Source organism: Elgaria multicarinata, chromosome 3, assembly GCF_023053635.1.
Source record: "Elgaria multicarinata webbii isolate HBS135686 ecotype San Diego chromosome 3, rElgMul1.1.pri, whole genome shotgun sequence".
Taxonomy (NCBI): domain Eukaryota; kingdom Metazoa; phylum Chordata; class Lepidosauria; order Squamata; family Anguidae; genus Elgaria; species Elgaria multicarinata.
Genome location: NC_086173.1, coordinates 44248975 through 44537332, shown reverse-complemented (window position 1 = coordinate 44537332; position 288358 = coordinate 44248975). Strand labels below are relative to the sequence as shown.

The following is a 288358-nucleotide window of genomic DNA, read 5'->3' as shown; positions in this document are numbered from 1 at the left end:
ATAAAGACAAGAGCGGAATGTACAGGACCAAACAACGCACATTGCAAACGTCCACACTGTAATTGGATATGCAGCTCATAGGTGTCCGCAGGCAACTTGCCAATTCAATTGATTACATCTGTGTGCACAGATGCCTTTTTATTTCTCACCAATGTTCACAGCCAATCTTAGGTTCGGGCGGGGGGGATATGTAAGAAAGATCCAGGAAATAGAAAGGGAGGGAGGGGAGAAAGGAAGGTATTGAATGTTAAAGGGGGACCGGGTTTGCGGGGGGGGGGGGGGGGAAGAGCCTGTCTTTCTTTTTCTTTCTTTCTTTCTTTTGCAGAGCCTGACCAGAGCAATTTAAGTTGGAAGATGTTAACATTTTATCTCTGCTATCCTTTGACCCTTCTGACTAACTTTGACAGGGGACATGAATCTTCCACAAGCTCTGGGGAAAAAAACAAAAACAAAAAGCACCCAGTCACTTAATGGCCAAGGGGAGACCTGGGTTGACTTCTGGTTAACGGCACTATGATGCCTGCAGGGTTTAGGAAGTGAAAAGGAGTAGGGTGGATGGGTGGGGTGGGGATGCACTAAGCTGGAAGGAAGAGAGATCTGCCTTTGCCATTGAGCTTTCATTCTCACAATCTTTTTAGTGCATCAGAAATCGAGTCGATTGCATCTGTGCTGCCCTTGTTTATGCAGCACTTGACATGCTGTTGCAACAACGATCTCGAATCATTAGCAAACACATATTGAGCTTGGTGCAAAAAAGAAAAAGAAGTCACTTCTCTCAGTCCACACTCACCAGCAATCTCAGGCCATAGCTAGACGGGGCAATATCCCGGGGCGATCCCCGGGATCATCCCTGTGCATTCACATGACGCACAGGGGATCCCGGGAGCAGGGAGGGATGATCCCTCCCTTGCCCCGGGATCTCACCCTAGCCTTTGAGCCCGCTTTTTCTGTGGTCTTGGGCTGATCCTGAGACCATGGAACATGTAGGTGGGCGTCGTGGTTTGTCCCGGCTCGTTGTGGTTATTTGCGAGGAGCTGTTACCTGCGCATGGGGCGCAAAGCTCCTCAGGAGCTCTGCGTCCATCAGGGGTGGGGTGGGGGGAGCGAGAAAAATCATTTAAAATAAGAAATACTTGCCTTTTGCGCATGAGCGTTCGTGCACTCTTTTTTGTTAACAAAACAAAAAACAAAATGGCGGCCACGACGTCCTCTCCTTCCGAGGTCCCACATGTAAACAGAGGGGGAGATCTCATGATAAAAATATCGTGAGATCTTCTCCCCTCCATCGCGCTAGACCAGGTAGGTCTAGCTGAGGCCCCAGTTTATGGTGAAGCACTCAGAGATCAATTCACCAAGGACAAAAGCCGGTCTGCTCCCTGAAATGTCCCTGACTTACTGCATGATCTTGGGTGAGTAATGGGATCCCTTCATTCACTTAATTTCCCCCTTGTTTAACTTATAGTGGGGCCTTTCAGCATCTTACTTTGGATAATGCTCAAGCCCACAGTATGCCCCTGAGCCTGAGGCCATGTCAGGGTAGGATATTAGCCCGTCTTCAACCAGTGAGCATTATCCAAAGGAATTACAGTATCACCTATCAGGGCTAAATTACATGCCATGTTAAATATGTAGCTGATCCTATTTTTTTTTTTTAACTTTAGTTAAGAGTGTGGGCCCCTGATCTAGATTGGGACCATTGCACAAACAGGTAGGGGGGTGGTTTAAACCTTCCCACCTACAGTAGCTGCTGTTCTCCACTACATCAACCTGCCCCCAACACATACAAAGAAAAAAAACTCCATTGGCACCAGGAGTTTTTTCCTCTTTCTTCAGCCCCCTCACAGAAGGGAGTGTATTTAAGGGAGTGGGGAGACATGGTGGGACTTAACCCTCAGTCATGCCTAGGTGGTAGGACTGATCCAGATTGGTGTTCTTTTGTACTTACACTAAACTATAAAAATTATTATCTGCTACAAGCTACACCTTCAATGTACCGTGTAGTTTAGCCATTGCAAGAAGGCTCTGGAGCTGCCTTATGTAGCGTCAGACCACTGGCCCACCTAACTGAGTATTGTCCTGTGGTGGCTCTTTGAGGTTCCAGATAGGAGATGCTGGAACATGAGACTTTCTATATCCAAACCATGTTTTCTCTCTGCCACTGATAACCCAAAGTAGGACCAAACTAGGTCCCCTACAAAAGCTCTGAGAGGTTTGCTCTTTGGAATGAGCAGCGAAGAGAATTGGTTGTCTGCAGCTGTGCAAACGTGTGTTTCAAGCTGTGAACAACTCCTGGACTTCACTCCTTACTTTATAAGTCTGAGAACTTATAGAGTAAGGATGACTTCATATATTACTCTAATGAATCCAACTCTCCACTCTGCCCCTACTTCTTTCTGGAAAGATCTTTGAACAAAGAAAATGCCTGGCCTAGCCAGGCTGTGATAGACCCCAAATGTTTATCTCTACACATTCCAGGCTGACCCATAATACTAATACCCTTAATATTATGCTAAGTAGGCACTGGAGAAATCACCTGGAGGATGCCTCATCAGGTCCTGCCATGCTATTGGTTGGTCAGTTTGAATGTTCTCTCAGTAGGAGCAGCCCAGCCCCCTAGAAATACTATGATTATGAAATCTGTTCTTTGTCATTTGAGTGCGGAGAGTCAAGGCGAATCTCCTCCATGCCCTGGAGATCCAGATAACCTCACGGTTAAGGCATTTAAAGGAACCTCTGGGAACAGAGGCCCAACCTTCCCCAAATATAAAAGACATACACCTGGATTTTTACATATTCAGGTTATGAGTAATGAAATATTAATATTCAATCAGGTATTATGAGTTATTGAATATTAATATTCAATAAGAGTTTTTATATGTGAATGGTGTCAGCCTAACTCTGAGTAAAATAGACAAAGGGTGCCTTGCAGCCTGTCCTATCTCATAGGTTGGAGGTGTAGACACTGCGATTTGTCACAATGACTTTTTTAGTCATACACATGTTTTTAGTACACAGCCACAAATATGAAGTATGAAGGTGGCAAAGTAGGATGTGTAAACAGGTGGATCTTACAGGTACACTGGTCAGAGAGCCATGATAGGCTGCAGCAGCTCCCTCTTGGGTGTAGATTTGGTGGTAAGCCAAGTTAGCTTCTATGTGATATGTGAAATGGTCCCATGAACCACTTCAGAAATTTGATGTGATGACATAACTACTTAAAAACAGGTGACGCTTGGGATGAATCACATGAACTTTGCTGGCAAACTTGTAAACACAGCCTTGTATGGGTTGGGGTTACCATATGTGCCTGTTTGGAAAGGAGGAGAAATTTGCTCATTTTGCATTTTAATGCAAATTTACCTAACGCACACTTCCAGAACCAATGCACAGACCGGAATGCAGTCAACATTTGCACTTTTCCAAATTTTGCACTGCAGTTCTCCGCACAAAAATGCATATATGAGGGAAAAATGCTCCCCAAAATGTATATATTTGTAGGAAAATGCATGATATTTGGGGAAATTGCTTGCAAAAAGTATGTGCATTAGGGAAATATATGTACAGAAAGGTGTATATTAGGAGAATGTGCACATGTGTATGCACATGTGCACATGTGCATACACATGTTCATGTGGGCACTCAAAAGAAATTCACAAACGAATGTAGAAACAGGATGAAATTAACTTAAACCGCCCAAAGAGCTTCGGCTATGATGTGGTATAGAAATAAAAAAATGAATGAATGAATGAATGAATGAATGAGGAGGCGGGGAGCAAAAGTGAAATTGTCAGTTTTGTCCACCCTTAGTGCCAGTAACTTGCCAATAGATTTTAACTTTAATGTGCCTCTTCCAGGAGAATGAAGCTGATTGTCCTAGAACAGCACTGGGAATAGATGTGTCTAAAGTTGCTGGAGAGACTTCTTTTTCCCCTCTGGTATTTGCCAGAGATGAAGAAATCACCTGATAATTCATATTATAGTCTATGTATGAAGTTCTCTCACTATCTTTCCCCCTTTCAATATAACAGGTGGTACAAAACACAATCTACCGTTGCAGCAATGGGTGAGCACAGCATCCTCACAGAAAAGCAATATTGATCTCACAAGCTATATTCAGACACTACTCTGAGTTTCCATTACCAAAATGCTCTTTGATTGGAATGACGCCATACCATATCCATTGCCTCTGCTTCGGATTAATTATATATTAAATAGAAATGTAATGATTAAATTTGCAAAACAAACGTTCAAAACAAACATAAACATGAAATAAAACATAATGTCGACAGGCCACATACAGCTTCATATCTATGCCCTAATCATTTAACTAATATTACCTGAGATTGCTTTGGTGTATCATGCTGATAATCCTGTATTTATCTGTCCTGCTTGCTATTCCCCCCCCCCCCTTCAGCTTCTGAATAATAAATGTTTGAAGCAAATAAATGTTTGCTATTAGGTCACAAACAGCCCACAATGATCTAAAGTGCTTGAAGCTCAACAGCTTGAGTAGTTTCTCACCAACATTATGCCCCATTAAGGCATCATTTTACCCATTCGGAGTCTCCCTTCTCTCTCTTAGTTAATTTCATAAAATGCATCTCGGCAACCTTTTGATTTTCCAGTACTTCTTACTGTGTTTTTGTTGTTGCAAACAATGGGCCCTGCGAATCAAGGGTTCCTAGGTGTGCCAGTCACTTCGGGGAGGGAGAGTGTGGCAAGATCTTTCCTGCTGCATGGCTGGGTAGCGATCTGAAGGCCCTTCCCCTGGAGCCAATCAGTTGTACTGATTGGTTGGGGGATGGGAAGGCTTGGAGAGGACCAGAGAGGAAACCTCTCCCTTCTGAATTAATCCTGGGATATAAATTAGAAACCGGGATCATAGCTTCAGGAGTGCTGTCACCCTCCAATCTGCAGCCTACTTCATCCAGCTGTGGACCTGTTTAAGTTGCTGGTTGACAATGCTGGGAAGGAATTGTACCCACATTCTTGACAAATTTAGGAATGCTGAGGATGCATTGCACTATTGTTTTGCCACAAATGTTGCTGCTGGTGCTGGGGATGTTGGTCCAGATAATAGCAAGAGCAAGCTGGAATGGGTTCTCTACTCACAGCTGAGGAATTGTTTAAGGTAGCTTTCCCCAACCTGGTGCCCTCCAGATGTGTTAGGCTGCAACTCCTATCATTTCCAGGCAGCATGCAGTCCTAAAAAACTGGAGGGTACCAGGTTGGGGAAGGTACCTTAAGGGATCTTCAGGTGTTGCTTCATGGCACAGTCCAGCTTGGGAGCTGGCATACCTGCCACACAACTTGGTTGTGGGGATGGCTCATGGTATTGGTCCATGTGTTGATAGGCCTAAGCTTTCATAGAGCCCTCAACATTTTCCTAGCCTGCAAGGTGGGAGATTGTCAGTTGGACTGTGTCATATCAGCATCTTTACCCTGTGCCACACCAAACACTGTAAGTTGTAACCAATCAAAGCCATGGCTCTTTTTAACTGAACATAATTCAGTTTGGACATAATTCTGGACATAATTCTTGCTCTCACTCTCCACTCTGCTGCTTGCTGCAGGCACAAGCTCGTTCTTCCCAAGCCATAGTAGGACCTCCTCAGCCACCTTCAACCCAATTAATTACCTCCCACTACAAATCTTTCTGCTAGGAATTGTTCCATTTTCACAGACAGCAAACACAAACTATTCCCACAGGTGGCTTTCATTATTTGGCTAAAACAAACAGCTGATTTAAGTGGTAAAGTTGTTGTGCATATATATCTTTTCTCCCCTGAATTCAAGCTCACAAAAGTAAGGAGTTGTAAACTAAGCCAGCCAATATTATTTGCATGATAATAATGGAAGATTAGAGATATCATGGTGATTAATGCATGGTACTGTGCTGTGGGTTGGAGACTTAGCCGTGCAATTTTAATTCTATGCAATGTGAACGTATACTCATGTAAGCTTGCATAATGTATCCTAATAACAAAAATTGGACTTCTTTTCCAGTTGCAGAATAATGATATTGCATTGGGCATGTATGTAAGAGGATTTTATTCCCAATTGCTTGAAGAAACTAACTACCCTCTCCTCTCCTGATGTTGTAAAACTCAGCCAATTACTGAGCTACACTGTGGCGAGTCATTGCTCCATGGAAATTCTTTCATTTCAGGTTGTAGTTATACCTTAGCCTGGTACAGATTACCTGAACCCTCTAATCATGTCCACAATTGCTCATCAGAGTGACAGTCAGCAAGGGAGAACAACAGGGAAATTCATAGCAGCCATAATGAACAGTATGTTGTACGAGGATTCAAAAACACCCATGTTGACGTGTCGACCCCCCCCCCAACCTGCTTTGGAGGCTGATTCAGGGCTGGCAGATTGGCCCGATTGGCCTTGGCTGACCTGCTCCAGATCCACGTCAAAATTGCTTTGAATCTGGATCACCCAGGCACAAAGCCCTAACCCACCCAGCCCCCTGTGCTTACTCTGAACTCCCCCAAACTCTGTTCAGTGACCTACTGCCCTCCCTCCCAGCTGCGGTTGGTTCCTGGACTTACCAGACCCATCTTCTCACACCCAGCAGCCACTCGCTCCTCCATGGGAACTGCCTTTTTCTTTTTCTTTTTTTTACTGAAGATGGGGTCTCCAGCTCAACACAGATATATGTTGTGCACAATGATGTCCTTAAAGGGTCATTTCTGAATTGTCCTGAATGTGAGTAGATGATTCAGAGGCCCTGACAGGACCTTTGAATCATTTGGATTGGCCCCGAAGCATTCCAGTCCTATCAGACCAATCCGCACCAACCCAGATTTGGACCAGATTGATCCGAATTGCCTGACTTTGACTCAGGATTCAAAGCAGTGCACATTAGGGCTGTGCACACACACCCCGAACCACTTCAGAGCCCAATCTAGACATTCCGGATCAGCCCGAACTGGTTTGGGTCGATCCAAACCTCCCCGATCCGCTCTGGAACTGGATCCGGAGCAAGATCTGGAGGCCCGGATCGAGATTCGGACCTCATTTTGCCCCCCTACCCACTTACTTGCATCCGTGGCGGACGGCGGAGGCAGGTAAGTGGGGAAAGGGGGACAAACTGGGGGCCAAATAAGCCCCCTCCCTTTTACCTGGCTCTACCGCTGTTGCCGCATGAACTCCAGTCGTGCCAGGTAAGCCCCCTCCCCCCCACTTACCTGGCTCTGTCGCAGTCCAGGTGGCAGCTTCAACTGAGGCCCAGGCCTCAGTTGAAGCTGCCACCCGGACCACGGTGGAGCCAGGTAAGCCCCCTCCCCCACTTACCTGGGTCCAGAGCTTCGGAACAGTCCAAATCACTTTGGACCATTCTGAACCGCTCCGAACCGATTCAGACCTCCCCCGATCTGCTCCAGAACCAGGCTTCGGAGGTCCAGATCAGCCCGCTCCACTTCGGATTCAGAGATCCGAAATGGAGCGGAGCACACCCCCAGTGCACATCCCTAGGAAAATAAAATCTCAAAAGTTTTGTTTCTCTTGATCTTGCAACCTCCCCTCCCCTCCTTTATACCGGTTTAACCATGTCCCCTTCCATTGTTGGCAATGCCAATTCTCTAAAGATGCAGAGATGAAAGAATCACCCCACCTATTAATAAAGTTGGTTTTCCCCTAATAGGTGTCCCAAGTGACACAGACAAAGAGAGGCAACCCTAATAAATTTGTTGATCAATGGCATACTTATTTTCTAGAGTTCTTTGGCATGTAGGACTTGAAGCTGATATGGATGTAATGTCTTCCCATAGTTCAAGACCTCTCAACATGGACAAAAAGGGGCAACTCTAATACATCTGGTGAAATGTGTTACATGCAGAGTATCTGCTCTACCAATGAGCATCAGGTCCTCTCTGTATAAGTGTAATAGTGCCGCCTGTCTTTCTAAAAATCCAGCAGAGCCCCAACCTCTCTAGATGTCATTCTGACAACATAAACCAATTCATTAAACAAAAAACCTATGGTTTACAAAAGAATGTTAAGGTTCTACAGTTTTCAACCAAGCACCAAAAAGCAGGGAGATTGGGAGTGAAGGCTCATAAGCCTTAATGCCACATCCTCCCTAAGAAGGCAGAAAATGCAAGTGAAATTCTCATTCTTCCAAAGCAGATAAACCACAAGGAAAGGATGGAGAATATGATATCTAGAGATGACTGTGGGGTTGTGGAAAACTGATGACGAACAACTTAGGGCCACCTACTACTCTTTTTTTGTTTGTTTAGAGCAGCCCTTCCCCAACCTGGTGCCCTCCAAAGGTGTTGGCCTATGACTCCCATCATTGCAAGTCAGCATGTCTCATGGTCAGGAATGCTGGGACCTTCCTCTGGGGCTAGCTGCAGTCCAAAATAACTAATTTTTCACATCCTAATTCTGAGAAAAGAAAATTACCAGTTAATGAATTACCAAACATTGAGTCCAGGCCAGTTGATGAGATTTTGGACTGGTCATTAGGCCCTCATTTTATAATGAAGCCCCTGGTGAGAGATGTTACTGAGAATTTCCTCTCCTTTCCAGCACAATAATCCTACAATTAACAACTTGCTTACATGTATATGTCGGTCCGTGTTCTTTTATTCTTCATTTGATCATTGCTGCTGCTTGATTCTCAATTCAATCCAAGTCATGTCTACTCAGAAGTAAATTCTATTGTATGCAATGAGTCTCACTTCCATGCACTAAATTGAAGGTGTGTGTGGATTTTGTTGTAGTTGTCTCTGGTAGTGCTGTGTATTTAGGGACCATGTCTTTTTGTGAGTGAAGGGTTTAAGCTTCCTCCCCTGCGCTCCCTGCAATTTTTTTTTACAAAAATCCCATGTATTTGATTTTTAAAGAATTTTTATTCCTTGAGTCCCTATTGGACTTCATAGTATGATGCAGCCACTTATGGAGTCTCAGAGCTGATCAAAAGGGAGGGGGAGGGGTGCAGGGGAAGAGCCCCATTGCACTGGGAAAGTGGGTGGGTAGGTAGGAGCAATGTTGTCAACTGGGGAAGAAGATCATGCAGTATCTTCCTCCCTGGTTATCAACATTAAAATCCATCATAGCTAATAAGAGCCCGAGCAGTATATACCCATACTGTGATTCCAAGTCAGACTGGATTGCCAGAGTAGGGCAGGCAAAAGAGGGGAAACCTTTCCTTGGAAGGAAGAAGACACCACCACTGGATTAATAAGTAAGGGGCTGAATACTCCAAATTTCGTAGATAAAAAAAATCGCCAACCTAAATTATCAGAACCATTTTGATCCAGAGAAGGCTTTTTCTTTTGTACTTTAAACTATCCTTCTTTCCTCAATCTTTCAACAATCTTCTTGAAATTTTCAGGGTACATAAAACCAACTGTTCTTTCTAGCGCATGTAAATCTCAGGAAGATTGGTGAAACATCTTCAATTTTATGAATGTTAGAATGACCCCCCAATGACCCCTTTATAATGGTAGAATGCTTTATTTACTCTATGTCCTTAACTACAGGGACACTGCTGTGTCCCTGTAAATAAAAAAAGAAATTTAAAGCTCATACTGATACTCCTTTTAGCCTTCTAAACTTTGTGCTGGCAGCAGTCTGCATCTGACCATACCTGCTCTCTTTACCATGGCTTAATACCTTTCAACTTTGTTTTTGTGGAGATAACAGGAAGGCTGTTGTGAATTAAGGAACTCTTGAGCTGAGATAAGGTGATGTGAGAATTAGTTTAATACGGAATGCTAGAAAGAAACACCTGACTTACTCCAAAGCAAATCTAATGGAAGAAATGGACTGATCGTGAAATCCTGACTTTATCTCAAAAAATGGTCCCCAATTTTTCTGTCCTTTTCTGGATTTTTCTGGATGAGCTTATATGTTATCTCACAGTAATCAATTACAGCTATGTCTGTCTCAAAAATTTAACTCTGATGCATTTGCTGTCTCAGAACCTCCAAAAAAGCTAGATTTCCCCCAAACTTTTCTCCATATCCCATGAGAAAGAACAGTTACACTCTTATATACATTTCAGATGGTCTCACACCTGATATGGAATATTTGAGGGTCAATTGGATTCAGGATTCAGGGAAAAATATTGCCCTGCCTCATGTAATTTACAAAATGACAAGATCTATAAGTGCCTCAGTCCACCAGTTTTGTAGTTGTTGTCATTAATTCTATCACTGCTAGAATCCGTTTCCCCCCCTTGTCTTTGAAACTAGACTTCTCATTCACTCTCCTCATTCTGGGACACATCCCTGTGATCTGAGTGTTTCTAAAGATAGCTACAATCTAGATTGCTGGAGTTTAAATGAGAGTAAAGCAAATTGTATTACAGTCCCGTAAGTCACGATCTACACCTATCAGTGAGAACTGGATTGAAGGCCTTCTAGAGATGTGCATCAAAGACCAAATATATCAGAGGAGAGATAATCCACAGAAATTCTATGCCATTTGACAACCATCTCTAGAATTTTTTCTTCAATTAAATACTATTTTTTCATCTAATTCTCAAACATATGCAACAAGTTCCATTCAACTAGTTTTCATTTTGCTATGTGTTTTATTTCCCCATTGGGTTAAGCTTTCTTTGCCTTTTAAATCAGTTATATTCAACTGGAGAGTGATGAATGTATTCGTGATTTGACAGGTAGGACATGCAAATGCAGGAGATATTCATTTTGGTTTTCCCCTCCTTTCTGATGGTATTGTAGATTTTTCTGTGTGTGCTACAGCCCATTTGCTGCTCAATATTCAATAAGCAACCCCCTGCCCCAAAATATTGGGCATGATTATAGAAAAGGCTGCATGAGGGGCTGTTGAATCTATCCAAAGCTTTACTTACAAAGGATGGAACACAAGTATAATGCAGGATCTCTCAAATGTTCTATTCTGCAAATAGGAAAATGGTAAATTTTGGCCAGGGAAAGGAATGCACAATGACATCAAGGTTATGTGGTACTGGGCTGACAAGATGGATTATCTCCTGTGATCTGTCATTTGCCAAGATCCTATTGGATTTTCTCTTCCTCTTTCTTTTTTTTTTAAAAAAGAGAACATTTTTAGAGACCTTAATAACCATAGAAGGATGTTGTAAAGCAAGCAAAGATATCTATCATTTTTATTCAGTCGTGCCTGATAAAAAGTAAGTTCAGGCAATAAATCCTACGACCTTGAGAATTTAAAAATAAAACACTATGACCATGACTTCACTGTTAAAACAGCTCCTCTTCCAACCCTTTATATGGGAGCTTCCAGCCTTCCTTTCATTGAGATGCTGCCTCTAAATCTGACTTATAATAAATGGGGAGGATGAGTTTCTCTGGGGAGGGGAAAGATACTTTCCTCCTGTGTCATTAACCATGCTGTAAAAGCCACCCTCACACCCATGTCTTTACCTGTGGCCTGATTGGTTAGGCCTAGAGAAACAGAAGGAACTAGTGTACAGAAACGTGCGTACAGTTCTAGTCACTGCAACTCAAAAAGGAGATTAGAGCCAAAAAGGGTGGGGGGTGAAAAGGAAATCCTAAATCGTCAGGGGGCTGGAGCAACTCCCCTATGAGGGTGGGTTACTACGCTTGGAGCTTTCTAGTTTGGAAAAAAATGGTGAAAGGGTGGCAGGACAGAGGTACTGTATAGAAAATTATCCATGCTGTGTAAAAAGTGGATAGAAAGGCTTTTTTCTCCCTCTTTCATAATATTAGGATCTGGGGCCATTCAATGAAGCTTTATGGTGCATGGTTCAGGATGCAGAAAAGGAAGTATATCTTATTTTATCATATCTTATTAATTTATTAAAAATAATTCTTAACCATACTTCATCAACAGTATTCAGCTGTGATATATATATATATATATATATATATATATATATATATATATATGGTGAACAAAACACTTCACAAGCTTTGTAAGTTAAACCACAGAACTTGCAACTACAAGATAGGATTGTTTAGCTTGGGGGAAAAAGGAGTAAAGGGAGATATGATAGAGGTCTACAAAATTATGCATGGTGTAGAGAATATAATTAGGGAGGCATTTTTCTCCCTCTCTCAAAATACTAGAACCCAGGGTCATCCCATGAAACTGACTGTTGGGAAATTCAGGACAAATAAAAGGAAGTACTTCTTCACACAGTGCATAGTTAAATTATGGAACTTCCTACCACAAGATGTAGTGAGGGCCACCAATTTGGATGACTTTAAAAAGGGGTTGGATAAATTCCTGGAGGAGAAGGCTATCAATGGCTACTAGCCCTGATTATTATTTGAGGCAGTAAGCCTGTGTGCACCAGTTGCAGGGAAATATGGGTAGGAGGGTGCTGTTGCACTGTGTCCTGCTTGTGGGTTCCTGGTTGACAGCTGGTTGGCCACTGTGTGAACAGAGTGCTGCACCAGATGGACCCTTGGTCTGGTCCAGCAGGGCTCTTCTTATGTTCTTAAGATGTGTTTACGGTCACCAGCTTGGATGGAATTAATTGGGGATTAGACACATTCATGGAGGAAAAGGCTATATTCTACTGCCAGCATCAGAGGCAGCTTCTCTTAAGAATGTACAAAGCTGTCTAATACTGAGTCAGTATTAGAAATTTCTACCAGTGTTCCAGGTAGAAATTTCCCATCCTACCCAAAGAAGCCAAGGACTGGACCTGACACCTTCTGCATGCGTATTAATTGTTCTATTTAGTGCTGTGCTGAAAATTTCTCCTTTTTTTTTTTTTACCATTCAATTTGGTAGAAAAGAAATCGCTTTGAAAAGAAATTCAATGGTGAAAAAAGAATCAGAGAAATTCTCATGGGTTGTTTTCAGGGTTCTTGTGCTTACCTTTCTTAGGAGGTGAAGTATACACAAGTGTCCTGTTTTTCATTGCACAATCATCTCTCCGGCAGCCGGTAGCCTCTTCAGCTTCCCACACTTCAATTAAAGCCCAGGGGAAGATATTCTGAAACAATTTCTTCCATTGGGCTTTTTCAGATCAGGAAGTGCAGGCAGCCTGGGAGGTGGCAGAGCAAGGGAGGGAAACAATTTCTTCCTTTGGGCTTTTTCAGTTCAGAAAGTGCAGACAGCCTGAGAGGTGGCAGAGCAAGGGAGGGAAACAATTTCTTCCTTTGGGCTTTTTCAGATCAGAAAGTGCAGGCAGCCTGGGAGGTGGCAGAGCAAGGGAGGGATGTGCAATAGAAAGAAAACACACACATACACATACACATACACACACACACACACACACACACACACACACACACATCACCCTTGGCTGCTTTGCAGTGATTAGATAAGCTTTAAAAAAATCTCCCAAATAAATCATAAAACATAAATTGTTTTATTATGGTTTTAATTTTTGTGAACTGCCCAGAGAGCTTTGGCTATTGGGCGGTATAAAAATGCAATAAATAAATAAATAAATAAATAAATAAATAATCCTAAGAATGAGGCAGAACAGTGGAAGCCTTTTACATAGAGGAAGAAAACTTTCAGTAAATTGGAGGACAGATTTGGGCACAAGCAGAGCTAGGCACAACACTCCCCCCCCCACACACCTGCATTGTGGCAGATACAAAATTGGGGCTGGCCTGTCAATACAGTTGACGCTGCTCCCACTTGGAGTGGCAACCCAAAAAACTCTTATGGAAAAAAGGAAGGAGCTGTTCCACAACCCTTGCCAATGGTGAGCTCTACTTGAGAGAAACTGTTGAGAATTTCTCCTCTCTCTGGAAAAAAAACCCAGTGGAATTGTCCTCACAGATTCGCTGCCCACAAATAGAGTGGAGAATTTTGAGAGGCCATTTCTGCACAGCTCTACAGCCCTCTTCAATACCAGTCGCTCTTGTCTTCATCATGAATTTCCCAGAAGCATTTGATCAGCCAATGTGGGAAGCAGGATGATGAATTAGATTGGTCTGAACCAGCAGGTCTCTTCTTATGACCAGAAGGAAGATGACCCTGGACCTAATCCTATTAGGTACCCAGACCCTGGTGCAAGATGTAAGCATGGTTGTAATTTCACCATCCTCACAGTCCTGATAGCCTACACAACCAGAAGAAAGCCTCACCCTTCTTCCAGCTCCCTTCAACTATCAAGGAAAGAGCTGCCTGGAGGGGAAACTGCTATGTAAGTCGATGTGAGCTGTTTGGAAGAACAGCAAGACACACATATAATAATGTTCGCTGCCATGCCTTTTCCCCCTCTGGCAACAAGTTTAAACAGTTTTATTTACTTGAGCATTTGGGGAGGGAAGAGCATAAAGTATTTCAGGTTCCCACTTGGTGCCGTTTATTTTGTGTTATCTGATATTCTTAGTAGAAAGGTGATAAACAACAACAATTATGATGATGATGATGATGATGATGATGATGATGATGCCCATCAATGTATAGTATATATGTCATGATGGTATGGCTAAAGCTGTCTTGTATAACTGGATGGAACCTCCATGTTACATGGCAGGATACCTCTAAAATGCTCAATTCTGAGGACAGGGAGGGAGGGCTGTTGCATACATTCACAGAAGTATCTGGATGGCTACTACTAAAGACAGAGTGTGAGACAAGATGGACCTTGGTCTTATCCAGCAATGTTTTTCTTATGGTCTTATAAAGACAAAAAACAACTATTTGCCTGCAGCAACTAGGCGACTTCCCCTCAATCCTATCATGGTACTAGTCCTGATGAATCATCAGTAATTTTTATTAATGATTTGGACGAGGAGGTGCAGGGAACGCTGATCAAATTTGCAGATGACACAAAATTGGGTGGGATAGCTAATACCCTGGAAGACAGAAACAAACTTCAAAGTGATCTTGATAGGCTGGAGTGCTGAGCTGAAAACAACAGAATGAAATTTAATAGGGATAAATGCCAAGTTCTACATTTAGGAAATAGAAACCAAATGCACAGTTACAAGATGAGGGACACTTGGCTCAGCAATACTACAAACGAGAAGGATCTTGGAATTGTTGTAGATCACAAGCTGAATATGAGCCAACAGTGTGATATGGCTACAAGAAAGGCAAATGCTATTTTGGGCTGCATTAATAGAAGTATAGCTTCCAAATCACACGAGGTACTGGTTCCTCTCTATTCGGCCCTGGTTAGGCCTCATCTAGAGCATTGCATACAATTCTGGGCTACACAATTCAAGAAGGACGCAGAAAAGCTGGAGCGTGTTCAGAGGAGGGCAACCAGGATGATCAGGGGTCTGGAAACAAAGCCCTATGAAGAGAGACTGAAAGAACTGGGCATGTTTAGCCTGGAGAAGAGAAGATTGAGGGGAGACATGATAGCACTCTTCAAATACTTAAAAGGGTGTCACACAGAGGAGGGCCAGGATCTCTTCTTGATCCTTCCAGAGTGCAGGACACGGAATAACGGGCTCAAGTTAAAGGAAGCCAGATTCCAGCTGGACATCAGGAAAAACTTCCTGACTGTTAGAGCAGTATGACAGTTATCTAGGGAGGTTGTGGGCTCTCCCACACTAGAGTCATTCAAGAGGCAGCTGGACAAGCATCTGTCAGGGATGCTTTAGGGTGGATTCCTACATTTAGCAGGGGGTTGGAATCGATGGCCTTGTAGGCCCCTTCCAACTCTGTTATTCTATGATTCTATGATTCTATCAATTTGATAAATGTACAAATGAAAGGAAAGAGGAAGGAAATATTGCTGTGGAACGGAAAACCTTGTTTGCTCTCTTTTCCTTATACCAAGTTGCAGCAGTTTCCACCCCCCCTCCAGTCCCACACTAGTCCCATTCCTCAATGGAGGAGTGAAATTGACTAGATCACAGGCTGCTCCTGATCTAATCAATTTCTCTCCTAAGGGATGCTGCACTAAGGTGATATGAGAATTCATGTGGATGAACAGCCATCCCTTCACAATCTGAAAAATAATTTTAAAAACAAAAACATAACAAAACCCAGTTCCAAAACTGCCCCAGGGCACGTATTATCCAGTAGGTGTCTGTGATAGTCACACAGAAACAAACATTTCTACTGCAGTGGCGCTGAACACATTTCTGAGGGCAACTTTTCATTTTCCCTTTGCATAATATACTTTGAATTGCTATGAATACCTGTAATATGGGTTTGCCCCAAGACCATAAAGTACACATGAGCAAACTGCAATTCACCAGTCACATGTGGCCCCCAGCCACTCTTTGTGTGGCCTGCTGAGCCCCAGACAGCCAGTTTGAAGATAAACCCTGTACAGTCCTCCTCACAGAGCCAGAGCTGTGACAACAATTAGGGAAGCAGCTAAGGAGACTGGTTCAAGTAAGGTTTGGGGGGGTTAAGGTGGTATAGAAGAATTTTGGAGTGGGGTGGGGAATCTGCTTATGCTCCAAAGCTGACAGTTAATTCCAAGCTTAATAGCAAATTCATAATACATTGATCCAGGCTGGTGAGCATTATAAGTGGAAGAGTTTCAACCAACAAGCTGACTAATTATGTAATTCAGTGGCATCACTAGTTATGCATTGAAGACAATGTCATCTGGACCCCCTGTAAAATATGGTAAAAGCTTTGCTTGGAAGTGCCCATAATCTTCCTTCAGGATAGCGTTGCCTGTTTCACTACTGGTCCCTGGCCTTATTCCAATCGCCCTCAGTGTGTAAGTGAAACAGGTTTTCACAAAGATTCCATAAGTCCTGCCATCTCTGCAAAATTATTCCCCATAATCAGTTGAATTACGGAATTCACTTTCACAAGTTGTGGTGGTAGCCAACAACTTGGATGGCTTTAGAAGGGGCTTAGGCAAATTCATGGAAGAGAAGGCTATCAAAGACTACTAGAAAGGATGGCTATATATTACCTCCAGTATCAGAGGCATTGTGCTTCTGTATGCCAGTTGCTGGGGAACCCAAGTGGGATGGTGCTCTTGCATTCATTTCCCTGTTACAAGCTTCCCAGTTGCACCTGGTTGGCCACTGTGCAAAAAGAGTCCTGGACTAGACAGGCCTTTGATCTCATTCAGCAGGTTTCTTCTTATGTTCTTACATTCTTAACTTTCCCCACTGGGGGAAGTAGGAGCAAAACAATGACATGTGCACATTGGCTTGTCCCTGCGCCTGTGCCCTGTGAGGTTTCTTTCTTTTTCTCCCCCACCCTTGCCCGATTCTTTTGCTATATAATTGCTGTAGATTTAAAGATGGAGGGAGTCACAATGGGCACACGCAGAGCAAGCACGCTCTGGACTACAGGGAAGTGTTGATCGTCAGAGCTCCCGAATCAAATTGTTTTGACAGTTTTGCCAAATTGCAGAAATGGAGGCTCCTGTTGTGTGATAGAAAAAGAAATGACAACACCAGGGAACTGCTTGCAGCTCATTCCCAGCTATATTCACCACTAACTGAATTTGCATCCGCTGCGTAATGAAGCCAGGCAGTCCATCTCTTGGGGAGGATCCTTGTGCGCAAGGATTTTTGTTTGCAGCTTCTTTTGAAAATTGTTTGTTTCCTCAGTGAACCAAACTCAGATGAAATAACACCATTTTGTTGTGAAATCTACATGGTTGTTTGCAATTCCTGATGGAAGAATGGAGAGAGAGAGAGCAGCTCATTCTTTGAAATCGCTGATGCCTCTCCAACTGACCCTGCAGAGCCAACTTGGAGCAACAGGGGAGAATGCCATTGAAGAAGAGCACAGCCCCAACCCTACAAAAACAAAGCAGCGTGCCTAAATGCTACAGAATGAAACCAGTTTATGTGCCATGCAAGCAAATGCTAGGATTGGAAACTCTGCATAATCAGACCACTGCACAGCCAGCCCTAAAGGAAAGTTTTGAACAACCCTTCAAAAATGATATTGTGTGCAATATAACTCCAGTGATTGCTGGGCAATCCTCTGTAACATGGGCACAGCTAGAGACACATTGCTGGTTGTTGTGGAATTGTGTCCTCTAACCTTTCCTCAGGATGTTTCAGTGAGTAAGTTTTGTTCATGCTCAGGGTCTGAGTCAAAACCAAATTTGAGATTGGAGACAAGTTTTCATTCAGATCTGATTGCTTAGTGCCCTTTCCCCACCTCTTTTTTTTGGGGGGGGGGTGCGTTTTGGATTATCTTGTAGCAAGTGGTTTGGCTTGCTTTCTCAAATCATCTCAGCTGCTGCCCTTCGAACAACTCTAGTACCACATTTGTTCTGTGTTCAAGCTAGATGGTGGCCTTGATTTTGGCAGGTTGATCATGGGTAGTGACTGTTATGTTGTGGTGCTGAATGGACCTGCCTTTGATTTGGAGTAAATGGTCTCTTAGGCCCTTTCTACATCTAAGTATTATCCCAGGAAAATACTTAGATCGCGGGGGGAAAGGCAGGTGTAGAAATGCCCTTAATCCCTGCCGACTCTGTTGGCTGGTTTAAGTGTGGCAGTCCTCCAAAGGAGTGCCTCAGGAGCATGTGGGGTTGCTAGGTTTGTGTGGGTACAACTCTTAATTAGTACTTCCATGAGATTTCTGGACTAGTACCTTCATGGGATTTCTCTACTCATTCAATCAAATGGCAGCTCTATCTGGGCAGCTACATAGTCTAAATAAAGTTTTCAGCTTGTACAAAAAGTCAAGCATATGGTTACCTATATGTATGTAAGCAGTTTTAGGATAGTGATGCATTCACGTTGGGCTAATCCTGCTCTCTATGATCAAACAATGCCATTTCTATGACCAATCAATACCACCTGCACCATGGCTCTTTTCCTGATAGTTGTCTATCATGAATTATTCCTGTCTCAGCCCATTCTCTACCCAGCCAAGGAGGACAGTGGTGAGATCTTGGCCTCTTTGGTCCCAGCATTCTCCTCTTCAAACTCTGGGAAGGAAGGAGGGAGATCCAATTTATTGTCGGTAATAGATATTCAGTGTCAATGTGGCCAGCATCTGTTTAGAATTTAAAAAGAAGAAGGGACAGGGAGCGAAGACCAGTGTTTCACTTTCTTCAGTTCCAAGCTCTACAAAATGGCCACAGGCTTCCTCAAAGCAAGCAGCTATGTTGGAGCAAATTGTGATGCAAAAAACTTTGTGATGCATGCAGAGTGTATGGGTCATGTCAAATGGTTTCCTTCTGCAAGCAGAACAGATTCAGCTGACAAATTGCATTTCTCCTTCCCCTCCATCCCCATCCCATGGATGTGATCTAAATCTTTTCCAGACGGTTGGGAGACCCTTTAGAGTAGATTGGGGGGCACATGGGGGGCTGCAGGGGGAAAGAGAGGAAAGTCCTGTTGCATGAGTGGACATCCACTTGCATAATGTTGGATTTAGCACTAAACTGAAGAGTGTGTTTATATTTGTGTGTGCATGGATATGCTGGGTGTGGGTGGGTGTTCAAGCCACTCTTGGACAAGGAAGGCGTTTCAAAACATTGAACACTGTTTCTTTCTTTTCCTATGTGCACTGTACAAATTTGAGGCACTCTCCTGTCCTGAAAGCGTTGGTACATAATTGTTTATACAGTCTGTACTGGAGTTCATTGATACAGGCCAGACCCATTCAATATAATCTGAAACACTGACATTTGGGCACATAAATGGTCATGGCGCACAAATGAACTGATGTATAGATTTTACGTATATGTAAATATTCTAGCAAACATGAAATTCCAACCTATTTCAGGAAACCATACATTACCTAACCTTTGAGAGGATCTCTATGAGGGATGGGGGAGAAATTTGTTTAGTTCACAATTTAATTTGAATTTAACTAATTTCACACTTCTGAACTGAAATTCAACTATCCTTTGAAAATACCTGAATTTTGCAATGGAGTTCTCCAATAAAAAAAATGCATACAAATATATATATATATATATATATATATATATATATATATACTAGGGAAAATTGTCCACAAAGATGCATTGGATTAGAAGAAAAATGCTTGAAAAAAATCCTATGTATTGGGCAAACTTGTGTACAAAATAATAGTTATTAAGAGAAATGGGCACAAAAATGAATTCTTACACAAACTTTTTTCTCCAAGTCTGGGATGATCCAACTTTAAGATACAAGAAATGCTATTTTGCCCATTCCAAATCTTACAAACATATTAGCAGCCCTGCAAGTACACAAAGGCCTAATATACACCAAGCAGGATATTGCACTATGAAAACAGTATGAAAGCAGTGCATGGTGTGTGTCAATGGGCCCCAACAGTTGTCAGCGCACCTTGATACCACTATAAAGCAGTAGTGTGGCTCCGGCCTTTATATACCACTTTCACAGTGCAATATCCTGCTTAGTGTAGATTAGACCTTAGAGTGTGGACATCATTGGCACATGCTGCATGAGGAACACTATTGGGAAAAATAGTCATAAGTTTTCTATGAATATGGCTACATATGTAAATAAAGAAGTATGAATAGTTCCTAGAGGATGATTGAAGATTCATAGGATTTTGAGAAAGGTCTTCCCAGACTTTTCTTGTATACAAGGGACTGGCTCAGTTCTACTTAAAGCATACCAGAGGAACAGGCCTGGCTCTAAAAGGGGATGCTATTTGCTTGACAGACCTTACTCCCATGATGCTTTCCTCTTCCTGAGCAAATGAATGAGTTGATTTCATTTGTCCATAAAATCCTTACTGCTGGAGGGGTTTTCTTTTCCACTGCAGATAAAATAACTCTTCCAAACTGGAATTTCCCGCTCCCCTTTTGACAATTTTTTGTTTTTTGCCTCATGCAGTGAACATTTGGTGGACAGAGCCAATGTGGGTGAGGAAGAAAGAAAGGCCATTAAAATGTTAGCTTCTTTCCAATGCGAAGAGCTCATTAAACACCCCAGGTAAGAAATGACAGGATAAAATTAACCTTTTCTCTTCTCCCTGCCAATTTCCCCCTCAGACGTCTTCCTCCAGTCAGTCTCGCTGACCTGTTGTCAGGAGGCAGTAAAGGTCAGGAGGCCTTGGTATTTGGCTATGATTAAGTGCCGAAGAAAACCCACCATGGGTGATTGACCGATACACACAAACACCCAAGGACAACTTGCACTCACCCATCTTATATTGAATTGAACTTAAAAGTGTGGCATGTCAGCCAACAGCTAATGTTTGTGGCCATTCTAAGACATGAACAACTGCCGTAAATAACAGTACAGTGACGTGGCCACTGACTTCACCACCCTAAGCTACATTTCGATTACTGAACTTTTTGGCGACATGCCCAGGTGCTGTAATGTGCTTTTTGCTTCTTGCTTTATAGCAGCCACCAAAGGGGTGATGCTAATATGAACTGGCATGTACTATGCTGCCATGGTCTCATGCTGACACTGGCGCATGTGATAAAAGGGATTGATGAAACTGCCACAGAATTCCATTGCCTCCTTTAATTGGAGTGCTCTATCCTTGAGTAACAAGACATCTTTCAGTAGCAGTGTTATGGCTCAGTTGGTAAGTCAACCGAAGTGTAGTGTTTTTTTCAACATGCTTTATGATTTCTATAAAAAAAAAACCCACACACACACAACATGTCCTTTACAAAAACAATTATTTCAGCAAAGTAGTTGAACATACATGACTATAATAAAAATGGAATGCTATCTCTGGACTGTTGCTAGACCAGAGAAGGGCAGTTAAAGCTGCAGGAGCCCTGCCCTCTTATATCTGCTATACATCAGGCAAGAGAAGAGTTAGGGTGACCATATGAAAAGGAGGACAGGGCTCCTGCAGCTTTAACAATTGTGATGAAGAAGGAATATCACCAGGTGCTGGATGCATACAAATGACACCTGCTGAAATTTCCTTTTCAATACAACTGTTAAAGATACAGGAGCTCTGTCCTCCTTTTCATATGATCACCCTAGAGACTCTATTCTTTCCTGATTTATAGCAAGGAGGTCTGCAGAACTTTTTCCTTATAGACTATTTCTCCTCCAGTGCAGGTTGGGAGCAACTTCTGCCTCTCCCAGCCCTAAGTGATCACTAGTGCAATGATTGTTTCTTCACTGCTACTAGCAGCAGAAAAACAGCACTCTCAGAAGCAGAGGCACTGGAGGCTGGAGAAATCTTAAGGCGGTCATTAACAGCTCACTAATGCAGGGATGTCTATTCTATCACCCAGCAACTCTTTTGTGAATGGCCAGTGTTGATAAGGAAATTATTGCTGTCTGTATTCCTGCATGTCAATTTGCTCTGATGTCACTGTTTAACCATTTGTCCCCCAACCATGTATATATCACCTAACAATTGCTTTTTAAAAGACCATTGTTAATTATACTTTCAGATTTTCATTTTAGTTTGATATCACTGTTTACAATCCACCGCCACCACCCCACCTCCCCCACAGAAAGGCTTGGATCTGGCATCTTTGTTTCACCAGTGAAAGGAAACTGCTTGTGAAAGAGGACTTTTACATCCTTTGCTCTTCCCTGCAGTCACTCCCTGTGCACTGTCTGGAGGAAATCTGGAGGGCATGTAGAGGAGCTGGAGGGTGGGGAGAAGGAGAGGGTGCAGAAGTCCCATTCTGCCTTGGTAGCCTGCTGGCAAACTACCAATGTTGGATCCAGTCCCATGTGCATATATCTGACAATTGAGGATAAAATTTCATGCATCTTATAAAGTGGACTCAGTCCATGAAAACTCATGGTATAATGCATTTGTTACTCTTTGAGGTGTCACATGTTTCTTTATTGTTTCTAAAAACCAAAGTAGATTTTGCAAAACTAAAGTGTAGCCCCCTGGTTTATACTAACTGGTGGAGGCTCTCCAGGATTTCAGACAGCAGACTTTCCCAGCTCTTTTTGGAGATGCCAGGGACTGAACCTGGCACCTTTTGCATGCAATCAGGTGCTCCACAACATCGCTAATTCCTGCCTCTTTGGCAAGATAGCTTTAACATTCAAAAGCCAGTGTAGTGATTAGAGCAGTGGTTCCCAAACTTTTTCAAGTAACCACCCCCTTGGTTCCACAAACCCTACCCTACACTATACAAATCATTATTCAGAATAGTGGTATTCAACGACCCACTAAGGAAGATAATAACAATAAAATACAAAACAGTAACAATTAACTGAATATTTATTCAAAATCCAATTACATTTTTTAGTTTATTCAATTAACATAATTGATGAACATGATCCAGTGATATCATCTTTTCAAAGTCTGATAGTCATTTAGCAAGAATATTAGGTATCACATTTAGTAACTAGGGTAGAGTACCTCACTATTCTGTAAATTCTTAATGTGATGGATGGGCCTGATGAAGTGATACCAGTTTCCCAATGTCTGGTTTAAAGTCACTTAACATGAGTCTTAAATCACCATGTTTGGTAATCCGGAGTCGATTTCTTTGCTTGGAGAGAAGTAGGCAGACCACATTAAAACCACATTCCACCAAATATGATGTTGGAAATGCAACCAGGAGCTTCTGAGCCACTCTCCATAGTGCAGGATAATGATCAGAAATTTCCTTCTGTAACCAAAACTCCTGGTACAGAAAAGACCACCTCGAGCGCCCCCCTGCTGCCCCCTTGCCTCTTAGCGCCCCCTGCTGCCACCTTGCCTCTTAACACCCCCCTATGCAATCCCACCGCCCCCAAGGGGGCAGTACTGCCCACTTTGGGAACCACTGGGTTAGAGTGTTGGACTGAGACTTGGGAGATCCAGGTTCAAGTCACCACTTGGCCATGAAGCTCACTGGATGTCTATGGACCATTCACTGACTCTCAGACTAACCTACCTCACAGGGTTGGTGTGAGGATAAGATGGAGAGGAAGAGGACCATGTAAGCCACTTTGCAAGAGGATAAAAGACAGGATATGAATAAATAAATAAAGAAAGAAAATGTCAAACAAAATGGAATCCCCCAAATCCTTGTCACACTAATGAATATTCTGAGCCAATTTCATATATATATATATATATATATATATATATATATATATATATATTAGGGGTGTGCACAGACCCCCCGCTCCGCCCCGCGGGCCGATCCTAAAATTTCGGATCGGCCTGCTCCGCTCTGCGCCGCTCCGCCCATACTCCGCTCCTCTTCGCTGTGGAGCTCTGGCTCCGTATTGGAGCTCCGCAGTGGAGGGGAGTGGCGCCAGGTAAGGCCGGGAGAGGAGGGTGGGGGGGTTACTGGGCCCTGCCGCTGTCGCCGCCCATGCGGCTAAGGCGGCAGAGCCCGGTAAGGGACCAAGGGGGAGGGGGCCTTACCTGCCTCCATCCACGGTCCGTCAGCTTCTTCAATTGAGCCCGCAGTTCAGCCAGGAAGTCTGGGCAGCAAGTGTGGCCTAGACTTCCTGGTTGAACTGCGGGCTCAATTAAAGAAGCCAACGGACCATGGACGGAGGCAGGTTAGGGAGGGGGGGTTACCGGGCCCTGCCGCTGTCGCAGCATGAGCGACAGCGGCAGGGCCCGGTAAACCCCACTTACCTTTCTGGCGGAGCTCCGGATCGAGGCGAAGGATCCGCCTTCACCTCGATCCTCTTCGCCACGCTCTGCTGGCCCCCCAATCCTCTTCACCTCTGCCTTAAGGGGAGGCGAAGCACCCCGCTCCGCTTCTAATTCGCCGGTCTGATTAGAAGCGGAGCACATCCTATTTGAGTACATTAAAGTTCCTGTCACCCAGATAATATGCACAGTGTTCCCCTGCCCCCGCAAAAAAAGACACGCACTGTGCACCACCATTAATATTGCCACTAAAGCATTGGTGCTCTAGTTTTAGGAATCAGAGATGCTTTCCCTATGTGGATCCCTTAGCAGTCCATATGAACAAGAATCTTTTGGTTTTATATTATGGTTTTAAGCTTTCATACTATATTTTATGCTGTAATTATAGTTTTGATGTTTGTGAACTGCCCAGAGAGCTTCATCTATTGGGCCATGTAGAAATGAAATGAAGGGAGGCAGCCCTCTGGATGTGCCCTGAGAAGCTGTTTCCATCTCGTATGGAGGAAGTGCCTGATCCAGTGAGTCACCAGATGCAAGTGCTCTTATTCTGTTTGCTTTTGTAGCCTGCAGGGCCAGCCCTCAATGGCGGCTGCACGCACATGGCATGGCAGCCACCAAATGCTATTTGGACAGAGCCAGTTTGCCACCTAATTACATGCACAATGGAAATAATAAGAACTGCTGCTGCAGACAAGCCTGGCAGCATGAATAAATATTGGGGAGAAATCAACCTATCACTTTAATAAGGAAATAATTCCGTTAGCCTGAATTTTCCTGTCAGCCGCTTTTATTAAACACAGGAGCAACTATGCTATTAGCGATATAGAGTGAACCTGATGCCGAGAAAATCATCCCGCCTGCATGTTTTGTTCAACTGAGTTGGTTAAGTAGATTAGATGAAAAGCAGAAAGGACAGAAATAAACCACAATGAATAGAGGAGGAGAAAGAAATCACAATTCAGTCCTGCACCGGCTGCTCAAATCCGTGGCCCAAAAAGATGAGATCCTCAGTACTTAGTGCAATATAGGCTTGGTGTTTCCTGCTCAAAATAAATGAAATACAGCTCCTAACCAGTGTGTTGCTCCTTTTAGTTCACAAGTGGATCACACACAAAGTTGCTATGCTCTTTAACATATTTGCCTACCTAGTCAACTGTGGTCTACACCAACCTTCCTCAACCTGGTGCCCTTCAGACGTTTTGGACAACAAGTCCCATCAGCTACAATAGACATGGATGATGGGGGTTGTAGTGCAAACATTGGTGAGTGCTGAATTGAGGAAAGCTGGTCTGCACTGATTGGCAGTGGAGCTTAGGCAGAGAGAGGGCTTTTTAAAAAATGCACACAAAATACTGCTAATTTATTCCTTTTGACTGGAGATGCCAGGGACTGAACTTGGGACCTTCTGCATGCAAGCATATGCTCCAGCACTGAGCTATAGGCTCTCCGTTCATTCTTTCTGCTTTTCGTATAATATAATTAACTAAGACTACTGAAGATGCAGCAGGTAAGGTGTGTAGCTCCTTATTTTAAGGGTGTTGATAATGACCTTCACAGTGAACTCTTCTGGTCCAAACTTTGGCCACCTAGCTTGCAATTCTTTAGAAATGATGACCAACTCAACTGCAAATGACCTGGATAGCCATGCAACACACCCAATCAATGGTTTTCCTCCAAGAAATCCCAATGAAGCAACCAACATTTGTTCCTAAGAAAAGCTAAGCCTAAACCCAATAGCAAATTCTTCTGTTGAGGTCCCAAAAGCTCTCTCCTTCTCTAAACTTCCATAAATAAATAAAAAAATGGTATCAGTGATGCAAGATACAGGTAATGAACAAATATTTTCCCAATGCTGTGATTGTTATATTACAGTACTTCTCAGCAAACCATGCCAACAATGGTGAATTTCCTGCTCTGCTCAAAGTGGAACCTAACTGATTCCTAGGAAGTGGTTCAGCCAGAAAAAGAAATAGGAAAGAAGTAGTTATTCCACAAGCAGAAGATATGAGAACCTGGCTGGAAGATGGAGGGGAGGCAAGAAGAGCTTACTTACTTGAGTGTGTGGAGGAGTAAAGCTGTTACAGCAAAAAAAGATATCTGTGCTAGGTTGGCCAGGTGTCCTCTTTTACAGAGGTCAATCTTCTATTTGAAGGGCTGTCCTGACCTATTCCTGCTTAAAGATAATGAACCACAAGAACAGCTGCCCACCAACACACCTGGACGGCAGGCTGAACTGGCAGGGCACCTGGTCACACTCTTCCACACTACTGCATTTCTATTTAATTTATAATACTTATTTAAATGCTTAATGTATAATACTAAATTTGCATCTATACATATAAATTAGAATGTGAAAACGTTATGCAAATCACTGTGCACTTTTGTCCTCCTTTTTGAGTGGCCACCCTATGTCTGTCACGATCAGACAGAACTCTTTTGTGGCAGGGTTGGGATTAGATCACTCCTAGAGCTTCTCTACATGAGCGATTTATTGCACGCTCATGATTGGTCACTCATGGAAGTTTGCGGATCCTTTTCATGATGTTGTTGACTTCCAATGACTCTCCCGCTATTTTTAAGTGGGAATCTGCAATTTTATATATAAATAAACCAAATGCTGTAATATATCAAAATTGTACAATAAAGCAGTGCCTTCTGCTGGCAGTATAAATGAAACATATGGGAAGGAACCAGCCGAAACAAGCAGGGGGGAATGTGTGCATTGTGTTGATCATCAAACTTGCAAAGACGCTGGAAGACAAAGCCCCAGTAAGGGATTTTTGCCTCAGAGAGAGAAGCACTAGGGAAACAACCAGGCTGTTCTACTACCTGGGGAAAGTTTTATCGTCTAACATTGATCCAGCTCTTTGCCAATGGACATGCCGGTTGGGTTCCCTCTCTATGTGCTATTAAGGCTTTCATGAAATACCTCTCTTCTTTGTAGCATCTCTCATCCGGATTGCAGTCTCACTCCAGCAGCAGTGCAGGTTTGCTTGCTGTGGTCTTTTTCGTAAGGTAGTAGTAGTACAAATGTAAGATGTACTACTGTTGTTCAAAAGCTCAGGTAGCCGTGAAAATTGAGGCTGTACTTCACAGTGGGCCAAAAATAACTGCAATGATGCCTTTTAAGAGACAATTTGTGCCTGTGGAGTCAGACAGAGAGCTTCAGAGTTGCAGGCAGCTCTTCACTAGAGTATGAAGGGCAAGCCAAACTTTCTACTGCTGAACAACAAAGGCTGCAATCCTATACCTACATCCCCAGGAGAAAGCCCCATTGAACTCTATGGGACTTATTACTGAACAGACATGCATAGGATGGCACTGAAAGAATCTTGTGACACATTAAAGAACAGCAGATTTATTGTGGCATAAGTTTCCATGAACTAGAGTCCACTCCATCAGATGCATGAAGTGTTAGACTAAGATGGCAGTTGTACCCATGGTTGTAGAGGTGGTTGCAAAAAGTATAGACTTTGACAACTAGAGTCAGGTTTAAAGGCACAGAAAAGTTACAATTCATGAAGCACTGTTGATGATAATTTTATATATTTATTTATTACATTTATATTCCGCCTTTTTCCCTCCAAACAACCCAAGGCGGTGTACATAATCTTCCTCTTCCTCTCCATGTTATCCTCACAACAACAACCCTGTGAGGTAGCTTAGGTTGAGAGTCTGTGACTGGCCCAAAGTCACCCAGTGGGTTTCCATGGCTGAGTGGGGACTAGAACCTGAATCTCCTGACTCCCAGTCCAACACCTTAGCTACTACACCACACTGATAACACAAAGCAACTGGGCATTGGTAAGTTAATTGTGAGTACACATGCTTCTTTCTAGGTAACCATCAAATTGGGCTGTGTGTTGATTTTTCACCCCCACCCACTTTGCTTTTTGTCCCACTCACTCCTGTAATGCACAGTCCCCCAAGACCTTCTTTGAAATGGAATCTGGCCTTTGTGCTTGAAAAGAGCTCCCACCCCTGATCTAAACCATCCTTCAAAGAGAAAAACATAGAGAATGCCCTAAACCAAATTAAAGTCCTGCCTCGAGGTCTTTGCTCAGGCATCCATACCATTTTTGACTCCAGGGGCATATATCTACATCCCAAGCTTAAACTGGTTTAATATTTTCTCTCTCCAGGGCACCCTGGGAACAGAGCTCTGACTGTGAGTGTGTGTGTGTGAGAGAGAGAAAGAGAGCGAGAGAGAGAGAGCGAGAGCGAGAGTGAGAGAGAGAGAGAGAGAGAGAGAGTTAGGGTTCTTTAAGAGAATTGTCAGCACCTTTGCCAAACTTTATTCTTTTGGGTTACCCCCAATGGTTAAACCAGTTTACAACTAGTATATGTAGGTATGCGCCAAGCTTAATCACCTCAGCAGTATTCTCTCTCTATTTTGCCAGTTAGAATCCAGCTCTAAGATTTGGTGCTTTGCTTTACCATGCACAGGCCTTGCCCTGGAGACCCGGCAACAGCTGCGGGCACCGAAGCAAGCAATATGCTTTCACAGTTAATAAGCCAATGGCGTCTAACAAATCACCAGCTTAGTTCCTCTTCTGCAACCATCCTTGGGACCTGAATTTGGGCAGGAGATGGGGTAGGGAGAAAGCTATTTGCTTTGTTCGGCCTAGCAATTGGGGCTCACCTCCAGCCGGACTTGGGTTCACCAGCTGTGGACGTGGGCGGGCCTCCTGATCCTCTGCTGGGACACCAACTTAATTAATCTTCTGTCAGACGCAGCAAAGGTAATAGTCCTGGAGGAAGCAGACAAAGATGATTGTGCTGCAGCGAAACAAAGGAGAACAGTTAGAGTGTGACAGCTGATATTAAAATGACTACAACTCACTTCAAATCCACCGCCGATGCATTCTCTTCTTTTATAAATAGTGGGGTTACTTCAGGTTAAGTGTCTGCTGCTACATTCCAATTGTTGATATTTAATTAGCTCTAAAATTAAAGCCTCCTCTCATTGTTGTTAGAAAGCATTTAATTTCTAATTGATTGAGATGAAATGTCTCCTGGAGATTTCGTTGTCGGTTTTGTCAGGATGGGGCTGTGGATGAATAGAGGGAAGGAGCTTAGTTGAAAAGTGTTGATATTTCAAAAATAATAAGTGAAAAGGGGTTGCTTCGAGGTTGGTTCCCTCACCTCCATATTAAATTGTAATAACCCAGCATATATATATATATATATATATATATATATATATATATATATGGAAAAATAATGAAATATAAATCACTGAGGAAAAATAATGAAATATAAATCAATGTTGGTCAGCCATGCTATTACCGATGTGGAATTGAGCATTGAGGAGGCATGAGTGAGTAAGGGAACATGGAAAGGCCTTAGGGGGAAGTGTTCAGACTCAGAGGTGCAGTTGAAGAGAGATCATGGCCCTTTCTACACCTAAGGGTTATCCCAGTAAAATGGAGGGATTGTCCTTGCCTGCTCCTGGGATCCCCTGTGTATTATTTGGATGCACAGGAACGATCCAGGGATGATCCTGGGGGAAAAGGTAGGTGTAGAAATGGCCTGTGTGTGTGTGTGTGTGTGTGTGTGTGTGTGTGTGTGTGAGAGAGAGAGAGAGAGAGAGAGAGAGAGAGAGAATGCAATGGATTCTGGTATCTCTGATTCTGGTGGGGCTGTGAATGAACTCCAGGTTTCGGTAAGAACCAACCAGAATTCTAAAGGAGCTATCCAAAGTGCTGAACCTATTTTGGAGCTGGGGTTCAGAACCATAGATACCTCCATAGAGCTTTAGCTAGTTCAGACTGAAACCTGGAATGGATTTACAGTCCCACCGAAATTGGAGCCAGCACTGAGTGTGAGACAGAGAAATCAGGAAAGGGCAGAAGCGAAATGAGGTAAAACCAAGAGGGAAGCAAACAAGCACAACAAAAGAAGGATAGGAAAATGAAGGGTGGCTGAGTGCCTAAGGATGACTGAAGTTAGTGACTTCTTCCCACAGAACAATAGATGTTGCAAGTGCTGCATGCCCATCCCCTTCCAAGGTAATTTCCCCCCTTTTTCTTGAGGGAATGTTCTGCTCCCCGCTTGAGTTTCTTATGATAATTCAGAATATGGGGAGTTTGAGGCCATTGTTAAGGCATGAGTTGCTTCACAATCAATAAGGATCAACCATCAACCAATGCTAAACATTAACACTCCAAAAAGGAGGCTGAAATGGGAATCCAGACCAAAAGCATTGTAAAAAAAGAACATCTCCTTTGGCTCAGATCAATTTCCACTTACTTTTTTGTTGTTGATCAGGATTTTTCCTTGTGAGTGCTTGTGGGGGTGGGGGGACAGTTGAGTCTTCATGAACATCCACAAGGGATCTGAAAAAGCAAGTGGATTAGGTGATCATCCTCCCCACAACCCCCTCCTGTGATTCCTCTAACCCCATGAATCCCTGAACCCCTTTCCCACCATCCCACACCTTCTTTTCTCCCAAACACACCTGATGAGAGAACAGGTTAAACATAATGGTTCACTCCCTTCCCCACCCCTCTCTGAGGGCCTCCGCCTTCCTCACTTCCTCCCTGTCCCCCTTGGGCTTGAGAATGATTGCCCAGCCCTTTGATAAAACACAGTAGTGCTCAGTCCCAGAATTCCGTGACAGCACATGAAATTCTGCCTTCCCTGTGTTGCTGTTCCCTAAATTTTACACTCAGGGGAAGAATGTTTGTGAAACAAAATGTCACTGCAAAGCAGGGGAGCAACAATTTTAATTTGCATTAATTAGGCAAGGAGTGATGGATTATTGATCATGCATAAGTCCCCAGCAGTAATCTGACTTTATTTATCACAATATCACCAGCGTCAACTATTCAAATTCAACTGTGAGCTCCCCTCCTCCCATTCTCACTGCATATCATGAAATGGATAAGTTTTATCTTTGTGTGTATGGGTGGGGGGAAGAGGAGGGAAGGAAGATTTAAGGGAAGCATTGCGAGGGGGGGGGATTTCTAGTCTGAAAGCCTGTTTAGCAATGAAGTCAGCTACAATGAGAAGTTGTAGAATCTCCTTCCTCAGAGGTTTAAAGAGGAAATTTTAAATAGGAAAGTATTACCAAGTGATGTGATGGTTCCTTGCGGAACTGAATGGCACATTGGCATATGATGTTAAGAATGCTCTTTCATCTGGAATGCATGACTTGTTGAATGTTGTTAAACATCTTATAAGGTAGAAAACATCCATTTAAAATCAAATGCACATTCTAGTTAATGCGCATTTGCATTCTGATTTACAGACAGAATATACAGACTTGGGAAATGCTAAATCTAATATGAGTATTTTCTCAAGCTTGCATCAAAAGTAGATGTCCCAGCTTCCTGGAAAAATTAGTGCAAGAAAGAACTCTTCCTGCTGCTGTTCCATGGGATCTGGGCCCTGGTGCTGGTTAGGACAGGCTAAGCAAAAATTAAGGGCTGAAATGCAGAACTCAGAACAGAAGTCAAACACATCCACAAATATAGACTGCTGCCTTTTTCCAAATAGTGGACAGAGTAATTGACCTTCCAATTAGGGACAGATTCACATCAAAACGGTGTGCTGTTTTAAAGATGCATAACAGATCAAGATTTAGTAGCCTTACATGTTGGATCTGTTTTGCTGTCTCCCACAATATTGACCAGCCGTCACACCATGTAGAAGCTTAAAGTGATATTCCAACTTCTTTGGCTTCAATATTCCTCTTTATAGTCACTACAGGACCCCTGTAGTGAATATCTCTAAGGTGATAGAGGAAACGTAGGTTTCATTCCAATCAGAAGAGTCCTGTCTCCCAACGGAACCATGAAACAGAGGGGGTGACTTTTTCATGGCTCTCTGTGGGATCTGAATGAACCAACAGAGGAGAAGAAACTTCTTTTCTACCCTACTAATGGAACAAAACCAAATAGGCTTAAATCCCATGATATGAAATACATGGATTGAAGCAGTCCAGTTTGACAATATGTAGTACTCACTATTACCCTTGAGGGTCTGAGGATATATCCCAGTATTTGTCTCTAGACACTCAAGAAGCAATTTCCAACTGAAAATGGAGGAGGAGAATAAGCAGGCAGCATCAGGCAACATGGAAGCGAGATGCTCCATGGAAATGCTTGAAGCCTTGGCCCACACATCAATCTCCTCTGGGTGCTCATGCTCCCGCGCCCGCCTGCCCCCTGCAGCCTAGGTCCTTCTGCCAGGACAAATGAGACAGCATTGTTGCAGAAGGACATTGAGGATAGAGCAGAAATGCTAGGCACAGTAGCGGGAGCCAGAATGGAACAATAACAGTTCATATGATTTTCACTAAATGTATTCACAATCAGGGAATGGGGCAGCAGCCCTTTGGTCCCTTTGAGTGGGTGTCAGTCAGCATAATCCTAGTTTTGAAAGAGCCATGCGTCTTTTGCTTTTAAAAGTACCTTGTCCCATTTTTAGCCGCTGCAGTTTTCACTGCATTTGAAAAGCACAGCTAAAGTTAATGCTGACAGATTTGAACCTTCCTCTGCAGGAAGAGTTCATGCAGGCTGCTACATATAAAATGGTTCATTCTTCTACAGCAAGTTGTTCCTTTTTTAGAGCCTGAGTCACACCAAGCAGTGATACAAAGAGTGAAGAGAAAATTAAAAGGTGCAAAAGCCGGGTTGCAGTTAAACCTCAAAAAAACCAAGATTATGGCAACTAGCCTGATTGATAACTGGCAAATAGAGGGAGAAAACGTGGAGGCAGTGACAGACTTTGTATTTCTGGGCGCAAAGATTACTGCAGACGCTGACTGCAGCCAGGAAATCAGAAGACGGTTACTTCTTGGGAGGAGAGCAATGACAGATCTTGATAAAATAGTTAAGAGCAGAGACACCACACTGACAACAAAGGTCCGCATAGTTAAAGCAATGGTATTCCCCGTAATAACCTATGGCTGCGAGAGCTGGACCATAAGGAAAGCTGAGCGAAGGAAGATAGATGCTTTTGAACTGTGGTGTTGGAGGAAAATTCTGAGAGTGCCTTGGACTGCAAGAAGATCAAACCAGTCCATACTCCAGGAAATAAAGCCAGACTGCTCACTTGAGGGAATGGTATTAAAGGCAAAACTGAAGTACTTTGGCCACATAATGAGAAGACAGGATACCCTGGAGAAGAGGCTGATGCTAGGGAAAGTGGAAGGCAAAAGGAAGAGGGGCCGACCAAGGGCAAGATGGATGGATGATATTCTGGAGGTGACAGACTTGACCTTGGGGAAGCTGGGGGTGGCGACAGCCAACAGAAAGCTCTGGCGTGGGCTGGTCCATGAAGTCACGAGGAGTCGGAAACGACTGAACGAATAAACAAAACAAAACAAAACCATGTGTTACATTTTTTTTTAATTGCATCCAGTACAGTACCTTAAAATATACAGTCAGCTCCACTAACCATAATATAACAGCTTTAGGGCTGACCATGTGTCCCACTTTACAGAGGACAGTCTTATATTTCAGGGATGAGCAGCAGGTCTCCAGTTGTTGGAGTCCTGCTAATCTTCAGCAACAGCAAACAGATTCAAGTTTTGTTATCTGTTTAAATGGATCTTTTCTGCCTTTCACCCAATGGTACTCAAGGTAACTAACAACAATGTAAGTACAATAAAATCTAACACAATGCAATACAACAGCAATAAAAGACAATGTAAGAAACATAAAAACAAGGTGAGTTAAACATTAAAATAAAATCAGTAAAAACAACCAGTAAAACAACAACACTGTACTTTCTACATATTTACAACTCAGCTTATGGGCCAAAGGCCTTGCTAGATAAAATGTATTTGCCTGCTGGCAGAAGGCCATTAGAATGAGGACTAGCCAGGCCACCCTTAGCAAGAGGTTCTAAAGCCTGAAGGTAGCCACTGAGAAGGTCCTCTCTAGAGTTGTGATTAAGGAGGAATAAAAATATTACCGGAGATGGCTGGAGAGAATCAGTATTTATATTAGTTTGCTATGGAACTAGGTACGGTGTTCTTTTTTCTTTTCTTTTTTAAATGTTTTTAGATCCTTGCACTGCTATTGTCCTCTGCTGTTGGTTTAACCTTAGTTTTATTCTGTGGCAGTTTTAATTAGTTTTAGGTTGTGTTTTACTATATTTGTGTATTGTAATAGTATTATATATATAGTATTTCATGGTCTTAACCTTTGTTTGTGAATTAACTAGAGTTTTGGATATTGAAAAGCTGTTCGTAAATAACAATTAAATGATACAGAAGCAAATGATTGTGTAAAAAGAGATGATGTAATATCATCAGGAGTAAAACAAACAGTTGTCACACTGCAAGTTGAAATAGCCTAACCCTAACCCAGCAAGATATAAGCATTTGTAGCTTTCTCCAGCCTTTGCTCACACCATAATCCCTTCCTCCTGTAAATTGCAGCCTCTGTCCCCTGCTGCTATAAGGTAACAATGGGGAACAATCCATCCTCAAGACAAGGGGTGCCTCGAAATAAAAGGATGCTAGCATTAAAGAAACATTGCTTTTCTGTGGTAAGCTACAATTGGAACTGCAAATGGCTAGCCAGACTTCAGGGGGCCAAATACATTTATGGTGTGTGCATCTTCCTATGTTCCATCCACAGTGTGGGCACACATAGATGAATGGGCAGAGATGTTCCCTCTCCCCTTTCCCCACCCTCCACCATTGTCACTCCCTTCTGACATTTTGATACAGGTGCCCATTGTTTTCAATGAAGAATGCTCCGTCTTTAGTCTAGAGATTCCAAAACTGGATCTAATCAAGCAACCCAATCTGGTTAGTTTCACAACTTGAAAAGAAAATTCATGAGCTGGATTTTTGCTGTTTGTTAGTTTGGTTTTCCACCATAACACAGATGTGAAAATTATTTTTAAATGACGATAATAGTGCCTACAACACAAGGCTAGGAGATTGCAGCTAAACTTACTTCCCATTACACATGGTTTGGGAGTGGGCGGCAAATCCCATCCGCTTCACCTGAGACTGTCCTATGCCTAATTTAGTCAATTTCACAAATAGATCCAAAGGGAATAACCCAACCACTCGAGTCAGTTTTATAACCCAATCTATTCAGCTTCACAACCTGGGTAGAAAACGTGCTGGCTTGATTTTCCCTTGCTTTTTAATTCACTAAAAATGGCTTATGGATTGGGCTTGTGGTGCTGGACATGAAATGGCTCTGATACCAGAAATGCCTAGCAAACAATACACTACATTGCAACACTGTGCCTCAACCACTCATTTTGATGTACATACCTGCAAAAACATTGTGAGGGTTCTACACCAGCCATTGATTCCAGGATTGTATCATAGTTGTCACTAACAGGCCACTTGACATTCACCTGCTCCTGTGGTAATCTTGGCTCCACCTCTCAGTTTTCCCGGAATATCCCTGACTGCTTTTGTCACTTCAGGGAGGGGGGCTCTTTCACTTCCATTGCGAGGAACATTTGTGGTGTGCCCTCCCCTTTGCAAGATCATTGCTATTTGCCATGAATTGTCAGATCAACAAACAGCCAATCAGCTGTGAGGGTTGTGTGCATGGGTATCAGAGGTGTTTCACTGCCAAGTTTTTAAACACCCCCTCCACACACACACCACTAACATATCTCTGTGCAGGAGCACATATTCAACTGATTTCCTATCCCCCCACCCCATGTGTTGCTGTGTATCTGCTTTGGTGGACATCCCTCAGGAGCCATTACAAAAAATCCTGTGCCCTGTAGCCATTAGCCTAGCCCCACCACTTCTGCCAATACACATGTGGAACCGCTGTAACTGGGCACATGTGCTCCCACAACAGCACACCTGTCATTGGGGGAGACTTCACTCACGTGTGCCCATCACTGCCGATTACGGAAGCGGCAAAACTCACAGTCACCTCTCCTCTATTGCAAAAGGGCTATAGGTGTAGAAAGGGATGTGCTGCTTTTCTGCTATTTTCCTCTTCAATAGACTTTCTTAACTAAGAAAAAAAGATGGAAGAAGTGGTAGAAAAACACGTGTTCTGATTATTCCAGTTGGCTTACAATATCCTCTCTACTCCCTGTAAAATTGTGTGAAGGATTTATGGTGATTACACATTGAAAACATCATCTGGAAGCACCCAAGGAGAGATGAGGATCTCTGACTTCGGGAGGACAACATGCAACTCATGTATTTTCTTCCACGCCCCCTTTTTGGTAGGCCTGATTTAGTGATTACATTTCCCCTCCCACACTTTTTTCATTGTTTCCCCCTTATCCTCACAAGAACCTTATGAGGTAGATTAGGGCAGGAGAAAGTGACAGGTTAAAGGTCATAAAGTACATATTGTGGGTGAATGGGAATTTGAACCCAGGTCTCCCCTATTTAAGACCAGCACTATAAACTCTGCATTTTCAGTGGTTTGCAGTGATGCAGTCCATTCCTCCAAAATTTGAAATGATTGGGTACTTGCCAGTTTCCATGTAGGCAAGACATAAAACAATGATGCCCCTTTCAGCCACTTGTTAGGAAAGTTCTGAGAAGAAGATAAAGGAAATAGATGGGCTTCAGAGCTAATGGCCCCTTGCAGAAGAAGGGAAGCATTAGTCAATTATCTAGAATCTATTTCCCCAGCCAGAAGCTATGAAACCAAAAGCATCATGATCTACGGGGTACAGCCCAGACAGTCAGCATGGAGGGGGAAGGATTGAGCATGCCTAGCAGTTCTTTGCCCCTCTGTATTGAAAACCACTCACTGTAAAGTTAATATCACAGTCAGCTGAGAAGAGGAAATTGAGTGAGAGCCAGCAAATTGGAATCCCTTTGTGAAATTGGGGTGGGGGTGGGGGGTAAGGGGGAAATGAGCAATGCGAGGCCCACGTAGCATCTCACAGACTGCACAGTGCTTGCCCCAGATAATCAAGCGCCTTCACCTTTATTAGCACCAATAAGAATAACAGTCCCTTCGTCCGGTCGCTTAATTGATCATCGTTGGCGGAGTAAAGTTTTTAGAGCATAGCTAAATAGTGCATGGCTGCCTGGGCAATATCTGGCATCTTGCTTTCTGGTATGGAAGGGAATAGTAGGAAGAGTGGCAGGACTCACCTTTGTTAAGAATGTCCAAATGTCCAAGAGAGGCATGACCTGGATAGAATTAAACCCCACCCTTTCATTTAGAACACATTGGAGTCACAGAACCAAGCAGGCATCGTTTTCTTCCTCTCTGTCCATCTGTCTGTGTGCTTACTCCCACACAAACCTGTTCAGATGCTGACCTAAAGGAAGTAGGTATTTTGTTAAATCTGTTCCATCTGTACTTTGTGGATTGTTGGGCATCATTCATTCCATCTTTGGCTCATTGATGGAACTGGATATTCCGTACAAGAATTTCATTCATTGGCAAATGAACCTTGGTGCAGATGCGCATTTGTGAATAGTGAACAAAGAATAAAAGCAGAATAAAAACTGAACAAAAATGCATTAAAATTACATTACTAAACAAAACAAAGTGCAAATAAAATCATACCCAGTCATTCAGGGAAAGCTTCCTGGAACAACAGCATTTTCAGGAGGCACCTGAGGGAATACAAGGTTGGCGCCTGACCTCCAAAGGGAGAGACTTCCATAGGAAGGGGAGCACCACACTGAAGGCTCTTCTCCTGGTGGACTCCAGTCAGACCATAGGTCCATGTGGAACCACCAGGAGCATGCCCTCAGATTACCTCAGTAACTGGGCAGGTTGATACAGGAGAAGATGCTTTCTCAGGTATCCTGATCCCAAGTTGTTTAATTATATAGAGCTACCCACCCAGGAAGTTACTGTTGTAAAATGAAGGGCAGGATATTACATTGTTTAAAAAATAATATTTAAAATGATTTGGAACATCAGATCTGTTTAGGCACTTTAAACACTTAGTTTTGTTAGAGGTCCATTTTGAGAAGGAATTGGTGAGGGTGTTGATGGGCCAAACTCTCCATGCAAAAATGGCTTGTCAGCAAGTCCCTTTCACACAGCAACTACTTTATTCATACCTCTGGGGCAACTGGGGTCCAGATAGCTCTCCTCAGGGGACCAGATTTGTCTCAGCAGTGGCCATTTGCCAAGGATCCTGGTCTAAAGCAACCTGCCCCTGCACCTCTATTATTTCTTTCTAAACCATGGATCCTTTGATTTTAGCTGATGAAATGATTTTATTACTGAATTTTGGAAACATCTAGAATCTGGCATTGAATTCTGGGGTTGGCTGCTGCAAATGTATGGGTGGACTCCCACAGTGACCAATGGAAATCCACCACCTTTCAGGACCAGTTTCCTTGCTGGGCTTTCCTGATATAATGATGTTAGTAGGTTAGTTCATATGATACAGGTCCAGCCAATAGTGTAGTGTGTTGAACCATCCTTCTCACCCATGCACCCCTCCATGAAGCATTAAAGGCCAAAGCAGTCAATATTTTAAAGCCATATCTACTATTCCAATTAGTATTATATTTATTTATATCCCACCTTTTCCCTCAGTATTGGGACTCAAGGCGGTTTACAAGATTAAAACATGTACAATTAAAACATGTACAGCCCTCTCTCTGTGTGTGTTTGTCTCTCTCTCTCTCTCTCTGCCTCTTTCCCAATTTTATTCTAAAGTAAAAGAGTAAAATTTGAATTAGATGCTACCATGGAGGCCAGGGAGATAGAGGGAGGTTTAAGATCTGGATTGGAGGCCCTGTATCTACTCTAGTGGAAGAAGAAGACGAAGACGAAAGCTGCTAGATATGGCTTTACAGTAATCCCTGCTTTTGGGCCCTAAATCCACATTAGGGCCCATGCACATACCTGGGCTGTAATTTGGGCATGCTGTTCTCACACTGACATATGGGAGATGCGAAAGGCAGGATGGCTTAGCGGACGGGGAAGAGTGTGAAGACCAACCAAGATGGCTGCAGTCTCATTCATGCCTCCTAACAGGGAGGGAGGAGGGAGTACACAAGATCAGCTCTCAAGGACCATCTTAGAAAAAACAGTTTGCTTAGCTGAGCACTCTTCTCCAAAAACAGCACCTGGGGAGTTATCAGCTTGGCCCAAGGCCATTACTAATTAGGTGTTGACTGGTTTCAGCTGTGGGAAAAACAACCTAGTGGGAAGGGGCCCTGTCCGAAAGGGAGGGGGAGCCAGAGGCCTGAGTGGGGCTTGGGATTGGTTAGGGTGGGTCATGGTACTGACAGGCCTGAAAAGGGATAAAGGAGTGGGCAACCAGGGCAAGCCATCTTCCCTGGGATATACTCATGTAGAGCGGGAGATCCCTGACGAGCTGGGTAGTTGCTCAGTTTTAGAAAGGTTTTTTTTTATGTTTTAGGGCCTGGACAACCAGCTGCCTTTGAGGTGTGATTTATAGTGGGCTAATGTTTTAATTTCTGCTAAATTACCTCAAACTTCTTTCCTTCTCCCCCTCCGCTTACATTCCCTTGTCTAAGTGTGACCTGACTGAAGCCTTATGTGTTAGTTTTAGTGGGGTTTTTTTTTTGTTTTTTTTAATAAAACTGCTTCAGTCCCTAGTCTGTTATGTGTGTGGTTATTCACTGAAAGGCTGGCTAATACTGCCTTGGTATGGGGTTAGGGAGGTGGAGCCTGGGCAATCGGACGATTGGTCCAGAACCTACCCTACAGGGAGGTTGGGTGAACCCCAGCTTTCCTCACAAAGATGGCAATGGTTGGACTGCTATCATCTGAACTAGACCACTGACTTGATCTGTGCGCTCACATGGGCCTAGGCCTATAAGGCCCAGTACACCATTGCTGCTACCACCACAACCACCCCATCAGTAATGGCAATGGTGGCAGCTGAGATAAGCAGGTATTATGGATATATTACTGAAAATTGCATACAGATGTTCGTGTGGATTTGAACAAATATTGCAAACAGATGCAGAAATGGCATGGCTTGAAAAAAAATGGATATGTGATGAAAAACAAAAGAGATCTATTTATCTCAGGTGTTCAGAATCACAAAATTTCTACCCTGTTATAAATGTTGGGGACTTAAAACTAGAGTTTCATACCAAAGAGTGCCACTGACTACTTCTGAATTTCAATTTCAGAATTTGGTGTAGTGGACTTGTCCTAAGAATTCTGGGTAAAAAATCCATCACAGCTCTATTGAATTGCAATTAATAATCTCCCAAGAGGCCCACGAGACCAGCTGAAGTAGTAGCAGGTATTATAGAATAGTAATTTGATGGCTTTACAGACTTTGAAAAATGGAGTACTAGACGATTGGTAATGGTAGAATGCATTAGAATTGTTGAGGTTGTGATTGCAAGTTGGACCATATGCCTTATTCTCCTCTGTGTCTAGTCAAGATTGTGAATTTCTGCCTCTCAATAAAGGAGGAAATTATTACCCATCTGATCCATCAGATATGAAATTTTACAGCCTGAGGTGGGCATCAGGCACTGACAAAATCCATCTCACTCTAAGTTTAAACTGCTGTTTAAAAAGCTAATGCATAATTTAACCAGAGCAATTGAGACGGGCCTCATTTATAGCAATCTAGATGCTGAAGATGTGTGGAGTGAGGCACTCTGGCTAGTGTGGGCAGAAGTAGTTTCACTCTGGCTGCTCAGTTCACAACCCCAAACTGTACCAATTTGGGAAGGCTCAGATGAGGATCCTTCTTGATATGGCCTTCTTTCATCTCGCCGCATTTCCTAAGGTGCTGCTACGTAAACAATCTGCCTCCAGAAACGACATGTAAAAGAGACTTTCTGCCAGTGGTAAATGCTGATGGCATAGACAATCCTGCTGGACCATGCCGAGCCTTCCATCATTCAGCTTGACTGACAGCTGACAATCGCCTTGGATGAGGAGTACATGCCAGGAATGTAATCAACATATTTTATGGAGAAACTCAGTGAGTTGGCTGCTTCTCTCTAGCTTAGCATACCTCAGTGTACATTACCAATTGGCCCTGGATTTTGTGTGCATAATATCAGTTCATGCAAGTAGCATGGTGAGCATCATAACAGGAAAGGATGCAGTAATCTAGGGACTTTGGCTTGAATCCAGGGATGGGAGAACCAGCTACTTTTGAGCTTGCTGAAATTCTCCAAATTCACTTCGAAGTAGGCATTTTGGCTTGCCCCTGTTTTAGTTTCTGTCCTGTTTCCCCCCCCCCCCACACACACACACTGTTCAAATGGGAATACTGGTGGGATGTCCTTCGCTGGATGTATTTAACCATGCAGTGCAGAGCTTGCATTAAGCAGGAGGATGGACTAGATGGTCTCTAAGGTCCTTTCCAACTCTAATATTCTATGATTCTAATTTTTTAATCCTTCACATTAACTCCAGATTATAGACCAAGCCAAGCCCCAAAAGCATGTGGTGATTATGGCGACACAGATGGCTGTGTTTCCTCCATGGCAACACAGCTATCTGCAAAAATGCCAGCTACCCTATGGAGTATCCAGCCAGACATATGTGAGGGATTTGTTCCCAGGGGTTCGAATTTCCAAACCAGCCACAAGGACTTTGCTGGCCCAAGTGTTGTAGAATGCCTTCAAAACATCTTGCGCTGCTCAAAGGTATCAGTGTACACTTTCCACTTTCCCTGAGCAGTTTGCCATTCCAATGACTGCACTACTAGGCACAGTTTCCTTTGGGTGGGAGACAAAGCAGTTGACACTTATGGTGTTTTGTATGCTTTGCTTTATTTACAAATATGAAAGAACATAAATGGAGGCTAACAGGCAGCACTCCAATCTGCTGCCCCAAATGAGATCCTAAGAGAAGGGCCCTGCATCACCAAGAGATTGAGCCTCCACTCAATTTACAATGCTCTTCCTTTTCTGCCATTGTCTGTGCCACACTGCAGGCTGCTTTTTATTTACACATGCATTTACTCTTTCTCTCTCTCTCTCTCTCTCTCTCTCTCTCTCTCTCTCTCTCTCTCTCTCTCTCTCTCTCTCACACACACACACACACACACAAACACACACACTTGTCCTCTATGCTTAGCCTGGCAGGGCAGGGCACCTTCACCAAGCTCTAGTGCTAGTCCACAGGTTCTCAACTGAGATGTTTGGGGATAGTGGAGGTTGAAGAAATATAAGGGGTGTGTGTGAAATTGCCCTAACTCTTTTGCACTTTGGGTGCAGAAGTTGTGCATTTCAGGGACGGGGTGGGTGGGCACTGTATGGGGCTCTTCCATGCTCCTCTCAGCACTATCAGGGCCACCATTTTGTTTCCTCACAATGCCTGGAACAATGCTATGTTCTAGTAAACAAAATTCACTGCCGCTAGTGCAGAAGGGTCCTGATGAATTTTGTAACCCCCCTCAAAACTTGGACCGATCCAAATCCCCCCTCACTTTTGTGGCTTGCAAAGAGGGCTGTAAAGAAAGGGAGGTATTCTTTTCTTACATCCTTAAGTGATCTCAAAGTATATGAGTCTCCGAGCAATGGCCTCCCATCAACTGACCGTTCTATGCAATTGACCAGCAATCTGCTTAACAAATAGTCCACCGCTTGCCATAACAACACAGTGGCTCTTTAGAGGTGCTCTGGAGAAAAGGAAGGGATAATGCAGAACAAGGGACGTCTTCAACCACACCTTTGCATCTCCTGCTCTCTCCTGAACAATTCCTCCAGATCAGGACTTCCCTTTAACACTACTATTTTCTATAAAAACCAACTACAAACTTGCCAAAAAGGCATGTGTGGAGTGGCTACATTGGGAGTCTTCAATAAGTGCAAAATCTTCCCCACCCTTCACTTCCCAATTCTAGCACCTTTGTTATTTCACTGCCTCCTTCTTCATATACACTGAAAACAAGGTGCACATACTAAAACATGAAAAGCATGGCATGTTTGGCCTCTCTCCTGCAGTGGGCCCAGAGCAGACTTTTGCTGTCACATGCAGACAGCCCAACTTTTCATCCAAGAATCACTACACTGCCCTTAAGCACGTCCATAAACATAAATGGTGGTAAATTTTTATGGCCAAAGGCCATTTCTTTCCCGCCCTCAAGGTAAAACCTGCATCTGAATCACAAGAGGAAAGATTTAGAGGACCTGTCACCAATGATACAGGAGTCTGCTGGAAATAATAGCAGTAGCAGACAGGAATACTTGTGTGTGAGGAACTGGCCCAGGGATTAATTTCTAGAAGGGCTTATCCTGTTTGAGGGGTTTGCAATGCACAAGGGTATCAGGGATGAATGCTTAAAAGCTCTTAATGCCAAGTGGAATGAATCTTGGAACTAAAGATTTCAAGAGGCCCGGTCCCCTCTGAAAGGTTTCTCAATAAGCACTAGATGAAACGTGTGACCCGGGCACCTTAGAAATACAGCCTGATGCTGAGCTGATACATTTAATTTCCCCTATGAATCAATCAGTTTCCCTGAGGTTGGACATAAAGCTGACACCAGTCTCAACTACCACCCCCTCTCTCTTTGTCATCCAAAGTGTTTCATCACCACAAAATTTGCACTGAAACAAATTATTGTGTGGGACTCAAGATATGAGAAATTACCTGCATTTGCAATTTGTAAGATTCAACCGTGAATCATCTCAAAAAAATAAAAAATAAAATAAAAAATGGTTACAAATCATGATAAAATCAAGTTGGGGCAGTAAATCTCAGGTTTTGCTATTACAGAAGGTTTTGGAGGCAAATCCTAGAAAAGGAGCCAAAGCTTTATGATAGCATTTGAATTTTGCAATGAAGTTCAAAATATGGGATTGTAAGAAAAACAAACAAACTGGCACTTATGCCAAAGTTTGTGTTAGTGGGAGATTTTTCAGTTGCAAATTTAAGATCAAAGTAATTTTAAAACATTATTTTCTTCTCTACTTGAAATGCACTGCCACAGGGCAAAGCCAAAAGCAAAGCAGATAGTTAAATGTGAGTTCAGTTTACAAGAGCAGGTAGGCACATCCAACACTGTAGCTTTCCTGCAGTAGTTGCTTGTTGGTCGTTCCATTAAAAAAAGCAAGCAAGAAACCTTAGGATGATCTATCCCAAAGGTTTTTAAGCATTACTTTTGAGTAGACATATATAGGGTTACACTGAAAATGTGTGTAAGAGTACAATAGAAATTTCTCTAGCTATAGCTCACATCACCTAAGAGATATGGGCCATTGTGCGTAAAAAGATGGCATTTAGCCAGGCACTCTTCCCCATATTCTCTTTTGGACTTTTAAAAGTTCCTAGGGGCTCTGGTTGAACCTTAAAAAGCTGTAATCCACAATAATAGCTTTCCCTCATACTGGGACCTTTGCAAAATCTTGAAGGACTTGGACAGATGTGTGCCAAACCTAAGACTCTTTTGCAGGGCAATGACTATCCCCTCTCTAGGGTGAGAGACAGGGGCCATACTATGGCCTATTTCTTCCTCACCCTATTGCTCAGCTTACTCCATCAATTATACAATTATGTATCATTGATGGAGTAACCAGGATGATTGGGGGTCTGGAAACAAAGCCCTATGAAGAGAGACTGAAAGAACTGGGCATGTTTAGCCTGGAGAAGAGAAGGCTGAGGGGAGACATGATAGCATTCTTCAAATACTTGAAAGGTTGCCACACAGAGGAGGGCCAGGATCTCTTCTCGATCCTCCCAGAGTGCAGGACACGGAATAACGGGCTCAAGTTAAAGGAAGCCAGATTCCAGCTGGACATCAGGAAAAACTTCCTGACTGTTAGAGCAGTATGACAATGGAACCAGTTACCTAGGGAGGTTGTGGGCTCTCCCACACTAGAGGCCTTCAAGAGGCAGCTGGACAACCATCTGTCAGGTATGCTTTAGGGTGAATTCCTGCATTGAGCAGGGGGTTGGACTCAATGGCCTTATAGGCCCCTTCCAACTCTACCATTCTATGATTCTGTGGCCTTAGCTAGACAAGGGGTTAGATGACGCACAGGGGATCCCGGGCTCAGGCAGGGATCGACCCTCCCTTGCCCTGGGATAATGGGCACCACTTTTGGACCGGTATTTCCCGCGGTCTCGGGCTGAGCTCGAGACCACGAGCATGTGGCCCTTGTAAGTGGTTTTTCCAGGCTCTGCGTCCAATTACTCGTGGGGAGCTGTGCCCATCGGGGGCAGGGTGGGGAGATCGGGGAAACCTTTTCTTTTTAAAGTACCTGCTCGCATGAGTGTTCGTGCACATCTGGCCCTTGAAAAACAAAAAATGGCAGGCGCAACGGCTCTCCTCCAGAGCTCATCGCGCCTGACGTCTAGCCTATAGCGAGATCCCACGATAGTTGCATCGTTGGATCTCCCCTCCTCTTGCCCAGATTTTCGTTTAGGTCTATCAAAGGCCTATGTGTCTGAAGCTGGAGGATAGCACAGCAATTGTTTCAGCACCACAAACAGCTACTAACTCAAGAGGCAATTTGCCTCCAGCCAGATCTACACCATGTATCAAATCATTACGAATGTGGAATAAAAAACAGAAAATGACACTATGAAAGCGTTATATGGGCTGTGGATTGTGCCCCAATAGCTATCAGTGCACTTCAATACCGCTTTAAAGCCGTAGTGTAGATCCAGCCTTGAAGCCACAGTGAGAATGTGCAACAGACTATCAGTGATTGGGGCTTGATAAATTAAGCCCCAATTGGAGCTTGATAAAGCTTCAGTGTTCTCTACCAGCCTGTATGCATATGTGCAGTATTAATCACAGGGCTGCAATGCTTAAATCGATTAATTGGTTAAATTAAACACTTTTTGATTGCCTAAAATGTTGCCCCTAATTACTCAGGCATCCCATTAGAAAAATAAAGAATAATTTTTAATATAAAAACTGTGGATTGCATGGTAGGTGCCATTGTGGGAGAGGTGCTCTCAATTTTCTTTCTCATAGGAAGGAACACCTTTACATAGATGCAGTGACAGATATATGCATAATAAAAAAATGAAGTGTGCACAGTTGTTTTTAATGTGTGTTTTACTTATATCCACATTTATGCATATTGAATTGGTTAACATTGACCAGTGAGTTAAAACTCACACAATTAATCGGCTTTCTATAGTCAGGTGACAATCCAATTCATCATCAGTTGCAGTCATTTCAAACACACAGGGATGTTGGGCCATGGCAATTCCAGAATGCTAATGGAGAAAGCAGCAGCGGGGGCCCAGCAGAGAAAGGTTTAATATTTGTTGCTGTACTCTAGGTATAATCAAGATAGGAAGCACATTGAAAACTCCTCCAGCCTTGGCTAAGAGACACTTAGGAGCTGTCTTAAGCAGCAGGCACAAATGAGTCTGTCTCACTGCTAATGAGGACATCAAATGCCCCATTAAGTTCCACAAAGCAGCGAGCTGAAATGGTCGAAAAGCTGCTCATAGGCAGAGTCTATCAGGTCTAGTTGAAGTTCCTTGCTTTTTTTTAGGGTGGGGACATGTGCCCTTCTCTGCAGGGACCAAATCCAGCTGATATATTTGAATAGCATGTCTGTTAAATTCTAGCAGGCCCTGATACAACATCAGACCAAAAGGGAGCCCAAATTGGCCCATCCAATGGCAAAAGGAGATCATGCAGATCATGGAAAGGGGGAAGGGAAGTTGTGGCTGCAAAGAGGAACACAAGGCAAGAAAGAGTTAAAATGGCTGCTACTTTGGGCGGGAGACACAGGAAACACCCCCGTGGAAGGTGATTGGCTAAGGGAAAGCATTTGAAAATAATGGAATGTTTCTTAACGACACAATCAGCCACATTACAGAAAACACAGCTACTTATATGGGTAAGATCAGAAAATATAACAACAGGAACAGTAAGTGATAAAACGATAAAAACCAAGTGTCATGTGGTGGGATAAGACGGAAAACGCAATTAAAAACATTTATAAGAGGTTTATTCACTTATGTGTAGATCCACTCCTGGTATGACACAACTTCCTATGTATATGTGCATGTGTCACTGTTTCTGACACTTTGGACTTTTCATTAAAACACTGCAGTTGATGCATAAGAAGGAAATGTAGTCATGCCCATGGGCAGGAATTAGGGGTGTGCACGGACCCCCCGCTCCGCTTCACTTGCAGATCCGCCATTTTTCGGATCGGGCCGCTCCGCCCCGCCCCCGCTCCGCCCACTTCCGCTCCGCTCCGCCCGGAGCTCCGGATCCGGATCCGGAGCTCCGTTTCCCCCCCCCCCCCATAGGCTTGCATTGAAAGCTAAAAAATTATACAACTTTTTTTCTGTTCAAGTTAGAAACCTCATGTTTGGCACCATGACACCTCATGGGGATATACACACGCACGCCAAGTTTCAAAGCAATCCCATCATCCCCTGATTTTTGGCGAATTTTTGAAAATCGGGCACCCCACACACAACATCCCTGCGAGGTGTGTTAAAAAACACGGGGAAAACCCCGTTCAGATGAAGAAAGAGAATTTTCCCAGAATCCCAAGTTACCTGTTTTGCCTATGCCCTCCTCCAACTTTGGGATCATCATGACCGGGAGCTGACTCTGCCCCTCAGCCCTTTGAAAAAGGTATTTTTCCCGCCGATTTTTTAAAAACTTCTAGCCCGCGACCCGTACGATGCAGAAAGTTGAGAGTGGTCTCAAAATGACCCCCATCCACGACTCTCTGTGCACAAGAATTTTCAGAATGATAGCTTAACCCCCCCCCAGTTATCCCCGATTCTTTCCCTCAATGCAATCCTATGGGCGAAAAGCCGAAAACGCAGTTTGAGCCGCGCGGTTGACCCGATTTTCACAAAAATATAGCCCGCGACCCGTACGATGCAGAAAGTTGAGAGTGCTCTCAAAATGACCCCCATCCACGACTCTCTGTGCACAAGAATTTTCAGAATGATAGCTTAAACCCCCCCCCAGTTATCCCCGATTCTTTCCCTCAATGCAATCCTATGGGCGAAAAGCCGAAAACGCAGTTTGAGCCGCGCGGTTGACCCGATTTTCACAAAAATATAGCCCGTGACCCGTACGATGCAGAAAGTTGAGAGTGGTCTCAAAATGACCCCCATCCACGACTCTCTGTGCACAAGAATTTTCAGAATGATAGCTTAACCCCCCCCCCCCCAGTTATCCCCGATTCTTTCCCTCAATGCAATCCTATGGGCGAAAAGCCGAAAACGCAGTTTGAGCCGCGCGGTTGACCCGATTTTCACAAAAATATAGCCCGTGACCCGTACGATGCAGAGAGGTGAGAGTGGTCTCAAAATGACCCCCATCCACGACTCTCTGTGCACAAGAATTTTCAGAATGATAGCTTCAAAAACAACGTAGTTATGCGCGATTATTTGCCGCAATGCAATCCTATGGCGAAATGTTTTCAAGATGGCGACCGGAGCGCTCCGCCTGAACTCGGAGCTCCGAAAAATGGCCGCTTCTCTTCGCCTTGCTTCTAGGGGGTCCGCGGTCCGCTCCTACTCCGCCTCTGGGTAAGGCGGAGCAGGCCAATCCGCTACTGCTTCTACGCTCCTAATCGGAGCGGAGCACATCCCTAGCAGGAATACCTCCATTTCATGGATGATGGGTTTGGTGTTTGGTTTTATTTTTTGGTCTCCATTTTTTTCGATATGGCATAGCTTTGCCTACCAGGAACCAATAGTGCAGGCTGGTAGTCTTTAGACAACATGTTTATTTATAGAGGAAAAATAAAGGCAGATATGGGGGGGGCAGCAGAGTAAATAAAAAGGACAGTACTTTTATTTTTAAAAGCCATGTTCTAAGGAAACATTTCCTCTCAGCACATCATGTGCTAATTTCCCCCCTCCCAAGTGTATGCTTCTGCCCTGAAGTGTACAATGCAATTAGTGCAAGCTTCAAGTGTATGTTTGAAATGGTCCTTACCATCCATTTGTAATACATTACACCACATTTTGTGGCTCTCTTTTTTTGGAAACAAACTCATAAAACCTTTTAAATGCAGAAGTGAAATTAACTTTAATTTGAAGCTTCGCCTTAATAGAATGAACATTCAGTTGCTTCCTTTAAGTGGCAGAGGTGTAATTTCCCATACTCCAGTGAGAAGCCATTGAAAGAAGAGATGGTCCATAGGTACCACATGATCAGTGTTCAAAAAGAGGGATAGGGGAAGGATCAGCAACGGGAAATCCCACAGGGCTAAATCCATTCTTTTGTAGAATTACCTGCCAGGCCAGAGGCGAAATAGGTGTATGAGGCATAAGAGGTGGCTTTGGACATGTGGCTGCGAGAGCTGGACCATAAGGAAAGCTGAGCGAAGGAAGATAGATGCTTTTGAACTGTGGTGTTGGAGGAAAATTCTGAGAGTGCATTGGACTGCAAGAAGATCAAACCAGTCCATACTCCAGGAAATAAAGCCAGACTGATCACTTGAGGGAATGGTATTAAAGGCAAAACTGAAGTACTTTGGCCACATAATGAGAAGACAGGATACCCTGGAGAAGAGGCTGATGCTAGGGAAAGTGGAAGACAAAAGGAAGAGGGGCCGACCAAGGGCAAGATGGATGGATGATATTCTGGAGGTGACAGACTTGACCTTGGGGGAGCTGGGGGTGGCAACGGCCGACAGAAAGCTCTGGCGTGGGCTGGTCCATGAAGTCACGAAGAGTCGGAAGTGACTGAACGAATAAACAACAACAACATTATAAATCCAGTCCAAAACAAGCTCCTAAAACTCCTCTAAGCTCTCCCACAGACTCTCCCAACCCACTGCTCAAAGTTACTGGTAGATGTATTACTATCCTCTCTCATGGCATGCTGGGCCACACTGGCTTAAACCAGGGGTTCAGATCCTTGGTCCCAGGATCCAAACTGGCCCTCTTGGATTCCCCAGGTGCCAACACCCACTTCCCCCTAGCCCTACTTCTTTTCCCCCAACCACCAATTGTTCGGTGGTTTCCTGGTTTTGTCCACTTTCTTCCCCTTTCTAAAAGTGGGAGGGTTTGCTTCTTCTATGACTTAGGGCCTTGCTAGACCCAGCCGGATAAGCCGGCAGGGAGGCGGAGCGACGGCGCACAAACTTTAGCGTGCACCGCCCCGCCTCCTAGACAGCCGACGCGCAGGGACTACGGAAGCCCTGCAGCGTCGGCCATTTTTTTGTTGTTGTTGTTAAAGGGGCCACGTGCGCCCCGAAGACTCCGGAGAAGGTAAGTGGTTTTTTCCCCTAAAATTATCCATCCCTTGCCCCCATCCCATTCCTTGTTGTCCATCCCTCTCCCCACCCCATCCCCGGTTGTCTGTCCCTCGGCCCCATCCCCGGTTGTCTGTCCCTCAGCCCCATCCCATCCCCGATGTCTGGCTTCCCCCCCACACTCCTGCCGGTCTGGCCTTCCCTCCCTATCTCCACCCCCCACCCTGGGATCCCAAAGGCCTGATGGGCACAGCGCTCAGCGCTGTGCCCAGTCCGTGGCTTTTCCCGGCTACTCGCGTTAGGGGAGGCTTCAGCGCGGCCTGGGCCCAGATTCCCCTGTGCGTCATGTGTACGCACAGCAGGGAAACCGGGCCTCAAAGCGTGCTAAGGCCTTGTCTAGCAAGGCCCTTAGTTACTGGCAATGAGAGTTTTTAAGCTAAACCATGCTGGGGGGTTGTGCATGTGTGTTTTGCCCCTGCCCCTTTTGCCTTTGGCTCCACTCTCCACTAGAATGCACCCCCTAAAAGCTTCTATGAAATGGAATTCAGCCCTTGGGCTGGAAGAGGTTCCACACCTCTGGGTTAAATAGAGACCAGTGGATGTTAGGTGGCTGCTAAAAACACGTGTCCACATTCGTCAGTCTAGCTCAGTTGGGCAAAACTAATATGAGAACTTGCTAAGCCAGACCGCACACTAAGCCAAGGTTAAGCTGCTAACTCTTTTGCAGCAAATGGTTAGTGAGCATGTTTAAACCATGGCTATCTAGCCACCATGGTTAGGAATGGTTCACATGGCACGCTAAGCCATAATGTTTAGCTCAACATGCTTCACCCCCGTGTGACTTCGCGTGTCACCTGAACAGGATCACTAAGAAAGTGTGAAGTGCCTAACTTCATTCGGAGGAAAGTTCCACTTAGTCCATCATCCTGTATCCCACATTGGCCAACCAGGTGCCCACATGAAGTCCACAAGCAGGGCTTGAAGACAATAGCCTCCTTCTACTTCTGCTCTTCAGTGGCATAGTGTCTCTTAGCCTGGATATGCTGTTTGAGCCATCAAAGCTCATAGCCATGGATAGACCTTTCTTCTTCAATGTCTAGGGTACAATTGCTGCTTGGAAGCCCCCAAACTCAGAGGCTTCTGCGATTTATACGTCCTGCTGGGAGGTGTAACGGAGGTGATCTTTGCTTCCCCAACCTCCAATTTCCTTTTCAGCCCATCTAGTGAGGGCGCTTTGGGAGGGAGAAGAGTCTGGAGGAGGCTCAGTATCCTGGCTTCCCTATCTCCTCTGCTTCCCTTCCACTGGAATTTGAAGGGATTCAACCTCCTCTGAGGTTGCTTTTCTGACTTCAGAGGGTTCTTTCTGTGTCAGCTGTGAAGACTTGGGGAGGGTTGTAGTCAGATGTCAGGGTCTGCCTTTCTTTCCCACTATAGGACAAAATGACAAAGACTTTTTTTATTATTCAAAGGTGAATCCAGTGGCACAGATCTTAGTGCAGAAGTCATGGCACTTCATCTTAGAACTTATAAAGCCGTTAACCTGAAAGCTAATGGCCCAAGGCTTAAGTTAAGGAGCATTTGAGAGACACTTACATACTCATAGTCAAAGTCTTAACTCCTAGAACTACCTTTGAAGTTCGAGCATTCAGAGATCCAGGTTCACAATACAAGATTCCAAAACAGGCTATGGTTTACAATTCATTAGAAGCCATGGCAAGAGCCACAGGCAAAAATGGAGATGGCTCCAGCTCCATGCTCAGAAGCCCAAGTTGTCTCAGGTTCAGGGTTAGGAATAGTTGCAGCTAGGCAGGGTTCCTGTGCTTGGAGTAGACCCTTTGACAGGCTTGCTATTTAGCAGGAGTCCAAGCTGAACAAAGTGCAGGGGTTCAAGAACAAAGTAGGCCAATGAGCCCAAGGCAATGGGAAACAGTCTGATATGCAGCCGTCCCAAGCTCAGAGTTAGATGATCAAAGTTGTGACCAAGCAAAGTCCTGGCCTGTTGGGAGACATTGCATATTTCAGGATCCCACGTGGCAGGGGTTCAAGTTAAACTGGGTTTAGGGATTCAAGAATTTAACAGACAAGATGGAGTTCCTGAGCAATAGGGAAGTTTTCTATTGAAAAGGGCCCTTTCCAGATCTAGGTTCTGGAAACAGGCTCTGAATTAAACAAGTATAGAGCAACAACAAAGTCTGCATTAGAAATTTCTGATGTATGGGCATCAAGGCAAAACAATAGCTGTAACAGTCCCTAAGAGTCCAATCCAGAAGGTATTCTGAACCATTGAAACATAGGACGTTGATTTTTGGCACACATTAGTCCATGGTCTATGAGAAGACTGGCATTATATTTCAACTGAGGTTTTTAACAATACCAGGGTTCAGCAGATGAAGTCCTAGAGAGGTTAACAACTACAGGGGAGAGAGCATATTGTTAATCCAGTTGATGCATAGTCCAGGCAGAAGGTATAAGGCAGTAGACAACAGAGCAACTGTTCCCTTGCAGGGAGCCAGGCAGAGCCCCAATGCCCCAGTGTAGCATTAGTTGGCAGTGTAGAGTTTTCTGGTTACAAGGTAGAACATGCTAGGCCAAAAGGAAAACCATTGTAGATGAGGAAGAAGCATTCCAGGCCATGAAAGACATAGACACTAGCAAAACTCTCCCCGGTGTGCAACAGGTTAAAAACGGCTTGTGGCTGCTAAGCTCATTAATAATTACTCCGTCTCAAATCACGGCCTTTGATCTAAAGACAATCAGTACATCACATCTGATGCTGCGAGCTGAGGTACACCCCTAAACAACTCTCCTCCTCACATGCTCACTTGCCACAGAGAATTTCATAAATAATATTTCAGAAATCAGCTCAAGCCCAAAACCAGCTGTTAGATAAGGTGTACCAACTCTTTTGGATCCCCCCATCCTTTTATCCATAATTACCTGAGAAGTAGAATAATGATACACTCTCATGGCAGCCACCTTCTCCCGGCCGTATAGAATTCTATTTTATGCTTACTAAAAGCTGAAGTCAACGTTATTTCCTAAGCAACAAGGCCAGGGTCAAATCCTCACATCATATCTCCAACTCCCCTGATCACTGTTTCCAACTTCAGAGGGTTTTCCTATGGCCTCCTATGGCCCCTGGGTTGTTTGCCCAGGGACCACAGGATTGCTCTCTAATACACTGTTAAAGGCATCCAAGCTAGTAGCCATTTGGGGTAGCCCATTTTCAAATTATTTATGCATTGTGTCCAGTGAAGACACATGGGGGAGGGGGCTGTTCTGAATCTCCTTCCAATAAATTACATTGGATGCCTCCAAGGCCTTAGCTAGATGGGGCTTTATCCCGAGGCGAACCCTGGGATCATCCCTGTGCATCCATATGATGCACAGGGAATCCCAGGATCAGGGAGGGAGCATCCCTCCCTTGCCCCGGGATATAGCCCTACACTTTGGGCCCAGTTTTTCTGCAGTCTTGAGCTGAGCCCGAGACTGTGGAATGTGTGGCCTGTTACCGCGGGTTGACCCGGCTCCATGTTATTCCTTGCGCAGAGCTGGGAGCCGCGCACGGGGCACAGCGTTCCTCAGTAGTGCTGCACCCATCGGGGGTAGGGTGGGGGGGAGCGGGAAAATTAAATTATTTTTGAAAAACACTTACCTTTCGGCGCTGGAGTGCTCGTGCACTCCTGCTGCTTTAAAAAAAATGGCGGGCTTGAAGCCTCTCTTCCTGAGGTCGTAGCGCCTCACGTGTAAATGGAGGAGGGATCTCACGATAATCACTTCGCGGGATCTTTCCTCCTCCACCGTGGAATAAAAGGTAGGTCTAGCTAAGGCCCAAGTGTAAGTATTGGTTTCTCTGGAATGTGTGTCAGGGTTGGATTCAACTACTGAAAACTATCAAATTAAAAAGAATCTTCAGTTCTTCATATAAACCCAGATTATATATCTGCAAGCCTTCCACGACAAAATATCTGCCTCATTATCTCTTGGCTTGTTCTTGTAGGAAGAAATTGCTCTTATATTTGATGAATAAAATTTCATCTTGGAGCCCAGTTCATAAAATCTTATATTTTTTTTTGCCAACAGGTAATGGATTTGTCACCCATCGTGCAGCATTGTCTGCTGTGGTGGTTAGCCATGATGAGTAGACAAAAGCTTGACAAATAAACTGTCAAGGGGGTCACAATTAAATGGTGAGGTTCCAGCAATGGAATTCTGGCTGTCTTTATAGAGCTTTTTCCCTTTTTATGTAGCAATTAGTACTGTTTAGTACTCCAATCAGTCCTGCGATCTAAAGTTGCTTTTATGATTTGTGTGTGTGTGTGCACGTGTATGAAAAAAAGTACTTTGTGTGGTATTTTTGGGGTTATATTATTCTTTGCAATCTTTCACTTAGCCAAATGAAGCGTATACACAATATTTACATTTCCAGCCCCCTCTATTAGTATGCTCTATTAGTTTCCAGGGACATAGGGTGGTCCCATGCAAGGCGTTCATTGTACTATCTTCCTGCCTCATTCACAGGGATCTAGATAGGGCTGTGCACAGCCCCAACTCTGACTCACGTCGGGAGCCAATTCTGAAGCTCTGAATTGGCCCTACTTTGGCTGGGGGTGCTTCAGAACCAGGTGAACCCACTTCAGATTAAGTTCTGAAGCAAGGTTCAGAAACCCACCCACCCCCAAAGTGGGTCAGTCATTGCAGGTTCCTGGGTGCCAGCTGAGCAACTGGGCACAAGCTGGGCACAAGGCTGACCATGAGTCCATTGGACTCCCTCCTCCTCGCTTGCCCAGAGAATCCAGAACCAGTGCCCCCACCACCTGAAGAGCTTACCCTAGCCATGTATCCTCGATTAGAGCTGCTATTTTACACAAAGATGGGGGCTCCATAGTTTTCCTAGGTCTGTGGTTGCAAACGGCTCTTTAGGACCTCCATTATGCTCTGGAGAGATGCTAGGCATATGGGGCATTGTGGAGGAGGCAAAATGGGGGCCAGGCTGCCAACACAGTTGATGCTGTTGCCACTTGCAGTGGCAGTGCAAAACCCCCAAAAACCTTTAGGAAAGAAACCATTGCCAATGGTGAAGCCTACCTGTGAGAAATTGCTGGAGAATTTCTCCTCCCCCTGGAGAAATTTGGTGAAATTGTACCCCAATTTCTCTACCCACCAATAGGGTGGAGAATTTTGAGAAGCCACTTGAGAACAGATCTAATTTAAATCCTCTGTTTCGGTGCTTCCCCTCCCTGTGGATAATTGAAGTGGGTAGATCAGGGATGGGCAACTTGTGACCCTCCAGATGTTTTGGCCTACAACTCCCATCAGCCGTAGCCAGCATAGCCAATGGTGAGGGTTCATGGGAGCTGTAGTTCATAAGTTACCAACTCCTGGGCTAGGTTATGAGCCAAAACAGTACTCCTTATTTCTGCTTTACTGTAACATATATGCACCAATGATTATAACTTGGCTGATTTTTATCAGTCCAGTTAGCTTTCCCCCCCACCCCACTCCACAAATTTCACTAACTGGGGTGTCCTAATCAGAAGTAGAGGCCAAATGGTTAATAGAGAAGTAAACGAGGGTGGGGATGATGACAAGGGAGGGGAGGGGCCTGGGAGAGGGCTGGGGCCAGTGGAGGTCCTGCCATGGGCCAGATTGGGAACTTTCTTGGGCCAAATTCAGCCTCTGGGCTGGAGGTTCCCCACTGCTGTACTAAGGGCTGTAGGCATACATATGTGAATGTGGCATTTTTGTGCAAGAGTATGACCACAGGGTAAAACCGATGGAGGGTTAGATCCAACATCACACTAGCTGAAATCTGCTGGTGTAGATTTCTTCCCTCCCTTCTGCAGCTCACGGCACCATCCAAAAATCTGCTCCAGAGAGTTTCCCAGGCCTCTGGAACAGATTTTGAGGGTGTGCAGAAGGCTGCTGGGAATATTTTTTTAATGTCATTTATTATGGCATAAGCACTGGATGCTGTAAACAATTGCTACTCTTTAAGATACCACAAGGCTCATCAGCATTGGATCTAACCTGAAGACCCTTGCAACACCTTAAAGACTAGCAATTGATTACGGCATCAAAAGCTTGTGCCCTAATAAATCTGCTAGCCTTTAAGGTACTGCAACTCTATCCTGGTGGCCCCTCTGGAAGTTATCAGAAGATGAACTCATGCAGTATATGGCATCAAATTAGCTAAGTCCGCTAATTGATATTGTGTACTGTACTCCAAGGGATAATAAAAAATAGTCTACATCATATTTATCAAACAACCTTCTTGTAAGATGTAACAACTAAGTGATAATGTCTCCTTTATGAAACCTCCCTTGTTGACATTTAATAAATGTGGTGCAAATTAGAATTTGGAAGTGTTATTCTAATTCATCGAAACATTCTAATCATTAAAATATTGTCCTATTTTATGCCATCTCTAGGTTTCAGCTTTATAGCTGGACAAACCTAGTCTTAATATTAACAAGAGGTCATACGCATCACTGTTAGTGTAAAATAATTAAAATAAAATACAGAATCAGATCATTTTTCCTCTCTGTTCCAAACATTCCTGATTTTCCCTACAATCACTGATGCACCCCGAACATCACCTGTCCCATATTTTCTCCTGTACACAGAAGAGATGGAAAACCTTTCTTTCTGGATGTTAAGGTGATAAGAGGCAGAGCAACTACAATCTATAGCTAAATGATAATCTCTCCCCCTGCCCCCGCTTTTAAAAACAAGTTTGTGCTTGTCTCAGCACAAAAGAAATGGAGAGAAAAAAGGCAGTCATAAAAGCCTAAAAACATTGTATTGAATGATAAAATAATAATAAAAAATGTCTTGACCTGCTAAATGAATTAACTTGCTAAATGAATGCATTTGCATAAATCTAAATAAATGAATACATAAGGCCCAGGCCAGACACTTACCAAACCACTCTTATGAACAAGCTGCAAACGTGACAAAGGTGTAGATTTTGACTTGCTTGTCTTTTCAGTGCTCTTGACTGTGTATACATTATATTATAGGTGAAAGGGGATACTCTCGCCACAGGGAAGAATTAGTGCGATGTGGTAATGAGATTCTTAGAAATTTGGTAATGAGAAGTTTTCCAAACTGGAACACTGCAATGTTGAGGGGTGGCACTGAGGTTAAATGGATAATGGGCCTGGGGAAATGTGAGGGGGCCCAGTGATTATTTCCATGGGGGTATCCTACTCCCCTGCGGATGAGTCATAAAGCACTGAAAACTGAGAATTGTTTCTAACGAAAGGGACGAGCAGGAGAGGCCAAATCAGGGCTGGCATCAATGTTTGGCATGGGGAGGTAGCTGTCGAGGCTCAGAAGGACCCATGCCAGTCACAGCTGCTGTCATCTTCCTCTGCCTTGCAACTTAAAGAATGTGTTCTGCCCTCATTGGCTGCATCTGCCCTAAAGCAGTGACTGATTGCTTCAGACTGCTGCTACTAAAAACATAAAGAAAACATTAACAATGTTTGGCAGAGGTGCTGGCCATGAATGGAGAATAGGATGAGCAACCACCGACATACCACATAAAAATAAAATAAAAAAATAGGAGGGTGGGTGGTAGGCAGACTGGCTTCAGAGCTGGTGGTGGCAATGGCCCGCTTGCATTGACTGCCTGTACTTTTCAAAGCCCAGATATGTACTAGATATGTTGCAAGTCAATCCAATATGCAAATTTTTGATTTTTTAAATGGTGGCAGCAATTTACACAAAAGGCATATCTTTTCTTTTCTGGGTCCCATGATTTGCAAAATGGGATTTATATATATATATATATATATATATATATATATATATATGGGGGTCTTTAAAAATTTCATAACAAACTGTGGCAAGTTCTTGGTGGTATGGGGATACCAAGTCATCTTGTCTGCCTCCTGAGGAATCTGTATAACAAACAAGTAGCAACGGTAAGAACAGACCACGGAACAACGGACTGGTTTAAGATTGGGAAAGGAGTACGGCAGGGTTGTATACTCTCACCTTACCTATTCAACTTGTATGCAGAACACATCATGTGACGTGCTGGGCTTGACAAATCCAAGGCTGGAGTTAAAATTGCAGGAAGAATCATTAACAATCTCAGATATGCAGATGACACCACATTGATGGCTGAAAGCGAGGAGGAGCTGAGGAGCCTTATGACGAAGGTAAAAGAAAAAGTGCAAAAGCTGGTTTGCAGTTAAACCTCAAAAAAACCCAGATTGTGGCAACCAGCTTTATTGGTAACTAGCAAATAGAGGGAGAAAACGTGGAGGCAGTGACAGACTTTGTATTTCTGGGCGCAAAGATTACTGCAGACGCTGACTGCAGCCAGGAAATCAGAAGACATTTACTTCTTGGGAGGAGAGCAATGACAAATCTTGATAAAATAGTTAAGAGCAGAGACACCACACTGACAACAAAGGTCCGCATAGTTAAAGCAATGGTATTCCCCGTAGTAACCTATGGCTGCGAGAGCTGGACCATAAGGAAAGCTGAGCGAAGGAAGATAGATGCTTTTGAACTGTGGTGTTGGAGGAAAATGCTGAGAGTGCCTTGGACTGCAAGAAGATCAAACCAGTCCATACTCCAGGAAATAAAGCCAGACTGCTGATTTGAAGGAATGGTATTAAAGGCAAAACTGAAGTACTTTGGCCACATAATGAGAAGACAGGATACCCTGGAGAAGAGGCTGATGCTAGGGAAAGTGGAAGGCAAAAGGAAGAGGGGCCGACCAAGGGCAAGATGGATGGATGATATTCTGGAGGTGACAGACCTGACCTTGGGGGAGCTAGGGGTGGCAACAGCCAACAGAAAGCTCTGGCGTGGGCTGGTCCATGAAGTCACGAAGAGTCGGAAGCGACTTAACGAATAAACAACAAACTTTAAAAATTGTGCAAATTGGATCTTGATTCCCTACCCCTAGGTCTTACATTCACACAAATGGGGTCATACTTTTTTAAAAAAATGTGTTTAAATCAGTGGTCTTTTGCAAGTCCACATGCATGCATATTTTTGGATATTTTTCTTTCTTATAATGTGTTGCAGACTTCACCCCTCCCGCAAAGATAGTTTATCTGAAAGCAAACTGAAAGGTTTTAAAGGTTCCCTAGGCTGGGTGGAGGGGGAAATAGGCACAGAAGAAGCTGCCTTATACCAAATCAGACCATTGTTCCATCTAGCCCAACATTGTCAACACTGACTGGAAACAGATCTCCAGGGCACCAGGCAGTTTTCTGCAGCCTTATCTGGAGATGCCAGAGATTAAATCAAACTGTATGATGTAACACTGAGCTAAAGTCCATCCTCAACAAGGTACTAACAGTGCAATCCTATGTATGTCAAATCAGAAGTAAGCCCCATTGAGTTCAATGCAGAGTATAAAATCGGAGCAGAGGCGATTTCACAAACCATTTCTCCTTGAACTACTGGGTCAGTTTCATGAATTTTTGGTTAAATCATTTTTCTCCCCAGCCCTACTGTATATACAGAAGTCTTGATGACACCTCAGAAACAAGCAACCTGAAGATGGGTTTGAGCAGAGAAGGTAGCAAGTATCAAGGGCTGGGTCCCCCTCCCTCCCTGTCTTCACTTGTCTTCCTTACATGGCAGGAAGTTCCTTTCCTTGTTTCATCCCATCTGTTTTCTCCTCCTCTCCACAATCTGCCCATTTGAACTATATTCTGGTTTGGTCTAGAATTTTCTGGGATCTCATCAAGAACAGGACTCCATTTGAAAGAGGGATTCTGTTATGTTGGCTATAGTTTGAAAAGTTTCAAAATAACTTGAGTTTTCCCTAAGACTCCTGTCTCGCTCACGATCTTTTTTCTTATGGTGCTTCCTTCTTTACTAACACTGCCTTCAAAACAATATCTGTAGCACATTTGGGAAATATTGTTGGCGTCCTCCCTGGGTTGCAGATTTTGGCTCTATTCACAGATTTATTTATTTATTTATTTATTTTCACCCAGAAAACATGCCCATTTATATTGCTAGGGGGCAGGCAAAAAGACCCAGACCTGGCAATTCAAATATTCAATAAGATTTGGGGAAAAAAAGTTAGATTGAGTAGTAAGCTGAACCAAATCCAGCAAGGTCCTAACTATCTTCCAGGTCACAGCAGGTTTCAGATCTAGAAAGTGGCAGACAAGAGGAAGAAATTAATGGGCTGTTCACCTGACTTGTGCTACAGGTTACAAAAGTTTCTTATTTTTCCCTGTCTTACGTTGAGTTTATCTTGAAAGTTGAAAATTATTCCAATCTTAAGTTTGGTTCATCCTGAACTTTGAGAGTTTATAGTAAAACTCTGTTTTGAGAAGCCTTCCTCAACTGACTAGCCGCTGTTTTTCTGGTTCTTTTGTTTTTAAATTGAACAAATTTAATTTGCTTTTTAAATCTTCTTTCTTTTACTGTTTAAACCTATGTTCACTGCTCTGGAATCCATGTTAGATAATTGAGCACTATATAAATATTGTCAACAACAACAACAACAACAACAACACATTTGCATGAAAATTTATATACATTTTTGTGTGCATTTCTCCTAATACATACATTTTCATTGGTAAGTTTGTCTAATATACACACTTTTGCAAGCAATTTCCCTAACATAATGCCTTTTTGAACATTATTTTCACTGATATACATATTTTTGTGTGTATTTTCACCTAATATGCACATTTCTGTATGCAGTTTCGACTGGAGCACTCCACTGCAGAATTTGCTGAAGAGTGAATTTTGAATGATAACTGAGTTTCAGTTCGTGAATTTGTTTGGAAGTGGTAAATTTGTTCCCCATCCCAATCTAGATGGTGGGAGTTGAAAAGTCAGCATGATGGGAAAGTGTTGGAGCCCAGTGTTGCCAGGTAACAGGGCACATATTTCAGTAGAACTATAAGGGGGAGAAAGCCTTCTGAGGTTTATTGTATTTGTGGCATTTATATAGCCTCCCTCCCCCTCCACATGTAACATTGTTCTCTGGGTGTTTCACAACATCAACTGATAAAATACAATGATAAAATACAGCATCATAAAAGGACAAAGTGCAGCATAAAGAATTTTCAACAGAGAGCATTAAAATCAGGTTCAGGTATGACTGAAAAATGCACAGCACATAAAGAATGGCTCGAAACACTAAAATCAGATTCCTTAAAGGGAATTAAAGAGTCTGCTGGTGATGAAATTACCATAAAGTAAAAGAAGACACAAGGTAAGACTCTTTGGGAAGAGCATTCAACCAGCAAGGTTCCACCAGTGAGAAAACTCTCTCCCTGGTAGCCACTTATCTCACTTCTCTTAAGGCCTTGCTAGACCTGCCTTTAAATCCTGGCATGTGGAGGGGCCAGCCCGCGCTAGAAGTAGGAAAGCCCCATCGTGTCGGCCATTTTTTTATTTTATTTTTAGCTTAAAGGGGCCTTGTGCTCAGGAGCGCACCAACAAGAAGGTAGGATATTTTTTTTAAAAAAAGAAAAAGGTTCCCCGCTCCCCCTGCCCCCGATTCTCCCCCGCGATGTCCGATGCCCCCACCCGCCATGTCCGATGCCCCCCTGACTGACTGCCATGGCCGATGCCCCCCCGCCCACCTGCGATCTCTGATCCCCCCATCGCCCCTGGGCCGTGATTCCCCCCTGATGTCCCCTGGCTCTGCTATTACCCCCATCTCTCCCCCCTGCGATTTCCCCCCTGGCCCTGATCTCCCCCTGCGATTCCCCCCCCCAGCCCAATGGGCACAGCACTCAGCTTCTCCTGGCTACTCGTAAGTAAGCTACGTAGCCGGGAAAAGCCGCGGAATGGGCTAGACATTCTGCAGCCCTGGGCTGACCCCGGGATCCCCTGTGCGTCATCTGGACCCACAGGGGTGAGCCTGGGTATCAGCCCGGGCTAAACCCTCATCTAGCAACAGCCTTAGTGGGCTCACACAGAACAGGAACTCTGAAGTGGATCTCAAAGTTTGGGTAGGAATATGTGGGAAAAGGTGATCTTTCAAGAATCCTGGTCCCAGGCCTTTAAGGACTTTAAAGGTTTTAACCAGCACATTGGAACCAGAACACCTACTGCCTCGCCTGAATTGGCTGACAAAGAGAGGTAAAGCTGGGTATCACCGGCTTATTGGTGGCACTGTGTGGCAAATCTCAGGGGTTTCATGTATATGTTAAACAACATGGGTGGGGGGAGAACGGAACCCTGTGGGTCACCAAAGCAAATCTGCTTTGGGACTGAGCAGTGTTCCTGCCCCCCAACACCGCCCTCTGGAACCAGCAGAACCACCAGCAAGTGGTGCCTGGCCTGAAGGATACCATAGAAGATGGTATGAAAAGCTGCTGAGAGGCCCAAGAGAATCCAGAGGGTTGCTCTCTTCCTGTGTCTCTGCTAGGAAAGGTCATCCTACAGGCTGACAAAGGCCGTTTCTGTTTCAAAGAAGGGCCTGATGATGTTTGGCTGAAATTGACCAAATTGTCATTTGAGGATTTTTTCAGACAAGCAGTAGATGAGCATTGTTTTGCCCTCACTCATCAATTTTCTGAGCAGTGGTGACTCCGTCAAGGCAAGCATGTGTGTTTCCTTGGAAGGCTAATGGCATTTTTGTGGTATATGGTTTATTTATACATGTATAATGTAACTTACATAAAATACTTTAAAATTTATTTTATTGTACTTATTTAAAATTATGTTTTGGCCACCGTATATACAAGTCAAGCATAAGTGGAAGCTCACTGCATAAATATTCCGACAGATTTCTACTCCCCTGTTACATATCTAGGTGGGGGGAGGGCTTGTGCACTCTAAAGATGCCCCCAGAACTCCAACTAAGCTCTCTGACTCTCCAGGTGGATCTTACCTGAGTTTCTCCCCAACACAGTACTGGATCTAGAATAATTCCTCCCCTTGGGAAGTTAGTGCTGGCAGAACGGAACTTTTGTGTCTTCTCCTCCTTCCTATGCACCTTTCAAATGTCCTCCAGATGGTCCCACAATCCTCTGGCTTGTCCCTTTGTTTCCTACAAAGAGTCTTGGCTCACCCCTCACTTGGTCTCATAGGGAGATATGGATGAATTATCTTCTCTCATCACCTATGCCTTCTTGGGTCACCATAGCCCTCACCAATTCATATCACCTGAAGTTTTGTCAGACTTTAAAGGATCTTGCCTCAGGGCAACCCACACTGGTGGCTCAGCTCACAGAAATCAAAGTGTCACAGATTTGGAAGGAGATCCAAGAGATCATCCAGAACAATTACCAACATCACACTGTATTTCAGAAGATCTGTTGTAGGCCCCTTCCAACTTGTAGGCCCCTTGTAGGCCCCTTCCAACTCTGCTATTCTATTGAGATTACAGAAGACCTGGCCAGAGTAGACCTGGCATTCTTCCATGTTGAAGAATGGTGTAGCTGTGTTGAGTTACTTACAGATGAGTAGTCTTGCTAGTTAAGGAAACATATGACTTAAAGCAACCTTCACCTGGTGTCTTCCAGATGTTTTGGACTACAATTCCTGGGAGTTGGGGCTGATGGGAGTTAAAGTCCAAAGTATCTGGAAGGCACCAAGTTGGGAAAGGGTCCCTTAAAATTTATTATGGCATAAGATTTCATATCCACTCCTGAATGGGACATATGCACAACCATTTCCTGGCCTGAACTTTACAACAGATTATTTGCTGCCACAGATACTGGGGCTGGGGGAAACTTAACAAATAGAGCAGTAACTTTCTTAAAAATTTGCCTTGGGCATGGCATGAGATGGTGGGGTTTTTTTAAAATTAAATTGTATTAAACAATTTGGGAAAGTGATACCTCAGCCAATCTAAAATGTATTTTAGAAAAATAGGCATAGAAAACTGCAGATTACAAAAAAATATTACAAGTGTCATAATGCTCAGCTCAGCAGGAAATAATCAATTAAAATACAACCCAATCATGAGAGAACCAACAGCAACAAAAAGAGAATGCTGAATCCTTTGTTTCCTCTTCCTCTCTCCCATTCTGGTGTTAATGCAATATAATACTTAGTCTGTAAAATAATCAATTTGAAAATATTTATATATTTCCAACAGAGTCATTAATAATATCATTGTTATCTGCATAGGGGTAAGCAAGGTAGACACATATACATACATTGATTTCTTTGAATAACTCCTCTCACTTTTTGAACTTGCTTGGGAAGTCTATGCATAATGGCAAAATCTCAACATTTTAAAAGTGATTTCTTCACTGATCATGTGGTATCTTCTGGAGAGAGCCAGCCATCATTGCCAGAGAAGATGTCATTCATTTCTAATCAGAGATTGATATGTGTACTCAGCTACTCTCATAATCTGTCTCCCCAAAGTCATCTTCAGGAGTTACTTTCTCCATCACATGGAGAGAAAGTGGGGCCACCCAACGCCCTGCCCCACTGTTACATTTCCTGCCAGCCCTGCCACCACACTGTCCATGCACTGAGGAGAAGGCTGGTGAATGTGCTGGGTTCCAGCACTCGGTGACATGACCCCCAATTCATGGAACATGTGGGGATGGGCCAGCAGGGGCATGGCTAGCTGAGGCACCCTCATTCTCACTCCACACATGTTAATCACATGGTATAAAGAATGACTGGATGTGACAAGTGTCCATTGGTTAAAATAATAATAATAAGGAGCATAAGATCATAAGGCGAGCCATGCTGGATCAGACTCTAAGTCTATCTAGTCTAGCATCATAGGCAGTATCCAACTGTATCATTCCGCCTGGCGCCTACACTGTACTTGCTTTCGTCGCTGAAGACCTTTTTATTCACTCAGTATTTTAACACTTAATTTTAACTTAAATTTAAATTTTACTGTTTTAACTCTGTATTTTAATCTTATATCAACTTTGCTGTGTGGTTTTATCCTGGTTGCGCTTTTTATACTGTATTTCGTAATTGTGTTTTAACCTGTTGGGTGTTTTATTGTGGTTTTAATTTTTGTGAACCGCCCAGAGAGCTTCGGCTATTGGGCGGTATAAAAATGTAATAAATAAATAAATAAAATAAATAAATAATAAATTATCACAAGTGACTTTGCGCTAGCAGAAACTGGGTTCTGAACTATTCGCGTGAAGAGAATCCAACTATGCACAAGCATAGTTGCATAAGTGGTTTTGCATAACACTTGTGCAACCCATTGTGCAACTCATTGTGGAATCAATCCATTGTGCATTCTGCTTGTGCAACTGCTTGAACCTGTTGTGCAACATGTTGTACAACCGCTTGCTCAACCATTTACTCAAGTGTAATGGGCAACCAGTTGTGCAATGGAAAGATTCAGTGGAGCTCCACTAGTGCTATTTATGTGTGCAGAATGTTACCCTTGGATAATGCCCTCTGTTCCTATAGGGGCCAGCCAGCTACCTGTAGCAAACCCCAAGTAGAACATGATTGCAATAGCACCCTCCCACCCATGTCCCCCAGCAACTAGTGTACATAGGTGTACTGCTTCTGATACGGAAGGCACCTTAGAGACTTCAGGACTAGTAACCATTCATAGTTTATTATTATTAGGATTAGGATTGCAAGCTAACTGAAAATATAAAATACATAATCAGTAGGGGTGTGCAGAGCGGTTCTTCTCCACCCCAAAATTTGGGCAGAGCTCCATTGAGTGGGTTCTCCACTCCAATTTTCGGAGGGGGGCATCTCTCTGCACCACTGGATTACTCTTCGGAAAACTGCTCCATTTTTGGAGAACCGCATTATTATTGGCAATGGGAATTAATGTAAATGCATACATCTCTGTCATTTTTAAATGGCAGAGCACCCTGATAGCTCTTAAGTGGGGCTTTAGCCATGCCAACTTTAAATCAGATCACTTCATCCCTTGATTTTTAGATTTTTTTAAAATTCCCCCCCCCCCCCGTCAAACCATTCATGAGGAGGGGCCGCTGTTGCCCCACATGTCCCATTCCCTCCCCCAGTTTTTCCCTCCATCTGCTCCCTGCGGCTGCAGAGGGGGGAGAAAGAAATCACGGAGGAGGGAGTCATCTCCTCGCTCCAATTGGTTTTTTTTTTTTTTACCCTTTATCTTTAACTATGGGAATATGTCTCAAATGGGAATTGGCTGGGCTGTTTTCAATTGATTGAACCATTTTGTTCCTGTTATTCTAATCAGGAGCGCGAGCACACATACTTTGACACATGCTCTATCTTTCCCCTGACAATACTTCTTTGAGCCCCCCCACACAATTCTAAGCATTTCTAAATACATTTTAAAAATAGCCTCTGAAGGTTGAGGACCCAGAGACATAGTGGAAACAATCTCACCGCAGAACGACAACGGCAAGGAATCGGCGTGACATTTCAGTAAATGCTACAGCCATTTGTAAGTGTTCATTTCAGCCAGTACCCCATCTATTACATGACAGCTATTTGCTTAACATCCCAGCGAGAATTCACTTGGTTTACAGATAAGCTGTTTAAGGAGGTGCTGGTATCAAGATGTAAAGTGTTATAATATGGACAATTTGTTACCATCGCAGCCGAACGTCTGTGTCATTACAGCTTCTGGAGCTGGGGATACAGTTGGCTGGGTTTTTTTAAACCTCTGAGCTAATGGAGAGAGAGTGAGAGAGACAGTGAGAGAGAAGAATAAGAAGCAGGGAACTGCATTGTTTGGAAAGAACCAGTGCAATTCAAATTTGTAAAGATTGCATCCAACAAAGGTTGACGAGCACCCATGAAACCATGTAGGGCTGCTTTGCAAGGCTCATTAGCAGAGGGGAGACCATTAGTGCAAGGAAGAGTAGAACCAGCAGTGGTATTAGATGCAATAGACAAGCAGAAGACGCTTGAAACATTCTCTAAATGTCTGGCTGACTGAAGATGGTACGGGGATTAATCATCCAATGCTTCCCCCCCCCCCCCGTGTCTTGTACACTTTACTGCATAGCACCTAAAGCTTTTATTTATTTATTTATTTATTTATTACATTTCTATACCGCCCAATAGCCGGAGCTCTCTGGGCAGTTCACAAAAATTAAAAACATTCAAAGTATAAAACAACAGTATAAAACCATAATATAAAATACAATATAAAAGCTCAACCAGATAAAAACAGCAGCAATGCAAAATTATGAATTGAAAACACCAAGTTAAAATTTATTTATAGACTGTTAAAATGCTGGGAGAATAAAAAGGACCTGGCGTCTAAAAGCATATAACGTAGGTGCCAAGCGAACCTCCTTAGGGAGCTCATTCCACAGCTGGGGTGCCACAGCAGAGAAGGCCCTCCTCCTGGTAGCCACCTGCTTCACTTCCTTTGGCAGGGGCTCGCAGAGAAGGACCCCTGAGGATGACGTTAGGGTCTGGGCAGGTACATATGGGAGGAGGCGTTCCTTCAGATAGCCTGGCCCCAAGCCGTTTATGGCTTTAAAGGTTAATACCAGCACTTTGAATTGGGCCCGGACCTGGACTGGCAGCCAATGAAGCTGGAAAAGGACTGGCGTGATGTGGTCTCGTGATGTGGTGACAGGATCCTGGGTTGGATAGCTAGGCTTGATCTTATGATTAAGAGAATGTGAAAATTGTCTATTTTACTTTCCTGGTGGTTTACACTCTGAAAATAAACATTTTATACGATCCTTCCCAATGTACAGATAAAAATATTAAGTATTACAATAGGGGGATCATTTTATGGTGTTCACATTGGGTACATTTACATATTGCTGAAAAAGAGGAACTGCATCACCAAGAAGAGGACAAAAGAAGATGTAATTTGCATAACATTTTCATATGCAAATGTATATATTTAGGTGCAAATTTAGAAATAATAACTATAATTTAAAAAGGAATACAATACATATCACCATAGTGGAGAACACTGACCAGATGACTTATGTGCCTATTCAGTCTGCCTTCCAGGTGCTAAATGTTGATGGGCAACTCCAAGGCCCCTGCATTCCTTCCTTATGGTTCTTTGACTTTAAGCCAGACCCAGACTGGTTAGCCCATCAAGTAGAGGACAACTTCAAATAGAGGATGGCCCTTTACCCTCCATAAAGTAGGATGCCTGGCAACCTTATGTACACAGGGCTTTGTAAATAGAATATAACATAATAGAAACAAGCAAAATTCAAATGAGATGAGTACAAAAAGAGAAGCGGGAGTTCAGAAAATATAATTTGGGAAATCACAGCACATATCCCTCACTCAAAAGCCCTGTTCAGGCAGTCCGTACCTGAATAGGGCAAGTACATAACGATAGGGAGCACTCCAGCCCCACCCTTCTCCTTCATCATGTCCATTGACCTAAACTCATGGAGGGCCACTGTCTAAAGAGGAGAGCCTTCCCTATCCATGAAGGCAATCCATATGAGTCAGAATGCTGCAAAAGAATGGTGGTGAACTCTGGAACTGGAAGACTGAATATTTGAGTTCCCCCTGTTCAGAAATCCACATCCCTTTGGGAGCCAGGCTCAAGCTCCTCCAAATCTGCACCCAGTTTGTAATGGGGTTGCCACTGCAGCAAGTCCGCCTTTTCTGCCAAATTTCCCCAACCAAACTGTGTGCTAATCAGCAAAAACTGAGCTCACTGAACTTCTCCAAACTACATCTTGAAGCTTGTTCTGACTTGAGTCCATATCAGATTGGGAGCTTCTTCTTTTTCTTATCACATGAACATTCATGTGTATTTTCATATGTATTTTACCAGATGTATGCATCAATTGTGCACATCTTCAAAATGTACATGTTCTTCTCCCACTGATTAAAGTGTATTTGTGCACATTTTCAAAAATACACATTTTCCATGCACATTTTTCAAATGTATGCATGCTGTTGAACACATTTCTTTTTGGTTCATGCATCACATTCCAAGCTCAGAAATGTACAGATTTTGACCACAGATTACGTCTGAGTCAATGTTCAGTGTGGAAGGTGCAAACTGGTAAATCCTGATCAATAATGCACTGAAATGAATTTCTCCTTCATCCCTGCTTTCCTTTCAAATTGAGGCGGGGCGGGTAGAGGGAGAGATCAATACTTCTTAGAGCTCACTTGAGGCAGTAGGGGCCTCATGGGCTTTTTCTTAACTGGCCTAGATGCTCTGAAGGAATGTTGCTTAGGAATGTCATTTCCTCCTAGGGTGCATGGGATTTATAGCACTGCAGACTAGGCATGTGCTCCGCTCCGATTAGAAGCGCAGAAGCAGGAGCGAACTGGCCTGCTCTGCCTTGCCCAGAGGCGGAGTAGAAGTGGACCGCAGACCCCTAGAAGCAAGGCAAAGAGAAGCGCCCATTTTTGGAGCGCTCCGGTTTCCGCGTTCCGCTTCTATCGCCATCTTGAAACATTTCGCCCATAGGATTGCATTGCGGAAAAGAAAGGGGGATAACTGTGTTGTTTTTGAAGCTATCTTTCTAAAAATTCTTGTGCTTGGAGAGTCATGGATGGGGGTCATTTTGAGACTACTCTCAGCTCTCTGCGTGGTGCGGGTCGCGCGCTAGAATTTTTTAAAAAACCAACAGGAAAAATACCTTTTCCGAAGGGCTGAGGGGCAGAGTCAACTCCCGGTCATGATCACATGATCCCAAAGTTGGAGGAGGGGATAGGCAAAATAGGTAACTTGGGATTCTGGGAACTTCTCTTTCTTAGTCTCAACGGACTTTTCCCAGTGTTTTTTAAAACAGTAGCCCCACCAAATGCACAAGCACAACCTGAAATCATATACTAAGCCAATAATAAGAGATAGAAACACAGCACTGCTACCCACCCTAACTTTGGGGAAAAACTGAAAAGATGTGGTGCAAGGGGATGAGCTCCCCTAGGGCATCCCATGTGGACGTGCCCCCACTCTCTCCTGTACTTAGAGGGCCATTAGAGCCTTCCAAAGAGAGTAACCCGGTGGAGCAATGCCTATCATGAGTTGAAGTGAGAGTTCCACTTTTCAGAGCTCTCGTGGTGGAGCAATGGCTTTCATGAGTTGAACTGACAGCCTTGCTTCTTAAAAGACTGGTTGACCAGTCAAATTGGCAGCTGCTGCTTCCCCCTCCCCTGGGCACGTCCCCCTATTGCTGGTAAAAGACAGATATAGCCTTTTTATAAAAGTTCTTCTTGTTGTTTATTCAGCAACACTGCTGCTTTTAATTCCACCCCTCCTTTGTTTATTTATTTATTTATTCCATTTTATATGCATTACTGGCTTATCCTTGGCTCACTTCCTTATGCCCCCAGAAATGTCTGCTGCCTGCCTGCCTGCCTTCCCTCTCTCCTCCCCTGCCCGCCTCGCAGGGATGTTGTGTGTGTCTGGCTTTGACTCAGGGGAGAAGTCCTTCCTGCGCTCACTTGGAGTTTTGGAAGTTCCAAATCCATTTTTCAAGTGTGGAAGAAGATTCATACTCCCCAATTCATGGCATGTTGGGATTTCCTTTGAAATGGCCCTATTGAGATGTCTTCAGGTTTAAGCCCTGCCAAAAAACAGGGGATGATGGGACTGCCTTGAGTCTGGGCGTGCATCTGTATCCCTGGATAAGCTATCATGATGGTGAGTTTGAGATTTCTAACGTGCAAATTGACGGAGCTATCGAAAGGGGTGTGAATGGGGTGTTGGATTTTCATAAATTCCCCAAAAATCAGGGGATGATGGGACTGCCTTGAGTCTTGGCACGCATGTGTATCCCTGGATAAGCTGTCATGGTGGTGAGTTCGAGGTTTCTAACGTGTAAATTGATGGAGCTATGGAAAGGGGTGTGAATGGGGTGCCCGATTTTCATAAATTCCCCAAAAAACAGGGGATGATGGGACTGCCTTGAGTCTTGGCGTGCATGTGTATCCCTGGATAAGATGTCATGGTGGTGAGTTTGAGGTTTCTAACATGCAAATTGACGGAGCTATGGAAAGGGGTGTGAATGGGGTGCCCAATTTTCATAAATTCCCCAAAAATCAGGGGATGATGGGACTGCCTTGAGTCTTGGCGTGCATGTGTATCCCTGGATAAGCTGTCATGGTGGTGAGTTTGAGGTTTCTAATGTGCAAATTGACGGAGCTATCAAAAGGGGTGTGAATGGGGTGCCCGATTTTCATAAATTTCCCCAAAATCAGGGGATGATGGGATTGCCTTGAGTCTTGGTGTGCGTGTGTATACCTCCATGAGGTGTCATGGTGCCAAACTTGAGGTTTCTAACTTTCACAGAAAAAAAGTTGTATACTTTTTTAGCTTAATGCAAGCCTATGGGGGGGGGAAAACGGAGCTCCGATCCGGATCTGGAGCTCTGAGCGGAGCGGAGCGGACATGGGCGGAGCGGGGGCGGAGCGAAGCGGCCCGATCCGCAAATCGTGGATCTGGAAGTGAAGCGGAGCGGGGGGTCCGTGCACACCCCTACTGCAAACCCCACTAATTGAATCAGGATGAAAGGTAATTACAAATCCCATGCACCCTGGCAGGAAATAATCTGCCTGTACATATTCAGAAGCATCCAGACGAGTTAAAGAGAGAACTACAAATTCACCTTTACTCTCTTCAACAAGTCCTGTGCACCATTATGCCCCACTTCCACAACAATAAATTTGCTTGGAAGGAAATGGGAAGTGCCAGAAAGGACTGGGTTGGTCTCTGGTTTTGTTTTTCCTGAGCTTTTTTTGGAAAAAGTTCAGAAAAACCTGAGCCTTTTCCCAAAATTGCCCAAGGTGAGCCGGGGTGGGGTGGGGTGGGGAAGGTGAAGGGAACCTTCCTTATCATTATTCACAAAAGGCTCTCATAGAATCATAGAATAGTAGAGTTGGAGGGGGCCTACAAGGCCATCGCTCAGTGCAGGAATCCACCTTAAAGCATCCCTGACAGATGGCTGTCCAGCCAGCGGCCTCTTGAAAGCCTCTAGTGTGGGAGAGCCCACAACCTCCCTAGGCCATTGGTTCCATTGTCATACTGCTCTAACAGTCAGAACGTTTTTCCTGATGTCCAGCCAGATTCTGGGTTCCTGTAACTTGAGCCCATTATTACATGTCCTGCAGTCCGGGGGGGGGGGGGATCAAGAAGAGATCCTGGCCCTCCTCTGTGTGACAACCTTTCAAGTGTTTGAAGAGTGCTATCATGTCTCCGCTCAATCTTCTCTTCTCCAGGCTAAATAGAAATTATTTTTCTTTACTGGATTTTGTATACTTTGTTTGATATGCAATTTGTGATCTTTGCCAACTTGGCAACATGCCACCATTTATTCATCCATTCACTAATGGCTAGCACATTAACAGATTTCAATTTAGTAGCAACTAGATTTTTTGCCATTATCAATATATTTGCAATTAATTCGCAATTTAGTTCATTAATGGGGTCTTTAATATAACCCAATAATATTGCTTCTGATTTCCATGGAATTGTACAACCTGCTAAAATTTTATTGAGTTCATGTCCCTCTTATAGACCTTAATTTTCCATCAAACCCAGCAAATCTATACAAAATTAGTCTTTCTTTACCATATCTCCAACTTTTAATCTTTCTCCAACTGTATATCTTAATTATTCCAGTGTTAAATACCATTGATATCTGTTCTGTAATTATTTTCCTTAAAACCGATACATGGAAATATTGCAGGAGTAGTTGTAAAATTATTTTTCTTTTATCATCTGTCAGTAAATTTCCCAGAAAAGCTTCTCATTTCCTTTGAAAGTTATTCCTCAAATGCTGTTCAGTCTCCAAAACTGGTTTATGTATTTTTGATAGGAGGCCTTTTGTGTTTTACTTTGTTTTTCTCACATAGTTGCTTGAATACAATACATATCATTTTCAATTTATTATTAACCATTAGGTATGGATCTTAGATCTTAACTGAAAATATTGAAATCGCCATGGTATCTCATCTTCATATGTTCAGATATATTTTGATGTAATCTTATTTGATTGTTTTATTACCTTTTTTTAATAACCAAGTATATCATTGCCTGCATCCACCTGTCCACACAATTTCAATTCCCAGCCAATGGATCTTTTTCATTATAAAGATAAGATGAAAAGGCAAATATTCTAGGGTGACCATACGGAAAGGAGGACAGGGCTCCTGTATCTTTAACAGTTGCCTAGAAAAGGGAATTTCAGCAGGTGTCATTTTTATGCATGTAGCACCTGGTGAAACACCCTCTTCATCACAACAGCTATAGTTGCAGGAGCCCTTCCCTCTTTTGTATCTGGTCACCCTAGTATAGCTCCTGCAGCTTTAACTGTGGTGATGAAGAGGGAATTTCACCAGGTGCAGCATGCATACAAATGATACCTGCTGAAATTCCCTTTTCTATGCAACTCTTAAAGATTTGCTGCAACTCTATGCCCTCTTACCTGGGAGTAAAACCCATTAAACTCAATAGGATTTACTTCTCAGTAGACATGTATAGGTATAGTTACCCTAATCAGGCTCTAGCCATGCATCATTACATGGGACTACTAATTGCACAAAAATGTGAATGTGAATGTGAATCCAGATGCACCTCCAATTGAGAGCAATGCAACATAGACAGGTGATGAAAAGCAGACAAACACTTCTGATTTTCATGCAATTTGCCTGGCTTTTGGATGAAAGGTTCTCCCTCATCACACATGCAAATTTTGGACATGAAAATCAAAATTCACAAAAATACAGCCCAACTCTCATTGGAATTGCAAGCATCTTTCTCTCAGCAGGTGTTTGTCTGGCAAACTTTAACAATAAGAGGCCAGGGTGTGAAGTGAATGGGCCATCCATTTCCCAAGAAAAGAAGCTTTACAGATTTTGTCGGACACATTGTCAGAAGACTCTGGGCTCAGAGAAATCTACATTCCGAAGAGGCCATTGGGTTAGTTAACACTGTGGTTTCTGGCAGAAGACTGGGCAGGATGAAAGGCAAGCAGGCAGGCAGGCAGGCTTTGGGATTTGAAATGTCTTCGTTTTCATGAAGAGAAATCTGAGGTTGAATTTAAAAAATAAAACAAAATTTGTACACGTCAATACCAGGATTAACGGAAGACGTCTTTGCATCATGAGTTACATTTGCCAGCATCCGTACCCCTGTTCACATGTTAGCCATGTGGAGGGCAAATAGGTGAATAAGGGGAAGCAGGGCTGAGCTGCTGATGTTGCAGGTCAGGGGCAGAGCCAATTGGCATGGTCGTAGCTCCTGATACTTTAGCCCTCCACATGGAGAGCTAACATCTGAAGGGGCCCACTATCTGTTATTACGTATATGTGTGTGTGTGTGTGTGTGTGTGTGTGTGCACATGCACACACGCACACACGCACACACACACACACACACACACACACGCGAGCACATATATATATATATAATCGAATAGGTCAAATTGGGTTGAAATGTGAAGTTCTAGTCTATAGTGCAGCTTTCCCCAGCCTGGTGCTTTCCAGGTGTGTTGGACTACAAATCCTATCACCCACAGGGCATGTGCACAAACCATGTTGGCTAAGGATGATGACTGCTGTAGTCCAACACACCTGAAGAGCAACAAGCTGGGGCTGCTATTGTATATTGGTGACGGAGGGAGCAAAACAGCATGGAATCCGAAGGCAAATGTATCAGGCTCGAGTAAGGCCTGGGAAGTCAGGATGGGAGAAAACGAGTTTTACATTTGGGGCAGAGTGATGCGTCAGCTCTTCTCCACTCAGTTTAGAATTTGCTCGGTATTTATAATCTTTCTCAGAAAAAAAGCTCATCTATTTTCCAAGAGTTCTCCTCAGCCCACAATGTTGCCATCAGGTATGATGATGGTGACACACGCATGCAACTCATCCTATTAACTTCTCAGAATTGAGGATCCTAGCAACAGCCATGACACTTTGGAAATTGAACTCCTCTCAAAACAAATGCACCAGGGAGCAAGGAAAGATTTAGATCTGAATGGGGGCAACAGCCACGTGACGCATTGCTGGAAATAACTGAGATGGCTGACACAAGCTAAGAAGTTAGGCCAGATCTACACCAACCAGGATATAGCACTATGAAAGTGGGATGAAATCAGTATATAAGAGGAAGGAGCTGCACCAAGCAGGATATAGCACTATGAAAGCAGTATGAAAGCGGCACATGGTATGTGTCATGGGCCCCAACAGTTGTCAGTGCACTTCAGCACCGCTATAAAGCAGTAGTGTCCTCCATTTGAAGGGCTGTCCAGCCTAAAAGCTCCATCACACCTACACTTTTGCCCTCATATTATATTTACTGTTTTATAGTGTATGCTTTTATCTGTACGCCGCCCTGAGATCTTATTGATATAGGGTGGGATATAAATGTTTTAAATAAATAAATAAATAAATAACCCCCCTTCGTTTCCATAGCATGTGCACAAAATGCCTGCTCAGGAGTAAGAACACGGAGTTCAATGGGACCTCTTCTTGCTCCAGAGGGACTGCTTATAACCCACATGCAAAATTAATCCATAGATTAATTGATTAATCAACTAAAATTCCCTTTTATTGAAAAGGAGAGAGGGAAAGGGGAGGGGAGAGAAGCTACACAGCCCACTGGAGAAAAGGCATGCCCCTCTCTTTTGTCACCAATATTGCCCCTTGAAAACACGCCCACAGAACATTGGATTGAAAACGATGGATGAAAATACGCATTGAAGTTTGAGTGGTATGCTATTGCATTACCAGAAGAACCAGACTTTCTGCATGCCAAAATAAGTCACTAAGATGGGGGGAATAACCGCAATCACAGCAGGACATGGTCAGCATCACCTGAATCCTTTGCATGCAATTCACTGCAACAGCAGACTATAACACTGGTGTGATGGAGCTTTAAGTCCAGTTTAAAGATAAAGAACCATTAGAAGGGAGAGCACCAGCAGCCTTAATTACCCACCCACAGTTAGCCTATTGCAGTCTGCTTCCCAATTTCCACTCTTTGACTCATCCTTTCCCAGTGTCCTGATCCTGATACCCCTAGCTGCAAATCATCTCACACACAGCAACCATTTTGAAGGTAGAATAGGATGAAAAGTTGTCAGATTTGGGAAGAACCATTGATCAGTATTCAGTTTGACTGGGTGTATCCTGTGCTGTTCTCTATAAAATGGTGCCATGGTTACTCTTCTCTCGATCAGGAGCAAGTACACCAGTGTCAGCAGAGAGACCCCAGATTTACGATGGAGCCTCTGAAAACATAATTTAGCCCCGGTAGTAACCCCCTTCCTCTTTTCAAATGATTTTTCTTAACTTGGTGCTGTGCATTACAGTTTTTGCTATCTCTCCCAATACACAGTAAAGCCATAAGTTCAGTGAAGGAATCTGCCTTTTTTTCCTAGGGGGCTGTTTCCCCACCCCTCTGGTGGTTGAGTTATTGCTTGGCCCATGGTGGTGGTGGTGGGGAGAGGGAATACAGGGAGTCCAGGATGCGTAATTCATAAGCAGCTCTGACAGCCAAGACATTTGCAGAGGAGAAATTAATGGCCTGCTTGGTGAACTCTGAGCTTCAGAAATCATTGAGAGCTGTGCCTGAAGAACGACCGTATTTGTGGGGAGGGGGTCCGAGCCAGGAGGTTGGGAAGGCACACCTATCAGACCAAAGATTTAGGTGATGGTCCATGTAGTGATAACATCCAAAAGGGCAGGATCAGGATGGGGAAAGGGCAAGTTCCGTGACGACTTGGTTGCCAAATGCACAGGAAGCTTTTGCACCTGCATGATCAGAAATGAGTCTCAGCTCCCTTTCACCCAGGTGTGCTCCATTCTGATTTTACAGCAGAACTTTAAATTGTAGGGCTTTTGAACATCTCCAAGGTGCTGTAATGGGGAAATTTATTCAACACGAAGAGCTGGGAGGTTCAATGGGTCCTTCAAAGTGTGGCTAAGACATGGCACCAACGCAGTTTTCTGCTCACTCAAGGGCACCTTTAACAACTTGGCCTCGGGGCATACAGAGATGGATGGCCCTCCATAGCTCCTGTTTAAATGCTTGTAAGCAGTCAAAGCTATTATTTTTGCTATTATGTATGAGCGTTTGAACAACATAATCCTAAGCACGGGCTGACTTATAAGTACATTCTACTGAGTTCAGTGGCAATTTATTATTTATTTAGCACTACCAGATGAATAGTGTTTTATAGCAGGGGCCCTGCAGATGTTGGACTGCAACTCCCATCAACCCCAGCCAGCACAGCCAATAGTAAGGGATGATGGGATTTGCAATCCAACAACATCTGGAAGGCCACAAGTTGCCCACCCTGATTTATAGAATAACATTGTAAGCCTATGCGGCAGGGTCTTACTATTTACTGTGTAATCTGTACAGCACCATGTACATTGATGGTGCTATATAAATAAATAAATAATAATAATAATAATAATAATAATAATAATAATAATAATAATAAGCAAATAAAGAGAGATTCCTGGTGAAACATCACAGATCTACATTTTGACAGTAATGGGGGTGGGGGAGATCACAGGAAGGGATGAATTCCAGTAAATGTCATTACCTCTACTTAGGCTTTGTTTCAGTTGGGGGATGAGCATTAGAGGAAGAAGAGGTAAAGCCAAAGGTTTCACAGAAACGGCAACGAGACGGGTGGCAGCACCTACGTAAGCATACTTAGGACTGCAGGTGTACAGCCTTCAAAGGAAGGAAGGAAGTCTGACTGAGTCAGTAGATGCTGGTGGCTCTGATTTCAGTGGGGCTGTGAATCCATTCTGGTGTGCAAAGTCCAATCAGAATTCCTGATTGCACGGAGAGTTCTCCTCGCCTCCCAGACCTTGCTGGTTCAACATGGCAAGGACTGAGCTGTGTTGGGTGGGGGAGAGCAGTAGACCTGAAGATGTTGGGGTGGTGCCAGCATACCCATTTGAAGCCCTCAGGTTTTCAGACAAATGCCTGAACAGCCAGGGCTTAAGGAAACCCCAATGTGGCACAGTAGTGGGGGATAGAGGTGGAATTTGTGCTTAACACAGCCTTACATTGTGTATGAACGATGGGATATTATCCTTGGAGGGTGACAACCAGTGTGTCAGGAGAGGTGGGGGCACCAATTGTGGGGCCGGGGGCTGTCTCAAGGTAGCAGGCTGCTGCTTACTTACCTTCTGCTGCACTTCAAAGACACATGGAACAGGATTTTTTTTTTTTAATTTAGGGAAAGGTTTTCTTGGAAGAGATGCTTTGAATCGTGATAAGAGTATTAATTCTTTTTCCTTTAAAAATAATAATAAATAAATAAGCCCCAGGTGTCATAGTTGGCACTTAGCTTAATCAAAGAGTGTCATCCTAGTGATAATTTATAAGTCTCATCCATCATGGGCTGATCATGCTTCTGCGTGGTGTAATTTCTAATGGATCTCTTGTGAGCGCAGCATCGGGTCTTCACACCTAATATCGGTGGGGGCTCAAAGAACCACATGCGGAGGGTTTAGTGTACACTAGGGAAGGGACCGGGGAAGAAAAAAGAAAAGAATTGTTCAAACTCGAAGGAAGATAGGGGAGCAGGCCAGACATCAGCGTGTGGCATTCTCAGGCAGCTGCCAGGGGATGCCTGCCCTGGCTCCTCTGCCTCTGAGATGGTCATGTATACCCAGTTACTACTTAAGTCCAGCGTTATGATCCAGAATGTAAGGTGTTTAAAACAAACAAACAAACAAACCCTTCTGTTTGGCCTTCAGTACCAGCCCAAGACATTTTGCTGACTGAAGTAGAGCAGTAAATGGTGCCTCCCCAACCCTCCAGGTCAGGGTACATTGCATCTAAAGCCAGCTAGGTTATTTTGGCATCTTGAGTCAAGAAACCCACCAATGCCTAACCTCATCCTTGACCATAAAACCCCAAAGTAAATAACTTACCACTTGCTGCCCTTTCATGAGCTGCAACTCTACTGCCTGATGGAGCTACTCCACTCTGGCTAATGGTACGGCCAGGCCTGTTGGTCTTTCAAGATGGTACTTGTCTGCTGAAGTTGATTTTCCATTTCTTTAGTACATTTCAGCTGCAATCAGAAATACATTTACCAGAGGGGGGTTTCCATTGTACTCAGAGGGCCTTACTTGTGAGTAAGCACACTTACAGTTGCATAGTTGCCCCTCAGGTGGTGAATCCTCTCATCACCTGCATTGGGCCCACAAATACAACTGTTGCCACTGCATTTGGGCAAGAGACCAGCTAGGGCTACGCAGGCATGTGCCTTTGTGTGGCTTGTGGGGAAATGGGTTGGCTTAAAAAAGGCCTGTATTGATGCAGCCCTCCACCATAGCTCTACTCGTGCCACTTCATCCCCCAAATCTAGCCATTGGTGCTCCTCAGTTTAGACCCAACCCTTGTAGCTCACTGTCTGAAGTGAAGCCCAAATGGTGCTGCCACTCCCTTGCTAGGGTGGCTTGGTGTCTTGCTTCACAGAGCAAGGTGCCCTCCGTTTGAAGGGCCATCCGGTCCAATTAAAAGTAAAGAACCATCAGAAGGGAGAGAAGCAGCAGCCGCCACCTTAGAGTTAACCATCCAAGGTTAGCACCTGAACATCAGACTGAGCAGGCACACAGATCACCTGGTCCGTCTGTCCCACTATGGTGAGGTGTCTTGTATTTCTATTCAAATTATAGTTTTTCTAAATGCGCATTGACACATATAATTTAACATATGCAAATGTAACGTTATGCAAATCGGTGTCATCTTTTATGCACCTTTTTGGTGATGTGTTTCCTATCCCCTGTGAGAGACAAAAGATCAAAAGGCCTTGCTGGCCTATTCAGTCAACAATTCCTGCCGACGTCAACCCCATCCTCATGATGCCACCTGCAGCAAGTCACTTCACCCTGCTGCACGGCAGAGCCTGTTCTGCAATTGCACCCTTCCTAATGATGTTCTGAAACGGATCTCTGCCATGGCCTTGCTCTTGGCCCTTAGTCACACCCAGAACCCCTTGGAAATCCCGGCAAGAATTCCCCTAGACGAGCCTGTCATCCTTTATCTCTCACAGCAGCTTCAATTCCCTCCCCTGTCGGATTCCTATCTTAAAGCAAAACCAAAAACGGTCCGTGCACTAAGCTAAGGCCATGAGCTGAGTTTGTGATATACAGTCAGGGTCACATCAACAAGACCCTTAAAACCTATTTCATTTTGAAGCTGTCAGGGCCTCGCCAATGTGCCACTGTGTGCTGTTCCCAACAAAACAGGCCTCTGATTAAGCTCCCTCTGCCAGGCTCTTCCCTAGACCCCAAAGGCACCGCTCAGAATATAGAGCGCTTTGCAAAAAGGCAACTAATTTTGCAAAATCTGCACACATGCCCGCAAAAAAGGGGGGGAATTTATGTCCCCGCCAAAAGAGAAATGTTACCGAGCGGCGCTATAAAATCCAGGGATCCCAGGCCCTTCTATTACCCCTGGTTGTCACAGGCAATGACTGATGGCAAAAAATGAGATTGCAAACCAAATCGCTTTCGCTTTGCACAAAACAAACTCTGCTGAGAATGGCGGAGATCTGCGGCTCCACAAAGCAAGGCCACTCTGGAACTATATACTGCACCTGGGCTCAGAGGAGCCGCTCCACAGCTCTGCTGGGCAGAGATAGAGAGTGCAATATGAAGAGAATGCAATTGGAAGGGATATTTGGGAGTTTATCTCACCTGTGGAGGCAGCCGTAGGAAGATGCATAGCAGCTGGAAGGAGGAGAAGGGGCTCTTGTCCAATGGCAACTCATGTGCTGGTTCACTAGGAAGCTGACAGCTTCTGCCACTATGGAGGCCCAAAAAGATGAAAGACATTGCTAAAAATCAACCCTGCATATGTTACTTGATATATATAGATGCAAATTTAGGATTATTTATTTATTTATTTACAAAATTCATATGCCATTACACATCTGAACAGATGCCAGAGCTGTGATCAATAAACCAAAAAATGCTAAGAAGATAAAAGAATAAAATGCCTTATTATTATTATTATTATTATTATTATTATTATTATTATTATTTAAAAAAAGAATCCCAATAAGAAAAACTGTGGCTTGTCAGTTAAGGAAGGCTTCCCGAAATAAAGATGTTGCTGCCTGCCTAACCTCCAGAGGCAGGCAGATCCATAGAAAGAGTGCCACCACACTGAAGGTTCTTCTTTGGATGGACTCAAGTTGGGCCATAGGTCAACTGATAAATAATCCATGAAAAATAATCATTACAATCATTTAAATAGAAATACAATGAAACTGATGAGGCATATGAGTAAATAAGGGAACTCAAGCTCATTAAGGCTCTCCAATTTCCACCTCCAAGCTCGTTTGGAGTTGTGTCTGTTTCAGATTGCAATCTTCAGGGGGTGGGGGGAGAGACTTCATCACAAAACATAGTGCATATTTTCATGAGAATTTCCACAAATATATACACATGTGCACGTTTTTGACATGAACTCATTCTTCTCCATTGATGAAAGCATGTTTGTGTGCCTTTTTCAAATGTACATATTTTTCATCCGCACATTTTTCAAATGTAAATTATTTCTCAAATGCTTTTAGTTGCTGTTGTTGTTGGTCCATGAATTGCATCCCAATTTCGGAAATGGACAAACTTCAGCTGAAGTATATGGAATGGGTTATGTGCCCCAACAGTTATCAGTATACTTCAATACTACTATAAAGCAGTAGTGTGGATTTAGTCTCAGGCTGGACAGCTCTTCCAGGAGAGGACACCTTCAAACAAAGGACTGTTCTCTGTAAAGTAGGCCACCCTCTCTGCCACTGAGCACTGCAACATGCAGAAGGGGGATCTAACTCTCTTACCAGAGAGCACTGCAAGGAAGAGACACAGTAGCTGGGAACTGAAGTCTAAAACATCTGGAGGGCACCAGGTTGGGGAAGGCTGCATTATCTGTTCATTGCATCCAGCACCAGCATAAATGCAGTGAGTGCCATCTGCGTCATAAAATGTGATTCTGCTCAAAGTGGAGAGCTGGTAACAATTTTCAAATACACAAAGGACTGGCTTACAAAGGATAATGACTGAGCCATAGTTTTCCTTTTGGCATGGACAGGACAAAATACAATCAGCTCAAATTGCAAGCCAAACCCCCTGTCCCAAACCCTCAGAAATTAAGGCACTAGGGAAAATCTTTCCATTGTAAGAATGGTAAAATATAGGATTCACTCCATTTTCTATACAGGTGTAACGTAGAAATTCATCTTGTGTGAAGCTACACTCCTAGCCAGTAGATCCAAGAGTAGGTAAGCTTTTCTGTTGGACAGGAAAGGAAAGTTTCATGGAGAGGGAGTTAACCTGTGTGGTGTGACTACATTTCTTCCATCTGATTCAGTTCTGAGCAACAAGGGGCTAAATTGAATGAAACCAGTGGAGACTGGGGGTTCCAATTTCAGTGGTGCTGTGAATCCGTTCTGCGTTTTAATCAGAACCTGCCAGAACTCCAAAGGAGCTTTCCAAAGTGCTGAACCCTATCCCCAAAACAAGTTCAGTACCTTAGATAGCTCCTTTAGAGTACTGGCTGGCTTTGACTAACCGAAATCCGACCCACCAGCCTCCACTGGATGAAACCTGTTCCATGTGCATGGTGAAGAGCGGAGCGTTCCTTTGCTCCTTTCCCTCTTAGTTTGCCTGACCTCCTCACAATGACCCTGGATGTCCATTCAGTGGTGTCATGTTCAAATTGAACAGATGCATGGGTCATGAACATGAGTTTGGTTCTCGGATTTTATCTGTGATGTTGATTCCATGCAATGGGCTTGTGCTTTCTACACTGAGGCCCTACTCACACATGTTACATCCCCACATGGTCATCCATCACAAGAGATCCATCCTACACAAACACTGTGCATATGGGTTGTCATCCATTCCAGCCCAGGGTCAATAAGAGATCTTTGAACATGGGGCAGTATAGAAATATAATGAAAAAATGAAAAAATGAAACCAGCAAGAATAGGTCCTCCAAGATGCAATTTGCTTATACCAGTCTACCTGGTGTTAAAAAAAAATCCACACAGGGAGGAAGACATCAGAGATATGGAGGACAAATCTGAGAAGCCTCAGCAATATCACATCAGGGTTAGAACAAAGTCCTCTAACCTTCTCCCATCCAATCTCTCCTTGCAGTTAGGCAAGACTTGTAGGAAAGGAGCTTAAATTCCCAAAGCCAATCAAGATTTCCTTATCAAAAGCTACAGATAACCGATACCCAAAGAAGCCTGTAGAAAACTAAACAGAAAACATATATTCACTTATTACATTTTGTTCCATTAAACATTTGAAGGAGAAAGTGTAGAGTTCATGTGAGCAGCACCTGACCCAACTTTTAAAATGTTGTTTCTGTAACCTGCTGCAGGTCCTTGATTTGGAGAAACGTGGGATGCAGTAGAATGAATAAACGAATAAATAAAATATGTTGACATCCCTCTCCTCCTCCCTGCAACCGAGTGGGGCGAACCAAAGCGTTTGTTGCCGCCAGCTTGCACAGGAAGCCTTGGAAGCCAGCTTGTCAATAACAGGTGGGGATTCCTCCTGAACTCTGGTTTGCCCTTTATCATAACTGGTAAATCAATGCCCAGCCGAAAGCAGCAGAAGGGTAGGTTAGCCGGGGTCCCTTAGGATATGATTGGGGCAGGGGGAGAGGAGAGGAGTCAGCCTTAACTGGAGAAGAATGGGGAGTTGGGTGTGCATGTGTGTTGGGCGGGTGTTATCCCAGAAGGTGATTCCATGACACACTCTATCCCCTCCACATCTGTTCCTTGACTGAATGTGTTACAGCGCTTGCTGCTCTGGCAGCCATTGTCACCAGCACCTTGATTGCAGCGGCAGAGGGAGAATCAAGCAGCATGGATGAGCAGGGCTCTATCGATCACCCCCTTCTCCTCCCAGGCAGCTGCTGAGAAATTGCCATTCATTTCCTAACCAGCAGTTGGGAAAGCGGGAGTAGGGGGCGTGGGGAGGGAGAGATGAAGAGCAGTGGGGGTTCTCCGTGGGGAGTGCATGTGACAAGCAGGCAAGCCTTCTGCCTCCCCCTACTACCGACTGGATGCTCAAGTGGTGATTCAAAAAGGGAGAAAGCGAGCCAAGCTAGCACCTGTTTCTCTCGCCCCTTAGATTGGTGAACAGGGATCTCTGAGTTCCACGTACAAATGCCAAGACTATTTTCAGATGCTGCATTTGCCTCCTGGCAAAAGCAATGGTAAATCACTCCCTGATGTTCCAGCAACACCATCTATTTATTCTTGGAAGTTGCTCAGACATTGTTTTAACGGGATGCTAAAAACTAGGACAAGTCACACGCGATGTGGGCTGTGCTTACAGTATCAGGGCAGGGAGGAGAAGTCTAGTGAACAGAGATGTACAGGTGTATATGCTGCTGGTGCTTATTCTGTGTTTTTACCCTTCCACATGAGAGACTCAGTGTGGTGTAGTGGTTAGAGTGTTGGACTGGTACTCAGGAGATCCGGGTTCTTGTCCTCACTTGGCCATGAAGCTCACTGGGTGACTTTGAGACAGTCACTGATTCTCAGCCTAACCTACCTCTCAGGGTTGTTGTAAGAATAAGATGGAGAGGAGGAGAACTATGTAAGGCACCTTAGTTCCTTGAAAGAGGAAAACAGCTGGGATGTAAGTGTAATAAATAAATAAGGAACATTGTACTTTTCCAGTACCTCTGTACCATGCATATAAATAGAAGGTCTCTTCAGGAAATGAGCAGGGCCCGCTCATGCAGTCACTTTGGGGGAGAAAGAATGCTAATGGAGTGCTGTGTGATCAGAAGAGTGTGCCCCACCCCCAGAATGCTTTTAGAGAATGCCATAGTACTTCTCTCTGATCATGCAATACAGCAGCCGTATGGGGCAGAAAAACACCTTGGACTGGGCCTGGAAATAAGCCACTGCTTCATGACCTAAAAATAAAGGGCTGTGTGTGTTGCAAACTGGTCAAGGCATGACAAATGAAAAAGTGACCCTGTGAGATTACAGCTCTAGGTGCTGTTAAAGGTGTTGTTTTGTAAACCTGCAGTGATTCCTTCACTTTGTTCAAGCCATTCTCACGAGATTCGATGACATTTACAGGAAGCACTTTTCGAGAAGGGGCTTAATGCAAATACAGATGCCTCGTCTGGGTTTTCCACTCTCATGATTGCAAATCACACTTGCTCTTGTCAAAAGCTGGCTTGGTGAGAATGCAGAATGTACACATGTGCTGCAGAATACTAACCTGGAAATCAGACCAGATGATGTATGGATGTTGATGTTGGAAAAGGTCAGATCTTACTGGTCCCACAGAACGTGTACCAAAATTAGCTTATTTCTGTAGTTCAGCTGCCTATTTAGAGATGAAGCTTTAAAGTCATGGCATTTATCTCATGACCAAGACAGATTATAATAAAAACAGATATCTGAAAGCCCCCACAATATCCAGATTCATATTTTAGAATGAAGGAGGAACATCTGTCCTAGGACTAAAATCTCCACACACACAAAGGTGGTGTTTGGTCCATGCAGCCATTACAGCCAACATGCTACAATTAGCATCCGGTAAGTTAAGAAATGGAAGTTAAAAAGCTATACTTCTGTTGATGTTTACATCCTTGATAACAAATGGTGAGAAATACTCAAATACTAGTGGGCTGGTTCAGTTGAACAAATCTCTGCACAATAACCCAACATACATGTGAGCCTCGTGGCCCAGTCAATGAGCTTCAAATCTGATCAAGGGTTTGAACTTGGGTCTCTCTTACATCCAATGGATTACTTTTTCCTTGCACCAGAGCTCCTGGATAATTCAGGGCTGGTTCTTATATTATTATGGGATGGATCCAGATCTAGCTCTGTGCACCTGGGCTAGTGGAAGCGGGTATCTGCCCCCTCGTCTCCATGGTAGCCTCTCCAGCCCCCTGAAAATGCTACACAGAGAGTAGGGGGACCCTGCTGAACAGGGTGAACTGTGGTGTGTGGTGTGGAGGGGCAGGGTAGAGGCAACTTTTGTGAGCAGAGCCTTTACGTTCATGGAAAACAGATCGTGGATCCAGCCCTGTTTGGTTCTTGGGTACAGATTTCGAAGTGCAAATGGTATGTTTAGCATGTTAGTTTTTGAAAGCTGAGCAGAAATGGCTGCCTCTCCTTTTCAAATAAACATATGCTTGAGTACATTATATTTTAAAGGGGGAAGTGGATGTTTTTCTATGCACATTTGCTTTTCAGAACCAGCATGTAACGCATGCATTTTGTATTCAGATGTCAGTAGTTGCACCTCAAACACAATGTAAGACGTGGCCAAGTGGCCCAAACTTATTCCCACTAATTTGGCACCAAATGCAGTGCACCAGCGGCGCCTGTCGTAAGCATAGCAGACTCCCTTTCACTTCCTTATCCCCCAACGACCCAGAATAGTTTGCACACCATTTCTATGCTTCTTCAGAAAATATATATATTAAAAAAATAAACCACTGAGGGGAAGGGAAGCAAGGCAACACAGACAAGTACATCGTGGGGCGGTGAAAAACAGCGGGAGAGGAGCTTATCAACTGGGAACAGTAATTTCGGTGTTACGTGTATACTCTGTGTACTGTGGGGGGCGGGAGAAGAAGACTGGGTAGCATAACCAGGGGTATTGGGCAGGGAGGGGGCAGCATAGGAGAGGAAGGCAGCAAGCTCATTTTAAGAAGTCCCATGGGCTAGGCCTCCAATTTCTGCTCCTTCTGTGCTCATGTCAATGGGAGAGTATCTGCTGCCTCCTGATAAGAAGAGTAAATCCAGACCCCCGTGCTGGCCTGCAGACAGTTGCTGTGTGTACGTTCTCAAGGGGATGGGGCATGCAGGGAAAGGTTTAAGGGGGCAGACATCAAAAAGCTACAAAGGGAATGGAAAAGGGATTTATGTCTGTAGCTGGTAGGTGGATCCAGAGCCAGCCGTCTCTGCACTGCTCACAGGGCTTTAAAACAAAGCCCAAGCTATTTGCTTGTTCCTGTTTTTAAATGCAGTCTGACTTTAGAATCAAAGGAAGAATGGAAGTTAAAGAGGGAGGCAAGATCACAGACCACAAGAGTCGCCAGGAATAAACACCCAAGGGCATTTCCAGAGGATCAGCTTATAAGGCAACAAATGGACAGTTGTTGCTCATTGTTGCACAGGACTTCAACATCTTCCCTCAAGGAAGTGCTTCTGTTTCAGAGCCATCGCATTCTCCCAGGATGCAACTCACAGTACGATGTTCAGGGGAAATGCAATTCCTTCTCCACCAAGTGGTCCCTTTGCAATGATGAAGGGTGTTGCATAGTGGCTAAGAGACTGGATTCCTGGTATTACACGGTGGTGAAGAGGCTAAATCAGTATGTCCCCAGTTCAAATCTCGCTTCTGCAATGAACTGATGAAGGCAAGCCACTTTCTTTCAGCATCAGCCCCCATCTGCAATGTGACGACGGAAATGCTAGCCTACCTTACAGGATTATTGTTGTAAAGGTTACAATAACATAAAGAATATGAAGGGCTTTGAACATTTGAAAGTACTATCCACTTGATGTGTACAACATTATTTTATTATGGAAATGATTCTATGACTTGTCATAGGAACTTATGGCATTCTTAGGAGTAATCATGACAGCACTGGTGATGAGTGGCACCCCACACACACTGGTTCATGTAGTAGTGAACATAACATCAGTAGGTATTATGACAAGAAGGGAATTACACAGTCTTAAGGAAACGTGTTGGAAATGATCCTGTATGCTGTGTTGCACACCCACCAAGTACTCAGTTTTCAGACTTTCCCTAGAGTAACAGAAATGGACAATGGATTTATTCAGAATTTGGGACTCTGATCCAGGCCAACAAGTAAAGATGAGCCAATATGCACAGTTTCTTCCTGCCCTCCCCCCCAACTCATGGATGCCCAACTCTGCCAGTCACCTAAGCATGGATATATGAATAGTTCAACACACATAGGCAAAAACCATGTGATTGATGTACTACTTAATTGTTATTGCACTGTCTGTATATAGGTGTAAGTGCAGTGGGGTGAGGCCATCACACTGAGCAGGCAAGGAGAAGCTGCATGTCCTTTTGCTCCCTGCCATGCTCTGGACCATAGTGGGGAAGACATGCCACCCACCCAACGAGTCATATTCAGCTCCTGGGAGACACACCTCTCTGCAAGCCAAGGATTAGCTTGCAGAGGGAGGTTGTGGGCAATCCCACACTAGAGGCATTCAAGAGGCAGCTGGACAACCATCTGTCAGGGATGCTTTAGGGTGGATTCCTGCACTGAGCAGAGGGTTGGACTCGATGGCCTTGTAGGTCACTTCCAACTCTGCTATTCTATTATTCTATGTTTCACCATCACAAGCACTAGAACAGAAATCAGCCTTTTTAAAAATGTGGTATAAACAGCAGCATGGCTAGCTCCCACCTCCATCAAGAATATCTGCATCCACAAGAACCTTCCCCCTACTATCCATTTCATGTGGATTGGATAATGCAACTATGCCCCGAGAGACTACTTTGCAAGGTAAGGATGGACATATAAGTCTGTGTGGCTTTCTACGACACTCAAATGTTTGAAATCAAATTCTCTCTGTCCCATTTAGGAAGAAATCTGAAAATTGGGTTAAGCCCTTATCAAAATCAAACTGAACAAAATTCTCATCCATTTGCACCAACCAAATTCAATCAGCAGAGCTATTCCCAGCATGGGGAGGCCCATGTTGTACCTGCCTGTCAAGTAGTTGTTAAAGATAAGGAGCCTGTGAGAACAAAGAGGTGGCAAGCTGAATTTAGCATGACAAATATGGCTGAATACACAGGAATTCAAACCCAGGGCTTTTAAAAGCTAAGCACTCAAAGCCCTCTATGTGGATGGAAAAATATCTCAGTTTGCATTTCTCCCACATTTCTTTTCTTTTCTTTTTATATCCCAAGTTTTTTTCTATCCAATTTATGCAGAAATTTGTGAATGTTGGTAAGTTCTTTTTTTAAAAAAACCACACGAACTGAACAAAATACTTATTCTTCCCTACTATTGCAAAGACTGAAGTGGTAGGGGTGCAATTGGAACATAGGTAGGAAGCTGCCATATACTTATACGGACTTGGTTCATTTAGCTCAGTATTGCCAACATTGACTGGCAGCAACACTCCAGTGCTTCAGACAGGAATTTTTCCATCCTTACCTGGAGATGCCAGGAATCGAACCTAGGACGTTCTGCATGCAAGGCAGGTGCTCTACGACCTAGCCACAGTCCTTGCTGTATAAACCCTAAGGCCATAGCTAGATGGGGCGAAATCCCGGGGCAATCCCTGGGATTGTCCCTGTACGTCCACATGATGCACAGGGGATCCTGGCAGGAGGGAAGGATGATCCCTCCCTTTCCCCGGGATCTCGCCCTCCCCTTCGAGCCCGCTTTTTGCACGGTCTTGGGTTGATCCCAAGACCACGGAACGTGGGTGTGGGTGTCGTGGTTTGTCCCGGTTACTTGCAGTTACTCGTGAGGACCTGTGCCCATCGAGGTGGGGTGGGGTAGCAGGGAAATTAATTAAAAATTTAAAAACCTACCTTTTGTGTGCTCTTCTTCTTTAACAAAAAATAAATAAATGGGGGCCACGACATCTTCTCCCTCCAAGGTCATCAGAGGGGGAGATCTTGCGATAAAAATATCATGAGATCCTCACCCCTCCGTCACGCTAGACCGGTCGGTCTAGCTGAGGCCTGAATTTCAGTTTCATTCTGAACAGTTTCCTGGTCCTGAGTGTAACTTTGAGGTAATTAAAGCTATCATAAAGTTTGAGAGAAAATTTCAAAACTGTTTTCACTGTCATAAACCGCTAGGATAGATTATACGTGTGTGGGTGTAAAATCTGTGTAGACTGATAGGCGCTTACAGAACTCTAAATCGAACCTGGGTCTGAAACTGTACATAGTTCCCCAAGGTCAATATATATATATATATATATATATATATATATATATATATATATATGAATCTATCTATCGGCCAGCTCATAACAGAAAGCTCAGACAGAGAAGTCCTAGCACTAATAATCTAAAGACATTGTGCGGCTACTCTGCCTTTCTCTCCTTATTTATTTATTTATTTTATTTAAGGATTTTTATGCCGCCATTCAGCCAAAAAAGGCTCTCACGGCGGCTTACAAAAGTATTTCTTGACAGTCCCTGCCCACAGGCTTACAATCTAAAAGACATGACACAAAAGGAAAGGGGATTGGGAGGGAGGAGGAGGGGGGAAAGGAAAGCAAACTCAGGCACTACAATCTTAGTTGGAAAGTTCAGCAGTTACAGTTGACAGCAGGAGGGAGGGGGCTCTCAGCTGGAGCTGGACCCAGGCACGGTGGAGAGGTGCCTGGCTGCTGCTTCCTCCCTCACTGGTGGCCTCTGCAGAGACAAAAAGCCCTTATCAGATTTTTTTGTGGCAAGAAAAAAAATGGAAGAAGTGGTGGGAAAATACCGGAGGGTAACAAGTAGTAGACAATGTCATCTGCACCCACTGTAAAATTCCATGAATGAGGAAGGGCAATTGCTCAATAAAAGCCTCATTTGGAAGCATTCCTACGAAGTAAAACAATAACATTAAAAACAACAACAAGAAGAAAATACAATAAAAGGCAGCAAATAAAGCACACCAGTTAAGGTCAAAACAAATCTATTAAAAGCAAAGAGCAGAAGAATAAAACGCACAGAACTAAAACAACATAATTTTTAAAAGCCTGGGAAAATAAACATGTATCTGCCGGGCACTGAAAAGACTCTTGGAACCATCTCCAGTACTTCATTTGGTGGGATTGCTCAAAGAAGGGACTCAGATTATGGTCTCAAGATCCAGGAAGGTACATGTGGGAAGAGGGGGTCCTTCAGAACCAAGCTCCTAAACAGTGAAGGATTATAAAGGTTAAAACAAGCCCTTTGAATTGGACCTGGAAGTGGATGGTGAAGTTATCATTAACACCATGGAACTATATGCAGGTCCGTAGCAGATCCACTGTATGTCGGCCTGCTGTAGCTAGTGTGGCCACATCACCCCGAAAGAGGAAAGGCATTGCTCCCAAAGGGGCACAGATTTGCATAATATTTGCATATGCTAACTTATATTTATAGATGCAAATTTAGGAAGAATTACTATGATGTACATAGAACTACAAGGAATGTGAACAGCTGACATGTGTGCATACTGTTGGTGTTTCAAGGCCACAATTCCCCTGTCGGATGGCCCTTTTTTAATTAATTAATTTATTTATCATATTTATACCCTGCTCCTCAGCCAAAAAAGGCTCTTGGAGTGGCTTACAATTAGTTAGCAAAAAAGACAGTCCCTTCCCTCAGGTTTACAGTCTAATACAGACATGACACACAAGGAAAAGGAGTCCAGGAGAGAAGGGGGGGGGGAGAGAGAGAGAGATTAAGTGGACCGGGAACAGGGCTGATGGGATTGTCCTGCTCCCGAAGGAGGGGAGTCCAACTGGAGCAGGCCTCGATGTTTCCTCCACCTGCTCCTGTCCCCTTTAAAGTTGAGTTGGACTGGACAGCTCTTCAAATAGAGCATGCCTTCAAAGTTACAGGGCTGTCCTCTGTGACCTAAAACACATGGACACCCTATGTGCAGCTCAAGGGTAGAGCACCTGTTTTGCACGCAAAAGATCCCAACTTCAATCCCCAGAATCTCCAGGTAAGGCTGAGAAAGATTCCTGTCTGCGACCCAGGAGAGCAGCTTCCAGTCAGTGTAGTAAATACTGGTCTACTAGGTGGACCATGAGAAGAACTCTGTATAAGGTAAATCCCTATAGAGAGGGGCCATAGCTCAGTGTCACAGAGCACATGCTTGGCATACAGAAGGTCCCAGGTTCGATTCCTGGCTTCTCCAGGTAGGGCAAGGAAAGGAATCCTGTCTGAAACCCTGGAGAGCCACTGCCAGTCAGTGTTGACAATACTGGGTTAGATGGACCAATGGTCTGACTCAGTATAAGGCAGCTTCCTATGTTCCTCATTGAGCTCAAAAGGACCTTCTGCAACCTTTAAGACTGCCGGGTGTCCCCACAGGGAAAAAGGTTGCATAAAAAGGGGCCAACAAATTCTGTTCCTACTGCTCCAAACCCACCTTTGCAACTGATCAGCTTATCTCTCATCTCACAACATGAACGAAGAATGAGCTCTGAGTCTCTTTTTGTTATACTTTTTAAAAATATTAATTTAAGTTCTTTTTGTTTAGACGGGATTGCCCTCTCTTTGAGAATACCTCTTCTAAGACATAAAGAGTGTTCTCTCTCTTATTGGACACCATACTTATGGAAAGCCCTGTGTTTTCTCATTTTAAAAAATAATAATGCAACCTTATCGACATCCTAAACTCTGGGACCTGATGGCATGAGGCCTTCACAATCTTGGTTCCCAAAGCCTTCCTTTGGGGAAAGGTGCTGAATAAATAATACTTTACTTTTACCCTAACTTAGTAGCTTCAAACTACTCAAGCTGTGCTCAGGGAAACCCTGCAGTTTCTGGAAGCTTATTGTAGTGATAAATTTTGAAGTGTAGGCACTAGGCATGTGCTCCGCTCCGATTAGAAGTGCAGAAGCAGGAGCGGATTGGCCTGCTTCGCCTTGCCCAGAGGCGGAGTAGAAGCGGACCGCGGACCCCTAGAAGCAAGGCGAAGAGAAGCGCCCATTTTTCGGAGCTCCTCTTTCAGGCAGACTGCTCCGATCGCCATCTTGAAAATATTTCGCCCATAGGATTGCATTGCGGAAAAGAATCGTGGATAACTGCGTTGTTTTTGAAGCTATCGTTCTGAAAATTCTTGTGCTCAGAGAGTCGTGGATGGGGGTCATTTTGAGCCTACTCTCAACTTTCTGCGTCCTGTGGTTCACGTGCAATTTTTTTAAAAAAATCGGGTACATTTACAATACAAACGGTAGGGTAAACCAGCTGCGGCGCGGCGGGGTTTATTTGAAGCGATGACAGGCACATTCAACTCCCAATCCTGATGAGAATTGATCACCTCATGAAGCATCCTCCAATCCCAGCGTTTGAGGGGGGGACTAAGCCAGAGTCACCCTCACAGTCAGAGCTCTCAGCGTCTTGTGGGTTTTGGCGTTCGTGGGGATAGGAGGTAGTTTTAGCTGCTGCTGTGTTTGGTCTTTGGAGATAGGATTTAGCTTGGCGTGTGTTTGCTTCTTTCTGACTTTTTGCTTAGTTTGCTCTGTGTTTTTCCCTTACTTTGATTTAATATAAACTTTATTTTTAAATTTTGGAGTGTGTGTTTGTTTGTTTGTTTGGTTCTCCCCCCCTTCCCTCTCTTAAAGCCTGATTGTGTTTGATCTTCCTTGTTCCTTCTATCTATATACAAAAAACACCAAAAAATACCAAAAAAAATATTTTTTTCTATTGCTCTGTGTTACTTGGACTGTGAGTCTGCTGTGCAACAGCCACAGATAGAGCATTTAAATCAAATCCTGTTTGGGCAAAGCATACACACACTTCTTGTCCCATTTCCCTACATATAGTATATTCTTATACATATTATTATTAATATTAATATTATATTCTTATACATATTATTATTACTATTAGTATATTCTTATACATATTATTATTAGTATTAGTATAATCAAAATGAGAAGAGGGAGCAGGCGCATGTCTGTGAAGGGGCGTGGTGAAAGCAGTGTTCAAGGCAAGGCTCAGGCTGGCACCAGTAAGCAGGCTGCCTCTCCTGCTGTGAAAATCAAACGGGCAAGTCCTTGGCTGGCTGCTCTGCAACAGAAGCAGGACAAGCAGCAGGCAGAGGTAGTCTCCCCATTGAGCTGTCTGCATTGCAACTTTAAAATCCCTGACATACTGGAGTGTCCGATTTTCAAAACTTCCCCTAACATCAGGGGATGATGGGATTGGCTTGAAACTTGGCGTCCATGGGGACACATCGGTAAGCTGTCATGGGACCAAAGGATAGGTTTCTAACATGCAAATTGACGTAGTTGTAGAATGGGACAATTTGGGGTGAGTTAAGCCACGCCAAAAATCAGGGGATGATGGGATTGCCTTGAGTCTGGGCGTCCATGTGGACACATGGATTAGCTTTCATGGTGCCGAGTTTGAGGTTTCTAACATGCAAAATGACAGAGCTATGGAAAGAGGTGTGAATGGGGTGCCCAATTTTCATAAATTCCCCAAAAATCAGGGGATGATGGGATTGCCTTGAAACTTGGCGTCCATGTGGATACATGGATAAGCTATCATGGTGCCAAGTTTGAGGTTTCTAATGTGCAAATTGACGTAGTTGTAGAACGGGACAATTTGGGGTGAGTTAAGCCACGCCAAAAATCAGGGGATGATGGGACTGCCTTGAGTCTGGGCGTCCATGTGGACACATGGATTAGCTTTCATGGTGCCGAGTTTGAGGTTTCTAACATGCAAAATGACAGAGCTATGGAAAGGGGTGTGAATGGGGTGCCCAATTTTCATAAATTCCCCAAAAATCAGGGGATGATGGGATTGCCTTGAAACTTGGCGTCCATGTGGATACATGGATAAGCTATCATGGTGCCGAGTTTGAGGTTTCTAATGTGCAAATTGACGTAGTTGTAGAATGGGACAATTTGGGGTGAGTTAAGCCACGCCAAAAATCAGGGGATGATGGGATTGCCTTGAGTCTGGGCATCCATGTGGACACATGGATTAGCTTTCATGGTGCCGAGTTTGAGGTTTCTAACATGCAAATTGACGGAGCTATGGAAAGGGGTGTGAATGGGGTGCCCGATTTTCATAAATTCCCCAAAAATCAGGGGATGATGGGATTGGCTTGAAACTTGGCGTACGTGTGTATATCCCCATGAGGTGTCATGGTGCCAAACATGAGGTTTCTAACTTTCACAGAAAAAAAGTTGTTTACTTTTTTAGCTTTCAATGCAACCCTCTTGGGGGAAAAAACAGAGGTCCAATCCAGATCTGGAGCTCCGAGCGGAGCGGAGCAGACATAGGCGGAGCCAGGGCGGGGCGAAGCGGCCCGATCCGCAAATCACGGATCTGGAAGTGAAGCAGAGCGGGGGGTCCGTGCACACCCCTAGTAGGCACTCATCATGACAGACCCCATAGTCACACCCCCAAGGAGAGTCCAAAAATGCAGGCAGCTGTGTTGAACTATCTCATTACCCATTCCAGACCAAGCCACCCTAAAGGAGGGCAACCAGGATGAACAGGGGTCTGGAAACAAAGCCCTATGAAGTAGGGATGTGCTCCGCTCCGATTAGGAGCGTAGAAGCAGTAGCGGATTGGCCTGCTCCGCCTTACCCAGAGGCAGAGTAGGAGCGGACCGCGGACCCCCTAGAAGCAAGGCGAAGAGAAGCGCCCATTTTTCGGAGCTCCTAGTTCAGGCAGAGCGCTCCGGTCGCCATCTTGAAAACATTTCGCCATAGGATTGCATTGCGGCAAATAATCGCGCATAACTACGTTGTTTTTGAAGCTATCATTCTGAAAATTCTTGTGCACAGAGAGTCGTGGATGGGGGTCATTTTGAGACCACTCTCACCTCTCTGCGTTGTCTGGGTCGCGTGCTATATTTTTGTGAAAATCGGGTCAACCGCGCGGCTCAAACGGCGTTTTCGGCTTTTCGCCCATAGGATTGCATTGAGGGAAAGAATCGGGGATAACTGGGGGGGGTTTAAGCTATCATTCTGAAAATTCATGTGCACAGAGAGTCGTGGATGGGGGTCATTTTGAGACCACTCTCAACTTTCTGCATCGTACGGGTCGCGGGCTATATTTTTGTGAAAATCGGGTCAACCGCGCGGCTCAAACGGCGTTTCGCCCATAGGATTGCATTGAGGGAAAGAATCGGGGATAACTGGGGGGGGGGTTTAAGCTATCATTCTGAAAATTCTTGTGCACAGAGAGTCGTGGATGGGGGTCATTTTGAGACCGCTCTCAACTTTCTGCATCGTACGGGTCGCGGGCTAGATGTTTTTAAAAAATCGGCGGGAAAAATACCTTTTTCAAAGGGCTGAGGGGCAGAGTCAGCTCCAGGTCATGATGATCCCAAAGTTGGAGGAGGGCATAGGCAAAACAGGTAACTTGGGATTCTGGGAAACTTCTCTTTCTTCATCTGAACGGGCTTTTCCCCGTGTTTTTTAACACAGTAGCCCCACCAAATGCACAAACACAACCTGAAATCATATACTAAGCCAAGAATAAGAGATAGAAACACAGCACTGCTCCCCACCCTAACCTTGGTGAACAACTGAATCGATGTGGTGCAAGGGGATGAGCTCCCCTAGGGCATCTCATCGTGGACGTGCCCCCACTCTCTCCTGCACTGGAAGGCCATTAGAGCCTTCCAAAGAGAGTAAAACGGTGGAGCAATGCCTATCATGAGTTGAAGTGAATGGTCACTTTTCAGTGGTGGAGCAATGCCTGTTATGAGTCGAAGTGAGCGTTTTACTTCTTCTCAGAGCTGTTGGTGGCTGTCAGTGTCTTGAACTGGCAGCTACTTCCCCCTCCCCCGGGCACGTCCCCCTATTGCTGGTAAAAGACAGATATAGCCTTTTTAAAAAAATTCTTCCTGCTGTTTATTGAGCAACACTGCTGCTTTTAATTCCACCCCTCCTTTGTTTATTGATTGATTTATTCCATTTTATATGCATTACTGGCTTATCCTTGGCTCACTTCCTTATGCCCCCAGAAATGCCAGCTGCATGCCTGCCTGCCTTCCCTCCCTCCTCCCCTGCCCACCTCGCAGGGATGTTGTGTGTGGGGTGCCCGATTTTCAAAAATTCGCCAAAAATCAGGGGATGATGGGATTGCTTTGAAACTTGGCGTGCGTGTGTATATCCCCATGAGGTGTCATGGTGCCAAACATGAGGTTTCTAACTTGAACAGAAAAAAAGTTGTATAATTTTTTAGCTTTCAATGCAAGCCTATGGGGGGGGGGAAACGGAGCTCCGGATCCGGATCCGGAGCTCCGGGCGGAACGGAGCGGAAGTGGGCGGAGCGGGGGCGGGGCGGAGCGGCCTGATCCGGAAAATGGCGGATCTGCAAGTGAAGCGGAGCGGGGGGTCCGTGCACACCCCTACTATGAAGACAGACTGAAAGAACTGAGCATGTTTAGCCTGGAGAAGAGAAGATTGAGGGGAGACATGGTAGCACTCTTCAAATACTTAAAAGGTTGTCACACAGAGGAGGGCCAGGATCTCTTCTCGATCATCCCAGAGTGCAGGACACAGAATAACGGGCTCAAGTTAAAGGATGCCAGATTCCAGCTGGACATCAGGAAAAACTTCCTGACTGTTAGAGCAGTATGACAATGGAATTAGTTACCTAGGGAGGTTGCGGGCTCTCCCACAATAGAGGCATTCAAGAGGCAGCTGGACAACCATCTGTCAGGGATGCTTTAGGGTGGATTCCTGCATTGAGCAGGGGGTTGGACTCAATGGCCTTGTAGGCCCCTTCCAACTCTGCTATTCTATGATTCTATGTAGGGATGTGCTCCGCTTCTAATCGGACCGGAGAAGCAGTAGCGGAGCGGGGGGCATCGCCTGCCCTTAAGGTGGAGGCGAAGAGGATTGGGGGGCCGGCGGTGCGTGGCGAAGAGGATCGAGGTGAAGGCGGATCCTTCGCCTCGATCTGGAGCTCCGCCGGAAAGGTAAGTGGGGTTTACCGGGCCCTGCCGCTGTCGCTGTCGCCCATGCGGCAACGGCAGCAGGGCCCGGTAATGCCCCCCGCCCTCCTCTCCCTTACCTGCCTCCGTCCGCAGTCCGTCAGCGTCTCCAATTGAGCCCGTGGTTCCAGCAGGAAGTCTGGGCCGCACTTGTGGCCCAGACTTCCTGGTGGAACCGCGGGCTCAATTGAAGACGGCGACGGACCGCGGACGGAGGCAGGTAAGGCCCCCTCCCCGTTGGTCCCTTACCAGGCTCTGCCGCCGTCGCCACATGGGCGGCGATGGCGGCAGGACCCGGTAACCCCCCCGCCCTCCTCTCCCTTACCTGCCTCCGTCCGCGGTCCGTCAGCGTCTCCAATTGAGCCCGTGGTTCCAGCAGGAAGTCTGGGCCGCACTTGCGGCCCAGACTTCCTGGTGGAACCACGGGCTCAATTGAAGACGGCGACGGACCACGGACGGAGGCAGGTAAGGCCCCCCTCCTCCTTACCGGGCTCTGCTGCCGTCGCTGCATGGGCGGCGATGGCGGCAGGGCCCGGTAACCCCCCCTATGGGGGGGGACCGGAGCTCGATCTGGATCCGGAGCTCCGAGCGGAGCGGAGTGGGCACAGGCGGAGTGGGGGCGGGGCGGAGCGGGCCAATCCGAAAATGGCGGATCTTAAAGTGAAGCGGAGTGGGGGGTCCGTGCACACCCCTAATTCTATGATACTTTGCATTACAATATATTGCTGTGTAGCTCATTACTGTGAGGATTGCAGCTAAATTCAGAGAGGGCTGGCAGATAATGTCATCATCCCTACTAATCAATAAGTCTGGTGCTTCGATCCTGTGAGTCCAGCTTCATACACCACAGAAGTGACAATGTTAAACAAGTTTCCTTGGAAGATTGCTTGCCCACTGCCCACTGAGAGCGAGCGTAGTGTAGTGGCTAAAGTGTTGGACTGGGAATCAGGGGATCTGGGTTCTATCCCCGCTTGACCATGGAAACCCACTGGGTGACTTTGGGCCAGTCACAGACTCTCAACCTAAGCTACCTCACAGGGTTGTTGTTGTGAGGATAACATGGAGAGGAGGAGGATTATGTATGCTGCCTTGGGTTCCTTGGAGGAAAAAAGGCCGGATATAAATTCAATAATAAATAAATAAATAAACAAACAAACAAACCCCATTCACAAAAGTACAAGCACTGATTGTTTTCTGGACTATATTATCTAGGGACAATGATGTCTGTAGGCCTGACTGATCCCCCACAAGAGCTGAGTGTGTAACCTAGGACACATCCCCAAATCCTCTACAATGTACAGTGTCTCTGTGTCAGATGTACATGGGTTTCTTCACACAGAAAAGGTTTCCTGTTTAAAAAAGCACTGCCCCATAACCAGTGCCCTCCTTCCTGATCCCATACTATGGCTTTCTTTGTTTAACTTCGCTTTCCTCGTTTGGAAATGCCAGCACTGGGCTGGCTGGCCATCTCGGTATTCAATCAGGTCACCCTTGGCTTAGCAGCGTTTGCCCCTGTGAGCCAAGATCTGCTAGATGGATGGGAATCAATGCCGGATGTCTGCGCGGAGCCTCCCCTCCCTTGCAGGAGAGGAAGTCTTCTTCCATTTCAGTGGCTGCTGTTTGTTTGAATTCCTTATGCTCTGTGCATCCTTCCCCTTGGAGCTGCGCACTGTGTCATTAATATCTCTGTCACGGGCCACCTTCCGGGGGAGATAACATTGATATAGCCATTACTACATGTGGAGAGTAAACTTCTTGCTGCAAGCAGCCCCTTTGCCTTCCATTCATGAATCCCAGCTCACTCGTAGAAGGCCAAGCCATAGCATGCCATCAAATTAAGGGAGATAATCACTGTGTGGCGATAGATGCCTCCATCTCAGATTAATGGCTTCGTTTGTGCTGGCTTCACAGCTTGCAGCATATAGCTTCATCCCACCTACACTTTTATTCTGGTTCTCCCTCGAATTATCCCATACCATTGTTGTTGCTGTTGTTGTTGTTGAGCTCCATCACACCAGCCTCCACGCCTCCACCCTGCACCAGCGCATGCCCCGGGAGGGCTGGGCTGGGCTCTGCTTCGGGGCTGCCAAGGGAGGCCCTGCTCCTTGTCTTCTTGCTCCAGCGTGCGCCCGGGGAGGGCTGGGCCTGCTCCAGGCTCCGCAGCACTCAGGGGCTACCGAGGGAGGCAGCTCTGCTCCTCGTCTTCCCTCTGTGCCCCCAGTGGCTACTCGGAGCTCAAGAAGAACCATTCTTTCCATGCTACAAAATATGTCGCCAAGAGGGGGGGGGAAGACCTGCGATCACAGCTGGACATGCTGCATGTCATCAGAGACCTTTGCCCCAAAAGCAGACTATAACTTAGACATTAAGTGAGTCCTTTGCAGGCAAGGTGCCATGAATGCAGACTATTAGGCTGGTGTGATAAAGTGTGTGTGTGTGTATGTGTGTGTGTGTGTGTGTATGTATTTGTGTTGCTGGCCAGAGATAAAAGGGGGGGGGTTAAACTGAGAATAATTAGGGTCCTAAATAAACTTTCATATGATGGCATATGAGACACTCAAAAGTATGTAACATTTATCAAAAAGTTAGAGGAATCATGTGCATTGCAGCTTCTTTTGCTTTCAGGCTAAGAGGTGTGTATGTTAGCAAGCTTAGGACTTCTTTGCTTATATTGTACCTTTGTGTGGGATGTTTTAAGGCAGCCCACCCCAATCTGGGGCCATCCAGATGTTTTGCACTACAGCTACCAGCATTCCTGACCATTTGCCACACTGGCTGGGGCTGTTGGGAATTGAAGTCCACCAAACCTGGAGGGCTGCTTTAATAAAGCACTGGTTTTCCAACCAACATGGGACTCCTCCACTGAAAGTTCAGTAATGGCAGACAACGGTTGCTCGCCCACCCTTACTGATCATTACCTGCAGCGTGCCACAGCAGGAGCACGTTGGGTAGCTTCTGAAGGGCATTCTCAGCTCTCGTGGGGCAACAGTGAGGTCCAACATGACAGCCATGTGCTGCCGTGCATATCCTTCAGAAACCCCTGCAACATGCACATGTTCCTTGGCGGATAATACGACAGGGACAAGAATCCCTCATGGCTTCCCTGAGAGGTGCTGGCAGGATTTTCTGTCTCATGCGCTACAAGGCCTTGGGTACTTTGACTCGTGGGAAGGGGTCAACATTTGCTGCACTACCTCAGACAGCAAAATTGTCTCTGCTGCTACCGATGAGTCTACATGACATGTTTAAACTGGTTTGGGGCACAATCCTGTACATGCTTAGATAGAAAAATCCCCTAGAACGCCCAGCATTCCCCAGCCAGCAGGAAAAAAAGTCATACAACTCCCAGCATTCCCCAGTCAGCATGCTGAATGCTATAGGGCTTTTTTTCTGTCTAAACATGCATTGGGTTGTACCCTTAATCATCATTCTCACTCCCGGGGAAACCCTGGAAAGAATAGTTCTATGAACAGGGACACATATCTCTAACAGTATTCTCAGCATCCTCACCCAACTACAATTCTCAGGAGTCTTTGGAGGTGGAGCAATGACACTTAAAATGGTACAAAATCTAGAGGGGTTTGTAATATAGAGAACCTTAAGCATGTCTTTGGACTTTACGTCTTCCATCAGGGGTAGGTAGTGGGATGGACAAGTGGCAAAAATGACTTGTACCTTTTTGTAATGTTCCGACTAAAAGTCATGCCCCCCTTCCCCCTACCAGTATGACGTGTGGTTTCCCAATGCAAAGAAAACTCGTGCATATGGGGGGATGCCCTCAAAGAGATAGTTGTTCACTAAATATGGACACATCGCAACTGTTGTTGTTGTTCCAGTGAAAAGCTATTTAATTCATGGTAGCTTTCTGGACGTTCTTTTAATCTGGAATCATGGTTTGTCCAAAGATGTGTTCACTTATACACAAATTCTTTAAATAACATTACAAATTGTGCTCTGCAACTCTCAGGTCTTCAAGTCGTGGGGAAGGCCTTTAAACTAGCTAAATCCACTTCAATCGGCCATTTGATTGCAGCTCTATTTAAAGAACAAGGGGTGAAAGGGGTCAGCAGGGTTAAAAAGAACAGTACAGATGTGCACTCCTTTGATGGTTGCTGCCTTTCTTGCCTGCCCTGTGTTTTTAGCCTTGCTTGATCCCTCTCTCCACCCCAAAGTGGTAAAACTGCTTTCTAAAAGCATCCGTTGGTGGTTCCTGTGACTTGTTTTAATCAGAGCCAGATCTAGGAAATGGAGTCCTAGAGTAGGTGATATTTATATACTGTGGATCTCAATGATATCTTTCCATTCGGATGATATATCTGTACCAGGAAGGATGCCAAGATCAATCTGATGCTGATAACAAGAACAAGAGGGACTTTTAATGACATTGAAAGACTGGCAAAGCTTCAAGACAGTCCAAGGGCCTTCACTTTTTATAGCATGCATAACAATTTAATGGAATCCCCTGCCAAATAATGTGGTCAAGTTTAAAAGTCTAAGGGCAAAATGCATAGGATAACTCCACAAAATGAGGTAGCAGTAATTTGCTCTGATGCACATAGGCAAGGCAGTGTGGGAATGAACAGCACATCCAGGCAAGACCTACAAAAATTAGCAAAAAGGAGATGGAGATCACTTTAACACAATGGTTCTCAACCTTCCTAATGCCGTGACCCTTTAATACAGTTCCTCATGTTGTGGTGACCCCCAACCATAAAATTATTTTCGTTCTTCTCTACACGATCCATTGTCATGGGATGGTTTGCTAATGAAAATAATTAGGGATGTGCTCCGCTCCGATTAGGAGCGTAGAAGCAGTAGCGGATTGGCCTGCTCCGCCTTACCCAGAGGCGGAGTAGGAGCGGACCGCGGACCCCCTAGAAGCAAGGCGAAGAGAAGCGACCATTTTTCGGAGCTCTGAGTTCAGGCGGAGTGCTCCGGTCGCCATCTTGAAAACATTTCGCCATAGGATTGCATTGCGGCAAATAATCGCGCATAACTACGTTGTTTTTGAAGCTATCGTTCTGGAAATTCTTGTGCACAGAGAGTCGTGGATGGGGGTCATTTTGAGACCACTCTCACCTCTCTGCGTGCTGTGGTTCACGTGCAATATTTTTTAAAAAATCGGGTCAACCGCGCGGCTCAAACTGCGTTTCGGCTTTTCGCCCATAGGATTGCATTGAGGGAAAGAATCGGGGATAACTGGGGGGGGGGTTTAAGCTATCGTTCTGAAAATTCTTGTGCACAGAGAGTCGTGGATGGGGGTCATTTTGAGACCACTCTCAACTTTCTGCGTGCTGTGGTTCACGTGCAATATTTTTTTAAAAATCGGGTCAACCGCGGGGCTCAAACTGCGTTTCGGCTTTTCGCCCATAGGATTGCATTGAGGGAAAGAATCGGGGATAACTGGGGGGGGTTTAAGCTATCGTTCTGAAAATTCTTGTGCACAGAGAGTCGTGGATGGGGGTCATTTTGAGACCACTCTAAACTTTCTGCATCGTACGGGTCGCGGGCTAGACGTTTTTAAAAAATCGGCGGGAAAAATACCTTTTTCAAAGGGCTGAGGGGCAGAGTCAGCTCCCGGTCATGATGATCCCAAAGTTGGAGGAGGGCATAGGCAAAACAGGTAACTTGGGATTCTGGGAAACTTCTCTTTCTTCATCTGAACGGGCTTTTCCCCGTGTTTTTTAACACAGTAGCCCCACCAAATGCACAAACACAACCTGAAATCATATACTAAGCCAAGAATAAGAGATAGAAAAACACAGCACTGCTCCCCACCCTAACCTTGGGGAACAACTGAATCGATGTGGTGCAAGGGGATGAGCTCCCCTAGGGCATCTCATCGTGGACGTGCCCCCACTCTCTCTTGCACTGGAAGGCCATAGAGCCTTCCAAAGAGAGTAAAACGGTGGAGCAATGCCTCTCATGAGTTGAAGTGAATGGTCACTTTTCAGTGGTGGAGCAATGCCTGTTCTGAGTCGAAGTGAGCGTTTTACTTCTTCTCGGAGCTGTGGCTGTCAGTGTCTTGAACTGGCAGCTACTTCCCCCTCCCCCGGGCACGTCCCCCTATTGCTGGTAAAAGACAGATATAGCCTTTTAAAAAAAGTTCTTCTTGTTGTTTATTGAGCAACACTGCTGCTTTTAATTCCACCCCTCCTTTGTTTATTGATTGATTTATTCCATTTTATATGCATTACTGGCTTATCCTTGGCTCACTTCCTTATGTCCCCAGAAATGCCAGCTGCATGCCTGCCTGCCTGCCCTCCCTCCTCCCCTGCCCACCTCGCAGGGATGTTGTGTGTGGGGTGCCCGATTTTCAAAAATTCGCCAAAAATCAGGGGATGATGGGATTGCTTTGAAACTTGGCATGCGTGTGTATATCCCCATGAGGTGTCATGGTGCCAAACATGAGGTTTCTAACTTGAACAGAAAAAAAGTTGTATAATTTTTTAGCTTTCAATGCAAGCCTATGGGGGGGGGAAAACGGAGCTCCGGATCCAGATCCGGAGCTCCGGGCGGAGCAGAGCGGAAGTGGGCGGAGCGGGAGCGGAGCGGAGCGGCCCGATCCGGAAAATGGCGGATCTGCAAGTGAAGCGGAGCGGGGGGTCTGTGCACACCCCTAAAAATAATACATAACAATAGCTTTAATAATACAAAAGATGATACATGACATAGTTCAGTCAATACAGTTTCCTAAGACCATCGGAAATATGTGTTTTCCAATGGTCTTAGGCGACCCCTGTGAAAGGGTCATTCGACCCCCAAAGGGGTCCCGACCCACAGGTTGAGAACCGCTGCTTTAACACAAGGGCATGTGTGAGACTCTGAACAGAGACAAACACAACCCCATGTTTCAACTCTGCCTCCTTTTCCTGGTTTCAACTCTATAGTGTTGCTTCTTGCTGGTCTTTGTAGGCTTTGCCCGGAGATATTGTTCCTTTCACCCACTATTTTGCCTCCTCTTGTATGCATTAGAGGATATAAGGCTCCACTTGTGTCCAGTAGCTTATTGGACAGAACACATTGGCACTGTTCAGAAGACACCTTAAACCACAGCTTTAAACACGGTACTAAAGCCTTAAGCACCAAGGTTAAAGCCATGCTTTAAAGTGTCTTCTGAACAAGGCCATTGTCTACTGCCTGTTGAAGCTGAATACAGTCCAATACAGTCTTCCCCAACCTGATGCCCTCCAGATGTTTTGGATGTCAACTCCTCATCATAGCCCATGGCCTTAGCTAGACGGGGCTTTATCCCGGAGTGAACCCCGGGATCGTCCCTGTGCATCCACATGATTTTTTCTCACGGTCTCGGGCTGAGCCCAAGACCATGAGCATGTCGCCCCTCTAGCAAGCATTTCCCCCGGCTCCTTATGATTACTCGTGAGGAGGCGGAAGCCGCGGATGGGGCACAGCACTCCCCAGGAGCACTGCGCCCATTGGGGCTAGGGAAGGAGATCGCGGGGGGGGGGGAGAAGATCGCGGACAGGGGGGAAGGAGATCACGGACGGGGGGGTTGGGAACTTTTTTTTAAAAAAAAAACCCTTTTTTAAAAAAAAAACTCCTGCGAACCCGGCCCCTTCTGGGGAAAAATGGCAGGCACGTGTAGACTAGGGTGAGATCCCGCGATATTTGCATCGTGGGATCTCCCCTGGTCAGGCCTGGATTTACCAGTAGGTCTAGCAAAGGCCTTTGTATATGGGATGGTATAAAAATGGAATGAATGAATGAATGAATGAATGAATGAATGAATGAATGAATCTGCCCCAGCTAGCATGGTCAGTGATAAGGAATGCTGTGAGTTGTGGTCCAAAACATCTAGAGGGCACCAAATATGAGAAGGCTATTTATTTATTCATTTATTTATTTATTTATTTATTACATTAATATACATGTAGTCTAATTAATATACATGTAGTCTAAGAGATCCCTGCCTCTGACCAGAGAGTCTGGCTAGGTGCATCATTAGATGAGCATTTTATAGCACACTCGTTACTGGCCACTCATGGGTGTTCGTGGGTTCTATTGATGATGATGTCCGCCTCCCGGGTGTTTCCCACTCTTTCTGCTCATTTTTCCGTCACAAAAAAAGACCCATAAAATCTGGGTGGCATTTTTTTGGGTTTTTTTTGGCTGTCTTGCTGCCATTTCCTGCTGTGTGCAGGAGAAGCAATACAATAAAAATGTCCACTAAATGGGCCACGTGATCACTATTTGCTTTCTCTTTCTTCACCATGTGAAGAAAGAGGAAGCTGCTTATCCCTATTATGGGACAGAAGCAGGAGGCAAAGAAAGCAAAAGTAGGGAAACATGAGTAGGGACACCCACTGCCTCCCTGCCTTGCTGCACTATGTTGGCAGTTTCAATGTCCTCCGTTGCTCTGGGACAAGCGTTTTAGATGGTTCCAGCTCTAGTCATGTCTAGTTATGCACATTTAGTTGGGGCAGAATATGTTTGTGGTTGTGCACATCAGAATGTGGGTGTTATCCCCGCACACTGGATACTTTTCAATGAATGTGCATCAGGGTATGCTTCCAAATGTGCACAATTATGCTGTCTGTGGAATTCTGGGAATTATAGTCCAATACATCTGGATGCCTCCAGGTTGGGGAAGGCTTCCCAACCACACTGGAGCAAGGGAGCCTCTGTCCAGTTACCTAAGCAATGGGGAAACATCATTCCTTTCCCTTCCCCCTGCACACACCACCTTACAATTTTTTTCACCCTTTCACAAAGGTGTGCAAAGACTTTCTGGAAAACAGGGGGGGGGGTACATTTTGAGTGGGGCAAAAAGTTGGCAAAAATGGAGACCACCCCCACCCCACCCCAATTCCAGCTGGGCAATAATTTACTCTTTCCCATCACACAGCATAAGAAATGCTTTGTTTGCTTCTCCATGTTTGTCATTAAACCTCAGAATTAATTATCTGTCACCATGACCTTTCCAACGCTGTTCCTTCATCCCAGAGCACCCGCCCTGCCAGTGCAAAGCAGAGGTGTGTGACAGTATTGGACTGGTGGAGAACAGGGAGCTTTCGATGGGCAGCCGCTTGCAGAGGCAGCGTGGATGTCTTTGCCACCTCCAGGTTGCACGTCTCCTCCTGTTGCTCTCAGCCCAGATATCCTTTTCAATCACTTGGGGCAATGAGAGTGAAGGTAGTATGTGTTCCTACATCACCAGGTAGGGAGATGGGGTGGGGGTGGGGGTGGGGAGCTCTTAAAATAACTTTCAACTGTTTAAGGATGTATGTGCCATGTTAAATCTCCAGGAAAGGGGGCAATTATGCTGTCAGGGAGGGTGATATAATTTGGGGAAGTTAGTTCCACAGCAGTAATTTCTTTCTCACCAGTGCTTCCCTGTGGGGTTTACTAGCCAACTACCTGTCAGCAGGAGAAAAGTGGAGTTTTTTGGGGTTGGTTTTTTTTTAAAGCACAGGATGGGGTATGTCTTGAAAAGACATGTAACCCCTTCTATGCCAGTCCTTTGGAATGACAATGGCTGTGATGTTCTTCTCAGTGCTTAAAAATGTAAGCGCATAAAGAAGAGCTCTGCTGGATCAGACCAAAGGCCTAATTAGTCCAGCATTCTGTTCACACAGTGGCTGACCAGCTGCCTGTGGGAAACCCAAAGGCAGGATGTGAGCACAATAGCACCTTCCCACTCATGTTTCCCAGCAACTTGTATGCAGAGAAATACACCTCCATTGTGCCTTCCCATGCTCGATATTTTTCTAAGCTAAATAGTTCCAGATGTTGCTCCAGACCCTTGAGCATTTTGGTCGCCGTTTTCTGCACATTTTCCAACTCTACGATATCTATTTTGAGGTGTGAAGACCAGAACTGTACACAGTATTCCAAGTGTGGTCACACCATAGATTTGTATAAGGATAACACTGAATGTTTCTAACCACAGCTGTAGGAGCTAATTTTATTTTAAAGCTTAGGCTGTGGAGAAATCCTTTAGCACTCTAAGCCACTCTGTCTCCCTCAGGTTCACCCTGCTGACTGTCTCCTATTCCAGACCTGCCCTTTGTCCCAACCTGTCCTCATTCCACAAATACCCCTCAACTTTCTAAATATTTTTAATTTGTTCCCTGTGGTGGTTGTGTTTTTATTGTATGTTAATGTGTTATATTATTGTTTTAATCAATTTTAATTGTGCCTGTAAGCTGCCTTGGTAGAATTTTTGGTAGAAATACAGACACACCATCAGCCTATTGTAGTAACGAAGCCTTGGGAGATACACTTCGACTTTTTAGAATGAGGGGAAAAAACTGCACAAAAGCTGGGAAATCACTGGATGAGTGGTGGTTTGGGGAGAGGGGGGTGGGGCTAGGTGGAGAGGGTGTGTCCATCTGGGGAATCCCAGAGGGCTGGATTGGGACTCCCAGTAGGGTCTGATTTGGCCCCTGGGCCTGAAATCCCTATAGGCTATAGTGGAGGCATCTCATTCAGCACTCTGCAATAAAGCAAGCCGTCTAGAGCCGCTTCCTAGAAGTGAGGTGGCAATAGGGTGAGGCCATTTATGCATCAATGAAAAAAGAGGGCACCACAGATTTCCATAAAATTTGCATGTGCTAATTTGCATGTATAAATTCAAATTTAGAAATCATTATTATAATATAAATACAAATACAATTTCATGCTGAGGAAGATTGACCAGGTGACCTGAGTGTTTGCCTGTTCAGTGCTGTCCTGGGGCTAATTGTTGATGGGCCATTTCAGTGACTCTGCTCTCCCCTCTAATGGTTCTTTATCTTTAAACCAGACTTGGACAGGACAGTCCTTCAACTAGAGGATTGCCCTCTGTAAAGGGGGATGCATGACCACCCTAGTTGGCACCCTTCAGTTTAAGAAGCTTGTTTTTAAATGGGACAGGATGAAGAGAACTTTCCACACAACTAGGTTTAGTTGTTGGAAATGAATAGTAATCTACACAGATTTATTTTATTTTATTTTATTTTATTGCATATTTTGTGGATTGTTGGAAGGTCCAAATGTTTTGGATGCACATTTTGGATGCCATTTATCAAACAATAGGAATAAATTTTAACTTCAATCCCAGTACGGTGCAACTGAGTAATTTAGATGAAAGATATCAACTCTTTGATAGACTGCTTATAGTAAATCTTTGCTTTGGGAGCAGCAAAAATAATTCTGGCCAGACATTAGAAATTAGTCACAGTGCCATTTATAAACGAATGGCTTATTAAATAACTTGAAATGGCTGAATCTGACAAATTAACGGATATTGTCCTAGGAAGAAATAGGATGTTATTATCAGTCTTATTGGCTGAAAAATATTGCATATTGAAATATGTTGTAACTTTGTATATTTAGATTGATTTTTTAAAAAAACTATATTTCTGAATAGAACACTTAAGGACACAATCCTATGGACTGACCCCTCACTGCTCAGAAGCCCTCAAACTTTGAAGCTTCAAAGATCCCTACTGTCCTGCTGGGCTGAATCCAGCAGGGCAGGAACACACCCGACATCAAGAGACTGGACTTAATTCATGATCTACTGACCTTTAGCACAAAACTCTTCAGCCTCACACAGAAGGCTATTGGTGGTGTAAGCAGTACAGCATAAGCCAGGTTCCCTCAACCTCATATCTTCTAGATGTTTTGGATTTTGGTTTCCCTCAGCTCCAGTCAGCATAGCCATAAGAACACAAGAAGAGCCCTGCTGGATCAGACCAAGGGTCCATCTAGTCCAGCACTCTGTTCACACAGTGGCCAACCAGCTGTTGATCAGTGACCAACAAAGTAGGACATGGTGCAACAGTACCCTCCTACCCATGTTACCCAGCAACTGTTGCACACAGGCTTACTGCCTCGAATATTGGAGATAGCACATAAACATGAGCTAGGGGCCATTAATAGCCTTCTCTTCCAGGAATTTATCCAACCCTCTTTTAAAGCCATCCAAATTGGTGGCCATCACTACATCTTGTGGTAGCGAGTTCCATAACTTAACTATGCACTATGTGAAGAAGTACTTCCTTTTCTTTGTCCTGAATCTCCCACTAATCAGCTTCATGGGATGACCAATGGTCAGAAATCCTGGGAATTGTCATCTAGAACATCTGGAGGGCACCATGATGAGCAAGGCTAGTGTAAGGGAGTCCCTTAGGAGGACAACTGGTAATCCTTCTTTGTGTGTGTGTGTGTGTGTGTGTGTGTGTGTGTGTGTGTGTTTTACATATTTCCTCTAACAGTCAGAGTTTGATGTTAATGTATGTGGCCTCCACAGACCCAACCCAGACAAACCATCATTTTAAGACACACTTGTCACCAGCCTACCCAAATCAAAGACTGAGTTAATAATCACCAAAGGAAACATAAAGACCTCAGCAGTACATGTTATAAAGCCATGGACTCCCTTGTAGATGGATGGAGATGGTGAGAGAGACCTAGGCCAGATCTACACCAAGCAGGATATTGCAATATGAAAGCAGTATATAAGAGGCAGAAGCGACACTACTGCTTTATAGTGGTATTGAAGTGCACTGACAACTGTTGGGGCCCATTGACACATAACATATTTCGCTTTCATACTGCTTTCAGAGAGCTATATCCTGCTTGGTGTGGCTCCTGCCTCTTATATACTGCTTTCATACCACTTCCATAGTGCTATATCCTGCTTGGTGTAGATCTAGCCTTTATCTCTCTCATGGAGATAAGTCAAGGAACCAATATCTGCCCTTTACATGCTATAGGGCAGCTGACACCAACCTGATGCCCTCCAGGTCACTTGGACTACAACTCCCTGCATCCCTAGCCAGCATGCTGACCAGGGATGAAGGGGGTTGTATTTTTGACACATCTGAAGGGCTCTAGATTGGGGAAGGCTCTTTTTCTTTCTTTCTTTCTTTCTTTCTTTCTTTCTTTCTTTCTTTCTTTCTTGTTTATATCCCAGCTTTCCACGAAAAATTGTGCTCAAGGCAGCTGACAATAAAATAAATACAGATAAAATGACAAAGGTATAATTAAACACATCCAGTTAAAACATAACCAATAAGAAATGAATCACTGCACCCACCAGATTCAAACCTACTTCAGCAGCAAATCAGTTTAGAAGCCAAAAGCCTGTCTGAACAAAAATGCCATTGCTTGCCAGTGACAGGACAATAGAGGTTGAGCTACTCTGGTCTCCCTTGGCAGAGAGTTCCAGAACCTGGGAGCAACCCCCTAGAAGGCCCTCTCTTGTGTTCTCACCAAATTTACCTCTCCACATCCATTCTTCAAGTTTGAGAACAATCCAGACTTGATCCAGCACATCTGAAAACTACCCAACCTCTTCACAAAGGGAATTCTTCCCTCCAAACAGAAGACTCTCTTTTCCCTTGCCTACGCCTTCTATATTCAGCCATCTACCTCCCTAAACAAGATCTTGTTGTTTGTTCCTGGCTTTGTATGTTTTGGAGAAACATGCAAAGCTCATGCCCTTTTAGCCCTAACCTCAGCTGGCACCTCTGTGCTAGATTTAAAAAAAAAACAGCCTGGCAAAGGTTAATATTTGGCACTATGGAGCATAATGAAGTGCTAACTTGTCATTTTTTTTAATGAAGTTGTGGCACTAGAGATTTATAGTTGCTAATGAGCCAGAATAATAATTAGTCATTTTTTAATGAGGCTGATGATCACTCAGACAGAGAGAGACAGTAAAATGGGCCTTAGCTTTGGCCTAATTTTCTGCTGGTAATTGTGTGACATGCCCAACTGCCTGGAACCCACCCGTCCACCCCCTTTCCTGCCACTTCTGCCTGGCATCTGTGCCAAGCTAGTTTGTCTGCCCTTCTCTTGCACACACAAGGTGGACAGGGTGCGAGCAGATGATGAGGCTGTTGTTTGCTTGCCAGAGGAGAGCATTAGAATGTAGAGGACATTGTAACACATTCCTCGCCAGCAGGATGGCATCTGCTCAAGAGATCTTTGGCAATGGGCCATAGATAATGGGAAGGTGTGTGTGAGTGACATATCTTGATTCGATGGCTAGGATGAGTTGCTATCATGCGGAATGTGCTTATGCAGACAGACTCAAGAAGGCAAGAACTCAGCCTTGCAATTAGCACGGTGGCCTAGGAAATGTGGTGCGCGTGTGTCTGTGTGAGACGGGCTAATCCCATTTCTGTTCTTCTTCCCTGGCATTGCAACTGCACTTTCCCAGGCAGGAGTTACACTACTGCTTTAAAACAGTTTATAACAGTAGTGACAACTGTTGGGGCCCAGGACACACCCCATAGACAGTTTTCAAACCATTTTCAAAGTGTCATATCCTGCTTGGTGTAGCTCTGGCCCCAGTCTTCTCCCAGTGATGCTTTGGAGGCCACATATCAACAGCCAAAGCAGGTGCAGAAGCATAGCCTAGTAGTGTTCTCCAGATGTTTTAGTCTTCATCTGATGGCATTCCTGACCATGGGCCATGGTGGCAGGGGCTTCTGGGAGTTGAAGTCCAAAACACCTGGAGATCTACCTTCTGCCCATTCCCGTGTTGTATAGCACAGGCTATGGTGAGGGATGATGGGAATTGCAGTCCAACAACATTCCCTATCCTTTCCTGAAACTGTTGGTAGGGAAATGATGCCCACGCCACCTTATGCAAGCACTTCTGTGGTGGGTCTTCATTTAGGGACATCAAGCACTGTGACAGCCGATTGTCTTGTCTAATAGACATTGTTGATGTTCCCTTTAGAAATACCCTATTCCCCCCCCCCCCCTTTTCTCTCCTCTTTTTCCTTTCTTTTTTTTTTGGACCATGAGGTCCCCAGGCTAATTGGTTGGAAAAAAGATATTTCATTTGTTTGTTCAAACCCTGCTGTAGTAATTTCAGCTAGTTCTCATCTTGTATGAAAGGGCTTTGCCTTAGCAGAGCAAGATAAGTAATTATATATTCCTCTATTGCGTCTTCCCCTTTCACCTTTCTATTAGCCTTTTGTTTCCTTTCCGAAGTTAAAACATCTTCCTTCTCTTTGCCTTTCTTCATAAGTATGATCCTTCTATGATCACTGCTGTTACCCTACTTCTCTGGCATTTTGTTCCATTTCATTGTTTTTTTGCCACAGGGTGTATACACAGCGCTCAAGATGTGGGCCCACCATTCATTACTACAGAAGTGTTCTGAAAGGCTCCTGCTTTATTCTCCTGGCCTTTCCTAGCATTCTGTTTGCCTTTTTGAAGGCTGTGGCTTGATGATGTTCAGTGAGCTTTTCACAATGACTCTGAGATCTCTTTCAAATTTCTTTTATCTTTTATGAACTGATTACCTTCCTGCTTCTGAAACAGCTGAAGAAAAACTCTGCTGGCGGTTGCTCAGATGTACGGATGCTCAGAATGGAAAAAGTCCTCTTTAGGTCATTCGGTTCATACCTTCCCTACAGACAGGAGAACATCATTCCAGACAGTGCGTTTTATTATGTTTGCAAGTTCTGAGACGTCTAGACTTGTCTGTTGAAAAATTACTCACCAGTGTGATAGACTTTGCTGAGATAAGGTGTTTCCTGGGTTGCTCTTTTTTTCCAGCGCAAATTTTCTATTTCACCTCACCTTGCTTCTTTTGTTCCATGCACGACAGTCTAGACATCTTACAAAAGTTGTGCCATCTCCAAAATTGCCAGTTTTATGAGCAACTGCTGGATCGTTTAGGGGATCAAAGCTCCTCGGACTTCTTTCCTGGGCAAATAATTATATCATATGGTACATGGATGAAACAATCAGTATCTGTTGGGGAATAGCATACATAATTCCAGACAGTCTAATCTGACTGACTTTGATGTGGGGTGGGGGAACCTACCCGCTTTCTGATCCTGCTGAAAAGATGTAGTAAGAAATATTAATTACAACGGAATTAATATATGCATCACTTGATGAGTAGTGGGCCACCCCAAAAAGAATGAAATTGTCACCATAGTTAGCATGGGAGTTACCTGGGATAATTATTACACACATGTCAACACTATTAACGGGCAGCGACTCTTTATGAGACAGTGGGTCTGCTTTCAAAATATTGCATGGAAACCATTAGAAGACTTTGAGGGGTTGAGACTTTGCTCAAACCCTCAATAGCAAAAAGGAAGAGAAGAGCTCTCACAACTTCTGTTTTGGAACTGGAACCACCAAAGAAGAGACCAAGAATATTAACTAGGGGCCCTTCCACACGCCGTACTGAAGGTGCATGCATGCGCCCCAAGTACGACCCCAAAACGATAGTGTGTACTACAGCCAGAAGAGACGGAGGAGGAGGTGGCTGGGGAATCCGGGCGCATCCTTGCCGCCGCCGCCACCTCCCCGCTGGCCTCCTGCTGCCGGGGTAAGAGCGACCTGGGTCGGAGAGCTCGGCGGAGGCGGAAGCCGAGCTCTCTGACCCGGGTCCCTCTTACCCAGGCAGCAGGAGGCCGGCGGTGAGGCGGCGGTGGCAAGGACTGGCCCGGATTCCCCAGCCACCGCCGCCTCCATCTCTTCTGGCTGTAGTCCACACTATCATTTTGGGGTCGTACTTGGGGCGCATGCATGCGCCTTCAGTACGGCGTGTGGAAGGGCCCTAGTACATTTGTACTACTAGATGATGGCAGGAGATCTGCAATTCCAGTTAATTATGAAAATTTAATTGTGCTTGACACTCTGACCTTAGCTAGACCTTAGGATTATCCCAGGCAAATGGAAGGGTCATCCCTGGCTGCTCCCAGGATCCCCTGTGTGTCATTTGGATGCACAGGGATGATCCCGGGACAATCCCAGGCTATAGGCCTGGTTTAGCTATGGCCTATGTGGATGATATCACTGGTATTTAAGGTGTCACTGGTATTAGAAGGAACTCCAATGTGGGCAGGTTGGAATCACAGGTGTGTTTTTTTGTGTGTGTTTTTGTGGAACAACTTTTCCAATAGAAAATCACATATCTCCCACAAATCGACCAGTACTCAACATTTCTACAGCACAGACTGTGACAGATCTCCCCAAAAAGCTGTGTGCTAGCAGAAGCCTATAGTTGTGACATGATTTAGCCATTGCAAAGCTTGCACTTCTAATACAAGCAGATGTAGATTTTTAAACTTGTTCATAATGCTTGGTGGATTTCACATCAGCCTGGCATATTTCAAGGCAGTAGAAAAGTTTGTTGAGGATTCTGGAGGCACCCATGTCCAGGCAGAAGCTGGAGTGATTGCTAAAGGATCACTAAATGGTTCCATGACAACTTCCCAGTACAACAGACAGAAAAGGGTACACCCACTCCTGGCTGCAACTATGGAATTCCTGCACTTCGATCCTTTTGAGATAGCTGAAGAGCTTCGTTATTTCTTCAACTTGCCTTCAACATTCAGAAAGGAAAATTTGACTGGGGAAATGAGAACATAAGAAGAGCCCTGCTGGATCAGACCAAGGGTCCATCTAGTCCAGCACTCTGTTCACACAGTGGCCAAACAGCTGTCGACCAGTGACCAAAAAAGCAGGACATGGTGCAACAGCACCCTCCCACCCATATTCCCCAGTAACTGGTGCACACAGGCTTACCACCTCAAATACTAGAGATGGCACACATCAGTTCATCAATACATATGTGGCATATGTGGAATTCTCAAGGGAAATTGAGTCAGGTGAGCGTGATATACCAATTCACTTACATCAAACTCAATCCCTTGTTTCATGGTTCCTGCACAGCATGCACACTGGTAACCACTAGGGGTGTGCACAGACCCCCCGCTCCGCTTCACTTGCAGATCCGCCATTTTCCGGATCGGGCCGCTCCGCCCCGCCCCCGCTCCGCCCACTTCCGCTCCGCTCCGCCCGGAGCTCCGGATCCGGATCCGGAGCTCCGTTCCCCCCCCATAGGCTTGCATTGAAAGCTAAAAAATTATACAACTTTTTTTCTGTTCAAGTTAGAAACCTCATGTTTGGCACCATGACACCTCATGGGGATATACACACGCATGCCAAGTTTCAAAGCAATCCCATCATCCCCTGATTTTTGGCGAATTTTTGAAAATCGGGCACCCCACACACAACATCCCTGCGAGGTGGGCAGGGGAGGAGGGAGGGAAGGCAGGCAGGCATGCAGCTGGCATTTCTGGGGGCATAAGGAAGTGAGCCAAGGATAAGCCAGTAATGCATATAAAATGGAATAAATCAATCAATAAACAAAGGAGGGGTGGAATTAAAAGCAGCAGTGTTGCTCAATAAACAACAAGAAGAACTTTTTTTAAAAGGCTATATCTGTCTTTTACCAGCAATAGGGGGACGTGCCCGGGGGAGGGGGAAGTAGCTGCCAGTTCAAGACACTGACAGCCACAGCTCTGAGAAGAAGTAAAACGCTCACTTCGACTCAGAACAGGCATTGCTCCACCACTGAAAAGTGACCATTCACTTCAACTCATGATAGGCATTGCTCCACCGTTTTACTCTCTTTGGAAGGCTCTAATGGCCTTCCAGTGCAGGAGAGAGTGGGGGCACGTCCAAGATGAGATGCCCTAGGGGAGCTCATCCCCTTGCACCACATCGATTCAGTTGTTCCCCAAGGTTAGGGTGGGGAGCAGTGCTGTGTTTCTATCTCTTATTCTTGGCTTAGTATATGATTTCAGGTTGTGTTTGTGCATTTGGTGGGGCTACTGTGTTAAAAAACACGGGGAAAAGCCCGTTCAGATGAAGAAAGAGAAGTTTCCCAGAATCCCAAGTTACCTGTTTTGCCTATGCCCTCCTCCAACTTTGGGATCATCATGACCGGGAGCTGACTCTGCCCCTCAGCCCTTTGAAAAAGGTATTTTTCCCGCCGATTTTTTAAAAACGTCTAGCCCGCGACCCGTACGATGCAGAAAGTTGAGAGTGGTCTCAAAATGACCCCCATCCACGACTCTCTGTGCACAAGAATTTCCAGAATGATAGCTTAAACCCCCCCCCAGTTATCCCCGATTCTTTCCCTCAATGCAATCCTATGGGCGAAAAGCCGAAAACGCAGTTTGAGCCGCGCGGTTGACCCGATTTTCACAAAAATATAGCACGCGACCCGTACGATGCAGAAAGTTGAGAGTGGTCTCAAAATGACCCCCATCCACGACTCTCTGTGCACAAGAATTTCCAGAACGATAGCTTAAACCCCCCCCCCAGTTATCCCTGATTCTTTCCCTCAATGCAATCCTATGGGCGAAAAGCCGAAAACGCAGTTTGAGCCGCGCGGTTGACCCGATTTTCACAAAAATATAGCCCGCGACCCAGACAACGCAGAAAGTTGAGAGTGGTCTCAAAATGACCCCCATCCACGACTCTCTGTGCACAAGAATTTCCAGAATGATAGCTTCAAAAACAACGTAGTTATGCGCGATTATTTGCCGTAATGCAATCCTATGGCGAAATGTTTTCAAGATGGCGACCGGAGCGCTCCGCCTGAACTCGGAGCTCCGAAAAATGGTCGCTTCTCTTCGCCTTGCTTCTAGGGGGTCCGCGGTCCGCTCCTACTCCGCCTCTGGGTAAGGCGGAGCAGGCCAATCCGCTACTGCTTCTACGCTCCTAATCGGAGCGGAGCACATCCCTAGTAACCACAGCTTGTTGCGAGTGGAGTAGGACGCAATAAATAAGACGCAGACACAAGAGCTGGGGTTAAACTAGGGCCTCTTTATTAATAATTTGGTGGCATCATCCCTCCCTGGATCTGCATGTGAAAGTGCGGGAATTCAATTTCTGACTCTCAGGCCGCTTGCCTGTTAATACGGGCGAGCCTCCCTCACAAGGGAAGAGTCGTGCTAGGCGGCTCTTTCCTTATTCGGCACTTTATAAGTGTGGGGAGACCAACTTGCTCCACCCCCGCTCACTGCCAATGTAGACAGCAAGTAGATGAAGCAAGAGGGTATCCAAAGGCATACCATATCCTGACACGGGGTCCGCATAGTCCCCTAGGAGCAGGTCCTCCGGTTATGCCAATCACCTGAACGGTGCCAGAGTGCTCACCATCCTTACCTAACACCAAATTCCCGCACATCCTAGGCCTGTCATACGAATTACCCTATTTAAACACCCCTCGCCTAACTCCTCCAGTATGAAGTAGGCAAAAACCAGTGGCAAAATTCCTACTTAGTCCCTTCCCCAAAGAAGGCGACTGGCTAATCCCATACTAGAAGAGGCGGGAGGGTGGGTCAACTTTGCCGAAAGAGGCCGGCGCGCGGGCGGGGGCTGCCTTTATAGGCTCAGCCCCCCACCCCAGTCACATGGTCCACACGCGACCATTGACCTTGTGGCTCCAGGGAGCCCGGGGATGCTTGTTTAAGCTCCTCCCCACTCGCAACGGTCAGCTTCCCGCCCAAACCTTCGGCTGGACGGTTGCTGGTTTTTGCATATTCCCTTCGTTAGATGTCCAGCTTTGTTTTCAGTGGTTCAGATGGTTTGTCCGACTGCCAGGCTACATGCTGAAATGGAGGACGCTCACCCTCGTGTTACAAATGACTTCCTACAAAGGGCTCCCTCTTCCATATATTGAACAAGGAAGAATGTCTCAAGGGTTGCTGTTGAATTGATATTGGAACATGCAAGTCAATACTAATGCTGCAAATCATCTGACAGGAATTTGAACACTCACCAATTCAGCATCTGCTAGACAAAGATGAGCATGAAGCCATTTCATTAGAACAAGCATTTTGAGTAATGTGTACAAAGAAGTTGTGCTCTACAAACAGGAATACGTTATCGCTGAACTGAGATCTGCCAACATGGGAAAAGATCGTGCACAGTTGAACAGCATCATTGTGAAGATTGAAGGAAATCTAAATCCATTTGATGCAAACATCAAACTCTCATTGTTGTTCAACATTAGCTCTGGGAAAGCTGCATCAGCCACTACAGCTGATTTCCTGTTGAACATGTTCCATAAGGGAAATGAAGCTCATGGCAACTTCATTAAACAGTGCTGTGAGAATCCATTGCATTTCAACCAACCAATTACAAGGACTAAAATATGTACCTTTGCTTCTGAAGGAGCAACCTTCAGAAAGGAAAAAAAAATTGGAGGAAAGGTAATTGAAGCAAAGATGAAAATATATATATAATGGGACTCCTGTATCTAGCACTACCATTCCCCACAAAAATTATATGCAGGAGTGTTGTCAATATCACTTCCCTAGATCCAATGCTAGGGATAGATGAGAAATCCACAATGGATTCAAATGAGTTCACATTTCTGTGAGTTTTGCAGCGAAGCAGTTTTTCTGAGTCTTGTGGATTCTACAGTCATGTGGGGTGGGTTTTGTTTTTTGTTTCTGTTTTTAGTTTTGGGGGGATTTGCACAAATTCTCACTTGCACTAATATGCCTCACAATCTGAGAAACACAGATGGAATGGATTTAAAGAAAGCCGTACATCACAACCCAGTGCCTCTTCCTTTGTGTCACATAGCTGCAACCATGGCTTCAACTAATGTTTCAGTTTTTTATGAGAGACCACTTGAAGGTAGAATTGACAGTAAGGAGCCATTTACCATAGACAGAACATTGATTGCTGTAATCTTCTTTCTTCATATCCTAGGTGAGCATCCTCCAACATTTGGAGGCATTGCAAGACACATACATGTAAAACTGTGCAACATGAGTGCCAGTGATGTACACACTATTTTTGATAGAACGATAATTCCATCAATTAAAGACCATGAATGAGACAGAAGAGCCAACATTAGCTGCCGTGACCAGCAGTGTGCGATTTCTGGAATTGAAATAGCATGACCTTCAACTGTCATTGAAGTGCTAAGGGATGATAACTTGAAAGAGGTTCTGATGCCATTTCTAGTAAAAGCATGGCTGTGGGTGTTTGCTGATTATATTATTCTTGGTCACACAGTTTAACATTCGACCCTAAAAGAAAAGTATTACATTTTCCATACTGGCAGAGAAGCCAATCTTCTCTCTATAAAGCAACTATGAAAAGGGTAATTTGGAGTGGGAAATCAATAGACCGGGGAGGTGTTAATTGGTTGGTTAAGTCTTTCCCAACGCAACACACAATTTGCATTATTAGCAAATAATTCACATAATGTGCATATGTGATCACCCCAATTTAGTGAAATGGAATATGGCAACCCTATCTATGTGGCAAGCAGCTAGAGAATTGAACTCTGCCCATGGTCAGATGGCACCCTGTGGGGAGCTGGTCATGTGTGGTGGCACACCATGAAGGACTTCCAGTCCTCACCAAAGCAATGCAAACTTCAAAGTACAGCAAGTTGGCACGGCAAGGATTTGCACTCACTCAAGTTTGAAGACGACCTATGCACCCAGGTACACCAGCCCATGCAAACAATTCCACTATGAATTGGATCCACTCTGAATGCAACAGTGCATAGGATTTAGCCATAAGAGGATTGCTTTTATATTTTCCACTTTTTCTATGAGATTTGCATTATTGTGGCTGGCAGATAAGCACAAGATCAGTGTAAGTGAATTTTAAATGTACCCCACATGATTGGTGGTGTCTGTCTTGGCTTGTCATTGTCTGTACGGTGGCATGGAAGAATAAGACAAATAGAGGTTGTGATTGTACATACTGGCCACGATCCTTAGCAGAGTAAAGCATAGATCCCACAGATCTGTGCACTTAACTGTATAATAATTGTGGGTATTGTGTCCTGTAGATTTAAACACAATTCTTCTTTGTAACCTTTTTCTGCATCCCTGTATCATATTATTTTATTTATTTATTTATTTATTTAAAATATTTATATCCCACCCTATGTCACTAAGATCTCAGGGCGGCATACAGATAAAAACATACAGTATAAAAAAATAAATATACACAGTTAAAAACAAATTAAACCATGATCCAAGTTAAAGCAATATATAATTTAAAAGCAATAGATACATAGCATTTGAGCACCTCAAAAATCTTATTGGTTTGTGCTTAATCTCATTCATCCTTTGTAAAACTCTGCAAGTTAAACTTTTATTCCTGTTTTACACATTAGAAATTAGAGAGCTATGGAGTCCAGAACAAGCCTAGGTCTTTGAGGTCTACAACCCATTACACAAAATGTGCACAACTTGTGTCCCATCACTCATGTATTGTTAGGGGTGGGTGACAAATTCATTTCAGTTCATTTTTGACCTGGTTTTATCCGAATCACAGCTCCCAGAACTGTGTGCAGGATCCAACATAATCTGAGGTTGAAGCCCATCCATTTCTGCGCTTGCAATCGATTCATGCAAGATAAAAAAAAAAGTGCATCTGATAAATGGGTACACTTGAAAAATGCATATTAAAATGTTTACATTTGAAAAATGTGCACAGACACATTTTAGTCAATTGAGAAAAATGAGTTTGTTTCCAAAATGCATACAACTAAGGTATACATTTATTTATTTATTTATTTATTTATTTAAATGGATTTTAAATGGATACTGTTTTTAAATGGATACTGTTGTTTTTATACTGTTTTTATGTGTGTGTGTGTGTTTTTAAATTGTATACTTTTAATGTTTACTATTTTTAAATGTTGTAAACCGCCCAGAGAGCTTCGGCTGTGGGGCGTATATGTAAATGTAATTAAATAAATAAATAAATAAATTTATTAAACTTATATACCGCTCCCATAGCCAGGGCTCCCTGGGCGGTTATACAGTTTACATTTAGAAAAATATCCATGAAAATATGAACAAATCCTTGTGCAAAAAAAGCAAAACTCACAATCCCATACAGACATCAGCTGGGATGAGTGTCAGAGTACATACTGAAGAACCTCGACAAGCGTGAGTTCTGCTAAATTGCTCATCCCTGTGCATTTGTGTCCTGCTGTGTCTTTGGAACGCCCTGCTTCTGTAAGTAGCAACAACGGCTGATTTATCAAGTCCCTGATGAGCTGCTATTTCACATGGTTGGTGGGTGGCATTTAGCTTGGCAGACCACCAGTTGTGCAGGCCTTCCCTGTGCCCAAAGCTTTTCTTTCCCATATTCACCTTATACTTTGATTTGGGAGAGGAAGAAAATATTCCTCCACAGTGCAGAGTCAAATCTGAGAAACAGCACGGGTGTCCAGCATCCTTCTGAGTCTCTGTTACATCAGTTCCACTCTCGACGACCCTGCACCAGCATATCTCCGAGTTAAATGGCAGCCACACAGACAGACTTGGAGGAGGCTATTCCATCTAATCCCCCCATGCCGTGCTGTGTGTAAAGACCCTCCTGCAGGCAGCGAAGCTTGCAAGTTGATAGCGGGGCCTCCCAACCTGTTGTGCCCTTGTGAACCAGCCGCAATGATTGATGACAGGCACATCAGCAACAAAAGCACAGACAGGGATGGAATATTCATTGCCTCTCAGAGGACCACTGCCTAATACAAATAGATCTGCCAGCACGGCACACCTGACCATGCTCACGGAATGCCTGAAATACTTTATGGGGTGGTAGTAACTGGCCTTTCACGGGAAACAGCGAATAGTGAATGTAGGTGCAGCGGAAGTTCTTTCGTCAGCCCTGGCCAGCCTTCCCCCAAACGAGTGCCCTCCAGATGGTTTGGGTTTCAACTCCCATCAGCCCCAACCAGCATGGTCAGGAATGCTGGAAGAGTTTTTTTCTTTCATATAGAGAGAGGGAATATGGAAATGTCTTGAACAGGAATATAACCAATAAGAAATGAATCACTGCATCCACCAGATTCAAACCTACTTCAGCAGCAAATCAGTTTAGAAGCCAAAAGCCTGTCTGAACAAAATTGCCATTGCTTGCCAGTGACAGGACAATAGAGGTTGAGCTATTCTGGTCTCCCTTGGCAGAGAGTTCCAGAACCTGGGAGCAACCCCCTAGAAGGCCCTCTCTTGTGTTCTCACCAAATTTACCTCTCCACATCCATTCTTCAAGTTTGAGAACAATCCAGACTTGATCCAGCACATCTGAAAACTACCCAACCTCTTCACAAAGGGAATTCTTCCCTCCAAACAGAAGACTCTCTTTTCCCTTGCCTATGCCTTCTATATTCAGCCATCTACCTCCCTAAACAAGATCTTGTTGTTTGTTCCTGGCAAGACCCATAAAATGCTGTCTGCATCGAAAGCGACTCGGCCAACATTTGCAGGCTCCTGCAGGCACTGCCAGAGTTGAGGGACTCTTTCTGCTCTCCTCATAGCCAACTTCTGCACATCCTGACCAAGCCGGGCAGCTCATTCTTGCCCTACTTGTGTCTCGATTGGAGCATGGAGCACGACGTGTGTGTTTTTTTTAAAAAAAAAAATAGATAGAAAGAAGATCCCTCAACAACTGGCTACATTTTTAAAGGTATGTGAAAAACCTGTCCTCCTCCTCAAGGAGAAAATTCTATGAAATTCTCACCTCTCCCAGCTTCGTTTGCCCGAGTTTTCTCCCCACCCCACCCCCCAACCCCACGAAATGCCAAAAATCGAATGGTCAAAATTTTCAGCACAGCACTAGTCCTTAGGGCTCTCAGCAACAAGATTTGTGTTTTCTTTCCCCCTTTTTTTGCTGCCTTCTTTCTCTCTTCACCATCTAAGTGCACCTAGGCACGAGAAGCCTCCCTCCACACATTCCTGAATCCACATACTGATCTCAATGCATTGTGCCAGAAATCTCCATGGGAATCAGTTGTCTTCCATGCTGTGAACAAAGGCTTCAAAAACAGGTCCACGTGTCTGAGTTCCCTGCATTCCACAAAGGTCTGCAAGGAACGTGGCATTTCTCAGACACCAAATATTCTTGCAGCCACAATGCAACTGCTCTGACTGGGCTACTTGATAGGCTTTGTTCCACTCACCAATTACAAATGCTGGCTCGGTCATTTATAATATTTTCATGACACCTATTGATTTGTATTTGTTTTCTCCGCCCACATCACAAGAGCTCATGGCAGGTGATATGTTAAAAACTGGAGAAAGAATGCGGTGTAGAATAGGGAAGGACAAACCTGTCAATTTCAGCTTCTCTGGGCTTCTCATGTTTCCAATCTGAAGTTCAGTTTTCCCTGAACTTTGAGACTTTTCAAAATGACTTTTTGAATGAAAAAAATTGGTATGCAAGCTTGTGTGCATTTCTCCTAATATATGCATTTCTGTGCACAATGTTGCCCAATATACACATTTTTGCAAGCAAATTTCCTAATATACTTCATTTTGTGCATTTTCACTAATGCACACATTTTTGTGTATGCTTTCCCCTAATGCACACACTTTGGTATGCATTTTTCCAGGAAAAAAAATTCAGGCGACCGGGCACAGAAGGGGCAAAGCATATTTCTAGGTGAGCGAGCTGTATCCCACATGTTCAGAGCTCTGAAAGAAAAATAATAGTATATCTTACACTAAAACTGCCATCCTAACCATATATTTTGAAATCATATATTGATTAGTTTAGGGAGTTTTTTTTTAAAAAAAATAATATATAGCATGTATTAGTGAACTTCAAATTAGGGTAAGGAAAACTGCTTCCAAACAAGGTAGAGTCACTACACAAGCATTTCCTTGATGTACAGATTAAAAAGACAGAACACTTTCTTTAGAAAACAGTTACTTTTGCCCTCTTAGAAAGGGTTCAAGTCATTATTTAAAGATGTCAGAGAATTCTCCTCTTTTACTATGAGGAGGGGGGGAGGAATTTGCATCTTTAAAATTTCCAGCATGCAGCTGGATTTCAGTCATCTCAAAGCAGCGTTTCCATTGGGTTGTGCTTTTTTCTTTTCTTTTTTGCTGACAAAGCTGCCCAGTATGGTTCATCATCAAAGCAGAGGACCCCTTTGGAGAATTTGAAGAACCAAACACTTATTCTTCTGGGACAAATGAAGGCACCATGCAGCGACAGCTGAATGGATCCATAGGCAGAAAGGGACTGCTAACATCCTGCTGCTGAGATCTCAAGGGGGGTGGAGGTCATTATTAGTTTCTCCCCTTTTTTGCTGACTATTGAGCAATTAGCTGATAACAATTCAGGGGTACTCATGAGCCCATATGCAGGTATAGTTTTGAGTAAAGATGGATTAATAGTCAGGTCAAGTTTTCTAACTGTGCCCAGTTCACCCATATCCCAAACTAGGAATTGTGCCAGCAGAATCACCCAGAGCTTTTTTCCACCAAGACTATAAAGTGTTTTTTTCTTATATATAATAACAAGGATGCCATGAAGGCTGTTCCGGCCCCCAAATTTGGATTGATGATTGCCCGGTGAACACCATGAACTAACCTCCTTATCTTGGCCAGAGTACTAAGAGAAAGTGCTAATATACGTTGTACCAGATTTGGGGCAAGGTAGCTGGGAAGAAAGCAGTATGTGGGAAATGTCTGAGTGTCGTGTTCGTGCCTGTTCCCTCTGGCATTCACATGTGCTGGCAAGCTTACACAAGACACTCACATCAGTGAGACTTCTTTTATTGAGGAAATCACACAGTAGACAAGCTTAATGGTTACATAGTCTCCAAAACACACTTAAAGCTAAACGATGGTTAGGAAGCTTTAGGCTCTTTTTTCTGAAACGATCCTTAAGGCAAACACTCAGAGAGGAGGGGGGTGAATAGGGTACACCAATAACAGCTTTGAGCTTCTCCAGACTCTGCATATGCTTGGTTCTCAAAGGGACATGGCCAATCTCCTAAAACAAAGTTCCAGGAAAGGTTGCTCTGGGCCACCAGAGCTGGGCAGGGAGATCTGTCATGCACTTGTCAGTCTCAGCCTACCACTACTGAGTTGACCCCATTACCATGACTTCAGGAAAGGTTAAGCCTCAGGCCCAGGAGTCCCATCCTTCTGCTAAGGACTTGGAACTCCTTGCCACCTGAGTCTGGGCATGAACACACAAAATCCAGCATATGCAAGTCCAAGTTTATGGCCACAGCTAGACCTAAGGTTTATCCTGGGATCATCCAGGGTTCGCCCCTGCCTGAGCACTGGATCCCCTGTGTGTCACCTAGATGAACAGGTTTGACCCCTGGATGATACAGGGATAAACCTTAGGTCTAGCTATGGCCCAAGAAAAGCCTCACTACTTTTCATGGCACAGTTCTTAGATATCCAAAGTCCAAATAGCAAAGTGTCCATGTGCAGAGTGCTTTCAAAGTCCCAAGCGGAGATGGAATCCAAAGCAGGAGGGCGGTCAGGCGTTGCGTCGAGAGATGAAACCTAGCAAAGCTTTTTCAGCTTTGCACCAGCCTTTAAGGCTTGTTCAAAGTCACTTGGCAGACAGGTCCTCTGACCTGTAAACCATGCCCACATGTCAAGAGGGCAGGATGTTACAACCCTCTTCGAAGAGCAGACCCCACCTTTTCCAAAACACTCTGAAGTTCCCAGAGAACCAGCTACTTCAAGGCCAAAGCAAAGGAGTGAACCAGCTACTCCCATGGGAACTGCTTACAGAGATAAGCTTGCAGGGAACATCTGACATTCTCAAAGTATTTCCTAAAAAATCTAACCACTAGGTACAAGTGCTATACCTTACACTGAGCAAGAGAACTGTGAGGAAGGGCATCGCCTAGGATGGTTCTATGATATAAGAATTGACTACAGAGACACCCTAGAAAAGCCCATTTGGCCTATAGAAGAAACGTATCTGCCATAATATACTTCAGCCTCTGACATACATTTCCTGTAGAACTTTTGGGAAATCTTTTTGTCTGCCTATGGTTCTTTTCCCCCCAAGGTGCTGATCTAATGGTAAAACAAATAAACAAACAAACTACCCAACTCTAATAATAGTAGCCGATGGCATACATTTCCATGGCAACATTTCAGCCCTCAGCTGGGAGATATTCTGGACATGGAGGAAACAGTAGGCCAACTCCACAATAAACTTCAGCATCAGACACCTACCAAATCAACCACACTCAGTCAACACACACACACACACACACACTTTTACGTATTTAAAAATATCTCCAAGTGGTTTCACCTGTTTATTTGGCCATCAGGAACTGTCTAGCTTCATTTTGATTTGGTTTTGAACAGAATTTGCCCAGTTTGCATCCCCACATGTGAACACAAATGGGAGTGCATTTTTAAGGCAAAGCTCACACAATCCCGAGCTTATAAATAAATGCTACAGAAAAATGTGCACTTTTGAAATGCACGTTTTCATGCTTTAGTCAATTGGGGGAAAGTATACATTTTAGTGCTTTATTTATTTATTTATTTATTGCACTTCTATATCGCCCAATAGTCGAAACTATCTTTATTCAATTGGGGTGGGGGGAGTACACATGTGCACCAAAATGCCTACTTTTCCATTTGAACAACAAAAGCTTGCAATCAGGGATGGAAATGAGGCAGACCAAAGTGGAACTCAGAGGTGGAACTTCAAGGTGGAACTCAGAGAACCTGAACAATTTTGAGCTTTTTCCCATCCCTAAACTTCCTTGCGAATAAACAAAGAGAAGGTTCTAGGGTTGGGTACACTTAGGCCTGGTGCACACATTTTGGTTATCATTTAAAATAGCATCACCATGATGACATGGTGCTATCGTCACCACAATGAGTAGAGCAGGTCATTGCATTCTACTTCTGCATCAGGGAGACTTCATGTTCCTAGGGGTGGCTGGTGTGGAGAGTGTATGCCTGGACTGATGACATCACATTGTTTCATTAACAATATTACCTTATTATCAACCAAGGATGGCATCACTGGAAAAAGGCTCTGGGACCTAAAGTTTCGGCAAAATTGGCTGTCACATAAAGCCAACTTTACAGAGAGGATTTTTTTCAGCTGTTGCTGCATCATAATACAAAAAGTGACCTCCTCGTCATAAGTTGCACACATAACTTAATATGGTTCTCAAGCCCACACTTTTCTCCTTAGAGGAATTCCCATTTATTTGTCTAAGCAGGGAAAAAAGCCTACAAGGTCATGAGTCTTTCTGACACATGTTGCATAAAGCGAAGTTGTAAGTTACTGGCCATTTCTACACTGCCTTTTTTCCTGGGATCATCCCGGGATCATCCCTATGCATCCAAATGACACACGGGGGATCCCAGGAGCAGGCAGGGATGATCCCTCCATTTTCCTGGGATAATCCTCAGGTGTAGAAAGGGCCTAAGTGAAAGCGCACTAGTAGTTTAGAATTATAATTTGCATTTTTCACTCCTTCGTGAGGATGTCTTCTCAGTAAAACCTTGTCCTTTTGAGCAATACATCTTCACTATGAAAAATATGTCTTTGTATGTTTGTGTAGGTTGAACTCTAAGAAACTCAAGTCAGGAGGCTCTAAAACCGTAGACTTGCCACGTACATGTCTATACATTGCAATAGCCTGCAGTGGTGTGAAGTGTCTCCAAATGAGATACAGACAGTGGCACCACTAGGATTGAACTTCCAGGCATAGGTCCAGGCCCAGCAACTCATAACCCACCCACCCCAATGGCATGTCTTGTCAGTGGCAGCCACTGCAATATCTTTCCTTTCCTTTCTTTTATTTGTTTTTTTAAAAAACTTTTTGCAGGGAAGTTGTGCTGGTTGTTGCAGAGTGAAATGCCAGACAGTTGCACCCACCATTTTATTTTTCCCATTAGGCCTAGAGGCACTCTGAGAAATGAAGATAATGTGACTGTATGATGCTTTGCTTCATACCAAACAGCACACCAGTTTTGCAAAAATGGGTTGTTGTTGTTGTTGTTGTTGTAGTCGTTAAGGAAAAGGAAAGACATTGTGACAACTCCCACTGCTGCTGTTGCCACTGGTGACTGGTAAGCCAATGAGGTGGCTCAAGCAGGCAGGACCCCAGGAAGTGATTGAATGAGTACCTTTTCCTTCCTGTCAATTTTTTAATTTTTATTTTATTCATTCATTTATTCATTTATTTATTACATTTATATACTGCCCCATAGCTGAAGCTCTCCAGGTGGTTTACAAAGGTTTAAAACAGTGAACATTAAAAGCAAATATACAAAAATTTTAAACCATCAAAAGCATAAAAACAACAATATCCATTTAAAACAACTATCCTGGGGTCAGTTAAAACTTCAGCATATGTTGTTAACTGCCTGGGAGAAGAGAAAAGTCTTGACCTGGTGCTGAAAACGTAACAATGTTGGCGCCAGGCGAGCCTTATCAGGGAGATCGTTCCATAATTGGGGGGCCACCACTGAAATGGCCCTCTCCCTTGTTGCCATCCTCTGAGCTTCCCTCGGAGTGGGCACTCGGAGGAGGACCTTAGATGTTGAGCGTAGTGTACAGGTAGGTTCATGTCGGGAGAAGCATTTCACAAATTGTCAGATGCACAGGTTCCAGGGTGGGGCCAGTACTCCTGACAACCTGTGTAAAAAGCAGTAGAAGAAAAAGGCCCCCATTCAATCCCTTCCCACCTCCTGGTATGTGTGTGTGTGTGGGGGGGGAGGCAAGATGAATGGGCCCCAGTTTATTCTGCCTCTGTTCACTTACCAGGTGGTGGAAAGGCATGAGATTATTCCCTTTTTTAAAAAAAAAAAGTTTGAGGAAAAGTAAGCAAGAGAAGAGGGTGGCACATGGGGGAGAGGTGGCAGTGCAGTTCCCCGAGGGTCCCTTGTCCAGAGCCCCCTTAAACCTGACAGCATCACAAGATATAAAAAATGATGACTGGATTTGCATGTAACGATGGCAGTGATAGAGAGGATTAAAGTCATCATATTAATGGTGTGTTAAACAGTAATAATAACTTGTAGGCTGGGCCTTAGCAAAACAGGGGATCATCAGACGGGGGAAAATTGCATTTCCTTCCCGTCGCTCTTGCTTCCTGCTGCTCTTCCGCTACAGCAGCGGTTCTCAACCTGTGGGTCGGGACCCCTTTGGGGGTCGAATGACCCTTTCACAGGGGTCGCCTAAGACCATCGGAAAACACATATTTCCGATGGTCTTAGGAAACTGTATTGACTGAACTATGTCATGTATCATCTTTTGTATTATTAAAGCTATTGTTATGTATTATTTTCATTAGCAAACCATCCCATGACAATGGATCGTGTAGAGAAGAACGAAAATAATTTTATGGTTGGGGGTCACCACAACATGAGGAACTGTATTAAAGGGTCGCGGCATTAGGAAGGTTGAGAACCACTGCGCTATAGGGATGAGAAGACTCACACAGGAGAAAAAGAGGAAACAAGCTGCAACCACATGGCCCATTCAGTGTAGTGGGACAGCGCCCTCTAGTGGGCGTTTTATAGCGAAACTTCTCTGCACACGGCAGGAAATGGCGACCAATTTCGTTATAACTCAGAAGAGTCGCATTTTGTTTGGACTATTTTACTACAAAGAAAAGGGCAGATGGCACCGAAAACCAGCAGGAGCTACGCAGGAGGCAGACGGCGTCATGAGAGGGACCCACGAAAATCTGTGAGTGCCCAGTAACGAGTGCGCTATAAAATGCTCGTCTGATGACGCTCACTGCGTTAAGTAGCAAATTGTCCCATTGCTTTCATACTACCTCTCCTGGGAACCTTTTTTGCTTTAGTGAGTCCATGAGAGCAATACAAGCACTCAGCCTCAACTCTAACAGAATGGTGTGTGTAACATTGCCTGTCCTAGGCTCTTCTTCTATGTGTGCAACATACTGTGCTAAAAACATGTTTGGAAGTAAAGCCTCATAATCCCAATCATATTGATTTGGCAGAATCTCTTCTGTTCTTCCCCGCCCCCTCCCCAGATAACATAGTATAACCCTACCAGAAAGTTTGTTTCTCATTGATCTGGTGTTTGATTTTTAAAGTTTAAAAGCAAATAAGTAGAAGGCAAGTAAGAGAATTAAATGGCTAAAGATTTTTTAAAAAGAAAAGACAAGGTGGAGTCAAGGGAGTCCCTGCCATCCTCACAAAAAGCTGTTGCATAGCCTTCATTATTATGTAGAATTTTTACTCATTGTTGAATTTGGCTGCGGCATTAACACACTAGAGCATTTATTGAAAATGATTATGCTACAAAATCCTCTTTAAAGATTGATTTGCAACGATAATTTTCTGACCTTGATGTCCAGACATGCAATCTGCTCAGTGGTTACTGATCAAACAGGAGCTAATGCCTTCAAAAAGAGAAGGAGGGGTGTAGAAAATTTGAGCTTTCAGGCTGAGTAAAAAAAAATATATATGAAGAAAAAAGGCTTTATATAATTTGCCAAAGGGGGAAAATAGCCCTAGATTTTGTAATTAACTTCTGCAACGTAATCTTGAACTCAATCTTTCAGAAGCTCAGGAGCTGGACATGGTTTTGACATTGAACGGCTGCCACTTAACAGGTGGAAAAGCTGTGCTTGTTTTCCTGGTGGGCTTATAAAGGGAATTGTGCCCCCATCTGCATTTTGTGAAATAATCAATGTATTTTCGGCATCTTTAAAATTCACCTCATATGAATCCCACTAGAGGACATTCACACCCCAGCATGCAAATACTTTGAATACTGAGCTGTTGATAGGCTGCTTTGAGCGATGTTACATATGGACTGTTGTTCTGTGCCGTTATCTATACCAGGGCGGGGGTGCTTTTAAGATGTGTAAAATCTCAATAATGAGGTTTCTATTTTGCTCCATTTTCCCCGAGCAGTTGGGAGCGTAAGGCAAGCTTATTAAGGTCAGATTTCTTTAGAGGAGAGAAGTGGAATATTATAGATGCATAAAATGTGTTTAGATATTTACAGACTAAGACAGAATGGCTACTACTGCAGATACTGCAGGAGCAGAAGCCTCCATCAGCCACACTCAAAGACCCCATCCTACTATATCCATTCCCTGGGAGCCCTCAATGGTTATTGGTGTTGTACTGTGGAAGCTTGAAATGTCCCTCTATAATGTCAGGCTTCTCCTGATAAAATAGCCTTCTTCATCATCCATTTGATTTTTCTCTTCCCTTTTTCATTCCCCCCCTCCTTCCCTTTTCTACTTGTAGGAGGATTTGTGCCTCCTGCATCATTATACGTTTCTATTTTGGAATGTTGAAAATGTTTAAATAAACAGGGTTTGGAGAGGGGGAATAAAGATGGAAGAGATAGCAATGATCAGCAGTCAGAACAGGCAATACTACTCCGAAGTACAAACCAACAGGTAGCATCCAACAGCGTCCCAGTGCTTGTGCTAATGATGCTGAGCTAGCGTAATCCAATGCTTGTACAATACCATTTGCTAGCAACAAAAAAGAGCATCCATTTGCCACCAAACTTATTGGCATGGCAGAGTGACAGCAAAATATCACCCGCATTTTTGCTACCGCGCCACCACATTTCAATGGTAAATCGTTGCTTTTCTGCTAAACTATCACTTAATACAGCAGGGGTCCCCAAGGCTTTTGGACATGTGAGTGCATTTGAGAATTTGAGATACTGGGAATTTAAGATATCACAAAATGCCTGATCGGTGGGTCGCTACTTTGGTGTTTACCTGTCATGGCTAAAGATCTTCGCTTGCATCTAATTCAGCAAAAACTTTTGCTCCATGTCTATTTTACACCACAACGTCTCTTTAATAAGGGATTGCCTAATCCAGCTAATTGATGGTGCAATATAGCAAATGCTTCTAATAAACATACATTTTGGCAATCTCCAGTAGTTGCTTCTTTATCCGGAGAGGTTATTACATAGGGGCGGGGGGAGTTGTACTGGAACAGTGTGTAATAGCCACTGATGTACACATGCCTTTAAATTAATATTTACCTTTTTCATGGAAATTAACAAATGGTCAGTGTAAATGGATTCTCTGCACCCTTTCGACAGCTAAAAGAATGATATTACAGCGTTGGAAGAATAAACACTGGACTGAGGACCTTACAATGCTTTCAATATTTGAAAGGATGATGTATAGACATCACTTTCACTTTTGTCGCAGCCCATGTATAATTGCTAGAAAGTTGTATGCATTTCGTACAAATCCATGTATGTATATTTTAAAAATTGAAAGTTTTTTTAAATAAATAAATAAATTTGGGTGCCCATGGATAGCACATTGTGGACCCACAAGCACTATGACACCCATGAGCATCATGTTGGAGAGCCCTGGCAAACAGGCTCTCACGCTTCTTCTTCTTTCCTCCTCTCTCACATGTGAACTCCCCACTAACATTTCATTTTTGGAGCTAAGTTAGCAATATGGCTGCACTGGCATTTTTGCGAACCATGGTTAGCTCCACTCTACAATTCACAAACCCTCATTCAACCATTTTGCAAACTGTGGTTTGAAGCTAACACATGGTTTGCCATAATACTAACCGTAGGAAAGAAAAAGGAGGGGCAAATTCATATATCAGGGGGAAGGAGATGAAAGAGCAGGCAGAGGATGAGAACCTGTGGAGTGATCCTAATCTCCTAACCATGGTTAGAAAATTGTAAAGCTTTACATATGAAATAGTTTTCTGTGTGACAGGGAAAACATGATGGACTATATCTACTCTTAATTATAGTGAATTCTTTCATTAAGCAATATCCCTTTCCCTGAAGAACGTGGGATCCAAGGGGAAAGTGTAGCTTCATTTTATCGCATCGTTTATGCAGTGACCTTAATTTATTTATGGCTCGATACCACAAACGTCCAACCTAGTCTATAATGATTGGCTACTCCAGGATTGACAGATCATGGTTTCAAAAATATGAGGCTCTTCAAAACAAGAATGGCATGCTCTGATACTCTCATGTTCTAGGGATGCTTCTTTACAATAGAGCATTGTCAAAGAGCACATGGAAACAAAGGACCCACCCAGCCTGCATCTGCTTGTATCCAGCATGAAAGTCAGGTTTGGTTTTGGGTCACCTCAGCCTACAGCAGACCAGATAAGGCTCTAGTGAAATCTAAATACCAGCCAGCACAGCTTGCTAGCCTCCTGACATTAGCCTCTAGTTTACAATAAGTACAAGAACAAACAATTTTAAGCAACTACATTTCAGTCTTATGAAATATTCCCAACTGTGCTATTTGTCCTACTGCTGAGTTCAGCTAATAGCCTTGATAAAGGTGTGAACATCATTGCATTATCCATCTCATTTAGGAGAAACTGCACGGCATGAAAATCAGAGCAGCCCTACATAAGCCCATTAAAAAACTTACTCTATTATTTCTCAAAGGTGTAATTAAATTTAATTGTCAATTACCGAGCCAATGCCAATACAAACTATTGCATGAGCTCTGGATCTTTGAATTCTGCCACTAAAGTGTCAAAAGGAGTGGGTTTTCTGCTCAAGGTTCTTTCTAATGGCGCTGCCACACACACTCCAAGATCATGGGAGGAAAGAAGCAATTAGCCTGCCATATGTGTGCCTGGGTGGCAGGGATCTACTGCCTTCCCTAGCTGACATTATTATTTAGCATTATTTCATAGTGTCCTGGATTTTAAGCCCCTAGATTTACCACTGAGATCATCTAGTCTGTATCTATGTTATAGACATGGGAATAAAGAGTCTCCAATAGATCTTCTGATGTTCTCTGCTAGTTTATCCAGAATCTGTTTTCGCTCCCCTGATTCTGCTAATTTTTTAGTTATTGCTATACATTACAAGGAAACTGTACAAAATAATAATAATAATAATAATAATAATAATAATAATAATAATAATAATAATACTCTGTTGCCCCTTACTGTCCCCATGCATGAACCATTATATACCAATATCCTAAGAAAGGAAGGAGGCTGTCCTGGTTCATATTATATTTATCTATTGCACCAAGATTTATTTATTTATTTGATTTAAACCCTGTTTTTCTACCGAAAACTGGTACTCAAGGTGGCTTACAAAACTATTTAAAATAGATTAAAACAATAAAACACATTAAAATACAATAAAGCACAACAGTTGTAGAATAAAAATAGTACCCAAGTCACAGACCCACTTACAGGCCAAAGGCCTTCTTGAATAAAGCGGTTTTTGTTTGCCATTGGAAGAATAGAAGAGAGGGGGTGAATCTAGGCTCCCTTGGGAAGGAGTTCCACAGCCTGGGAGTGGCCACTGAAAAGGCCCTGTCTTCTGTGGCCACCAAATGTGCCTCTGAAGGTGGAGGTCTCGAAAGAAGGGCCTTTCCTGAAGATCTTAAGGATTGGGTAGGCTTGTATGAGAGAAGGCGGTCTTTCAGGTAGGCTGGTCCTAAGCCATACAAGGCTTTATTTAGGGTGACCATATGAAAAGGAGGACAGGGCTCCTGTATCTTTAACAATTGCATAGAAAATGGAATTTCAGCAAGTGTTATTTGTATGCATGCATCACCTGGTGAAATTCCCTTTTCATCACAACAGTTAAAGCTGCAGGAGCTATACTAGTGTGACCAGATACAAAAGAGGGCAGGGCTCCTGCAGCTTTAACTGTTGTGATGAAGAGGGAATTTCACCAGGTGCTGCATGCATACAAATGACACCTGCTGGAATTCCCTTTTCTACTCAACTGTTAAAGATACAGGAGCCCTGTCCTCCTTTTCATATGGTCACCCTACTTTATTGTTCAAAACCAACACTTTGAATTCTGCCTAGAAACAGACCAGTAGCCAGTGAAGCTGCTGTAACAAGGGAGCTGTGTGCTCCCTGAAACTGGAGCCAGTCAAATGTCTGGAAGATTCTGGAACAGCTGAAATTTCTGAACCTTTTTCAAAGGCAGCTCCATCTAGAGCACATTGCAATAGTCCAAATTGGATGTAGCTGAGGAATATGCAATAGTGGCCAGATTCAACATCTCTAGGAGCAACTATAGTTGGTGCATTAGTCCCAGCTGTGCAAACTCATTCCTGGCCACTGCCCAAGAATACACCCAAACTGTAAGGTTGAGTCTTCAAGGGAAGTGTAACCCCATCTAGCATAGGCTGAATCCCTATTCTCTGATCTGCCTTTCAAATGACCAGAGCATCTCAGTCTTATTTGGATTAAACTTCAATTTGTTTGCCCTCATCCAATCCATTGAGGACATCAGGCACCAATTTAGAACCTTGAATTTAGACGAAAGGGAGAGGGAGAGAAAGAGTTAGGTGTCATCAATATACTGGTGGCACTGAACCCCAAAACTCTGTTCCATCTCTCCCAGCAGTTTCATCTACTGTATATGTTAAATAGTATGGGGGATAAGATGAAACCCCGAGCTTCAACATAGGCCAACAGCCATGGTGTCAAACAGGAATCCTCCAGCATCACCTTTTGGAATCCCCCCTCCAAGGACTGGAGCCAGCATATAAGAGTGCTTTCCAATCCCGCCTCAGACAAACATCTCATAAGGACACCATTGTCAATGGTATCAAAAGTTGCTGAAAGATCCAACAGAACTAAGAGGGACACACACACCCTGTCCACTTTCCAGCATAGATAATCCACGAAGCTGACCAGACCAGTTCTGTCCCAGAACTAGGCCTGAAGCCAGATTAAATTGATTTAGATTATCAGTTTCATCCAGAAATCTCTGGAACTAAGAAGCTATCACACACTCCCGAACTATGCCCAAGAATGGAATATTGGAGACCAGCCAGAAATTCTTCAGGGGGGTGTTTTTTAAACAAAGGTCTTACCACCATGTCCTTTAGGCAAGACAGAATCACACCTTGCCATGAAGAAGCATTCACTACTGTCCTTACCCACTCAGCCAGTCCCCCTGGCTACTTTTATAAGCTAGGAAGTGCAATGGTCCAGCACACAAGTCGTAGTCTTTGCTTCGCCAAGAATCCTGTCCATATCATGAGGCTATGGAATTTGAAAAATATCCATTGTAATTGTACAACTGAACCTGTATCAGCCATAGCATACAAGTTAGCATGGATACAAGTGATTTTATCTGCAAAGTGTTGCACAAATTGATCACAATGGATCCACCTATTCTTCTTGCACACCAAAATGTAACAGGCCTCAGACCACCTGAACTAGCTTTACTGGGTGACTCTGAGCAGACAAAATGGTGGCAGAGAAGGATGATTTCTTCACTGCCCTCATTCCTACAAATCCACCAGGACTTAGACTCCAGTGTTATAGCAGTTGAATCTAGTAAGGTATCCAGAGCACAGGCTTGTCCTGTTTTCTTGGATGAGTTTCAGTTGGTACAGCTCGAGGACATGGACAAGGTGCTTGGACAGGTTTGCGCGACCACCTCTGTACTGGATTCTTGCCCCTCTTGGTTAATAAAAACTAGTAGGGATGGAACAGCCAGCTGGGCCAGGGAAGTGATTAATGCCTCTTTACGAGAGGGAGTGGTCCCAGACCGTCTGAAAGAGGTGGTAGTGAGACCCAGAAGAAACCTTCCCTGGACCTGGAAAATCTTAGTAACTACAGGCCGGTGGCAAATGTTCCATTCTTGGGCAAGTTCCTTGAGAGGGTGGTTGTGGGCCAGCTCCAGACACTCTTGGATGAGACTGATTATCTGGATCCATTTCAGTCGGGTTTCAGGCCTGGTTTTGGCAAAGAAACAGCCTTGGTCGCCCTGTATGATGACCAGGAGAGGGAGTGTGATTCTGTTGATTCTCCTCGACCTCTCAGCGGCTTTCGATACCATTGACCATGGTATCCTTCTGGGAATGGGAAGTACTGCTTTGCAGTGGTTCCGCTCCTTTCTGGCGGGTCAGATGCAGAAGATGGTGCTTGGGGAACATTACTCGGCCCCGTGGACTCTTAAGTATGGGATTCCGCAGGGGTCGGTTTTGTCCCCCATGTAGTTTAACATTTACATGAAGCCATTGGGTGCGGTCATCTGGAGCTTTGGAGTGTGCTGTCATCAGTATGCTGATGTACAAAAGACAGGCATATAGATAACGTTTACAAGGTGTTCATCAAACATTCATAATAAAGCCTACAATAAGTTGGCATCCATTAAACATTCATGACAAGAATCAATAATTTCATAAATATGCATCTAATTTCATAAAGTGTCTAATAAACAGTAACCTGGTACAAGTTCTGTTTCGAGAAGTCTTCATCAGTAGGACACTGTAAAACGATACAAAAACACCTTACTCAGCATTTGTAACCAATCACATACGTTGTCATGTACTACATTCAATGCAAGAAATCAGAGTATATTGGCCTCACCAACTGGTTCACAAAAGTACCTTTGTGGTTGAGTGTTATCACTCTTATTGTACTATTGTTATTTTCAACCACAGCCTTCTATTTTATTTTATCAGTATGCTGATGACACGCAGCTCTATTTCTCATTTTCATCTTCAGCAGGAGAGGCTGTGGATGTGTTGAACCGGTGCCTGGCTGTGACAATGGACTGGATGAGGGCTAATAAACTGAAACTCAATCCAGACAAGACTGAGATGCTGTTAGTAGGTGATTCCACTGACAGGATGGGGGGTGTTCTACCGGTTCTGGATGGGATTGCACTCACCCTGAAGGAGCAGGTTCGTAGCTTGGGTGTTCTTTTAGATCCATCATTGTCACTTCAGGCTCAGGTGACCTCAGTGGCATAGAGTGCCTTCTACAAACTCCGGTTGGTGGCCCAGCTATGCCCCTATCTAGACAGGGATAACCTGGCTTCAGTTGTCCATGCTCTGGTAACCTCCAAGTTAGATTACTGCAATGCACTCTATGTAGGGCTGCCTTTGAAGATGGTTCAGAAGCTGCAGCTCGTGCAAAATGCAGCGGCCAGATTGATTTCGGGAACCAGAAGGTTCGACCATATAACACCTGCTCTGGTCCGCTTGCACTGGCTGCCTGTATGTTTCTGAGCCCAATTCAAGGTGCTGGTTTTGACTTATAAAGCCTTACACGGCTTGGGGCCACAATACCTGTCGGAACGCCTCTCCCGACGTGAATATACCCGGTCACTACATTCAACATCTAAGGTCCTCCTCCGGGTGCCTACTCCGAGAGAGGCTCGGAGTGTGGCAATGAGGGACAGGGCCTTTTTGGTGGTGGCCCCCTGACTATGGAACGATCTCCCTGACGAGGCTCACCTGGCGCCAATGCTGCTATCTTTCCGGCACCAGGTTAAGACTTTCCTCTTTGCCCAGGCATATGGCAGCACATCTTAATCACCCACATGTTTAACGGTTTTTAATGCTTCATGTATGTATGTTCTGTGTTTTAGAATTTTAAATTTTGTATACTTGTTTTTATCTTATTTTAGAATTTCTGTAAACTGCCCAGAGAGCTCTAGCTATGGGGGTAGTACATAAATGCAATAAATAAATAAATAAATGACCTTTAGCCCACATTTGATGGGGTTCATTCCAGGTTTTCTGCCAGTGTCACTCTAGTCAATGTCCACTCATTTCATTGCCCACAGCACCTTGGAAAACCAGGGGGCTTGTTGGGTGCCACTCTATGGGAGAAGATGCTCAGGAGCAATCATGTCAACCACCAGGTCATTTCTCTGTTCCAGAGATTAACCAGGGCAGGAAAATCCCCAAGAACCATCAGAAAGCCATCTGGATCCATCTGTCTCTTGGGATGGACCATCTTAATTGCCCCTCTGCTCCCACAGAGGCTCAGAGTCCCAGCAAGTCAAAGCCCCACCACATTTTGATCTGTCCATGACAACAGAACTATAGAAAATTCGTCCACCCCATATCACTATCATTCTACCCTATGCAAGAAACCAGATTCAGAGTGTGCCCTCCTGAATGTGTGGAGCCATATACTAATTGGGATACTATAATAATAAATGTAAACAGAGTCTAGTTTTATACAAAAAGATTTGGTTAATTCTGTCCATCTCTTAATTTTCTATGTTAGATACGGTAATATTAAAAGATCCAATATGTTTCTTAACCATTTATTCACCAGTAGTTTTCCTTACTTATTTAATGTTTTGTTATAACAGTTCTGGCTATAATGACTACATTCATTATAAGGTCAGTCTTTTCTTTGCTTTCAGATGTCTCCCCTTTGCCATTCCAGTTTTTAAATAGCCTTTAATTAAACCAACAGCCTTGACCATCTCTTTGTTCTCAAAATACCATGGGTGACTGACAGCCCAACTTGGACATCTAAGAACTGATTCTGTTTTATATTACTTTATTATCGCTCCATGCAGCCATGCTTGAACAAAAAAGAAGAAAAACACACACCAAAGTTTCAAAACTTTACAATGTTTTAAACTAGTAGTTAGTCCAATGGAAAATATTTCATCTGCCTTGGAGTTCGCCATTTGCAGCCTGAATTAACCTCCTTCCTGCACTGCTGTATCAATACGTTTTCCAGATGATGGGTAACTGCTTGGTTTTACTAGATTTTGTACAATAAACTGAAGGCTGTGGTTGTAATAACAGAACACAATTGGGGTGCTTAGCACTCAACCACAAAAATTCACACTTGAAGTGAAAGATAAACAAACATTTTTATATATTTCTACTGTGGGTGAGTCATATTTACATCAATCCTACATATGCTGTCTGAGAATACTATTACATAATGTTCATTATCAGGCATACAAAAAGATATGCTCTTCTTGTTGATACACAACCTTTAACACATAACATAAATCCAACAGGTCAGAAGCCTCCAATGTGTAGGTAAATCAAAAAAAGTTCAAACAAGAATAATATACAATGTATCAGCAATTAAATAACAATACCAGCATTATACAGAACAGCATGTGAATTTTTTTTTAAAGTATGATATTGTACCACCCAACAAATTCAGTATTCTAGGCATATAAGTAAAAAGTAGACTTGTGTCCGGTACAATGCCCGTTTCGAGATATCTTCATCAGTTGGATACTATAGAACAATACAACATATCACTAAGGTACTAGTAAAAGTCATATAGATTATCATCCACTAAGTACAATAAAGATCAGAATATGTCAGCCTCACCACCTTATTCGTAGAAGGAATAGATGTTGAACATCTCTGGTCTTGAAGTATTTTTCAGCACAATTACTAAGAAGTAAACCCAACTATGTTCAGTGAGGATTATTCTCAGGTAAAGACTGTGATCTCAATGTTTAATCCTTTTTCAATCAATTGGACAAGAAACATTTTCAATTGATAAATTAACAAAAATGCTGTATTAGACCAAGATCCATGTAGATCAGCATTCTGTATCCATTCATGGACAGCCAGGATCCTCTGGAAAACCCACAAGCGGGCAAAAAAGTCAAGAGCATCTGCTATTGCTTATCTCGAGCATTTGGTGCTCAGAGGTCTCCTGCCACTGAAGAATAATCAATCGATTGATTGAATTAAATTAATGAAAATTCAATTAAATTAGTTTGGTTCCCTTGGTAGTAGTGGTGGTGATGCCCTTTCCCCAGCTCCTTGACCTGGCTGTATTATTCCTACAAGCCTTCAACAACAACCAGTTAGATAATGCTACATTTCAGCTCTCCATCCTCTTCCAGCTCTCCCTCACCACACCCATAAACTAGTCCATCAAAACCCTCCTGATTCCTAGCCCAGAACTCCTCCTGCTCCTGACACCCCTCTCATGTATCTATCCATATATGTGTAAGATTCTCATCATTTTTTCTTCTCATCTTCAAAGAGATGACTGTCTTCTGACAGCCTTTCAAACAGAGGACTGTACTCTGTGAAACAGGACACCTGGCCAGAGAGGGAGGGACAAGCAGGTGAAGAGAAAAAGGTTCTACTGCCACCACTCTGCTGCTGCTGCTTCCATCATTGCCCCTAACTCTGCCTCAGCATTACGAATACTTGAAAAAAAGAGAAGAGAGTGGCAGTGAAGAGAAATTGAACCTGTTCAGAAGACACGCTAAACCATGGTTGTTAAGCATTTTGAGCTAAATATTATGACTTAGCATGTTGTGTGAACCATGACTCAGGGCTTAGCTAGACCTACCTGCTATTCCGTGATGAAGGAGGGAAGATCTCGTGTTGTGTTTAACGCAAGATCCCTCCTCTGTTTACTCACGAGGCGCGGCGACCTCAGAAGGAGAGGCGTCACACCTGCCATTTTTAATTACTATTAAAGGGCCAGCAGCGCACGAACGCTCGTGCATGTAAGGTAAGTGGTTTTTAAAATTTAAATAACTTTCCCCGCTCCCCCACCCTACCCCCGATGGGCACAGTGCTCTTGAGGAGCACTGCACCCCGTGCACAACTCCCGGCTTCTCACAAGGAATCGCGCGGAGCCGGGTCAACCAGCAGCACTCGGCCACACATTCCGTGGTCTCGGGCTCAGCCCGGGACCATAGAAAAACCAGGGCCAAAGGGGAGGGCGAGATCCCAGGGCAAGGGAGGGATCATCCCTCTGTCATGTAAATTTGGTTAATTTCCTATGATTCCCTTCATCCATTTCTCCCCTTCACGTCTTCTCTCCAAAACCCTCCTTCCCCGCCCCGAATTACCATCTTTTGGTTTTAGATGAGTAGAGTAGACCCTCTACTCCCAGGTAGGGAAGAAAAGCCCCATTTACCTATTTGGGTAAGGTCGCTTACTCATGTGTAAGGGATGAGCCCTAGCCGCTGGTTAAATTGCCAGGCACTTGCTTGCACAGACACACACCTTTTTCCTTTCTCCATGGCTCAGTGGGAAACCAGGGAGGGAATTGTGGACTGGGATTAGTTAAAGACAATGGGAGCGGGAAACCTTCTCCAGACAATGGAATATGTGGCAGGAATGTTCCAGGATGCATTGCTAAGGGAATCATGTGATAATGGAGTAATTGCAAGGTCAATGGGGGTCTCTCCCCATCTGGGCATGCCAGGAAATTGGGGAGGAGGATGAGCTGTGACGGGTTGGGCTATTAGCCAATTGTGTGTGTGTAATGTTTTCTCCCTGTATAAAACAAGAAGCTAATCCCTTTTCCCTCTAAATTGGCAAGGGAGAGGGGACCTTTGCGCAAAGAGATTTCTTGGTACCTGAAGTGGAAAATAAAGCTTTTTCTTTGAACCCGAAACGACGCATCCGGATTGCTTTTTATTGGATCTAATTGGGTTGTGATCCACAGTTTTTACAACACCTCCCTGATCCCGGGATCCCCTGTGCGTCATGTGGATTCACAGGGACAAGCCCGGGGATCACCCCGGGATAAAGCCCCACCTAGCTATGGCCTCAGTGTGTCATGTGAACCATTCCTAACCATGGTTTAAACACGCTCACTCACCATTTGCTGCAAAAGGGTTAGAGGCCTAAACATGGCTTAGTGTGTTGTCTGAACAGGCCCAGAGAATGAGAACGGGAAAGAGAAAGAGAGAGGACCAGCAGGCAACAGTAGAAGAGATGAATTCTAATATGAGGTGATGAACATATCCCAAGCCTGAATTCTGAAGGGCCTGAGCTCGCCCTTGTTGGGGTGAAGGTTTTCAAACTCCCCCAATTCTAAATTCATCTTCTATCACTAGTGCCAGTCAGGTCATATTGCAGACATCACTTACCTCTAGCATTCATCTCACTACCTGTTTTATCAGAGCCACAACCCTGCAGGGGCATATATGGATGCAACCAAAGTGTATTTATTAACATATATGCATTTTCCCCACTAAAAGATGTGACAGCTCTAGCTGTTGAATGGGCCTTTTGTGTTTGTTTTCATGCTATCTCTCTCCGACCAGAATAAAATAAAATAAAAAATAGAGAAAGAAACTTTATCAAATGAAATGGCTGGTAAGATTGCTTCGCTCTCAAATTATACCTTGGATTTTGTTTGGGGTGGGGGGACTGACCAGGACTTCCCCCTCCAATCCTTACAGGATTCCCAGCTGTTCTGAGCAGCATCCTAGTCCCAAACCATTAATGACAGTGCACATGCCTAGAATGAAAATCCCCATTGTTCATGAGGATGAAAATGTTTTAATCAAAACAACACTGAGATGACATGGAACAGGCTGCAGTGAGACAAATTTCTTTTTCTTGCTTGCTTTCTTTTTCTTTTTTACTTTCCCATTTTCTTTTATTCAAGGCCTATGATGTTAGCGAGATAAAGTTCTGGTAACTGCGCCGCCTTCTCTTCACACCAACTGAGTTCTAATAATTGGGTGCTGTCTCGGGCGTTCATCATCTCTCTGCTCCCTGAAAGAAGTGCTGCAATTAGCAGGCATCACCCTGTAATAAAGCCTTTAATATCCACTTTCACGGCTCATATTACAGTCATTCAGGCCTGTCCCCTTTCCAGAAGGTTTGACAAGTGCCCGGATGGCCTGCATGAGCCAGAGAAAGGCACATAAAAATAGAGCTGGCTGCCATGCAAATGGCCCCCATCCCACCCCTTTTCCTACACCAATCTTCATGCTGGATCTGGGCCAGACATCTGCTGCAGCATGTTCTCTTAAAATGGGCCCTTTCCCTCTAACTCAGAGGGAGGTTGAAATATATTCCCTCCACATGGCAGAACAGCTGGGTAAACTGGAAATGTGCCCAAGAGACCATCAGATCTCAAAGAAGCCCAATAAGACTTGGTCCTTTGCCTTATGGTCACCACCACCATTTTGTCATGGACATGATGCCTGCAGCATCTTCTTTTGAGATGGCAGGACTCAGGACAAGCATTTGCAAGATAGCTTTAACCCTGAAAACAAGGGACAGTGTGGGAAATGATAATTTAGCTGGATAATTAGCAGAGACACATGGGTAGTGTTGGATACTACCCGTAGTAATTATTTCTAAATTTGTGTCTATGTATATACGTAAATTAGCATATGCAAAATTTTATGCAAATCTTTGTCCTGTTTTGTAGGGGTGTGCATGGACCCCCCGCTCCGCTTCACTTGCAGATCCGCCATTTTCCGGATCGGGCCGCTCCGCCCCGCCCCCGCTCCGCCCACTTCCGCTCCGCTCCGCTTGGAGCTCCGGATCCGGATCTCCGTTTTTTCCCCCCCATAGGCTTGCATTGAAAGCTAAAAAATTATACAACTTTTTTTCTGTGAAAGTTAGAAACCTCATGTTTGGCACCATGACACCTCATGGGGGTATACACACGCACGCCAAGTTTCAAAGCAATCCCATCATCCCCTGATTTTTGGGGAATTTTTGAAAATCGGGCACCCCATTCACACCCCTTTCCATAGCTCCGTCAATTTGCACGTTAGAAACCTCAAACACGTCACCATGAAAGCTTATCCAGGGATACATATGCACGCCGAGACTCAAGGCAGTCCCATCATCCCCTGATTTTTGGGGAATTTATGAAAATTCAACACCCCTTTCCATAGCTCCGTCAATTTTGCACGTTAAAAAAAAACCTCAAACTCACCACCATGACTGCTTATCCAGGGATACATACGCACGCCGAGACTCAAGGCAGTCCCATCATCCCCTGTTTTTTGGCGGGGCTTAAACCTGCAAAATTTGGAACTTCCAAAACTCCAAGTGAGCGCAGGAAGGACTTCTCCCCTGAGTCAAAGCCACACACACACAACATCCCTGCGAGGTGGGCAGGGGAGGAGGGAGGGAAGGCAGGCAGGCAGGCATGCAGCTGGCATTTCTGGGGGCATAAGGAAGTGAGCCAAGGATAAGCCAGTAATGCATATAAAATGGAATAAATCAATAAATAAACAAAGGAGGGGTGGAATTAAAAGCAGCAGTGTTGCTCAATAAACAGCAAGAAGATTTTTTTAAAAAAGGCTATATCTGTCTTTTACCAGCAATAGGGGGACGTGCCCGGGGGAGGGGGAAGCAGCTGCCAGTTCAACTCAAGACAGCCACCAACAGCTCTGAGATTAAGAAGTAAACGCTCACTTCAACTCATAACAGGCATCGCTCCACCACTAAGAAGTAAACGCTCACTTCGACTCATAATAGGCATTGCTCCACCGTTTTACTCTCTTTGGAAGGCTCTAATGGCCTTCCAGTGCAGGAGAGAGTGGGGGCACGTCCACGATGAGATGCCCTAGGGGAGCTCATCCCCTTGCACCACATCTTTTCAGTTGTTCCCCAAAGTTAGGGTGGGTAGCAGTGCTGTGTTTCTATCTCTTATTCTTGGCTTAGTATATGATTTCAGGTTGTGTTTGTGCATTTGGTGGGGCTACTGTTTTAAAAAAACACTGGGAAAAGCCCGTTCAGATGAAGAAAGAGAAGTTTCCCAGAATCCCAAGTTACCCGTTTTGCCTATGCCCTCCTCTAACTTTGGGATCATGTGATCATGACCGGGAGCTGACTCTGCCCCTCAGCCCTTTGAAAAAGGTATTTTTCCCACCGATTTTTTAAAAACTTCTAGCGCGCGACCCGCACGACGCAGAAAGTTGAGAGTAGTCTCAAAATGACCCCCATCCACGACTCTCTGTGCACAAGAATTTTCAGAACGATAGCTTAAAAACCAACCCAGTTATGCCCGAGTCTTTCCCTCAATGCAATCCTATGGGTGAAAAGCCGAAAATGCCGTTTGAGCTGCGCGGTTGACCCGATTTTCAAAAAAATATAGCACGCGACCCGCACGACGCAGAGAGGTGAGAGTGGTCTCAAAATGACCCCCATCCACGACTCTCTGAGCACAAGAATTTCCAGAACGATAGCTTCAAAAAGAACGTAGTTATCCGCGATTATTTGCCGCAATGCAATCCTATGGCGAAATGTTTTCAAGATGGTGACCGGAGCGCTCCGCCTGAACTAGGAGCTCCGAAAAATGGTCGCTTCTCTTCGCCTTGCTTCTAGGGGTCCGCGGTCCACTCCTACTCTACCTCTGGGTAAGGCGGAGCAGGCCAATCCGCTACTGCTTCTACGCTCCTAATCGGAGCGGATCACACCCCTACTGTTTTGCCTTCTTTTTTGGTGATGCATTTTCCTTTTTTGGTTATGTGTAATTAATTACCCTAACAGGAATGTTCTAAATCACCAGTCTGGTACTCCAGGGGAGGTCTGTCAAACAAAGGTAGACTGGATATCATCTTCCTAACTGCCTGGTGGCCTTTAATATACTTCTGAAAAACTGGCAGTGGCAAATTTGGGGAAAGGGATATTGAGCTGCATGAAAATTGAAAAGCTTCACACCACGGAGTGCATAAGGTCTCAATTAACTTTACGTGGAGGCCAAAAAGATGCAACAAGTACAAAGCAACAACCAACAACAAAGCAGGCATACAGTTGACTGCAAGCTGCAGGCTCTAAGCTCACTTTCTCTAGACATAACAAAGAAGCGATCCTTAACGGTACCACAACATTGTTTTAGAAAACTGTTCCATATACCACCATACTAAGTTGCTTTGACATATAGGGTTGCCAGACTGTAATCCAGAAAATGCAGGTGTAGTTGTTAATTCCGATACATTGGGAGAAAAGTCTATCTAAGCTTCTTCCATCCATGTCTTCCCCAAGACTCTTTCTCCTCCTGTCCTGCTGTAATGGGTTAATTTTATTTATTTATTTACTTATTTATTTATTTATTTCATTTATATACCGCCTCATAGCTGAAGCTCTCTGGGCGGGTTAAGACTCTCATGGTGCCACACAGCAGGTGAAGAAAGGAAGGGAAGGGCAAACAAGGGAAGGACTGGAAGGAGAGGCCACAGTCTAGGGTGACCGTACACCTGGTTTTCCCCGGATTTGCCCAGGTTTTTGCTCCATCCTGGGAGATCCAGGGAGACTTTAAATATTTGTTAACAATGTCTGGGCAAATCCCAGCATCCCAGCTTCAGCAGCAGTCTTGCATCTCATGAGACTTTCAGAATAAGGTGTCTGACATCTTGCAAGATGTCAGACACCTCATCCCAGAAGTCTTGTGAGCTGCGAAACTTCTGGGAGAGGCAAAGAAGCTCACTTGCTGGCTTTCCTGCCTCTTGGAAACCAGCAAGCAGTGGCAGCTTACAGCTCCATCATGCTGCCTCACAAGCCAACTTGGGAGTCAGAGGGATGGAGGGCTAGGAACCCGTTGCTCGCTGTCTTCCCCACCTCTCCTGGAAGTCAGACACATCATCCCAGAAGTCTCAAGAGGAGGGTTAGCCACACTCTATTGCTGGCTTCCCCACCTCTCAGAAGCCAGTAAGTGACAACAGCTTAGCACTCCATCATGCTGCCTCCTGAGCTGGCTCAGGACTAGGGAACCATCACTCGCTGGCTTCCCCACCTCTCCCAGAAGTCCCACATCTCACAAGACTACGGGCATGTCTACATCTGTCTTTTCCCCAGGGATCGTCCCTGGATCATCCCTGTGCAGACACTTTCCCCCCAGTTTTTTCCATGGCCCCGGGACTATCCCAAGGACCCACGGGTGTGGGTGCCCATCTCAGCTTCTTCCCTCCTGTCCACAAGTAGCAGGGTCAGCAGAGGGAAGGAGCTCAGCTGGGGAGAATCCAGGGACATCAGGGGTGGTGGGAGCGAGGTTGGGGCTTTTTTTAAAAAAAAACTTACTTTTTCCCTGGAGTGCAAGTGCAAGTGTGCTCCAACTCCTGCATGTTTTCTAAAAAATGGTGGGTGCAACGTCCGTCTTCCCTTCCGGGACATCGCGCTTCCATGTAGACACCCTGGGATGATCCCGAAAACAGGTAAGTCCAGAATCATTCCCCTTCCCACCCTCCCTCCATACACTATGATGTAGACATGCCCTGAAAGACAAGGAAGCCAGAGAGTGGCAGCTGCATCTTTGCTCTGCTTGGGCTGGGTGCGCTGCATCTGCCGGGCACGATGCGCCCAGCCTTGCTGGGATGGCAGCCAGTGATGCTCGCGCTCCAGCTGCTGCTGTTGCTGCTCCCACTTGCCACTGCTTGCATCCCAGCTCTGCTGCAGCCCCTAACTCCTCCAATAACAGCAGCAGCCGGACAGGGCCACCCATACCCTTGCTGCCAGCCGGCATCTCCAGTAGGGGCGCGCAGCTGAGCCCAGTCTTGGCTCTGCTGCAGGGGTTGCCTGCACTCAAGGCCACTGTCCTCAGGGCTTGCGTAGCCAGCGGCACCATAATCGCCTGCCTCCTGTTCCTCAGGTGTGCTGGGGCTGTGGGAGCGGGTGCGTGTCCTCTCCCTAAGGAAGGGAGTTTGATGGCTTTGCCCCATTTCCTTGTGAGCCATGCTTGCTGGCAGAAGGGAATGTGACTTCGGAGGAGGCAATTGGGTGAGTGAGAGAGCGAGAGAGTGATGGGTGCTGTGTTTTTCCAGGGAAGATGGGGAGAGAATATAAGCTTGGTAATAACGACAAATAGAATAAATAATAGCATAATAAACAGAAGTTAGGGTGCCCGTAGGTAACACTGTCACCAAGGAGTTTTGCTTTCAGGAGAAGCTGGGATGAACTGGAAGAAAAGGTTCATGTGTGAAAGTTGGCATATTGAAAAGTATATTGAAAAGGCGATTCTTCTGGGAACCTACTTCTGGGGTAAACTTTCTCTACTTTGCATTGACTTTCATGCATTGACTTTCATTACATTTATTTAAATGTTCTGAAACGCTGATAAGTTGAACTTGAAATGCAGTTAAAGTGTTTACAAAGGAACAAATGAAATTGTTACTTTAGAGGCACTGAAATGCTTGGATGTGTCCAGCAGGACTCCTGACTTTGCTTGGAAGGACAGACTCCCATTATTGATTGATTTATATAATTTCTTTAGTGTCTGATAGCTGAGGCTCTCTGTCCTTTTGTGTGGAGGGGAGTGGGGTGAAGATCTAGAAATACAAGTCCAAAGTTTAGACTTGGAGCATCATACTATACCAAAGAAAGAGAAGCCTAACGTTTTCATATTTGCTTATATTTTTGTATCTGGAAGGATAGTTCTTTGTTGCATTTCCTGTATCACACAATACATACACTGAACACCTTCTGGGCTTTGTTGAAATATTTTTTGCAATGATTATATTGGCAAACTATATTCATTTTGTGTGTGACTGACAACTTGCTCCACAATTGCAGAAACCTCCCCCTCCTCTGTCAATGATACAGTTTTGTGTTTGAAATTATGTTTATGATAATTTTAGGATAACAGGCTCAATTTATGCCCACTTACCCAGGAGCAAGCACTATTGCAATCAATGGGACTTCTGAGTAAACCTGTATAACACTGCATTGTTCAACTTACTTAAATTCTATCACAGTGAAGATTTATCATGAACAGCAATAAAATACTAATGGCCCTGTAAGCACCTTCATTTAAGGCTGCAATCCTATATTCATTTATCTGGGAGTAAGCTTTATTGAAACCAATGGGACTTATTTCTGAGTTTTCTTTGGGCCAAGCAGTACACTGTCTTGGGATTTCTGTTCTCTGCATACTGAAGCAGTGTACATTTAGGAGATATTTGGATAAAAGGAGGGAAAGATCCTTGTCGCCCATTGTGATAGTTTCTCATTGTTAAACCAGAAGTTGAAACAAGCTAAAAGTTGCTAGTGAGAAGTGACTGCAACAAGCCTTTAGTCCATTTTGTTCCATGCCTAACTTTTGCAGAGTAATAGTATTTTATTCTCTTTCTGAATGCTAGGTTCTAGTTTGCTGTACTAGATTTTTCTGTACTTGTCAACTGCTTCATTTGTTCAGCGGTAGCAGTGTGCTGAATCTGTGAGTATGGATCCTGACTTAAAATGGATATGAGAAAGGTGATGGGGAAAGAGTGTTAAATGTTAGGAAAGGCGAAACTATGGTCATCCAGTGAGGGATTTGCAGTAAGAAAAGATATTTGAAAGAATGGAAGACTGTACCACACATTAAATAGCAAACGCTTCAAAGTACAGCAAAAGCTACAAAAGTAAGAGCGAGTAAAATTACATTGAATGTCTCACTAGTTGTTGTTTTTTATTTCAGTTATTTTAACATTAAGATATTCTGTAGAACAGGTTTGTCTTAATTGTGAGCTGTAGAATCAGACATGTGACCAAGACCAGTTGGGGTAGGCATGGCCCTTGGGGGCCAGATGTATGTATGTATTATTTTCCTCCAAGGAACCCAAGCATACATAATCTTCCTCCTCTCCATACTATCCTCACAACAACAGCCCTGTGAGGTCATTTGGACTGAGGGTCTGTGACTGGCCCAAGGTCACCCAGTGGGTTTCCATGGCTTAGTGGGGACTAGAGCCCGGATCTCCTGACTCCCAGTCTGACACTTTAGCCACTACACCACACTGTCTCTGGGGTGTCCTCTTTTTTGGTTTCCAAAATATGGTCACACTACCACAGTCACCTCTTCTGCTGCTGCATCTGGACAGCAGAAGACATGTAACACCACACATTTCACATTACAATACCTTACAGGGGAGAAAGGAGAAGATACCAGGAAGCCATTCCCCAGAACATCTAGGCCTGGGTTAGATCCCATATTATTAATTTTTCCTGTCTATGTTCTTAATCAGGGCATGCCTCCAGGATCATTCATAAGATTGTGTCTCAGACCGACGTAATAATTTGACAATACACATATTACAAAGACACATATTCGATTCCTACCAATTCTGTACACTTAGGCCATGGCTAGACCAGGCCTATATAACTGGATCATCCCAGGATCATCCCTGTACATCCAAATGACACACAGGGGATACCAGGAGCAGGCAGGGACGACACCTCCATTTGCCTGGGATAATCCTTAGGTCTACCTAAGGCCTCATTTTAAGATGCAGTATTTAAGAGTTCAAGAACATAGGGAGCGAGATGATGCTCTGGGCAAACAGCCTCTTGCCAAAGCTATCCCATTAGACCCATGGAGAGGGAAAACAATCAACAATTTCTTTGTGCACTCAGAAACACCTGGCATTGGTTATTGTCAGGTTCAGGATTCTGGCTGAACCATTGATCTGACCTCATAATATGTTCTTTGTAGTTTCTCACTGGCTGCGTCTCCAGTCCAAACACGAAGCTAATTAGATAGCCAACTGCTTTTTCTTAAAACATGCAATGTCTGGTGCGAAAATCCAAAGGAGCACAAATGTTTCTTATCCAGACCCAGTCTGGAAAATTATATCATGTACATGCACCTGAGTGAAGCTGTTCTGGTCTTTATCTCTGACATGGAGAACCCATCTGCTGTGTCCTCACAGGGGGCATCCTGGCATTTGTCTAGGTTAGCTAAGCTCTGCGCTGTCCACATCCTTCTGCTTTTGTCCCCAGCCACTGCTTGAGCTTTGCACTTCAGATGCTCTGCCAGGGACTTGGCGGACTCCAGCCAGCCAACATGACTGTGATGTGAATGTACAGCGCTGCATTGATGGGAGAAAGGGAAAGAGTAAAGAGGGAGGGGAAACAGAGCCGTCTGTGGGGACGGCAGAGTTCAGTTCTCATTCAGAGAGGCTTTGATTGCCGTTCTCAAGGGCCAAGAGATTTTGGAATGCTTGGCAGGAAGAGAGAAGCCAATGAAAGGACTAGGAGGCTGAGGCAGGCATGCACAACACAAAAGAGGGTGACCAGCCAAGCCATTCTTCACATATAGACAGTATGTGGAATCCTGGGGCTTCCATGCATGCTGGGGTGTGTGGTTTTTTTGACAGGCTATAGAGATGTGGCATAAATCTGTCAGGACTACAGAGATTTGAACACTTGTTTTCCCCATCTCTAAGGAACTTTGAGGAGTAACCACTACTGGGCTGATATCATGGGAAAGAGAGAGCACCAAAGAACATATTTCTGTTCTCTGGTTAGAAATAGATACTTTAGATGTGAGCGAACAAGGAAAGTCTTCAGACTAAGGCCTAATCTACACCAACTAGAATATTTCACTGTGAAAGCAGTATGAACGCTGTATATGAAAGGCAGGAGCCAGGCTACTGCTTTATAGTGGTGAAGACAAACCCAATGAGTGTGGTATAGAGCCAGTTTGGTGTGGTGTAGTGGCTAAAGGGTCAGACTGGGAGTCGGGAGATCCGGATTCTAGTCCCCACTCGGCCAAGGAAACCCACTGGGTGACTTTGGGCCAGTCACAGACTCTCAGCCAAACCTACCTCACAGGGTTGTTGTTGTGAGAATAAAATGGAAAGAAGGAGGTTTATGTACACCGCCTTGGGTTCCTTGGAGGAAAAAAAGGCAGCATATAAATGCAATAATAAATAAAAATAAATGAGTGACTTAGGGGACCTGAGTGCCTGCCAATTCATTCTGCTGCCCAGGTGCTGTTTACTGTAGTTGGGCAACAGTTCTATTGGTTCTATATCGTTAAACTGGACTTTGAGAGGACAGTCCTTCAAAGAGAGGATTCTTTGAAATACATTATGGTCCTCTAGCACACCCTTCAAATGGAGGACTATCCTCTGTAAAAGAGGACACATGGACACCCTGGGCACTATTGGCCCTGACCTATGGCATGATGAATGCAGGAAGAGAATTTCAGGAAATCTGCCAATCAGAATCGAGGAGCACCAGCAAGGCAGTAGGCAATGATCTAAGGACTGACGGAAGTTGCAATGGTTGGGATTGTTTAGTTTGGGTGAAAAGGTGCATAATGATAGTGTTGTACAAAATTATGCATGGTCTGGAGAATATGGATAGGGGGACATTTTTCTCCCTCTCTCATGCTTCTAGAACTCAGGGTCATTCCATGAAGCTGACTGAGATTCTAGACAGATAAAAGTACTTCTTCACACAGCACATAGTGACTCTATGGGATTTGCTACCACAAGATGTAGTGGTGGCCACCAATTTGGATGGCTTTAAAAGGGGGTCGGGTCAATTCATGGAGGAGGAGGAGACTATCAATGGCTACTACTCCCAATGGCTATATACTACCTCCAGGATCACAGGCAATGCCTATGTACTCCAGTTGCTCAGGAACATGGGAATGCTGTTGCACTTGTGTCCTGCTTGTGGGTTTCCAGTTGACAGCTGGTTGGCCATTGTGTGAAAAGAATGCTGGACTAGATGGACCCTTGGTCTGATCCAACATGGCTCTTCTTATGTTCTTATGTTCAGAAGTGGAGTGTATGCTTAACTGCACAATAATGAGCGGAGAACAGAGAATGGCATAAATCCAGGGTTAGACAAGGAGGTGGGCTTTAGTATGGAATTGAGAGGCATTGCACTTCTGCCTTGAGGGAGGAGAGCAAGCATTGGAATGGCAGAGAAGCTAGCTTTGGGCCAAGAATAAGGGGGACAAGCACTGCTGCATGAAGGCCGCTGAATGGGAACTAACCCACTTTCTGTGAACGTTGAACTCCTCACAAATTTTTCAAAGCAAAAATCCCTATGTACCAGCCCTGTATGGGGTTGAAGTTCCTTAATGTGTTTTATTACAAATGCTCCATAATAAGGTAATTACGGTGGAAATAATAAATGTGTCAGTCCTTCAAGAAATATTTTTACTTAGCACATGGGGGAAAGGAGCCTGGGCCATTGTTTTTCGAGTGCGCGAGCGTTACTGTACATATTAATTAACTGAGTAAAAAGCTTCACCACCCCGTGGCATCTACATTATTTATGAACGTCTCGGGGCGGCAGTAACTTATGCACTCTCCCGCTCAATTCATCGTTGTTTTTTATTTAACTTTGTTTTCTCCTTTAGATGAGTTGCTGTGCTATGCATGCGTTTTGGCATATCGGAGCGGCAATTCAACCCTATCTTGCTCTGCTACGTTAAACTGGGCATCAAAAGGGGGGGGGGGGGAAGAAGTCCAAGCAGATATTTTGAAAGGTGGGGTGAATCTTGGATGAAAGTGCCCCCCCAAAACAGCTCCCCCCCCAAAAAAAAACCCCTCTGCCCATTAGAAATATTATTTTTATATTATAAAAACACTACAACCACCATATTTGATAAATACATAACAGTTACACACAAAACATCATTAAGAATTTATTATTTTTCAATCTGCATCTGAATGACAGTGGCCCCGTTCAGAAGACACCTTAAACCATGGCTTTAACCATGGTGACTAAGGCCTTTTACCTTAGTCACTGTAGTTAAATCTGTGGGCAGGATCTACACTACCGCTTTAAAGCACTTTTGACAACTTTTGGGGCCCAGGACACACTCCATATACCATTTTCAAAACAGTGATAAAGCGCTTTAAAGCAGTACTGTAGATCTGGCCATGGTTTAAGGTGTCTTCTGAACAGGTCCAGTGTAATTGCTCACTTTTTTTCTTGAAAACTTTTCTGGATTCTTCTCTCTAACACACACCCCTGCACCGCCTTGTATATCAGAACAGGAGAAGGCATGACTTCCACATCTTCAGCCCAGGCTTTTGATTCTTGTTAGGAGAGGAGAGGGCAGATGTGGATGAATAAGCCAAATGACCTCATGAGCGTCACCTGCTTTTGATGGAAGACTGCTCTGTCATTTCATTGTGCCATGTGCCTATAGATTTGCTGGAGGATCCAAAGGTTAAACTATGAAGGTAGGGAGTTTTCACAGTAGGAAGAATGGATTAAGGGGGCAGTTATGACATTTAATCATTTACTAAATTTATATTTATTTATTTATTTATTTATTTATTTATTAAAATATTTATAACCCAACCTATATCACAGGAAACTCAGGGCAGCATACAGATAAAATCATACATATAAGATAGGAAAAAAATATACAGTTCTAAAACAAATTAAACCATTAATATGTTAAAACCAATATGAAATTTTTAAACAGTAAATTCCAATTAAAACAAGACAGTGTTCAGACTGCTGGATTTAGCCATCAAAGGCTTTGTTAAAAAGCCATGTCTTAACCTGGTGCCAAAATGAAGCCAGTGCAGGCACCGGTCAGGCCTCCAGGAGGAGGGCATTCTACATCCAGGGTGCCACAACAGAGAAAGCCCTCTCCCATGTCCAACCATAGCGTATATTTCTGCATTTTCCACCAAAAATGACTCTCAAGGCAGTTAACTGCCAGGAGCAAATGAAGTATGGTATATAGAGATGGATGGATGACTCAACCAGTACATGTCCATTTCACATGCGTTCATTCATAAACCCATTCTGTACCGTTTCTGTGTGAATGTATGAATTTAAAAATTATTTATTTTTATCACTACATATTTAAATTCATATTTTAACAGGTTTTCTCACATAGCAGCCATTTATAAATACATGTAACTAAAGGTACACATTTATAAATGCAACATATCCTAAAATGCACATGTTAAAACACATTTGGGTACGTCCTTTGAGCCAAGAACGGCATTGCCAAATTTTGAGAAGTGAGAAATTGTAAGGGTAATTATGCTTTGATTCACATACTAGCCTGGGAGGTGCAGATCTGATAAGTGTGTATCAGAATTTGCAAAGGTCAGATTCCTGAAGATTCCTTTGTGATGGGGGAATGAAGGAACAATCATGAGAGAATCCCCCCTCCCCCTTTTTGTTCCTTTATCTTTCCTTCTACATTATCCATTCATACATGTACATTGATAAAACACTGCAAAAAAGTAATCCTGTGTTCAGTGTGCCCCATTTTACTAATATGCCCATGCATTCCTGTATATTGGCAAAATGCCACTCAGGTTCATCTGTACAAATGGTTGCATCAAATCATACACAATTTTGCATTTTTTAGTGTTTGATCAATGCACATAATGTAGTGGGGAGGAGGCACAAATGCACCGAAAGAAAAAGCTGTGGCAAACTACACAAATATGCACAATGCTCTATGCAAATTCCAGAAATAAAAAAGTAACAATGGGGATTTTCAAATACATTGAGTTTATTTTGGATATGTGACACCAATCAATTTGCAACATTCCTAGTAAGGAAGGGCTCAAGGGCAGGTGCATCCGCTATTCATGGAGTGCAAGATTTGGTGGATTGGGGATTTCCATGGGACCTGGTTTGGGGGTACATTGCATAAATGTAGGCCAAAGTATTAGAGAGAGTGTGATTAGACCCATGTGCCTTTGGAAGCAAATGGGCAGGCTGCATTTTTGAGGCCTTGAAAAGAGTTTGAAAAAAATGTTGAACAGTCTCTGCTTCAACTTGTCAGAGATGCAAAATTGTTCCCATTAGATGCAAAATCTTTATCTGTTGAGAAATGAGCTACAGCAAATCTTGGTCCTAGATCTCTATGGACTAGTATCCTTACTGTAATTTACACTAATTGGCCTCTTGCCTTGGCAGAAGGAGCCCAGAGACTTAAAAATATGAACAGCTATATGTGTGTGCTTTAGTCTCTCTAGGGTCACAAAGAAAATAACATTGATTATATTGATGTGGGGATTGTGCAATCTTGATTTCAAACTAATATTTTTGCCTATAAAAAGGAATCCAGTCTCAGCAACTGCGACTCTGGAAGGATGCGCCATAACAGAATTATTCATGCTCCATGTTTTCTTCTAGAATAAACTCCTCCAATTGATAGATTTTCTTGTGGCTCCTCACCCTTCTTTCCCTAAAGGAACTTGGCCTACCAGAAAATAATTAAGCATATCGTGTTGTTCTGTTCTTCTTCGTGTGTCATAACAGGCTAGTGGAGAAGATCTGACAAGGAAACACAATTATCCCAAGCAGCGCACATACAAAACAACCACAGCTGTAGTCACCACTCTTGAAAACCGTTTCTCTCCCAGGCAGCCAAGCAATTAGGTTTTCTAATTTTCACTGCTTCCTTGAAATGCTCTGTCTTTGCAGAAACCAGAGCTGGGAAACTGAGGGAGTGTTAAATTCTGCCAAATGACCTAGCAGAAGTCAGAAGCTATTTTTGAATGGCACCAAGTGTCATCTTTCTGATGGCAGAGCCCAAGATCATAAGAGTCTGGGCTATTCCACTGAGACCCCATTAAGAGATTCATGCCAGCAAGGTTTTGTTTTAAGGAAAAGAAAAAGGTGGTTCTTAGAGCCAGTATGTCCCATTAGAGAAGTTGCCAAGCATTCTCCCATTTTCATGAAGAGTCCCTGCAGTGCACATAGCATGGCTATCTATCATGTCCTTAAAATTTCACAAGGAAGTAAAGAGATGTGTCTATTCACTGAAACATGTGAGGAAAAATATATGGGATCCTGGTTCTGGAATGGTGCTACATACCAACAATCTATTTTTCTGCCCCAAAGTAAAGTTCAAACAACACAGATAGATTCCTGTTTTCTGTGGCCTCCTGGCCTCTTTCAGAAGCTTCTCTTACCATTAGTGGCCAAGAAGGTCAATCTTACATAGGCACTTTCTACACCTAAGGGTTATCCCAGGAAAATGGCAGGATCGTCCCTGCCTACTCCTGGGATCCCCTGTGTGTCATTTGGATGCACAGGGATGATCCAGGGACGATCCTGGGGGGAAAGGCAGGTGTAGAAACAGCAATACATTCTTGGGTTGGTCCCATATAATCCTTCCACCAGTGGAAGAATACCACTTGTGAAACAGGACTTCTGGGTCCTCTCCTCCCTCCTGCAGCCCCCTATTGTGTCTCCCAAATCTGCCTGGAAGGCTGGGAGTCCCTCCAGAGCAGATCTGCATGGTGTACTGTGGGGAGTGGCAGGGAGAGGAGAGGACATGGAAGTCCCCTCCTGGTAGTCTTTCACTAGCAGAACACGCATTCTAGATCCAACGTATTATAAATTACCAGTCACATATTTATTTATTGAATTACAAGACTTTTTAGCCCAGCCAGCATAACCTATGGTCAGAAATGATGGGACCTACAGGGACCAAACTCCTAGAGGGCACAAGGTTGTCTAGTCCTGCAATAGTATATTTAGGGTTGTATGAAAAATGTATTTCAGTTTATTTTTGATCAGGATTTTACACAATTTCCATCTTCAGGACCAAATACAGAAATCTGTCCATTTCTGGCCCTCCTATGTGATTCACAGACCAAAAGATAAATAAAAATGTGTTCAACAACATGCATACATTTCACATTTCAAAAATGTGCACTAATACACTTTAATCATGGTAGAAGAATATGTACACTTCAAACATGTGCACAACTGAAGCATACATTTGGAAAAATATACACAGAAATATTAATGTATTTTTATGAAAAAAGAAAAAAAAGAAAAAGCTCACAGTCTGATATGGACCTGAGTTGGGCAGGATCTACACTACTGCTTTATAATGCTATTGAAGTCGCAAAAATTGAGGAAAGCACGAGGACAACTAAGCGAAGATAAATTTGAACAGGAATGGAGGAAATTTATTGACTATGTGAACAAAGAAGAAGAAGGGACAACACCTCCATCAGCGTATATTCAGCTATGGAAAGTATAGGTGGATGGGTAAAGAGACTAATTTCCGGGGTGCCCTAAATTAAATTAAATTAATGTTAAACAACCTTAAACCCAGGCGGGAACACGTATTTGTATTTGTATGGACTCTGAATGTATATATATATGTTGTATCACTTGACCTATGTAACCAGAACTATAAAAATAATAATAAAAACAAAACAAAACAAATGTTCAACAGGGGGGAAATGGTATTGAAGTGCTCTGACAATTGTTGGGGCCCATGATGCATTCTCTATACCGTTTTCAAACCACTTCCATAGTGTTATATCCTGCCTGGTGTAGATCTGGCCTTGGAATGAGCTTTGAGATAGAATGCTGATTTGCACATCCTCAGGAGTATCTCATCTTCATTCTCTCTTCCCTCCTCAGTTGCCTTTCCTTGAGATTAAACATGACCAGGCCCTTCAATATCTTGCTTCCATAGCCTTTCATCTGCTTTATTGCTCTCCTTCAGACCCTCCACCTACTAAGCTTTATATCTCTGATTATAAGGCATGCTCAACACAGCAGTGGAGGTCTGGCCAGTGGTGTGTAAACCTGGGCTGTCAAAGATGAGGTCTAATCCACAACAGAGTTAACAATCTGAGATAGCTAGCTAGATAGATAGATATGTGTGTGTGTGTGTGTGTGCACGTGTGCATGCACACACACACATGCGAGAGAGAGAGAGAGAGAGAGAGAGACTAACAATAGAGTAATTTCAAAATATATTTAGTGATGAACATTTCAGCTTCTGCCATCACCAGTAGCTGTGATGTTAAATGGAATGCTGAGAGTTTGGAGTTGCTGGGAGATTAAAATTCCTGGGAAGAAAAGAACAGAATGATATAAAGCTTATGAACTGTGGTTAAGGCCACATGGATGAAGAGTTCCGAGTCTGTAGATCCAGAACTTTTCCTTTCTGTCATGCATGTCTGTAAACTGCCCAGAGAGCCCTGGCTATGGGAGAGGTATATAAGTGTAATAAATAAATAAATAAATAAATAAATAAATAAATAAATAAATAAATAAAATGTCAATGTCCTCTGTTCAGCTGGAAGCAACTAGAATTAGCACTGTGTTGAAATTTTCAATCTATTTCCGACCTTTCATGGGTGGGGGGTGAGAAGCAAAAAGAAATTGCACCAGAAAATTGCGGGAAGGGGTGAATTTTGTGGGAATTTGGGAGAAATTTCTTCAGAGCTTACTTCACTGTAAGGAGGTGTGCGCGTTCTTTATTTTACCATTTTTATCCCATTCTGTCCTTGCAAGTAGCAACCTCTCTGGTTGCTTGAACTTTCTGAAAAGCCCCCTAGAAGACTTAAACGGGACTTCCTCCCATGGGGCTTTCCAGTGCTCTGAGGGCCTGAAAGTTGAGAGAGGAGTCCTTCTCCTTGTTCTTGCTTACAACTTAACCTCCATGCATCCTAATGTTTCCTTTGTCTTTCAGGCCCAAATCCAGATGGGGAGAATATAAGAAGAGCCCTGCTGGATCACACCAAGGGTCCATCTAGTCCAGCATTCTGTTCACACAGTGGCCAACCAGCTGTTGACCAGGAACCCACAAGGAACCCTAGGATGGAGTGCCTGGGAAATGATGGTGCATTGGTCCTCTGTTGCCCTATGAAGCATCTTAGCCTGACAGTATTGCTAGAGGAGTTGAACCATGCAAGCAAGCACAATTTGTGACTGACAGTGCACAACACCATCACTGATCACCGGGCCTATCGCTTAAGGCCTCAGCCTTAGTTTCCAATTTCCTGGCTTTGTGGAGCTTGAGCCAACAGGAGATAGCTTTAACTCTGGTCTTAAACCAGCAGGGCTTTTTTTTGTTATCACTGAATATGATATTAATTGGACCATGTGTTATAATAAGCTTTTGCTCAAAAGAAGCTTTGAAGGGAAGGGCATAATGCAGATAAGTTTGAGAGAGCATTTTACATCATTTCTGTTTAACAGGAACAAAGATCCGAAAACAGGGGAGCATTACGTTATGGTACTCCGGACGGACAGGAGAGAAGCATGAATGAAAAGAGGATCAGACATTTGTTCTATATTTGGTAGGAATATTGAGAGGAAGAAAAAGTAGGGATATTAAATATTAATAGACAGAGTCGTTTTTAGAGTTAAAATGTGATCTTCCAGGGAGCAGATTTTTCTCCCCTTCTAACTTAAATACTGTCGACTGGATCAGGTCAATGGACCTTAAACCTAGAGTAGTGTCTCTGTCTCTAGTCAGCGCTGTATGTGTTAAAGGTAAAGGACAATAAAATAGGGAATTATCAGGGATGGCCTGAATACTTTGAGGTTTCAACTGTCAACTTCAGTCATATTATCGTTTCCCCTTCCTGAAATCCTTCAGTAATCTTGTGTATCTTTTAATGGGTATGAAAGACTGACAAGATAGGGAAAGCAGGGTGGCAGAGTAGGCATGTGCCATCCCAAACAGTGCTTGGCCTTTTTCAGCATTTGGGGAGGGACAAACTCCAAAAATTGAAACTATGTTTGGGTGTGGGATGAATTCTTACAGTTTTGGGGAGGTGTCTTACCATTTGAAATGAAGGTGGGGAAGGTTTCTCTTTTGGGGGAGGGTGGATAGCCCAGCAGTGGTCCCACACACACACACACACTTTCAAAATGCTCCAGTGAAAACTCTGTTATCTTCCTTGAAATAATGCTATATCCTGACCTGGCATTTTCCCCATAAAAACATCCTGAAAGTAGAAAGAAATGCCGCCAGGATGCTTTGCCCTGCTTTAAATGGCTGCAAAAGTGTTTTGTGTATTTTAAGGGTGAAGGGAGGAAAACTCTTGGCCAGCTCATTTGAAATTGGAGTGGGTAAGTCAACCCCTCCAATTGCAAGGATTTGCCTTCACCCCCAAAAGTTGGCAAATATTCCCCAATAGCCACACAAAATGGTGGTGGGGAGCTTCATCCCAGCTTTAATCTTGAATGGAGCTGAACAAATTAGGTAGATAGACTGATGTCATGACCAGCCATAGCAAAAATTGTGGGTATGGTCTCTGGCACCTTTAATGATAGTGATGTTGCAGGCATCTGGTTGGGGCTTGTAGATTGCTCGCTGGCTCGGCCCCCCAGACTGGAGCCTGCAGATCCCCACACTTGCCCAACTCAGCACACACCAAGTTGGTCAAGCATAGCAGTCCCCACTGCTCTCTCAAGTCCAATGGTGTTTTGGCCTTTTCTGTAAGGAGCCATTTTGCACATATGGCAACTGTAAAGAGACCCATTTATGCACAATTACAGGCATAACGCCTGTAATTTTGCATAAATAGGCCTCTTTACAGTTGCCATATGCACAAAATGGCTCTTTATGGAAAAGGCCAAAACACAATTTTTATTCAAAATGGCAGCTCAGCAAGAGAGGAGAGGCCACCTGGTGGCTCAACGTGTACAGTGAGCAGGATCAGACAGCCGGTAGGGGTCCAGTGAGCGTCATGCGGTGTGTATGGGGTGAATTTGACTATCCCTAACTGTAGCTCATGACTGAACATAAGAAGAGCCATGCTGATTCACACCAAGTGTCCATCTAGTCCAGCATTCTGTTCAACAGCATCCTCTGTTGTTCAACAGAGCTGAACAACTCTGTTCAAGATGGCGTCTGTTTTGCTCACCCTCATTAACTTGAAAAATAAGTTAGGCATTATGCACTCAAGAAACACAACAATTTAAGGTAGGGCTGCATTGTTGACTGGAATCAGCCTATCTCTAGAAATGAGCAAATAAATCATGGCATGCCAGCTGCTGCCAAACTTTCAAGGGACCCAAAGCATCTTGAGTATGGCTTGTATTACTTGTTAATTTTAATTGAGATGTGAGAAGATTTGAAACTGTAGGTCATTTCTAAACAGAATGACCACCTGAAGGAACCACATTCCTACAAGGTTTGTGAAAAAGCTAACTGGAAGATAGGAAGACCTTAGTTGGCCTGAAGAAAGGTTGGTCCTCAGTTCACTTTGTTTTCCCTTCAGTTTACATGTCCAGCTACACATTCATTTTACAAGACCCAGGCAGCAACATTGACTTCCAATCTGCATCAAGCAGGATTTTTTTTTTGTCTCTGCACCCATTTTCCCTGACCTCTATAATCCAATATTTCCATGAATCATTTTTATCATCTAATCTAGAGATAGAGTGCAAGTGTGAGAAATTTCACCATCCCATCACAAGATGAGGAACGGGAAGGGACTTAGCCTTACTAAATTCTCAAATATATGCCACCCTGCCCCTGTAGTGTGATAGGTGCCATTCTTAATGGTCTTTTGGCACCCATTGAAAATGCATCTGTTTACCTAGGGGCAGTATCCAAAGCGACACTTCTGCTAATGTAAATTACGCTGCACTCGTGTAGACGACTTCTAGCACAATGCCAATAACACTTGCTGGCACAATGGGTTACCCTGGAAAACCCATTCAGAGCAGCCCCCCAAAAAGGAAGATTTGACCCAACTTGTTGAAAATGGGCAAAGAGTCATTTATTTATTACATTTATATACCACCCCAATTCCATCATCTTGTACAATTCCATCATCTTGTACACACACACACACACACACACGAGTAAAAAAAAATACACGAGTATTTTCATTCTAACTCACTGTGCACTGATCTGGCTTCTACTATAAAAGCAGAAATGATCGCTTCATATACTATGTATTTCTTTCTTGTGCATTTAGCCAGGTGCCTGTAAAACTTTGCTGCTGTTCTACTTCTGGATGAGGTCAATGTCTCCTCCGTGTGCATTAATAAAGCTCCAACCCCCTTTGCAGCTCGCCTCTCGGCCTGCTGAGATCCCAGCAGCCCTCTCTTCCTGCAATGGCTAATTACAACACTCTGTGCTCCAAATGGGGCAGGGTGATGGGAAGAGCAATCATGGGATGCAACTTCTCCGGGGCAAAGCCTTGTCTAAGGGATGCTGTTGATTGACAGCTGCCTATCGCTAGTGAGGCAGAGACCTGTTTTGATAGAATTAGGCCAACCAGGAGGAGAGTCATTGGGGTAAGACAGGGAGTTAAATAAACATGCAAATTATATGCAGGCCCCACAGCACTTCACAAGGCACCCGGCGTGGGAGGGCTCAGCAGCTTAAATATTAAGCGATGGTAGCCAGCAGCTGAAAGCCATCGTCTCTTGCCCTTTTCACCTGGAAATCTAAGGAGGCTTCGGAAATACTCTACTGGCAAAATCAGCTTTGCCACACATCACAGAAATGTTATTAGCTGCATTGCTGCGGCAAGGAAGGCAAGTTTCCAAATTCACTATCCCTGCCTGAGGACATTGATGAGGTCATTTAGCTGCAAATGTTGAAAGAGGCATTTCACAACTGGTATCCTTAGTTCAACCAAGCAGTCTATTTCTCTTGGGTCCACTTCTGATGTGACCATATTGGTCCAAACACAGAAGCCTGCCTGCCATTTACTCCATTCATCCCACTTCATTCACTCCTATAACAAAAATGATATTGCCCAAAGATTTTATTTTATTTATTTATTGCATTTATATCCTGCCTTTTTTCCTCCAAGGAACCCAAGGTGGTGTACATAATCCTCCTCCTCTCCATGTTATCCTCACAACAACAACAACCCTGTGAAGTAGGTTGGGCTGAGAGTCTGTGACTGGCCCAAAGTAACCCAGTGGGTTTTCAAGGCCGAGTGGGGAATAGAACCCAGATCTCCCGACTCCCAGTCCAACACTTTAGCCACTACACCATACTGCATGATATCTACTTGTGGGAGTTAGATAAAAGTATGCCAAGGATCCCAGAATCAGCTCAGCCACTTCTTCATTGTACCCAAGAAAATAATATACCTACACAACTTTCTTTCTCCACTTTCTTCCACTCTCTCCAGGGGCCTGAAGAACATCCTGCTACTTTTGAGAGTACACACTGTGAACCCACATGACCCACTGCCACAAGTCTAAGATCCCACAGCCTAGGAAACCCCCAAATGACCACCCAGAGAGTGACAGGTGCTGGGGGCATCAGAAGCGAACTCCATTTTAGTAGTCATAAGAAGAGCCCTGCTGGCTCTTCTTATGACTATTAGACACTAGTCCAGCGTTCTGTTCACAGCTGCCTGTGAAAAGCCCGCAAGTAGAACATGAGTGCAATAGCACCCTCCCGCCCATGTTCCTCAGCAACTGGTAAATATAGGCAGCAACTGGTGTACATAGTCATGATGGTTGTGCTGTTGCTGCTTTAATGTCAAGAATGTAGAAGCAATTGCAATTAGGGATGTGCTCCGCTACGCTTAGAATCGGAGAATCAGAAGCGAATTGGCCTGCTCCGCCTTGCCCAGAGGCAGAGTAGAAGTGAACCAGGGACCCTTAGAAGCATGGCGAAGAGAAGCGGCCATAGGAGAAGCGCTTCTCTTTTTGCGGAGCGATCCGCCCGCCATTTTGGATAATTTCGCCCATAGGATTGCATTGTGGAAAAGATTAAGGCATAACTGTGCTGTTTTTAAAGCTATCTTTCTGAAATTTCTTGTGCTTAGAGAGTTGTGGCTGGGGGTCATTTTGAGCCTACTCTCAGCACTCTGCATGGTGCGGTTCGCTTGCTATATATATTTTTAAAATCGGGTAAAAAAAAGCGGGAGAGGTACCTTTTTGAAGTGCTGAGAGGCAGATTCAACTCCCAGTCATGATCACATGATCCTAAAGTTGGAGGAGGGGATAGGCAAAACGGGATACTTACTAACTTGGGATACTGGGAAACCTCTCTTTCTTAGTCTGAACGGACTTTTCCCAGTGTTTTTTAAAACAGTAGCCCCACCAAATGCACAAACACAACCTGAAATCATATACTAAGCAAATAAATAACAGATAGGAAACACAGCACTGCTACCCACCCTAACCTTGGTGAACAACTGAATAGATGTGGTGCAAGGGGATGAGCTCCCCTAGGGCATGTGGACATGCCCAGTGCACACACACTGTGTCCTGCCCTTGGAGGGTCATCAGAGCCCTCCAAAGAGAAACCAATGGAGATTAATGCCTGTCATGAGTTGAAGTGACAGGTAGCTTCTTAAGACTGGTACTTACTTAGGGTCAATCAAAAATTGGCATATCCCCCTCCCCCTGGGCATTTCCACTTTCCTCTTACTGGTAAAAGACAGACATAGCCCTTTTTTAAAAAAATCTTCTTGTTTATTCAGCAACACTGCTGCTTTTAATTCCACCCCTCCTTTGTTTGTTTGTTTGTTTGTTTATTTATTTATTTATTTATTTATTCCATTTTATATTTTCACCCCATAGCCCAAGCTCTCCTGGCTTTTCCTCTTCAGTGAAGTCAGGCAGGCTTTCATTGTGGTTCAACTCCTTATTGTTGTTGTTGTTATTATTACTATTAATATTAATTAGTACTGCTATTATTAACATTACTATTGTTGTTGTTGTTGTTTAATAATGGCTGTGATCACAGTGCAGTCAATCAACTCTGAAGCAAGGATCACAAAGCTTTACTCTTATCCTCCTAGCCTCCTAGTTATGGGATGCAAAAGAAAAGGCATCTCTCTGTGCTGCTCCCGCCTCACAGGGATGGTTTGCATTACTGGCTTTGAAACTATCCTTGGCTCACTTCTTTGTGCCCCCAGAAATGTCTGCTGCCTGCCTGCCTTCCCCCCGGGGTGCTGCTGTGGTGGGGCATCTGCCGGGACTGACTCCCCCATACTAGATCTATGGCATATCTCTGCCTGGCTCTCTGCCCACCTGTCCTCCTCCTCTGTGACCGCCTCGCAGGGATAGTTTGCAATGTGTTACTGCTGGCTTAGAAAGAAACAAGCCATCCTTTGCTCACTCCTTGCACCCACCTCGCAGGGTTGGTTTGCAATGTGTTACTGCTGGCTTAGAAAGAAACAAGCCATCCTTTGCTCACTCCTTGCGCCCGCCTCGCAGGGTTGGTTTGCAATGCGTTACTGCTGGCTTAGAAAGAAACAAGCCATCCTTTGCTCACTCCTTGCGCCCGCCTCGCAGGGTTGGTTTGCAATGCATTACTGCTGGCTTAGAAAGAAACAAGCCATCCTTGCCACACTTCCTTGTGCCCCCAGAAATGTCTGCTGCCTGCCTGCCTTCCCTCCCTCCTCCCCTGCCCACCTCGCAGGGATGGTTTGTGTGTGTCTTGCTTTGACTCAGGGGATAAGTCCTTCCTGCGCTCACTTAGACTTTTTGAAATTCCAAATAAATTTTTCAAGTGTGGAAGAAGATTCATATTTAGGTTTATCTACTCCCCAATTCATGGCATGTTGGGATTTTCTTTGAAATGACCCCATTGAGCTGTCTGCAGCTTTAAATCCCTGAGATACTGGGGTGTCCGATTTTCACAAATTCCCCAAAAATCAGGAGAGGCTTGGATTGGCTTGAGTCTTGGCATGCATGGGTATACGTACATGAGGTGTCATGGTGCCTAACTTGAGGTTTCTAATGTGAAAATTGACGGAGATATAGAAAGGGGTGTTTGAATTGGGGTTAGGGGTGCTGCGTTGGAGGTTAAAGCCCCCCCCAAAATCAGGGGATGATGGAATCTGCTTGAAACTTGCCATGAATGCAGATGTGCCTGCTTCCAAGTTTTTATCTGTCAAAATGTCGGAGAACAGTCCATGTCTGAAAATGGGGTGTCCAATTTTCAAAAAATCCCCAAAAATCAGGGGAGGCTTGGATTGGCTTGAGTCTTGGCAAGCGTGTGTATACGTGTATGAGGTGTCATGGTGCCAAATTTGAGGTTTCTAACTTGAACAGAAAAAAAGTTGTAGGGTTTTTTGGATTTCAATGCAAGCCTATGGGAGGGAAAAGCGGAGCTCCGATCCGGATCCGGAGCTTCGCAGCGAACCGGAGTGGACTGTAGGCGGAGTGGAGCGGACCCAATCCGGAAGTTGCGGATCTGGAAGAGAAACGGATCGGGGGGTTCATGCACACCCCGAATTGCAATGTATCGAATGGCAGGGGGGTAGGTGTTTCACTGAGTGCTTCACAACTGAGATAACACACGGCTATCTAAATGGGAGGGGTGGATAAGACCATTAGGTCCAGGGTCTAAAACTGTACCCATTGTACCCACTAACACAGAAAACAATCACCACACAGATCGACTCAAAATACCTCCCGTGACAGCAGCCTCATGTTTCAAGCAGGCCGTGCTCTACGTTTGGCAGGTGTATCCATGCATGTGTGCACTTAATCTCCTACCTGCCCGATTAGCAAACTAAATGCGGCAGGCTGCTCCCCACCCCCCACCCCCGGCTTTGCTTGCTTAACAGGCTGGCGGCTGGCAAGCAGATAAGCCCTAAAGAGAAGGCTTTGAGATGGGCTCTAGCTGAAGTTTCCCCGCACCCTTTTCTCCCTCTCTTCTTCTGCTTTTCTCTGTTTTGTGCTGTTTTCCCCTGCTCTCTATTGTCAACCACACAGCAGTACTTCCTGCTTTCTCCCCTCACAAAAAGAAGCCCGGCAGCGGCTGTGTAATGCGTCTAAATAAGAATGCAATTTAAAATCGCGGAAGGAGATAGTTTATACAAAGAACATTCTATTAAAACACACAGCCGTTGTCATCAGCCAGTGATGGGATTACCCTGGAGAAAGGCACGGAGGGAACTGGAAAATAATGGATGGAGGAGCAGACAATTGCTTGGTCCTGTATTTGCAAAGAAAACAAGATGTTAGGAGGAGGAGGAGGAGGAGGAGGAGCTCAGTTCAACAGGTGGCCGGGAGGCCTAGTAAATAGGAAGCCAGGGTTTCCATCATGGATTAATCTTTTGCATCTCTGGACATTGGTAGCTTCCAGCCTTGTAAAGGAAGAAACATGTGGAAGGATATAAGGTCCACGGCCTTCATGTCCTGTTTTTGGGCTTCCTGGAGCCATATGATTGGCTAGGCTACTGTGGGAAGAAGGATGCTGAACAAGAAGGAGCTTTTGATCTTAAGTGAACATGATACACACATTCACTTACTAGTGATGTGCTATCATACAGTTTCTGTATTGGTCACCCTGTTGACTAGGCAGGCATACAGGGAATATATGTATCTCCATACCTGCCCATAGAGTTGATTCACCCAACCATAAAAAGTGCAGGTCTGGTGCCCATTTATTTTATTCCCCTGCTAAGACTGCAGTCTCTCCATGAAATGGGGGTTATGTACAGCATCCAACACAGGTGGCATCTTCTCAAAGTGGCCCATAGCCACCATCTAAAGTAGCATCAGTGGCCTGCTGTGCTATCTGTCACAACAACCGTGTGAGGAGACGAGCGTGCACCTTTGTTAATTGCGCCACCGTTGCCGCTCCTGTGAAAGAAAATAATAATAAAAAATCTCCCCTTTAATACTATGCTGGCATTTCCATGACGCTCCGTAAGTGTCTCAAATAAATCTCATTAAATATACAGGGGAGGGAGGAGGGGTCGTTTAAAGAGCCGCTGTAGGAAAATTTTAATGAGATGACTTTTAGAGTCGGCACTCGCGCCGTTCTCTCCGACGCAAAGGTCTGCTGCGCGGCGTTTCTTTTCTTTGCACAAGATGGATAATTTGAGACTGTGTCATTACGCGCGTCAATGTGTGCTTCGTGCAAGAGATAATGGTAGATGGAGCTGCTGCGTCATTAAAAGGACATTAGGCCACGAGGAACCAAGTACTCCCTCTGTAGCCTCCTAAACAGAACTGTGCAGGCAAAGCGTTTGCTGTTCTACCACCTCCCACCACGTCTCACTCACAATCACTCAGTGTTTCCCAACCTTGAGATTTGGGTGGGGGGATGGGGTGAGGGGTCGAGGGACATCGAGGCTGAAATTGCATTAGATGCTGAAAAATCTTATTAACTATAAAAAGCAGGGCCTATTAGAAAAGAGATTTGAGGGGGGGGGGATGCAGCATGAATAATTGCGGTTTTGTTTTGTCATCTGCCAAGGCTTCTTTGCCTGTAACAGTTGTAGGACAGGCAGGAAGTCTGTGGAGGAGTTCTTCCTGCTCAAATCCTGTCCGTTTAAAGGGGGCCTTGTGTGACTGAATGTTTCAAGCATCCCTGTGATCCACCTACTTTTGATGCAAATATAGTAGATGACGATGCAATTTGTCCTCTGCTGGAGGGGATTTTTCAGAAACAAAACATAAGCAGTATTTTCTTGCATGAGGGTTGGTGTTTTTAAAAGAAATATATGGTTTCAGTCTTCCATTTTAAAAATGATTTTGTCATACATTTTCAAATATTGTTTAATTTTTTTAGGGGCTTTCTATGTTTATGTTGTTTAGGCTAGGGTGACCAACTGTCAGGATTTCCCCGGATTTGTCCTGGTTTTTGTTCTTTCCATGGTGTCAGGGGGGATTTTCTATCATTTTCAATAATGTCCTGGAATGACACACCTTCCCCTTTAAGGCTGCCATTAGCATGGCAGGAGGGAATGACATGCTTTCTTGAGGCACATCATTCCCCCACCCCGAGCTCCAATTGAGGTCTTAAAGGGGAAAGTGGGTCATTCGTGGACATTATAGAAAAGGCCCCAATTGGAGTGGATGGTGGTGGTACAGAATGAAATCCTTTCCCCTCCTCCACTCCAATCGGGTTCTTTAAGGTGGCGGGGGAATAACGTACTAGCCAAACAAATGAGTCACATGAAATACACTGATTGCTGGAGGCCACCATGTGATCAGGTCACATGATGTCACGCTACAGGTCATTCCCCCACCCAAGAAAAGAATACAAGTACCATATAAATTAAAGTGGTCTCATACATGGAAAGCAGAAGGAAATCCTGACAATTCTGCAGAGACTTTAATCAATATTCATAAAATGATAAAGCCATCTTCTTCATTCTACTTATTTCTCTTTGGAACTTTTCCTTCAGTAAATGTAATCTGTTCATTCTGGTCAGTGTTTTGCCCCTGGAGCTGCTTGAATAAAAAGAAAGAAAGAAAAGAAAAACTTTTAAGGCAGAGAAAGAGGGATTTCTTGTGGTTTTAATTTATTTTAATCACATTGTGCGTTTAAAGCCCATTACAGGCTTGTTTATTCTCACTTTGCACCTTTTGAACATCTGAAACATGGAGCGTGCTAAGCCTTCACTCATCCTATGTTTGTACTTTTGCAGAAGATGCTGAGGAACCTGACTAGAAAAGTAGATATCTAGATTGTGAGGAAAGCCACATGGATTTAGTCTCAAGCCTTAGAAAGCATTTCTAAGTCTTGCTTCTCAAATGGAAGACAGTCCATTCCAATTTATGCTGCAATATAAATTATTCAGACTATATTTGCTTGTAGAGGCCTGACTGGCAATGTAGCCTCTAAGATAGGAGAGGGCAACCATGTCCCTCAGCTTAGTTTCAGGAGCCCTCTACAACTGGTCAGTTCAGGCCTCTGGCAAGAGTGATCTCTTCCTTCCCCAACAGCCCACTCAGTGGGAATGAAGAGGGAGGAAGACAGAGAAAACTGATTGGTAGAAACAGAGACAGAGGGATGGATTTGGCTCCACTCACTTTTGGGGATGGTCTGCTGCCTACAGACAAATGATTCCTCCACCCACTGAAGTCCCAAGTGATTACCCCTGAGGGAATGTGGCACAAGAAGGAGAAGGAGGAGGAGGAGCCTCATGCCTGCTGTAATTGCTCTTCCATACAGTACAGGAAGTGGTGGAAGTGGAAGCATGAGTGATTCACACTTTCCCTTTTTGCACTTCTGTTATAATGTGCAAATGAAGAGCTTGCACATCCCCCTGTGAGGAGATCCACAAGCTGTTTCCATCTATTGAGTTGACACATTTTGCCATGGAGAACACGCACATGCTTGCCCCTTCACACATTACAACAGGAGAAAAGGGCTGCAGAGGACAAAGCAAGAAAGGGAAACAATTATTTCAAGTCCAGAGCAGTTCTAGAGATGAAGCACAAATATTCATAAATACCAGGGGCATGCGCTCCACACCAAAAAATCCAGGGGTCCGCCGGATCTCCGACAAACCTCCAAAATTGCAATGTGTTTAGGAGGCGTTTTAAAACCTTTGTTAATCCAAGGTGTGGTTAGAAGTTTGTGTGGAGCCCCGAATGAATCCATAGGTCCAAACATTTTTTAGGTGATGTGAGGGCATGTTTCATGTTGATGGACAGCTAACTGAACACACTTCCATATTAGGAATTCGTCGAGGGGTGAAGGGGGGAAGTTTTGAGATTGACATCCGTGGCTAACCAATAGTCATAGTCTCCTCCCTGCCCCCCCCCTCATCACAGTGCTTGGGGGGGGGGAATTGCAAATGATATAACCCATTTTCCCTGCCTGGAACTCATTCATTTGCTAGCTTGTGGAGCAAGAAAGAGTCCAAGTTCCACTCCCCATATGTACTTCATCTTCTCTCAAGAGAGCTTGCAGAACTTTCAGAAACTAACTTCCTACAAAAATCAAAGTCTCCTATGTGTGTCGATTTGGTACCATATGTTTAAATTATGGGAGCTGTGTCTGAACTAGAATGAAACTACAACCAATTTTCTTCACTTCTTGAAAAATTGATGTTGGCTGAAAGGAAGGATTTAGGAAAAATGGCTCACAGTATGAAAATAATGAAAACCATTCCCTGTAAAGGAGTTGTCCCAGGAAGTGATGATGACAGGCAGGTGGTGTAGATCCATACAAGCCAATATTAAGATTCGGAAAAGAATCTTGTGCCAAAGGCTGATCTGTGTACTGCAAGTATGGATGCAACTTGGCCAGTGGATGAGCTACCAGGTACATAAGAGCTAGAGGAGGGTGGTAGAAGGGGAACAGATACACGTAACCCATTCTACACTGATGTCCCAAACCCCCTTACTATCTATCTTGCTCTACTTCCTAAGACATGTTATCTTTCAAGTTCTCTGAAGGTAAGATTAGTTATAAAGGGCAACCTTCCTCAGATGTCAGCTTGTCTACTGTAACTAATCTTCGTCCGTAATGTGCAGCAGCCGCAAGAGAATATGGCTTTATGACAGATTGTTCACAATTAGCGAGGAAGGTGAGGCCCAAGAGTACCCTTTGTGGTGTAGTGTTAGGGGAGGGGCCGTAGCTGAGTGGTAGAGCACCTGCTTTGCATACAAGAGGTCCCCAGTTCAATCCCCACCTTCTCCAGGTAGGAGTAAGACAGAATCCTACCTGGAGAACTGCTGCCAGTCAGTGCCATCAAGACTGGGCTTGATGGACCCATGGTCTGTCTCCATGTAAGGCAGTTTCTTATGTTCATAATGCTCTGCAATGCACTGGTAACATGGCAGAGAAGTTGAGACATGTGATCTGCCTGAAAAGCGGTGTGTAAGTGCCATAAATAAACGAACAAGTTTGCTAAAGGCCAAAACTTTAAAGAGCAGTGATAAACCATCATATGACAGCAAACAGTTTTTGAATTTATTTGTGGACATATTTAAACTCTGCCTTTCCATCCCTAATGAGACCTTTGAGGCAGCCAACACAATCATCATAAAAAACCAATGTCAATAGAACAACATAAACAATAAAACACCCTAAACAATAAAACATGGACCAAAATGAACAACAAAAGCAATAATATAAGCCACAACAGGTTCCACAGTATCAAAGAGCACTTCACTGGGGGGGTGGGGGAAGCATGTCTAAAGTATATTGCTTTTCTCTGATGCCTAAATTAACAGAGAGAGAAAATCAGTACAGGTCTCAAATGCAGAGAGTTCCGGAGCCTGCATAGTACCACCAAGAAGATTCTATGCCTCATTCCCACCAGCCACATCTCAGATGGTGTTGGAGCAGAGATCAGGGCCAGATCTACACCAAGCAGGATAGAACACTTTGAAAGCAGTTTGAAAACTGTATAAGGAAAGTGTCGTCGTCCCCAACAGTTGTCAATACTGTTATAAAGCAATAATGTAGATCCTGCCCATGGCCAAAGTGTGCTGGCAGCTTTACAGTGGAGGAGCCTGTTCTTTAGATATCCAGGTATGAAATCATTTAGGGCTTTAAAGGTTAAACACAGCACTTTGAATTCAGCTTCATTGGTAGCCCATGAAGTTGAAATGGTATTGGTGTTATGTGATCAAAGACTCAGGTTCCCCAAACAGTCCAGCTACTGCATTGTTCACTCTCTGAAGTTTCCAGACACTCTCAAACTAGCCCAAGCACAGCATCGTTCAGAAGTCTAACCTCTATGTAACCAAGGCAGGGCTCCACTTTTTTAAGGAACATTCACAGTTGATGCATAAAACCAAAGCTGAGAAAAAACACTCACAGCCATTTCTGCCAGCTGTCTATGATAGTTTCAGGAGATACTCTTAAAGCTAGAAAGGAGAGCAATGCTAGATCCAGGAGTAATCCATAGTTAAAAATCTAGTCCTTAAGGGTGAGGTGCAACCTGATCCAGAACAGGCTGAACATTCCTGGATCAGCCACTTCTCCAACCAACAGAACTTCCATCCGGTATGAATTCAGTTTGTTTAGCATATTGTTTAATACTATGAAATATCAGCAGTCAGATACCAAACATTGCAATGAAATATCACGTGGTATGAAAAGCAGGCATCAAATATTTTTAAGGACTATTAAGCAAAAAAGGCAAGTGTTCAGAAAATACCTGGAGACAGAATATTTGACAACGATGTTTGCCAAGGAGAATTTTAACAGAAAGTGGATCACAGCACTAATTTGGAGTTATTTTGATGAGTCGAAACACTGTACAGCCCACAGAAATATTCAGTACGTGCCAAAGACATGTTTTAAATTGGCTTAAAAGACCATGGGATGAGTTTTAAAAACAAGAGGCACATGCTGAGTAAAAGGGCAGTGGTGATGGGAAACCAAGCCAGGAAGCAGTTGATAAATCATAGGCTCCTTTTTTAAAAATGAAGTTTTAAACTCCCCAGTTTTGCTTTTGAATTTATTAGCAGTTTCATTTCCTAAGGTAATAATTCATTATCTCATCCTCGACTGCTGCAGGAGCCTGAGCTGGAAGAAGCGTATGCCTCCCCGCACCCTTTAAGCCATGCTGTTTTAGCTGTGTCATCTCCCAATCATTCACTCGCCTCCCCTGGTATTCCAGGTGCCGGGTGACAGATGCTCCCTGACAGCCATCCTTCTTACCCGCTTCTTTCTTAGATTTCAGACACCGTTTGAGCCAGCCCAGCATGGGATGATCTATGGTGGAAGTTGAGACAGCTCCAAGCTGTGACTGAGACCCTCCATTTGAGCTGAGGCAGCAGATGCTGAGGGAAGGAGTAAAATACTGGGCCATTTGAGGATGATGGGTCAGCAGGATTTGGGGTTAGGGATATTTATTAGGGGTGTGCACGGACCCCCCGCTCCGCTTCACTTGCAGATCCGCCATTTTTCGGAGCGGGTCGCTCCGCCCCGCCCCCGCTCCGCCCACTTCCGCTCCGCTCCGCTCGGAGCTCCGGATCCGGATCCGGAGCTCCGTTTTTGCCCCCCCATAGGCTTGCATTGAAAGCTAAAAAAGTAAACAACTTTTTTTCCGTTGAAGTTAGAAACCTCACGTTTGGCACCATGACACCTCATGGGCGTATACACACACACGCCAAGTTTCAAGGCAATCCCATCATCCCCTGATTTTTGGCGAATTTTTGAAAATCGGGCACCCCATTCACACCCCTTGGGATAGCTCCGTCAATTTGCATGTTACAAACCTCAAACTCGGCACCAGGGCAGCTTATCCATGTGTCCACATGCACGCCAAGTTGCAAGCAAATCCCATCATCCCCTGATTTTTGGCGCGGCTCTACCCTCTAACGCACCTCCCATAACCCTAATTCACACCCCTTTAGATAGCTCCGTCAATTTGCACGTTAGAAACCTCAAACTCAGCACCATGATAGCTTATCCACGTGTCCACATGCACGCCAAGTTTCAAGGCAATCCCATCATCCCCTGATTTTTGGGGAATTTATGAAAATCGGGCACCCCATTCACACCCCTTGGGATAGCTCCGTCAATTTGCATGTTAGAAACCTCAAACTCGGCACCAGGAGAGCTTATCCATGTGTCCACATGCACGCCAAGTTGCAAGCAAATCCCATCATCCCCTGATTTTTGGCATGGCTTAACTCACCCCAAATTGTCCCATTCTACAACTACGTCAATTTGCACGTTAGAAACCTCAAACTCAGCACCATGATAGCTTATCCACGTGTCCACATGCACGCCAAGTTTCAAGGCAATCCCATCATCCCCTGATTTTTGGGGAATTTATGAAAATCGGGCACCCCATTCACACCCCTTGGGATAGCTCCGTCAATTTGCATGTTAGAAACCTCAAACTCGGCACCAGGAGAGCTTATCCATGTGTCCACATGCACGCCAAGTTGCAAGCAAATCCCATCATCCCCTGATTTTTGGCGCGGCTTAAACTTTTTAACTCACCCCAAATCAAGTCCCATTCTACAACTACGTCAATTTGCACGTTAGAAACCTATCCTTTGGTCCCATGACAGCTTACCCATGTGTCCCCATGGACACCAAGTTTCAAGGCAATCCCATCATCCCCTGATGTTAGGGGAACTTTTGAAATTTGAACACTCCAGTATGTCAGGGATTTAAAGTTGCAATTGCAGACAGCTCAATGGGGCCAGTTCCAAGGCAATCCCAACATGCCACGAGATAACCCTAAATCTTCTGGCACATTTGAAAAAGGGATTATTGAATTTGATAAAGTCTAAGTGAGCGCAGGAAGGACTTCTCCCCTTAGTCAAAGCAAGACACATACACCATCGCTGCAAGGCGGGAAGGGGAGAATTATTATTATTATTATTATTTATTTATATAGCACCATCAATGGAAAGCAGGCAGGCAGCATGCATTGTAGTGCCGCAAGGATGGCTTGAGCACTAACGCATAGCAAACCAACCCATAAGTGGGCGCAAAGTGAGGCAAAGATGGCTGGTTGTTTCTTTCTAAGCCAGCAGTTACGCCTTGAGGGGCACAGAGGAGGACGATTGGGAGCAAACCAGGCACCAGGCGGGCAGAGAGGCAGGCAGAGTAGGCGAGGAGTCAGTCCTGGCAGATGCCCCACCACAGCAGCACCCCGGGGGAGGCGGGCAGGCAGGCAGGCAGGCTGCGGGCATTTCTGGGGGCACAAGGAAGTGATGGCTGGTTTCTAAGCCAGCATTGCAGTTAGTCACGCATTGCAAACGCAAACCATCCCAGCGAGTCGGTCACCGAGGAGGACAGGCTAGCAGAGGGGCAGGCAGAGTGACATGTCATAGATCTAGTATTGGGGAGGAGTCAGTCCCGGCAGATGCCCCAACACAGTAGCACCCTGGGTGGGCATTGGAAAACGCCATCTTGTGGGTCAATACTTCCCCCACCCCATGTCCTGCAGGGTTGCCTGCCTAACCCTTGTGGGGATGGGAGATGGAGAGCTTAGAGTGGCAGTGCCAGCAGCAGCCTTCGGCTTTCCCCTGGAACCAGTCGCCTTGCCCGCCTCTTTCCCCAGCAAGATCGCCTGGTGCTGCCTATGAAGATGCATCTTCATGCTGCTGGTTCCATAATGCCCTGTCGATGAACCCCTGCTTAGGCTGAGTTTGCAGTGGCGACAGACAGCAAAGCGGGGATCCGCTCCCAACTCAAAGTGGTCCCACACGATGCTTGTCTTTCGTTTCTGTGGTGACACCACCAATTGCCCGCCTGAGCTCTCTGGTGTTGCCACAGAAACAGGGGTGTGGGATGAGACTGGGGAGAGAGCCTCGGCCTGCTGCTGCTCCTCCTCAGCCCCCACATCCTGGAGGCCCACCGCCTCCTCCTCCTCTCCCCCCTCCACTGTGCTGAGGACCTCGTCTAGGTCCATCAGCGGGCTCGTGGGCTGAAAGGAGAATGAAGGAGTTGGGGATACTCCTCCTCCTCTAATGGCACTGCTGCCACGTGCCTCTTGCAAACGGGCACTTTTCCCATTCCCACCCTCAAAAAGAGAACGCCGGGCACAAGTTGCAGAAGAGAGTGGCTCTGCCTGCTGCTTGTCCTGCTTCTGTTTTGGAGCAGTCAGCCAAGGAGTTGCCCGTTTGAGTTTCACAGGAGGAGAGGAAGCCCTGCTGGCAGACTGAGCCTTGCTGCTTTCAGCACGCCTGCTTTCTCTTTTCATGATGACTAACAAAATATTAATACTACTAATACTATGTATAAGGTACTACTAAGAATATGTATAAGAAGAATATAATATGTTTAAATGTAGGGAAATGGGACAAGAACAATAAAATATACTACTACTAATATGTATGAGAATATACTACTAAGAATATCTACAAGAATATAATAATATGTTTTAGAATATTACTAATAAATGTAGGGAAATGGGACAAGAAATGGGACAACCACTACTATAAGAAGAACAAAATATGAATACTACTACTAATATGTATGAGAATGTATACTAATAGACTACTAAGACTATGTCAAAGAATATAATAATAATATGTTTAAGAATAGGGAAATGGTGTGCGTATGCTTTCCCCAAAATGCTCAATCTGTGGCTGCCTGTTGAACTTGACAAAAGCAGCCCACTCCGTCGAAGTTACACAGAGAAGAAAAAGAGAATCCAATTTTTTTGGTATATTTGGTATATAGAAGATAGAAGGAAACACAATCAGGATTTAAGAGAGGGGAGGGGGAAAAAGAACCAACCACTACTATAAGAAGAACAAAATATGAATACTAATATAATATGTATGAGAATATATACTAATGGACTATGTGAAAGAATATAATAAAATATGTTTAAGAATATAAATGTAGGGAAATGGGACAAAAAGTGTGTGTATGCTTTCAAAAGAAAGCTTTCACAAAAGCAGAACAGTCAGGCTTTAATACAGGGAAGGGGGGGGCAACCAACCCAACCACACACTCCAAAATTCAAAAATAAAGTTTATATTAAATCAAAGTAAGGGGAAAACACAGGGCAAACTAAGCTACAAGTCAGAAAGAAGCAAACAAACACACACACGCGCCAAACTAAACCTATATTAAATTAATCTATCTCCAAAGCAGGAGCACTAGCTAAGTAAGTGTTCCCTCCACGAACGCCAACCCACAAAGAGACACAAAACAGAAAGTTCTCAGGGTGGGTCTGCCTTAGTCCCCCCTCCAACGCTGGGATTGGAGGAGGATGCTTTCTGAGGAGATGAATTCTCATCAGGATTGGGAGTTGAATGTGCCTGTCATCGCTTCCAAAAAAATAATAATAATAAAAAAAAAAAACCCAAACCCCGATTTTTAAAAAAATATTGCACGTGAACCACAGCACGCAGAAAGTTGAGAGTGGTCTCAAAATGACCCCCATCCACGACTCTCTGTGCACAAGAATTTTCAGAACGATAGCTTAACCCCCCCCCCCAGTTATCCCCGATTCTTTCCCTCAATGCAATCCTATGGGCGAAAAGCCGAAACGCCGTTTGAGCCCTGCGGTTGACCCGATTTTTAAAAAAATATTGCACGTGAACCACAGCACGCAGAAAGTTGAGAGTGGTCTCAAAATGACCCCCATCCACGACTCTCTGTGCACAAGAATTTTCAGAACGATAGCTTAAACCCCCCCCCAGTTATCCCCGATTCTTTCCCTCAATGCAATCCTATGGGCGAAAAGCCGAAACGCCGTTTGAGCCCTGCGGTTGACCCGATTTTTAAAAAAATATTGCACGTGAACCACAGCACGCAGAAAGTTGAGAGTGGTCTCAAAATGACCCCCATCCACGACTCTCTGTGCACAAGAATTTTCAGAACGATAGCTTAAACCCCCCCCCAGTTATCCCCGATTCTTTCCCTCAATGCAATCCTATGGGCGAAAAGCCGAAACGCAGTTTGAGCCCCGCGGTTGACCCGATTTTTAAAAAAATATTGCACGTGAACCACAGCACGCAGAGAGGTGAGAGTGGTCTCAAAATGACCCCCATCCACGACTCTCTGTGCACAAGAATTTCCAGAACGATAGCTTCAAAAACAACGTAGTTATGCGCGATTATTTGCCGCAATGCAATCCTATGGCGAAATGTTTTCAAGATGGCGACCGGAGCGCTCCGACTGAACTCGGAGCTCCGAAAAATGGTCGCTTCTCTTCGCCTTGCTTCTAGGGGGTCCGCGGTCCGCTCCTACTCCGCCTCTGGGTAAGGCGGAGCAGGCCAATCCGCTACTGCTTCTACGCTCCTAATCGGAGCGGAGCACATCCCTAATATTTATTGTTTCCCTTCATGCTCAGTGGAGCCTGGTGCCTCAAAAAGATGTGCATATACCTTCCTTCTTCCATAGGATTTCTTTCCCAACATAACCTTCACTACCAAGACATTACAGCCAAACCATGAGCTGCCAAGCAGTGACACACATTTCACCTTTACATGGTCACGTCTATCTTCATTAGGGATGGGTGCTCGGTGAGGTTATCCAAATTCCTCCTCAAAGTTCAGTTCACCTCATTCCCGTTCCCAAATGCAGGCATCTTTTTTTTTTCCTCTGATGGGGAAAACGCATTTTTAAAATGGGCATTCCCTCCCACCCCCACCGGCTAAAGTCTGAAAATTTGGGGTTTGTGGAGGAAGTGGGCACCTTTTGACTTTTTGGGATAGAAATTAACATTTCCTGAGATTTGCACTTATATTTGGAGTTGCAAACAGGACATGTCCACATCTTTTGTGTGAACAGGAATGAAATTCTCATACATCCCTAGCCTTCCTACTTCAGTTCTGGAACCAAGCCCTTGTGCAACTTCATACCCAAGATCCAAGCCTCCCCACACGTTTTTATTTGACTTCTATCAGATCTGAGACTCCCTATCTGTATCCATCCCAACACCTTGATAGTGCATTAATGAGCCTTGACACACGGCAGCATTCCTGCCTTACTTCTCCTCTTCCACAGATCATTCATGGTCTTAGTAGATGTGTGCCCCAAGCACAAGCTGTACTTGACCTGCTGTTCTCAAGCACTGTTGAAATGAACAGCAGCAGCTCCAGTTCATTTGAATGGCCATGACTCTCTTGATGCCTGTACATATGCTCCACTGCCATCCCCATTTTCAATAGAACCAAGAGTGAGCAAACCCTTTCAAACCATGCTTTTCTAGTGTAGATACATTCCAAGCTGATGTCACAGATACTTCATTTCATTTATTACATTTCTATACCGCCCAATAGCTGAAGCTCTCTGGTGTTTTACAAAGATTAAAAATACATTATAGCTAGCATAAAAACCCATTTACATACAAATATATAAGCAGACAGCACACACACCAACACACTTATATGTAAGCAGTTTTTAAGCAGTCAATAAGGAAAAAAGGACCTGATTAAAACTTCATCATATGCTCTCAAATGCCTGAGTGAAGAGGGAGGTCTTAACCTGGCACCGAAAAGATAACAACATTGCCACTAGGTGGGCCTTGTCAAGGAGATCATCCCATAATTGGAATGGGGACACCACTGAGAAGGCCCTCTCTCCTGTTGCTGCTTTCTGAGCCTCCCTTGGAGGATGCACACAGAGGAGAGGAGAGTCTTAGATGATGAGCATTGTATACAAGTACGGTCATGCCAGAAGAGGCTTTCCCATCAAGAATTGCAGTTCTAAGCCATGTAAGCTTTTACAGGTCCAAACTGGCACCTTGAATTGGGCTTGAAACATACAGAAAACATAGGCCAAGTGGGCCAAAATCGATGTTATGTGTTCAGACCTCCTTGTCACGGTTATCAATCTGGCCATCACCTTTTGAACAAGCTGCAGCTTCTGAACCATCTTCAAGGCAGCCCCACATAGAGAACATTGCAATAATTTAATTTGTAGATTACTAGAGAATACACAAATGAAACCAGGTTATCTCTGTCCAGATAGGGGTATAGCAGGGCCACCAACAGAACTTGGAAGAAGGCACAGACGTTAATGTTCTTCAGGATTCTTTATGAACCCACCCTTCTCCATGTCTTTTTTTTATTTATTACATTTTTATACATCCCAATAGCCGAAGCTTCCCTTGTCCTTCCTCAGATCACCCCTATGTCCTACTACAGAACAATGGTAGACCAGGGCAGCCCTGCCCAGCTGTGATTCCTGCCATTTCAATAGCCACCAAATTGAAAATAGTGTAGCCACAAAACAGGTACATCAGGAGTAGGGATGTCCACCTTTGGGAAATCTGGCCTTTTTTGGGCCCGACAGATCCCCGCAGGGGCCTGACTCATCTTGAGTTTGCAAGCAGAGCAACATGTCAGTTCCTGAAACTCGAGTGCATTGCTGGCTTTTATTTTATTTATTTTTTAAAAAAATTGCAAGTCATTATTTGCGCAAAATCGTGGTTGTGAATATTTACAGAAATTGCTATTGCTGCAAGTGTAAATATCGCAACTTGTGCAAAATTGCAGTCATGAATGGTTTCTGTAAATATTTGCAACCACGATTTTGCACAAATTCTGATTTGTGCAAATAATACCCTCCTGAAAAACCATATCATTTGACAAGTCTGGCCAACTTGTGGATAAGTGAGACAGAGTCCAGTGGACTGAACTGGGAAAAATTTGCCAAGCTCTACCTCCTCACAATGGATTCCTCCAACATCCTATGTACCCTTTAAACACCCTAAGTTGGAGCCAGAGTTAGGTACTACCAGAAGGAGAATTCTCCACTCCTTCCTCCCCAAGGCAGTACCTTTAGCCCCATGACAATGTATACAGTGGGTGGAGGGACTCTGCTGAAGGGGGTGATATGTGCAGGGTGACTATATGGAAAGGAGGACAGGGCTCCTGTATCTTTAACAGTGGTTTAGAAAAGCGAATTTCAGCAGGTGTCATTTTGTATACCTGCAGCACCTGCTGAAATACCTTCTTCACTGCAACACTTAAAGCTGCAGGAGCCTTGTCCCCTTTTGTATATGGTCAAGAAGGCAAGGCTCTTGCAGCTTTAACTGTTGTGATGAAGAGGGGATTTCATCAGGTGCAGCATGCATACAAGTGACACCTGCTGAAATTCCCTTTTCAATACAAGTGTTAAGGATGCAGGAACCCCATCCTCCTTTCCACATGGTCACCCTAGATACATGGTGCAGGGGGGGTGTCCCCTGACAATCAGGCAGATGCACCTGTCAGCAAAACCCTTTCATCCATAGAAAGGAGATCCTAGATCCCTCAAGTTGTTACCCACCCATTCAGTTCATAGTTGCAAATTGCATCAGGGCTCCCCTAAACCACTTTACTATCTAGTAAAGTACCAAACTGGGGACATTACTTATTCTGATTAAGACATGCAGACCCCAAAGGGATGATTGTATACCTGCAGGAGAGAAATCCATTGCCACCCCTACTGCAAAGGAAGAACAAGCCCATGTGTTTTGGCACACACACGCACCATTAATAAGCATATCTGTTTCGCAGCATGGCACCTCTTGTCATTTTGACCCCACACAGGTCCAGGATCAAACGGCTATGTTACAGCAGCAACTCCCGATCAGAGCCTGCCTCAGTTCAGCCAGCATTAGTGCCTGCTCGGCTTTGTTCTCAGTTTGCAGGAGACACGTGGCAGGTGCAGTTCCTGACTCTTTCTGCTTCAGCTGCATTGCATTCGTCAAAATCAGAGCGAAGCGTCAGGCTACTAATGGCTTGGCACTTCCACAGCATTAGCAATTCCATGCTCATTAATGGGCAACACCTGTTTGATTGCTTCCCAAGAGCAACGTTAGAAATTCTTGCATTCACTTAGTTGGGAAGGAATACTAACTGTGCAACTTAGCAGCGCAGAGCTTACTGCAAGGCACGTCCATCTAGATTACCTGACAATGGGTGGATACAGACAACCACTTGCTTTAACTAGGAAATTCACCATGGAGCAACAGGAGAAATGTGGAAACTGGTCACCTGTAAAGTATGGCTAGGACTGAGTTTGGACAACACGCTAATCAACGGTTGTTTCCCATTCTATTCCTATTACACACACACACCCCTGTTGAGTAAGATGTCGTCCAAAATCAGCCTATGTCAAATCTTATGATGCTGCCGTATTTCCCAGTTGGTTACAAAAGTGGAGACCTCCCCATAACATGTATAAACATAGGAAGAGCCAAAGGGGTTTCTAGTAGGGGTGTGCACGGACCCCCCACTCCGCTTCACTTTAAGATCCGCCATTTTCGGATCGGCCCGCTCCGCCCCGCCCCCACTCCGCCTGTGCCCACTCCGCTCTGCTCGGAGCTCCGGATCCGGATCGGAGCTCCGGTCCCCCCCCCATAGGGGGGGTTACCGGGCCCTGCCGCCATCGCCGCCCATGCGGCGACGGCGGCAGAGCCCGGTAAGGAGGAGGGGGGCCTTACCTGCCTCCGTCCGTGGTCCGTCACCGTCTTCAATTGAGCCCGTGGTTCCACCAGGAAGTCTGGGCCGCAAGTGCGGCCCAGACTTCCTGCTGGAACCACGGGCTCAATTGGAGACGCTGACGGACCGCGGACGGAGGCAGGTAAGGGAGAGGAGGGCGGGGGGCGTTACCGGGCGCTGCTGCCATCGCCGCATGGGCGACAGCGACAGCGGCAGGGCCCGGTAAACCCCACTTACCTTTCCGGCGGAGCTCCGGATTGAGGCGAAGGATCCGCCTTCACCTCAATCCTCTTCGCCATGCTCCGCCGGCCCCCCAATCCTCTTCGCCTCCGCCTTAAGGGCAGGCGAAGCTCCCCGCTCCGCTACTGCTTCTCCGGTCCGATTAGAAGCGGAGCACATCCCTAGTTTCTAGTTTAGCATTCTGTTCACACTGTGGCCAACCAACTGCCTGAAGAAAACCCACAAGTAGGACATGAGTGCAATAGCACCCTCCTGATCATGTTCCCCAGCAACTGATATACATAGGTATACTGCCTCTGATACTAGAGGTAGCAAATAGCCAACAGGACTAGTAGCCACTGAGAGCATTATCCTTATACTAGAACCTGAGGTTATCCCATGCAGCTGAATGATGAGAAATTCAAGACAGCTAAAATTAAGTGTTTCTTTACACAGTGCATACTTAAGCTATGGAATTCACTTTTATAAGAAGTTGTGATGACTGCCAACATGAACAGCTTTAAAAGGGAATTAGATAAATTCATGGAACATAAGACTATCAATGGCTACTAGTTGTACACCAATTGCTGAGGAACACAAGCTGGAGGGTGCTCTTGCACTCATGTCCTGCTTGTGGGCTTCTCATAGGCATCTAGTTTGCCACTAATAGGAAAAGAATGCTGGATAGACCTTTGGTCTGATCCAGCAGGGCTCTTCTTATGTTTTTAAACATGTCTTTGACAGGCTGGTGATGAATCTCTATCAGGAATCTGATGACGCTAATGGGATTCTAGAAATTTCCGAGGGATATACCCATTAGCCCTGACAGCAACTGTGTCAATGCCCTGGTTGACGTAATTGGTTTAATGTGTAGATCAGTCAACTAAAGCTTTAGCAGATTAATCAGTGAGAGGTTTTTTAAAAGAAATCTGTGGGGCTCAGAAATAAGGAAGCATTTGTTTATCTTTTGCGGATATTTGTTCGGTATCGCTACTGTAAGATAGTATGAAAAAGAAAATATTATGGATGGCCTTTCCATCTAACAATGAAGAGGTAGTTTATTACATTATAAAGTATTGCAAAATGATAGCTACCCTGAGGTTTAGCCATTTTCTTGGCAAATTTATTTAAAGTTATTATACTGAACAAGTGATTCATCAATTAAAAGGCAGATGTTTCATCAGTTGACACTGACAGACAGCCTTACGCCATGTACAATCTGTGTGCAATCCCATCACCAGTGTACCAAAAGCAAGCCTTAGGCATCATACAGTGCTTGGGACTTATATCAGCAGGTTAGATTTTTTCCTCTGAAGCAGTGGCTTTTTCAGCTGTGTTCCCAGGACTCCGGATGTGCCTTGAAAGCCTATTGGGGGCTCCTCAATCAGTAGATCAGAAATGGTAGAAAAGCTTCCTAAAAGACTGTTTGCCCACTGCTATGAATCACCTCCTGAGTCACATGTTCAATTGCTTTAGGGTGATGGTGGAACTCAACAGGCATGGTCTGTAGAGATGCCCCAGAGTTTTCTGCAATGTGCATTACTATCATGGTATACAAGAAAGGCCTGGTGATGAACAAGACAAATTGATACACAAATCATTTGGAGAAGGTAACATTTTGACAACGATGTCGATGACTAGTCTAAAGACTACTATTCTAAATAGATGACTATTCTCTTTCCAGTCTACACTGCAGGTGGGTTCAAGAAACGAAGGCCTAATCTACACCAAGCAGGAGTCTGCACTATGAAAGCAGTATATAAAAGGCAGGAGCCACACTACTGCTTTATAGCCATGACAACTGTTGTACCATATACCGCTTTCATACTGCTAGACCTGCTTGGTGTGGTTCCTGCCTTTTATATACCACTTTCATAGTACAATATCCTGCTTGGTGTAGATTAGACTGAAGTGTTCGTTGTTTGTTGCTTGCTTGCTGCTGGTGGTGTTGAATTTATATCCCACCTTTATACATTGAGTGCCCACAGCCTGTGCTATTGCTTGGACTTATTATAGAGGCCCACAGGATAGCTTTTCAAGACCAATCTGGGTAATCACAGATGTGGTGAGGATCTGGTTTAGCTCTAACCATTTGATGCCCCACTATCTGAAACAATCCAGTAGCAACATGGGATATTATTTTATTATATTTCTGCCTTGTTTTTCTGTCGAGGAACGCAAAATGTTACGCATAGGAGAGTTTATCCTCAAAACATGCAAGATGAGTGATAAGGGCTGAAGCCCTGTCATTTTAACAGAGTTAAAAACTGCCCAGTGAGGTTCAAGGCTGCATGGAGAGTTGAATCCAAGTCTCCGTTTCCCATGCCCATCCCTCTAGCTACTACATCACACTGGCTTTCTCATAGCGCAGGGGGTTCCCAATCGTTCTAGGTGGCTGTGCACACTTGGAATTTTGAAAAAGTGTCATGGGTGCTCTAATAAAATAGTGACCATGGGTGGGTGTGTTGCCTAGTCATAAAATAGCTGCCCTGGTGGGCCAGTCCTAAAACACCAATTTCCCAGGAGGCAAACTGCTAAGACTAAATGAAAAATAACTTGCCAAAAAAACCAGTACAAGGCAAAGGTGGCTCTGAGCTCCAAAACACAAAACCACCCTTTTGACCCCAAATAAAGATAGTATTAGACGGAAGCATTTCACTTTGCAGCATACCCAGTTCAAAAAATAATAATTAAAAAAATGTTAAGAAATAAAATAAAAATCAGGAGAAAAAATGTTAAGAAATAAAATAAAAATCAGGTGCCCGCAGAAGGCCTGGCAGGCACCAAGAGAGGTGTTTTCACAGGCACCTCATTGGATCGTCCAGTCATAGAGGAATAATTGCTGTGATCATCCTTTGCTAGCTCTTATACTCCATTCCTTGCCATGCCTTGAAAGGCTTGGATAGACTTAGCCAAGATCACACAAGAGTTATAGTAACAGGCGAAGCCAGATTCTCAAGAAGAAAAGCAAGACCCTCCTCCATCTGAGCGGCTGAAGAAAGTCGTTCACACACAGAGGTTTCTCATCAAAGCTTTGGCTCCTGGACCAGAGCCACTGCTGCAAATTCTGCACAAGAGAAGCGACAGAAGCGACATGAGGGAGAGAAAAATAAAAATAAAATCAGAAGCTTATTTCCCTTTCAGACCGGGATTAGAAAATCCATCGCTAAGATTCTTTTTAATCGCCTTAGCTCAGACCTAATTATGGTGGAACAAACCAGCCCAGGGAGAAATACAACCAATCCAGTTCCACGCTGGCATTAATAGACTGTTTGAACACAGCTCAAGGAAAAACAATACAGGAAAGGGTGATAGCCAGTCTGAGAGGATGTGCTTTCTTGGAATCAGGAAATCCAGTTAATTAAGACTGTATCTCATAACCACAATCACTCACGTGGCTACATTTTCAATTTCAAAGGGTTTACTGCATACTCTCCAGATGTCCATACGTACCAGGGAAAGTCCTTATTTTCTGGACCATGCCCATGCCCCAATTTTCTTCCCATATTTGCCTTTGGGGGCAACTTTTTTTTTTTTTTTAAGTTAGCTTGAGTTGCTGGAGTTGTCACATCTTTCACAGTCCAAGTCCCTGCCTGGGATCTCTAGCACATAAAAGTCAGAGTGGTGGATGGATGCATCTAGCTCCTAGAGCACATGCATAGGGATGTGCAAATCCAGGGGATGTCCATTGTGGGGTAGTCCTGCTCTCTTGGGGCTCGATGAATTTCCCCGGAGCCCCCGACACAGCTTGCAGATTTCAGCTTATGTTTTTCTCTGTAAAAACAGCAAGCTATGCAAATTGCAGTCGCAATTTGTGTACCATGGACAAACTACAGCTATAATTAGCATATTTTATGCAATTTGCAGCCGTAAAGTGCTTAGTTATGCGTAAATCACAGAAATTGTGCTTAGTTATGTGTAAATCACAGGACAGCCAGCCTGTTGCAGATTCTACAGGTTGGATTCTCAGGAATTTAATGTCATTCAGGTCTGTCGAGGGCTTCTCCAGCATCCCTAAAATAGATGCATATACTTGGGCACTTAAGGAAATGGTCATGTGCCCTGCCTGCCATTACACACACTGCAGTTGGGTAGGTAAATTTTGAACTGTTGATAACAGATCATAGGACAGCTATGTTTTGCTCTATGATACCTTTATCCAAAAGGACAAACATCCTCCTGGCTTTTATTGCAGAGCTTGAGCATCGATCCTTGGTCTGAAAACAGGAAAGTTACAGGCATGGCCCTATTTTCATTTATGAAAGGCTGGATGGTGTTTTACTGTAAAACTATAGTGGGCTTCAGGGTGGCACAAGAGAAGACTGTGGGTAGGTTCGCATGATCACAGTAGGAAATAAGCCACAGTGGCTAATTTCCCCTCCCCACACATCCCAAATGGGAACCACATCATTAGCATAATTACCCTCTCTGGGCATCTGAACCTGCTGAAGGTGGGTGGCTGAGGTGGTTTACAAACCACCCTAAACCCATGGATTGTTCTAGGTTTTCAGGGTAGTTTGTAAACCACCTCAGCCACCCACCTTCAGCAGGTTCAGAGGTTATGATATCCCATACCTGGCAAGGATCATTATTATAATTTGATGGCTCATGGCTGGCACACATGGGAAAATAAGCCACTGTGGTCTGTGTGAGTTGAACCTGGTCTGTGTGTGTCAAGCCTGGAGAGCAACTGCTAGTCAGGGCTAGTTGGACCAAGAAACTGACTCAGTTTAAGGCAAGTTCCTGTGTTCCTATAAACAGAAAGCTTTAATAAAATTAGTAGTGAATTTGGGGGGTGGAGGAGAGATAAATGCTGCTCACTTATTGAATCCTATATACGTCTACTCCAAAGTAACTCTCATATTCAGTGGGGCTTACTCCCAGGACAAAGGATATGGCACAAAAACAGCAATACATGGGGGTGGAACAGTGCTACAATCCTGCATAGAGGAAATAAACTGGACTTTCCCCACTCTAGGAAAACATGAAAAATGTAGAGGAAGAGGCAGGGTGACTGCAGGACAGGCACGACGTCATGTGAATACCATGCTGTAAAACAGCAAACCAGACATGATGCGAGAAAACACTGGCGTGATGGAGCCCTACGTAGAATTCCAGCAGGGATATTTGCATGATCTTCTGCATGTTTACTAAGAAAGAAGTCCAGAGTTGTGAGTGTGGTATTGCTTACTAAACTGCCCTACTTAATTCTAATCCACGGAATCAACTACCCCTTTCAGCTGAATCCTATGCACATTTTGTTATTCATGACCCCCCCTTTTTTTCCCTTTTGCATGGACTCTAGCTTCAGTGGTCAGGGAAAAGCACTTAACATGATCAGAGTTTTTCCATAGCATAGCCCTAGTTTTGAAAACAGACTGAATCCTGGTGATGCCTTGGCACAAATTAAATTATGGGGAAGAGGAGACAATGAGTACTTGCATATAACAAGAAGGAGGTAGAGGAGAGTTGCACAAAACAAAAATAAAGTGCCTGTTTTATGAAGAGTTGTGGAGAATGAGGAGGTATTGTTGTGTAGAGGCTGGAAAGAATAGAGCTTCTAAGTGTTCAGTGGTTAGAGAAAAGCATTCTGCACATGCTCAGAGGCATAATTTCATTGATAACATTGGTGAAATGTAAATATGTTCCAGTAATTCTAAATTTGTATGCATATATGGGTTTAGAGACACCTCTAGGCTGTCTGTAGTTTTCAGAACAATGACCCACAAGGAAAGTATGGAGACCCTCAAAATGTCAAGGCTGCTCTTGCACAAAAACCTCTGTGGCTACCATTCTGCAATTGGATAGACATGATCCTATCAAATGAGGCAACTGATCCTGAAATTTCCATTCAATTCTGCCAAGGTATAAAAAAGTTATTGGCAGTTCCCTAAAAAGAAAATCAACATTTAAAGGCATGTGGCACAAAAAACCCTGCACCCATTTTTCTGACATTGGAAGGGCATAATCCTTTCCTACGGGACTACTATGCCCTCAACTATTATCCAGCTCTGACCATGAGGAAAAAGTTATAGTGTTGCTGCTGTTGTTTTAAAATTCTGAAGATAGACAACAGAAGCACAAAGCTCTGATTTTCCAAACCATGACTCAAGTTTGGTACTGAATCAAAGTGGACTGATTCCAAATTAGTATGAGCAGAAATTGGATGTTTTTCAAAATGCCAAAGCAGGGTCCAAACCAAAGCAGGAGGTTGGTGCACACATCTAGTACATACATTATATACATAACTGAGTAAATCCTCATAAAAATGGAACTGAAATGAATTTCTCATACTAGCTGGTGTAAGGTAGGTCAATGTTTTGCCTTTCTCATCTGCCAGGGAAACTAATTTCCCCCTTTTCTACTGTGTTGTGAGGTGTAAGTTTAACTGCCTTGAAGGAGACTGTGATAATGTTGATCTTTTAAAGACTAGCAGATCATGGAGTGTACCCCAGGCTTCTGGAAAATCCAAACATTAGTTTTCATCCCAAAATCTGCATGTTACAGATAAGAGGGTTCCTCCCTCACAAGTTTTGGTGCATGTATCAATTCTTTTCATTTCCAATAATGCATCAAGAGATACGATCATATAGATATAGTTAGTCACATAGGTGTTTTTTTGCTGGAGTTGCATCCATTGACATGGATGAGAAATCATCCCTTTCACACATGCAATTCGACATGTGATCAGATGCATCTAGCATACAGAAAACGGCACACTCTGATGCACAAAGTAAATGTGCAACTTCAATTAAAGCTCTGGGCTGGGGAATTGAGTATTTGAGACATTTAGACTGAAATGACCATGACAACATTTTCAATCTTAAAGCAATTGGAACAGAATCATTTGCCACCTTTCAGTTTTCTGGGATTAAATGTAAATTTGTGTCTGAGTAGGTTTGCTTGTTTTATTAAATGTATCTTGAGAGACTGGAATGAGATAAAATAATATCTAGTAAAGTGTTGTAAGTAGTAGGAAAGGTCCTCAACTCTGGAAAGATGGTGAAGATTTGAAGATATGGGTAATGAGCCAAGCTCTTGGGTTCAATTATGACCTAGATCAACACAGTGACTCACGTAATTAACTCATTGCCCTACTGATTGGCACCATAATCCATAAACCACTCAAAGCAAGTACACATGTACTTAGACCACCTTCATTCCATAGGCTGCAAAGGGAAGACAATGTAAGCACTGCACTTGGAGAAGTTGATGCCAAGCATCATAACCCCTTGGCTTGGAATGCCAATGTTGGTGATTCATAATGCTCACCATATAAATGGGAGGAACATTTTGTCCTCTCCACCAAGTTCTTTTCTGTCTCAATATTAATTTCCATTAATCTCCTTCATTTGGAGCCTGAGGAACATTGGACAGATCCCTTGGTAGCCTGCTGTGTCTTCACTTGGCATTTTGTAGATGTGCAGTGCAATCTTGTATATGTCTACCGAGAAACAAACTCCACTGAGTTCAATGGGATTCAGTCCCAGGTAAGTGTGTGTTGCAGCCAAAAACACTTACATTACATCATCTTCAATTTAGTCTCCAAGCTAAATACAGTCCAGGGACAGGATGTTTCCAAAGCACAATTTTATTGCAATTATTTGGACCAGTTTCAGTTGACAGGATAGTTGGAGAGGTCCATCACTCAACAATTGCTCTTCATGGTTTTTAAAACTTAGTTAAGAGGGAATAGCCTACTGGATGTAAGACGAACTTGCCCAATAGCTGAGGTAGATCAGAGACCCTTTCCATGCGCCCTGGCCCGGATTAGGTCAGTCAATCCCAGGAAGAGGGACTTTATGGTGGTTGCACCCAACTGCAAAACTGCCTTCCAAGGGAATTATCTTTTAGGCTCCAGACAAAGGATGTCCTATACACCTAAGCTTTTTGTTGTTGATTATTGGTTATGCTGTATTAGATATAGCTGTTCATGGATTTTTTTGTGTTTGTTCATGGCTGTTGCTTGCTATTGTCTCTGGACTCTGGTGCTGCTCTGATTTACTTTTACTGCTCCTTGAAAGTATTGATTCAGTTCATCTGCCATTGTTTAATAGTTATTACTTTTCTGCAAGCTACTTTGAATGTCACTTGTGTGGGCAGGGTGGCATGACAATACTTTAAATAAATAAATAGAACAAAACAATGGGATAGGCATTCTCCAAAATCTTTGATTTGTTGAAATTGCCCTTTCTAATCTGGATTCTGTTGTTGCTGTTGTTGTTGTTGTTGTTGTTGTTGGAAAATGACCCAAAGGGTGAGGGACACTGATAAGCTAAGTGCTAAAAACATGATTTAAAAACGAAATCTGAGATGTGAGTGATTTTATCATCAATCATACAATTACAGGCTTTACAGTACTCCTAAAATGGAAGACCAATGACAAAAAAAAAATCAAAACAGCATTTGACAAGACTGTGTATCTCTAATCAAGACATTCATAAATCCTCATTTGATGGGGCAAACCATAGCTGTGGATAGGTTATTGAAACTCATGCCCAGAATGCCCAGAATTTTCTGAGGCTACCAGAAGCTTGGTTTTTACAACAGATAATGAATTGTTCCATAATTAACATGCACTTTCTCTCTGAAACATCTGCTACAGTTCCCATTTTGGGTCAGGATGCTTGATTGGTAGATGGACTATTTGTGTAATCCAACATGGTAGTTCTCATATGCGCTTGCTCTAATCATGTGTGTGTGCGTGTGTTCATATATGTATGTCTATAACTCAATAAGCAATAATTGTAGCACATATTTCAAACAGCCTGTTGAACACTCTGGAAGAAAGGAATTGATCCCTGCTGTTTCATTTATTAGATGGTGTAATACCACAGAAATCGTTTCCACAATATCCCAAACTAAATCATTTATTCTTGACAAAAATCCAATAAAGAGCTCAATCCTTCTCCATAGGCAGATAAAGCCCAGATTAATGGCACTGCCTAGATCAGGGAGGGGGGGAATGCTGGGAAAATGAAAGTGAGATAGAGAGGCTGCTCCTTCCGTTTCTCTTCGCTTTCCCAAGGCTGCCACAGCTTCAGTTTTTATTACAAAAAGCTGCCTAAGTATTACAGGCTAATCCGTAAATCCCAGCCTAGTAAAATATGTGACGGATTTTGTAAATTATGCCCTTTACAAATCTGATTGAACTCTTTTTCCCTTCAGCCCCAGTTAGCTTTTCATTCTTCCCTGGCTGTTCCCTCACCTCCGCCCCGGCCTCCTTCTCTCCCCACTGGCTTTGTGTTTCTTTTTCTGCACCAGATCACAAGGAGTAATGTTCTGGCTTGGCAGACTTGATCTGTGGCCCTTTCATGGATCGTGATATGGACAACAAAAGCTGCCAGTTACCAACTGCTTATTTTGAAGATCTGAGGCTCTCGTATTTTTCTTCTCTAGACTACAAGGCATTCTCTTGACCAATGGGTTCTCCAGCCTTTACCTAGCAATCATGCCTTTCCTGCTAAGGGCTTGCCTCTGGAGGTTTGTTCCATTTTGTTTCAATGTCCCACGAAGTGTCCCACAAACTTATAGGTACAAGTATAGGGGAGGGGGGATTAGAGCATGCTGAATGCCACACTTGGTAGGTCAAATGACCCATCTAGGTAGCAAGGAATAAACAGTGACATACATGAAAGGACAGTGACATTTTAGGAAGTGTTAAATCATGTGTCCTTCTGATCCAATAAGGAGAATCCATGCACAGAACCAAATTTCTACACACATAGGTGAGACTGATACACATGTGGATGTACATCCCTCATCTGCACTGCAATGCTCATCTGAGGGCCATAAAATTGGATGCATGCTTCTTTTGACAAGCAGGACGATGAGTATCTGGCCTCAGCTAGTTGGGGGGGGGGTAGGAGAGTGACGATCTCGTGATTTTATGATCATGAGATCGTCGCCCTAGTCTACACATGGCGCGCAACATCACGGCCGCCATTTTGAATTTATTTTTTAAACGATAAGGAGCGCATGAGCACTCGTGAAAATTGTGAGTATTTTTTTAAAAAAACAAACACCTTGCCCTGCCCCCACCCCACCCCACCCCACCCCACGGCTCCCAGCTCCTTGCGGTTATTCACGAGGAGCCGGGATAACCTGTGTCACCTGGCCACACATTCCATGGTCTCGGGATCAGCCTGAGACAGCAGAAAAACTGGGCTAGAAGGGTAGGGCAAGATCCCTGGGAAATGGAGAGATCATCCCTCCCTGCTCCCAGGATGCCCTGTGCATCATGTGAATGCACAGGGACAATCGTGGGGTGATCCCTGGGATATTACCTGATCTAGCTGCAGCCTATCTCTCTGTATCTGGACTGCGGTCCTGGTAGTTTACCATGACATGCAGCATGGATAGAGTGAACATATATGAATTGCCAGAAAGTGGAAAATGCATCACCAAAAAGAGGGCAAAAGATAACATGAATCTGAAGGTGTAAATTCATATGTACAGATGCATATTTAGAAATTATTATTATTTAAATTGAAATACAGTACATTTTACGATAGTATGGAAGACTGTGACCAGGGCACCTCCGGTGTTCTTGCTTGTTCAGTATGTTGTCGAGGTGCTAGCGGTGGATGGGCATGATTTGTAATAGTTCAATATCTTTACACTGGAATGAGAGTGGACAATCGTTCAAGTAGAGGGCAGTGCTCTGGCAGCCCTTCAAACAGAGGACTATCCTCTGTGAAAGAGGACACATGACCACCCTGTGAATAACCTGGGTAGGGACTGGGTTTAGTGTGAACAAAACATTTGGTGAAGCATGTTGTCAATCAGCAAAGGGCTCAGAAGGGAGCTATGGAAAGAACAACAGGTTATAGATGCTTTTAAATGATACTTCTATGAGCCCTAGTATTCCAGAGAAGCTTCTTGGGCATCCTTTAATGAGAAAAATCGATACTAGGGCCAAGCTTCCTTAGAATGCAGATCTTCAGCAGTACCAATATTTCCCTGTATTATGCTGCTGTATGGAAGACGTTGGGGCATTTTAAACCTTATTCTCAGTTTGTTAAAGCCAATGGTAAAGCCCAAGAGGTCTGGCGAGTGTCCCAGGTATGTATTCCCTCAAATGCTCCCCCCTCCTCCCACAATCCTCTGCAACACAGAGAAGTTCTGCAGCAGACATTCAAAGCTATCTTGGCAGACAAATTCCTGTAAAAGGGGTTCTTTGAGAGCCCTGTTTCTTCATAAAAAGGTGTGATACAAATCAAATAATTAAGGAAATAAATTTCTTGAGGCTACCAAGCCCAAAAACCGGATGCCCAGAAGGCAAGTTATGCAAGAACAGGCTTGAGGAAATAATTATGTCAGAAGAGGAAACAATTATTCACCATAGTCACAGAGGATATAAGACAGAAAGTAATAGAGAGGAAAGATATGGGGGAGAAAGTAATTGCTTTTGATGATCTGCATGATTTTTGTTCTGTTTTGAATTATGGGACATGTATTTAAATGTACTCAGCAGCAAGTTCATTCTCACTCTTCTACTATGGCCTCCTGACTGCCGCGTCTTCTGTTTTTCAAAGGGTTGGCCCAAGACATTTTGCTGCCTGAGACAAAGGACAAAATGGCTCCTCGCCACATACAAAAGGGCAACTGAACAGACAGCTGAATCCGACTTCAACACTGGTCACAGGACAGCATCCTCCACTGCACCGGAGGAAGCAGCCTGACTTAGGGGGCACAGGGCAAGCTGCATGGTACACACAGCTCTGTGCTTATACACCTGCTCTTCGTTCCCCAGCGTGCCCCACCTCAGGCAGTTGCTTCACTCTGCCTAGTGTTGGGGCTGGCCCTTGTTGTCTTCAAAAACCACACCAGGATTCCTTTCATCCTTTCCCTCCATGCCCATATCTCCCCTCCATTCCCCCCCCTCCCAGCCAGCTTCCCCCTTGTTTTGCTTCTTCTGAATCTTCTGCTTGGCTCCTGAACATCCTCATGCCATTACAGGCTTCCTACCCAGCCGTCTTTTCATTTCTATAATCATTCGTAATCATTTCTATTTCTATGTATGGTACAATCATATTCTTTGTCCTCACAACGCTGCTGTGAAGTAGGTACCTATTATTTCTACTTTACAGATGGGAAGCTATGCGTGGATGGTAGGAGGTTGCCCAAGATCACCCACTCAGACCATGACTGAGCAATTACGAACTCCATGTACAATGCTGTGTCTGCCAGATCACCTTGGCTACTACTTTTCTGTGATTTTAAGATACAGAAGTGATACAGGAGGAAGGAAGGAACTTGATGCACTAACCTTCCTAAACACAAGCATCCTCCTCCTCTGCTTGAAGGGTGGGTGGCCGCAGGTTACTGAGGGTTCCATTTTCTCAAACAGAAGTGACTTTTCTCCACATGTCCTGATGCCAGGGATGCAGAACCTCAGGCCCAGGGTCCAAATCTGGCCTGCCTTGGGTTCCAGAAATCAGAGGAATCGAGGTAGGGGGCTTCTACAGAAGGTATAAGGCAGGGGTATTGTACCTCTTTCAGTCTTCCAGGGGTTCCCCAGATGGCCACACTCCCTTCCCTTTGTCCCACTCCCTTTCTCCAATAGTTTGGTGAATTCCTGGCTTTTGCACAGGTTTTTTTCTGCATTCTAAAAGGTTGAAATGCCTCTCCTAAGACCTAGAGCATCATCAGAGGAGTGTTTTATCACACTCTCATTACTCCCCACTTACAGGTTTCTAGGTCCCTTTGATGAGGTTGTCCACCTCCCATGCGTCTCCCGCTCCTTCTTGCCTTCTTTCCATCACAAAATAGACCCCCTTTAAATCTGATTGTTTTGAAAAAGGATGTGCTGCCATTTCCTGCTGTGTGCAGGAAAAGCAGCGTGATAACAACAGCCACTGTATGGGCCATGTGGTCATTGTTTACTTCCTCTTTCTTCCTCTCTGTGAAGAAAGTGGAAGTATCATAGAACAGAAGCAGGGAGGAAAGCGACGGTAAGGAAACCCAATTTCTCCCTGTCTGCAGACACTCTTCATTACTGGCAGGGAGAGCTTTAAACTCCAATATGTTGGGATTTTTTTGGTGTTTTGGCCCCAGCCCTCTGACTTTCAGTTCTGCCCACCACTGGAAGGCAGCCTCTAACAGCTTTTCCAAAATCGAATTCAGCCCTTGTGCTGAAAGAGGTAAAACACCCCTGCCTTATACATTCTGCAGAAATCCTCCACCTTGATCCTGATTCTGTGCTTCCTTTTTCTCGCAGCTATGACTGCCAAGGCCTAGCCAGAACATCTGCAACAGTTTTTCCATGGTGTCTGCCAGAAATAGCCTTTTGGCCTCCATTCCTGTGCCACCCGATGATGTCATGTGCTTTTATTTCCTCTTGTCTCCCCAACTTGAGATGTAAAACGTTAGTTAGCCATGCTATTTTTCTGTGCAGGTTTTATTGGCACCAAGTCATTCTGGCTCTGACACAAGCTCTCAACTATGTCCTTTTAATCGCTGTGCCTTATGCAGGAACATGTTAGCTGGAAATGACTTAGGGGTTTTTTTGTGTGTTTTTTACAGGGGCCGCTACCTTGATTCCATCCCTCAGAGGATAAACAAATTGCAAAGAGATAATCTCTTACCTCCTCCTGCTCCCCATTTCTGAAGGCGCAGAAATGCAACTGCTGCCGTAGCACCAACAATATAGATTTCTGAGAAATTTTGCACACATAACATTGAAAGTACCTGTAAACCTGCACGTGTGAGTGTTAAAGCTCCATCTGACAGGAGTTTTATTGCATGTTCTCACACGCCTTCCGCCCCTCTTTGCGCCACAAGAAAAACCAGAAAAACTATGAAACATTTTTTAAACCGAAGTTGCTGCTCTCTCCTGCTGTATGTGGGAGAAGCAGTGTGTTCACAACAATGGACTGAATGGCTCTTGTGCACCTTGTTTACTTCCTGTTTGAAAACAGGAAGTAACTGAGTGTCCACGGAGAAGCAACGGTAGCCAGCATTAGCCCGCGTTTCTTCCAAGGTGTGATGGACCCATGTGCCAGGAAATGGAACAGAGTCATTTTAACATAGAGGGTACATTCTGCTCAATGTAACTTTTGTATTCCAAAGATATCACCTTTACAGCAAAATCCTGTGCCTATTTACTTGGAAGTAAGTCTTGTTGTGTTCAATAGGATTTCTTTCCAAGTAATTATGTATAGGATCACAGCCTGTGTGTAAATTGCCCTAGACCAATGTTAGGCATCCTTGTGCCCTGCTGATGTTTTGGACTACAACTCCCAACAGTGCCAGCCAGAATAGCCAGTGGTCAGGAATTATGGGAGTTGTAGTCTCAAGGGCCTATCCTGATTGTCGAATCTAGGGCCTAGAGTTAGTCCAATTTCCTCATGGTAGGACAAAAGTATATGAGTAAGATGATACTGGGGAAAAAGAATAATTGACTGCTCTTCTAAACTGAAAACTACATTTAAAATACCCACAAAACTATTGCACTTTTTGCCTCTCTGTATCTGCTAGTAACAGTAAAGCCACTTGTCCATCTCTTGGATCTTGAAACTCCTTAGAATGGTCATTTGGAGATATATAGTTTTTAATGTGCATCCTGTCAGCAAAATGACCACTCATTGCCAGCACATACAGTGAGTGTGCACTGGAGTCTGAGGAATACCAAAGTAAACCCCACCCCATGACTCACAAATGCTCATTTGGCCATGGGTTGGATCCAGATGAAGTTAGTTGAACTTAGTTCCCATTGAAATCAGTGGACCCTGAATGAAGTCATAATTAATGAAGTGCCAACCCCTAATGTTTATTCAGAAATGTATGTGCACCAACACTGTGCGTCCCTAGGCTCTGCATAGATGGTTGCAGAAGAAAGAAAGAAAGAAAGAAAGAAAGAAAGAAAGAAAGAAAGATAGATCATAGAGATACCCATCACAATAATAATATTGTTATAGTGGTTTTAAATGTATGTGCATATTTCATGTTTTTGTGGTTTTTAATATTTGTATATGTTGGGTATATATACTAAATGCAGAGTTTAGCAACAGAAGTCCAGCTTATAATCTCCTTGCTTTTTCACAGAGAGGTCTTTTCAAGGGAAGAAATACTCACAAATGCTTTGAGTTCTTCAGTAAAAGTTTTACTGAGGTTTTCCAGCATATATCACGTTCCAATACAAAAGTTTTCAGCACCAACAAACATCAGCAACTACAACACCCATCAGCACTTTTTTACACAAATGTACAGTCTTATATACAAATCTCACAAGGCATAATTGCACAATCCTAACACTCAATTATCCAATTAACCTTGACATTTAGAATAGTCCATGTTTGACACGTAGTACTTGTATCCAGGATCCAGATAATGAACCAAGTCCAGCTACGTGCATTCAGGGTTATTAACCCTCTGTGGGTAAATTTTCCAAACCCTGACAGTATATTGTTTTAAAGTGTTTTTATCTAATGTGAACTGCCCAGAGAGCTTCAGCTATGAGGCAGAATACAAATGCAATAAATAAATAAATAAATAAATAAATAAATAAATAAATAAAATAAAAATAATAATCACAGGAAAATCCTGCCCTTTTAGAGCCTGACGGATTCCCACAATGCCACTAGCTCAGTTTGACTTTGCGAACTGAGCTGGAAGTTTGTTTCTGAAATCTGGGAACTTCTTTCTTTCTTTCTTAATTACATTTCTATTCCACCCAATAGCCGGAGCTCTCTGGACGGTTCACAAAAATTAAAAACATTCAAAGTATAAAACAACAGTATAAAACCATAATATAAAATACAATATAAAAGCTCAACCAGATAAAAACAGCAGCAATGCAAAATTACAAATTTAAAACACCGAGTTAAAATTTATTTATAGACTGTTAAAATGCTGGGAGAATAAAAAGGTCTTCACCTGGCGTCTAAGAGCATATAATGTAGGTGCCAAGCGAACCTCCTTAGGGAGCTCATTCCAGAGCCGGGGTGCCACAGCAGAGAAAGCCCTCCTCCTAGTAGCCACCTGCCTCACTTCCTTTGGCAGGGGCTCCCAGAGAAGGGCCCCTGAAGATGACCTTAGGGTCCAGGCAGGTACATACGGGAGGAGGCATTCCTTCAGATAGCCTGGCCCCAAGCCATTTAGGGCTTTAAATGTTTATACCAGCACTTTGAATCGGGCCCGGACCTGGACTGGCAGACAATGAAGCTGGAAAAGGATTGGCGTGATGTGATCTCGTCGGCCAGTCCCTGTTAGTAACCGTGATGCCCTGTTTTGTACCAGTTGAAGTTTCCAGACCATTTTCAAAGGCAGCCCCACACTGCATTGCAGTAATCCAAACGAGAGGTTATCAGAGCATGGATAACTGTAGCTAAGCTATCTCTGTCCAGATAAGGGCGCAGTTGGTATATCAGCCTAAGCTGATAAAAGGTGCTCTTTGCCACTGAGTTCACCTGGGTTCTAAGACAGAGAGGTGTGCATGGTGTGGTAACAACAGGGAGGGAGGAATTCCTCCCTCCCCTCCACCACCACCTGCCACTGCTGTGTGCACCCCTCATGCTCTCCTTGCTGATGCCAAAAATGGAAAGGAGAAAGCAAGGGGTGTGCCAGTGGCAGTAGAAAATCCACCACCTGGCCCAACTTGTTGCAGATTGAAGCTTGGTTTTGGAGTCTGGGGGGGTCAAGCTATTGAAGCTCACCGAGCTCAACCTTCCCCACAACAAATACCTCCAACATGCTGTTAGTTAGGTGAATATTGCAAATATCTCTCATTCTTCTCAAAAGGTGGTGTGGGAGAGAAAAATATAGAGGTTTGCCCTCCCAGCTAGGTTGTACAGAGTAAACAAATATTGTTATTTGTCGTCTCAAAGATCTTTTCCAGCTACCTACTACTATGCATCCACTTTTTGTTTTTCTGTACTGTTTCGCTCTTTCCACATTCTGGTTCAAGACCATGAAGAGTAACTGAGGTTCAGTTCAAATCCCTTTTCACACAACCTTTCCAACACTGGCTAAAACTAATGTCCGAAACCTGTGTGCCACTTGAGGCTCCTTGAAAGGTATGGATTGGGGAGAAATTTGTGCAATTCATTTATTCAATGTGAACTTCACTAATTTTTGCATTTTCAAACACTATTTGGACCCAAACTCAGTTATCTTTCCAAATTTGCACTTCCCCAAAGTTTGCAATGATGTTCTCTAATTATTATTTTTTAAATGAAAATGAAAATGCATATATTGTTGAAAATAACATCCAAAATGCATTTTATTAAGACTGTAGAAATTCTGAAAGTTCAAGACAGGCTGAATTTAAGATTGGGGAAAAGAGAAACTGAGAAAAACTGAAATTGCCTGTCCCTATTAGAAATGAAAGGGACATTCAGAAGAACAAAGTCTTTTATTCTGAAATAAATACCACCTGATGGCTCTGCAGTCATTAATGCAGAAGAGAATCCACATTCCACACTTAATAGGGAGAAAAACAGCTTTGTTTATTTTTTTCATGAACAATTACCATGCAGATTAGTTACCTTTTAATATGCATTAACTACTTCTTTTTCACATAATCTGGGTGATTAATGTATTATGGAATTACTTTTTTAAACTTCTTTTTACACATGTCTCTACAGATGTTAGCCACTGCCTTTTATTAACCAGGCACATACACAGAAACTTCTCCCCAACCCATTTCTTCTGAAAATTACACATATACAGCCTGTGTGGGTGAGGAAATTTGGGGATCAAATAGGTGGGGGGCGAGGTTTAACCCTCAAGAATCACCATGGTCCTGATTTGAGTCCTGACCATGGGCCATTTCACTGGAGTAAGGCAAAGAAACAATCTTCAGCTCCACCAATGTGATTATCAGAACATGTAGTCTGGTCCTGAAAGGGAGAAATAAAAGAACACCTTGACTGATGCCCAAGATCATATTGGAGAGCTAAAGGTGAATCAGCATTGTATCAGAACTAGGCCCTGCTGAGGCATAGTTGGAGAAGTTGCTTCCCCACTGGCAAAATCCATCCCTAATAGGGAAACGGGATAAAGTAGTCAGCATCTTTTTCTGTAGCCTCATTCCTCCCCTCCTTTCAAGCACATGCAACCCTGCTCTCTCTCTCTCTCTCTCTCCTCTTTTGACAGCTGTAGGAAGCACAAAATTAGGGTTATAAACTTCACAGCCCCTCCTGAGCCTTCCTTCCTCCACGCACAGACACAAACACCCTCCCACGTCTATGGCACCTTCTCCTCCAATAATTACTTAATTATGGGCCAATTATTGAAATTACACAAGTGGGAGCCTTACAGCAGCTCTACAACTGACTCAGCTACGGCTGCACATGATTCCCTGTTACAACGAAGAGACCCTTCTTCTGGCTTTATAGCACCCACTTCATTCCTCCCCCTCCTCTCTCTTCTTTCGCTCTGTGCATCCCATGCGAGTAAGAGATAGATGCCTCTGATGTGCCCATCAGTATGGACGAGAGGCAAACACATACTTCTCCCATAGGCACAGAGAAACCCCATCCAACCAAGACAGAACCCGACAGAATCCAACAGGGAAGACCAAATGCTCCAGATGTGAACCGCCCAGAGAGCTTTGGCTATTGGGCGGTATAAAAATGTAATACTAAATAAATAAACTCAACATACATAGAGAACAAGCATGCTGGAGACTACAACTGGCATGTCATCTATTTGGGGGGGGGCAGGGGCTTATGATAGGAAAGCAATGAGTCATGCAATCTCTCACCTGAATTTTTGGGGAGGTCAACCCTGTTTGCATGAGCTTAATGTACACGCTGTGACCATGTTCAGACGGAACCCTAAACCAGCCTTTCCTAATTTGGTGGGTTCCAGATGTCTTGGACTGCAACACATTGGGAGTTGTAGTCCATCACATCTGGAGGGCACCTGGTTGGGGAGGTTTGGCTCAAAAGGCTGTTGAAAGGGGGAAATTGGGACAGCTCATTCACACTTCCCTGAGCTCCTCAAAAGTAGGGTGGTGGGATGCAAATGCAAGTATTAATAATAATTGCATATATTATGTTGAAAGAAGGGACACCAAAAGAAAAGATAATATATTCCCCCACCCCACAGAAGGTGATCTAATAACTACTAGCCCAATTATGTACAAGCAAGAGCTGGTACAGTACATTCTTCCTTTACAAGGTAACAGCATTAATTTATTCAGCTTGGAATCTTCTTGTCACAGCCAAAGAAATGCGAGATCCTTCATCTAAATCTCATTACAATGATTGCCCTCAAACATATCCCATTGTAGTGCATTACACAGGCTAATTACATTCTCTATGAAAAACATGGGTCCATTTTTAAGTTGTCATTTTCTCAGCTTCTTTGAAAGCTGCCTTAGTTTTACATTGAGGGGCAGAGCGGGGGAGGAGATGGCCAACCCAAGGGCTGAGCTCCAAAGAGTTAGAAACACATTGATGAGTATTGCCTATTTTAACTAGTGATGGACAAACTTACCCCCAATGAATCTGTTATTTCCTCAGAAAGTAACTTATTCATTTGTGTAATCTTGGGATGACTATTCTCCTTTAATTTGAGTTGCCATTCTGTGTATACAAGTTTTTGTGCAGGTGCAATATCACACCACACCTTGGGACCTATAGTGTGGAGTCATATAATGCATCGTGATGTCATGAGTCAACATGTGATGTACCCCATCCTAATTGGGATGGGGTACATCAGTTCCACATGACTTTGTACGTTATGTTTACTTGCTGTCACCGGTCGGTATATGGAGGAGAGGGAGATGGATTGCTATGTGGAGGTGTATACAACCTATGTGGCTATTACTCCAATCATGATTGGTGTGTGGAAAGAGTTCAAATGCCAACCATCCCCTAAAGTGACACCATCACATTTCCTCCTGAAAAACAACAACTGTTAAATCAGCCAACTAAGCACATGTGCAGAAACACCACAGTTTAGATGCAAACTGAATGTGCTCCGAAGCTGTCAATCTATTCCAAAATTAATAAAGAATTCAAAACAGAACGATCCGAGTTCACAACAAGGGAGAGCGTTACAAACACATGACTTTCTACCAACAAGCCAACTAATTACAAAATTTGTCAGCATCACCATAGTGGTGTAGGGCCATCTCACTTTGTGCTCCTGTCTCCAGAGCAAATATTGCCAATTGTCCTGCCAATTCAGTTTTTTCATATGGACCAAAATTTCAGTTAGGAATTAGAAACGTTCTTCTGATGGAAAACCATTTTTTAAGGTCACAAATGTGTCAGTGTTCCTTCACCAAAGTATTACATTTCCCGCCCTCGTCCCCAGCTACCTATTACCATGAATCTGTGAGATTGCCACAGCCCGCTTCCAGACAGCAACCAGCAAGGACGATCCCGAGACCATGGGAAAAACCAGGCTAAAAGCCATCCTGGTTATCCCGGGGAAATGGAGAGATCTTCCCTCCCTGCCACTGGGATCCCCTGTGCATCATGTGGATGCACAGGGGTGATCCCTGGGATAAGGCACGGTCTAGACATACCCTGTATCTTTGCAAGACACATCCTGGAATTTGTTGCTTAAAGTTGACATGTGCCTGCGAAGCCTCTTAAAGTGTGATTTCCGATTCCCCAGGCCATTTCTGCGGTATAATCTGTGACATTTAACATAAATAGTTTTCTATTCCCTGCTGACCTTTAATGGCTTTTATCGTCAGCTGTGGTTTCTGGCAGGCATACAAGAACTGCTGTCTGTTTGGCTCTGTATATTCTGTCCCGAATTCTCAAGGAGACCATTGGCTTTCACAGCGTAAGCAACTCCCAGGGAGATGCTGGTGTTGACGGGAGGCTGCCACTCGAGCTCAGAAATATCATTATATGTTTCAATTAGAATTAGCGAGGAAGCCAGTTATTAAGTGGCTAGTTATTATGGTAATGGATATACTCCACATTAACTGGGAAGGCTTCGGCTAACGTCCAATTTTTTCTCCTTAATTCCTCCCTTGTGTTTTATTCTGTGAGCAGCATGATGAAAGATGCAAAAGTTAGAGGCCTGAACCTCTGTGAAGATATTCCAGCAGCAACATTGTTTTCTACTGTGACCCTATCAATGGACAGGGTTTTCTCCCAGTCAGTGCTGATTGGAGGCCACGGTGATGCGTATCAGACCTTCCATGTCTACACAGTGGACTTTTCAATATTACAATGTTTAATTCGTTTAAAAACCAGATAAAATGTCCATAGCTTCCCCTTCCAATGAATTCTGGGAATTGTAGTTGTGCTGAGATCTCTGAGCCTCTCTGGAGCGTAACTGATACTGGTTTCTTGTTAACTACGCAGACAATACTCCCCGTGGTGCATTAGTTCCTCAAAAACTGTGTTCACACTGCAGTCAAGCAGCAATATTGAGTAGCTAGGAAAATGAGTTTTCCTTGCCTGCAAACACAGTATGAGGAGAATTTTTCCTCTCCTTTCCTCCCTGTGTCTTCTCCTCCCCCCTCCCCCCCCCCCCCGTCCCCTGCCACCAACGTTCTTCACTCTTCTGGGAGTTGGAATGGAATTTTTTCAGTAGCAGCTGATGGAAGCTGCCTGTTTCTATGGGTTGGCCAGAAAGGGCTTATTGTGAATCCAGGGCCAATCGAAAGGAGAGATTAAACTTCTAGTCAGAGATGGGCAGGCCACTGGAAATTACCGGCTTCTATTGTGAATGCATTGAACTTGGCTTGTGAGCCTAGGCATGGCTTGCAGAGAGCTGACATTGATCACCTCTGAAATTTTAACCCATTTCACACCTCTTAAGAGTACATCTACAACAGTATGAAAGGGGAGAAAGAATCTAGCAGATGTCAGCCTTAGTAACAAGATGCCAATTCACACTTGGGAATTGTGTGTACTAGCGCACACACACAAATCCAAGCAAATAGCTGATTTGAAATGGAAGATTTTTGGCCCTCCAGAATGGGTGGGGGATTTACCCACTGCAGCTTCATAATTTCTTTCTATCACCCCTTTTCACTGTCAGATTAAGACATTTCTATTTTGGACAGCTTTTTTCCAACATGTTGGCCTGTTTTTAATCTCTAATGGTGCGCTTTTAAAGAGTTTTAGATGGTTCTCATTGCTGTTTCCCCCCCCCCCCCGTTTATATTACTTCGTCTACAATCATATAGCCACTTTCATGGGAGTAGCCCCCATTGAACCCAGTGTAACTTATTTCTGAGTAGGGATGTCAGAGAAACCTGCAACAGCACTAAATGGCTTCAGATTTTTATGAATCCAATCTGCAAATTCCACAGCGGGACAGCTTTTTCCCTGTAAGATAGATTCAGTAGATTTGTGGATCACTTTTCTAACCTTTGGGAATTTTGTAAAAATTTCATCATGGAAACCTGCCTACATTATGTGCCATGGAGCAACACATCGTGTCCTGGTTTCATATTTGTATACAAACAGAGAGATGGTGCCACATATGGAGCATCATCAAACAGGGGGAGGATTGTGTTTCCCTATGTCACTTCCCCCCCCCCTTTGACTTCATTTCTTTACAATTACAACATGGCCCATTCAATGAGCATTTTTATTCCACTGCTTCTCCTGCACACAGGTGACACTTTTCGCTACAGCCAAAAAGGTCAGATTTTCCAAGTAGATTTGCTGCGCAGAAGGGGCGGGAGACACACAGGAAGAAGATGTCATCATCAAAGGGACGCATGAAAAACCATGAGTGGCCAGTAATGAGTGTGTGATAAAACGCTCATCTGATGATGCTCATGGCTGTGGTAGCAGCAGTAAGCAGTAGCAGAATCACAGAATAGCAGAATTGGAAGAGACCTACAAGGACATCGAGTCCAATCCCCTGCTCAATGCAGGAATCCACCCTAAAGCATCCCTGACAGATGCTTGTCCAGCTGCATCTTGAAGGCCTCTAGTGTGGGAGAGCCCACAACCTCCCTAGGTAACTGATTCCATTGCCGTACTGCTCTAACAGTTAGGAAGTTTTTTCTGATGTCCAGCTAGAATCTGGCTTCCTTTAACTTGAGCCTGTTATTCTGTGTCCTGCACTCTGGGGGGATCGAGAAGAGATCCTGGCGCTCCTCTGAAGGGCAGAGAAACCAGCAGTGTGGTGGTGGTGTGGATGAACAACTTTTCTTTTCTTTTCTTTTTATCTTGTCCTCTGCCATACTCTCAGAACACATTTCCAGGTGCATGCAGGTGAGAACTGCCACTTCGGGCCAAGCCAAATTTATTACGCATAATACACATGTGCAAAATCAGAACAACCATGCAAACACAGATAGCTGCAGGATGAATAGATGGACATCCATGAGGGACCAGAGCTCACCATGGCCCAATTTGTGATTCTGGACAGGTAAATCTTTTTCTAGGCAACAGGACTCAGACCAAATTCCACTTGCTGATTTTCAAGATAGGCGAGTTCATTTTCAAGCAAGTTTCGGGAGAATGGTTGAACCATCCTTGTTCAGTGCACACAGATGGAAGATCTGAAAAAGTCTAAAGACTTCCAAAACCTCACTTCATTCCATTATTCCATGCGATGGTAGAGAGGGAGGCTGACCAGGGAGGTACAGAAACACAAGAAACTGTAGAAACTGTCATCCCCATCACACACACCCTTGTTATTTCTATTTATTTGTTTTTCTTCCATTTAGAGGGAGCAAATCAATCAAAGCAGTGAAGGCAAAGAAGGGGGGAAAGGCAGCAGCCCCAACACAGGCTGTGCAAAGAGAGCTGGCATCCACCAAACAAAGCTGGGAAGATGCGTTTCCTATTTCCTTGGCGCACTAATCGCTTTTGTTCAGCTTGGTGCATTTGTGCTGTGGGAGGGAGAGGCGTGGAGTAACTTAGTTTGAGTCCTTTAATCTTTTGACAATAGCTGTCACAAAGGAATGTGTAATTATTACATGGTGTACCTTCCTAGGCTGTCTGCACCCCCCCCCCTCCACCGACCTCCCCCTCAGTTTTTGAGGCGCATAGTGGCTGCGTCTCGGAGAAATATAGGGCTGGGCTCATCTGATGTTTCTCTATAATTGGCTTATTTGCTTTCCTTTGTAGCTTGTCTTGTCAGAACAAGAATCACTTACGACCAGGCATGGTGTACAATCTCCTGGCACCATTTGCTTTTGGCATTGCTGCAGGAATGGAACAAAACTTGCCGTGGGCAAGCAGGCCAAAGCCAATGGGAAAGGGGAGGCACCGAAGTGCCACAAGAGCAGGGATCGTTATTTATTGTGATGGATGCTGCCTCTTGCTGGCCTAGGATGAGTGTGATATTTGGGGGAGAAACAAAGACAAATTTGGACAACTTTTCAATACATCATTCTGTCCATGCCCCCTTCTATTGGGGCCTAACCCCCCTGGTGGCTCCTTTATTTATCCTTGGAGAGCTTCCCCAACCTAGTGCCCTACAGAAGTTTTGGACTTCAACTCCCATCAGCTCCAGCTGCTATGGCCAATGGTCAGGAATGCTGGGAGTTGTAGTCCAAGACATCCAACCAGCTTAGGACAAGCAGATCCCTCCCCCATTCCCCCCCCCCCCAAAAAAAACAGCTGTAGAATGTGCTCTGGAGGAGAGGGCCATATTTGAAGGGCAGAAATCTGGAGTTTTATCCACATAATAAGAACTGCGATGCCCAGGATGTAGGCATGGGGATAGATCCACATTGCAGCTGGCGTAATTACTTCCAAACACAGCCAGTTCAAAACTCAGCCATGCCAACATCTCCCTACTTTTGTAAACTTTGCTGAATACTTGGTAAAAGTGGTTTTGTGTGTTTTGAGATGGATGTGCCTATGCTGAAGTCATCACATTCAGTGTGGGTAGAATGGCTTGAAGGGTGGCATTGTAATGGCAGATTCCACCACTACTCCCCAAAATTGGGGAGGGAGGATCTCTACAGACATTCTAAAGAATATACATTTGTCAGGTGTGGAGCCTACAAACACACACACAAACACACATGCACCATGTGTTAATGTTGTGGTTGGTGGGGAGAGTGGGAACAATTAAACAACAACATATTTAACAAGCTCTGTAAGAGGTTGCACTTCAGAACTAAAACTAAAAATTGGTTTACAATTTACAACAGTGCATGTTTAATAATTGAGAGCAGAGGTGGCAACCTCTTTTTGGCTTGAGGGTCAAATTCCAATTTGGGAAGGGTCTCCTACAGGGAGATGTGGATGTTGTTAAACTTTATAGGGTGACCGTATGAAAAGGAGGACAGGGCTCCCGTATCTTTAACACTTGCATAGAAAAGTGAATTTCAGCAGGTGTCATTTGTATATATGGAGAACCTGGTGAAACCCCCTATTCATCACCATAGTTAAAGGTGCAGGAGCTATACTAGAGTGACCAGTATACAAAATGACCAGATACAAAAGAGGGCAGGGCTCCTGCAGCTTTAACTGTGGTGATGAAGAGGGGATTTCACCAGGTGTTGCATGCTGCATGCATATGACATCTGCTGAAAATCCCTTTTCTAGACAACTGTTAAAGATACAGGAGCCTTGTTCTCCTTTCCATATGGTCACCCTAGTTAAACACAATTCCATCTGTGCTTTGTGGATTGCCAGGCATCTTTCATTCCATTCATTGATGGATCTTTTTCTTTTTCTGTTTTAAGGGATATTTGAGAATTTTGTTTCACTTGCACAAGTGTACATTAGCACTTATGCGCATTAGCACAAGTGCAAATTCATGCAAATCTCCTCAACAAGTAAAATCAAACCAAACAACGGTTTGCAAATCCATGGAATTTGCATCACTCGGAAAAATCCAGCATGCTGTGGAATCTGCAGGATGGATTAATTGAAATCTGGACTCATTTGAATCTTTTGCAAAATTCTCAGATATCCCTGGTCTTCAAGGCTGCAGTACAGCAGTGTCCGGGGCTAAGGGTACAGAAAAGAAGGGGCAAAGCAAAGTCATACATACCAATTTGAACATTTTACCACCAAGCATACAGGCCACAGCTCAATTCTGTGCATGTCTACTTAGGAATAAACTCCGGCGCAACTTCCTGACTGTTAGAGCAGTACGACAATGGAATCAGTTACCTAAGGAGGTTGTGGGCTCTCCCACACTAGAGGCCTTCAAGAGGCAGCTGGACAAGCATCTGCCAGGGATGCTTTAGGGTGGATTCCTGCATTGAGCAGGGGGTTGGACTCGAAGGCCTTGTAGGCCCCTTCCAACTCTGCTATTCTATGATTCTATGATCTTTGTTGCCTGCAAAGCACAGCTGAATTCTATTTAAGAACAGGTTATTTAAATGCCTTTGAACACCCTCTTTCTCCCATCACTGAACATAGAAAAAGGCAGTAGAAACATGCAACAGGTGGGGAACCTCCACAAGTCCCCATCCCTGCATTGTCCAACCGCTGAGCTACTTTACAATATATCTATGGAATGAATGGAACCTCAGGTTCCACAGTTAGGTATGGCAGAAAGGAGGCAGCTTGGGAAATACTGGAACTGAAAGGAAAGGGTATTTTTTTATCATTACCTTTATATCCTTTTCCCCTCTTGCAAGGATCCCAATGGTGGTCCTCCTCCTCTCCATTTTAGCCCCACAACAACTCTGTGGGACTTAATGACTTGAACTTCATGGCCAAGTGAGGATTAGAACCCAGATCTCCCAAATCCCAGTCCAACACTCTAATTATTACACCACACTAGCTCATTGAGGCAGAACCTGTGAAAGAACATGGTGGAAATGGGTACAACTGAGAGTAGCAGAAGAGCTTTTGGAGGACAATATGAAGAAAAATATATCATGTAACTGCAGTCTGAGTATGTTTTGGCTGTTCTGGGGATAAGGGGTATTTCCTTCTTTGGGGAGTACTAGAGTGGTAATAGCTTTTCTTGTTGGTGTGTTCAAAGGAAACTTTGAACATGTTGAAAATGCCAAGAACTTGCAGGTTCAGAGTGAGTATATGGAAGCCATAGATCAGCGTGATCGAGCACATGCTTTGCATGCAGGAGGTTCCACGTTCAATCCCTGGCTTTTCCAGGTAGAGCAAGGAAAGACTCCTGCCTCAAACCCTAGAGAGCCATTGCTGCCAGTCAGTGTTGACAATACTGGGCTGGATGGACCAAGGGTCTGTCTCAGTATAAGGCAGTTTTCTATGCTTCTATGTTCCTAAGCCCCCAGGAAGAGGATACTGTACCTGTGCAGAAGTTAGTGGGTGAAGGGCAGTGATTCAGCTAGGTAATTTTAGACTCTGGACTTCATTGTCTTATTTGGGAGGTGGGCTCCTGAGATGACAACGCGCATTATTTCACTTACTTCAAAATGTGGTAAGCCAGTCCTGCTGCTCATTCTACAACTGGAGCCCTGGATTTCTATCCCAAAGTTCTGATGACACCATTGGTGATGGACATTGGAGAAGCAGAATATCATCTGATTGGCACCTCTATTCCTAGTAGACTGAGGCCATAGCTAGACCTAAGGTTTATCCCAGGATTGTCCTGGGGTCAAACCTGTTCATCTAGGTGACACACAGGGGGTCCAGTGCTCAGGCAGGGGCGAACCCTGGATGATCCCAGGATAAACCTTAGGTCTAGCTGTGGCCTGAGTTTCTGCAAAGCAAGACGGGGTGCTTCCTAAACTGAGTAGTAATTGCTCCGGGATTGTGCTGAATGCTCCACTTCAGTCCCCGCCATTGCAAAGCAACAGTCAAGCTCATAAATAAAAGAAGGAAAAGCAAACTGGCAGTTAATGGAATAATGACAAATGTGGAAAGAAACCGGAGGGAAAATGCGAGCAATTTAAGGAACTTAATTATTTAGCGGGAGAGGCCTGTTCTTGTGTTTGTGCATGTAAAACTGGTGGGCCAGTGTAGTCACACTGGATTACAGTGCCTGTCTCTAGAGAGAATGCCAGCGCTTCCTCCCATACCAAGCAGAGTTTGGAGAGAATGTGAAACCTACGGCAGATAGAGGCACACGGTGGAGCTTAAGAGGATATTGCTTGCCTGGGATCCATAAAGAGAGTAATTTTGTACAAAGAGAAGCATGCTGGCTTCAGGCAATTACTGGAACAATTTGGAAGAGTTGGGAGAGGGATGACCACTCCGGGACTCAACGTCCAAATGCCCAGCACACGAAGGGACAGTTTTCCCTGTGTCTTTTGAAACTTGGCTACTGGTTCCATCATTTTGTTCCATCTAATCCAGTTGTATCCCATACAGGCACATTATTCCTTGCATTGAGGTGTGTGAAAACCATCCCACTGATTTTTTCTCTTATTTTGGTAAATTAACCGATTTACTCATTTATTACATTATTGCAAGATTATTTATTTATTTATTTATTATATTTCTATACTGTCCAATAGCCAAAGCTGTCTTGGCAGTTATATACAGGGCTCCTAACACAAACCTACCCATGATATCTCCTATTCTAAGGGATGTAAGGGAAGGGGGGAGACTGGGCTATATTTAAGAGAACAGTACACGATTAATTCACTCTGCCTGAATATAACACATCCCCTGTGTGCCTTCAAGAATGCTGAGATCCAATCCTTCTTTCTGCCTTTTCCTCTCATGCTTTCCCCCTACTGTCTTTTATGCTAGTTCCCATCTGGCTTTACCATATGAAGAACGGTGAATCAGCCACTTCAGACAGCAGATTCCAGAAGGGGAACTGTTTCTCTGCATTCTTGTCCTAAGAACATAGGAGGAGCCATGCTGGATCAGACCGAGTCCAACTATTCCAGCATTCTGTTCACACTGTGGCCAAACAGCCTGTGGGAAACCCATGAGCAGGGAATGAATACAATAGCATGTTCCCCAGGAACCAGTGTACATAGGTTTACTGCCTCTCTTACTGGAAGAAGCATAGAGCCATCAAGACTAGCAGCCATTGAAAGCCTTGTCCTCCACCAATCTGTCTAACCCCCTTTAAAGCCATCCAAAATTGCTTCCTCGCAATAGCTATTCAGATCCCCTTTTCCACTGTTTTCCCCAAGCATACTGGTATTCAGATAAATGCTGCCTCTGATCCTGGAGGTAGCATATAGCCATAATACTTTGTAGCCATTGATAGCTTTATTCTCCATAAATTTGTCTAATTGCCTTCTTTGTTGTTTATTCGTTCAGTCGCTTCCGACTCTTCGTGACTTCATGGACCAGCCCACGCCAGAGCTTTCTGTCGGCTGTCGCCACCCCTAGCTCCCCCAAGGTCAAGTCTGTCACCTCCAGAATATCATCCATCCATCTTGCCCTTGGTCGGCCCCTCTTCCTTTTGCCTTCCACTTTCCCTAGCATCAACCTCTTCTCCAGGGTATCCTGTCTTCTCATTATGTGGCCAAAGTACTTCAGTTTTGCCTTTAATACCATTCCCTCAAGTGAGCAGTCTGGCTTTATTTCCTGGAGTATGGACTGGTTTGATCTTCTTGCAGTCCAAGGCACTCTCAGAATTTTCCTCCAACACCACAGTTCAAAAGCATCTATCTTCCTTCGCTCAGCTTTCCTTATGGTCCAGCTCTCGCAGCCATAGGTTACTACGGGGAATACCATTGCTTTAACTATGCGGACCTTTGTTGTCAGTGTGGTGTCTCTGCTCTTAACTATTTTATCAAGATTTGTCATTGCTCTCCTCCCAAGAAGTAAACGTCTTCTGATTTCCTGGCTGCAGTCAGCGTCTGCAGTAATCTTTGCATACAAAGTCTGTCACTGCCTCCACGTTTTCTCCCTCTATTTGCCAGTTACCAATCAAGCTGGTTGCCATAATCTTGTTTTTTTTTCTACAACCATCTAAAATATCAACATAATCTTTAGGTGGAACTAAACTAATAATGATGGGGCTAGGTGAATCTTCCATGGCAGAACCTTGGTGCCATGGCAGAAAAGGCCCTTTCTCTTGTGCCCACCATCCAAATAGTGGTGGGACACTCAGAAAGGCCTGTCCTGCTGATATCAATGGATGGGCAGGAACATACAGAAGGAGATGATCCTTTTCGTATCCTGGTCCTAAACTATTTACCAAGTAATTCACATCCATTTTTGCCTGATAGCCTACAGTGGCGATGTTCAAGAATAAAAGACATGGTGTTAAAATGGGGTGCCTCATTCAAAATAATATATAACTGATACCATACGTTCATTTAAGTCATTTAGACAACTGTTTTTTTTTAGAGTCAAAATTAAGCATGTTTTTTCCTGGCTTATACAGATTTTCCATGGGCTACATCCCAAATGGGAGGTCAAACATGCATCGATCAGTTACAGGTCACAGGTCTTCAGAAAAATGTTCAGATTCCTGGCTGGCAAAACAACAAACAGCTTCTTCTGGTGTCTGAATGTATGAAATATTTTAGGTAGTGATGATGTGCATCAGATGGGTCTCCATGTGATGGACAGTCCAGAAGGAATTCATTTACACCTCTGCTGGCATGTGAGCATGGAAGCAGCTTTGTGAACAAGGTGCAAATGGCCTTGTCAGAAGTTTCACTGCCCTTTTAGAAATTTTCACTTTCTACTTGGCTGATAGCTCAGAGCCTTCTCCTGCATTAGGTTGCCTGGATGCAGCAGCATTTTCAGGCTGGATGCACAATAACTCAGTGGATCCTCAGACTCTTCCAGGACAGGATCATTAGCAGGGAGCAAAGAACAACTTTTGCATTTTGGAGTTTGATCCTGTTGAATCAGATGCTCTCAACAACAGATTGCAGGAGGCAAATGTTTCATTATATTTTAAAATCCAGCAGTTCATGATTGTTAACTGTGGTGGGTGTTTACTTATACAGGAAACCCTGAATTCATTGTTGATCAATGTTAAAATGCATAGTGATTTGGATGCCTTCAGAAGGCTACTCAATCCTGCTCATGACTACCTGTCCACATCCACATACATTGCTCTGAGATGGTGCCTTAGCTATGTGCATTTATGGCCTCCTGTGTTTGTGATCCTTCTATAGCTCAAGGCAGAAGGCCATGTTATAAGAAGCACATAAGGCTACACTAGAAATGGCAACCGTGTGGCATGTTCCCTTCTTTCCCTCTGTAAAGGGTAGCTACTTAAGAATCTCCAAAGAAGAGCAAATCCATCATCAAAAGAGAGGACAAAAATAGGTGCTGATTTGCATTGAATTCACATATGCTAATTTATATTTAAAGATACAAATTTAGAAATTATTATAATTTAAATGGGAATACTGTACATCTCACCATAGCGTGACTACTGTGGAAGATTAGTGGCCACCAGCTGACCTATGTGCCTTGTTGTCCAGATGCTATTGATGGACAACTTCAAGTCCCATCTTTTTGTTCTGTCGGTTCTTTGTCTTTAAACTGGACTTTGACTGAACAGTCCTTCAAATATAGGATGCTTTCAAAATAGGGGACAATTCTCTGGCACCTGTTCAAATAGAAGATTGCCCTCTGCAGAAGAGGGCACTTGATCACTCTAATTTACTCTGGGTCTTGATGTGAATACACAGCAGCAAATGATCTTGGAGCAAGGCTGGAGAAATGCCTACCCTAACCTATGGAGGTGGGGTGGGGGACTTGACATGGGGCTGCCATGTTCAGCACAGTGCTTTTTTAAAAACAAACAAAAACAAAGTATAGTTCCATTCAAAATGAGAAAAATCAACATTTTCAAAAATCCAGCAATCTCAATTTACAACCCCCTTTAGGAGTTTTAAGAAGCCGACTGAATGAAAAGAGGATACAAGTGCAGCATATAGGTGGCCGGCAGGGAGAGTTATAACAGGCTGTGACAGGTTTCTACTAATGCAGGAGGTCTGTTATGCACGAGCCCCTCCAGTGCAACAAGTCATAGAGAAATGTTTCTACTGTCAAAGAAATATATATACACTTCTCTGCGTGTAATAGAGAACTGCTATGCTAGTTTAGCCCTAACCCAGCACCATTTCTCTAACACTTTCAGATTTGCAAGCTCAACCTTGACAGTGATTTCTGGCCCAGAGGCAGGGCTGCTGGGAAAACAGCAACAGCCTAAACTGGCCAGGTCAAATCTTGACATGTGCCAAGGCTAGACCGTGGCCTATAGTGAATGCATTGAGGAAAACGCATATGAAGGGGATGCCATGTGCAATCTGTGATTCCACAAGGGCACAGAAAAGGCACAAACTGACATTGTTATAGAATACAGTCTCTGGAGATCTCAGTTTTAATTTATAAGCCACGTTTCTAGCCCTCATGATGGCAAAAGCATGCTAAGCTAAAGTGTGTGGGCAATGTCTGTTGAACTCTTAGAATCCCAAGAAGTGGCTAAATATGAGTTCCAGTAGTTTGAAGAAGGGGTCAGTGCCCTGTATAGCTCACTGCTAGCATGACTAACTAGCAAAGCCTAAATAAATTATACAAAATAGTAATGAATGCATAATAAAATATGCAAAATAGAGGAAGTGCACAAATTTGTCCAATTGAAATAATTTATAGAGGTTTTCCTGGCACAAAATTTGGAATACCTGGATAAAGTGATCTGGTTTTAGCATGAGGCTCACGCAGAACAGATGTATAGTTCTTGAAAAACATACAGATAGCTCTCCTCCTTGTTAGATGCATTCAGTTTCCAGTGGTCTCAAAGGGCTAGGGAGAAAGAAGAATGCATCTTTCCCATATAAGGATATGTCTTGCTGTGACTCCAAAGGGGGACCTCTGGCCGTGTGATAAATGGTTCCTGCTTAACCAGTGTGATACATGCCAACCTCACACTGTCCCTGCTCCTCTCAGCCATACCGAATGAAGTGAAGCACAGCTCCCTGTGTTTTGATGTGCACTAAGGCGAGTCTGAAACGGCACCAACCCAGATGGAAAAAAGACTGAGTTGAGACATGGGGCAAGAATTGCCAGTGAAGGGGTCATCTCATCCCTGTACTGTCTTATCACTTTTTAAACTTATTATCCCAGCAGCCAACACAGCTTTTCAGAAAGGCAGTGTTGCATGCTCTTCTTACAAGGTGGTGCAGTCAGCCGAGCTGCCTCTTCCGTGTGGCACTACCAACCGTAGCTTCTACCTGTGCCAGTGGGCACTCGCACAAGCCAGCTGCTTGAACACTGAATCACGAAAGCAAATGAGAACATCACGCAGACCGGCCAGAGCTCCCCGGAGTGGTGGCACTTCTCTGGCTTAAGGACCATACATGAAAATACATCCATTTCTTCAGCAGCCAGGCCTGCCCCAGGTTCCAATGGTTCCCCAGCTGGAAAAACAACCCTCTGCTGCCATGTCCACATGGTTTGATTCGCAGCACATAGCTGAACTGGATAAAGACATAACTCTTCACCCATATTGACAACTTCCTCTAGATATGAGGGTGAGCTAAATGAAAGCACTCAGGAACAAAAAAATACACAGTGCATCATTTCCCATTAACAAGATGACTGCCGTCTTGGTGCAGAAAATCCAGGTTCAGTCCAAGGACCTTCCTACCTGGGGGGGGATCTACACATCATCGTGAAGGCGCTTGCATGCGCCTGCAGTGCGCCCTGAAACTCATCGTGTAGATCCTGCCCTATCCTGGCCAGAAGAAGAGGAGGAGGAGGAGGCGGCGGTGGCCCCGCATCGCCCCTCGCAAGGACGGGGTGAAAAGTTTCCAGGCTCGGCGGCTTCGCTGGGGAATCCAGCCGCATCCTTTCCGCCGCCCACCTACCCGCCGGCCTCCTGCTACCGGCGAAAGAGCCACCTGGGTCGGAGAGCTCGGCGGAAGAAGCTGCTGCCCTGCCTTCTTCCGCCGAGCTCTCCAACCCGGGTGGTTCTTTCGCCGGCAGCAGGAGGCCAGTGGGGAGGTGGGCGGCAGCGGCAGCGGCAAGGACACGGCCGGATTCCCCAGCGAAGCCGCCAAGCCCGGAAACTTTTCGCGAGGGGCGATGTGGGGCTGCCGCCACCGCCTCCTCCTCCGCCTCTTCTGGCCAGGATAGGGCAGGATCTACACGATGAGTTTCGGGGCGCACTGCAGACGCACACAAGCGCTTTCACGACGATGTGTAGATCCCCCCCTAAAGCTTGGTTTTTTATTACTTGGACTATATCAGGGCTGCAGCCAGCTCATACATCATCTGCTAACTAGGCATTGAAAGTCCAGGGATTTGGAATCTATACCTCCATATGATTGCAAGCAATTTTGGATTGTTTGACTTGGATTCTTTGGATCTATGATTTTAACTTAGCTTTAAGTATGGTACTAAAGATACCATCCTTGTTCTAACTGACAGAAATAGCTCAGCATTGCTAAAGAGACCTGGTGTGTAAGCAACCTAAAGATGTGAAGGCCCAGAAAGAGAAGGGGGGAGCTCTAAAATTGGAGAAGAAACCATTCCCCCCTCTTTTCTCCAAAAGCTTTTCCCTTTATTTCCAGTAGAAAAATCAGAGATAAAAGATTAAGTTTCCTAAACTATTTTCTCTTTTGATCACGTAGCCAATGATCAAATATGGATTTTCATTTCTGATCCTGGAAGTGGAGAAGGAACAAGGAAGGAGCATGATATATTATACTGATGTGTGATGGCAATCTCTTTGATTGGTCATCACCGCTCATTATGTGCGAATGGGAAAATTGCGCAAAACAGTTATTGAACATGAAAGTTGCAGAAACAATTTCCAAAATTTTGCACATTTTTTTCATAGACTAAAGAATGGTTGAAAAACAAACTCACCTCCTCTGAAGCTTTCCAAAAACTTGCCTGGAATTTGAGTCAATCCATCTTGGAAGACAATTAGAGATGTTTGGGGCAGAGGAACAATTTAAGAATGGCCTCACTTTTTCTCCCATGGCACATGCTTATTTGTGGTGCAACAGTAGCAAGTTTTTGAAGAAGCTGCAGCGAAACAGGTGTAAAACCCAGAGTCTTGTACTTATCTCAATGTGTGCTGGTTTCTTTCCATTTCAGCATTTCATTACTAAATACATGGAACTGTTTCTGAATGTCTTCACTCTGTAAGTGCTATTGCTACTAGTACACACTTTTCTGTGTTTAGTAACAATTCCATTGTTACCAATATATGTAATTGATGTTACATGTCCCAATCCTGTTGCAATTTTCTTGTGCTAACGTATTATATTGGTTTGTTTACAACATTGTCCTGGTTGTTATTCAAATCATGTGCAGTTCAGTATTTGTCTTTGTCAATTTGCTCATTTTGAGAAATGTGTACAGTTTGGGAAAGTTGAATATTTTGCACGTTTCTCAAGTACACAATTTTGCAAAGGTGAAGGCAAGCATGGGAATCTGTGAATATTTTTTGGAGAAAATGTGTTCACGTTTGGGATTGCAAACCGGGCATTTTCAAGTGATTTGCAAACTGAAACAAAATTCTTATACATTCCTATATAACAGTGGTATTTATGAATACTAAGATATCTATATGAACCTTGAGTCCCAGGTACCTTAACATACCTTATACATTTCACTATATATTTTATTGGTCTTGTGATAGTGTTCATGGTCAGAAAAGAAAACAACAACTTCTGTTCCAAAGGCAAGAATTTGCATTTTCCTGAGATTCTGTTACTTCATCTTTTTTTTTTTTTAATCTCAGTTCAGATAAAAAGCAAAGCATCAGAATTGTTTGCAAAACACAAGTTTTGGGATGTTTCTTGACCAGTCATTTTATAAAAATCTCAAGTTCATTCTGTCCTGTTTATGAAAAAAAAATGTGAATTTTGGGAAATGCTTATTAAAAGTGATCCAGACAAAATTCTCAATCCAACCAAATTCAATAGGTACGCGTGCTTTCTGTCTCATGTATGAAGAAATCTACAAATTCTAGCAAGTTCTGATGATGATGATGATGAAGAAGAAGAAGAAGAAGAAGAAGAAGAAGAAGAAGAAGGGGAAGACATGATAGCACTCTTCAAATACTTAAAAGGTTGTCACACAGAGGAGGGCCAGGATCTCTTCTTGATCCTCCCAGAGTGCAGGACACGGAATAACGGGCTCAAGTTAAAGGAAGCCAGATTCCGGCTGGACATCAGGAAAAACTTCCTGACTTTTTAAAAAATTCCTACTGTATTTTATTGTTTTGCATTTTATGGTTTTAACTGTGAGCTGCCCAAAGAGCTGCAACTATTGAGCAGGCTAGAAATGTAATAAACAAACACATACATACATACATACATACATACATATATACATACAATTTGCATGGGCAGAAATGAGAAGTCACGTGCTTAGGGAACTCTATTGTTTGGAAATACATCCCTTTGGGGGCTTGATGGATTTCCACTGCCTGCCTGGGCTTACATTTGTGAGCCAAGCCACAGCATTTGTGGCATTACTTTTGGATGGGCCACAATTTGTACAAATGGAGAAATACAGAAAATCCACTAATTGGCCTGATTCGCTGCAGACTGGGTCAGGCCAGTTAGCAGAACACAGAATGAAGTCCAGGGGATCACGCCAACAAAAGCTCATGAAGCTCCACACACCCAAATGGATTCCTCCAACATCCCTTCACATCTGATAGTCCTGTCTTCTCTAACCCATGGACTGACCATTCAAATTGACCTCACAGCAACAACCAGCTCTGATGGGTCCCCACCTCCATTGGTGAGACCTGGTGGCACCAGCAGTGCTTTGAGTAATGCCAGGTTGCTGAGGGGTGCCATTTTAATTTCCCAGAATGCCTCAGAGCATCAGGGGCATGGTGGGGATTTTAAATGGTAGTTAGATCCCTGGGCTTGATGGAGTGCCAGGATGGGGGGGGGAATAAAGGGGGGCCAGGGCAGGTTTCAGCAATGGGCCCTGTCAGGATGCTGGGGCCCCAGTGACTGCCCAAAGATTCCAGATGCTGATGCTGTCCCTGCTCACAGCCATCCTCTTCTCATTGACATGGGGACATGTCTGAAATGTATTTATGCACTTTCCTCAAAAAAGGGGGGACATAACTCTAGGGCACACAAGCGACATGTCAATCCTTATCCAAACTCTACCGGCCTCTCATCTCACTTGCCTATAATTCAAATGGTTTGACCTAGAGATGCTGCATTATAAAAACAAAGGCAGAAAGGAAGGAAGGAACTTGCTAAGCAGGCACACAGCATGCATAAGGCACTGAAGCCACTGATATTTCAAGGCTGTGCCAAGTCAGTGAAATGAAAGAGTGGCACAAATCCCACATTCACCAGTATGCCAACACGAGACTGGAATTATTAGTGCCTTCATGTGCCAAGCTCTGCTGGCCACGGTTGGCTTCTTCTTGATGCCAGCTCAGTCCTCTTGGGGAGTGCCAATCAGACTTAGTGTGGCATTGTGTCACAATGAGGAACGAGCAGTGGCATAAATGAATTGTTACAATTGTTTCAGCCGGATGAAGATCCACTGGGAAGCCGGCTGCCATGCCAAGATATGTGCCATCGCTGGCTCAGGGCAAGACCCTGCGCATTGGTTGAATGCTTCTTGTGCAAGTGTGATATGGATCAATGAAAGACCACTGCAGGGAGGGATGGCACATGGTCCTGGCCCCAAGTACACTTCGACCACAGGATTGTGGCGTATTCTCTACCCCCCTAACCTCTTTCTTGCAGTTACTTCTCTTACTCTCCCAAGTACAGATTGGGGGACAAGCGAAAAATGGGGATAGGATCAGCATTCCTCAGTGCCCTCTTGAATAGGGGTTGTTGCATTGCTACCTGGTCACTGTAAGCTGGCCTCTTGATGAGCTCCTAGTCATCCCTGCCTTTCATGAGATGTGGTTCTTTAAAGGGCAAAACGTAGGACTTCTTCTGATACCATTCAAATGCCTCTTCCTCTGCAAAGCAGGCAGATGGAAAGTTAGGGATTTGACATAGATGATAAAACATGCCAAAGGGCAGAGAATGTGATCCCTCTCAAGCACTGGAGATGCCACTTAAAAAGTTGCCTTCAAACAACAATGCTGCCTGCCTTTTTCTTTAAAATCCCATCATGAAAGCAGTACTGAGGACTAGAAATGCACATCTATGTTTTACCCCAAAAAAGGAAGCCAACTGCAAGTGCAACATGCAGCACTCTGCTAAATGTTGGTCCCTCTCTGATCCTAGGAAGTGGTGTGGGGGGAGTGACATGTTCCCATCAAGTGGACTTCAGATGTTGCAAGTGAAAAGCCGATTATAGTTAAGATACACAGTCTTCCCTGTGGACCACTCACATAAGGCCTGAGGCTTGCCATTAATATGTCTTGGCATTGCCTGGTCCTTTTGGAGCACTAATTGAAGCTAAATAGGGGGAATTGGTATGTAAACAGAAACCCAATCAATGTCCCCAGACCATATATATCTAGATCAGCCTTCCCCAATATAGCAACCTCCAGATGTATTTGCCTGCAGCTGCCAGCAAATCTATCCAAATTGGCCAGTGTTTGTGGGAATGAGGCTCCAAACCCATCATACCAAAATCTGGAGGGCACGAGATCTAGATGGTCCTGTTATCCTTATAATATATCTTAGATATGTTCCCCAAAAGTATTTATTTTTTAATTCTTATTGATCAGAATTGAGGGCAGCTGATGTATGCAATTTAATCTGGAGAAAGTGTCCTTTAATTTCAATGACCCCCCACTTCCTTGAACAGGAGGTATGTTGCTTATTTCAGGAACACTACTGATCTCCACTGAGGTCAATAGAATAGACTGCAGGGTCTCTGCAGATTCCTTTTTTATATTTTGATCTGGCAGCCCAAGATAGGAGAGAGAATAGGTTTGATTTATATCACTAAATTGATGCTATAACAAGTCCCCCTGTTACCTATCACTATGGGCCCATGTCACTAAGGCAAAGAACACCGCTGTGTGTCAAGGGGTCATCAGGGATGACTTCCCTCAATCTTCCACTGATCCAGGTTTAGGATGGGATTAACTTTATAACCTCTTAAAGCCTTTTGGCTGGAAACAAGGGAGGGGAAAGTAGAGGCAAAAATCAACATGTCCAGGGCAGGGCTAAGGTTTGCTGTTAAGCTATTGTCCTATAAAGAAGGTAAGAGTGCATGCAAACCAGCACTCGGAGGTCAAAATCCTTTGTGGGAATAGGCAGAGAAAGGACTTACTATTAGTCTCCTCGGTAAGTGATGCTTCTTATCTTTTTCAGCCCTCCCAAGGTCTTGTGTGGTCATTGTAAAAATGCATCAAGTTTTTATGTTATGCTTTAATTTAGGTTTTGTTTTGAGCCGCCTTGAGTGCCATTTTTGATGGAAAGGCAGGACAGAAATTAAAATAAATAGTGAGATGTAAAGTCCATGGAAGCATCAAGGGGAACACAGAATACCAGTACAGATACGCCCAGCAGCTTGAAGTTCATGCCACCATCTTAGAGCTTTATCACACCAGCGTTATACTGTGCAATCACTGCAAATTGCATGCAAAGGAGTCAGAAGTTTTCCACCTTATAATCTGCTTTGATTTATTTATTGATTTATTACATTTCTATACCGCCCAATAGCCAGAGCTCTCTGGGCGGTTCACAAAAATTAAAAAACATTCAAAGTATAAAACAACAGCATAAAACCATAATATAAAATACAATATAAAAGCACAACTGTAATGAGAGCCAGGGCTAACATCTTCACCTTGTGGGGAAGAAGGAGCTGTTGGTTTGCCCCTCCATTGGGAGATGAGAGGACGGAGCTGGGCCTTCCCACCAGCCTAAACAGTCTCCTTAATTTCTTTTTATTTTCTCCCTCTTCCCTCCCCATCCACTTTTCCTTGTATGTCACGTCTTTTTTTTTCTTTTTTTTAGAATGTAAGCCTGAGGGTAGGGACTGTCTTCTTTATTGATACATTGTAAGCCGCTCCAAGAGCCTTTTGAGGTGTGGGATAAAAATACTCTAAATAAATAAATAAAATAAATAAATAAATAAAATACAATATAAAAGCTCGACCAGATAAAAACAGCAGCAATGCAAAATTACAAATTTTAAACACCAAGTGATTGTGAAGTACTCCCATGCATCCTGCCTTAATTGTGCAATAAAGCAAAAAGATTCGTCGTATTTAGCCCCTACATTTTGAGCGTATCTTCCGAGCCACCGCTGGGGCGCAGGAGCAGGATTTTAAAGAAATGCCTACATCTGCGTAAGCTTTAACGATAAAGACACCAAAACTGGCACAGTAATAGACATTAGGGAGAGCTTTAAGCATACCAAATTTGAATTGAATTGGGTCATGTTGATTTTTTATGATTTTTTTACATTTCCCCCCCCCCTAAACTCACTTCCTGGTATGCAAAGGATCGCTGTCGCCCGGTAGCAAAAACAACAACAGCGAAAGCGTAGCGCTACAGGGATAATCCGAGGGAAGCAGGTACATCGGATGAAGCTCTTTGTGCACCCTCCTCACTCATGATATTTTCCCACCTATCGCGGCAGCCCTCTAGAGACCTTCCTTACCCTGCCCCAGCATGTAAACACAATGGTACCTCTACTCATTATGCTGATCCACTTATGTTAATCCATGAAGAGGCAAGGATTATTCCTTGTTGTTGCTTTGCTTGGGCCAACTGGCTCCTCTTCAGAATGACAAGACAAGGAAACACCTACAAGGCTCGGTCTGGTAGTGATGGTTGCAATGGGAGTTGCTGGGTGCAAGCCACCATCCATATCATTACATCATGTGTATATATAGCTTTCCTTACTGCCTAGGTAGAAAGAGTCAGATTACTGTGGCTCTGAATCCTTCTGGCAGCTAAGCAGGAGGACCAAGCATGTGGGACACTGATAGTGGTGAGGATGTCTCAGTGTCTGGCTGGTCTAAACAAAAGGCATCTTCTTTTTGTGAGCAGCAGCCTGGCGCTTCTCACAGAGGCAGCAGGTAGGAATGCTCTTTGCCTGGGAGATACTGAGCTAAAAGGTGGAGAAAGGAAAAAGAGGATGACAATGACAGACGAGAGCTGATGATGTTGAAGGCAGAACAGCTATCAAAGTGGCATGAAAACAACAGCCAGGCTGCCAGCAGAGTTGAATTGAGTCTCGTCTGGGGTTTCCAGGACAGCTGAAGGAAAATGAATGGATTCAGAAACAAGGCATGCGGTCAAGCAAGCTATGCATGTGCAGTCCAGCCATGCTCCAATTGTTTGAAGCGCACAGAGCAGGTAGCAAAAAAAGCTGATCAACCCAAGCAAGAAGGGTGCACTAACTGTTGTCATTTATTTATTTATTTATTTATTTTAAGGATTTTTATGCCGCTATTCAGCCAAAAAAAGGCTCTCATGATGGCTTACAAAAGTATTTCTTGACAGTCCCTGCCCACAGGCTTACAATCTAAAAGACATGACACAAAAGGAAAGGGGATTGGGAGGGAGGAGGAGGAGGAGGAGGAGGAGGGGGAAAAGGAAAGCAAATTCAGGCACTATAATCTAAGTTGCAAAGTTCAGTAGTTACAGTTGACAGCAGGAGGGAGGGGGCTCTGAGCTGGAGCTGGACCCAGGCCCGGTGGAGAGGTGCCTGGCTGCTGCTTCCTCCCTCACTGGTGGCCTCTGCAGTGACAGTTGGTAGCAGGAGTGAGGGGGTTCTCAGCTGGAGCTGGACCCAGGCACGGTGGAGATGCATGTTAACTTGAAAGTAAGTCTCACTGATTTCATTGGGGCTTACTCCCCCCTGTGTACTTAGGATTGGAGCCTAAGAGATGCAGGGGCATAAAGAAATGTATATCAGCCAAGCCAGCTAGGAATATTATCAGCAGGCCAGAGGCAGACTCCTGATCTGGTGGTAAAGTGGAAGTCCTTTGCCAAGCAGATCTGGAAATCACCATGACCAGAAATGTGCCATTCTGCTAAGAGGACTGATCAAGAAAAACTGTCTGACAGCTGGGCCTTGACACCCAGCTTTCATCGACGATGGGGTTTTGCTGAAAGACAACACCTGTGGAAACCCTCATGTGGCAGCAGGATCAAATATGCCCAAACCATTCTAAGTCTTCACTAAGAAATGCTCAGTTCTGCTTACAGAAGAAACCCTGTGTGATGTGTGCCATGAATAAGCATTTGAACTGTGTGTTGGCTTGTATTACAATAGTGGCTTTGCAGTAGCAGAAAGCACTTATGCTCATGCAAGGGATCACACCCCCAACTTTTGCCAATACTCCTACTCATCACAACTCCCCGGCACACACGAAAGCTCCTCCTGAGGGTTGGAGGACCCCCTGGAACATTATAGGATATGGCACGGAGGGTTGCAGAAGGTAGGGGAGATCAGTGAAAAATGGGTGCCCTACTTTGCATGAGCAAAAGAGATTTCTGTTGCTGGTGCAATGTTACCATTGGAGTCAATCCATTATTTTGGTTTTTCCAGTTTCAGTACCTGGTAGGTTTTTCCCCTCATTTGAAAACTGGAAAAGAGAAAAGTCAAGCATATTGTGAAAGTGCATCTGAGTGGAAGGAAAGCAAATAAGGACACTGAGTTGGGAAAGTATAAAAATGGCAGGCTATTGACCATGGAAAGCCCCTATTATTCTCTCTTGTTCATCGTTCTGTCATACAAACTTCCTTTATCTAGTACCCTCCAGATATATTGGACTACAACTTCCATCAGCTCAAGTCAATATAGTCAATGCTCAGGAATTCTGGGAGTTGAATAAGCCAAAACACCCAATCAGTTTGAAGGGCAGAAATCTGCAGGCTGGTGGGAAATGAAGTCCAAAACCCCTAGAGGGGGCCAGGTTGGAGAAGGCAGATATTGCAGAAGTGGCCAGCACATTTTTGTTTTTGTCTCTGCACCAATAAAAGCTTAGACCAAAGCACCCTACTTTATAAAAGGTTGTAAACTGGGATTTTTTTTAGAATCTCATATTCTGCCCACGTTATGCCCAATTACAGGTGCACCAACTACACACAGCCATCAGTCTAATGGAGGAACAACTTCTGAAGGATGCAGACTGATCCACCAAGTAAGCCTTGGACAGTTTTCATTATTCATTTCATACATTCTGCGATGTTGATGGGGTGCCAGTGTTTTGCCAAAAAGTGAACAAAAATCTGGCAGCCTGAATCCAGCCCTTCTAGGTAGACTGTAACACAGTATGTTCCAGTTAATGCCATCCATGATGTTTATGGTAATAGGCATTTATTTAGGAAGAGGCACACCTGAGCATGATCCCCTGCCTTCCGCCTTCTCCTCCCTTGAGCGGCTGCGACTGCGTCACAGCTGCAGGTGAAGTACACAAACAGTCCTTGCCGCACAGTTAGGGCTGCTTTCCCTGCTTCGCCTCTGCTGCACTTCAATCTTATTTAGTTCTCATTTGTAAATGGGCTGCAACCCAACACAAAGAATCAGGGAGGATATAAAGCTGCTCTCCCATCAGCTTTAATTGGTGCGGGGGTTCTTCATTACCTGCACACCTGTTTCCCATGCACCATATGGTCAGAGGTAAATAGACTGAAATTGTTTATCCGGAGCTCAATATTCCCCACCCCACCCCCCACAGTTCGGCGAATCTTGCCACTTGGAGAGAGTCACCTCCCTGAAAAGATTCTGGTTCTAAAAGCCGGCGTGATCTCAAGGTCAGCAACAAGGAGAGACATTATTTGTAGTCTCTCTCTTTGCTCTAATCTCTTCGTTTTGCCCCAGCGTTGATGATCCCTATAGAAACATGAATACACCAGTCCCCTTCTTCGTCAAGCCTCTGCATCTCTGCTTCGCAATGTCTGTGCTTCTTGTACAGCACCACTTAACATGACAGCGTTTTCTTAATTTCTTCTCTTTTTTCCTTTTTAATTATTTTTTGTCCTGGCAAGGCAAGACAAGGGGAATGGCTCATTTTCCTTACAGCTGGAGCAAGTAGAGAGCAGACGCATGTGGGAGACTTTTCTAATTAGAGTATCGCAGGAACAGGAGGCATCTCCAAAAGCAATCTCGCCCATCACTCTGCCACATTGACAGGAGGCTATATTGGGTTTTAAAAAAATATATCATAGCACCGAGAGTGCAAAGGGACCTGAAGGTCATTGTCTGCTTCTATCCATTGAGGCAAGATCCCCCCACTCCATAGAAGAGATCTGCAAACCTGAGCCCACCAAAGTTCTCCAAATTCCATCTCCAAGCTCGTGCTGACTCAAGTTTGTATCAGCTTGTGAACATTGGTTGTTGTCGTTTTTCATTCTTTGCATGAAAATCCATGCTTATGTTCATGCATATTTTTTCCAACTGTATGCATCAATTGTGTGCATCTTTGAAATGTACTCATCTTTGAAACATACTCATTTTTTAAACATACTCATTTTTAAACTGTACGTATGCTGTCGGACACATTATTTAAATATTTATTTGGTCTGCAAATCTCATTGCAAGCTCAGAAATGTACAGACTTCAATTACAGATTGCGTCCAAGTCCATGTTCTGTCTGCAAGCTGCAAACTGGGTAAAATTCTGATCAAAAACAAAATGAAATGAAGTTCTCATGCATTTATATCCCACGGTGATCCATCTCTAGCATACAGGACTGGCCCAAGATATTTTTCTGCCTGAGGCAAAGAACAAGATGGCACCCGCTCTCAGTCCATGTACAAAAGCTGACTGGACTGGCAGTTGAATACTTCTGCAACACTGGTGATGGGATGTTTTCAACTACACCTGAGGGCAGCAGGCTAATTTAGGAGGCCGAGGGACAGGCCACTTGGCACATAGCTCTCTCCTCCAACACCTTGCAGCCAGCTTCCAGCATCTACAGCCTGAGGCAGCTGCTTCACTCTGCCTAATGGTAGAGGCTTTATAGGTGAACACCACCAACTTTTGAATTGTGACTGAAAATGGGTATTGGGGTCACCCTTGTTATTGTGACCTCAATCAGATTCAAACATGCACCTGAACATGTATAGTCGATTAACACACAAGGTTCTTTAGCAGAGGCATGGTGTGTACACAGCAGGGCATACACTGTGTTGGTTCAGTGCAGGGCCGACATCAAGAGGAGGCATGGTGTGGACACCTGTAGAGGGCCCACACCACAAAGGCCCCCTGGAGTTGCTTCTCCTCTTCATCGTTGCAACCTGCTTGTTCACTTGCCTCTCACCCTGGCCCAGATATCAGTGCTGGTGAGAAGGAGAAACAGTAGATGCCACTGCCAACTTGCTCACCGGATCTGTGCACATCAAGCAAGCAAGTTGTAGCAATGAGGAGAATGAGGAGCTGTAGTAGCTGGTGACAATGGAGATGAGAAGGTAGATTCACTGAGAGAGAGAGGGTCCATTGATGGCGTATTGCCCCAGGGCCCGCAAAAAGTTGGTAGTGGCACTCACTCCGAAGGGGAGAGACATAGCTTAGGCCTAAGAAATGAATGGTTTTATTTTACCAAAAATAATTACAGAAAGAAAAGATTAGTTATACCACCAACCTTAGCCTTGGACCCAGCAACTCATTTCCATATGGTTTCTACTAGTGGTGGTACAGCAACAAAAGATGGAGGCAGGGAGTTACAGCTTGCCAAATAAGGAGCAAGGAAGGCACTAGGATAATAGCGGGACAGTCATGCCGCCAAATTTCAGCAGGAAATCTGAGGACGCAAGAACAATTTCCATGGCAGCAGACGTACAGCCTTCAGTGAGCTCCAAAGATGAAATTAATAATAATAATAATAATAATAATAATAATAATAATAATAATTTATATAGCGCCATCAAGTTTTCATGATGCTGTACAGAACAAAATAAAACAGAATACAAAACACCCTGCCATATGGCTTACATTCTAAAATCACAGTAACAAACAAACAGGAAGGGGAAAGGCCAACCAGCATGGGGGACAATAAAACAAGTAATAATAATAATAATAATAATGGACGTTACCCACCCCTGGAGTAGGGGGAGGGGCTAGCTAGCACATTTCCAGAAGCACCCTCACGCATTCATTACTGAACACCTAAGGAAGGCCATAGACTCCACAAAATCAAGACAAGCTCATATTCACTCAGCACAGACCACATATGTCCACCCCATGAACCCTGACCCTTTGCAATGCCGTCTATTTCTTCCCCTTCTCTCCTTGGGCCATAACACTCTCTGCCTTCCACAACAGATAAGGCTGGATATGTCAATAGGAAAGGCTAAAAGAAGCAATTCCATCTTATTTGATTATTGCATGATATCTCACTTGGTGTCAGGAAAGGTCTCTTATCTCCTCAGCTGAGAGAGAAGATGTGCTATTGCACTGCACATCCCCACCCCCATCCCATGCCCCCCCTTACCTTTACCTTTGCTGCCATGGTGTTGGTGCTATGGCAAGCCACATGGCTAAGAAAGGGGCCACAGGGCTCTTGCGAGAGATCACACGGCTTTCATGGGAGCTCCATGACCAGGGAAGGAGTGGAGGCTTTTCTAGAGAGTCCTGCCAGCCATTAAGAACATAGGAAGGCATCTTATACTGAGTCAGACCATTGGTCCTAGTATTGTCAGCACTAACTGGTAGTGGCTACCCAGGGTTTCAGGCAGGCGTTTTCCCAACCCTACCTGGAGAGGCTGGGGATCGAACCTGGGGCCTTCTGCATGCAAAGCAGATGCTCTACCACTAAGCCATGGCTGTTCCCTTGCTACATCAAATGCCATGGTGGAAGGGTGACTGGTGGCACTCTCCAGCGCACCTGCTGGAGATTGTGGTGGACAGCCATCCAGGTGAGGGTAGGGAAGCAGCACAATTCGCCACTCCTCCCACTCCACTGCCTGATGTGGTTGCCTCACCCTGCTTCATCATTGGGCCATCCCTGCTTGATGTGATTAATTTTTTTGGACCCTTCATTCACCATGGTGGCTCCTGAGCCATCATGGTTCTCTTTCTTTTTTCAGTGCTGCTGAGCTGTGAGACTGTAGAGAAAATATAAACTTCAGTTCTTTTCTGTACCTCTCATGCTATGGAGTGATTGAGCCAAATCCTGGCAGTAGGAAGCCTTCCCTGTCACCTTAATCTGCAAGCAGTTGGTCTTTAGTGTGACAGGAAGTCTCTGTTACTCTCGGAGATGATTAATCATTGGCCAAATAAAGGCATTAATTTTAGCCTCACTGTCGTGGGATAAGCCAGGAGCAACATGGAACACAATCTGTATGATGTCTCCGTGCTGTCATCAGCACAGCCATGATGCCCAGTGTCTGCATGCCTCGTCTTAGACAGTCTCAGCATATGTCAATTTTTGTTGTTCCTTTTTTTTTATTAAAGTCCATGACTTTCTCCCCCGCCACTCCGCCCTCCACCCTGTCCTGCCTCATCTATCCCCTGAGCCCTGGCACTTACATACCCAGGCAATCGGTGATTTACGGGAAGATGATATACGACCTGCTTGCTCATCGATGTTTTCAACTAATATTGAAGCTGAAATTTCTCTGCAGGAAAAATAAAATAAGGGAGCTTTTCCTTGCCGGTTCTATCTATCAGTACAATGCTGGCCTTTGATTGCCTGCTCTTCAAAAGAAAAGATGCAGTAATGATAAACTCCTGCATTGCTTGAAAGCCAGAGCGAGGTTTATATATATATAAAAGAGGGATTTCTACACAGGCTGGGAAAGGGATCCCCAATGGCCCTTCTGCTAGCTTTAGCCTCAGGTTAGTGGCAAACAAAAAGATTCCCTCATCTGCTGTCAGACCTGCCTAGGTTTTTCCTTTGGGTTGGATAGAGGATATTCCCTGACCTGCACACTCTGATGGACCTCAGAGGGCCCCGGCAGCCTGCAGTGAGGCTCAGGACACAGAGGGTCCTGCAGCCACCACAAATCCAATGGTATGCTCAGAGACCTTGAACAAGTCAGGTCATTACATGCATGGAGATGTATGGATGAAAAGAATGATTTGTTGTTATTTCATCTGTCTGTGAAAGTAATAATATAAACATGGAATGAAGCACTGACAAAAACAGGACATTTGTGCCAGAAGGGGTAGAAACCCTTCCTCATCTTGGTGCCTTCCAGAAGTGTTGGACTACAGATCCCATAATTCCCACCCTGCATGGCCATTGCTGGCTGGGGATGATAGGAGTTTTAGTCCAACACATCTACAGGGTGCCTGGAAGCTCATCTTTTTGAGATTTGCCCCTCTGCATGAGTTAATGTCTAAGAAGGCAAAACTCCATGAGAGTCTTTTTCTTAATCTTTAAACTAGACTTGGACCGGACATTCCATCAAACAGAGGACTCCATCACATAGAGGAGTGTCCTCTGACAAAGCCTTTAAATGTAGTACTGTACTCTGCAAAGTAACAGATGTGGAAGCCCTACCTTGACAGTGGCGGAAAAACATTGAACATGATTACATTAAAATTTCATTTAATTTTTGTTAAAAACTAAAAGGCAATTAAAACCCAGATTTTAAACTGAGAGTACCAGACAATAAATTATTTCAAAGTCCTGGGTGAGTAAAAAGGTATTTGCTTTGGGCCATAATGACTATAAAGATGGCACCAGGGGAACCTCCTGGGAAATTAATTTCATGACCAGGGTGCCACTGTAAAAAAGGCCCTCCCCTAATAGTCACCTGCCTCCCTTCATTTGGGGGGAGCACTTGAAGCAGGCATCTGAAGAACATCTTAAATTTCAGGTAAGTACATACGGGACATATCTATATCTACACACAAATGCACACATACACACACACACACACACACACACACACACACACACACACACACAGATAAGGAGTCAATTGGATGTCAAACAGTATTTGAGTAACACATTTATACCCACTGACTTTTATAGAATCCCACTGATTGATTCTGAGCCCCACGAAACTCCCCCCACCAGTATGCATATCTTCCCACCCTTCTCCCTGTCTCCCAGGGTGAACACTCTATTGAATGCAAACTTGATTGACTCTTCTGTCTATAATGGAATTTTATCTGGGATTCCTGTTATGAGGAGCTTATTTTCGGCTTTCTGTCAGAAGCTCATTCCAGATAAAGAATGCAGAAGATGTGCTGGGCTGTCGGAAAATATATGCCGACCCCATCCATCATGCTGTAAAAGTATCAATCAGGACAGATGCTGCATAAAACGAGCTTGGGTTCTTGGGACTCTTATTTATTTATTTTCATCTGAAAGGTGGTGGCAGGAAGGCAAAGCTTTGGGTCTTGAATCTTTCCGTCTGTGACCCAGTTTGTTTCTGCCTGTGGAGAAGAACATTGAGTTTAGATCAGATAGGAGGATCTAAACCAGATAGATCAACTCCTGCAGTTCCTCACTTTGCAGGGTGTCTTAGGGTTTATTCATAGAGTGGAGAGTACCACAATCCTTCATATTGAAATCACAGACTATTGCACCATTTGGAATCTCTAATAACTGGTCTGATTACCATACCTCTTTCTGTTAAGCATGACATAGTTTGACTAATCACACTTATGAAATAACAAAGTAGTAGTGGTCACAATGTATCGCTGACCATCCTCATTCCATTCCTGCCCTCAGATATAATACAACTAATAATAGTCTCCTATACGAGCCATGGTGACAGCTCAATGGATACAGAGCAATACCTAAGCATGCCATAGTTAGAGAAGGGATGTCCAGTGTTAGTTGGGCTTTTACAAATCAGATTCCAAATAGCAAAGAGAGGTCACGTTTTGCAGGATCCGAGAGAGAGAGAGAGAGCTCCCAGGGATGATGCCCGAGCTGGATGGATAGAGAGGGGGGGCTTAAATCATGAGCTGAATTTAGCAGACAACTAAAAAGAGCAAAGTGCCATGACCCAAGGCCTGGACTCAGATTCTCCTGCATCAGAAAAGGAATCATGGGACATCTAGGACCCCAATAACAAGGGAAGGCATCTCCCTAGACCAGCCTTCCCCAACCTGGCCTTCTCCAGATGTGTTGGGCTACGACTCCCATCATGTCTCAGCAAGCATGGTTGATTAGGGATGCTGGGAGTTGTAGTCCAACACATCTGGAGGACTTCAGGCTGGGGAAGGCTATCTCAGGAAGCCACTAATGAAGTAATCTAATGGGAGAGGGCTTTCTTTGTTGTGGCACCCCGACTGTGGAATGCCCTCCCCTTGGAGGCTCGACTGGCACCAACGCTGACCTTATTCCAGTGCCAAAAAAACATAGCTTTTTAACAAAACCTTTAATGGTTAAATTCACCAAGCTCGCGCATTGTTTTAACCGTTTTAATTGTTTTACTGCTTTTAAATTCTATACTGGTTTTAGCTTGATTAATAGTTTAATCTGTTTTTAGTTGTGTATATTTATTGTTTTATATTGTATAATTTTATCTGTATGCCGCCCTGAGATCCTAGCGATATAGGGCGGGATACAAATGTTTTAAATAAATAAATAAATAAATAAATAAATAAATAAATAAATGAAATAATCCTTCCATCAGAGATCTCCTGGACAAAGAGGAGAAACAACCCAGAGGGACTGTGCTTCCTTTGTCCCTTGCTCCCAGGACTGCTTTCTTACCAACATCTTCAATAGCTCCTCCCTATAAACTCCCTAAGCTCTCTTCACCTACATTCATGCCAGTCTCAAAGACACCAGGAGAATTCCCAACTTTGCTGGAGTGTATGCTTAATAAGAAGAGCACTGCTCCTATAACTGAAGATTTGTCTCCTCCTTCTCCAAAAGGCTCAGGACACACACCACCTGCAGGGGCATTTTAGTCTTCAGTGGGCTTCAGGATACCTGCTCCTGCCAATTAGCCATGGTACAATTACTTCCTCATCTGCCAAATTCTGCAACCCACTCACAGGTTGGTCTGGACAGAGGTGCTCCTCAGTGTTAACTTCCACCACTGGACAGTGGCTCCTCTACAGCTTCAGTCACAAAAGAGCAGGACAGTTGCACTTAGCAGACCATAATGCAAAGCTTAGTGGGGCTTGAGTTGCACAGCCCCGAGGCAATGGTCTCAGGTTTGTAACAAACAATGTGAAAAATTCCAGGTCCAAATATCTCCTCAACTCTGAAGCTGGTTTGGTGGGCAATGACCATAAGCCAGTAAGGTGTCTCTCAGTCTAACCTACTTCACAGGATGGTTGTTAGGCTACAGTTATGAGTAGGGGTGTGCACGGACCCCCCCACTCCGCTTCACTTGCAGATCCGCCATTTTCCGGATCGGGCCGCTCCGCCCCGCCCCTGCTCCGCCCACTTCCGCTCCGCTCCGCCCGGAGCTCCGGATCCGGATCCGGAGCTCCATTCCCCCCCCCCCAATAGGCTTGCATTGAAAGCTAAAAAATTATACAACTTTTTTTCTGTTCAAGTTAGAAACCTCATGTTTGGCACCATGACACCTCATGGGGATATACACACGCACGCCAAGTTTCAAAGCAATCCCATCATCCCCTGATTTTTGGCGAATTTTTGAAAATCGGGCACCCCACACACAACATCCCTGCGAGGGAAGGCAGGCAGGCATGCAGATGGCATTTCTGGGGGCATAAGGAAGTGAGCCAAGGATAAGCCAGTAATGCATACAAAATGGAATAAATCAATAAATAAACAAAGGAGGGGTGGAATTAAAAGCAGCAGTGTTGCTCAATAAACAGCAAGAAGAATTTTTTTAAAAAGGCTATATCTGTCTTTTACCAGCAATAGGGGGACGTGCCCGGGGGAGGGGGAAGTAGCTGCCAGTTCAAGACAGCCACCGACAGCTCTGAGAAGAAGTAAAACGCTCACTTCAACTCATAACAGGCATCGCTCCACCACTGAGAAGTAAACGCTCACTTCGACTCATGATAGGCATTGCTCCACCGTTTTACTCTCTTTGGAAGGCTCTAATGGCCTTCCAGTGCAGGAGAGAGTGGGGGCACGTCCACGATGAGATGCCCTAGGGGAGCTCATCCCCTTGCACCACATCTATTCAGTTGTTCACCAAGGTTAGGGTGGGGAGCAGTGCTGTGTTTCTATCTCTTATTCTTGGCTTAGTATATGATTTCAGGTTGTGTTTGTGCATTTGGTAGGGCTACTGTTTTAAAAAACACTGGGAAAAGCCCGTTCAGATGAAGAAAGAGAAGTTTCCCAGAATCCCAAGTTACCCGTTTTGCCTATCCCCTCCTCTAACTTTGGGATCATGTGATCATGACCGGGAGCTGACTCTGCCCCTCAGCCCTTTGAAAAAGGTATTTTTCCCGCCGATTTTTAAAAAACTTCTAGAGCGCGACCCGGACAACGCAGAAAGTTGAGAGTAGTCTCAAAATGACCCGCATCCACGACTCTCTGTGCACAAGAATTTTCAGAACGATAGCTTAAAAACCAACCCAGTTATGCCCGAGTCTTTCCCTCAATGCAATCCTATGGGCGAAAAGCCAAAAACGCCGTTTGAGCCGCGCGGTTGACCCGATTTTCACAAAAATATAGCACGCGACCCAGACAACGCAGAGAGGTGAGAGTGGTCTCAAAATGACCCCCATCCACGACTCTCTGTGCACAAGAATTTTCAGAATGATAGCTTAAAAACCAACCCAGTTATGCCCGAGTCTTTCCCTCAATGCAATCCTATGGGCGAAAAGCCGAAAACGCCGTTTGAGCCGCGCGGTTGACCCGATTTTCACAAAAATATAGCACGCGACCCAGACAACGCAGAGAGGTGAGAGTGGTCTCAATATGACCCCCATCCACGACTCTCTGAGCACAAGAATTTCTAGAACGATAGCTTCAAAAGGAACGTAGTTATGCGCGATTATTTGCCGCAATGCAATCCTATGGTGAAATGTTTTCAAGATGGCGACCGGAGCGCTCCGCCTGAACTAGGAGCTCCGAAAAATGGCCGCTTCTCTTCGCCTTGCTTCTAGGGGATCCGCGGTCCGCTCCTACTCCGCCTCTGGGTAAGGCGAAGCAGGCCAATCCGCTACTGCTTCTACGCTCCTAATCGGAGCGGATCACACCCCTAGTTATGAGCTCCTTGGTGGAAGGTCATGATAGAAATGTCGTTGAAACAGAAGTGGTTTTTACTCTCTCTTTCTCTCCACTCCATCCTACCCAAGAGGCCAACAAGCAACAGGCCCCTGACGCTATCACTGTGCAGTTTCGGCAACATGTCAGCCCTGATCACCTCAACTGTCACCCTCCAAAAGCTGTTTGGGAAAGGCATTAAATCTGTTCTTCAATGTGATTAATCATTGTCACTGTAGCTGGAGGCAGCCTCAAGTGGAGAATGGGTGCCCCCTCCCATGGAACAAAGGAAATGCATGCCCTACTCTAACTACCATTTAATGTGACACTTTCCAGAGGGATAGCTGCGCTCTTTTGTTACAGCAAAACAATGAAGAGTCTTAGGGCACTTCAAAGACTAACAAATGTGTAATGGCATAAGCTCTGGTGGACTGGAGTCCACTTCATTAGATGCGTGAAATGTTGTGTTGAGTTACAAGTATATATGCACATAGTTGAGAGTGGGATTGTTAACAGTTCAGAGGGAAATGAAGTACAAGAAATTACCTTATTGGCAGTGGCCATTCACGAAGCAGTGATAGCACAGATATCCTTGTATTGCTGAGCTGATTAACACATGTAGTGTGATTAAGAAACCTTTGCCCTTGTTCAAACCACAGGAGACAGAGCTGAACCTCCTGATAAATTTTAGTTCAGCTGTTTTGCATTGCAATCTGTCTTTGGATATCCTTTGTTCAAGAATTGCTATCTTAAGGTCAGTGGCAGAGTCCCCTGGCCTTAAGGTGGTCATTTTCAACAAAGGAAATTCAAAGAGAGATCACCATGCAAAACATCTGACTTACAACTCAAGAGGTTCAACTTTATCTCTTGTGGCTTGAACAAGGATAAAGGGTTGCGTGTGTTTTAAATCACATATGTGTTAATCAGCTGACCAATGCAAGGATGTCTTTGATATTATCCAACTGCCCTTTGAATGTCCTTTTTAATAAGGACATTATCACTGTCTGTACTTTCAGCATTTCATTTTCCCCATTGTTTACATGTCCACCCCCTCAACCATCTGTATATATACTTGTAACTAAACATATCATTTCATGGATCTGATTAAAGGGCTTCCAGTCCATAAATATTATATTTATTTATTATTTATTATGCCATAATAAATGGGTTAGTTTTTAAGATGCCACAAGATTGTTCGCCATTTAATGTGGCCAATGTAGTGTAATTTATTATGTATTCATTATATTTTCCTATAATCATTATCTAATCCAGCTATATTGACCTTCAAAATAGTAGTTCTATGTAGGGAAGGAGCCATAGCCTGGAGAATTCCACTCTGTGGAACAATGACCCTGTTCAGATGACACGTTTAAGCCATGGTGGTTAAGCATTTTGAGCTAAACATTATGGCTTAGTGTGTCATGTGAATCATTCCATCCATGATGGCTAAATAACCATGGTTTAAACACCATTTGCTGCAAAAGGGTTAGTGGCCTAACCATAGCTTAGCATGTTGTCTGAACAGGCCCACTGAATTCCTGTGTCATGCTACAGCCTGGTAGTTAAAGAGGAGGACAATTGTATCATGGGGAGAAGGGGGAGGAGGCAAATTGTGGGTAGATTCCGAACATCCCACAAGTGGGCCTAGAGATATGATTGGCTATTTGCTGGTTGTGACAGCCAGACCAGGACTTTGGTATCAATACCCAAATCTAGACCTTAGTGGCTGAAGGCAGAAGCTGAAGGCAAAAAGATTTGCTCTTTCCATCAAGCAAAGTTCCAGCATTTATACAGGGCCTGGCCAATGCAGAGGTTCCATTTAGTCAGCCAATGATAGAGGTCGATTTTGTACACTCCTCTTCTCCTCTGTGCCTGAAAAGGGGCTTCTGCAATCAGGGCACACAAACTGTGGTATCTCAGAAAGTCAGATCAAACCTCATACTATGAACAGAGGTGCTGGAAAAGTTCTCCCAAGCCAGACACCAGGAGTTTTTAAAGCTCATCTCAAAAAGGGAATCAACCTTTATAAGACCCAAAATTCTTCACTGGCTCAGATTAGCATCTGAGTCAAAGAAGAACTCCCAGGTGCCACCTTGCTCATCTTCAACCCCTCTTCCTGTCCCTAACACCATCCCTGGACACCCTGAAACACACACTCACTCTTCCCTTCTCTTAAATGGGTGATGTGGGAACATTGCTAAAGCTTCATGGGGAGAGAAGGAAAGCAAATCCCTCCATTGCACAGTTGCATTGGCTAAAGCATGGAGCTCTAGGGGAGATATAGTTCTTCCAAAGGGCTCCTTCAATTGGTTGAAATGCTGGCAGAATTGCTGGGAAAGAGGCGGGCAGTTGAAAAGACGGGCAACTCAAGAGGATGGCGCAAGAAGGCTTGGATGGGAAGCAGGGCCTGTTTTTCACACACTGGTTAGAAATAGCCAGCCAGATCTTTGGCTTTGGGTCTCTAATCATTGTATTAGGAAGGAAATCAATCCACGTTGAGAAAGAGCTCTTAATAGGAGAGGTGTGAGAAAGAAAGTGCTATCCAGGTTAGCACGGCCACTGACAGGCTATGACAGGAACACCATAGATAATGATAGAGGGTCCCTCTCTCACTCTTTCTGTGTATGTCTCTTTCATTGCTTGGCAAATTAATCTTTGCCTACATCCAATGGGTTTTGTGCACATTTTTGCTACTGTTCAATCTGCTTTCTGCTCCATACAAACAGCCCTATCACTCTTCTTGACTGTCAGCACCTCTGCTGAGGCGGCAGGGAGGGGAAATGATTCTTCTTCTTCTAAGGCACACAAAAATTCCCCCTGCCTCCCCGCTCCCCAACACGCACACACCTCCTATCTGCACTGCAACCCTGTTTCTCCCTCGTGCATCTGGCACAATTAATATTTATAGCTCAAGATACCAACTGTAGCACATACTCCGACACAATCAGGCCACTTAAATTATTACACAGGGACTAATAGCAGTGAGTCCTGTGCACCATGTCTGTCTCCGGATTGAAATGGCACAGGCAAGGGGGGCTGCTGAGTGGATGCAGAGGGAAGTAATGGGAAGGGTGGGAGAGTGAGCCGGTGATGGGTACAGACAAATCAGGACAGCTTGGTGTTCCCTGTGAACTTCTATTGCCTGGGTGGGCAAACTTTGCCCCTTGGGCCATATGCACCCCTTGGCCCAATTTCAAAATTCTTCTGCATGTGGTCAGCTCAGACATCTGGCAAGAGCAATCTATCCCTTCCTTTGCAGAGAGAAAGAGAAATGGAGGGGGCAGAAAGAGATAGGGATGGGGGAATGAGCGATGTTCGGGATCGCGAGGATTCTGCAAACGTCGTCTCGCTGCTTTTCTCATGCCCAGTCCTGTTCGTGTTTGCCGTCACTCCTTGCTCTGCACGAAAAGGAAAGCCGTGCAAATCAAGCCATGAGCGAACGTGAAATTTGTGCACGTTTCCTTACTTGTGCAGCTTTCCTCCCTAGACTGAAGTGGGGCTGATTCAGTCTACAGGGGGGGGGGATGTGGAAATTTGCATAATAAAAGAGAACTGGAAAAGTTTATTTATTTATTATTTATTTATTTATTTATTACATTTTTATACCGCCCAAAGCCAAAGCTCTCTGGGCGGCTCACAAAAATTAAAACCATGAAGAGCATAAAAACAACCAACGAATTTAAAATTTGCACAACTGAAACGTGAGCACATATCTGGCAATTTATGAACATTTTCAGCAACATTTTCTCTTTCTCTCTGCAAAGGAAGGGATAGATTGCTCTTGCTCATGGCTGCATTCGGAGCTTTGAACAGGCCATGCTTGCATGTTTTGGGAGCAGAGACGAAAATCACCCACATCCCTAGAAAGAGAGTGATGCACCCACTTCTGGCTGTGACCATCGCAAATTTCATCTTTGTCTAATATGCTGCCCTTAACATATTGCCCATAAGGGAATGTGGCCCTCTAGGGAATTCCCCCACCAACCCCATCCCTACTCTACTGGTTCGATCACAGGCTACAATTAGGGATGATGCAAATTTGGTTTGGTTTGGTTTTTTAATAAGGACTTGCCAAAATTCACAAATCTCTTCATAATTGGGATGGAAAGAATTTGAGACTTGACTGTGGGAGAAACTGATATTGACAAATTAATCCTTCCAAGCCTAGAGCTTTGACTGCTTTGGTCTTCAAAGTCTGGGTTTGAATACTATATATTTAGCTATGCCACCTCTTTTTTCTGACAGCTCCTCATCTTTAACAGCTATATATAAGGCAGCCTGTTCCGAGGGAGCGAGCTCATTGAGCAAGCAGATAGGGAGACTTGACAGGAGTTAGGTGGAAGAGACAAGAGCCCTATTCATGCAGTCACGTAGGGGAACTATGCTGTGGCGAGAGGTAAGGAAACCACAACACACACACACACACACCCCTCACATGACCACAAGTCACACAAAGCAGCATGCTTCCCTTACCCAACTATGCAGCGTCTTTCCTGCGAAGTCTTCCTGTAGCGGCAGCCACGTATCTCAGTGGTCACTGTGGCAGGAATTAGACCATGCTGGCTGCTCAAGCCATTCATTGCTATGTGACAGCAACCATAGAGTTAAGCCATGAATGCTAAAGCATCACCAGAAGCTCCAGACACTCTAGGTAGCCATCTTGCTGGTCACCTTATTTTCATCATGGAGTGGCCACTTCTATCTACACATCGTCTGACAGATGACACGATAAGCTACACCAGGGCTCCTTATCCCCACTGCAGGGGGTCAGTACCCAGGGTGGTCTTTACCAATTATGGGGGGGGACACTTCCCACACAACATGCTAACTCAACATGGGTCATTCCTAATCTCAACCCACAGTGGGTTAGTGTTATGTATGATCCCTGCCAAGAAGTTATATAGGAAGCACCACAGGAAGAAAACAAGGAGTTCTGTTCTGATCAACCATGTGTTCCACTGTGTGCGTTCTTCTTCTGGAATTTTATGGTGAGGCCAGGCCTGAAGGCCCTATCCCCACCAACTATTGATGTTTACTATCCCAGCAAATAATTTATGAACTGCTGTCTAAATTACTAGATAGCAAAAAACACACACCATAAGGCAGAGATCATACAGTATCGAAACAGGGACCTTAAGGAGAACACACAAGTCCCCAACTGGAGCCCCTTTCTCCCTTAATAAAGGAAGGTTCCCGTTCTCCCAAATATTTTATACAATCCCATATAATGTGATCAACAGTCTCCCTTAATCCACAGTCTGAACAGAGGCCCAATTCCAACCACCCCCACCCCCATATTAAACAGATTGCTTTTTGAGCTGTGCAGATTGAAAAGGGGCGTGTTTTAAAACAGCTGCTTGAGTGCAAGGGGTGTGTCCTGAAATAGGTGCTTTATTGCTCATTGTGTGTGAGTGGAGGATTGCTTTCTGCTGAGTCAGCAAAGGCTGCATCCATGTGTAAGCTAGCCAGTTGTCTGGGACTTGAGCTCTCTGAACAGGAACCACTTGCAGGAGTTTGGTAGTAGTGTTGGGGGATGTCCTTAATGTTAACATATTTTCCCCATAAGGCTAGTAGACTGTGTGTGCTTAGAAGGGCCCACCAACTGAGTAGCTAAGGGAATAAGAAGGAAGGGTCACTGCACTGTTAATGAAGAGGGAGGAAGATAAAATGAACAGATGTTATCCAGCAGTGGTGAATAAATATGGGCCCTGTTCAGAAGACAGCTGCCATGGTGAATAAGGCAAAAGCCTTAGTTGTTATGGTTAAAGAGTCTTCTGAATGGGATCATGGTGGCCCTACTGAAAGCATTTGGATTAAAACAAATGGGGGAAGGAATAAAAACAATATTGCAGTTGAAGACCACCCAACCAAGGAGGATGTGGATGATGCTTTCCAACAGCAAACTGCAGGTATTTTAAGGAATTTTTAAAGCAAAGAGGAACTTTAATTATCCTAATATCTGTTGGCAGATGACCTCTGCCAAGCATGGGAAGTGACCATGTAATTCTTCAGTTTTTGGTTTCAGTGTAATCAAATATTACCTTGGACTTCAGGAAAGCTGAATTTAATACACCCAGAGCAATGATAAGTAGATTCCATGGCAGGAAAACCTAGAGTTCAAGAGGAATGTGAGGTTCTAAAAAAGGAGATACTAAAGGTGCAATGAGAAACAATCCCAGTGAGTAAAAAAAGAAGCAGACAACAGAAAAAAACCAATATGGCTACACAAAAAGGTTAGTGATGACCTGCAAATAAAAAAAAGGGCATACTTAAGAGGTAGATGGAGGGAAACTAGTATTGAAAGCAATATTCAGGCTCCTGCAGCTTTCTGTTTGAGCAGAGCTCTCATGCCAACGGTGTATGTACTCTAGAAGTCTCTTCAATAGGCAAAGGATCGTGGGGCAACTCTGAAGCATACCCATTTGATGTGGGAAGCAAGTCAACAGCTCTGGGGCTCCCTCTTAGGCCTTAGCTAGACCTACTGGTCTAGCTGGACAGAGGGGTGACAATCTCGCGATATTTTTATAGCGAGATCTCCCCCTCTGTTCACAGGTAGTGCGCAATTACCTCAGAGGCAGAGGTGTCACGCCCACCATTTTGAGTTTTTTTTCTTAAAGGGGAAGATGCGCACAAGTGCTCGTGCGCGAAAGGTAAGGGTTTGGGTTTTTTAAAAAAATATTTCCTCCACTCCCCTCACCCGACCCTGAATGGGCTCAGAGGTCCTGAGGTGCTCTGTGTCCTGTGTGCGGGTCCTGGCTCCTTGTAAGGAACTGGGACAAAACACAACGCCCAGCCACACATTCTGCAGTCTCGGGCTCAGCCCGAGACCATGTAAAAACCGGGCCGAAAGTGTAGGGGGAGATCCTGAGGCAAGTAAGGGATCATCCCTCCCTGTTCCCGGGATCCCCTGTGCATCATGTGGATGCCCAGGGACAATCCCAGGGGTCCCCCCAGGATAAAGCCCCATTTAGCTAAGGCCTAGGATTGAAAGCAATATTCAGGCTCCAGCAGCTTTCTGTTTGAGCAGAGCTCTCATGCAAACTGAGTATGGACCCTAGAAGTCTCTTCAATAGGCAAAGGATCGTGGAGCAACTCTGAAGCATACCCATTTGTTGTGGGCAGCAAGTCAACCGCTCTGGAGCTCCGTCTTAGTCTTCAGTCTCAGTGAACTAAATCAGGCTCTATCCATGTATCTGCAGGCAAGTTTCTTTGCAAGGGAGAAGGAGCATAATGAACATGAGAGAAGGCAAAAAGATGTGAATGGGAGAAAAAGGCCAAGGGACTGACAGAAGATGAGCTTGAGCAGTGCAGAGAAAGCAAAGAGAAAGGGTGTAAGGGAGATGTGGGAAGCGGCTGAGAGCTTTTAAAGTGAGGACTAGAACCCTGAAATTAAGGTGATGTTTTACAGGAAGCCAAAGCAGAAAATGAAGTGGTATGATATGACTAGAGAGAGAGGGGGTTGTTAACAAGAGGCTTTCTAGAGCAACTGGAGAGGAGAAAGACTAGACAAAAAGATGAGAAGCAGTCAGTATAGGAAAGTGTAGATCTTTGAGAAGCTGAAAATGAAACTCTGTGTGTCTGTGTGTGTGTCTGTTTTGCCTGAGGGAAGAGGTTGATAGGGAGGAATCAGTGATGACAGGCATTGCATGACTCAGGAACAGGGAAGTGAGTGAGGGAATATTTGTGTAGAAGAATTAAAAGCTCTGTCTTCATTGTGTTTAATGAGACATCATCAGAAAAAGTAACTAAGGCTGGAGACTCAAGAGTTCATGGCATTAAGATTAGGCCACTTAACGCTTGTTTGTTTTTATTTGTTATATCCTGCCTTTCTTCCAAGGAGCCCAAGGCTACCTCACTGGGTTGTTGGCAAGGGTTCAAGTCAGAGACTGGCCCAGTCACCCAGTGAGCTTCATGGCAGAGTGGGGAGTAGAACCCAAGTTTCCCCAGTCCTAGTCCAATGCTCTAACTACTACACCACATGGTTTGTGACCTGTACACTCTTTTTTTTTTTGCCTCCTCTCCCACTATCATCTCTGTTCAAAAAGGTTTTGCAGGCTTTTATAGTGCTCCAAAAACTTGCTGAACCTGTTTGACTATATATGAACATGTTCATTAAAGGCAAAAAAAAACCCCAAACCTGCTCTTAACTCTTCCTGTTTTTCAAGTAAACGAACAGCAGATTCTCAGAAGGCATCTATTATTACCATCTTTCCACACATGTTTCCATTCAGTGCTCTTCTTGTCCTAAAGCGTATTGTTTCTTCCCTTGAACATAGTTTTCCCACAATGATAACCTTGCTCTCCCCAATATTTTTGCATATTTTGATGGGAAGTGCTAGAAGGAAAACCAGGAACCAATTCACAGGGCATAAGGTGGGAGGATTCTTGCAAAGCTTGGTGCATGATGAGCCGACTGACATTGTCATTCCTTTGCCACATCTCACTTGTAGCTCAATCCAAGCACGTCACAACGCTATTCAGTGCAAACTCATCCAATTTGTGATGATGGCGCAGTAAATGTGGGTTGAGCTGAGTGCTGACAGGTGGTGAAGCAATCATTTTCCCCACATGCTGAATGCCCCATGGATCCACTCCGTTCCACATTTCAGCAAACCCACTCTCCTTTCAAGTAAGCAGCCATGGTGGGAAAATTCATTCTAATAAAGGAGAAAGGCGTAGACACTTGCCTATCATCTTAACCCATCTTTACTGCTTTTTGCATGACACAAAAATCAGACCCAGGAGCCCAGCGGGGTAACTTCTGCCGACGATTTTGCAACGTGCGAAATTGCTCAAAATCTCTGTGGAGCGAGAATGGGGTGCCTAAAGTTTCCCTGTAAGCTGTCGCCACCCTGAGAGCAAATAGCCATTTCCTTCCCAGGGAGCTCCAATTTGAAGGAGGCTTAAAGGGGCAACATAAAAGACAGGCAAAAGTGTTGTCATTTCAGGCACTTACTCGCCATCACAGTGGTACTGGAGCAGCAACTCACAAGAAATGGAACTCTGTCATTACTCACAGCTTGGTCTCTGTCATTCGTCTACTGTCAGCGAAAGAATCCCACCTGTAGAATCACTTCAAAAAAAAAAAACACCCCAAAAAACAGCAGTAAAAGAAAAATTAAAAGATACTGGGACCTATCCAACCTCTCCCACTAAAATAAAATGTGCTTAACTCTGGGTGAAAACAGACTCATCACGCCTGATGAACGATTACATAACCTTCGCCCACAATTATTCTCCCCCATGTGAATTCAAAATCTCTTCTTGAAAAATATTTCAGTTTTTCTTTTGATGGATTTATAGTACTTCTGTGCCACTTAATATTTTTTTAAAAATCCCTTCATGGTAAGTCAATTGCAGTTTGTCTCCTGCCATACAAGCCCACTTTCCCCACCCCTTTCTTAATCCGAGTGCTTTTAGCTGCTGTTCATCAGATGATGCTTTAAAACAGGGGTTGGGCAGCTCTCCAGATGTTGATGGGCCATTGGCCATCTTGTCTGGAGCTGATGGGAGCCAAATGTCCAACAACATATAGAGTAGGGTGACCATATGAGAAGGAGGACAGGGCTCCTGTATCTTTAACAGTTGTATTGAAAAGGGAATTTCAGCAGGTGTCATTTGTATATATGGAGAACCTGGGGAAATTTCCTCTTCATCACAATAGTTAAAGCTGCAGGTGCCCTGCCCTCTTTTAAAGCTGGTCACTCTAGTTTAGCTCCTGCAGCTTTAACTGTTGTGATGATTTGATCCTGGATGAGAGGGCTGACCTGGCGTGCATTACTGAGACTTGGGTGGGTGAGCTGGGTGGGGTTGATCTGACTCAGCTCTGCCCATCTGGGTACTCAGTGCAGCACCAACATAGATTGGAGGGATGGGGTGGGGGGGTAGCCGTGATTCATAGAACTTCCATCTCTATCACCAGGAAACCACTCCATCTTGGAGCAGGCCTTGAAGGTTTGCATCTGGTGTTGGGCCAGAGAGACAGATTGGGGATGCTGCTGGTATACCTCCCACCCTGCTGCCCGGCATTCTCCCTGACTGAGCTGGTGGAGGCAGTCTCGAGTGTGGTGTTGGAGGAACCCAGGACGGTGGTTCTGGGCGACTTCAACTTTCATGCTGAGGCTGTCTCTGGGGCTCCGGCTCGGGACTTTATGGCCTCCATGACAACCATTGGGCTGTCTCAGTTTGTCATTGGCCCAACACATAAAGCAGGGCATACCCTTGATTTGGTTTTTGCTCCAAGCTGTGAGATGGGTAGTCTGAAGATTGGGGGGGTCCAAGTAACCCCATTGTCATGGACAGACCATTTCTTGGTGAGATTTGAACTCACGGCGTTACTACCCTCCTGCAAGGGTGAGGGACCCATTCGAATGGTCCGCCCCAGGAGACTGATGGAATCCAATGGATTTCTGAATGCTCTTGGGGATTTTCCAGTGGAGAGAGCTGGTGATCCAGCTGAGGCCCTAGCCTCACTCTGTGGAATGGTGAGATGCGGAGGGCCATCGACTTGATTGCACCTGAGTGCCCTCTCCGGTCCTGTAGAGCCCGCTCTGCTCCTTGGTATACTAAGGAGTTGCGGTCAATGAAACAGGCTGGACATCGGCTGGAGCGCAAATGGCGCAAGACTCGAAGCAAAGATGACCAAGCACGCTGTAGAGCGCATAATCGTGCCTATTGCGTGGCAGTGCGGGCAGCAAAGAAGGCTTATTTTGCTGCCTCCATTGCGTTCTCGAGTAGCTGTCCAGCGGAGCTCTTCCAGGTGGTCCAGGGGCTGCTAACATCCAACCCAACAAATGGGGCCCTGGCTCTGTCAAGGACCCGCTGTGACCTTTTTGCATCACACTTTGAGGACAAGATCGCTTCTCTCCACAGTGAGCTTGACGTTGTTTTTAGTGCAGCTCCAGTTGAGGTGTCCGATGCCACCATCTGCCCAATTTTGTGGGATCAGTTCCAGTTATTGCGGCCTGATGATGTGGACAAGGTGCTTGCAGCAGTGCGGCCGACCACTTGCCCTCTCGATCCCTGTCCCTCCTGGCTTATAAAAGCAAGCCAAGGGGGTCTGACTGGGTGGGTCCAGGGGGTGATAAATGCTTCTCTCCGGGAAGGGGTGGTCCCTGCTGTCCTTAAGGAGGCAGTAGTGCGACCACTCCTAAAGAAGCCCACCCTGGACCCGATGGTTTTAGGCAACAACCGCCCAGTTGCTAACACTCCTTTTTTAGGGAAGGTACTTGAGAGGGTTGTGGCGGAGCAACTGCAGGCACTCTTGGAGGATACTGATTATCTAGATCCATTCCAGTCTGGGTTCCGATCTGGTTACGGGACTGAATCAGCCTTGGTCGCCCTGATGGATGACCTTTATCGAGAGAGGGACAGGGGGAATGCAACCCTGTTAATCCTGCTCGATCTCTCGGCGGCTTTTGATACCATCGACCATGGTATCCTCCTGGATCGACTCTATGGGATGGGCATCGGAGGCACTGTTTTACAGTGGTTCTGGTCCTACCTACTGGGTCGTTTTCAGAGAGTAGCATTGGGTGACTAGTCCTCGGCCTCCTGGCAATTGAGCTATGGAGTGCCTCAGGGCACGATCTTGTCCCCAATGTTATTTAACATCTATATGAAGCCATTGGGAGCGGTCATTAGGGGATTTGGAGCTAAATGCCATCAATACGCTGATGACCCGCAGCTCTATCTCCCTGTGACAACTGAATCAGGTGAGGCTGTGCAAGTCCTGGACCAGTGCCTAGACTCAGTAATGGGCTGGATGAGGGCCAATAAACTGAGACTGAATCCTGGCAAGACGGAAGCCCTGTGGGTGAGTGGTTCCCGAGTCCAGGAGACAGGCTCATTGCCTGTTCTGGATGGGGTTGCTCTGCCTCTGAAAGAACAGGTTCGTAGTTTGGGGGTACTCTTAGACCCATTTCTGTCATTGGAGGCTCAAGTAGCCGCCACGGCTTGGAGTGCCTTTTACCATCTTCGGTTGGTTCGCCAACTACGGCCTCTCCTGGACACGGATAGCTTGACCACGGTGGTACAGGCATTGGTAACCTCAAGATTGGATTACTGCAATGTGCTCTATGTGGGGCTGCCCTTGAAGCTGCTCCGGAAACTGGAGCTAGTGCAGAATGCTGCAGCTCGGCTGTTGTCTGGAGCTGCCCCTTTCCAGCATGTAACTCCTCTGCTGAGGGAACTGCACTGGCTGCCTATTCACTGCTGGGCCAAGTTTAAGGTTCTTGTACTTGTGTACAAAGCCCTAAACAACTTGGGACCAGGATACCTGAGAGGGCGCCTTCTCCCTTACCAACCTGCCTGGTCACTGAGGTCATCCGAGGGCCTGCTCCTGGTGGTTCCACCTAGATCCATCCTCCGATTGGAATCCACCAGGGGAAGAGCCTTCAGCGTGGCGGCGCCCCTCCTGTGGAATTCCCTGCCTCTGGAGGTCAGACAGGCGCCAACCTTGTACTCCTTTCGGCGCCTCCTGAAAACATTTTTATTCCAAGAAGCCTTTCTTTAACATGCAGCCTTGGATTTCTGTGTTGTTGTTGTTTTGCTTCTTTTTAAATATTGTTTTAACTGTTTTTTTTCTGTGTTTTTTTTCATTTTACCTTGTACACCGCTCTGAAATTTTTTCAATGAGGAGCGGTATATAAATATTCTAAATAAATAAATAAATAAACTGTTAAAGATACAGGAGCCCTGTCCTCTTTTTCATGTGGTCACCCTAATGTAGAGGGACCAGGTTCTGTATGCCTGCTTTAAAACCATAGAGAAAATAGGCCTGCTTTATGGGGAAGAAAGAGTCTCAATCAGGATGGGAGCAATAGGGTGTTTCCTTTAAACTATACAACCCTATTTCCAGAGGTGTTGCAAAATTTCTCAGGTTTTGACTTCTGAGAAAACTCCATGTGTCTCCCAGAATCTTCATGGATGTGGGCGTGAGAATTTCATCCATTGTTGGAGTTTTCTTTGGCATTTTTGCCCAGGTAACTCACACTGCCAAAGAAGCAAGCTGCTGTTCAATTTAAAAGTAGATTGCCTCTTTGGTAGTTTCAACTGCTGCTGCAAAATTGTCAAGGAATCTTTTGCCTCTGTGTATGGTTCCTCCCACCATGTGCATATGGTTTCCTTGGGCTGCAGCCAAATTCAAGTTTTATAGCATCACTATCTTTCCTGTTACTATAAATGTCCAAGATACTTAGGGTGCAGTTCACCTTTATTTATTAGTTGGTTCACAGAGAAAATCAAATCTAACAAAAGGTTTAACTTAACTAACTGTGTTTACTGAAACGTTCGAAGTGTTAGATCTTTTATCTTTACTAAATTTCCTGAAATACAATGTTCTTGGTCGAAACTCCAGGGCAGTCACTGTAACATCCTTGTTCTGGTTCATCAATGTCTTGAATCTTGTAGGTTTGCCAGTGAGCACACTTGGTTCATGGCACCATAGAGTTAACCATCATAGAAGACAGCTGTAGGCAGATAGATGCCAACTTGGTTTGCCTGGCTGCAACATATGCCCTATCAGGACCCCATCCAGTCTCACTGTGAAAGTGCAGCAAACCAAGGATAACCATGATTCTCCATGTAGCATAACGTGTGGCACTGTCTACCTTGAGAGTATACTATCAGACAACGATCGGCTGAAGGAAAACCATCCAGGGTAACAAACACAGCAGCAATTGCTGTTATAGTGTCCGGAAAGAGCCATAGTGTTCACCATTCTGTGGTTGTGGTGGAAGCAAAGTGATATGTCCATTGGTGCACATCAAGCAGCAAGAGCTACAATGTTCTCAGGCTCAAGGATTTCAATAACATGGTGGTACTCATTAGCATATGGGTTAACATTTAGTAGCAGGTTAGTGAGTGACTCCAGCAAGGTGCAGTCCAGTGTGCTGTTCTCTGCTCTCTAAAGGCAAGCTGTAGTGGCCTCATCAGTGTCAAGAATGTACAGCTGGCTGTAGCTTGGAGGACATGGATGGTTGCTGACCGGATAAATATCTACAGGATCAGGTTGGATGTCCACGTTAATTTATTTCATTTCTATACTGCCCAATAGCCATAGCTCTCTGGGAGATTCACAAAAATAGTACAATTCAGGTGAGTATTGACAGGATCACGATGAAGGTCCACAGTGCAGGTAAATGGCTGCAGGACTAGGGTGGCTATAGAGTGATAAAGGTGAGTAGCTGTCGGATCAGAGAGAATGCTTATATAATGATGCTAGATATAGATAAGTAGCTGTAGAGATAGAATGATCTGTTACTGAACTTACTGTGGCATTGAGGAAATCCTTTCTTGTCTTCTTGTTCTTGACTGTTGCTGAATGCACTGGAAAGTATCTTCTATTTTTTTCTTATTAGCCACTCCTCTGCTTCTGTTCTTTGGCCTTCCAAAGAGCCAGCTGCTTTTTTTGCCTTCCTACTACCCCCACTCCAACTTTTGATCCTTTTTAGTTGCTCTTCCCAGCCACTCCTCCTGAGCCTCTTTACTCCATGAGTTCTCTCTTCCTTCTATCTGCTTTAACATTCTAGCTTTTGCCCTGTGCTTCTGCCCTGTCGCCTCTTCCTCCATCAGTGTCCTTGAGCCATTTAAAGAGCCCCTGCCCTGATTCCCTTTCCTTCTGTGTAACCAGCCCTAACTATGGTTTTGGCTACACCTGGGGGATTGTGCGACACCCCTCAATTGCTCCCCACATGTCCCGACTCTCTGTGCTCAGTGCAGAAGAAGAACTACACTGTCCTGGCCGTATGCTCTGGAACCCATAGGGCAAGAAGCAGTTGGGGAAAGGGGGCATACCCTCCCAAAGGGATTTGCAGTCATAAGGAAGCATCAGACTAGATTAACAGCACCTTGGACAGCTCCAAGATAACAGCATGCTCCAACAAGTTCTGGAGCCCAACTGGCTGTTTGAAACATTGTTTTACTGCCCTTCCTTCTGTTTAGGGTTCTAGGGTGGTGTACAAACTCTTAAATCACAATCAAAAATACTGCAGCAGCAACAACACAGCAGCTTCAGAAAGCCCTTCATTCTTAAAGAACATACACAACTTAAATTGCCTGGATGGCCTTATATCAGTAATGGAGAACATGTGGTTGAACTGCAACTCCCATCTTCCCTCACCATTGACTGTGCTGGCTAGGGCTGATGGGAGTTGCAGTCCAACAACAACTGGAGGGACACACATTCCCCATTTCTTCCTTATATGCTCCCTTGGACTAGCTACTTATCTCAGAGATGGATGAAGCTGTTTCAAGGGAAGTCTTCATGTCTGGAGGCTTTCGCTCTGGAACTGCTCATTTATGGCTAGTTGCCACCTTTACCTGGTGGATGGGAGATCAGGGTGTGTTTTTGGGATGAAGGTAGTGGCTCTGGGGGTGGGGGTTTCCAGCCCATGGGGTACCATCATAGTCTCTGGATTTCTTTCTGAATCTATGTCTGCTCACAGCTGAAAAGGTCTACGGCCATGATAAAAACAGCCTGGAGCTGGGATGCAAAGCAACAGATTCAACCTGTAGTTCCTCTGGAACTACAATCAGCTTCTATTTATGATTGCAACATACCACCTCTTTTGTTTCTCTTCCCTGTTGGAGGAAAGACATAAGTAGTAAAATGAGTTTTGACAGTAGCAGTGGCCAGAGGCTCAGGATGTGCAATTGAATCCATAGCCTGTTATCTCTGGAATATGGTATTGCTGATTTCTCCACCATGCAGGGTGCTCTCTGCTGAACTTAAGAATATGTCTAACTATATGTTTCATATTAGAAAGAATGTGATTATTATTTTTTTGCTACATCATCACTATACAGTTCATTCATCAACAGTTTATGATGCACTATAACTTCTGATCTTTTTTTGCAATGTCTCTGCTTTTATAGATTTTACTTTTGGTCCTAGGGTAGCAGCTGGAATGTTTATCCTTCTTACAGACATGCAAAATCATTATCACAGAATATGATCACATTTGACAAGTGATTAAGAAGGGTCCATTCAACAATGAGGTAGCTGCTGGAAGGGGGTAGTAACAAAGTTGATTACTCCCCCCCTCCCCAATTTCTACTAGACTTGCCAAGGAGTTAAAATATTTTAAAATGATATCTGTCTTTGACACTGTTAGAATTAAATATTTTTTAACCAAGTTGGGACTTATCTTTAGAACAGTAATGTGGGAAGGAAAATTCCACAACTATACCTTTATTTGGAAACTTTCTCATTTCTAAAAATGCATTGTTTCATGAAAAAAATGAATGGGACATTTTCAAAGTGCTAGTTCGGTTTTTTCAGGAACCATATAGCGCATCATCAGAGGGGGGGGAAATCATGTTTCCTTACTATTGCTCTCCATCCACTTCACACAGGGGTTCTTTCTTCACAAAGAGGAAGTAAACAATGATCACATGGCCCTTTCAGTGGGTGTTTTTTTATCACAACACTTTTCCTGCATACAGCAGAAAATGGCAGCAGTTTCCATGTCAAAAATTAAATAAATTGGATTTAAAGGGATCTATTTTGTGATGGAAAGAAGGCCAGAAGGAGTGAGAGATGCATGGGAAGCAGACGTCATCATCAAAAGGACCTGCAAACATCCATAAATGGGGAGTGCAATAAAATGCTAATAGTCTCTCTCTCTCTCATACAAACACACACACACACTGAGAAAGAGAGAGAATTTATTTGTAAACTGCAGAAAGACATCAACAGAGGAGTAAATAAAAACTAAAAATGCACATAATCCATAGTTCAGATCCAGCATGAATTGGGGCACTAGAAATTTTTCTGATGCAAGAGTTTTAGAAATCTCACATCGCTGCCTCTGAAATAGTTTTGGGTCAAAGATTCTGGAGCTGAGATTTGTCCTAATTATTGGATATAGCCACATCATTTTTTCTCTCAGAGGCATCCAACGAAAAATAACACAGTGCAGAGCATATTGGTCTTCCAAACAACTTGCTAGTAGGGGAATTATGCCATTTTATACTAGTGGGGATGAGACCATCCTTCGATGGTCTCTTATGCTGCAGGAGAGCCATCAAATACAGCTGTTGTAACAGGAAATATATAGATACGTTAATAGAATCCTGGAACAGTTTTCTTTTTCATGCACTTTTGAGCTATTTTGTGTCATTTGAGTTCTGACTGAACCCCAACAGCTTAGTACACAACTGAATAAGCAGAATGAATTTGTGAGAAAGTGGTGTTTAATAACCAGGGGGAAATGACATTTTGACTGCAAATTTTGTCTCCCGTTTTTTAATGCTTTTTTTTTTCATTCTTACCTCTGCCGCTTTTATTGGTCAAGTTTATGTATTGGGTTAATTTGTAAATGATTTACAGATTGAGTGGGAGGAGAGCTATAAATGCCTTTTATTATCTGTCTATGTTGTCTCTTTTATGTTGAGCATTCAGTCTTGTATAGTTGCAATTAAGAAATGAGATAATACTCTAGCGGGGTGGGGGAATTGGAAGTACTACCTAATATGATACTTCATTAAATTCAGTAAATGTCATCTTAAGCTATAGGATATATTAAGGATATTATAATTAAGAAAGATAAATTACTGCTAAGTTACCATAGGCATGTTAACAGAAAACCAATGGAGGAGATAGAATTTGCGAACAATTTAAGATTTGTTATATGTGATGTTAAATAAATGCATTTCATTTATCACCACCAGTGCTGCACCAGGTTTTCCTTCTCTGCTTGGTCCAAGTAGTTTGAACTATGTGCAACTGTCCTTTTTGGCATGCTTGCACTGTGAAGTCGTGTATGCACAATCATTGCATTATATCTGCAAAGACCAGTTCTGAGCTTTGGCACAGCTGCATTTTTGCCAACCCTGGAAATATCAAAGCAGGCCCAGTTGTCCACCGCAACTGGTTGGTGCATAGTGTTCTTTTCTTCCTCCCTTGGCCACAGTTCTGATAACACAACAGGTGAGCTACAACTATGGGGGTAGGAGGAAGAGATGCATCTGTCCAGGTGTAGGGATACTACATGCAGGCTTGGTCCTGCACGCTTTCTTTTGTGGGGAACCTTTTAGAACCCTGCAGCTTTACCACCACCACCCTTTAATTCCATGTCTCCTCTAAACTAGAAGATGAGTCATTTTGAAAAGCATGTCTTTTAGCTGCTAAGCATCTCTGTATGCCCCCTAACTATTAGTCTGTATGTTTGGTTCCTTCCCGGTTAGGGGGTGTGATGAATTGGATTCTTTTGTAAGCAAGAAATTTGCATGACGTTTTTTTTTTAAAGAAAAAAAATCCAAATTCATTTCAGCTCTAACAAAAAATAATAATAATCCCCAGACAGCTCATTAACAAGGCTTGAGCATGAAGAAGTCAAGAATCTGGCCTAGTTCTTACAGAGGTAGGTGGTAGACATGTGTCTGGGCTGTGTCGCTCACTTCAGACTGTAAGTGGGAGACTCACATGATTGAATACTGCTTGAATACTGTGTGTATGTGTGTAATCCTGCACATAGAAGAAACTAGGTGTAAGCCAGAAGAATGATTCTCCCTGATATCAACTTTACCATGTGGAAGAATTTATTAATTTATTAAGGATGAAGGAACATGCAGTCTAATGTGGTACAGCCCAGGCATTGGTTTCTGCCTCAGTAAGATCCAGTGCATAAGTGATACCAAGTTATGTGCAGTTTTTCTCCAAGGTTGTATTTTTTTTTCAAACAAATGCAGCTTGGAAAAAAGCAGAGGAAAAACAGCTTAACGTTTCCTTCATCTCTGTGTGTTTTTAGCTAAAAATTACTCCCCCACCCCCCATCTCACATGAGGGAAATATGAGTCACATCTTTTCTTCTTTGAAGAAAAAGCAACTTGAGGAGCGATTTTTGACAAAACCACAACACTGGAGCAGTCAGGGTTAAAGAGCCTCTCCCCTGCTGCATTTGGTGGTGGTAGGGGACATCATAAAACAATGGAGCAAAACTATATGCAATTGAGTATCACATTAATTGGGCCTCAGAATTAGGCCAGACATAGGAACGTACAGATTTAGTTAAATCTGTTCTATTTCTGTTTCGTGGATTGACAGGCATCTTTTGTTCTGTTGTCCGTTCGCTGACAGAATCGGGGGGGATTTTTGGGGACATGCAAGAAGTTTGTTCCACTTTCACAAGTATGCATTAGCACTAATGCACTATAGCACAAGTACAAATTTGCACAAATCCTCCCCCAATATTTTTTTTTTTAAATGGTCTGCAAGTCTACGGAATCCGCATGACTTGACGAAATCTGCAGTCATAGAAATCATTTGAATTCATTGCAGAATTCTCTGACATCCCCAGCCAGATGTGAGAGCTTGTGCTAGATATTTTTTTTAAGCTGATGGATTCAGCTGATACTGACACTACATTACATCTGTGAAAAAATAATCGTAATAATAAATTGAAAGAAACATACATCAGCCAGCATTTTACACTAAAAATCTAAATTGCTAAATGAAACCCCAAACCTCAAATTCATTAAAATGGCTAAAATTTAAGCACTTGGACAGAAATTATATGCAACATACAACTATGCCCCTATACTCAGAGTACTGTGGGCTTGAATCTGTTCAGGTTCATCCCCGCCCCACCACCAGTATGTATTTATTTATAGATTTATATCTCACTTTTCAGTGTGTGTATGTGTGTATATCTTGAAGGCAGCTTTCAATTACAGCAATCAACTACTACTGATCAAAATCAACCAGACAGAAAAATTACAGGCACAGGAGGCAATATTATATACTGACACACATGAAGTCATCATGTGGCCTTGGGCAAGTTGCTATCTGTCAGTGTCAATTCCTCACCTGTAAAAGGGGAATAATAGTTCTTAAGGGATAATCCCTTCTTAGAAAAGTTGAGAGACAACCTTGAGCCAAATAACGTGCACCCATCTGTTCCTCAGGGAAAGGCTCTCCTTTCTGTCCCTTTTCTGTTTTCCTTCCTGTGGGGAGAAACGTAACACTTGGCTTCCTGCCTCATGAAAGAGCCCCCTTGCATTAGTCTGGCTCTCAAGAGCCTCCATGGCCAGTTGTTCTTGACGGAGCAAGTTTTTAACTCTGGTTTCTTTTTGTTTTCAACTTTTAAAGATCTGTATTATATTTTAATGTGTTGTGTTTTAGGATTTTAATTTCTGTGGACCACCCCAAGAGCTTTGGCTATTGGGTGGTAAAGAAATGTAATACACCATGCTCATCATCACCATCACCACCACATTTTTCCTTCCCTTCAGGGAAGTCTCATTCCTGTCTCGCTGTGGAGTGTCCAGCTACCAAAAGAGCCTACCCCTTGTGCTGATTGGATGTACATCAAAGGAAGCAGTCCTGTGCTATAGGGAATGCCCTGCCCATCTGCTCTTCACTGACACTGACACCTTCTGCTTGGGGCATAGCTTTCTCCCACTTTCTACCTGCTTTGCGGGCTTTTCTCTGGAGCAGAAACATCAGGTCCCCTTGCCCCACCCACTGCAGCTATCTTTCCAGCCCAGAGGTGACCAGAATGGTATCTTGATGTGATGGGGGTAGCGGCTGCAAACTCCTCAAAGCTTGCAGACTCCTAAGTGAAGGACTCAGGGATGGGATCATAACAGTGACATACCTAAGAAGTTCATTGTTAGGACAAACATAGTAACACTGTGAAGCACTCTGTTGGTTGTGGGGAGAGGGGGAAGCATACTTGCAGTACTTTCTTTTTGTAGCATACCATCAATATAGGTATTCCATTAAAAAAGATTATCCTTCAGGATGGAAGTGATGAATCACAGGGCCTTATACTAGATAAGCTGAAAGCCTTACTATCCCAGTAAGCAGGGCATAGTTGTGAGTCCATACAACTGCGGAATGACAATACTCCTAGGCCATAGCTAGACCTAAGGTTTATCCCAGGATCATCCCTGCCTGAGTGCTGGATGCCCTGTGTGGCACTTAGATGAACAGGTTTGACCCCAGGACAATCCTAGGATAAACTTTAGGTCTAGCTACAGCCCTAGTGAATCTGGAGGTCAGAAACAGTGTTAACCCAAGACATGTTGGTGCTTGAAGTGGAGCCCAAATCATGCCTGTCCCTGCCACCTGCCAGAAAGGGTTACATCTGTAAAAAGTCTTGCTGCATCTCTTAGACACCATTTTCTGCCTCCTCCCCATGCACTCACACAGTGCTGCCTGCAGGGCCGGTGCTACCATTAGGCCAACTAGGCAGCCGCCTAGGGCACAGACCTCAGAGAGGGCACAGTACTGACCTTTAAGGGTCACAGCTTTATACAAATCAGCTGTTTTAAGAAAAAACATAATACTTTCAAGTTTTGTGCTTTTTATTTTTTCTACAAAACATCTGTTCCTAAAATTTGAAGTTGGCAATTTTTGGGTGTGTGTGTGTGTAAGGAGCTCGCCTTACCTAGGAGACAAAATAGTCTGGCACCAGCCCTGGCTGCCTGAAATAGATCACAGCACCCTCCTGCATGGCAGGGCTGGCCCTGGCAAGAAATAGTTAAATTTCTGTATTTGTATATAAGCAAAAACATAAAAGTGGAGGATATTATTTGGGCCACCCAAAAAGTGAGATGGGGGCTTCCACACACAGTCTTCGGGGCGCCCCGAAAGCCCTAGTGTAGCTACCTGGCCAGAAGAGACGGAGGAAGAGGCGGCGGCAGTGAAAAGTTCCCAGGGCTCGGCGGCTTCCTTGCCGCCGAGCCCAATTCCCCGCCGGCATCCTGCTGCCAGCAAAAGAGCCACCCGAGTTGGAGAGCTCGGCGGAAGAGCCCGCCTTGGGGTGCCCCGAAGACTGTGTGTGGAAGCCCCCGGAGTCTGGATTTGGTGGGTCATATTACTCAGGGATGGGGAAATAATGTCGTCTTCTAACTCTGTTTTAAAGCAAGGTTGTGGATAACAACAGTTGCCAGAGTGTGACCCAAAGACATTGTGGATGAACATCATGGTCTTTGTTGCAAAGGCAACCAATCACCTAATTTCTGTATTCCAGGGGTGGGCAACTTGTGGCCAGAGCCAGTGTCAAGGATAGGTATGGTTAGATACCTAATAAGGGACCACACCCCAGAAAGAGTCCCCTGGAGATCCTCCTCGTCTTTTCCATTGCAACTTGCTTGTTCACCTGTCTTTCATTCTGGCTCAGACAATGGAGGTGATGGAATGGAGGAACAGTAAATACAAACAAGTGGTATCAATGATGAGAAAGAGGTGCAGGAACAATACGAGTTAGTGTCAATGGTGGTGAGGAGGTAGACTGACTGAAGGAGGAGGCCCATTGAGGGACTGTTGCATAAGGTATCTCAAAAATCTGCAGCTGGCCCTGCTTGTGGGCCTCCACCTGTTTTGGCCTACAGCTCACATCAGCCCTAGCTAGCATAGCCAATGGTAAGGGATCATGGGAGTTGTAGGGGAAAACATCTGGAAGGTCATAGTTGCCTACTCCTGCTGTATTCTGTGCAAAATATTTGTCCTCCTAATGGGCTGTTTTCCTTCCAACAGCTTGTTTTTCCTTTCTATTTCTGCTCTTGACAATGTCAGGAAAGAGGGCAGCATGGTATTGATTTTACATCCACGGGGGTGAGGTAGGTAGGTGTCCCAGACATCAGATCAATATGGCAGCTCCACCTTCATTTCAAACCCAGCAAGAGCTAGGAATAATCCTTGCCAACCACCCATAGGTCTGGAGGTCACTCTTCCAAAAATGAATACAACTTTGATGCAGGGGTGCGGTGGTGGTGATAGAGGAGGCAGATACTGGATTGTGTTTTAAAGATATGAGCTGTCAGGAAAACACAAAGTCAACAACCTATTTCAACCCTCAGAGAAGATTGAGGCGTATCTCCAGAATGTGCAGAATCAGCTTTTCTAAGAATGTGATTCCAATGGTACAAAGAGCAGGAAGGCTGAACTGGCAGCTCCCACCGGCCCCCTTTTCATTTCAGATTCTGCACTGAACCATGCCAAACTATGCGTGGCTCCGCTGGAGCATGCTCCACTTTCTTGACTTTCAATTTCAGCCCCCACCCACCCACCCAATAGAAATGGGGAAATGGGCAAGTGAGGCATGACCCGTCAGGAATAAATGATGTACCAGAGGGATCTTGAGAAATGCATGCTGACCCAACCCTGTGGCTGCAGAGATTAAAACCGCAGTCCTGGAACAGCAGCAGTGCAAAGCATGTGGCTGGTTTTCCTGTTCACTGGCCAAGCCAAAGGTTCATTTCACACAGAAGCTGAGCCAGAAAAGTTCCTAAATAGTAGGGCCTCTGAATGATGCAGATGGCAGCACCAGACATGTGGAGCAGCCCTGAGGTGACATAAAAGGTGACAGTATGCCCATGTAGGGCAAAAGGACATTCTGGCCAATGAAAATTTAGTCTCTGGGCCAGTTACTTGGATATGTCAGAGTAAAATAGGTGTGGAACACAGAGAAAGGGTGTTGTTGACTGCATAGGGTGGCTGTTGTCCTATTTCTCAGAGAAGAATCCCATATTTTGGAGAGCTGGCAAAGACAGTCTTCTGTTTGAAGATGTCCTCTATTTGATGAGCTGCCCATTCCAAATGTGGTTTAAAAGTCAAAGAACCATAGAAAAGTTGTCACTTTCTTGGCACTCCAAAAACCTTTTGAAGATGGGTTGGGTCTCTCCAAAAAAAGGTAGCAGCTGGATGAAAGCTATTTGATGGAGTTGGCTGCATCTCCCTTAGTTGCAGTTTTAGAAGAGAACACATTTCAATTAAGCAAAAATAGAAAGCAAATTGATATCATTATTTGCTTATTTCTGAAGGCCTATCCACCTGGGGAGTTAGTCCATTGATCTTTGCTTTAGCCTGAACATAGGCAAGGGACTGTGGTCAGCCAGTCTGCTCTCAATGATACAAAAGCTAACAAAAAGATTGGAAGTTGTGTTCTTCTGTGGGCCATGGCAGATAATTAGAACTCTAATTAAACTGGCCTTTTGGATAGGAAGGTTGAAAACATTTGTGCTCTGCAGTCTGGAGCAACAACCAGTCAAAAAGAAAAACAGGTTTCTATTTTAGTTGTCATTTCAGATAAAACACGAACCCTGTGAAAACTAAGGTGAATTTACATAATAATACCATGATCACACTTATCTCAATAGCCTGGTCATGTCAAGCTTCCACCATATCAAGTTGACATTTTCTGCAGCCATATTTTCAACAGATACCAGTTAGCTGTTAAGAATGAGGGTGAAATGAAATAAACGGTGAGTTTATCACCATTTGTTAGATTATTTGAATCATTCTTTTCGGTTCAGTGTTATCTATACATACCTAAAAGTGCATCTTGTATTTAATTTAGTAAATCTGTTTAGGATCTTTGCCTTAGCTGTTATACCTGGTGCAGTGTCAGCTCCCAGCATAGTATTATTATTATTATTATTATTATTATTATTATTATTATTATTATTATTTATTTATTTATATAGCACCATCAGTGTACATGGTGCTGTACAGAGTAAAACAGTAAATAGCAAGACCCTGCCGCATAGGCTTACATTCTAATAAAATCATAGTAAAACAATAAGGAGGGGAAGAGAATGCAAACAGGCACAGGGTAGGGTAAGCAGGCACAGGGTAGGGTAAAACTAACAGTAGAAAGTAACAGTAGAAGTCTGCACAACATCAAGTTTTAAAAGCTTTAGGAAAAAGAAAAGTTTTTAGTTGAGCTTTAAAAGCTGCGGTTGAACTTGTAGTTCTCAAATGTTCTGGAAGAGCGTTCCAGGCGTAAGGGGCAGCAGAAGAGAATGGACGAAGCTGAGCAAGGGAAGTAGAGGCCCTTGGGCAGGTGAGAAACATGGCATCAGAGGAGCGAAGAGCACGAGCGGGGCAATAGTGTGAGATGAGAGAGGAGAGATAGGAAGGAGCTAGACCGTGAAAAGCTTTGAAGGTTAACAGGAGAAGTTTATATTGGATTCTGAAGTGAATTGGAAGCCAATGAAGAGATTTCAGAAGCGGAGTAACATGGTCGGAGCGGCGAGCCAAGAAGATGATCTTTGCGACAGAGTGGTGAGGCAGAGTAGTAAGGCAAAAGCTTAGGTGGGGGAGAGGAACAGGCCCTAGAAGGCCCTATATGGCCAGTACTGGTCACCAGCATCCCTTTTTCTTTCTTTAAAAAAGGTCCAAAACATTCTAGGGGGGTGGCATTCGTTGCAGCCCCAGAGAAGCACCAGAGGAGGCTGCAGCCACCATCTTCTTCAAAGCCCAGAGGCCTTCTGGTACTGTAGCCAAGTGTCCTGTAATCTCCTGGGATTTTAAGATCCTGTCCAGACCATAGCTCAGTATGACAGAGCACATGCTTTGCATGCAGAAGGTCCCAGGTTCAATCCCCGGCTTCTCCAGGTAGAGCGAGGGAAGAATCCTGCCTGGAAACCTGGAGAGCTGTATCCAAATCAGTATAGACAATAGTGGGCTAGATGGACCAATGGTCTAACTCAATATAAGGCAGCTTCCTATATTGGGTTCCAACTTGGCCTCTAAATATCTGGGATTCTGAAGACATGTGGTGTGCATGGGTATGGGGTGTGTGTGTGTGTTTGCTCTTTGTTCTTGTCTTTGGTGGAAAGTGCTCTAGTTGGTCATGAGCTGCTGCAGCCACAATGGGACTGATGCTGCCTGCATACACCATCAGAGTGTGGGGTGAGGAGCAGGGAGGGGGATTGAAGAGGAAGAGAGGAGGAGCAAGCATTGGCTGAATTTCCAAGGAGCACAGTGAGACTTTACATGGTGTGCCTGCAGCCGATTTGCTGCCTTGCTCTTGGATTAAACTAAAGTAGAAAAAAGGACTTTAGGACTCCCCCACCTAAGCTTTTGCCTTACTATGCTGGGAGCTGACACTGCACCAGGTATAACAGCTAAGGCTAAGATCCTAAACAGATTTACTAAATTAAATACAAGATGCACTTTTAGGTATGTATAGATAACACTGAACCTGAAAGAATGATTCGAATAATCTAACAAATGGTGATAAACTCACTGTTTATTTCATTTCACCTTCATTCTTAACAGCTAACTGGTATCTGTTGAAAATATGGCTGCAGAAAATGTCAACTTGATATGGTGGAAGCTTGACATGACCAGGCTATTGAGATAAGACCACAACTTCATTGCTTAGTAAGACTCCCCCTAAAATCTTTGTTGGGGGTTTAAGAGGAGTCTTGAGCAACTGGGGCACTGAAGAAGCATCTTCAAGAAGAGGCCTGTTTCCTCTTTGTTCAGTTCAGGAATCAGCACCAAGACTGCAGTCTTCAACCTTGCTTACAATAAATTGGAGATATGTAGGACTGCTGATAGCAGCTGCAGGGGGCAGGATTGTGGTATCTCACAGGCACCCTTCCTTCAACTTCAGATTAGTGGGGTATCTGGGGTGCTATAAGGTAATTAGGGAGATATAGGGGTGAGGTGAAAATTAATTGAAGAATTTCTTTGGGATGATTTGGATGGGAAATGGCCTTTACTCCTGGGAAATTCTAGTAATTATTTGCATAGATGCATATAAAATTAGCAAATGGAATCATTGTGCAAATGCGGGTCATCTTTGGTCCTTTTTAATTTTTAATTTTTATTTTTATTAGTGGTGAAAACCCTCATTTCTGGCAATGCAGTTGGGGGAAATGAAGACGGCAGCTGCAGCCAGATCATCCAACACTTCTCTTCTCAAAGCCAGGCTGAGTGCTGTTGTTTGTCCCTGTGCTGTGCCCACTGATGCCTGGTGAGTTTACTTGGGTAGGGTCACCAGAATGGTGCTGGGTTGGGCAGCTGGCATCTTGGCCAGGGCGCCATTAAACCTGGTACCAGCCCACTGATATATTTTTTGCAAGCTGCTCTAGGAGAAATCTTTTTGAAGGGCAGGATGTAAATGTTATAATAAATGAAGAAAAGAGCTATGACCTCCTGCCTGACCTCTGTTCTGTGTCCTTATTTCAACTATCTTCAAGAGGTCTCATAACTATTGATGTCCATTGTATTGGGACAAATTATCATTGCCATAGCGAAGGGGCCACATTCACAATGATCGCATCTGATTGGTTGATCACACAGAACTGTCTGACGATGATCTCTATCCTGTTCTTGCCAACTAGTTAAAAATATCACATATATCAAACCAAGCCATTATGGGGGGAAATAATATTCACAATGATCAGGAAATAACAAGCCAAACCCCATTTCTATAAAGTGGACTCTATTACACTCCCAGTAGCACCATTGGGAGCATGACAGGGCCCAAATGCCTTCCCACAATCCACCCTGCAAACCCTCCTATCACTTCCACTCCCTTCAAGAGCAACTCTGCTGCTCTGCAAGAATTGGACCTGTCCGGTGGAGGCCAGCTTTAGTGAACTGGAGCTGGAGGTCTAAATGGAGGGCTCTCTGAATGCCTCCATCTCTCTGTCTCTCTCTGGTGCCTTGACCACCGCCACAGCATTCCAATTCCACAGTTCAGTTTGTATAGTGCCTGTGACAAAATGTTTCAGAGAAATATGTATAGGATTCAGGTCAGGTGTGGTGCATCTACTGAATTATTACCACCAACACACCTTTAATCTCTCAGAAATTCCATTTCTATACTAATCGTAAAGCTTCTGAGCCATTTCCAGGGGTTATTTTTATGACTATCTGGATATGACTTGATTTAGCTACAATGTGGGATCTGCAACTGTTTGAATGACAAGCACACACTGAAACATGAGACTGACCGGTATCACATTGGACCCATAGGAACTCTGTTCTGCAATAATTAGGACTTCAGGGGTTTATATTTTTACCCTGTTTATGGGTTTTCATATCATCTGTATGCTGGCACTATCCTTTGGCTAAACTCTTCTTGCTAGGCCCTGTTTGATAGGTGCATGAGAAGAGAACTGAAGCCCACCACTAGCAGGGCCATGGCAGTGACTGTCCTAAGGCTGCAGAAAGATAACTCTCCACAAAATTCAGAGTTGTGCTTCCTTGCTCAGAGCTGGTGTAACGTTCTCCCATTGGTAGCCATCCAAAGTGGTAAAGGATATGGCACAAGTACAGGCTGGTGGGCTGCGGGCAGGAATCTGAGATGAGCCAAAAATCAGAAGCCATGGGCAAGGCAGTAGCTGGGATCAAAGAACAAGTTGGGATTGAAGAGAGAGTCAGAACCAGAGGACAAACCAAGTGGTGGCGTCAAGGTGGAAGCCAGGGCTGAAGAACGTGCCACAGTTCATGGGAAAACATGGTTGCTCAAGTGAGATTCACCTAGAACAGGAAGCCCTTTATACTCCTTCCTATCTAGAAGATTCCAATAGTCAGCCTGAGCAGGCTGGGTCAATTGCAACTTCCCTACTACACCTCCCACCCCCAAATCACTTTCCCCCATGCTGCGATAAAGCTTGGAGGCATAGCCACTGAGAAGTCCCCAAATCACCCCTTTGGGCTGTAATTAGGCTTAGAAAAAGGCATCCATTGGAGTAAATGGACAGATTTTTCCAATCAAATTGCAGTTGGGGGAAGGGGGGAAATCTGTGTGTGTGAGAGAGAGGGTGGGTGCTCACCTCTGGCATGCTGTGCCCTCCCCAGCCTTGTCAGTTCCTGCTCCCAATATCCCAATGTCCCTGCCTCCCCTGCTCCTGACCTTGCTGCATTGAGCAGTAAGTCCTGAAGGAGGCTTCTAGTCACATTCACCTGAACACAAATAGAACACTCCATGTGACTGGGGACCCTGTTTCATCAGAATTCCTCATTGCAAGAGGGTTCTGCTTACATTCAAATGAATGCAAAATCAAAGTCTCCTCTAGACCTTGCAAGGCCAGAAACAGGAAGAGTGGGTCCAGCAGGCATGGCAATACTGGGGGTGGGCTTTGCATGTGTGTCCTCACCCCACCACCCTTTTCACCCTCACAGATGCTGCCTAGGGCTTACGATGGGCACACATCTGCTTGGGGAGCTGCCTCTGCATCACCTCCCTTATAACAGGCATGCATCCACATTCTTCCAGAAATATGGGGAAGTGGCAGAATTCACCTTCCCACATGGCTGGATTGTAGAGATATATGGCTGATCACGCAGTTGTATGCCCATCACCATAATTTACCACTTGGTGAATGGTTGTTGTCTGTATACACGCTTAAAGCTGAGCCAAGCCAAGATCATTGACTGCAATATTTATTTGTTTCATTTATTTATTGCATTTATATCCCACCTTTTTTCCTCCAAGGAACCCAAGGCAGCATACATAACCCTCCTCCTCTCCATTTTACCCTCACCACAACAAACCTGTGAGGTAGGTTAGGTTGAGAGTCTGTGACTGGCCCAAAGTCACCCAGTGGGTTTCCATGGCCAAGCGGGGATAGAACCCAGATCCCCTGACTCCCAGTCCAACACTTTAGCCACTACACCACACTGGCTCTGTATCCAGCTGATCCTAAAGAATGTAAAGGAATACGATAATAGACTAGTTCCTTAGTAAAGGGTTTGGGGAGCCACTGGCTTAAAGTAAGACTATGTTTGTGTGATCTCCTTCACAGACACCTTTGATAAAGGTGTTTTTGCCCTATGGATATGGATATGGACGCGTATATAATATATATACGCACACATGCACACACACACACACACACACACACACACACACACACACACAGAGTATATGAAAGCAACTTTCTGGTAATAGAGGATTTAATAACCTACTGTTCCATGTAGAAAGAAAGCTCATTTGTTTAATAGGCTGCTGTTTGGCTTTTGTCATGTTCATTTAGTTTTTAATGACGCACAGTTGTGCCAATATTGATTTTAGCTTATAGGGAATTTACTATCTGGGATTATCTGAAATTTAACCATTTTATCTTCCAGTCAGGAAGATGGATTGCCTGCTGTGCATACTCTGAGTTACAGGCTGTGTATCACGGTTTATGATGGGAGTCCGAACAGCCCCCTTCTTCTGCTCGCCTAATTCGTTAAATATCACCCCATCAGGTACTGCTGAGGCTGCTGGAGGGGAGGGGGGGTGGTAGTTGATGTGTTTTTCATCTGGCAAAGAATAATGGAATTCTGTCAAGAATAGAAGAAAGGAAAGTGAATTTCCTCTGTTCTCTCTCCTCCACTGCATGCGCTGTTTTAATCTCTCTCCCTATATATAATTCTCTTCACTTCTGTCTCTCGACGGGATGCTCCATTCCCTTTATTGCTTTCTTGGTGTGTACACAGAACTCAGCTGCACCTGATGTTTTGGCTCTGAAGCCCCTAGCAACCCTCCGGCATGACTCAAATCCTCCACTCCATGTAAGGAGATACTCCTTTGAGTGAAGGATCTAAAATATACATAGGAACCAGGAATCGCCCTCAAGGCTACTCTGGCCTCTGATTCAGACAGCATAGTCAGAAAATGTGCTAATAACAATAACCTTCACCCATTTTTCTTTTTCCTATCAGAGGCCCACTGATTGAAAAGGAGGGTGCTTCTGTGTTTGTGTGGGCTTCAGAAGACGTAGATTCAGTTTCCTGTTCTGTGTGAAACTGTGAATAAGAGTGGTTGGAAGTGGTTGGAGGAAACAGGTGCATGTCTGCAACCTCAGGGTGGAGTGCACTGGTTCATGCATGTAATCCTATCTGTACACCTGTTGGTTCATTCAACCTAGGCTGTGCTGAAGCAGAAGAGAGCGGTTCTTCAGAAATTGGAACCACACTAACTGTGATGCAAACTCTATTTCTGCACAGGTTGGCCTTCACCCAGCTCCACTATCCTAGGTCAGAAATGGACACTATTGCTGTCATGAGAGCATGAAGTTGCTACTGCTCCATTTCTCCTTCTCTAAAACATGCTTTCTCACAATTCCATTCAGAACTATTGCTAGATCTACACTTTGTGTCAAATCCTTACAAATGTGGAATGAAAAGCAGGAAATAACATCATGAAAGCAGTATGTGGAATGTGCCCCAACAGTTATCAATGTACTTTAATACCACTATAAAGCAATAGCTGAGGTTCATCAGATGAGTGTTTTATAGCACGCTCACTACTGCCCACTTACGGATGTGCGCATGTCCTTTAGAATACAACATCCACCTCCTGCGCACATCCCATTCCTTCCACTTGTTTTTCCATCACTAAATAGACCCCTTTTATTCCATTTTTTAAAAAAGGAATGTGCCACAATCGCCTGCTCTGTGCAGAAAAAGTGTCGCGACAAAAACTGCCCCAGAATGGACCATGTGGCCTTTGCTTCATTCCTCTTTCCCCTCTGGGCAGAAAGAGGAAGTAATGAGGGACAAAAGCAGGGGTGGGGAACTGATGGTAATAAAACATGTTTTCTCCCCATGTGATGACACTCTAGATCTAGCCTATGTGTGTGCTGTGAGAGCATGGGAAAGGGACAGAATGTAGAAGTGAGCAACTGAGTTCACCTTCCAAAGACACCGTGGAGAGCTCTGTTTCTTTTATGAACATATGAAGCTGTGCTTTGTAGGGATGTGCTCCGCTTCTCCTCGAACCGGAGAAGCAGGAGCGGAGCGGGAGGCTTCGCCTACCCTAAAGGTGGAGGCGAAGAGGATTGGGGGGCCGGTGGAGCGTTGCGGAGCAGATCGAGATGAAGGCGGATCCTTCGCCTCGATACGGAGCTCCACAAAAAAGGTAAGTGGGGTTTACCAGGCCCTGCCGCTGTCGCTGTCGCCCATCCAGCGACAGCGGCAGGGCCCGGTAACCCCCCCTCCCTCCTCTCCCTTACCTGCGTCCGTCTGTGGTCCCTCGGCTTCTTCAATTGCGGCCCAGACTTCCTGGTTGAGCCATGGGCTCAATTGAAGAAGCCGAGGGACCGCGGACGGACGCAGGTAAGGCCCCCCTCCCCCTTGGTCCCTTACCGGGCTCTACCGCCATCGCCGCACAGGCGGCGGCGGCGGAGCCCAGTAAACCCCCCTCCCTCCTCTCCCTTACCTGCGTCCGTCCGCGGTCCCTCGGCTTCTTCAATTGAGCCCGCGGCTCAACCAGGAAGTCTAGGCCGCACTTGCAGGTAAGACTTGATCTCGCACTTGGTCTCTGCAGGTAAGGGAGAGGAGGGAGGGGGGCCTTACCTGGCGCCACTCCTCTCCACTGCGGAGCTCCGATTAGGAGCCGGAGCTCCACGGTGAAGAGGAGTGGACTATGGGTGGAGTGGTGCGGAGCAGAGCGGGCCGATCCGAAATTTTCGGATTGGCCCGCGGGTTGGATCGGGGGGTCCGTGCACACCCCTAGTGCTTTGCACAGTGATCCCTCAAGCCCAGTCTTGTCTACCTTGATTGACAGCAGCTCTACAGGGGCTCAGGCAAAGGTCCCCACCCCCAGCCCTGTGATTCCAAAGTCTCTCAACAAGAACAGGAGAAAGGTGGGACACAGTCTCCTCCGGGTGATGATGGTTTTGCTTCTCCTTGGAGTGAATTAATGAACACTGAATGGTCTTCACTTCCTATTGCCACACTGTGTATTCTAAAGAAGGAAGCTAGAAGAAGAAACAGAAATGTAGTCTGCGAAATCATCAGAATGACAGGCGTCTTTTCAAACAGGATCTGTGATTTATTCAATGTGTGTGAGCGAGAGACAATCAGACTAGAATAAAAGACTTTGTGTGTCGGAATGGGGGAGGGTTGAATGGATGAGACAATCAGACTAGAATAAAAGACATTGTGTCTGTTTCCATGCTGATGTTTTCAGAGCATACACACAGCTTTCAATGGTTTTAAGGCTGAGTGACATAACATTTTAAGAGCAAGTGAGGTATTGATGGCACCATAGCTGCCCACAGTACAAGCATACTTTCCCCCCTTCAAATTTCTACTGCACGTTCTCCATGTACTTCAGCCTAAATTGGAGAAAACCCTACACAATTCCATGTCTCAGAAGGCCGATTCAACAGTTGTTTGTGTGGCTGTGGCAAGCAAATATTGGCTTAAAAAAACTTTGGAAAACCCTTAATTCTTTTTTCAACTTGTTCATGATTTTTAACACACACACACACACAAATAGAAAGCCACCAAAATGTGAGAGAGATCCAGAATTTTACACAGTATGCCACATATTATGACCTATCTGCCTGCTGGGCGGATGTTCAGTTAGCTCCTGGCAATTAAGGCCTCTGTTATTTCCCTTGAGAATATGGTGGCTGACCTGGAGAAGTTGAGAAAAGCAGAGAGGGATGTAGAGGAGACCTTCAGGTAGAAAGATCCTACTTCCATGCTGACAGGTCTTTTGCTGTTATTGCGAATAAGGGTCTTTATTCTTTGGCATTTTTTCTTTGTGCAAAAGGCTATCTATCATACTGAGGAAGATCAAAATGATCCCTTGAAGGGACCAATTTCTTAGGGGACAAACTGATATTATCTCCTGATGAGGACATCCCCCCAGGGTGTGATAGGTGAGTGGGGTCTATTACTGGAAGATGTGATCATTAGGAACATAAAGACATGTATTTGTAATGAGTATTGTTTTCCAAATGGTGGTGACTTGCCTGCTTGGTGTGAAGGTAGTGGACATGGTTCAGGCTGATGAGGACGGCAGAGCTATGAGTTCCTAATGTGTGAAAGTGATGGTGGTATCAATATGAAAGATAAGGATGAATGGATGGATATTTTTAGGCCATAGCTCAGTGGTAGAGAATGTGCTTTGCATGCAAAAGATCCCAGATTCAACCTCTGGCCATAGCTAGATGGAGCTTTATCCCGGGGTGATCCCCGGGATCGTCCCTGTGCATCCACATGATGCACAGGGGATCCCGGGATCAGGGATCCCTCTCAAGGAGCCAGAAGCCGTGCATGGGGTGCAGCACTCCTCAGGAGCGCTGCACCCATCAGGGGTAGGGTGCAGGGAGCGGGGAAAGTAATTTAAATTTTAAAAACCACTTACCTTATGCGCACAAGCATTTGTGTGCTGCTGGCCCTTTAAGTTTTAAAAAATGGCAGGTGCAACGCCTCTCCTTCTGAGATCGTCGCATGTCACGTGTAAACAGAGGAGGGATTTCGCGTTAAACACAACGCGAGATCTTCCCTCCTCCATCGCGGGCTAACAGGTAGGGCTAGCTAAGACCTCTGACATCTCCAGATAAGACTGGGAAAGACCCCTTTTCTGAAACTCTGAAGAACCACTATCAGCTGGTGTAGACAATAGTGAGCTACATGGACCAAGGGTCTGTCGCAGAATAAGGTAGCTTCCTAAGTCCCAGGAATCATTTTGGGACAAACAAGCCCATACAAAAGAGATGGGTTCCACAGAACCATAAAAGACTCAGGTGGTTGGCAGTTAACATAAAAAAAAATCACATAGGAGCTTTTAAACTGATTTCTCGGGGGAAATTGACAGAACCTGGGAAACTGTTTGTGATGACAGTCTTTGGGATGATGATCCCGCTGTACATGTTTCGGATTCTCAAAGTGGGGATAGGGTGGAACTTGCCAATGAACATACAGAAACTATTGCTAGCCTTTTAGGGACCAAAGAGTTCAGGGAGGCAATGCATAGATGCTAATGGCAGAATCCTCCAAGCCACTACGGGGAGGAAATAACAGAATGTTTGGTACTAAAAGATAACATTGCTATAGTGGGCAAATTAGAAACCAATGTAAGATTGAGCATCTGTGTAATATGGATATCCTGGAAAGAGATCCTGGAGTCTTGGTCCGTGAAAATGACAACTCAGTCTGTGTCAGCACTGGGGAAGGGGAGATTCCAAATAGTGGTGCCTTTATATATATATCAACGGTGCAGTCACATTTGGAATACGGTGTACAGCTCTAGTCACTACATCTCAAAAATAGCATCATGGAAAAGAAAAAGTTATATTAAAAAGGTCAACGTAAATGATCTGCGAGTTGGAGCACTTTACCCACAAGAGAGGCTAAAGCATCTAGGGCAGAGGTGGGGAACTTTTTTCAGTCAAGGGCCAAATTCCAATCTGGCAAAGGTCTTGTGGGGGGGCACATTCCATCCTCGCGCAGGGCCAAGGGCAAAGTGGGAATGGCCAAATTTTAGCCTACACAGAAGGAAGCAGCACAAGCTTCTGCATGTCTACTCAGAAGTAAGCAGGAGGAGTGAATCACTCAGCAGCACTTTCAAACAACATCCCAAATACCAAGATTCTAGGCCAGCCATTTTCAACCTGATGCCCTCCAGAAGTGTTGGCTTGCAACTCCCAATAGCCATGCTGGCTCAGAATGATAGGAGTTGCAGTCCAGCACATTTGGAGGGCATCAGCTTTGGGAAGGCTTTTTTTTAGTTTAGAACAATGAGAACTTGGGGTGGGGTGGTTTCGACAGAGGTTTTTATAAATTATGCATGATGTAGACAAAACAAAAAAAGTCAGATATATTCCTCCAACCCCTAATACTAAAACTCAGGGTTATTCAATGAAATTGATTGGCAATAGATTCAGAACAGTCAAAATAAAGTACTTATTCAATGCATAATTAACTTGCATAATTCACTGTGGAAAGATGTGGCTGCCGGCTTTGGTGGCTTTAGATACATGCATGGAGGATTGGTTTGTCAATGGCTAATCCTCGTGATGGCTATATAGGGCTTTTATGTTCAGAGACATTATGGCTTTGAATGCTAGTTTTGGGTGAAGGAGGCTATGGAGGGTGGCTCTTGCCTTCATGTGTGTTGACATCCTGGAAGCATCTGGTTGGCCATTTGCTGGAAACAAGACGATGGGCTAGGTAGACCCTTGTTTAGTGTAAGAAATTTCAGCTTTGATAAGAATTCATCAAAATGCGAAGTTCTCCATGTTTGGGACAAAAAGAACCGAAAGTCACAGATTCATCCAAACAAACTCAGGGCTTGGAGTGCTAAACTCTTAAAAGTCAGTATCCCTGTGTACTCAGCCATCTTAGCACTGAATTAGGATTGCCACCTCTTTTTTCTGACAGACTCATCTTTAACAGCTATATAGCAGCCAGGTACATCATGATACTCTCCATGCTGGAAAAAGCTGTAGGTATTGAGTTTGGCCAGTAGAGATTTGGCAAATAGAATTTCATTTCAGTTCATTTTTTATAAGAATTTTCCAAAGTTCACTAAATTTTCATATTCAAGAGAGATGAAGGGCTCTTCCTCTGCTCTTACCCTGGGACTTCATGAGAACCAAATATCACACTTCATGTCCCCATTACCAGAGCAGTCTTGCAATGTTTAAATCCTATGAGCAATGGATGCTGTTGGCTCCAGTTTCAGTGGAATGGTGATTCCTTTTAGTTAGAACCAGCCAGAAGACCAAAGGAGATATCCAATATGATGGACCAATTTTGGGGATAGATTTCAGTACCTTGGATAGGTCCTTTAGACACCTAGATGGCTCTAGCTAAAACCCAGAATGAAATCACTGCCCCACTGAAATCGGAGCCACAATCCTCCCCTGCATACACGCTATTTAAAAGTACAAACCAGATTATGTGAGACTGTCTGCACCACCACCCCCATAGCTATATCAAGATCATGTTCTTTTCTTTAAAACTGTGTGTGTTTTCTTTGCCAGCACTTGAGCTGACATCTGGTATCGAAATGCACTTTAAAAGAGTTAGACTTTTTCCTCCCCTCTGCAGGAAGCTGACAGATTCAACCATCCCCTGCCCACAGCTAGAATCCCTCTCTCTCTCTCTCTCTCTCACACACACACACACACACACACACTACACTTAGGACTTATCCATCTTTTAAATCCAGATTGGGGCTAAGATACCATAGCAGGAGAAATCACTCCAAATAGGTTACATTTGTGCTCACCCTTCAGTCACAGAAGCTGAGTTACTGTTCCAAAGTTAAGAGTTGGACCGGTGTGGCTGCTCTCTGAAATCAAACTCGTAGCAGGAGTCAAATGTCTGGTGCCACACTTGCCTCCTAAAAATGATTTAAGACTCTGACCCCTTCCATTTGCCATTTTACATAGAGGAAGACCCAGTGGAGCTAGTAGGGGCTGTCAATGTCAGTACTTCCTCATTGTCCCATACCTCTCAAGCACCATTATGCCCTTCTTCTGCTGCATCAAAGAGAGTGATACCAATTTCTATTTATTAATTGTTGTTGTTGTTGTTGTTGTTGTTGTTGTTATGACATTGATATCCCACTTTTTTTCCTTTTGCAAGAAACCCAAGGTGACTTATATGATCCTCCTCTCCATTTTATCCTCACAACAACCCTATGAGGTAGGTTAGGCTGCGAGCCAGTGACTGGTTTGAAATCACCCAGTCAGATTCATGCTCCAGTGAGGACCAGAACCCAGGTCTCCTGAGTCCCAGTCCAACAGTCTAACTGCGACACCATACTGGCTCTCAAATAACTAGGGAAATGAACAAGGTTTATGGGAAAGCTGTAGATTCTCCATTACTGAACATTTTTTAAGAAGAGGCCAGGCAGACTTCTGAGGGATAGAGGAGGTTTTTGGTGTAGGATTCCTGGCCTCAAGACTGGCAATAGAATACATATTTTGTTCAGCTCCCATCTATACTAGAGACATTTTAGCATATGGTCTTCACCTTCTTTCCATCTTTTCTTTAAAATAAAGAAAATGGAGTTTAGGTAACATTATTAAAGTGATCTGTTATCTTAGGAGTTTCCACCTCTGTGATGAAAATGGATTACGTGTTTTCACAACTCTGCACAGTATGCCTTTTAGCAATGAACGTGAGTGAATGTTTTGCAAGTACCCCATAACATTTTGCTACCTGCTTTTAACACTGGCCTGGGGTTATGAAAGGGAGAGCTAATGCTCCTGCAATACATCCATACTCAGCTGCTTATATCAAAATACCCTTCCATCCATCCTGGACAATGTATACCGCAATATCTATGCAGATTACACCACCATTTCCAGAGAGTAAGTGCAGGTTTTTATTTAAGGCACTTGTTTTATCAAGGCAATGCTTCCTGCACTGTTTCTTCATAAACATAAAATATAAGCAGAGCCTTTCTGGATAAGAACAAAGGTTAATATAGATAGCATTCTGCTTCCCACAGTGGCCGATCAGACTCCCCTGGGTAGCCCACAAGTAGGACATGAGGTTAATGGTTGTCATATGAATATAAGAAGAGCTGTGCTGGATCAGACCAAAGCATTCCAGCATTCTGTTTCCATAGTGGCCAACTAGGTACCTATGAGAAGCTCATCTCAAGCAGGACATGAGTGCAACAGCACCCTCCCACTTGTGTTCCCCAGCAACTGATATTGAAAGGTATACTGCCTCTGACACTAGAAATAATATATAGCCATCATTATTAGTCACCATACCCTCATTCCTCATGAATTTATCTTTAATCGGGAAGGTCTGGAAGGGATTTCTACTTGTGTTCACATGAACGTGAGTGGAACTCTCCATGTGAGTATGAGTAGAAGCTCATTTCAGATCTTGCCAGTTCAACATGGCAAGGTCTGAACTGAGTGAGTGGGGTCAGCATGCCTGGAGATGGGTGGGGAGGGGTAGCTGAGCATGCCTGGAAACATAGGGGACAGGGTCAGCATGTACAGCCCCATCCCTCTGCCTACTCTAAGCCCTCATGCATTCAGGCAAACACCTCATTGGGGTATTGATTGTAACCTTGTCTCCCAACTCTTATGTCCTCATACATCCATGATTTCCCACTACTTCAGCTTCATCCTCTCCATTGTCTGACAGCCTTCTGCCCCCTCTAAAGTAGCTGCTCTTTTTTTCCTCCCTTGGTGCTCCACATGCTTGGAATGGTCTCTTGCTGTTTTCCACCTCTCTGGCTCTCTATAAATCCCTTCTCAAAATTCCCTTTTCCCAAAGACCCTTTGCCACACACCCCTAGTTCCTTTGCTCTACTGCAACTCAGGCTCAACATATGCAACTGGAGCAAGCACATATTGCTCCTCCTCTGTCTACCCCTGGCTCCCCTTTTCCCCCTCCTGTTTCCCCTGTGTAGGGATGCCATGAGTGCCCAACTGGGCCCCTGCGTCCAACTCACCCAAGCACTCACAAGGCCCCAGCAAGCACTCAGCAGCTGCCCACCTGTGTGTCAAAATCACACACTTCCCCTTCCTGCATCAGTTGACACAACTGGGGAGGGGGGATTTGCACAGTTTCCAGAGCCTCCGTAAATTGTGCATTTCCCCATTGATGCAAGGATAGAGCCCTGTAATGAATTTTGATTCTAAGCTCCTTGGAGCATTGGACTGTCCTCTTCTACTTTATAAATAATAAGCCATCCCCTCTACTTCCAAAGTTCATAAGCAAGTGCCGATCCTCATATAGCCGGAAAGCATCATCAATGCACAAAAGGGAGGAACCAGAAGTACAAAGCAACTCAGGTCATGGGTACCCTAACCCCAAACTTACCAATGAGGCCTGAAGATGCTCTGTGGCCAAACCGAGAAAACTGGGAAGTTTGGACCAGAGGGGGAATGGAAAGGAGTATTGTGGAGGAGAGTGTAACTCAATGACTGGAACACTGAACAGGAGCAAGATTCAGGTGTAGATGTCACTCGGAACAACAACAATCATTTCACTTTGAGACCTCTTGAAATATTGCCAGCATTAAGAAATTTACACTGCAGCTAGGGATGCTAGAGGAATTCAATCGTTGCAAATTGCAATATGAATTAACTCGATCTCCATTTCCTCAACTAAAGTGAGGCTAGGAACCTAGCAAACCACTGGGTTTTGCACTTCCTGAATGTTCTGATGCTGCGTTCATCTCAAAAGATGAATTTCAAAATACTTTTCAAGACAAGAGAAAATGTATTTAGAAATGTGTACTTTAAAACATATGTAAATGAAAATTTCTGTGCAGGTGAAAAAAAAAATCCAATTTGGAGATTAATACAAAAATGGGATGGAACTGATTTATGAGTGAAATATATGCAACCATGACACGGACTAGAAATACACTGATTCATCTCTCCTTAGCTGCAATCCTATGTCCCACTGATATCAGCAAAATTGACTTCAATACATAAATAGATTTAATGAATTCTGTGGCAAGATTTTGGATTATTTTGAGAACTGTTATGTACAGAATAAACAGATTTTAACAGATTGTAAATATTTATCTGTTTATGCCTTTCCCTAATTAACTTTATCCCTCTTTTGCATTTTTATTATTTGTATTCTGCACAGGTTTGATTGTGTAAAGAAATGATATCATTAAAGATAAGCAGGATTCAAAGGATACAAGATTCCAAGTGACACTTAATGGGAGAAGCCATAACTCATTGCTAAAGTAAATGCTTTGCATGCATAAAGTCTCAAGTTCAGTCCCTGGCATCTTCAGGTAAAGCAGGAGTGGGCAACATTGGGTGGTTTGGAGACCATTTTTTCTCCCTGGATTCTCCCAAAGGACATAAACCACTATGATGGTTTACCAAGGACAAAGATAGCTTGTTGCCACTGAATTTCACTGGCAAACCACTTCTGTTGTTTTCCCCTGACTTTTGGAGGGCTGCAGGGGTGATACTGGGAGGCAGTAGTGTGCCGCAAGTTGCCCACCCCTGATGTAAAGGGCCATAGTAGGGAGAGCCACTGCCAGGCATAGCAGACAGTCCTGAGCTAGATAGACCAGTGGTCTCACTTAGGACCAAACTGCACAAAACACAGCAGTGCCTTTGTATTGAAGGATGACTTGACCTCTGAAATGAATTCCTGTGCTTAGCTAACTATAGAGCACTATTTGAAGTATATAGAAGGTCTCCATATGGTCCCCATTTCCAGTTCAATGAAAATGAGTCCCATTGAACATGCTCTCAATGTTAAAAGATTCAAGAACTTTCCAAATCCCTGGCAATCCCTTCTCTGAAGATTCTATTGTAAATAGCTCTTAAGCAGTGAAGAGGGAAGCCTTCCAGGTCAATAAGATGGCTTTAGAATAGTATCCAAGTCTCACAGCCATCAGGAGGTAAGATAAAGATGGCAGCACATTAAGTTTTCATCTTCATTCTATGCTGCCCTACATGCTCCTTCTTCCAGAGTCTGTGGGTGGACCAAACTCAGAGGGTGGGGGCAGGACTGGCTGAGTGGATAATGGTAGTGGTGAATGCCACTTTACATCTTGCTGAAAATAGACAGTGATAAGACCTTTGTTTAAAAAATAACCATCATCCCTGAACCCCAATATGTTGGATAATATCAGGTACATGAAACCACTGGGAGAGATTGTTCAGAGTTTGGGGGTTCAGTGCCACCAGTACACTGATGACACCCAACTCTCTTTCTCCTTTCCATTAAAATCCTAGGAAGCTGTTCTAGTTCTAAAGCAGTGTCAGGTGTCAATAATAGACTGGATGAAGGCAAACCAATAGAAGCTTAATCCAGACAAGACAGAGGTGCTCTTAGTTAGTCAAAAGGCAGATCAGGGAATAGGGATTCAACCTGTACAAGATGGAGTTACATTCCCACTGAAGACTCAAGCTTGCAGACTGGGTGTACATCTGGACTTGGCCTTGAACCTGGATGCCCAGGTTTTGGTGGTGGCCAAGAGTGCATTTTCACAGCTGAGGCTAGTGTTCCAACTGCACCCATTTCTAGAAACATCTAACCTGGTCACAGTCACACATGCCTTAGTTGCATCCTGTTTGGAGTAGTATAATACATGGGGCTGCCTTTGAAAACTGTTCATAAAGTTCAACTGGTCTAGAATGGCGGAGGCTGTTGACTGGGTCTGGAACACATAACTCCCTTGTTACAGCAGCTTCACTGGTTACTATTCTATTTCTGGGCAGAATTCAAAAGTATTTGACCTATAAAGCCCTAAAAGGTTTAGGACCAGGCTACCTGAAAGACCGCTTTATCCCATATGAACCTGCCCAGTTTTTAAGCTCTTTGGGAGAGGCCCTTCTTTCAAGACTGTCACTTCAGGGGCACATTTGGGAGCAATGCAAAAGAGGGCTTTCTTGGTGGCTGCTCCCTGACTGTGAAACTCCTTGTTGCCTCAAATGCCATTTTTGGTTGAAAGACAGGATACAAATCAAAACTTAAATAAATAAATAAAACATCCAAATTTGTAGATGATTTAAAGCACGTCTTCAAACAGTAAAAAATAATAGTAATGGAAGGAAGGGATAGTGATATGACAGCTACAGATAGGCTATTATTAAAATAAAAACTGTTGCTAGCTGTGCAATCCAGGACTCAGAGGTAGTTGCAGGCTTCAGTTACTGACAGTTGGTTGTCAAACATTGGCTGACTGGTACCTTGGAGAAGGGCAGAACCTTCATTTATAATCCTCCCCCCTCTCCTCACAGTCCCCACAGAAAGAATCTCCCTATGGTGGCTCATTAGGGTCAAAAAGAGTTGAGATGCTCCCATTCTACCAGAGGGCTGCTCTCACGCTGCTTTTCCCAACCCATCCTATGTATAAGAGGATATATGAAATACCACAGGCTAAAATGTGGTGGAAAGAAACATACTTTTTTCTTTGCTTTTTTTTTATAAAACCTACAAATAACTTATACTTCTTCTGGGACACAGCACATACTGCACCTTCATCTTTACCTAAGATGACAAAACTGTTTTCCAAGAAGCACTGTACAAAGAAAGAAATGTTACTACAAAGTGAAACCATCTAAGGTTATGGAAAAACCCCAGGCAATACCTGTCAAACTTGTCAAATCTAAGATCCTATAAATTAGCCACTTCTTGCCCTTTCTACCTCAAAATCAGCACAGACCACCTACAAACCCACCTCTCCAACACTGCCAAGTTTCAGTAAAGTCTGTTGAGCTATTGTCTCAGTATAAGCCATAGAACCTACTGCCCCCCCATCCAATTTCTGGTTATGATGGTGGAATGTGATTCAGACAACTCAGCCTTAACAACCGTGGCCCTATAATACTATGGAAGCCAATATCCACCTGGGATAAGCTATATGTAACTACGGTTAATTTTGTTTTACATTAATGTTTATTGTGTTAAAATCTGAAGAATAGCAACCATCTATGATGTTGTGTAACTAGTAGAGTTCCTTGCAACCTGCTGTGTAATATTCACTTAAATTATGCTAAACGTACCTCCCAGAATCAAAGTGGGTCATAAACAGTTCTCATGCTCCATTCTTTCTCTTGTGCCTCTCTTTTTAATAAATCAGCAGTTTCCACATCAATCCATTCCCCACACCTGAACCCATTAGAGTTGATATTGTACAAAGTGACACTTGACAGCAAATTTTATTGACAGGGTCTCATTGAACATAATTACTCAACAAGAACCATCCTGAATCCATTAGCCAGAGTTTAAGTCAGCAGTAATTTTGTGACACCCGTGATGCTCAAACAATAGACTCTGGGCTTTGATGATAGTCCCCACCTACCACTTACTTAAATCAACAGGACACTGGGTAAAAGTCACCCCTATCCAATGGAATGCCTGCATCATTTCATTGCCATTTAGGGGTGAATTTATTTCATGGCCACAAACACACCATGTTAGCATTTTTCTTTTGCCTTTGATGCTAACATAGTTCTAAACCACCCTTGAGAGATTAGCCCCCATCTTTCTGATTACAGTACAAAGAGAAGTAGTATAGTGTGGCATGCCAGATGTGTTTTACCAAACTTTCATACATCCCATAAGTGCCAGGACTGCTTTTGTCTAGCTTTGGCCAATGTACCATCTGTGCCCATTCCTGCTATGGGCAGAATTGGTCATGAAACCGACATGCATCCGTTACATCTCATTTGGACTGTTTTAAAGCATTCTGTGTGGGGCTGCCCTTACCACTTGGAAACCTCAATCAGTGCAGAAAGCAGCCGCTAAAATCTTGACTGGGGCAAAGATCATGTGATTCCCTTTGTTGCATCAGCTGCACTGACTGCTAGTTTGTTTCTGAGTGCAATTCAAGGGGTTGGTTGAAAGCCCTAACCAGCTTGAGACGAGGCAACTTAAAAGACTGCCTCCTCACATGTGAATCTTCTCATCCTTTAAGATCAGCTGTTCGGTCTTCTGAGGCACATTTAGTAGCAATGCACATTGAGAGCTTTCTCCGTAGCATCCCCCACCCCCATATGGAACTCCCTGCCCTAACAAGCGAAGGGAGATTTCACCGGTACAGTGGCGATGCCAGAAACACACATTAAAGGGACCGTTAGCTTGATGTGCTAATGAAACAGAGGTGGAAATCATGGAGGCAAACCTGGGGGGCGGAAGTACATGTGATGAAGCCCATTGTGGGACTGGTAGTTTTGGCCATATTAAACCTCTGCATTGTCGGTTGCTGCACTAGCACCCAGTCCTTTTCTGGGCCCAATTTAAAGGGCCGCTTTTAATCTTTAAAGACCTGAACAGGTTATCTGAAAGACTGTCTTCTCCCATATGTATGTAACCAAACCTCTTTATCTTCTCCATAAACCCAAGAGCTCCTGACAAATGAAGTGAAAGGGCCTATTTGATAGTGGTGTCACTCCAAGTGCAGAGCCATGTTTATAGTACTTTTGGTACCAGGTCAAGACCTTTTATTCACTCAGGCCTTTGAAATAACGTATGTCTATTATCCTGGATTTCTCCGTTTTAAAACTGTCTTTTATTGTTCATTATTGTTACTGTTTTATAGTGTATTTTAATGTTATATTTATTTGTGAGGCTCCCAGAGAACGTCTGTTAGAGCTATATAAATACAGCAGTAAAAAATTACATATATACATACATACATACATAAAAAGAGTGGGTGATCTGTCTTCGCCATATACTGTGGCAGAATATTTAGAACATCACACCAATCAAGCATCGTTTAATTGGAAACTGGATTTAGTGCCAAGAAAGGAAGGCATTCAAGAACAAAGAGCACACTTTCAGAATTCCAAACAGCCTTCACCTCCAAGGAATTTAGAACCTGGGTAGTGCAATCCTAAATCAGCCCAATGGGGAAATCCACCCCAGAGACCTACCAAGATACAAACTGTCAAGGCAGGAGGTGGGGGGTGGATGTTCTTCACCATGTGTTTCTGTGTGCGCGCATGTGCGTTTAATGTTCCCAGCCATTTTCTCCTCCCCTTGCAGCCTTCTGTGTGCCTGCCAAATCGCTCCAGAGGGTTAGGAGATATCCCATTCCACAAGCATTATCTTCTACCAGCAGAACAACAAATCTGGATCTAACCTATCATGTTACCACAAGGGACACAAAGGGCTTACTTTTTTTTAATGTACACCAGTGTACATCTGAAAATATAAGGTACAGATGCAACAAACAGGTGTTTTAAAACTCATGTATCATACAGCTGCACTTGTCAAAAGCAGTGCAATTGGCTGTGGCTTCCTGTTGAGCGTTCCCAGATTTGTTGCTCTATAAAGTGCAATATGGCCTTGAGACTGAAATGTATTTTGGTCTGGAATGTCCTACTTGTGAATGTTCTTAACATGAACAGAGAGTGGAAGAGAGCCATTTTAAATTTAAATATCTGTTCTAGTCAGTGTGAGGTGTATTTTTCCCCTTCTCCCATTTGATTTACAGTTTGCTTGACTTAGCGGGTTCAACTGCTGGAGAAATTCGGTGTTTCCCTGCTCATCCTGCATTGTGAGTCAGTAAATGTATTATTTACTATTATCTATTATTTATTGCCTAATTCTGTCAGTAAAAATCTGGGTGGTGAGGAGAAGACAGGATGCAGCAATAAATAAATAAATCTAAACAAAGAGCATTATTATTGATGTGGGCCATGAATGACGTTTAACAAAGAGGAAGGGGTATATTTTAGACCACCGGGTATCTCTAAATATTGCCCTGATCTCTGCCTCCTCCAAGTCTCTACATCCTGACTGTTTGTTTTACAGCAGTGACTGAAAGCCACAAGCCAAACAGGGCAGACTAAGCAAACAGAAAAGCAGTTTGGTTTATAGCAGTGACTCATTGTAGCCTCCAGACAGGACCAAAGGACCTCTGTTTTGCCAGGTGCTGGGTTCACAGGGAGAGCATCTGTCTCAAAGACAGATATGATCCTAATTTGGTTCATCCAATGCCCGTTTTATATTAGGTTTACTGCACTGGTAGAGCGATAGTCTCTTTAGCTGCCAACAATGCATCTTCATGCAAGACCTTTTTTCCTTTGCCCTAGAGTTCTTGGAATAGAATGGTTGAATGTTGAGCAATTCATTTCAGTTCATCTTTGACCAGAATTAACCCAGTTCATCCTTCCCAGAACTGAATGCAAGCCTTGGTTGAATTCCGGATATTTCCGAGCTTGCAATGCAATACACTAGACCAAAAAAAAAAAAAAAAATGTGTTAAAAATGCATACATTTGGGGAATGCACATACTTACAAAAAATGTGCAGTCATGCTTTAATCAACATAAAAGGTGGACAAAACATTTCAAAAATGCGCACAATTGATACATATTTTGGGGGAAATAAGCACAAAAATATGAATTTTCATGCAAAAAGAAATATTTTATTTATTATATTTCTATACGTCCAATAGCCAAAGCTCTCTGGGTGGTTCAAAGCCATTTAAACCATGAAATACTCCATGAGAAGATACAACCCCAAAGTTTAAAATTTAAAAGCATGGTATAAAATAAAAAAATAAAGCTCATAATCTGATAAATATAAATTGGAATGAGCTTTGTGATGGAATTTGGAGAAACTTGATGAGCTCAGGTCTTGCTGATTTGCACATCCCTAGCTGTAGCATCATTTCCATTTAATGACGGATCATTAATCATTATTTCCATTTGAATAGGACAAGCATGGGAGATTGAAACGGAGTCACAAAGAAAGAGAGCCTTGCCCAAAGTCACATGGTAAGCCCAACCCCATGGTTTATCAGTGGTCATGTGCAGAAGCGGTTGTGTGAAACAAGAGAATGTGGGTGAGAGGGCTCCATCCCACACATGGGTTGGCTCCAACCATCCTCCAGGATGTGCTCGAATGAACCCATGTTCCTGCTCCCCTCAACCTCACCATATCTCATCTTAAACTCTTAGAGTTCCATTCCATAAATTTTCTCTAACCGTGCAAAATTTCAGGCCAGACTAGCTGACTCCTAAATATTTTGAATGAAAACAAAACAGAAATCTGAGGGCCAAACTAGATGAAACACCCTTCATGCAATTAACAACACATGAGTGTCATCAGCAGGATCAGGGCCAGTGGATATTATGACTTTGAAGAACCAGAATCTTGTGGTCCAGAAGTATGTACCATAAGCTGGTTCTTTTGTGCAGCTATGGCCTCTTCCTTTCTCTTTTTTTTCCAGGGACACCGCCACGGAAGTCGACATTCACTACAGCAAGGACCAAAGGTTTGACATAAGGAGCCTAAGAATCAGGATATTTACCTTCGCCTCTACAGATTTCTTGCTCAACAGACCAATGCAAAATTCAACAAGGTGGTACTCAAATGGCTCTTTATGAGTCACACCAACCAGCCTCCAATGTCTGTATCCCGCATGATCTGCAAGATGAAGCTCCCAGACCAGGAAAACAAAATGGCTGTTCATTTATTTATTTTATTTTATTACACTTATATACCGCTCCCATAGCCAGGGCTCTCTGGGCGGTTTACAGAAATTCTAAAATTGAGGTAAAAACAAGTATACAAAATTTAAAACTCTAAAACACAGAATATACACACATAAAGCATTAAAAACCTATTAAAAACTAAACATGTGGGTAATTAGGATGTGCCGCCATATGCCTGGGCAAAGAGGAAAGTCTTAACCTGGCACCGGAAAGATAGCAGCGTTGGTGCCAGGCGAGCCTCATCAGGGAGATCGTTCCACAGTCTGGAGGCCACCACCGAAAAGGCCCTATCCCTTGTTGCCACACTCCGAGCCTCTCTCGGAGTAGCACCCGGAGGGGGACCTTAGATGTTGAATGTAGTGACCGGGTATATTCACGTCAGGAGAGGCGTTCCATCAGGTATTATGGTCCCAAGCCGTGTAAGGCTTTATAGGTCAAAACCAGCACCTTGAATTGGGCTCGGAAACATACAGGCAGCCAGTGCAAGCGGACCAGAACAGATGATATCTGCATCCAGGATATCCCCAAAATTGAAGGTTTGTGATCTCAGAGTGACCCAGGGAGCCTGTAGACCCATCCTGAAAGGTGGTGGCCAGGTCATGACTTTTGACCAGTTAGCCATGGCTTGTCTCCAAAGGCCAGGGAACTGTGTTGCTTTCTGCATCCAGGAAGACCCATCAAGTCTATTGACAGTTTAGCCAGGCCTCCAGCACCCCACATGGCCATATGTCTGATCCAACGGCCGCAAGGTTGAACGGGCTCAAGATCACCAGGCCAGTCGAACAACTACAAGTGGCAGATAAGGTGGTAAACCACCCAGATTTTGTGAACTGCCCAGATTTTGTAAACCGCCCAGAGAGCTTCGGCTATTGGGCGGTATAAAGATGTAATAAATAAATAAATAAACAAACAAACAAACCTCTCCATTGTCTAGTTGTGGGAACGTGATGGAATGCTTCCTTACGGTGCCACAGAACACATTCCAATTTCCTACACATATAAAATGGATAGGGAGATGAATAAGCAAGCAGGCTTTCCCCTGAAACCTAGTTTTCTGTATACATATGCGGAGATATCTGGGGGAGGGTGAATCTTTTCCCGCAACATCCATATGCAGGGATATGCAGGGCGGAGGAGAGATTAAATCATGTGACCTCCCCTCTCCACACACGTTCAATCTGCAGTGGTCCAGTTAGACACAGGTTTCCCACCTCATTTGCTGCTTATGAGAACTAGGCCATAGCTGCCAGCTAGCTTTTGCTATTATCCCGTGCTTGTAATTACTTGCTTTTGATTTGTATGGCTTGCATAGCTGGGATTCCTAACCAGAGGCTCTTCGACATGCAGCAGCTCCCAAACACATTAGTGCTATTGCCGCTGCCAGAAGGAATAATAATAATAATAATGATTATGAAGATGACGATGATGATAAAGAGACAGCAAATAAGACACTGTAATCCAGCTGATTTGTTTTGCTAACACAGAGATAAGAGGAGACCACAGAGGCATAAACAGCAGCTCAGCAAACAAAGCAGTGTTTCCCATGCCCCCTCCCTGTCCCCACCAATATCTCAGAAGACTTCGAATCTTTTTTTTAATATGAGAAGTCTCTGTCATTCCCAAAGGAATGTCTGGTGCTAGCAAAGGCCACACAGGAAGCAAACAGGTATTGGGTAAGATTCACCCTGTACAGTAATAATTTCCAGATGCCTCTGAAAACTTGACCTGCAGAACTGATCATATCCTTTCTCCCAATCCATTTCAGAACACTCAAACTTGCTATCCTACTTAGGAACATAGGAAGCTGCCTTATACTGAGCCAGACCATTGGTCCTTCTAGCCCAGTATTGTCGACACTGGCCCTGTTCAGAAGACACCTTAAACCACAGCTTTAACCACGGTGAATAAGGCAAAAAGCCTTATTCACCATGGTTAAAGGCCATGGGTTAAGGTGTCTTCTGAATGAGGTTACTGACTGGCAGCAGCGGCTCTCCAGGGGTTTAGGCAGTTCCCCCCCCCCCCCAGGATCAACCTGGGACCTTCTGTATACAAAGCAAACTGAGCTCTGCCCCCCCTCCCCAAACACTGTATGAGGTTGCTGGCAACTACATAAACAGTTGCCATGCCAGCAGGAGACTTCAATGGTCACTCGGGCATGGTGCTACCAATGTCCACCCTACTGCCTGCTGCCCCCTCCTTGCCCACAGCCCCCTCCTCCATTTTTCCTTCCAGCTGCCGTCATCATCGCCACCACCACCATTTCTCCCACATCATGCTATCACCAACATTTGGCTCCACTTTGCCCCACTTCCCCAAAAGGTTTACCCAGAGGGCTGCAGGACTTGCTGCGCGCCAATTTTGATAAACCCAAATGCAATGCCCAGTGTTGTGTTGCATTGCATTGGGGGGGGGGGTTAATTTATAATGATGAGAGGGAAGTACAGAGCAGAGCCGAGTGTTGGCCCAGCTCAGCTCCCATTCAAAAGTGCCACAGCCCCTGGGGAAACTTTGTGGTTGTGAGGAGGTGTTGCTGCAGGCACACGCTCTGCCACTGAGTTATCGTTGCTCCCCTGAGGGCTCCTCTAAATGAGCTGTTTATAGCACACTCCTGATTGGCAACTCACAGAAGTTGTTGGAGGGGAAGTATTCAATTCAAAGCACGTGGTAACCCCTCTCCTCCTGTGTAATGCAGTCCATAACAATCTTGCCAAAGAGCCAGGAAGCACAAAGCCCTTAATGTAGAGTCGCTCTGAATGTTGACCTGAAACATTCCAAAATGATCCCATCTCTATGCTTCTTCACAACAAAACACAGTCCCATACTTGTCTCCATCATTCATCTCCTAATGTCCCTCAGTCTCAACCTGCAGTTTCCCTACCATGTACAGCTTGAGTGTATGTATGGGGGGGGGGGGATGAACGCTTTGTCCCTTTAGATCAGCCTTTCCCAATGTAGTGCCCTCCAGATGTTTTGAAGTACAACTCTCCTAAGCCCCAAGCCAGCATGGTCAGCGGTTAGGGGTGAATAGAAATGTAGTCCAAAGGATCTGGAGGGCATCACATTGGGGGAGATCATGAGATACTTTTGAACAGGACTCAGGACCCTTCCTCATCTGTACAATTCCAGCCACATACTCCAGTTGTTGATATCTATATTTCTTCCCCAGCCATGCCACAAGATGCTCCTTGTCTGTCTGTCTGTCTGTTTGTTTTCTTCTCCACCTTTCAATTCAAGAGAAAACCTCAAGGAGGCTTTCACACAATATTGAGCTAGAAAGTAAGTGATTATGGTGGACACCTGGCCAACGGGATAATCCACCACCAAATGTATTCCACGGAGGCCGTTGAAGCATGGTTCCACCTGAAAAAATGAGATTACTGGTGATAAAAAAAAAAGGCTGGGATTGAAAAAGGCATCTGGAGAGCAGGTACTCAGCTGCTGACATTTATTCAACCCCATACATTAGCATAGAATTCATTAATTCACCCTGCTTTAGACAGTGTAGCTGTTACTTTATACTGGGAAACTAGAGAAAGATTTGAGAACTATTATGTTTGTCAAAGAATTGCTGAAAGAGAACTGGGTATATTCATTCCATTGGAGAAGGGGTTAAGATGGGGCACAACAGTTGTCAGATATAGGGCTCCATCACACCTATTCCCTGCCCCCCCCCCCGGTTTGTCTCCACGTTTTTTACCTCCATTTCATAAGAGCTGCAAGCACTCCTCCATTTCATGATCACAGCTATACTGGTGAACACTCTTTTCACTTGTTTGCTCTCCTGCTGCTAGTGTGCCTGCCCCACCCCTTCTCCTTCTCCTTCCCTCTCCATTTCATTGGTTCTTGTCCTTCATGGACACTGTGATCGAAGTGGCAGCCTTTCCCCCTCGCTCATTGGAGCTCCTATTGGAATTAACCAAAATGGTTATAGCTCCCTCATTTTTAAAGACAAGGAGATTAAACTTGGCAGGATGATAGCTCTTACGTAGAGCTTTTGGCATGCCAAGTTTGAATCAGATCAGTCCATCCCTGATGTTTTAGGATCTTTTTTTAAATTTTCCCCTTAAACCATTTCCCTGATACTCCATCAATGCAAAATTCCACCTGTTTGCATTTGTGGAGGATCTATTTTCCTTTACTTTAATAATTGGAAGCTGTGCATCTCCAGTTCATAAAATA

At 44.2% G+C, this 288358-nt stretch overlaps 1 pseudogene; it reads left to right on the top strand.

Annotated features, from left to right (window-relative positions):
• The first annotated feature begins 148595 nt into the window (after positions 1–148595).
• On the top strand, positions 148596–284982 carry LOC134395324 (large ribosomal subunit protein eL18-like; annotated as a pseudogene).
• Positions 284983–288358: the final 3376 nt, after the last annotated feature.